Source organism: Leuciscus leuciscus, assembly GCF_965113295.1.
Source record: "Leuciscus leuciscus genome assembly, chromosome: 8".
Taxonomy (NCBI): Eukaryota; Metazoa; Chordata; class Actinopteri; order Cypriniformes; family Leuciscidae; genus Leuciscus; species Leuciscus leuciscus.
The window spans coordinates 17,942,115-18,230,472 of record NC_138732.1 but is presented as its reverse complement, the minus strand read 5'-3'; the positions used below and the strand labels follow the sequence as shown (position 1 = coordinate 18,230,472).

Below are 288,358 nucleotides of genomic sequence, written 5' to 3'. Positions count from 1 at the left end.
ATAGGAAGCCAATATGTTACATGAAAAATCTGGTGTGGTGATGTGGCCTGCTGAATGTGGAGAGCGATGGAGAGAGAAACCCGGCTCGGTGCTCATGGGACTTCCTTCCTCTTGGCCAATAATGAATAGAAGTGATACTAATGTTTGACTGAACATTGTTTAGTGTTTGAGAACAAAAATTATTTATCTAAGCTCAAGCTATTTTTGTTTAAGTGTTGGCAAGCACGTTAATTTGGGTCAGACTATGTATACTCTGCATGCACTTTTTATTAGCATAGCTGTTTGTTTGTAATTTGTCTCGAAAAAATGATGTCTGCATAAATGTGCGTCGGTCCCCATAGGCACGTGGAATAAACACTCAGTCGCTCATCGAAACACACAGTCAAATGAAAACAGCTTTAAATGACCTGTTTTTATTCAAGTCAAATATATTATTTAAAATGTCTGGATTGGATTACACCAATGAAAGTAATTTTTAAGAGTATAAATAGCGAACAACGGCATGCATACTCTTTTTAGCGCTCTGAGTTTGTCCTCTACGCTCTTGATGTAAATGAAAAGTCCCTCCGACTGTAAGAAAATTTTGAACGTCTCCTCCGAACCCGTGGAGCTTTGTCCTCATGGGAGAGAAGCATTAGCTAATGCGTTGCAAAGCCGTCCTATAGTGTTATCACTAATTGGATTGATGAATTGTTCATATAATGGCTCCCTGATGGGGAGACTGATATACAGCCTGTAAAGCAAGTCACTATTTATCCTGACAATGACTCCAATTAAACACGGACGACCTGCAACCTTAGGTGGATCATACAGAATAAAGATTATCCTCACCCACTCGCAGGGAATTGTACATCCTTCTGATTAATGTACAGCTTCAGTGTGATCGAAAGCACAGTGAATTATGGGATATACTTCTGCATTCGTTTAGTCTCTCTGTCCCTCCTTCAGCTGATTGAAGCCATATTTCTACCCGGTTGTTTAGATGTGATCCATGTGCTTTTTCTTTAAACTCCTCCATTTCTTAGCATAGATTTACTTTAAAACTATTTCAATCACGGAGTGATTTCAAACTCTCGGAGTGAATTATTTAACCAGCAATTATTGGCTAAGAATTAAAATAACATACATAAAAGACATGCTGCTGCAAGTATATATATATATATATATATATATATAAAAACAAAGCAGATCTTTACAGGTGGTGCTGGGGAGGAGGAGGGTTAAACAGAATATTTCATAATGGCGCAGCAGGGCGATCGCAATATATGGTTACATGGATTAGGAAGTACGTCTGGTTGGCTAATGCCACAGTGGACCAATCAGCGCTTGGTTAGGGTTTCATGACTGAACTATTTATTTAACTCTTAAACATGTATCCTGTTGTGCACGTTACATACTGTTTAGTGCTCTTGTAGGAGGCATGAGAAAGAATTTTTCATCCATTAGTGTTATCATTATCATAGCTGAGTCAGTTTGTAGTATGTGGGTCACGTGACTTGGTTCAAATTTTCTTATGCTCGTTTTGTCAGTTTGACAAAACATGTCCGCCCATGGTGATGTAGAAAGTAGGCATATATTTATCTTACTAAACAAAACTAAATGAAAATTAGACGTTTTCCACAAGTAACTGAAATAAGTTTGATAAGTTGAAGCACTAAAATGACTAGAAATAAAAGTAAAACTGAACAAATGAAAACTGAATTTAAAAATAAATAAACATTACAAAATAATTATAAAAAAAAGATCTAAAATTAAAATGAAACTCAAAATTTTAAATATTAATAAACTATAATTGTGTATCAAAATAACACTGAACTTATTGTAATTTTCAGACATATATGATAAATGATAAGTCAGCACAAAGCAGTACAGTATTTCAAACACCCTCTCTTTCTTTCTTTCTTTCTTTCTTTCTTTCTTTGTGCCAGGTTGACTGTAACACAAGAAAACAGTCTTATTTGTTCATATCGTTTGAATAAGACATGCTCTCCAGATGCTTTTCTTTTGGGATTGTTGCATGACATATGAAACCATGTCTTACCCTCCTTCTCTCTCTCTCTCTCTCTCTCTCTCTCTCTCCTCATGACTAGTGATCCCAGGGATGATTGTTCCTCCCATGTAGGGGCTCCTGGGCTGCTGAAGAGGCACATTTGATTTCAGCTCTCACCAGAGACTCTACGGTCTGAGCTGAAGGCAATTTCTGGTGGAGGAGACATGAAAACTGAACTTTTAAAACTCAGGCCTTTTGACAAAGGAATCTCATTTTATGGGAAGAAAGTGTTTGTTTGCTTTTGTTTTTAAGCTAATTTTTGGACTGCTCTACCGAAGGACTTTCCCCCCTGTGTTTTACCCATGCATAAAGGAGGGATGGATTTCTTTTTCATTTTATTCATATTCACTTTGATGAATTAAATGATCACATGCCTTTTTTACAGACTGTATCACACAAACATGACACTTAAGGAGCGGGTGAATCCGTAATGTTCCTGAGAACAGTGACTGGCAACGGCACAGATCTCTGTTAATACTGACCAGTTTTTATACAAACAGACACATTAGTGCAAAATCCAAATGAGAACATTTAGGCCAACTGCTTGAACACAGAAAAGAAGAGGGGAGGGGTTTTTTTGTCCCAGAGAGAAGCCAACAAATAGTTTGCCATAATCTTGTTTGTTTTCTTACTAAATGAAATAGTAGCGCCATACTCACTTCCCTGTCGTTATTTTTTGTGAAGAGTCATATGAAGCATCTGGGTACCAGCCGGTTTGGATGGCTATGATGTAGGAAAGTTATTTAAGAGTTATTAAATGCTGTCATGCTGTAATTTTTCAATGTCCAGATCCGTCCTCAAAGAGAAGAAAACGCAACCTAATTACCACAACAAATCAGTATTTATGTTCATACAAATATTTGCTGCTAAATAGAGCAGAGATATGCAGTAAACAGATGGACTGAAGGAAAACGCCCTCAGTTGCCATGCCATTTAATTAAAAAAAAAAAAGTTAAATTTTATGTGCTCAAAGAATGTGATGATTTTTTTTCTTTTCTTTTTGTTTTTGCTTTGTCTATGAAAAAATGAAACTGTGATTTATATAAATTTTACCGTGTTTGGTTTGCTGTGTTCACGAGTGAAGGATATAGGTTAAATGAAGTGTAAGAGGAATACTTTTTCAGAGCCGACTGTTAGAACAACCCTTTTTTTTTGTGTGTGTGTGTTTCTTTGGCTTGTTTTGGGGGACATGACTTGAATTAGCAAAGTATTTTCATGTTTAGACAGCACTGTATGAAGAATGCTTTCCAAATGTGTCAAACACCCAACATACAGCAGTTTGATTGGCTAACTTTGGTAGTCGTCTATTTTTGTACATATACTTTCTGTTGCCAAAGTCTTTGTTTTATTTGTATTTATCTCAGAATGGCTTAAGGCAGCTCATAATAACACTGATGATCGGTTCATTTCACAAGTTACACAAAATCTCTCAAACTTCAGCAAACACAAATCAAGGATTCTGGACAAAAAAGAGGGGAGTCTCTGTAAAATATCCATATAAATAATGTATGTATATCCAGATTTTGTATATTCTTTTCTCCCCAACGTTACTTTGATTGTGGAAGGTTTTTAGTGATTATTTGTCCATATGTTCGCTTTAAACACCGGCCTTGTGTTTATTGTCAATGTTTTTGTCTGCATTTAGGTCCATGTTTGTATCATGTCAAGCTTCCAATTTTTTAAGTTCCATTCATAAAAAAGCCATTGTCTATTTTTGTATAATTTGTAAGTTAAAAAGCAATTGTTTTCCTTTTGGAATTTTTTAATGTATGGCAAAAAAGTAGCATCTCACAGCATTTAGTTATGTAGATTTTGTTTTTTGTTTTTTTACAAATTATATATATATAAATATATAAATGATGAATATATAAATCTATATCTTTTTCTTTAAAGGCTTACAGAACCTGTACTATTGTAATAATATGCATGGGCTCTTCTCTGAGAGTGATGGTTTTATTTTGCGTGTCAAACCTTGGAGGACGTCTTTGATGAAGTTTTAATCTACGTTCTTTTTCGTCTTTTCTTTCGTCTTTTATTTATCTGATTATTTATGCCTGCTTATAAATCTGTCGATTCCATTTTCTCTCTCTCACGCTTATCAGTACCAGCAGTATAGATGCCTTAACAATGCAAACCCATAAGCGTACAATCACTTGTACAGACTTCACAACCACCATCACCAATAACAGTAGCCACAGAGTTCCTTAAGGGATTTCTTTCCGGGAAAAAAAAGCACAAATCGGTCTGTTTTACCTAAAGCGAGGAGGGTTAAATTAATTATTTGTCCTTTTTCTGTTGTTTGTTTATGAAGGGAAATGAAAGGGAACTTGAAGGAATATAAAGAGAGATTATATGATTCATATTTTATGTGTTGCTGGTGGGATGGGTTGCACTTTCTCATTAATTTAAAGCAAAAGTCTGCCTTTTTTTTTCACTCGTTTATGTCTGCTGCGTTCACGAGAGGGGTGGAAGCTCAAAGCCATATTCTACAGTGTGTCACCGTTGGCTCGGAGGGGACGTTCACTTTAGCTGGAGGTGCATGTGAACCTGCATGTTCTGGGTCGTGGTATGTTGTTCGTGCTACAGCACTCTGTTAAGGTACCGTTCACGTATTTCTCACCCTGAGCAAAGTGACTCGATATCAGACTCAGAGCACAACGCCTTGCCCCCAGAGCTGACGTGCTGCTGACTCCCAGTCTAACGCTGTGTCTAAATCTACTGTCAGCCGAATCGGCCCTCGATGATCGGTCTTCAGGGCTCTTTTATGAATGGTTTAAGTGCTGTCTCCTGTAATGTATGTCTGCACTCTGCCATCTAACCGAAAATGGCTTTTAATATGCTGATTTGGGGTTTGTGTGAGGACTTTTTATCAGAAATGACTGATGATTGAGCTTTCATGATGTTTTTCTTTCCATATGTGGCTGTTACACATTGGTTACTTTGTCAGCAGCTCCGTCACAATGATTAAGATGGACTTATTATAAAACGACAAGCATTTGTAGGACACAAGACTCGAACCAAAAAGATGGTCTCCATTTTTTCTGCCTCCTATTCTTTGTTTGTTTCTTTTTTTTTTTTTTTTTTTGACTGGATACACACTGAACCGTTCTGTTGATAGGCAAACTCAAGACAAAAACTACTGTATAGATTGTTATCATTTTTGATGAAAGCTGTAAAATAACTTTTCAAAGTTCACAATATTAAATTAAAGTTACTTCTTGTCTGTGATTTTTTTTGTCTTCCTTGAGCTTTTCTTCCAGAAGCAGGTGTTTTGGGGCTATGTTAGGATCATAGACGTAATAAACATAACCCAGCATGTTATTTTTGTGCCATCTTATTGCCAACAGATGTCTGATTGTTTGTTATCCCTGGGGAGCGATCTCTCATTGGGCCCAGCCCACTTTCCTTCTACCCCAACCCGCCAATTCCCCTTAAAGTAGCACATTTTAATTAGCCCCATTCATTAAATTATTATATACCTGAAAGCATAATGAATGTAGGAAAACATGTTAATGATGGGCTCCTCAACTTATTAATTGAACTGTGCGTTGCATTTAATTGACTCATCATTTGCATTTACAGTCATCAGCAAAAATTTATATCTCTTTTTTTTTTTTTTTTACTTTGCATATTTAATTTAAGATGCTCTTGATCTGATTAGCTTGTAAAAGTCACTGACAGGATTCTGCTGACCCGATTGCATGAGGGCAAACTCCACCTCAGCACAGGGCTTGAAAGAGAGCTTCACATGACCCTGAAACATTAGTGAAATGCAAGATTGAATCGTTAATATCATTAGCCATTAAATCAAAACACGGCCTGTTGTTTCAGTGGGAAGCGCTGGTGTTTTAAGGCCTGAATCGTTAGTTGTCTGTTTGCTAAAGTAAACAGAAGACCACAAATGAGCTAAAAGAGTATATTATAATTCTGTAGATTATAATTTATGATGCATCATAAAAATGTTTTGTCATGTAAAAATGTGATTTATGTGAGGGCATTTAAATGAACTGTTTTATTACTCAAAACTTTTATGTAATGTGAGTGAATAAACCTCAATATATTATGCAAAGAATCATTTTGAAATATGTTAGATCAAGTAGGAATAGCTCTTGAAGTAAAACTAAAAACTAGTTTTAACATGTTATTGAATATAGCCATGTTAATGTATTTGGTCTTGGTATAGGGGCCTCATTTATAAGATGTTGCATAGAAAGTGTCCTACATTTGATCTTACGATCATTTCTCAAATGTCCGTATGTGTGATTTAGACTAGAGAACCAGCGTACGCAAAAAAAACATGCATACGCGCCGTCTTCCAGAAGTGAAATTTATAAATCTCAAATGATCTTGAAATTGTGCGCTGCTGAATGGTTTGTCATTATGTCATTAACATATAACAACGTCCAAATCCTTTACTTGATAATGTTGAGCAGCAAGAATTGCTTAGATCTTCAAATACCTTCAGTACTCCAAAACGCTGCCACAAGTAAAAGTGCGTACGTCTGCTTAGACCCTGAAGTGGCGCTTTAAAGGGTTAGTTCACCCAAAAATGAAAATTATGTCATTAATGACTCACCCTCATGTCGTTCCAAGCCCGTAAGACCTCCGTTCATCGTCGGAACACAGTTTAAGATATTTTAGATTTAGTCTGAGAGCTTTCTGTCCCTCCATTGAAAATGTATGTACGGTATACTGTCCATGTCCAGAAAGGTAATAACGACATCATCAAAGTAGTCCATGTGACATCAGTGGGTTAGTTAGAAGTTTTTGAAGCATCGAAAATACTTTTTGTGCGCAAAAAAAACGACTTTATTCCACTATTCATTTCCTTCTCTCTGGGCCTCGAGTTAGTTCACGTAGTGTAACAGCGTAGTGCTTCTGGGTTGTACGTCACACGAATCACACACATGACCAGCGTCGGCCAATAGTGAGCTTACGTGTGACGTATAACACAGAAGCGCTACGCTGTTACACTACGTGAACTAACTCAAGGCCCAAAGCTCTCGGACTCAATCTAAAATATCTTAAACTGTGTTCCGAAGATGAACGGAGGTTTTACGTGCTTGGAATGAGTCATTAATGACATAATTTTCCTTTTTGGGTGAACTGACCCTTTAAGCACTTTTCCATGTCAAAGACCGTTTTTTATAAATATGAAGTTTGGCGTGGATTTTAGCGTACACACACTCTAAGATCAAATCTGTGCGTACGCACGTTTTATAAATAAGGCCTTAGATCTGCTACGCTGCTATTGCTGCTGCTAACAGATATACAGACACACTGTTGTGAGCATGTAAGACATGTTGCTGCATAAATAGACATACGTAAATTCCAAAGCAGATCTAGGCAGGTGGAGCTGGGGAAGGTGGAGGGTTTCAGAATAATTTTGATACCACATCGCAGGAATATCTTACAGCAAACAATTAACCAGACTGTTGTGACTAAATGTTGAGGAAGCAATCTCATTGGCTGCAGGAGTCCAATCAGCTTGTGACATGCTGTGATGCTGATTTATAATGATAAAAAGGCCTATGTGTATAAAAGTCTGATCTTTGAATTCATTGAATTGCCACCTGGTTCCTAATGTCTCAGTGTTTTAGAGTCGCTAATTATCAGTTTTATGTCAGTATTTTTATTCAGCCAGTTGCCATAAGATGGCAGAGCTTTGGATAGCCATTAGCTAATGGATTATTGAGAGACATGGCCACCCCCCTCGCCCAAAACCTTCAGTCCACACCCTGCAGTGAGGCACTTAGCAAACAAAGCCCTCTTTGAACATTAAACATCACAAGTGAAGGATTACTTATGTCCCCTTCTCGTTCTCTCTCTCTCTTTCTCTCTTACTGTGTCTTTTTCTCTCTTTCTGTCACTCCGCTCACTCTCTCTCCGTCACTGATCCCAGGGGAAGACTGTCTGGAAGCTAATGCACAGGAATGAGTGATAGATGACAATTTGAACAGAGGTGTGTGCGCATCTCTCTCCACTTGTCATTGTTGACATTCGCAGACAGAAACTCTATAGAGCAAATCAGCCTCTCCCAGTGTTAATGAGTGAGCTGATTATTTTTATATGGCACTTATAAAGCTGACACATCAGAGCATGAGTACTAAGCACCCAGAGGGAAATTTATATTTCTCAGTGGTTGCCCTTTCAGTTCGCAGTTTTGTGTCATTTAAGTAGCGCCTTGTTTCTCTTAAAATTCATTGGAAGAAATATAAATGGTCACAAATAAGAAAATTGTGGGTGTACAATAAGAGCAATAAAAACAATGTGGATACCAAAGATCAGATAATGTGGAGAGTTTAAATAATAATAAAAAAAGAATGATCCATCTATCTATCCATCAATCCATCCATATAATTTGTATATTAATACATAATACTATATAATATGAATATTATATAGTTTGTATATGAATACAAACTACTATATAGCACTAATATTATGTAAATCGTATATTAGTACATCATTCTATATAATATTAATATAATATAATTTGTATATGAATATATCATATTGTAAACATAGTTTATAAGCATTAGTGCATGTAATTATTAGTCATGCAGGGAATGTTCTTTCCTGCACAGATACCTGCTCAAAAACATTTCAGATTATACCTTAAGATAAAGACTAATACATGCAGGATCTACCTCAGCCCAAACCAAATAAATTAATTAATAAATAAAGCAGATCGTCTCCAGCTCTTCCCATGAGCAGGGATAGAGGGGGAGAGGAGAGCTGAAAGGCATCTTTGAGAGGGAAAACAGGGGTCCCACTGGGGAGTTTGGGGAGAACGGAGAAAAGGAGAAAACAAGGAAAGAGCAAGACAAAGACGGCGAACTGAAAAGAGGAAAAAAATTTGAATGAATAAAAAGCCACAAGAGACAAGGAGAGGACACAATACAGAGAGAAACGGAGAGCGAGCGAGTGAGAGGGTCCTCATAGTCCACAGAGAGATACCAGAGATCAGAGAGGGATGTTCGAACCGATGCGGGAAGGCGCCGAAAGAGAGAAGGAAATGCTGCCTGGTACCTGAGCGTGGGGGTACAGGTTGGGGGGTGGCCCTCCTGGGAGACGCAGGCCTGTCATCGCAACACAAAAACACTGCAGGCCGAGCCATGGGGATAGTGGGATGTGGGGAATAAAGGGCAGGAGGGGTTTGGGACTGTGTTTCAGCCCAGGGGCCTCTTCAGGCACAGAGACACTTCACACACAAGAGGGACACAATAATGCAGCCAATGCAAACTCAAATGTCCTTTACATGACTCCACTGTTGACTCATAAAGGACAATGTATTGTCAAAACATTTGGCTCCAAATGATGAGTGACAATTCCCTTTTGGAGGTAGAATTGAATTGGATGCATGGGAGTATCATGGCTGTAACATAAAGACAGCTTGAAATCATTGTTCACATGTTTTTCAATACAAAGTTTCAGTTTCAAGCATAGGCTACATTACAAAGTCAGTGTTTGTTGCATTTTATTAGCCTATATATTGTTATATGTTATTATATACCATTTTAATAATATGTGACTCTGGATCACAAAACCAGTCATAAGTCGCACGGGTATATTTGTGGCAATAGCCAACAATACATTGTATGGGTCAAAATTATCGATTTTTCTTTTATGCCAAAAATCATTAGGATATTAAGTAAAGATCATGATCCATGAAGATATTTTGTAAATGTCCTACCTTAAATATATCAAAAATGTATTTTTGTGAGTGGATGCAGCAAAATCGCCAACAGAAATGGACAACTTTTAAAGGCGATTTTCTCAATGTTTAGATTTTTTTGCACCCTCAGATTCCAGATTTTCAATAGTTCTATCTCGACCCAATATTGTCCTATCCTAACAAACCATAAATTAATGTAAAGCGGACCACACAACTGACCAAGACTCACTGGAAAAAACTTAGCTTACCTGTAGCAAAATTTTGGCAAAACGCAAAATACGTACCAATATGTATATCACTGCAGTTTCTAAGAGGCAGTAAAACCGCAAGCACTTTATCTTTTTTATACACAATTATGATTACTGGGGCAGATTATGGATTAATAAAGACTTGTTTTACACAAATGCGTTCACACAGAATGCAATTTTATTTTGCTGTTAAAAAACCTAGACGCAGGTCAGTGGAATAAAAAAAAAAAAGAGTAATTTTTTGAGATACATTTTTTAAACCTGAGCTTCTTTTAACTTGAGCGGCCGTGTCATTGCGTGGTTCGCTGAAATAGATGCCAGACAAAAACGCAAAAGTCAAACTTGTCTGTCTAGATCACATTGAAAAGCAACCCAGTAGAATAAAAAAACACGTTCTCTGAGAACGGCCCCTTAGACTTTTAAAAATGTGCTGCAAGAGCCTGCGTTCCTTGCCATCCCATTTCTAAACACAAAAATCTGAACTATGTTGCACTGTATGACACGACAACTAGTTGTTTATTGTCATTTTCATTTAAGGCTTTCTATGTTAAGTCCTAATATAACAATGACTAGTGAGTGAGAGGTTATAAAATGTGTTTTTCTCTAGGTTAATATTCTAAACAGTCATATTCATACTGGTGCGTGTTTGTCTATAATGGCCAATTCTGATATAGGCTTGATTTGCAAAAGCCTTTCAGATTTTTTTGCATTGTAGACAGTTCCCTCTAGACATGACAGGAGATTTACTGCTATTAACATGCTCTCGGATAAAGGGCAAAAGCATAAATCAGGATTTACTTCATATCCTGCACATCAGAGATCCATCTTCAGCAGTTTGAAGTCTGAGTCACATGCTCCACTGCATCACCTACGTATGCAGGACATGTAATCTGTGTAGTTTTATACATTTTAAGAAATAATTCACCCAAGAAGGAAAATTATGTCATCATGTACTCACCAACTCACCAACAAGAATGTACTGGTCGCGCATCTGCATATTATTGCAATAAATGCAGGCAGAAGCTTTCAAGCTCTTCTGAAGTCATATGACAGATTTGTTTGAGAAATTTACCGATTAACTTCCCCTAAACTTCTGCTCCTCCACTGCAACAAGATCATTGAGTAACCCAAGAGCTGGATCAGTCCAAATTGCAAAAGAATCTTGAAGGGGCCATTCACACAGAACGCTGCTTCTCCATTGTTTTCAATGCAAGCACACGCTAGACGTGTTTGATCATTGTGCTCACGTTGACGATCATCTACGGTCAACTATCATATATGATACTATACCATTCAAAACTTTAGATTCAGTAAGATTTTTAAATGTTTTTGAGTCTCTTATGCTCACCAACAGTTATTTTGTGAATTATCATTACAATTTTAAATAACTTTTTAACATTTTAATTTTAAAATATAATGTATTCCTGTGATGGCAAATCTAAATTTCCAGCATCATCACTCCAGTCTTCAGTGTTGATTCATTCTAATATGCTGATTTGCTGCCCAATAAACATTTATTTTCAAGGTTGAAGATAGTTGAGTTGCTTTTAATTTCTTTTTTTTTTTAAGAAATGAAAGATGTTAAATTAAAGAAGTTAAACCCAAATTTTGAACAGTAGTGTACGTCTTATGATCTTACGAAAGACTTACAAAAGTATATTGAAGCACCAAAATATTCAATGAGTATATAACCGACAAAGACTTGCAATCTGATTTGCTTATGTTCTGGTTCAGGCATTTAATGAGAGCTTTTCCAGTCTTTTACCTTTACTTTTCATATTCTTCAACATTTACTGATCTGGTACTGGCTAGTAAAGGGCAGTCTATGGCTATAGTGATTGCAACTCCACCGCTTTAATTTTACTCACAGTCTCTGTGTCATACAATGCAAAAGGTGTAATCCTAACTGCACAGAAATACAGTGGTGGCACTGTCCATTTAACACTGTGTTTTACCTAAGCTGCACTGTGGGGCTTTGATGTAAGTTTCACCTTAATCAGAACACCCACAGTAGGTGTTCCAGCGTGAACCCGAATGTGCTGTGGCCGGGGCTCGCGGTGGCGCTTGTTGTGTTTGATATTTATTCTAATTGCTTCGGGTAATTTGCTGTGAGTAGGACTAATGAGAGGGTCGGAGGGACCTAATGGATGACGGAGGCTGCATTTAGCCGTTTAGATATCACAGGTGGCACCACAGAGAATGAGGCAACGTGAACTCTGTTAGACAAACCTGCATATATTACCGTTCGTTTGATTGCTCTGGCTATTCTCACCTCCTGCTGCGGCTGCCAATTGGCTGTGATTCAGTAAATTGACTGCAGAGTGGCAGAGGAGTGAGATAGCTGAATTATGAATGTGGAGCCATTAGTACAGGTATCGGTGTGTTTAGCTGTTTATTCCATGACAGTAATTATTTATCACAATGTGTGGTTATGATTACAACATCATAAAGGAGATAAATGGACAGGGACACCACGATAAATCCACAAAGCTAATAGAGCATGTGCATTTACAGGAGTGCATTACGCATCGGGGATCTTTGGATTTTCTGATAACTGATCGATCTAAGTGACCTCTTATAACCTTCATCAACTAAACATATTCCATAACAGCTACATGTGATGACAGAACTCTTAAAGGGACAGTCCCCCCCCCCCCCCAAAAAAAGTCATAATTTTCTCTGACTTTCTTTCTTTTGCATACAAAAGCAGGTATTTTGAAGAATGTTTTTAACCATAAAATGAAAGTCAATGGGGTCCAAAAGATTGTTATAAAAGAAACCTCTTCAGGGTGATTCAAAACCCCACTGCGAAATGTTCCCGCTACTTTCCAAATAAGTAGACAAAATATTAATTTGACATATTTTATCCGGCCACACCGGATGCGGCGCTGTGCGATACGACATCATTTCTGACAGTAAACTGATGCCCCGTTATATTTCTGACTTACTCCAAGCACTCACTCAACTTCTGACACCCAGGACAAATGGATTTGCAACATTCGCTTTGTCACGTCCAGTCTAGACAACCTCCATACAAGAAAATATATGACTGAAGCGTATCTCGCCCTCAAATACACCAGTACAACGGTGGGTAATGAAGAGAGACCAGTGTGTTATGAACTGTTGTAATACTGTATTAATTATAATGCTTTAAATAAATCTTATAGGATTTTGCAAACAAAGTCACGTTTGAGAGCGTCTTTATGTGGGTGCATGGAGGTGAGGGGCTTCAAAATATTTTTCTCTTCAAAAGGGAACCACTGTATAAACCAATAAAACACAGAGACATACATAATGACTGAATTCTCATGAGAGAACTATCCTTTTAAACTTAGACAAAAATTGTTTACTTGTGCCCTGTCCTATCCTTATGCTTCCATGTGAGCGTCCCAATTGAGCACTATATTGGCAAAATAAATGATCACTGTCGTGTAGAGCACTGATTCTGTGTGACATTTGGACATGGACCAAATCAGCCCTTGATTTGTTCTTAATGGGGTCAGAATGGAAGTTTGTTCATTTGACAGGATTCTCCATTGACAGAGACACATTGATTGATGCTTTGTAGTGATTTCCCATGTTATGTATTCTTTTCTTTTAATTACGTTTCCCAAGCATCATTAAGTGCCATTATACTATAATGACAGAACTGCAGAGTCACAAGACAAGCTAATTGGTGATTAATGTTGTGTATCAGTGATGGAAGATTTGCAATTTAATGAAACAGTTCTGTATTTAAATGCTGAATTCGTACAAACGTAAATCTCAAGGACAGATATAGTGAATGTGATTCTGTCTTATCTATCTACGAACCATGACATCAAGACAAAACATGCCCCAGCTGTTCTTGTATCAATATACAAAACCTTGCAAAAGGAATTAGGTTTTCCTATGGTTTATTAAAGCGGGCCGGTTTTCGTTGTTTTATAAATACGGTGAGAGGAAAATAAATACGCGCGTTTGTTTTCTCTTCCTCGTTGCCCCTGTTTCTCTCTGTCTGTTTTTTTTTTTTGCATCTTTATACGGGCCTCATAGTTTACATGTCCGTCCATCCATCTCCGCTTCGTGTGTGTGTGTATGTGATTGTGAAATATCTATCTTTCCATCCACACATCCATCCTCGCCACCACCCCCGTGCTCCGTCTTGGCGTGTTCATACCCCGCTCCTGGCTCATCTCCTCTGGGCTGGAGGGCTTGTGAAAGCCTCCTGTTTACAGGCCCTGTTGCCCGCTAAAATCAGCTACAGATTCCCATTAATTTCTGCTTGTTGGTGTTGTACCCCAGCCAATGAAACAGTGTGTGACCACCGCACAGCCCTATCCACTTTGGAGCGGAGGCTGCCAAGGCGCCGTTTAACCCTGTGTGCTTGAGAGGGCAGGCACATATAACTCTTCCTAATGTATTGTCCCTCGTATGGGCTTCGACAGCCCCTTCTACTTGTGCGGCGCTATTCATTACCGCTAATTTGACGTGTTTACGGCCTGCCTTCCTTATATTAGATACTTAAAGGAATCGATTGGGCTTAAATCGAAACACCTACAGCCGCACAAACATGTCAATACGGAGATGAGTGCTTAATCTCAAGGACCAAGGAACTTATGTCCGGGGGGAGCAAACTCTGCAGATCTAATTTATGTACGTATCCCAATTACGATCAAGTGTGTGTTAGTGTGTTGAAGAAGCTCTTGCTCGTGTCCTCAGGGCATATACAGTTCTGTACTGTTTCGAGGTAATGCCTTCCAGTTTGTCCGCATGCACGGTGTGATATGGACCTTTTTGTGAATGAGTTCATCTGCGGGGAGGGAGATAGGATAATGGGGATTCTCCATGACTTTGCAGCTCTGGGAATCATTATATGAGGACATGAATTTGGCACTTCATAACCTCAGTAAACAGCGGGGTGCGACGTAGTCGCTGTGTGCTTGTTTATTTGTGTGTCCGTGTATATGTGCATAACGGAGAGGTGAAAATAATACAACTGTTATTATCACACACTAGAGCTATTATCTGTTAGGTCACTGACAGATTTTAAACACACATGCAGGTAACCCTGACACAAAGAAGGGCCTAAAATATAATGAAAAAGGTGGGAAAATATGATATCGAACACCCACGGCTATTATGGAGGCAATAGCGGTCTGTGTGTGGTGTAGTGTTGCCTCAAACTTGTCTAATGGCTTCCAGACCTGCAGGTCAACTGCGTGTTTCTCCATCATTCTGACGTCTTGGCTGTACTATTGGGCTCAATCTAATCATGGTGCCCAAATGCCCTGCGGGCTTTACAGTGTGCTGTTGATGCCCTTCACCTTTATTCTGAGTTCCAATGAGCGGGAAGCCAGGTTCGAGTCTCACAGGCACTATGCAGTACAGTTGTAAAACTACATACTCGTCGCCACGCTGCTGTTTGGCACTTTTTTTGTGGACCGTTCGTTTGCTTTTTTCGTCTTGGAGTGAATGGTGAGTGAAAGTGGTGCCAAAATGAGCCGATTTTACATGCTTTATGGATTTATTTTCATCAAAATGATGATAAACGTTAGATTCTTTCCACCGCCGATTCACAGCATGAGGAAACTGCTCAGAAAGGCAAACACTCTGAGCTGAGTTTTATAATGAACTCGAGGGCAGTAACTCTTCCACCTACCCCCACCCCCGAGGCCAAGCTTTCTGTAGCCCACTTCCATTCTGTGTTTTTCTTCTTCATTCTTTCTTTTTTGGCTGGGTGGGGGGCATCCAGAGGAAGCAAAAAAATGGAGAACGCAGCACATATTTCAGATTTATGAAGTTTGGACACTCCTCGCGTTCCAACATGAGAAAGAGAGAGAGAGAGAAATCCTCATCTGGAAATAATTAGAGTTTTTTTTTTTTTTTGTCGTCTTCTCAGTATTAACGCAACATGACAGCCTGTAAGCATTTTTGTGCCATATTTCAAAGTTATGGTTTATAAACATCTGGTGAAGCTCTCTCTTGCGCACTCTTGGGAAAAGGGGATCTTTTTTCCACATTGCGCTCTGTTTGTATTGGGCTCAGGAAGGTGAGAAAGTCCAGCGATGTAAGAGGCCGTTGTTCTGCGCTGGATAGAGAGATGGAGCAGGGGGCATTGGGTGGGAGGCAGGTAAGAAACACTCTGGCCTCTCTCAGACCTACAGCTTCCTCAAAGAGCCTGTAACAAGCTGCCACACGCACATTAACAGCCACGCTAAATGCCCCCAGTAGTCCTGAGCTTAGCCAGACCACTGTGTCGTATGAAGCAGTCATCTGTCATTCTGCCTCTCTATTTTTCCTCACTTTTTTCGGATTCATTAAAGATTGAAGATTAAAGAAAAATAGATTGCGTAACAGTTCACGCAAATGCATTGTTCTGCCAATGCAGATGAAATATCATACTAAAACTCTCTGATTGAGTTTCCTTCAGTAAAGAATTGATGAACAGTTATATTTACTGACTCAAAAGTGCAACCAGTGTATTCCTGAACAAATGTCTCTTATGAGCTGGTTCTTATGGTACATCAAAACACTAGTCCGTGTCCCGTACGAATAACTCTAACAAGTCAGTTTTATTTTTAGTGAATCAAAAATATAATGCATAGCCAGTGTGGTTCAATTCCAGAATGTATGACTCTAATGAGTTGGTTCTTTTTAATGAATCAAACACATATCATAATCAGAATCGAATTCCAATATTTATTCCTAAAATAACTAAAATAATCGTTAATGGAACTGTTACAGAACCAGAATCGTTAAACACGTTACGATTCTCTATTTCACACAACATTGGGTTCAGTTTCTCATGTATGTCATAGTACTCTGTGTATCATTTTCTTGCTTCTCACATAAAAATGCGACCCCTAGATTGACCGCTTCAGTTTCACATTTTCTTGTGCAATACGAAGGTTTGTGTTTCATATGCATGATTTTGCCAGATGCTCCGGTGGTCCTTGCCTGTGAAGTAGTACTCGGTCTATTTTTGAACCTCCATCTTGTAAAGTGCTCATGGGAATATTTTAAAAGTCATGCTTCTTGTAAAAAAAATACCCTATATGTATTTGACAATGCTCTCTTTCCTTTCACCAGCAACAAAGGATACATTGATTATCCCTCTCAAAGAAATTCTGTCCCGCCGCGGACCAGTGTCTGATGTGTTTTTCTTGGCTTGCTCAAGTTAAACTTTTGTCATTCACTCAGCATATTTGAACAAATTAGAAACATTAGAAACCCAAACCATAGTGATGTTTTGGCTTCGACATTTCAGTTCCACAATTACATTTTAAAACACAACCAAATTGTTTGACAGCAGAATTGAAAAACTTAAAACAACTATCTATATTTGAAACACATGCTTTTGGAATTGAAACTCACAGCACCATTAAGGTCATGTGAATGCTTGCTGCTTTGTCATATGACCGGTGTTAGACTTATGTATTTTCCCCTCATGTAATAAAGATAGCTGTTACAGTGCATACTAACGGAGGGGAATCCGGCTCCTATTTCTATGCACTTTTTCTGAACTAACTTAAATGTACTTCCTTTATGAAAGCTGCCTGGTATCACTGACTCACCCACTCGCAGACTCAACTCACAGTCTGATCACATAGAAATCGAGTGAAACAAAGCATTGCAGTCTCTATTGAGGAACAACATACTAACAGCAGTGAAGCGCAATGAGAACGCTCTTTGTCAGTGCTGTTTTCTCATCAGGAGTGACCTGTTTTTCCTGGCCCTTCTATGAAGTTTGTCTTGTATTTCAGCCAGATGGACAGAGTTGCCCATGGTCAGCGCACACACAATGGCCAATAGGATCAATTTCTCGTGTGCTGCATATTTAGCCTTTTGTCTATCGATAACTCTCTCCATACCTCTTTAAATCTAAAAACTCCATAAGTTAAACTTCCTTTTGATATGGATGTGGAAGTGTTTGTTTTTATTTTTTGTTCTTCCTCAGGATGCTTGTCCTGATGTTGATGTGCTCTGGAGACAGTCTTTGTTTTTGTTATAGACTGTTGAGAAATTGTATCTGAATGGGGTATTAAGATAACAGCAAATATATAAAACTTAGAGATGGACTTACAGTGAGTTGCCCCAGAAAGTATTTAGGACACTTAAGTCACCAGTGAAATGTTTGAATTTCATTGCAATAGATAATAACTTTTCCTTTCTTTTTTAAATGTCACATTTTAGAACCTATGAGTGTCAGATACCTTATATATTTTGAAAGCATACAAACTTCTAAATATTTATTTATTTATTTGAAAGTGTGCTATTTTTATTTGAAAATAAGTTGTATGGGTTTTCTATTTTGTTGTATATGTCTACTGCAATAACATATTTAGATACTTTTTGGGCCACTATACCTACCTTTTTGGAAAATGATAGTTTTCTGTTGCGAACAGTGATTTAAATGTGCACAATTTGATGTAGTGCTGCTGAGTGAGGTTCCTAGTGTGCTAGAAACTGCTTACAGACATCTCAGCCAAATCCCCTTCTAAAACACATCTCAGAACTATATTTGATATTTACTGATTTTTCCAACACTACATAAATCTGTGAGCTATAATTATGATAGTAACACGCTATATTAGTCTGTCACTCAGTATGTTCTCCATACGCCTCGCCCTCCTTTTCTATCTCTCTCTGTCTCTCTCTCTCTCTCTCTCTCTCTCTCTCTCTCTCTATCTCTCTCTCTCTCTCTCTCTCTCTCTCTCTCTCTCTCTCTCTCTCTCTCTCTCTCTCTCTCTCTCTCTCTCTCTCTCTCTCTCTCTCTCTACTGAATGCCAAACAAAAGTACCTTAATGTGCTGGGAGAGAGAGATTATAGCGTTTTTATTGAGAACATGTGGAAATAATTCTCTTGTAATCTCCTGTAATTGTAAGTCTGATATTAGGACGGGCTGGAGTTCATTTTCACTAACATCTCAACTGACTGAGTTATTATATCACATTTGTGGTCCAAGCAAATGATGTGGCCATTTGTATGAAAGGTCCATTAAAGTGTTTTGTAGGAACTGGCTAAGATGTTCATGTTGAACAAGTTAACATGTGTTGAAAAAAATATTGTCAATGTACTTTCAGTCAACTCGCTGTGCTATTTTTTCTCCCTCTCTTAGAGTGATAGAACCTTCTCTGAGCTCAAGGTTAAAGTGAAATGTCAACGAATCAGAGTTTGTAAAATAAGGACCTCTTGGCCAGGCAAGCCAGGTGACAGCTGCTCATAAACCTACAGGAATAGTTCACCTATGATTCAGTGAACTGGACTAAACAGTCATTAATTGACAACAACTCATTCACAAACAGGGCATTGCTAATTAACATGCAGAAGAAAGATTCTCAGTGGTAAACATATTTTTTTTAGGGAAAAAATATGAATCTAATGTTCATCTAACATGCACTGCTAAGATGACTTACTCTTGCTGATATTGCGTAATATTAATGGCGCATGAAAATTGCCCTTATTTTGCCTCTCCTTATCATGGTCAATTTGCAATTAATGCATTGGAACACTTTACTATGAGAATAATGTAGACAGATAATTACACAATATCTGCCCTTCATTACTCCACCTTAACCAGGACTTAATGAGAAATTCATTACCCATTTCCACATTTCCCTGCTGCCCATGTCTTCAAGGCATACACTCAGCATACATTATCTCTTCTTTTGCTATCAACAGCAAAATCCTCAACCTCTGTCTTTCCTCAGTAAAGATCAGAGGATTATTTGCCAGCATGAATACTAAACACAAGAACAGAGAGTTCAACTTTATCCAAAGCAAAGATATCACACAAATTCTGATGAGCTATCAAGGAATAATCTACCAATCCAGACTCTCAAGCTAAACTACTGCGTGCAGATCGGTTTTGTATTTGAAATCAGCATATTGTCATATTGATGAGAACGGACAATGAACAGAACAAAACACAGGGCTTAAATACCAGAGCAAATGAATTAATGAAACTGAAACACAGGAAACTGAACTAAAGCACATGTCAAACCCACCCAAAACATGGGGGGGGGGGGGGGCTTAGGAGGTGGGCGCAGGACTGGACCACTGAGCAACCATAGGAACCAGGGCACGGTGGAAGAATCCAGGGAGGAGACGGGCGGCCAAGGAAGCCAAGGAAGAGTCAACAGGAGGAGCCCGGGTGGAACCCCCAGCAGGAATCCCAGGATGTAAGCCCACGGAGGAGCCATGGTGGACTTGATAGGCAGAACCAGGGGGACGACCGACCGAGATGAAGCCCATGGTGTTGGAGACCCAGGCGGAGTCGAGGAGCCAAAGAGACTGGGCGACACAGAAGCTCCTGGAGACAGGAACAAGCGGCCGAGGCGAAGCCAAGATGCCGGAGGACTGAGGCGGAGCTGGTGTGCGCAAGGACTGAGGTAGAGCCAGAGGGAAGGTGGAGCCCGACAGAGCCAAAGAGGTGGAGGGACCAGTCACAGACGAAGGCCCGTAAGTCCACCGCAACGGCAGAATGACAGCTGACCAAGGCAGAGCCGGAGGGACGAGGAAGCCTGGTGGAGCTGTAGGAACGATGGTCCCAGGTGTGGGACTGTGGTTGTTTTTTTTTATCAAATAAATTCAGCATAGGTGAACATAAGAAACTTCTTTCAAAAACATTAAGAAATCTTACTGACCCCATATATCAAAACAGTTTAGACCTAGGATAATAGGGCCTATACAGTTGCAGGAAAAAGTATGCAAAGCTTTTATGGATATCTGCTGAAATTGGTCATAAAACTACATTTGAACTAAATCACAACAGTTGCCAAACAGTCTGCTTAAGATTAAGAACTGCTGATTTGCATAAAGCAAGAAAGAGTTACAGAAATATCTGAGTCTTTATGTCTATGGTAAGACAAACTATACATAAGTGGAGAAAGTTCAGCATTGTTGCTGCTCTCCATAGGAGTGGGCGTCCTGCAAAGTTGACTGATAGATCATAGTGCAGAATACGTATGATGTAAAGGATTTTATGTTTTTTATATTTCAAGTATTCTGTGGATAGATGAAACCAAAGGTTGTTTTATAAAAGAAAAAGGCTCAGCACACAAACATCTCATCATAACTATAAAGTACTACAGTAGATGGAGGGGCTATGATGGTTTGTGGCTGCTTGTTGCCTCAGGGCCTGGACAGCTTGCTATCATCGACAAAACAAGTTTATCAGGATATTTTGCAGGAAAATGTAAGGCCATCTGTCCACCAATTGACACTCAACAGAAGTTGGGTGATGCAACAAAGCACAGGAATAAACCAAGTTTTGTAAAAAGAAATGGTGCAGAAAACCCTCCTGAATGATGCGCAAGTCTGACCTGCAATTACAGGAAACGTTAGGTAAATGTTATTGTCGCCTAAAGAGCGCCAACCAGTTATTAGATCAAAGGGTTGACATAGTTTTTGCACTGTGAATCTTTACATGGTGTGTTCAATAAAGACATGAAAATGTCATTGTTTGCCATTTGTTTTAGCAGACTTTGATGAAGATTAAATCAAATTTGTGAACTAATTTTTCAGAATGGTTTTGTAAACAAACAATTGATTCAATGTAAAGATTGGACAAATTAATCTTTCATGAAATCAGACACTACTACTTTTCACTCGCAAATGTTTTCAGTGAATATCTTTGTATCTCTTCGATTTTTTTTAAAGCCTATTATACAGTGGCCGAGAGAACCGCTGCAACTGAAGAAAACACATGCAAATAGAAAAAAACACCAGTAAATTAAGGAAACATCTTCATCAGTTTGACAACACATGTGCTGCAATTGCTCACGACGCAAACACGCTGCACACAGTGCACAGACCACAATGGAAATGTTTCAAGGGGACCCCAAAAAGTGACGAATCTGGCTGGGACGTGCTTATTGTTCAATGTCTACTCATCAGTGGTGTTGACGATCACCTGATAGGTGAGTTTTTTGTTTACTTTAACATCCTGATCGTATGTGCGTTGTGAGTATCTGCAGCGTGTTTCTGAATTTGGTTGCGTTGTGAGCATATATATATGATATATATAATTTAACATATATCAACTCTCTTTGCCACCATATATTACACCGTATTTGCATTCCTTTTTATCCAATTTATATAGAAATGCAGGTAAATCTAAAGGTTCACACACTTTTTCCTGCAACTGTAGCAGGAAAACCAGCCAAACCAAGCGCAGTCAATCCTCAACCTTGGCCAAAACTTCTGCTCATTACAGTAAGACTCAAATGCAAACCACATGTTTCATATTTTTTCATTCAGTCTTCTCTTTATCAATTTTCATCTGACTGATTGGATCAAAAGCAAAGAAGAGTAAACCCCTGATCTTGGATTTTGAACCGTTAGCCTGTGAATGATAGGCCAAACACCTTCCTTAATTGCATTTTTTTTTTTTTCTTGTAGTGTCTCAATTTATTTCTGAAAATCCAAAGCACATACTCTGCTTTTTTATGATGGATGGTGCCGCAGAAGAGGTTCAGCTCCAGGAAGGCACGAGGTGCTGTGATTAACGATGCTGCATGGAGTCCCACCGGAGCCCAAGAGGATGATACAGTTGTGTGAAAACAGCTGCTTCTGTGAGGAGATAGAGGGCTCCAGGCAGGAGGCACAACCCTCCGACTCACACCACGGACCTGTCAAGATGGAAACACAAGCAACGAGGGGTGGGCTGCAGCGTTAGAGAATATGAGGAGGCTGAAGGTCACAGAGGAAGAAGAGGCACGATTTGATCCAATATTAAACTAAGGGCGATTACAGTGAGAGCATCAGAAGGATCTCAACACAAAAAGTTTATGCAACAAACTCAGTAATGACTCTTCAAAAGAGTGCACTGGCCAGATATAACTACTGTTTATACTTTATTGTCAAGGTGTTTTGTGCACCCCGTTATATTTTTCCGATTATATCCAATCATCCGTCACAGAGACAGGGCAGGTGTTATTTATGTCAGACCTGTATGTGCTGCAGAAGTGGGGTGACTTTGGCAAGAAAACTTTTCATAAGCTTCTTCATCTTGAAGGGTTAGTTCAGCCAAAAATTTAAATTCTGTCAGTAATTACTCACCCTTATGTTGTTCCAACCCCGTAAGGCTTTCGCTCATCTTCGGAACACAAATTAAGATATTTTTGATGAAATCTGAGAGCTGGCTCACTCCTTCATAGGCTGCTAGGTAATCGATATCTGCCATCCCAGAAAAGTTAGTAAAGACATTGTTAAAATAGTTAAATAGTTAAAAAAGCGACGAGAATACTTTTTGTGCGCAAAAAAACCAACTAGTGAAACTGAGTAAGTTCACGGAGTGTAACCTCAGCGCTTCTGGGTTGTACGTCAAAACGTAGGCTCACTATTGGCCGACGCTGGTCATGTGTTTGATGCTGGCCAATAGTGAGCCTACGTTCTGATGTACAACCCAGAAGCGCTGCGCTGTTACACTACGTAAACTCACATCAGAGGCCCACACAGAAGAAAATTAATAGTTGAATAAAGTCGTTATGTATTTATTTTTGCGCACAAAAAGTATTCTCGTTGCTTGATAAACTTAAGGTTTAGCCACTGTAGTCACTTGGACTATTTTAACGATGTCTTTACTAACTTTTCTGGGCTGACAGATGCAATTAAGCAGCTTATGAAGGAGTGAGCCAGCTCTCAGATTTCATCAAAAATATCTTAATTTGTGTTCTGAAGATGAATGAAAGTCTTACGGGTTGGAACAACATGAGGGTGAGTAAGTACTGACAAAATGTTCATTTTTGGGTGAACTAATGCTTTAAAGTTCAAATATACCTCTAATGGGCACTAAGAATTTATTAACCAAACTCATTCTGAATGACACCTTCTACATTAGCCAGATATACTACTAACACACTTAAGGCCCATTCACACTACGATAACTATAAAGATAACTATAACTATATTAGTACTATCCACACCAATGCACAATAATGCTCTGTTTATTACTGCTGCAATTATGTCATCTGCTGCTTTAAATACTCAAGCTCTTTAAAGCCAGGTAGATTCTGATTGGCTGTCAGTGTTTTTATTTTTCATCAGCTGGAGAAAAATCATTCTGAGAGTGATTCCAACAATATCGTTCCTCTGTGCCATTATCGTAATATTTTTGGTGTGGACTTTCCTATTCTCATAGAATTTGAATGATTATTAAAACATTACAGCTATAGTTCGTCCTTGGGTTGAACAGGCATTTACTCCATCTTGATGCCCTCATCCACAGCCAAAAAGATGTGTCAATGCATGATGCATTATCAAGGTTTGGCTCATTAGACACTATGATCTGTTACTACAGATTCCAGCAGTGAATATTTGATCAAAGTTAGCAGTCAATATTATTGCAGAACAGTCTTGGCCTTTAAAAAATTGAAGGTCACGTAAAAAAATTTTTTTTTCTTAAAATCTATCTTTCTCTCCAACTCTTTTGCTCAAACTCCTAATGAGAAATGTGTTGAAATGAATTTCTCATACTCATATTATTAAAATACTGTATATATAATTGTGCAGTTTCATTAGATTAGATTATACATACTCATTAAAGTCCTCTGTTAATGACTGTTTAATGTCTTGAATTGCATATCAGTAAATTCACTTCTGTTTATTCTTGTTCAACATCCTGTGAGGTGTGGCACATTCAATTCCCACTAAAGAATTGGCACTATTTCAGTTAATAAATTCTGTATTTTGCTCATCCCTCATAGACATGATCTCTTGATACCAAGCTGAGAAACTAGCAAATAATTGGAGCAAGAGGGAAAGGTGTAGTTTATTAAAGAAGGTGCTTCGGAATTGTGAGTCTTCCTGACGGAGCATGCTTAGAGACATGTAAATGAGAGGGTAATGGTTGTCAGGTCCTGACAGCTTTAAACAGCCTTTTAGTTCACTGCGCTTATCTGTCATAAAAAAACATTTGAAAAAAAACATTTAGAGAGCAGGCACAGACAGCTGAGAAAATACAGCACATCATTATCAGCAAATGGTGGGATTCTCTCTCTGCATTTGCAGGCTTGTCTGAGTCGGGCCACGCATCTGAGTCTCACCCCCGGCCGTGCAAACAGTGCTCTGGCTGTCAGGAGAACAAGACATGCACTGCCACGACCACGTTTCTTTATTGCCAATCACATACTCGCTACATCACCTCCACCCGGGGAGCATGTGTTAGACCAAGGTTGATTTGTACTTATGCAACACACAGTCATACAAATGCCTTATCAAGATGTGATGTTTGTCAGTGCTGTTTTATCTTCTCTTTTATGTGATTATGTTCATTCCTTTTTTGCTCTCTCACATCTGTTTCCCGTTTTCCTCCCTCTGTCTTGTAACTTTATTGGAAATGTGGCGTATGTGTGAGGAGGAGTGTTAAACTAAATGAAAAATGTAAAAAGACTATAATAGATGGATGGATGGATGGATGGATGGATGGATGGATGGATGGATGGATGGATGGATGGATGGATGGATGGATGGATGGATGGATGGATGGATGGATGGATGGATGGATGGATGGATGGATGGATGGATGGATGGATGGATGGATGGATGGATGGATGGATGGATGGATGGATGGATGGATAAAAAAAATGTATGTTTGTGGACAAAATTGTACACAGAATTTATTTTTAGAAATGGGGGGGCTATTCAGTTTAATATTCTAAAAATGCAAAACATTTTTCTTTTATGGGTATGATGTGAGGGTGAATCTATGGTATGCACTCGTTTAGATAAAAATACGTCGATTTTTATGCATACGTGTGTGTGAGTGTGTGTACATTAGATAAACCAATGTGTCCTAGTGATGCTCACAGACAAGGAATAAACAAGCAAGATGTGACATTTTCCCATTTCCTTTACTTTGTTGAACTATTACACACAGACCAGATACTAACTGACTAAAGTTCAAAATGAGTTTAATGTGTTTACAATTGTGCCCTAAGCATATTGTGATCAGTTCCATCTAATAGTCTGCATCACTCCAGTCCCACGGCCCGACGACTTCAATACCAGATGCACATAAAACTCCCACAGGTCCCTGAGGTCCAACTCTGTAAGATGCAGGTTGTTGTGCCCTCTAAGGTCACTGCAGTTAACCTCTGTTCAGTGTCTAGTCTGCAGAATCCAGCTGTCCTCATGGGAAAAACAGGAGAGGCAGGAGAGACAGAACTTGCTTGCGACACCTGTCCATAACTCCACTGGCACTGGCCGAATGCCCGGCCAATGAAAACACAGTGTGAACGTCCCACATAAATGAGAAGCGGGCTGATGTTATCGAATGGGAGTGAATGACATGGAGGCACCTGAATGAACTTTGTCAGGTCATTTAAACTGCTTTGTTTCCCAAAAAAGTCCCAATTTACAGCAATCGCGGCCATAGTAGCTGCAAATCAAACACGGGGAATGAGAGATTTGGAAACAAAGAGTTAGTGGAAACAAAGAAAGGGGGAGGGGCGAGAGAAAAACAGAGAAGGGGAGCAAAAGACAGATCTGACTTTAATGGAAGGAATTCAACTGGGGCATTTTCTCGCTTTGTATTCGTTTCAGTTCATCATACATCCACTTTGTTTTACAGAATACATCCAGTGTTTTAATGAAAGACATTGCGTCTAATTTTGTCCGTCTGTGTTTCATCTGCCTCTTCAGAATGCTGATTGCAGTTTGATGAATGTTTAAACTGTTTAAACCGTATTGAAGGGCCCCGGGTTAAGGGCTTTAGAATAATAGAAGCACTCTGGTGGGTTTTGCGAGGTCCTCCATTAAATAAACATCTGGCTCTTCCATTCAGCAGCATTATTCATGCCATAGGACGGAATTGAGATCTTCCTCTGCTCTCGTTCCGTTGCTGTTCTGCCACGGGCAGCTCACTGTATCACCGCACAATGAAGTCATGTATGTTTCTACCATTCAAACACAACGCAGCGTATGCCAGAGGCTCACTGCCACGGTAACAAGAGAAATAGGCATTACTCCAGATTGCGAAGGAACCATAAATTGGCTGCTTAAGAGCTTTGTTTTTACAGGAAGCTCTTGCCTGAGATGTTGTAAAATCCACTACTGGCCCTGTCAACACATTCTAGTGTAGGCCTCACCTTAACAATACATCACTGTATCGGCAATGTCAGGTAGAGTTACATAAATGCCCACATGACCCCGACTCTCTGCCAACAGAGACAAACATATATTGAGAGATTCATACCAGAAGCTTGGAATGTTATTCTCTTGCGATTTCGTCAAATGTGCATGCAAGTAGCAAACCAGAAGTAGATGAGGTAAACCAGGGTTGTGTGAAATTCGGAAGAATGAGTGTGATTTTGAATTGAATTGGGCACACCCCAGAGGGATGTGAATGACAGAAAGAGGAATTTTCTAACTTGCAATTAAATAAAAAAATCATGACAGGTAATTTAAAATTTAAATTTAAATTTGTATTTAAAAAAATTGTCAATGAATAAACTAAATAGAAATGGATATATAGGTGGCCGTTCAAACTATTCATCCATCCATCCATCCATCCAAGACTAAGTATATCTTGATAAACTTTGCTTTTCCAGTTATGATTTTTTTTGAATCTCTGTTTATTTTTATTTTACTTATTCAAAAGTGAATTGCAATTCTCATTGCTGCTACCTCAATTCAAATCATGTTCACCAGTCAACAAATGTTTCACATTTTAGTGTTGTGTGCCATTCAGAATTGAATTGAGAATGCCTTTTAAATTCATATTCAATCCTGTATGGAGCACAACTCTAAAACTAGCAACATTTGTTAATTGGTGAACTTGAATGAAGTTCTTGTTGTCATTTACAAGGAAATTCTTCATGGCCGTGAACCAAAATATGTTGGTTTAAAATAAAGTTTAAGTTCTCCAATAAACAAGTGTTCCATGTTTACCTTCTAGAATCATACCAGTAATAAGAACCTTATGATATTGGGTTTTTTTCCAGTGTCAAAGAGTAAACATTGGCACAAGAACGAAACAGAGAGAAAGAGACAAATCTGTTATTGCTATATAATGCTATATATGTTATTTAGTTGTTGTTGTTTTTAAAAATGTTGAAGTCACCGTAAAAAATTTACGCTTGCCAAGCAGCAATGGAAGGTAAAAAAAAAAAGAAAAGTAAAACAGGCTTCATTGAGTAAATAAAACATTGCATGATCTGAGTCAAATACGCTACAGTGATTGCCAATATTACTTGGAAATGGAAACTCATGATAATGGATTAAATCCAATCCCAGAGTGCCGTGTTCTGCATGCTTTTTCTCTTCCCACTTTTTTTTACCCTATAGTCATTGCAGTGGTTTAAGAGAGACAGCTGCTTTGAAACACGTCATGATGACATTGGCTGTCGGATATAAAGTATGGGGGCTTTTGGGTAATGTCTTTGTCATGATAGCTCAGTCACCACTTGCACATAGTTTGTCAGTGGCGCAGAGACACATGTGGCCTCACTACTCCAAACAAAGTTTTAAAAAGAGCGGTTCTTGATAGCTGGCTCACCGTGAGGGCACAAATGAAGGGGGAGCAAAGCTAAATCCTGCCCTGACTGACAGGCGAATAGCCAGCCTGTCAAACATGGCGAAACCCTGTACCAAGGGACATCTGCTGGCAGCATGAGAACACACAACTGTTGAGCAAATACGTCTCAATTAGCGTGATAGGGGTGTTAGGGCTGCCTGCATATACAGGGGTTGGACAATGAAACTGAAACACTGGCCAATAATGTTGGAAGTTTCATGCCATATCCACGTCCCGGTGGCCAATCTTCCCTGATTTTACATTCCATTAGAAAGAGTAGAGTGTGAAGGTTGAATTAACAGAGCAATAGCACAGCTGTACATAAAATATTGCAATTCACACAACATAATGGGAGACATATCCGTCTCGAGTTCGAAAGAGGACAAATTGTCGGTGCACATCTTGCTGTCTCATCTGTGACCAGGACAGCAATCTTTGTGGTGTATCGAGAGCCACGGTATCCAGGGTAATGTCAGCACACCACCACATAGGATGAACAACATCCAACAAGAGTAACTGTCGACACAAGAGGAAGCTGTCTGAAAGGGATATCTAACCCAGATTGTATCCCCAAAAAAAAAAAAACACAGCTGCCCAAATCACTGCAGAACTTAAAGGAGAACTCGGTAACTCTAGCGAACTCTTGTCACTTCTTCGCTGATTTTCCCTTTTGTTGTCGCATGTTTTCCCCACGAGCTCCCCCTACAGCTGTGGGGGGGCGTATATTTCACAACACAGTCGTAAAAAACTCACTTGCGGCGGCCTCCTCCCCCTCTCTACCGCTGCTCATGTGCGTTTGTTTTGATCGGAGCAAGCCAACTGTATCGTGTGGAGCTATGTCTACCGAGGTGGGTAATCTGGTAATACATCATACATGCGTGTGTGTTTATGTCGAATTGCTGTAAAGCAATTTGTGTTTCGCGCTCGTTCTCGTTCTAGTTCTCGCTTCTCACGAGACTTCCAATTTCTAACTTGCCGGGACGGTAGTGTTGCAAGTTGCAAGGTTGGTTTTCCGCCTGGGAACGCTGGGGGGAGCGGGGAAAGTCACCAATATCACCAGAACAGGTTGTTTAACCATCCAAATGATTTCTAGACAGTTTTATTAAGTTAAAAAAGTTACCAAGTTCTCCTTTAATGTGCACCTTGACTCGCCGGGAGCTCTACGGAGTCAGTCTTCATGATCAGGCTGCTATAGCCAAAGCTTTGGTCACTCGTGTCAATGGCAAAAGTTGATTTCAATGGTGCCAGCCGAGGAAATCTTGGACAATGTTAAAAGGAAGGAATTAAAATATAAACGATTCATTGTCCTCTCATGAGTCCACCTTCACTGTCTTTCCCACATCCGTGGGAGTTACGGTATGGAGAAGCCCCAAAGAAGCTTACCACCCCAACTGTTGCTACCCAGAGTGAAGGATCAGGGGTGGATCAGTGATGGTTTGGGCTGCAATATCATGGCATTCCCTAGGCCCACTACTTGTGCTAGATGGGCGCATCACTGCCAAGGAAAACCAAACCAATGTGGAGGACCATGTGCACCTAATGGTTCAAACATTGTACCCTGAAGGGGAAGATAATGCACCAGTGCACACAGCAAGACTGGTAACAGAGTGGTTTGATGAACATGCAAGTGAAGTTGAACATCTCCCATGCTGCACTGTCACCAGATCTGAATATTATTGTTTTATAAATTATTATAATATTTTTTAAAAAGTAATTAATTTGAATACAAATATGTACTGATTGTAAATATTTATTTAATGTGCATATAGATGCATCATAGCATTTTGCTTTACTATATAGACTTCAAAACCATTTAAATAAAATTTTTATAAAATTAAATGATTATTATATGATATAGTGATTATGTGTAATCATCACTATATATATAGTAGCCTATATACGTGATTATTAATAAATGTTAAATGTTAATTTTACTGTGAAACTTATTCTGACATGCATAGTCTCTTCAAAACCATTTTGATTCTTTAAACCACACAAAATGCTTATATGCATTGTTACCACACAAGTAAATGCAGGTGGGCTTCAGGGACAGACTTGTAAGGGCATATCAAATGAATTAGTAAGCATTAATACATTATGAGCGCTGTTCTGGCTCGCTACAGCATGTTGGGGCAGGGAGCTAATGGGCGTAAATGATTTCCATGTCTCACCAAGGGTACACAAGCACTCCTCCTTGTCAACTGGGAGCAATTTTGTAACCCATACTGTTGCAGAGCCGTAATGGGAGATGACTGGGTGAAACCTTGGGGTCCACATTAACCTTTAAAGTGTTGGCCCAAAAGTGTTGAGGAGAGGCCGTGCAGGACCAGAGTTAATGTACCAGCCCCTATGTCCTGGCCCGGGAGGGGTCTGCTGAAAGACTGTACACACCAGCTGCCCCCTGCTATTTTTGAAGGGGCATTTGTCCCATCCTTATCCATGTGTTGACTCAACTGAAAAACATCCATAACTGTGCTGAGTCCAGCCATTACCTGTGCTTATAGCACAGCACCTGAACCTGTTGACCTTGTTAGCCTTCACTCATATGAGAGAAATATTAGAGAGTTTTGCAGCTTTGTGTTCATTAGAGAAGGCCAACACCTGCTATAGTTCTAGTTTATATCTGTCATAAACTAAAATATATGCACATATGCTTGTGTTTTTAAAAAGACTATCTTCAAGATATGAATATAAAAGATAAGATCAACTATACTGTAACAAATTATTGTTGGTTTAACTTTTAAAACGTAACCTGGTTGCCTTAAAATTTTGAGTTCATTGAAATATATTTTTTTAGTTAATACAATGAAGGAGATAGGCTAATCAACAGATACTCAAAATGTTATGTAATCTGAACCATGCATGAATTATCTAAATTGGTTTGACAAAAGAAAAAAAAATTGTAACAAATCATGAAAATATATATATATTTGATGGTGTATGGGTTTTAAATTTGAATAGGCCTATAACACAATATTTTTATGTCCACTTGACATTATGTGGCATTAGGAGGTCATGTGAGGCTGAGAACAGATATTGTGGCATAATCTTGAAGAAAATTGTAACTGAACCTACAGACCTACAACGATACCGACAACAAACAAACAAACCAACCACAATTTGCACTACATGGAGCTCTGGTGGCGGGACACTTAAAATCTGTCAGCGTTCTGAAATGCCAGCGATTATGCCGTGGCATGATTGCGCCATTTTTCAACTAAAAAGGTCCAGTGCACGTAAATAAATAGCAGAACCCTGGCTGGAATTATAAAAATGTCACCACAAACCAACAAGTGCCGCTGATGCATATAAAGCCGTTTCGTTTCGAAAAGAATGGGGAGGAAAATGTGATACTTAAGAGTCATTAAAATTGTATGATGTTGTGCTGCACGCAAGTCAAATATGACTTCTCTGTTCGCTACAGAGGGAGAACATAAACAATGCCGACTGCCACACACGGTCCATAAATGTCTCCAGAATAATGTTTACATCTCGACTGATCTGTCATCTGCAGGAGCGCCTGCCCCATCATGCCCTCACCCAGACGTGCCATAGGCTAACTAAAGATGCTGACATGGGATTCTTTGTCTCTGCACCAAATAAAACATCAGGAGTAGATTTATTTCTCCATTTGAATAACAACATATTTTAGACCTATAATTCACATTATTGCGGTAACAAATAAATACTTTTCTCAGATGATACATACATGATCGTTTGTTTTGGTTTATTTCAGTTTGTTTGTTTGTAATAAGCTCTCAACTTCACTTAGTTTAGTGGAAAATAATGGAAATGCAATGCTAGGAATATTGTTTATTGCCAATACACTTATATATACACAATATTGTATTGGCTGTTTTGTGACAATAATATTAAACTCAAAAAAGTGCCTAATATATTTTGGATGTTGTGTAGGCTAAATGTAGACTATCAAAAAGCAACATGCTGCATTGCAAAGGCTGATCTACTCTTCTTAAAATCTGAATCTGAAATGAGAAAAGTAATCTGAAATGATTTTCATTGTGCAAAAGGCTATCACATTAAAAAAAGAAGAAAAAGAAGGTGTTTTTGTTTTGTTTGTTGTTTTAGTTTTTAGTTAGAGTTGATCTGAAACATCATTTTACACCATCGTTGGCAGAATATGTTGTAACGTGTTAGGACATTTATTGACATTGTTTCATTATATTATATGTTTGATTCTTTATATATTTATATTTGTTTATTTTGATTATTCATGTCATTGAGTAGCCTAGGCTATTAGCAATTAACATGCACAATTTTGTTGCAGTAGGCTGTCAAGTGTCCGATACACTCACAATTCACCTCAGCGTGTAGTAAAATCCATTGATGAACTACCACAATTGTATTCAAGCGCTCAATTTAAGAAACACAGTCTGATCAGACGATGACGTTTCCCAGTGGCTCTATGCTGCCCTCTTTTGGCTTGATGTGATCATGTCATCCAAGGGTCAAATAAAAATAAAAATATGGACAGTAAGCATTATTTATTTATTTATTATGAATTCAATTATTTTCAATTATTATTTATTAATTAATAAATAAATAAACAATGTTAACTTTTCAGACTTTTGGATGACATTATACATTTATTATAAATATTGTAAATAATTATTTATAAATAAATAAACAAATAAATAATGCTCTCTGCTCAACATTTATTTATTTATTTAAGAATAGTTTGTTTACTTTAAAATGTTTAATTTATATAGTAATATAATTTTTTTTTTTATATTATAATAGTACAATTTTATTAATTTTGTATTTTATATATAAGTTTATTTTATATAAATGTTACTATCTACTCACTTTTCAGCATTTTTTTTCTTTTTGTGTGACCCACATTTATTATAAATATTATAAGTAATTATTTATAATGAACAAATAAACAAACAAATAATGCTAACTGTTTAACATCTTCCAGAAACCCCTACAATTTATTTATTTATTTGTTTGTTTGTTTGTAAGTTAGTCAATTTGTTTGTTTTTGAGTGTGCATGTTCTAAGAATTAGTTCAGTTTTGTATAGGGGAAAAATAACATTTACATAAGACTATAGAAAAAAATACTTAGGTGTGATAACTATATAGTTCTTTGCATATTGTCCAGTTTTGGACATTTGAGTTTGTGTGGGCCTTTCAAATTCTTATATACATTACCCTCATTTATTTAAGCCATCTATACTTTGGTCTTTCTATAGTTGTGTTCCCTCTTCAATGGGGCTAATCTGTGCTGCTTTGTAAAACAGAGGGAATGTATTCCTTCTCGGGGGCTGGAGCCTGTCCCAGTCAACCTTCTTTGAGCGGTGACAACCACTGAGCCCTTTGCCACCAACTGCCACCGGGGACGACACTTGTTTAGAGGCCCCGAGTCCCGTTGAGGACATAAGGAGAAAACGAAAGAGAGAGTGTGTGCGTGGGGGTGTGTGCGTGTGTGTGTGTGTGTGTGTGTGAGAGAGAGAGAGAGAGAGGGAGAGAGTTGCTGATCCGATTTTGCACTTGTATACTTATCAGTGGCATTTAGGGGCCAGTTCCTCCTTGGTAATACAGATGGACAAAAACAGCATTAGCTGGGCTGCTGTTTGGGAGGAGTAGCAGAATAGCTAATCATGACCCGGCAGCCTCTCCCTGTGTGTTCTCCAAAGACTGGAACACAGAAGGAGTGTTCAGACGGCCCTCACAGGAACAATGGCGTTTGTCCTGCTAGCATATGGGTGCAGTGGGTAAATTATGTAAATAGATATGGAGCAGCTTGTGGGGCTGTATTCAACGTGCTTTCAGACATGCATGCATGGCAGGTCACCACCTCTTCCTCACGTTCTCAATCTCTCCATTAATGCCACAACAAAGGCTTGACACAATTAACAATGGATGTTGACTGATCTTTGATGTCCACATCAGTTATTTGAGTACATTAGATGTTTCAGAAAATCTTCAGAAGAATTTTGCTGGAAGAAATAGGAAACTTTGATGGTAGAAAAGTGTATTGAGTCAGTCAGCATGCAAGTATATTATAGCATACACTATCATTCCAAAGTTAGGGGTCAGTAATGTTTTTAAAATAAATATATTTTATGTGCACCAAGGCTGCATTTATTTGATCCAAAATACAGTAAAAACAGTAATATTGTGTCATTTATTCTTGTGATGGCAAAGCTGAATTTTCAGCATCAATACTCCAGTCTTCAGTATTACATGATCCTTCAGAAATCATTCTAATATGATGATTTGGTGCTCAAGAAACATTTCTTATTACTATCAATGTTGAAGTCAGATTTGCTGCTTAATATTTTTGTAGAAACAGTGATTTTTTTTCAAGATTCTTCGATGAATAGATAAATCTTCGATGAAAAAATAAATATTTTTTGTAACAATGTAAAAGTCGTTATTTTCACTTTAAACAATTTAATGTATGCTTGCTGAATATTAATTTCATTTTAAATGGTTATGTATATGTCAGTATGTGCAGTTTCCTCAGACACCTTTGTTTATTCCAACAATCCAAAATAAAAAAATAAAAAAAAATGCTTATGTATATAGTCTTTAGGGCTTCCTAAAACAATAAAAAGATAATCCAGCCCTATCATAAATATTCACGCTCAGTGGTCATTCAGGCGTAGACGTCTCTCAGAGGTCTTTTCAATTGCTAAGTGTTAAAAATCCCCAGAAGAAAGACGAATTGATTAAATTTCCCATGCTCACAACACGACTGGTTGTTGATGCGGAATGTGTTCACGTAATTGTTTGCCATGGTTTTTGTACTAATTACCCCTATGCCAAATAATCTCCCAAGATTACTGCAACCTATCACAAGCATCTTTCCAGTATGTGCAGAGTCATGGGACAGAGTTTTGTCATTTTCTGTTTTTTTTTTGTGACAATGATTAAATATGAGGTTAATTTCTTCTGCCCCTTACATTTCATTATGTCCCTATTAATTCACCTCTTCCTAATTGAAATCATATTTGTTTAATTCAGAGAGCAGATTGCTCTGATCATTGAAAACCAAATAGTCTGCAAAACTTTTGGTCTGAGGTTTTGTCTTTGTTGATAATTTAGGATTCTTCAAGTCCAATTGCCTTAGTTGTTTATGAAGAGTTCAGATGCAAAAGCCTCTAAGTGCCATCTGAAATATTCTTCTAGAATTATCATTTTAATGAAGCTCGTATATTTAAGTTCAGTAATTTCACTTAAATGACAATGAAAATGACCTATGAATGGTCATTTAAGTGAAATTACTGAATTTAAATATATAAGCTTGATAAAAATGATCATTCTAGAAGAAAATTTCAGATGGCACTTAAAGGCTTTTTGCATCTGAACTCTCCATATGTAAAATCAGCCTCATATAGGCCTGAAGAACACCATCATCAGTCACAGTCATGCATGCTTTCATCTGTTTCTTTATTAGTGTTTAAGGCTTTTTCTCCATCTTACTGATAGCAGAAAGAGTGGAGGTATAGAAGTAAACAAATAGACAAGTTGAAGACAATTAAAGTCATTCAGAGAGCAGAAAACCTAACAAACAAATCCATTCCCTTGTCTGTAATGAGAAGTGAATGGAAGCTAATTGTTTTCCACAGCTCAGAGACTGTAAAGTGAAGTCCGGAGTTATACGATAACATTCTGATGCTCTTATAATGATGCGTATTATAATAGATGTGATATGATCAAGCTGGGAGATGAGGAGAATGCTTGCATGGTTTGATAAAGAAAATATTGGAAAAAGTTTACCAGGAAAAAGTAATACACCACATATTCATATAAAGTCACCCTTTATGTGACCCTGGACCACAAAACCAGTCAATAGGGTCAATTTTTTGAAATTGAGATTTATACATCATCTGAAAGTTGAATAAATTGATGTATGGTTTGTTAGGATATGACAATATTTGGCCGAGATACAACTATTTTAAAATCTGGAATCTGAGGGTGCAAAAAAAAAGAAACATTGAGAAAATCTCCTTTAAAGTTGTCCATTTATGTTCGCGATTGTGCTGCATTCACTTACAAAAATAAATGTTTTATATATTTACGGTAGGAAATTTACAAAATATCTTCATGGAACATATATACTTAATATCCTAATGATTTTTGGCATAAAAGAAAAATCAATCATTTTGACCCATACAATGTATTGTTGGCTATTGCCACAAATATACCCGTGCTACTTGTGACTGGTTTTGTGATCCAGGGTCACATATGTTTAATTGAAAAATTTTCTTGTTTTATGCATAAATCTCACTTAATTAGATATGTGCTTTAAACAAGAAATATGCAACGGAGTAAGAAGACATTCTTTAAAAACATTTTTAGTGAAAAACAAAAACCTAAAGAAAATATACATAATTATTTCTGCAGTGTATAGGAAATACTATATTTCAAGACTCTCAAAAAATGTATTTTAAAAATGCATATTGCATTCTAAATTATGTTGGGGCCAGAAGTCAAGTGCGTAAACATGAATCAGCCAGCAAATGTGTGTCATTGTAAATGAGTGAAAATTTATTTGCAGACACAAAGGCCTGGACCTCTGCGTGTACCTTTACATACACCACAGGATCATGATATGTTGTCATGCGACATACAGTACATAATTACATAGCTTTTTACCTTCCACCTGGGACAGTTTACGTTTCTCCACTCTCCCCATCTGTGCTTGAGAGAGGCAGTACAGTGTGTTTAAAATGAGGGCGTTTAACATCGCTGTGCCCCTAGAGCCCTGCCTCTCCTCAGGTCTGACCTTGGCTTTGACTGCCAGACTGACTCACAGCTTCATTGTGACTACAGACAAACAATGAGTGCATAGAGACAATGCAGCTCTCCTGTCCCATGTGTGCCTCCACAAAGACTCCCCCTGTTTACCACCTCGCCAGTAGGCCCTTAATTCCTCTTTTGTTTGGAAAATGGGAAATGTGCAAGGATCTTCTTAACGAAAAGGCATAGGATGAATGCATTCATGGGATGGGGTCTCTTGTGGAATACAGGCGAGCTCTCTCTGTCTTTGGCCATGACACTTCTCTTTAATACACAAAAAGCAATTACAGCCCAGTTTCCCAAATGTCAGCCTTCTGTAAGCTGTCGTCCCAAAGGCAGGCTGAATGAGAGCTGTAACTTATTTCCCACATCTCCCCTGTATCTTTTCCTGCAAATCAGACGGGATGGGATTAACGGAATGACTGCCAAATGGGGCCTGTGAATTTAGGATTATGGTTTGTGGAGGACTAGTTGTTTGAAGACTTCAGTAGTCAAAACCACTCTGGATCGAGATTCTTCACACTTTCTTCTCTTATACAATGCATTTAAGTTATATCAATTATTATCTCTTGAAGAATTTGTACATGGATTTGTGGCGTTTTTGTGAGTGTGTGTGCATGTATGTATACAGCTGTCACTCCTCCATGCTACTCGGGTCTATTAAGAGGAGCAATTAAATAGAGAATATCTTTCTGTAAGCAGTTAATGAGGTTTGGTCCCTGGAGGAGGCGGCTGATTGGCTGAGACTGTGGACTGGGGGAAGTCAAGGGCACCGTACTAAGCAATGCATTGTGGGAGACTGTGACATTATGCACCAAGGAACCAGAGGACTTAAATAATATTAGTGCCTTGCCTTTTTTTCCCAGACACAGATTTTACATTAAAATGACAGAAGACTCTGGAAGGATGATCTTATACATCTAAGATTGAAATCAAAATTTCTACAGTTTTTGTGAGCTCATTACAATACATCTATCACTTTAGTACATGAAAAGAAGTTTCAGTGTCATAATGAATTGTTCTGCTGAATTCCTACGGCCTTATTTTACATTGATTCCAAATAGACTTAACCTTTAAGACATTCAAGTTTTATTGTAAATAAATGTAACACTACTTTCCATAAAATGTAACTTAGCAACACAATATTGTAATGCATTACTTTTAAAAGTAACTTTTCCCAACACTGACTGTATATGCCTTCAAACACATATGTATATATGTACATATACTATTTATTTGGGTTTAATTGGCTTTCAGTTATTCTCTGAAGGTTTAAATGATTAAGTTAATTAAAGTTAATTTGTGAATTTGGAAAAGGTTTACACCCCTGTCTAATGTCAAAATAAATAAGTCTATCTATAATTCTATTAACTTTATTCACTTACTTTTAATAGTTGTACCAAATAAAATCAACTTATTGATTTTCAATTCACAATACACATTGTTTCAAAGCAGAATTATAGAAAATAATGATGATTATAATATCTTGATGCTTTATTTGCATTTAGCACTACATTTTGCGATGATACAAGCAATCAAGCAAATGAGATATGCCATAAACTAAATAAACTATCTATCTGATCCTAACATCTTTCAGTTTAGAGCTGTTTTTATGTGGCAAGAACTGTGAATTATTTCTGCATCACATATTGAAACTGTTTATGTTTTAAGGTTAATTTATATTATTGCATTTCTGCAGTGTTTGTCTTTCCATTTTTTGGTTTTAGGTATTTGACCTTGCCTAGGCAGACTTTTGACCCCAGCATTTATTCTCTTTTGATGCCTCGGATGCTTGCAGTGTTTGGGGGTCCCTACCAATCTATATCTCCAAGTTCGAGTTTAATTGCCCCTGTAATTGCCCTGCACTCTGTTGGACCTGTAATAGTAGTAGATCTTGGATATTGGCAGGGGCTGCTCACTGTAGCATGGTTAAAACAACCTTAATGTCTCCTCGTTCTGGAACTGAGATGGTCTACTTACAATGGGAACAGTATTACATGTTTGAATGTAATCATTTGCTACTTTCCCATTCACCTTTTAGCACCTTCCACCATTCAACATTGTCATTTACAAAGAGTAAACGAGTATCCACATTACAGAACTACATTAAACTGAATTAATGTTTTTTGTTTTTTTTTTGTAATCACGGGCATAAATGGAACGATAGTTTGCCTCATTATCTCATTTTTCAAGCTTTGTAATTTTGGCCCGAGTTCAACAAATTAAATTTTTTACTTCTCATTCCCACTTCTTCCATGCACTCGGAATTCCCAAATCCCTTCCCTCTCTGATTACCATATCATCTTAGCCCTTTCTCACCCACCCACCCCCTCCCTCTCTTCCTCCCCTTCCTCTTCTCTGTCAGTAAAGCTGCCCCATTAGCCCCTTTGCAGGAGTGTTAAGAGTAATGGCCCTGCCAATGTGAGAGCCAACACAGGGGAAATAACGCTTCCCTCGCCTGGCCTGGAAATCTCAGAGCAGGGTAATGAATCCTTATGAGAGCAAGGCAGGGGTATATTGTTCCCTTATATGGGGGAGGGAGGTGGGCAAAGGCAAATTGAAGAAACTCACGAGCCACTGTTGTTTTTGCAGGTCATTAAGTCTGTGTTAATCATCTCGGAGCATTTTCATAAGTTTGCAGAGGGAAATGAAGACCAATGAAGGGATGTGCTGATAACGGGAGAAAAAAAAAAGTTGGAGAGGGATGGTCAAATTAAATGTGGCCTAAGCTAACTCTTTGAACCTTGAACTGATCAAGTCACCATTATTGAGGTGGTGCTAGACTGTGCATCCATCATGCAGTCTTGACTTCAAACTTGACATCAAATTTGCTTATTCGTGATGATGAAGGTGGAATGCTATTTCTCACACTGTTTCTGACACCTTTGCAAGTGCAATCCACTGCTAAAGTGTGGTCTTCTTAGAAAAATACATAGGACATGTGGATGTGTATATTATAGCAATTTTATCAGAAGCAGAGAGGTCAATGCAGAGAATTACTCCGAGTTCTGTTTTATATACTTATTAGCAGCTGCATTACAAATTGAAGGCCTAATTTACGGTGCCAACATTGAGGAAAGTGGATACGGTATTCAGAATTAACGAAGCCTTCCAACAACACTTTTTATATGCGAATTCATACTAAATAAACATAAACTATTCATGAATAAAGCCCCCCCATGTCCTTCGCACTCGCTTTTAAATATTTTCCGTGTAGAGAACATGTCTAATTGTAGCCTGGCACAGCGTCTCCAGTAAACCTAGCTCAGTGAACCCGTATTTCCTAACTGCAACTGACTATCTTTATTTCTTTGGCTCAATAAAACCCTGCCGTTTATGTGAAACCAACAAGATTCGAGTGACATCATTCACACTTTTCCCGTGTGTTTTTAACTCTGTACTCAATGTTTGCCACAAAGCATTGCACAAAATCTTTATAACATGATGGAGTTCTTATTTGTGGTACGTTTCCCTTTTGTTCTGCGATTCATTTGTTTAATGCTCAAGGATGATAGAGATCATGCATTCATTGTTGGATAGGTGTAATATCACCTTATGGACTAATTAACTAATGGTTGTGGGTGTAGATGAATCTCTCCCCATCCTCTCTGGAGCCTTGCCAACGGTACCTTTCCACAGCTGGGTCTTGTTTGCTTGCCTTATCTCAATTCCCCTTAGTTTTTCTACTATGAAATCTTTCCTTCTCCTCACGCCAACAATACCACAGTCTGTTGGGTTTTCTTTTTTTAGTGAATGGGGGTGTCTGGGGGTGTGAGAATGAAAGTGATTTCACATCCAAACCCCATACACCAGTTTTCTTAATAATAGTATTTTTTTAGGTTGTCTTTCTTCTCTGGGGTCTCTATAAACATGACATCTCCCATTTAACCCTTTCTTTACAGCTGAATAAACTTTTGGCATGCAAAGACGTATCGCTGAGCCCAACGTCCTTGAACATTTTACACCGCAATACTCCCCTATCTTACCTTTTTTTCCAGTTTATCACATTAACATGTAACGGCTCCAGATGTTGACTTCTCTTTTTTATTCAGCTTAAGTACTAATTGAATTTGCCCATAAAAGAGCAGATGCTTTCTGCTTCAGAACACAATGTGTCATGGGCACAAAAATGACAGGAACATGTTGGGAATTGGACTAAAGCACTGAGTGAATTTTAACTCTTTCTATGCCAGGACTTTGTATCATGCTGTAGGTGTAAGAGATAGGTGATTTACAATAATGAGTTTGTGTTTGTTTACTGTAATACTCAGGAGTGACACAAATAAATATGTTGATTACAATGATTAACACCCCTTAAAATACATGTTATGCAATAATATTGACATGCAGCATTGCAACGTTCTATCACTCCTGTTACAATTGTTAAACAAAATACTGTTAATAATCATGTTGCAGGCTCAAGAATCCAGTGAAAACTGCCTTTAGTAAAATAAAACCTTGGGACAATGATCACTAGTTAATTTCCCCAGTTTATGCTGTAGCGTTTCCCATGAAAATGTGGTCAGCACATCATTTCAGAGTGGGAGTGGGAAATCTAACATTTCTATTTATTTATTTTATTCACCACACATGTTTCCAATCTGCAGAAACTCAGCATAGTTGGGTTTTTCCCCTTTTACAATGCCATTACAAAACAATGTTCATTGTTTGTGGCATTTGCTCTAATTTTACAGCTCTTGCTCCATTTTGTACTCATTGCTTAGTCCTGCACTGGACTGACTATGGGATATGGGGACTCTTTTCATGCTGTTTTATTTAAGGATGTTATTGTTGGCCCTTGCACAGGCCACAGTCAGCCCCTGGGTCTTTTTCCCAAGCGATAGAACCACCCACACGTCATCCATCATCTGACCTCTCTCTGCATGACAGGTCACTTCTGCTTTTCCACCAGGATGCACTGTGTGTGCGTGTGTGTGTGTGTGTGTGTGTGTGTGTGTGTGTGTGTTGTGAGCCAGTTTTGGGACAGTAATTATAAGATGAAGTTGAGACAGAGCTCATAATGCAGATGATACTCTGTTAAGATGGTGTGGTTTATACAGTGCCGTAAAACCTCATCTACAGTTCAGTGTGTCTTGCCAAGCACATTGTGCTAATTATATGCTATTATCTATAATTACAAATAGGTAGGCTATTATTGCACCTATTCACCAACTATTATTGCACCACCAGAGTTCAGGGTGTTTATAATTATAACAACCTGAAACATACTGAATGAAATATGACTAAGGCTTTATGATGATAAGAAGGTAAAGAGAGGAAATTGTTTATGTGGTGTGACAGTGCCCCCTACTGGCAGTTTGGTTCACATCATGCCGTTGGTCTACTCTGGATAATGATAAGAAAATGCAATTTTCCTCCCATCATTTATTTTGGGCCAAAAATTGGACATTATTTCATCAGTAAAAACATTTCTTTTCAAATTTGAATGTTGATTTTTGGACATCAAATATCATAGTAGGCTACGCAAGGCAAAACATTCCATGGACCATTTTAGACTATGAGGCCTTTAAACACTTACAGCCAAAATATGTCCATTTCAGGTTTCACTTATTTCCACTGTTTCTGCTGTAATATTTATTTTAATTTCATTAATATCACTTTGCTTATATCTAGAGCCAAAATAGAATCAACAACCATAACATATTTACCCACTTGCAACATTTCTCAGTAGTATAGTTTATATTTTAATAATACTTTTACAGCTATTTTTAAAGGAGACATATTATGCTTTTTCAACTTAAGTTAGTGTGTAATGTTGCTGTTTGAGCATGAAAAAGATCTGCGATATTACAAAGCTCAAAGTCTACTCCAAAGGGAGATATTCTACTTAACAGAATCCACTTTTCAAGAACTACAACGAACGGCTCGTTTGGACTACAACACACTTTTTCCAGATCTTATGAAGTCACAATGTTCCTCATTTAAATAATCCCCGCCCACGGAATACACAAAAAAGATGGTGAGGCATGGCTGAGCTGCGCTAAAGAAGATGAGGAGTGTTGTCGCTGTTTTTTCCACACCGGAAAAAGTTTGTCCTAAGGCTAATGAACTTTGAAGATGAACAATGTATTTTTATTTTATTTTTTATTTTTTTGCATTTTTTAATTTTCACAATGAACAAAATAACAACTAAGGGTGCTACAAATACAGGTCTTCCATTTGTTTCATACATTTGAGTGAGTTACATAACAAGTCCATTTCCACCATCGTATTTTACATTTATGTGCTTCCAGTCTCAGGTCATGGGTCATTTTTTCCATTGCAAATATTTACTCCATGATATTCCTCCATTGGTCCAGACTCAAAGGTTCACTTTTCAACCAATTCCTCGTTATAACTTTCTTACTTTCACATTTTTTTTTCCATTTCTGTTACAATAGATTCCCAGTAGGGGCGAATTTTTATACATGACCAAAATACATGAGAATGATTGACATTGACATCCCCGCAAAGTCTCCAACACTGTTGTTGTTTTTTTAGCTGTTTACTTTTAATGAGGGGTGTAATAAAGTATCTCACCAAGTTCTTCCAGCCAAATTCTCTCCATGGTCTGGAGCTAGTAGAAGTTTGTTGTAAAAGACAGATCGAATGCCAATCATTCTCTGACAATTTAAGCTGCAGTTCTACTTCCCATTTCTGTTTTATGAGAGTCAAACCTGAACAATGTATTTTTAACACTGTTCCTGAACATTATAACCTCAACATTTGCCTGTGCGCTGCACAATTTACAGAGAACAGCAGACAGACAGAGTACAATGCAGGCTATACGCTCTTGTAAGTAGGCTATGTCTTATTATTTGTAGTTGTGTTTTCTATTAACAGTTCCAATTCTAAGCTTTATGTAGCTATGATTGCTATGATGTAAACGAAAGGCAAAGTTTTCCACCCCTTAGGAATATTATCTATGATTTTTGTGATTGATTACTGTTTGTATTACCATAGTTTTCCGACAAATATGATTAAGTGGTGGATAACATAAAAAAAAACACTCTGAAACGTCCTGTGAAATCCGTGCTTGCAAAGTCTGCGCATGACATCCGTTCAGCACAATCCTCTTGTTCGTTAACATTGTCAGGGTCTGAATCGAGCCCGAAATGCTTTGAAATTGACGCCATCCTTAATATTTACGTCTGAGTTGAGCTTGCGGTTATGGTGACATTTCCCTAAAGCGCTGCCAATCACAAAACACACTGGGCCACCAATCACATTACATTTCGTATTTCGTAAGGAGGGGCTTCATCGAAAACGAAGAGTTCAACCAGACTGAAGATAGAGAGGAGCTGTATAATAATGTAATGAACAAGTGTATGTGAAAAATAATGCGTTTTTTGAACAATCAAGCATGAAAACATATGTGACCCTGGATCACAAAACCAGTCACAAGTAGCACGAGTATATTTGTGGCAAAAGCCAACAATACATTGTATGGGTCAAAATTATCGATTTTTAATTTATGGCAAAAATCATTAGGATATTAAGTATATATGTTCCATGAAGATATTTTGTAAATTTCCTAGCATAAATATATAAAACATTTATTTTTGTGCGTGAATATTTTTTTGCAACCTAAGACTCCAGATTTTCAAATAGTTGTCTCTCGGCCAAATATTGTCCTATCCTAACAAACCATACATCAATGGAAAGCTTATTTATTCAGATGATGATGATCTTGTATAACATAAAAAAGTTGAAATTGCTTAACTTACTTTGATGAGTTAAAGCAACTTATTGACTAATTGATCATATATATATATATATATATATATATATATATATATATATATATATATATATATATATATATATATATACTGTCATGTTTAACAGATGTTTAATTCATATAAAAAATAAAAAAGAATTAAAACTAAGCTATTTGAAGCGCCTGATAGAACACTTTAAGGTTCTACAACCTTTTCTTTTAAGAGTGTTTTAATTAACATGAACTAACAATGAAAAATATCTTCTAAAGCATTTATTAATCTTAGTTAATGTTAATTTCAGCATTTACTAATACATTAGATTTATGAATAGTTGTATTTTCATTAACTAAGGTTAAAGTTAAAGATAAAAAACACTGTAACAAATGTATTGTTCATTGTTGTTAGTTAATGCATTAATATGGGACCTAATTGTAAAGTGTTACCACTGTCTAAGACGCATCTTAGTGTCCCAAGGAAAATGTTTTCTGAAGTATTCGGTTCTGAATGCATTTCCTTCATAGGCTCGATCTTTGAAATAAAGATAGTCAGACTGCCTGTGGTTTTCTTCATTGAACTTGCAGCAGTAATTGAAGCAGTTCCCATGGGTATAGTGCATTTGGGGACGTTAAGTGCTGTCTCTTGTCATGCTATGTTTTTGTAAAATAGGTTCTTTTTGTCAGTTTCCTGTAATGTTCTTCATTGTTTTTTTCTCATTTATTTATTTATTTCTTTAAAGTGTGCAAGAAGCCCCTAATGCTTGTTTTCCATGAGAGGCTCTCCTCTGTCCCAGGGGGCTGTCAGTTGTGGAAGGGCCTCCATTTTCACCCGTCACTAAGATGGCCCATCTACCAGAACACACAAAGTCTTGGCATCTCAGCTCCTGAGAAATGGACTACCTATTGGAGCTGACACCCAGAAACTTACTCCTTTCTACCATGTTAATGTCTCATACTTGACTGATGTGACTGATAAAACTTGGCAGTGCCATACAGTATACATTGAACTTGTCTAAATTTAATATAATTTCTATAGAGAACATATTTTCATACTTTCACTTGAATATTTTTCATTGAATGTTTTCATCTTGAATGTTTTTTTTTAATTATTATTATTATTTTGTATTATTATTTATACAATGTTTGAATGTTTTTTAAGTTTAGGTATATAAAGTCTTGGCTCCAAAAATATTTTCAGCATTTCAACAGTGTTCTTATTACCAATAGGGGAAACAAAGATACTGCTCATTGAGCAAACCTTATTTTGTGCTCAAATAGTGGAGTATGTTGTTAAAGCCTTTTATAGGCTTTTCAGAGTAATTTAAATGACACATAAAACAATACATAAATCAGCAAAAATGTTACAACAAACATTGTAATTTATATAAATGTATGACACTTTTCATGACATTGTGACAATGTGCCTCTTTTAATTTTACCTGTTTAAATTCACATTAAAATTGCAATTCTGCTTTGGTAGGCCAACTTCAATTCACATTTGAGAACTGAATCACAAGTAATTTCCCCAATTTAATTCTGAACTGAAAGGGGTATGGCTACCCCAAAATTCAGCCAAAAATGAAAATTCTGTGATCATTTACTCATGTTGTTCCAAACACAAAAGAATATATTTTGAAGATTGTCAGTAGGCTAACCAAACAGTTGATGGACCCCATTGACTTCCATATTATTTTCCCCCCCATACAATGGAAGTCATTGGGGGTCTATCAACTGTTTTTTAACCATGCATCTTCTTCAATATATATATTTTTTGTGTTCAGCAGATGAAAGAAATTCAAAGGTTTGGAACAGCTTTAGGGTGAGTAAAATTGACAGAATTTTCTGTGTTTTTTGGTTGAACTATTCCTTGAAGATGTTGGCTATGGTTTATTTATAATTTAAAACTTTATACTCATTCACTGACCTCTTCTGGAAGGTTGTGGTTTATGTGTCATATCCTCGTCAAGGATGTAGCGTTGTGCTGAAGCAGCTTACGAAATTTCCGTAGGTGACGGAGCATTTCCGTAGTAACCTGTCTGGCCTGCTCTCCTTCATCGCTGCCTGAAGCAGCGGAACTTTAGAGTTCATGCTTTGGCTGTCGTGACAGCTCGACTGGCGCGACCAGCGGATTTCAAGGGCTGGAACACATTTTTTCGCGACCGAAAGACACAACAACACAGCCAAGATGTTGAATATGTGGAAAGTGAGGGAGCTGGTTGATAAAGCGTGAGTATTGGGAATGTTTTCTTAAGTATTTTGGTGTCTTGTCTCATACCTGTTGAAAATGAGACACGTACGCACTCATTGACGTCACACACTCTCGAGACAGGAGCTAGCACAGTAGCTAACTACAGCTTTGTTGTCCCCTTAGAATAGTGTAACGTTAACGTTATATAGAACAGTAGTTTTCCAGTCGGTTACTATACTTTATCAGACGTTTTCACTTGTTCATCATGGCTTTGTTTTGTTTACAAGACAAACGATTCCCTCAAACTTCGTTTCTTTGAACTCAGTGGCTAATTTTATGACAGTTGCTAAACTTGTGTTGGCTGTCAAAACACGGTGCTTGTTTTTAATAGAGCTTTTCACACCAAACAAACGTATCGTCTGTTAACATTATGAATGAGAAAATTATTTAAAAATAAAGTAAGAGCACACGTTTTACTTGCATTGGAGTGACCATAACTTTCATATTTGACAGCTATTTTCAGGCATTGTTCAAGCTAATCAGTTAGCCTGATATGAAAAGCGAATAATTGGCCATATCTGTGTGGTGTCCTTTGCTGATAAATTGTCAAACTGTTTACACTTTCTGGTTGTAATCCTGTTAGAAAGACTGTAAGTATAAAGATGGATGCGTAGCTGCTATATTGGAGCCCATGAGTTTTATGGAAACTCCTGAAGTTAGACTGAAACTTGAAGTTAGACTGAAACTTGTATTTTAAAAAAGGACAGGAACTGGAATTTTTTTTTTTCAAGAAAAATTTCCAACAAAATAATTCACTGTTATGTTTCTGTTATAAAATGTAATGCGTTTATTATATATTTTACAGTTTGGTTGTCCCATGAAAATAACATTTAAAAGATAAACATTTACTTTGAGGATAGTGGCATTCTGCACTTTCAGTGGTTTAGTCCAGTACGACGTGCTGTCATGTTTGCTTTTACATAAAAATTTTAGGCTGATGCCACTTTTTATACTAAGTCACTACTTGACCTAAGTATTTGCTGGAACCCCCTTTCATGAAATGGAAGTTGCGATCGTTTTTTCTTCCCTATTGAGACGCATATCCAAGTGAATTAGCTTCTCGGACAAGAACAAATTTAGGGCAGAACTTGTTTTTGTCCATTTGGAATTGATTGGATGGTTGTGGTTTGTGAGTGACAGGTTGTCCCGCCCACACGCCAGTAAACGCATCATCAGAGAAGAGATGTCACTGCAAGAGGGAGGGGACATTATTTTGATTAAAAATGATGAGGGCACATTAATTAAAAATAAAATAATGATGTGCACAGTTAAATCATTTTTCATAGTACTCCAATATTCCATTTTCTAGAATTTTCAATTTTGATTTTTTTCCTCAGAAATTAGGCCCATTCACTATCTCAGAAACCATTTAAAGGTTAAACTCTGTTCTAGCTGTGCTTTCTGTCTTGCACACAGCCACAACTGCTGTCTTATGAATAGTTTATGAGGTTGATCAAAAGGCAAGTACAGCTATTCAAAATTATGTTTGTCTTGAGAAGTGCCACGGTCACAGACAAATCAAATCCCCTTCATAAAATGAACTGCAGGTCATAGTCACAGACTACACTTTGATTTTATTTTTCGTAGACTTGTGTGTCTTGAGTTGGGCTGTCTGTTTACTGCGATTGAAGAACCAAAATGGCTTTTGCAACTTTTATTCAACAGAAAATTGGTGAGAATGAGTTTAGCTACAAGAATGACATACAGTATGATGATCATTAAAGAGGTTATTGTGCAACTCTCAATCCGAGTTTTTTATTTTATTTTTATTATCCTTCTTTGACAGTACAGAAAAATGGTTACTGAAGGCTTTAATTCACAAATATGAGTTTGCATAAACGTTTGGGTGTTGCCTAACTGCCAACGTCCCTGATACTGTGTCATTTACACGTTCTTTTCAGCTTTGAAACTATGTGATAATATAATAAATCAGCTGATATTGTTGTAAGTTGAAGGGTGTGGCTACTTAATAGGGACTACAATTAATTATTGGAGAAGCAAAAGGCCTATGTCTTATATGCTGGATGACACTGAATATTAAGAAAGTATCAATAGCATCACTCATCATGACCTGCAAAATAGCACAAAAAAACAAACAAAAAAAAACATTGTCATTTCTTGTTTTTACAGAGCAACTTTGAAAACAATGTTGCAAGCTGTTGCCTCCAAAATCAGTCTGTCATCTCCAACAGTCTGACCTTTTTACAGTCGATTTGCCAAGTGTACCCATGGGTGGACTGATGAAGTGTGTGGAATTTAGCTTCATGCTGGTAAAGCAATGAACAGCTTGTTCCAAATGGTGTGAAAGTTCTGAGATGACACAGGAAGACTTCAGTGCTTTAGTATTTAGCATAGTGGATAGTATTTATCACTTACCACAGGGATCAAATAACTGTGGAAAGAATATCAGTAGTACCTGAAATAAAAATCAAAGCATTGTCCTCAAGCTGTGAAACCACCAGTTAATGCAGCTGACCGGTTTGGTGTGTTTTTGAAGAATTATGACACTCTTGTTTTCCCCAAATTTTTCTTGAGGAGTAAATGATTGCACCCTGCAAGCATAAGCAAACGGATGTCTTGACCTATTTTTTATCAACTCAAACTATGCCAAAGTTAATTACAGTATTTATCTGTTTTACTCTTTCTTTGATCATTTTTATTTTATCTTTGTCTAGGTGATTGTGTAATCTATCTGGTTAAACCTTGAATAAACAAGGAGAAAAGAATGTAGGGAGTTTTTATTTTATTTTTGCAGTTTACTCTTCCATTGAGCAAGACAATACCCAGGTATTTTTTTCAATAGGCTGTAAACTGAGACATTTTCTAGACGTGGTCTTTATTAAAACCACAAACAATCTAGGAGTAGGAAAGATTGAGGACCTCATATGGTGCTTTTTATTTGATCCACCCTCTATTCTCAGAGAGCCTGTCCTACACCCCTCCCATATACTGAGATCTCGTGTGTCTTGTATAACCACTCTTTACTCTGTTAATGTCCCTCTAGTACTAAACTGGTTTCACATAATAAGAGCTTTTGGTGCCCTGCTTTGCTGCTTACCGCCATCTGGTATTCGAATGAAGGTGTGGTCTGAGATTTGATTATTTGAATAACTGTCCTAACTGTTCTGTTCCTTTTTTAATAGGTAATGAAAAGTTTTCACTGGTACCAGTTATGCAACCATAGGGGATTTTTAAAATGGTTACTCACTCACTATATATATATATATATATATAGTTTGAATAGGATGTGTTTTTCTGTTTATTTATAATCACTGTTGATGTGTGTGCCCGCTCTTCCGGCAGAAGTGCCCATACAAGGAATGCCGCCCTTTATTACGTCATACAGGGCCATACTTGAAAAAAACTTTACGAAACCTATAAGTACCCTGAAGAAACTCGTTTTTTAAAAACTTTGGCCATGTTTAGCATGAGAATCCAACTATTTAACAGTGTAAATAAGTCAGAATGCATGAAATAGCATTAGACATCCCCTTTAATATCATTCCCATCTTGTTCAACTAAAGGGTTAAACTGATGTGAAACAGAATCAACTTTATGGATATCCATTTAAAGTAGCCTACCTATAACAAATATCACCTAATGCAGATGATTAATGAAGGCACCTGTGCAACAGTCTGCTCAGGCTCACAATTCAGTCAATTTTTACAACTGATTTATCAAAATGTTGTTTTTTATAAGCTTTCTGCCATTCAAGTAATATTACTAGTAATATTTAGTCTTTGCTGAAAGGTTCTGTCCCTCAGATTATCACACAATCACTCTGAATAAAGACTTTACTGAAAGGCTATTTTTGTTTTAATCTCTTTCTCACAGAACCAATGTTGTGATGAACTATACTGAAACTGAGTCTAAAGTTCGAGAAGCCACCAATGATGACCCATGGGGACCCTCTGGACAGTTAATGGGGGAGATTGCCAGGCAAGTGGGGCTTTTTGATGGTTTATTTGTGACTTCTCTGCATGCTTTCTGTGAACTTTATCTTGACTCTGAACCTGTCAGCAGTTACACATATTTACGATATGGAGAATGCTAAGCCAAGCTTTGCCTATCTTCGGTTTCAATTCAGGGCTACGTTCATGTACGAGCAGTTTCCTGAGGTAATGAATATGCTGTGGACTAGAATGCTGAAAGACAACAAGAAAAACTGGAGAAGAGTTTACAAGGTATGCTTTACTGATGACGATACAGGAGTTTTGTTTGGCTGTAATCGGTCCTGAACGTTACTGTCCTTTCTACCTCAGTCTTTACTGCTGCTGGCGTACCTGATTAGAAATGGATCTGAACGGGTGGTCACGAGTGCAAGAGAGCACCTGTATGACTTGCGTTCAATTGAAAGCTATCATTGTGTAGGTGAGTGAACTGCACAAAGGCAAGAGCTTATATAATTTTTCATCTTCCATGTACACTGTTTGTTTGATGTCTTAAAGATATTGCAAAGTGATGGATGAATGGGCTTTGTGTTTCAGATGAGAATGGCAAAGACCAGGGTATCAATGTGCGTCAGAAGGTAAAGGAGATGCTAGAGTTAGTCCAGGATGATGACAGATTGAGAGAGGAGAGGAAGAAAGCCAAGAAGAACAGGGACAAGTATATAGGCGTGTCCTCTGACAGTATGTCGGGTTTCAGATACTGTAAGTCCCCAACTTCCTTTTCTAGGTCTTATACATGCGCACACACACACTGTCCTCCCCATCATGTTTATAAAGGTATACAAGGTGTTTTATCCCACACAGCAAACACATTTATCATAAGTAATTTATCTAAAAGGGACTATCTGAAAACAAGGATGTCCCCTGTCTCCTCTCCACTGTAATTATCCCTGAAGGGTTTGCTTTGCCAGATGAGTGAACTGTACTGTAGCTTTATTTTGATACCTGGCATAGCTGCTTTTTCACATGACAGCATAAATTATAGTTTTGATGTCCTTGATTGGGAAGGGAAAAATGCAATGCATGATTTGTAATGGCTGTTTCAGATTTAATTTGGTATCTTGTTTTAGTTTGACAGTCGTTTTACCTTTTAAAGTTGAATGAAACTTGATATATATGTGATTATATATTATATATGTGAAATATGTGATTTTGAGATGGTGACTTGCAAATTTATCCAGTAATGTAACCACAGTACAGTCACAGAATATACCTAAGTTGAAGTTTTACAGCCTCATCTCTCTTCTCTTCACATTGATATCGAGTGTTTGTGTGTGAATCTTATACCGGGTCATATTTCACCCCACCCGCTGAAAATAACTAAATTATATAATATTTTGCATAACAACATTAAGCCTGCATTTTTGCATTATTTTCATGACAATTAAGTACCTCTTTATAAAAAGTACAATTAACAAAATATATATATATTAATTAAATTAAGTATTTATCATAACTTGGTAATATTTATTGTATTAACTTTAATTAATGCTTATTAATAAGAATCACCATTTAGAAACAATTTAATTACAAACAACCTCAAAAGAAAACATACTAGTAATTTGAATTGGGTCGGGAAAATGTGCTTAGTTGTCATAAAAATATATCAGCGAGTTTGGGTGAAATATGACCTAGACATAAGATTCACCCTTTTATTCCTTATTGTTATATATTCATTCTAAATGAAGCTTGACTTTATAATATGTGTATATAGCATAACACACTGCTATCCTGTTTATGCGTTCTGCAGCGGAGGACAGGTTTGATTTCAGAGAAACACGCTCGAAATGGGATGAAGACTGGGACAAAAGCAAGGGTGCTTTCCCTTTCAGTGAGAAACTGGGAGAGATCAGCGATAAGATTGGAAGCACCATTGATGACACAATCAACATGTTCCGCAAAAAAGACAGGGACGACTCGCCTGACAGATTCAGGTCAGGACCCCCAGGCCGTCTCACCTTCCCGTCTCAATCACTTGGAAACACCTTTTCTCTTTTTTTGAAACACAAATAGCATAAATGTTATAACTAATTAGATGAACAAATTGTTGACAGCTGTTTATAACATTTTTAACTGATTGTGTCATGGACTGATTGTGTTTTGTCTACTTGTTCTCAAAGAAAGAAAGCATTTTGTTAGTAATCTTACACAAGCGTATGCTTTATCTCCTCTGTATAGTGAGGGAGATGAGGACCGTCGGGGAACGCGAAACGGGCAGACGGGGAAATCCGAATTTAAAGATGAAGAGACGGTGACAACAAAAAGCGTCCAGATCGTCCAGGCCACGGAGACCACTGCCACTCGTAAGAGAGGTGTTCCATCCAAAACGATAGACCTGGGAGCAGCTGCGCGTTACACTGGCGATAAACCCTCCACCGACTCAAACACAAGCCAGGTAGAGAAACACTGCAACGAAACAATAGCTACTAGCACTAGTCTTTTTCCTGTATAATTAAACCTCTCTGGCACTTGGACTCGTCAAATATGCAACTTCAACAAGAGGTTTGTTAGTAAATAGCACAAAAATTAAATGTTAAACTTGTATTTAAAAAAAAAACTTAGACTCTACACTGACATCTTGTGGTAGATGTTAAGAGTGTTTTCAGTTTGTCCTCTCTTTGTTGCTGTAGACCACATCAGCAGTGAACCAGCCCAGTTCTGGTCTGGTGGACTTGTTCTCGGCAGATCCTGCACCTGCTCAACCAGCCTCCAAAGGTGACAGAATAACATCTTTGGGTTTTAGCATTTATTTGCTTTGTGGTTCAGCACTACCTCAACAATTGAACATGCAAGAACAATTCACTGTGGGATGCTTGGGAGGAGTAGTATTGAAGGGTTCATCCCTAATGGAAGTAGGGTTGCACCAACCAGTCGATTAGTTCTGCCTCAAGTCACTAAAGTAACAATAAATCCAAAGAGTGCTTTATGTTCACAAAACATGTTGTAAGCAGACCACACCAATGCTGCTGACAAATGAGATGGTCTGTGTTCAAGACAAACAATTTAAAACCTGAATGTATGCTCAATTATCGCCCTAAAAGACCTGACAGAGACTACAGGCAAGCAGGACATGACTGTTTTTGCAACAATAGCAAACAGCATGAATCTTGCACTATCCTACAACACATAATTGGACTTTTCATGAATAGAAGAATGCTCATACATATTATGATTCATTTGCATAAGGTAAACATTTCTGTCAAACTACTTTTCTGTATTAATATAATACTAATAATGAGTAGTCGTTAGGGATGTGTCGATGAGGATATTTTCCCACCGGTTAATCGACGTGTGACAATACTGGTAATACCGGTGTCACCAGCGTTTTTGTTAAAATCGCTAATTTAAAGGCAAACATAAAAAAAAAACGCATGTCCGCACTGGCAATCATAATGGTGCGGAGGGGCACTGTTTTGTTGTTGTGTTTTTCCATTAAGAATAATAGGCTAATGAACTAACCAATAAAGCAATCCGCCCTGAATTGGCACTAATTTGAAAACAAAACTAATATTCGAAGATCACTGGGTATTATTCGATTATTATTCGAAAACCGCACCCCTCCCCCACATGCACGCACACATGCATGTATAGGCTACTGTGAGACAATGTTTCTTCTTCTGTTGTCTGAGACTTGATTGACAGCTTTTAGATGCGTTATTGGCATCTCGCCACCCTCTGGTTACATGAATGTGTCACCACCGCATCAAAAAAAAAATCCCATGTTTTCGGTTCTAAGAAAATAATCGCACAACCTATTCGATATTCTATAATTAAATCAACTAATCGAATATTCGAAAATCGTGACTCATCCCTAGAATAGAACAAGCGTTTTTCCATAGGAATGAACTGTAAACGCTTTCCCTGTTCTGTTCGCTCTGCACACGTGCGGCCGTTCGCATTAGTTTCGTTTTAAAATTAGCGCCAATTCGGGGCGGATTGCTTGAATGGTTAGTTCATTAGCCTACTATTCTTAATGAAAAACACAACACCAAAACAGTGCAATGACAAATTCGCTAAAACAGGCGCTTTTACATTTCGCTTTGACACCAAATATTCTGCAGTCACCTTGTTAGTCAGCTCCTCACTCTCATGTGCTGCGATTCTCGTTCGGCTCACGATTTATTAAGCAGACACGTTCAGTTTAATAGTGTCTGTTCTCTAACTGAACTAAAGGATTTTATATAAAAAAATCGAATCGACGGTGGGGGTGGTGCCACGGTGGGCAAGTGATGTAGCCGGTGTTGCCTCTGTACACCGGTAACAGACTATCGTAGCAAGCCTAGTAGTCGTTCAAGCTGTAGTTGATGTTCATGAAGAATGGATGAGGAGATAAGTGAAAGTAGAAAGAAGCGTTATGCCATTAGTTTGGCAGCGTGGATGTATCCCGCTGAAAAGGAGGGGCGCACAGAGAAGTTTAGCATATGCACTCTCCTGCGCTCCTGCTGAAGCATATAGTCACTGTGGCCAGATGTCAAAGCGGTCCCTGGTGGGTGTGTAGTGCTGAGCAGATGTTTAGCTCTCATCCTAACTGTCCTGCTCCCTCCTCCACCATTCAAAGAGCTGCATCTTTCCTCTACATAACTCCAGCCACAGGCTGCTGGAATGTAACGTGAGTTACACACTCAGAGTGTGTATGTCCATTACAGACGCCAACAGATGTTTCTTATTTGTGTGTTCTCCATTTTTGTCTTTTTCTTTGGAGATTAGTGAGGAATTGGTGTTTTGCAAATCTAGAATGTCATAATTGAACCACTCTCTTTCATTCTAGGTGTAAACTCTGACCTGATTGGAGGTTTTGCTGATTTCTCTTCTTCTGCAGCTGCAGCCACTCTTCCATCATCAGCTGGTATGTTTATATAACCTCTTAACACACTATCAGGTCAAAAAATTCAACCTGAAACTCTTTCTTATTTTTACATCTTCTTACTACAACATACACTACTGTTCAAAAGTTTGGGTCAGTAAAACATTATTAGTTTTATTCAGCATGGCCTCATTAAATTTATAAAAAGTGACTGTAAAAACTTTTCAAAAGATTTCTATTTCAAATAAATGCTGTTCTTTTGAACTCTCTATTCATCAAAGAAATCTGACAAAATAAGTATTATGGTTTCCACCAAAATAATAAGCAGCACAACTGTTTTCAACTTTGATAATAATAAGAAATATTTTTTGACCAGCAAATCAGTTTATTTGAATCATTTCTGAAAGGTCATGTGACACTGAAGACTGGAGTAATGATGCTGAAAATGCAGCTTTGCATCACAGGAATATATTCAAATGAAACATTATTATTGTAATAATATTTCGCAAGTTTACTGTTTCACTGTATTTTTTATCAAATAAACGCAGCCTTGGTGAGCATGAGACTTTTTTTCTTTTCTTTGTTTTTTAAATGTAAAAAAAATCTCAACAACCCCAAACATTTGAATGGTATTTTAAAACTGACTAGTCATTGTGTTTCCTAAATGACAAGTCAGTTAATTGGTCTCAAGGAAACTGTATAATTAGGCAAGTTTTGGGTTCACATGACCCCAATCAAACATGTTTCTCAAGACAGAAACAGCTGGACATAGTGGAACTGAATGGAACTGAGCACTGAGGTCTTGTTTTAAAAGTTAGACTCTCTTAAACTTAAGATATTCCAACTTAAAAATATGCTATGTCCAAAGACATCCGGCTGAATGTGCATAGCTTTAACAGTAGAGCTTTGAAGGGGATGAATTTAAATGCATAACTACTCTGAGAAGGTTTTATTGTGCAAACTGTCTAACAGTCTAGCACAATATTTAAAGCACCCTTACTAATAATATCAGAACTAGTAACCAGAATATCTGGATACATTTAGTAGAACTTAGTTATTGATTAGTCGACCTTCATGACAGTAACCATAATGCTCTTTAAAAGATACGCCAACAGAAAAAAATAAATAAAAGTGTTTTTTGGGCAAAGTAAGTCTCTATATTTTTTTCTACTTAAACTCGCATGTTAAAATTAAAGCCTTAAGGGAGACAACTAGAAGGACACAAAGTGGTGATATGTGTGTGTGTTTTTTATATGATTATTTAAATATAGTTCTGGGAATATAACAGAAGGCTGTTTTTTTTTTTTTTTTTGCTGGACCAGAGTTTGCCATCCTCAGCTGCCTGTTTATGAAATACTCCAAGCAGAAAGCTCTTAAATAGTGAAAGGAGGAGGCAGCCATATGGTGGGCTGCTGTGCTAAAAGCTAATGAGTAAAGACACATTTCAGCTCTTGTTGGGTGTGACACATTACCCTCTGCATTTCTGGGACAGAGCTGAAGTGACTGAGAGTCTGAGATTCGTTTGATATTCATGCATCTTCAGTGCCCTGATCATTTCATTACTGGTTCTCTTACATTTCTGTATATTTTGTGTGCTCATTTGCATGCAAATCCTCTGTTTTATTTGCTTGATGATAAAGCCTGATGTGAAGCAATATTTTAGATTTTGTATGCACAAATATACCTTTTGATCAAAAAGCTTCAGAACTATTACAGCTTCCTCCTGTGATACTTGAGCTCTCTATAATATTTGTGCTCCTCTGCGCACCATTTCATCACAGACTTTTGTGTTTCCTCAGCCCCAGCGTCTGGTGGAAATGGAGACTTTGGGGATTGGAACGCTTTTCCTGCAGCCCAACCAGCCGTCCCGGCAGCCCAGCCTGTCAACTCTGTAGGAATAGACCTTTTCTCAGGTCTGCAGGTGGCCCCTGCTCCTGCTTCCGTAGCACCCTCATCTGACCTTTTTGACCTAATGGGCTCCTCCCAGACCACTAACTTCAGCACCTCCCAAAGCATGAACTTCTCCATGACCAGCTCTCAGACCATTGGCATGCCAACGTCCAAATCACAGGTGCCTGCTGGCTTTGAGATTTCCCTCAATGTATCTATCTATATAATATGAAGAAAGAGTACTTGATACATCACACAGTCATGATCTTTTAGTTCAGGACTCCATGAAATGCTTTAAAGAGCACAGTTTTCTTTCCCACTTTTCTGTTATTGAAGCTCCAGTTGAGCTTGTTAAAAAAAACTTTAATAGTAAGTAGCTTTTAGTTTACATCAATATATATATATATGTATATGTATCTCATTTTTTATTTTATATTTTTGTGGAAACCAAACCATGATACATTTTTTCGTGATACTTTTACTGTCACTTTTGATCAATTTAATGTGAAGATCAATTTAATCAATTTGATCAATTTAATGCGAAATTGTATATATATATATATAATATATAAATCGTTTCACATTCAATTGATCAAAAGTGACAGTAATAGTATGAAAAATTTATGAAAACCATGAAAAAATGTAAAATGGTTTGGTTTCCACAAAAATATTAAGCTGTTTTCAACATTGATAATTAAAAAACTTTTCTTGAGCAGCATATTAGAATGATTTCTGAAGGATCATGTGACACTGAAGACTGGAATAATGATGCTTAAAATCCAGCTTTGCCATCTCAGGAATAAATAACATTAAAAAATGTATTCAAATAGAAAACAGTTATTTTAAATTGTAATAATAAATTACAATTTTACTGTATTTGATCAAATAAATGCAGCCTGGGTGAGCAGAAGAGACCTCTTTCCAAAACCTTACAGACCCCAAACTTCTGAATGGTAGTTTACATTTTAAATGTGTATATTGACTGGAAGTTTATTTAGTCAAATTTTAGGAGTACAAAAATTGCCTCAGTGGTAATAGACTAATAAAACCCCACAAAAATAATACATATAAGCCATAAAACATTTGATTAGGCAGAGTCATTGTATACATAGTTTTAGCCTAACTTACAAATCTGTACCTATGCATTTTATTAGGTATCACACCCAATTTAATAGACTTTGGTGTATTGCCATCCCTCAACATTATGTTTACAGCACAAAGAATCAAGATGAAACCTAGTGATGTAGAGCCTGTATTGCACATAGATGTGGTTTTCATTCAGATCCCCCATCTGTGGAGTACTTAATGCAGCTCATCTAAGTGGAACTGCACACTAAACACTATTTACGCAAGAAAAGACAATTCTGGCCAAGGTTCAGAGCCAGCGGTTTAGAGAGCAGGCAACATGAAAGCGAAACGAGCGAGGGTTAACACGCAGCATCGGCACAATTTTCCACCCGCCCCCTCCTCATTACCCATCAACCCCGTTCCCTTGGGACGCCCATCACAGAGAATGGCAGAATGAGGAGGAACAAGTTTAAGTCAGAAAACCATTAAATTGAAACAAAAGCCTTGCACAAAGATAATATTTGCATGCTAAAAGCCTGACCTACTTTAAAAATGGCAAGTTTTGTTTGGCTAAAGAAAAAAGCATCCCCCCCCCCATCCCCCCATAATTAGAGGGACTTGAGATGCATTTTAACATGCTGAAATAATTTTAGGGGAAGACAATGCCTCTCAACCAGCATTTCTGTCTTGTATAGCTCAAGAGTCTTGATAACCCTGAAAGACCACAGTGCAATGTTCTGGAGTATTAATACTGCCTTTCATCTTCTCTGACTTATGTCGTTCTGCCATTGGCAAACATTCATGGCCATCGGAGAATTTTAATTACCATGCTTGAATTGCAGCAGAACAGTATCATCTCAACAAAATCAGAAGAAACATTGTTTTTGATCATATGGGTGCTGTCATAAATGGTTTGTCCTAAAACTGACTGACTTTTCTTTTGGTCTTTGCAGCCACTGCAGACTATGGGGGGCCCACTGATGCCCCAGCAACCGATGGCCCAGAAGCCCAATCCCAAAGTGTCTGTGCCTTCCACTTGGTCCAACTCTAATGTAGACATAAGCTTGGACTTCCTTGGCCCTGGCATGCAGCCACCCAAACCTTCTCAACCCACACTTAACATGATGCAGCATGGTAAGCATATATAGCTGGGCCAGTCCTGCTCCTGAAGGGCCACTGTCCAGCAGAGTTCAACTCCAACCCAAATTAAACAGACCTGACCCAGCTAATCATGGCATGATCTTATTAGGCATACTAGAAACTTCCAGGCAGGTTTTTTGATGCAAGTTGGAGCTAAACTCTGCAGGACAGTGGCCCTCCAGGACGGAGTTTGGACACCCATGATATAGACACTGATGTTGAGTTTAAATGACCTCAAAACAGTTATAAAAATTAGGAGTCTGTATGGAATGAGGAAAAGTTAAAGTGAGAAAGCTATGATATATAAAAACTAGAATGAGATGAAGAAAGCAATTTGCCATGTTTATTTTCTCATTCTCTTTGTTCTATTTTTCCTCTTTAGTTTTTAAAAGGTAAATAAAGCTTTATGCTATCAAAATTAAATTTAGGAAATTTGATCAGAATCAAGAACATTACTGTTACTTTGAAAACTTCTTACGGCATTTTCAATTAATATGTTCACATTTTTCCAAATAAGATAAAAAAAAAAAAAAATCATACATAGTAGCAATGACAGTAAATACATTTTATAATGTTACAAAAATTTTCTATTTTAAATAAATGCTGTTTTGTTTTACTTTGTATTCAAGAAAGAATCCTGACAAAAATCAGTTTCTACAAAAATATTAAGCAGTAATATTAAATTAATATTAAATAAAAATGATCTGTTTTTTGACATTGATAATAATAATATATGTTATTACTGTATTTTTTATCAAATAAATGCAACCTTTGTCAGCATAAGAGATTTCTTTCAAAAACATTTTTAAAAGTCTTACTGTTCCAAAACATTTGAACGGTAGTGTATTAAAAACACATAACACATTTAATCAGTTTGACATTTTATACACCAAAAACAATTGAGGACCTAAAATAAAAAGATTCTGATTATTTTTATGGATTGTCAACCCTTATTTTATTTTGTATTTTTCTGTATCCTGCAATAGGAGTTCCGACTCCTGTCAATATGATGACTCAGGGCTTTGCTGGAATGAACCTGGGCATGCAGGCTGCCACTACAATGGTCAGACCACCCACCAACATCATGATGGGAGGAATGAACATGGGCATGCAGCCTGGCATGACAGGTAATGCCATGTCCATGCCACCCATGGGAGGGATGCCAGTCAATCAGGGCATGATGGGAATGAATATGAACATGGGTATGTCTACAGCTGCCATGGGGATGCCAGGAAGCATGGGTACGGGAATGAACCCTGCCATGGGACAGCCTAAACAAGATGCCTTTGCAGATTTTGCCAACTTTGGGAAATGAATTGCAAAGTATTAAGTGAACAGTCTTTCAGGAGATGTGACCATGAAGAAGCTATGAAGAGCTAGAAGACAAAGACTACTTGAAAGATGTCAAATAAAGCCTCACAGGAAATGTTTGTTCAAATGATGCTGATGTTCAACTGGATGATTATATTATTTTCGATGTTCTTCTGATCAGCTGTACCAAGGAGCCCTGTTGAGGGTGGCTGGTTTGTTCTGAGAATCATTTCAGTCATTGCACACACACACACTCACGCACATCCCACGTTTCCATGGCGTCGGGATATCGCTTTAAGGAATGTGATGATAGTGAATGACTCTGATTGACCTTATCTTCTTATATAGCTTGTTAATTTAACCCAGGAAATATTTGGGTTTCTAATGCTGTAGAAAAATCCTAATAATCAATTCTGGCCTTTCCTCTACTCTGCCTTAAGATGATAACCTGTAAATATTTTTGCGCGCAGACAATAAGTTATTGAGTTCCATGATTAACGAATTATGACGGTGAGGATTTTTGTATGGAGTAAAGCTTGTGATCACTTTGCCATTTTGTATTTGATTTTAACCATTTTCTGAAGAGAAATGAAGTACTCTAACATCAAGATGATAGAATTACAACTCCAAATCAAAACCTTTGTGGCCTTAAATAGTAAATGTGTAATCTGATCTACTTTGCATCTTTATGAAAATGCAAAATCTGTCGTTAGAACACATGGTGCCTGTCAGCCTTACTAAAAAAAAAAATTCTTTAGACAATATGAAAAGTACAGTATTTATTAAAGGTACTGTTAAAGATGATACATATACAGTGGTGTACATATATGCACACACTTTTATTTTATTTTATGTTTTTGCATGGTTAACTTATAAGGAAGAGTTTGGGTAACTAAAGGATATATATCTGAACCTGATATGGGTTCGTATTTTTATGCAGGTCTGCTCATGCTGAGTGTAGGGTGAGGCTGTGTGTTCGTAAACCCTGGTAGCACTGAGTTGGATGCTGTATCCAGAGGACCATCACTGTATTGTCAATATCATCTGTTTCTGTCCTGTGTCTGCTGACGCTAACCGAGCCCCTCTCTTCCATTCTGAGGCGTTTTACAAGCAGAATGACCAAATTCTTCCTTTCTTGTTACTTTTGTCCCCCTGACGGGTTGGTTTAGTTTTTTGTAGTCAGGTCTGTTTGGTTGGGGAGTGTTACTGGAAACACTATATGTTTATGCAAATCTACAGCAAGCAACAAAAAACAAAATCTTTCTTCCACTGAGAATGTTTAATGTTTTCAATTTCATACAATGACTTGATTGTACTTATGATCTTTTATGAATGACAATAAAGAGTTGATTTCCATTTTCATTGTTTTGATGGTTTTTATCCCCTAATCAATCTCATGTCTTAAAAATAGTCTGTTTTTGGAGTCCTCCTAGGACCTGACTTCAAATGTTAACTTTGCATGCATTAATAGGATGAAAGCAGTACAGCCACATGTCCCATTTCCACTGGATAATTTTCCAGTGAACTTTTTAATTGCCATTAAATAAGTCACATTTAACTAATAAGGAACTTGATCTTAATGTAGGACAAGGAAACTGGCTACAGTTCCAATGTCTATGTATTTATTTTTAAATGCTCAGTGCAGAATAATTCTGTGTCCTACTGTTGTTTTCTGTATGTATTTCTGAGTCATATCTACTTTCCATCTGAAAACATGTTCCCCTAGCCAGTGCCAATGGTGATTTTATTAATATGCAAGAAAATTTTGGACTTTTCCGCATAAATATAGAGTGGTTAAAGATACTGAGATTTTCATGGCTTGATTAGTTGTATTAAGAAATATAGAACATTTACCCCTGGTTTCACAGACAGGGCTTAAGACTAGTCCTAGACTAAAATGTAAGTCTGAGCTGTTTCCACTGAAATAAACTTGCACTGACTGATCTTAAAAATATATCAGTGCCTTTTTAGTTTTAAGATGCACATCGGTAATGTTTTTTTCGAAGCATGTTTATAAAAATTACTTAAATGTCCTAATTGATCTATGGTCTAATCCTGGCTTAGTCTAAGCCCTGTCTGTGAAACCGGGCCCAAGTGTTATAAAGCATAACATGATATAAAACATTTTATATGTACATGTAACCAAGTAAAATCACAAGGAACTCTAAGATATGAAGTGAAGAGAAAGTGTTTTTATACTTTCATGATATGAGTAATGTAAGGCTAAAATATGCAGAAAGGGAAAAATAGCAAACATGTCAAGACAAAAAGCCTTGAGTGCCACATGCAATTTCCAACCTCAAAAAGCTCAATTAACCCATTTATACTATTTTATGAAATCCATGGAGAAATCCAACCACAATTTTTGACATTAAAAGAGATAAATGTCAAATAGAACAGTCTTTCAGTTTGACATTAAAATAAGAGTGTATTGACGGGCCTAGAGTTTTAGTGAGATTGATAAATTACTTTAATTTTAACCGAGCTGTGAAATGAATAGCAGTAATGATTTGTTAAATATATTTCCATTTCCCACTTGATAATTTATAAAAATGTGTAACAAAAATAAGACTAAATGTGCAACGTCAAAGCTTGCAACAAATCAGTGTCTTACTTCCCCCTAGTGGTCAATGAAAGCAAAAACAAATAGTGTGTTGAGTATGTGACATTAGCTCATAAACCAAACAAAATTAAAGTTTTTTACTCTACATTTTTAACATATTCTTTTCACCTGTTGATATACATATCAATATGATACACTCATATTAAGAAACATTTCATGGAGACTTCCAAAAAAAAAAAAAGTAGTAAACTAATATTTCATAAGGACAGTATTTAGTCCTGTTGTACGTTTACAAGAAGAATGTTTTCTCCTCGTATAAAAAGCTGATTGACATGACGCGTGTGCACTCTCCCATACTTCACTTTAGGCTTGCTTTCAGATTGTTGTGTCACTTTTGACGTACTCCTGTCTTTCTCAGAGAGTTCGGATCTTTCCTGGGTATGTTTGGGGTCGGTTCTCCTCCTGGTTTGGTCTCCGAGTTGAGAAGGGTCTGGCTTTAAGAGGTTATCTCCTCCTTTCCTCTCGACCGCACTGAGGGCCACAGTCTCTTGAACTTTCAGTTTTTCAAATAGCTGTAATAGAAAATGTTATTAGATTTATAAACAATATTGAAGAGTGTAAACATACAGTATAAACCACAGAACAAAAAAAAAAAGGTTTATTTTTCTATTACAACTTAAATCAAGATTTGACGTGGTTATTCGTAATTTCATGTGTATATTAAAACATTCAAATGAATTACCCTTGTGACAGTAAGTGCTTTCTCGTGATAAAGAGCTTGTCCCAAAAGGGGCTCCCTGTACGTTTCATCCACATCTACCATCGCCTGGCACCAGAGGATTACAAAAAAAATGGGATAAACATTTATTAGTAATGATGATAATAATAAGTAAAGGTGCTTTAATACTTACCAGGTTCCAGAACTTATCAAATGCCACCACAAAGCCAGAACACACTCCCCGGAGCCCTTTAAAGGTCCTGATGTGAACTTTGACTCTGATTTTCTCCTGGACGCACCTATTAAGCTCTCCTAATGGACTGCCTGTATGCACTGCAAAGATAGACACAACCTAGTGAGCTACCTACCCAGACAACACTAAGAAGAACTCACCTAGCACTTTTGGTTGTGAATTCACAGTTTAGTGTTTACTATTGTCTTCTAACATAGACAGTAAAGAGAGAAACGTACGTGGCATTCTGGTAAGCACATTTTTGGCCGCTTTTCGCTGTCGAGGCGGTCGCTTGACTCCGCTTCCCTCTCCCTCCTCCTCATCAACCGGGTTGTTCACCATGAGTCTCTTCAGCCTCTCTATCCTCTCTGGGTCTGCCTTACCTTTCTGTGCTTTTCGGAGTCTTTTCTCCACATTTTCGGGTTTCGCTCGGCCTCGACCACCTTTCATAAAGCTCTCATATTCTGCTATGTTGTTAAAGCACTTGATATTCGGGTAAGGCAATGGCACTTTAGGGGAATACAGAGCGAGTAATGGGTCAAACTTATCCGAACTGATATCCAACTTAGTTTCGACATCATCTTCGCCAGTCTCTAGCTTTTGGCCGGAGGTCTCGGTAGCGGTTTGATGTTCAGATGTTTGGGAAGGTAATGTACAGCGCTCACTTTCTGACTCTCTCTCACTCTCCTCCATTTTTGAATGAGCGGCAGACTGTGCAGAGAATCATGGGTAAGTTAACTTATCAGTGTGTGAAGCTACCGACGAAAACCATCCTTGACGGAAATGTTTCCTGTAATAGTAAATACTAGTATTAATAGTAATAGTCATAGTTATACTAATATATTAGTAAAATACGTTTACTGGTGAAAGGGTTAATAGTTAAAACTAAAAACATTAAATAATTTCGTTAATTAAAATAAAATAAACATTAAACTTAAATAATCTTGTTTTATTTAAGCTATAGTTGCCAAGGCAACATTTCTCATTTTTATTTAGTTTAACTGTACTAGACTAAAACGGAAATAAAAATGAATAAAAACTATAGATATAGATATAAAAATAATAATAAAATGACTAAAACACAACAACATTACTAAAACTTTAACTAAAATAAAAATAAAAACGGAAAATATAAAAATAAAAGCAAATTCAAAATATTGATAAAATCTATACTAGTAACTCAATGAAACAAAAATAAGACTGATTTGTGATATGCGATTTTTTTTCCTCCTATGGGTAATACAAATAAATAATAATAATAATAACATAATGTTAATTTAACTGCCTAGAAAATGTTTTCTTTTACATGTTTTTTTGTTTTGTTTGTTGCTGCAATCACAGAACAAACGCTGCTTCCTCTTTCGTCTTCCTCCTCGTCAGTAGGTGGCAGAGCACGCTTGTACATACATGCTGAACATACTACATGTAGAAGTGTGTGTTCGTCATGTATTGTCCTAAAGGAAAACACTCCCGTATCGCGTATACGTTTTAAAAATTCACACATTGGTCTTCACTTACAGAGAAACAATAAACCACTGGTTGTCCTCTTGGCTAGAAGATATTTTAAGGATATGTGTCACGCTTTCGATGTTATATTCGGTGCTCCGGAGAAGGTTTGCTGCACTAACCCATCATAGAAAGATGTTGTGTGAAGAATACACGAAGATTATGAATTAGTTTTATTCCTTAAGAATTGAAGTAACGTATATACATTTACTGGCATGGATTAGTGAACAACTGTTGATATCAAGAGAATGTCAGTGGATCAATAAAGCAAACATGATGGTGCGTCAAAGCAGCAGATGTTAAAGCGGACGTGGGGACTTTGTCATTACTCTGGACATTTCTGTAAGAAACATTTCATCTTAACTAGTTGATGCTAACATTATGAATTTAATCATATTATAATGAATATTTTAAGATATTTTTTCGATATATGCACTGCATAAACTGCTTATTAACAATACAATACATCTTCTGGAAAATAACATTAATGAATATTATTTTTACTAGGTTGTCAGTAGAAATGGAGTTCCCAGAACATGGTCAGCAGCTCTTGGCCAGCCTGCGCTCTCAGCGTCTGCAAGGTTTCCTATGTGACTGCACCGTGCAGGTCGGCCCGACTCGTTTCGGAGCCCACCGTGCCGTGTTGGCCTCTTTCTCCCCTTTCTTCCATATGTTTTACTCAGATCAGTCAATGGGAAATACCAGCACAGTCAACGGAGGGCCACACAGAGAGACAGTCACTATTAATGGAGATATCGTGACCCCTCAAGCCTTTGGACTCCTTCTTGATTTCATGTATGAAGGAGTACTGCAATTAGCAACCCACCCCCCTCCTGAGGACGTGCTCGCCGCAGCCAGCTTCTTACATATGAATGATGTGGTGCGAGTTTGTAAGAGAAGACTTCAGGGTCGAGGATTGGCTGAGGCGGATAGCACAAGAGTAGAAGTTGGAGCAAATGAGTCTGCTAAACCTGGAGGGCTTGACGGCTCGCCTAGAAAAGACGTACCTGGTGCAGAAACAGGAAGAGATGGAGGACTAGAACATTTTCATCAGTCGAGCCAACAAATGTCACTTTATATCAATACCAAGGCTGAAACACAAGCAGGGATGGCTAACCTCCTCACACACAGCGTGGAGAGGTCAGAGATGGCAGACACCACCCAACCGGGAATGGACTCGCTACCAGCTGTTAGTAATTCTTGTTCAGGACCATCCACATATCGTTCATCGCCTAGACCTGACAAAACAAGAATATCGGCACGGTCTGCTAGCCTTGAGTCTGCACTTTCAAGTCCGTGCAGTACAACAGAACTAATTCAGACAGAGACTCAACCTGTTGTAGCCACTGCCATGGCTCTGAGCAATGTGGACAACACCAGCGCTGCCCAAGAACATGAACCTAGCGTTTTCATGCCGACTCAAATACTAAAACCCCAAGTCCAGAATAAAAGTTCTGGGAATCCAGGGTCATCACAGCACATTCAGAGCCAAAACGAAAGGAGACATGAGAACACTTCGACCAATACAAGTAGAATGCAAAATAAGCGTAAACTTGCGCGAAACTTTAGGGGAGGAAGTCTTTCACAAACGTCAGGGGAGGAAAATGAAGAGAGCTTTGAAGTGAAAGTAGAGGCCATTGTGATTTCTGATGAAGAGTCTGATGACACAGAGGAGACGGTGGTCATGGATAATGGCCCGAGAATAAATGAAGATTTAGACGATGGGGACGATTATGACGACAGCAACCATGATGTCGAGGAGCTCACTGATACTCAATTTATAACAGCACACCCATTAACTCATCTTCCCCATCAAGAACCCCTTTCTTTCCCTCCTTCACCGCAAGGTCCAAATCCTTCTGCAGCCGAAATCGCTGGCTTGCCGTCATCCCTTTTTCCTGCCAATTCCCACCCGGAGCAACAGACCATGTACCTCGAGGATTTTCACGACTCCCTTGGGAGTTACATGGAGGATGTGCCTACTTGTAACACTTGTGGAAAGACCTTTTCCTGTGCTTACACCCTGAGGAGACATGCCATTGTGCACACCAGGGAACGACCGTATGAGTGCAGCTACTGTTACCGCAGTTACACACAGTCTGGAGACTTGTACAGGCACATCAGAAAGGCACATGATCATGACCTGCCAGTCAAACGCAGCAGAGTTGAGTCGGACCCTCCACCATCCCCGCCTCCTCCTCATCCTCATCCTCCTCCTCCCCAGACGTAGCCATTGATTGTGGTCCAATCTTCTTAACTGGTCATTTAGAAAATTACACAAAATCCTGGTGAAGGCTTTTTTAAATGTCACAAAAACGTCTATACATTTGTGGCTCATCCCTCAAAACAGTAAACGCTTTGGAAAGGAATCCAACTGACTGCTTTCATGCCACATACAAATAGAACCAATGTAACAAAAACAAGGTTTTTGTTGTTAATTCACTAGTTATACGTGTCCTTGATATTTGTATTGTTGCACAACCTGGTTTTAATCTTCATTCATTGTTTTTATAAAAAGAAAAGTAAATCGACTTGACCAAAATTGGTTCCAGCACACAGTCCTAGTATATTAAAACCTTTTAATAGTTAATTGCCATTCATGATGGTGTTTTGCATTTTAAAATGTTATGTTTTTTGTCTCTTACGGCGTACTGGTATATCAAGAAATAAGCATTCAAGTCCCCCTATTATGCTTTTCAAATATTACTTATTAATTCCAGTTTCACTTCGTTATATACCTACGTAACATTTTCAGCCTATGGTCTTCATTGGCTACCTGTGAACGACATCTACTTTGTCCTGCCCTCCAACACTGTAGTTGTAGCTGAGGCCTGGAAAAGTTTGGTTCATGTTGTCGACATATCGAGAAGACGCTGTTTTCAGCTCTGCAAATCCACTTTACATTCACTTCAAAAAGGATCAGGACTCACACTGGAACTGATACAGAAAAACCAATGCCATTGTTCATATCACTGTGTATCAAGCCCTGAGGAAGCCTCCAGAGCTGAAATTAGGATATGGCAATAGGCATTTCGTTTCTGATATGCACTGTAAGTGGTAGGCCAATCACAACAGACTGGGCCGTTTGGCCAATCAGAGCAGAGTAGGCTTGTGGAAAGGAGGGGTTTGAATGGTATCAAACCATTTTCAGACTCTTTGAGAAATGAGGTGATGTGCAACGCATATTATAAGAAAATTAAAGTGTTTTTTGACCTTGGATACATGTAAATCTATTGTAAGAGACCTCCAAAACAAATTAGGAACCTTTAAAATAGCATAATAGGGGCACTTTATGATCCATTAAAGCAGATAAATGACTATCTCACTACAAGGAAGAGTTTTTCTGTGTATGTGTTCTGTGCATTTTTGTTTGAGAGTGAAAGATGGTGAAACATTTCTTGCAGGTACTATAAATTAAAACCAGCTTTCAGTACTTTTGGGATCAGTCCATTTATTTGCTGTAAAGAAAATGTAGAGAACTACATTACCGTTCAAAAGTTCGGTGTCAGTAAAAAAAAAATATTTTAATTAAATTCTTTTAGTCGTGAAGGACACTTTAAATTGCTCAAAAGTGACAGTAAAGACATTTATAATGTAACAATTTTCAATAATTTCTATTTCAAATAAATTGTTTCCTTTTTAACTTTTTTTTTAACTCCTGAAACAATTTATGTTTTCTACAACAACATTACGCAGATAGTAATGTTTCTTAAGCACAAAATCAGCATATCAGAATGATTTCTAAAGGATCATGTGACTGAAGAAGACTGTAGAGTAAGGATGCTGAATATTCAGCTTTGCCAAAACAGGAATAAATTACATTTTAAAATAAAACAGTTCTTTTAAATTGTAATAATATTTCACAATGTTACTGTTTTTTTTCATGTATTTTTGATCACAAAAATAAAAAATAAATGCCTTGGTGAGCATGACACTTTCATCAGAAACGTAAAAAAAATCTTACCGACCCCGAAATTTAAAACGGTAAGGTATTTCAGATCAAAACATATCAGTTACTGATACATAATGGACAAATGTATGACGAAAGTAAAAGTTTGCACATGGTAAACAATAAAACAAAATTTTAATAGTCATATTACATTGTGACATTCATACTTCAATATCAGTTTGGTAAAACAGTGGTCAATACCTCAGCCCAGTGAGTTAGTTGTTCTGACTTCCAGCAAAAAAAATATTTTCCACATTTGTTTAACTGTAACAATGTACTTGAGAAGAAGCAGGTATCCAAAATAAAAACATTTCCATTATCATTCGTCTACTGGTCTGTGCATCTGCAGAAAGAAGTATTGATTTAGAAGTTAATATTTTAGAGATTTTAATTCAATTGAGAGAAAATGGTTTTTAGTCCATCGGATTCTAATTTTGTAAATAAGAGATTATCAAGAGTTACTGACCGCTTCTGCGAGCTGAGGCCATGCCATAGCCATCACAACTCCATCATCAGATGTGGGAGGTGTCTCCAAGTTCCAGTATGTGAAATTATGGAACACTGAAGAAACTTTAACTATTCTGTCCTAAAAGCAAATGCCAAAACAATTTCTGTTAATAATCTGTTATTTATTAGTTCATATTTGTGAATTCCAAAGAAAAGTGCAGGTCAGGTCACCTCTTGATCGGACGCAGGCTTTTGGACCTCTTTCAGCACTAGTCCTGTGTATCCTTGTGGACAATGCAATTCCTGACCCTTCAGCCCTCGACCTCTGAATGACACTGTTGTTTCTGCAAAACACAATGTCATTTTTATTGGGTGGAGAGCTTTAATGCGTTTCATTCTCGAGCCGTGCACTGGTATTTGACTAACCGTGTTTGCGTTCCTTCACAGTGGGATTAAAGAACTTGAAGACTTCAGCAGGTCCATCATGCTCTATTTCACAAGGTAACAGGTGGATCTCTGGTTTGTCAGCTTGCTTGAGGGAATCAAGCCGGATAGATGTAACGCAACTGTTCACTGACATCTAGTAAAAAAAAAAGTGTTAGGCACAGGTGACTAGGATTGAACTGTCTTATATAAGAGAGACCAGGGCATTGTAAATGGAAGGTTCAACTATGTTGTCAGGACAAGGGTATTTTCTTTCATTTTTGGGAGGCCAAGTTGTCAGACGCGTTTTAAATTTATATAATGTGTTATAAAAAAAAAATGTTGGCCATAAAAATGGTTTGTTATTGTTGTACGTTACCTAACATTTTACATTGGTACACCCGTTTCATTAACTGTTTTGTGTTTCATACTTTGCTGAAAAGCCTATTGAAAGCTGTTCAATGACAAGCCAGGTTCCATTATAACAATTTTCCGTTATACCTTTAACATTCCTATTTTTAGTTTTTTTTTTCTTTTTCTTTTTTTTTCTCGAAATGACAATACATCAAATGCCAGGGGAAGAAGGATTACCAATTAATTATGATTAATTTATACGGTTTTATTATTAAAAGTAGTTTATATCAATGTTGCCCGAACTGACCCTCTGTAAACCTAGGATGTGGTAAAACGGATATATAATTTCCTACATCTATAACTTCTGATTGCAGATATCTTACCGTGCTCGCTTCCCACAGTGTTTATAAAGTGTCACGTGGGAAAGATTCGTTTACTGTGATTGGACGGGCTGCATTTCTTCGTCACCAGACGGATGTTTTTCGCGCTAAAATCCAAAGTATTGTGCCATCTACCGTTTCGGTGGTGTAAAGTTAGTCGGATGATGACTTAAAAGACAGCATTATTTAATAACTTTTACAATTACAACGCATATAAAACAATCCGAGAGAAACAGATACACAACAAAACTTTTAATAACCTCTATTAAATCACATCATAATATGCACCATTTCCAAGCGCTCTAAGTTACAAGTGCAACACTCATAATGTTCCTACTAGGAACTCACAAGCGACTAGGAACGATATTTCTTTAAGGCGAATGTGTGTCCTTAGGTTAAAATACGGGTTTGATGAACCCTCATATGAGTTTGGTAGATAATTAATTAGATCATATATTTTGATCGTTTTTCTAACGCATCCTGTGGAAAATGTTTGTAATTCCGTGTTTAAAAGTGCCGCAACGTCATGCACAATTGTACAGGTAGGCTGCGAACAAATAGTTGCTCTCTGTGATATATTTTCCCCTTACGGAAATTTACCGTGGTTTTATTATAGTAAAAGTGTAGTAACCGCGTTTGTTTGGCGGATTAATTGCCATTTGTTTAACCACAGTTTTACTACAAATACCATGGTTATATTATGGTTAGTTTAGCAGTTATACGTTTCTGTGTCTATTTTTATATCTTGCTGGTGTAACAGTTATTAACATGCATTTTTCAGAAAATACCTACTGTCACAAGGTGTTCTGGACCGCATGTACTGTGCACAGAAACACTCAGATGGGACTGTAACCCTTCCAGTCGTAGCATCTGTTCTGGCACAGCTTGATCTGGTGGCACTAAAGGAACATATTGCACAGGACAGCTTTTGTGAAATTGTTGATATCCAGGTACATAAGCACTGACAGTTATTTAAGATATGTTTGCTCCCAAGTCACTGAACATGAACATCAGAACCTCAGTATACTGTATACCTGCTTTTAGGCTCCTCCATTATCAAAGAAGGAGAAAGTTAAATCTTTCCATAAGAGGCTTGCAGAGACTGCACAGTCCTTTCTGGTTTCTAAAGGGAAAACATGGAGTGAGGATCTGGAGAGAGACATTCCTAGCCGATGGCAATGCCACGGAGATCTTGTCCTGTTTAGTGAAGGCTGCTTCTCTAATGCAATATGGAAAGAAATTGGTGGGTGATAATGAAACTCAGACCCTCTGTAGGTCCAGTTTTTTAAATAAAATTATTAGATTGTATATCCTCTATTAACATTTAATTGATCCCAGAATAATATTTTATAGCAATGAATTAAAATGTCTGATTACATGCAAAATATTTCCAAATATGTTCTTACTTTTTATTTGTTTTAGGATCTGAATTCTGGACCGCTGTTGCCCTGGCGCTGGGAGTGAAACGTTTAGCACAAATTAAAAAAATTTCCCATGATGGTTACCGCACACCTATAGTGACAATGCTTTTAGGAGACAGCAGCTATGTGACACACATCGATAACCATATTAGGTAACCCATAAATTGCCACGTTATCTGAATAAATAAATGATTATTAAAATGAATTAATCCGTCTGAAATTTCAGGTACGAGTTTGATGTCACCAAGTGCATGTTCTCTTCTGGGAATATCACAGAGAAGCTCAGAATAGCCTCCTTTAACTGTATTGGAGAGACTGTGGTTGACTTGTATGCAGGTAAAAGCAATGGTGTGTTTACCATTTCAGAGTTGGAATGTTTTTTATCACCTGAGATGTATGACCGTATTTTACTCCATTGTCCAGGGATTGGCTACTTCACTCTTCCATATCTGGTACATGCTAAGGCTGCTCATGTGCATGCCTGTGAATGGAACCCAGATTCAGTGAAGGCTCTTCAAAGAAACCTACAGATCAATGGTGTGTCCGACCGCTGCACTATCCATCAAGGAGACAACAGGCAGGTGAGGATAACAGCTTGTACACTGAGATACAAAAGTGCTGATTGTCATTATCTTAATTTCACCTACTAATATTTTTTTTGTTGTTGTTGTGGAAGAGAATCAGTTGATTGGGCAATAGAAAGTATATATTTTTTTGTCTCATTATGTGATACCACAAATCTGGGCAGTTGAATAAATAAACATTTGCACATCCTTTTTAGCTTCCTTTAAGTGATCTCGCTGATCGAGTGAATTTGGGCCTCATACCAAGTTCAGAGGAGGGTTGGCCGGTGGCGTGTCGTCTGCTAAAGAGAGGCACTGGAGGAATACTGCATATTCACCACAATGTCACAACACCTTTGCACCATAAACCACCTGAACATACATCTGCTATAGATGTTGATAAAGACTCTTCCATCCAGAGAGATATGCAAGTATGGACTGCTTGGGCTTCAGACGCAGCCAGACGCATCTGTACACTCTTGTTAGACATCACTGGAAGTGAATGGAAGACAAATATCAAGCACATAGAGCATGTCAAAACATACGCACCACATATCAGTCATGTGGTTCTGGACTTAGAGTGTAAACCTCTCTGATAAACACATCCACTCAAGTATAAAGTTGAAAGACCCTCTTACTGTAATTAGCTCTAGTCAATTTAACCCTCTGATTGCTGATTTTTCACCATCTATTTTTTTGTGTGTTTAAAATGCAAAATGTTTTAAGTGTTTTGTAATAATTGTAATTAATAATAATAATATTAAAAAAAGAAAAAATGTTTTAAAATCTGGTCACAGAAATTCATAAAGAGCAACATCAATTATTATTTTACAAGAAACCTTCAATATTTATTTTATTTATATGGAATTTCCCCAATACTAATAAATAATTGTATAATATACACTATCATTCAAAGGTTTGGTGTTGGTAAGATTTAAAACAAATGTTAAAATAAAGTCTTTATGCTCACCAAGGCTTCACTGATTTGATCACACAGATTTTTTTTTCTACTTCATTTTGAAATAATAGTTATATATATATATATATATATATATATATATATATATATATATATATATATATATAATTTATATATATTTATTATTATTTTTTATTTTTTTTATTTTTTTTTAAATGTAATTTATTTGTGTGGTCCAAAGCTGCATTTTCAGCAGCCATTACTGCAGTGTACAGTGTCACTTGATCCTTTGGAAATCATTTCTTATTATCAATGTGGAAAACGGTTTTGCTGCTTGATTTTGTTCTGGAAACTGCAATTCTCTTACGGATTATTTGACGAATGTAAAGTTCAAAGGAAATAGTATTTTTATAACACAGAAATGTTTTGTAACATTATACAAGTCTTTACTGTCACAAATGTTTTGTAACATTATACAAGTCTTTACTGTCAAAAATGTCACTTTTGTTCAATTCAATGCATCCTCGCTGATTAAGTATCTTAAAAAATCGTACTGACCCCAAACTTTCGGATGGTAGTGTATGCTCTTTCTTTTCCTATCCCAAATCCCATTGAAATATAGGGTTATAATAATGTATGTAATACATTGTGATTGTGTGTGTGTGATAAATATGATTTTATTTGTCCTCAACGTGACTATAAAATGTTATTCACTTTTCCATTGGTTTTAGTGAGTGACAGAAAGTGAATGTGAAATGAGTGAATACACAGCAACACACTCCACATACACTGATTCATTGATATGCATACAATCATATTTATCAAATCAACCAGCAAGTACACACAGACATAGACACATACATAGATTCATCCACTGTGAGCAACAAAAAGACTCAAACAATATTTAATCCTATCATCTTACCCTTTTTTCATATTGCATTATCAAAATCTTCGGAACAAATTAACATAATGTATATTTATTTGTTTAAGCTCTATAAGTATGGTTAAATATGATGTATTTTATGTTGCTATAGTCCTGGTGTCCATTTTAATGGACATGAAAATAATAAAAAAAACAGCTGTGCATACTTTTTTGTTGGTTTTTAGGCACAATTTCTATATTGGAGAAGATTAAATATCAAGTGATTTATTTTTATTTTATTTATTTTTTGCTTAGTGGAATAAAAAATATGGTCTGAAGGGTTTTAAAATCTTAAAACGCTGAAGACCACTAACCTCGCTCACGAATGTGTGATTTTTGTCCATGGACTCCACGCTGACGTCTGCGCGCATCGTGGACGCGCACCTGTTGCCTGGTCTTCCAGTTTCTCTGACGCGCAGACAGAGCTGCAGTGCCTGAAAACTTTTGTTCCGGGACGCAACGTTTGTTTGGCAAAGCTGGAAGTCAGTGAGCTCGCACGGAGAAGGACACGAGAGAAAGAGTGTGGGGAAATCCTGCGCCATTGGTAAGTGAAAATAATTTGAAAACACGTTTTTGAAGATTTTGCTAGAGATGTTATAGATCTATTTAATATGCGACACACTGTATTACACTTTTTGTTTATATTCTACCTTAGAATTACACTTCCCTATAAGATACAACGAGAGTTTTTCAGTTGTTGATATTGTCACGAACGATGTTTATTTTATCCTTCCCCCCCTAAGATCTTAACGTGTGGTAACATTTGTATTTTATTTTCCTAATGTTAGGCTACTTGTTTGTTTTAACAAATTTGTTTAATATCGGACTCTTTTTACATGTAATGTTGGATTATTTAGTTAAGCGAATTTAATGGTCTTGTGTGTGGTCCATGTGTTAGAGCAGCACAGATCCTTCAGGGCTGCATTTCCCAAAAGCATTGGTTCTACTATCAACTTAACGTGGGTTCACGATGTTTTTGGGAAACGCAGCCCTGATCTTTATCAGTATAGCTGGAGGAAGTTGCCATTAGTGGTGCTCACTTTAATCCTTTCTATTTTCCGCAAACATTTAAAGAATGAGGAAAAAGTTTGCCACAGAGGGTCATTTGTTTTGGATACAGACCAACCCAGTTGTAATTGAAGGTTATTGAATATTTTTCTCACACTTTTTCCATCAGTTGAGCTCAAATGGCATTTACAAGGCTTTCGAGTAATAATCATCATAAGTGCCTCGTTTAAAAAAGGTTTATTAAAGCTCTCCACCCATGGTTGTGTGTCCTTAAAGGGTGGTAACTCTTGTGATAAGCTGCCTGCCTGTTGTTTTCCTCTTTTCCTGATGACATTCCAGTGCTTGGGCCCCTTTTCCCACACTCGGTTGGCCTTTAGCTATTTAATCTCAAACAACATAAAATTTATTGATTTGCTATCCATAATTTTACAGTGACAAATCAAAACAAGGTTCTCATGCTCTCTGGCCATGTCTTCCCACCAGAGAATTATTTCCATCCTTTCAGTAAGAACATGGTGAGAAGTACCTTTTTTTTTTTTTTTTGGAAAAATAAATACATTTGCTTGGCTTTAAAAAATGATTTATTAATGTTAATATGCTTATACTTGATTTATGTGGTAGATACAGGGATAGGAATATCTCTGCTTCCCTGTTGTGATATTGGCTCATTGGTAACCAACTAATTTGCATGTTGAGCTGCATGTCACAGTGTGTCCTTGTGCTTGTTTAATTACTCAGCTCCTGCAGAGAGGTGTTGAAGAGCCTCTGACACACTGACACTGACAGACACTGCGTGAAGGCACTGAGAAAGGTCACTCCCTTTTATTTGTCAGTTCTGCCCTGTGTCCAGGTCTCTTCCCTTTTTACAAACAGCAGGGCTTCCTTTATTTGTGTAATACTCTCATTATATATATTAGTCTCTTCTCTTCATCTCTGAAAAGCAAATGTCTTATTCTCGGTTGGGTGAGCTTCTATCTGTGTGCAACACTGGTATGTTCCTTAGTAAATTGTTGCAGGTGGTTCTACGAGTTTCTGTAATTTGCATTTGTGTTGACATAATATATTCTGTTGACTTAATGCATCCAAAGTCTTTTTTTTTACTATTCCTTAGAAGGTTGACTCTTGAGGATGGTGCAGAACATGGAGGTCAACGTGTCCTTCCTGACCGACTCGGAGCAAGAATTTATACTAGAGGTCCTTCGGCGGGATGAGGAGCTCAGGCGCTTGGAGGATCTGCGTGTGAAGTGAGTGTCACTGTTGTGTTCTTGAAATGCAGACTAAAATAAAACTATTTATTTAAAATAGACTGTAATCAGAGTTTTTTTTTTTTTTAAATAGCAATAAATCATTTTCAGGTCTTAAAATATCCCCTATTGACTGACTGACTATATTGCGTGTTTTCTTACAAATCTTTATTTTTAATTTTTTTTACCGTTCAAAAGTTTGTCAGTATGAATACTTTTATTCAGCAAGGACATTAAATTGATCAAAAGCTACAGTAAAGACTTATATTGTTACAACAGATATTTATATCTGAATTAAAGGTATAGCGGAGGATGTTTTACCTGGTGGTGGGTAACCTATACTATTGGTCCTCCTAATTGTCAATCATTCTGGTGAATCAATCAAACTTTTCAAAAAGTGGAGAGGGCGGGTCTTATCTAAAATTTGGAAAGATCCTCCGCTATACCTTTAATATAGCTTAATTTTTATGTTTATTTAATGTTTACTGCTAGAAAAACAAAATCACATACATCAGAAATTGTAGCCTATTTTGTATCCTATTCATGAAAAGGATGTTGGTCAGGCAAATAATTCTTAATTTGTGTACTCTTAGGAAGCTGAAATTCGAGTTGCTGGAAACCAGAAGAAAGGGTGCGAAGCGTGGCAGTGGGAAATACAGTGAACGCAGCTGTGGCCGCTGCCAAGAGCCCATGGGCCTTCTGACCAGCAACGGCAGCCAATGCAGAGTATGCAAACATCAGGTTTGCAGAAAATGCCAATCAGTTCGACCCAACGGATCTTGGGTGTGCACAGTGTGTGCCAAAGAGATGTGAGTGTGTACCCCATGCCTCCCTGCATCCTTCTCTTTGGCCTCAGTCCATTAAAAAAAACCTGTCATTAAGAGGCACATTAGACTGGAAAATGAGGCCCTTGCTTAATGGAAAAGGTTAATGTTCAACAGAAACTTAACTTCAGGGTTTTTTTTTTTTTCTCTCTCTCTCAGAGATCTGAAGATGAGCACCGGAGACTGGTTCTATGACGAGAGGGTTAACCGCTTCTCTGCAGCTCCTGGACACGACTTAGTCCGAGTTTCCCTCAGGAAGAGGCCTCTGAGTGAGTACAGGAAGCAGATGCCAGACATTCGGATAGAGCAATGTGAACATACTCTTTCTGTTTTTATAAAGGGTGGAAAGTAGATTTTCTTTGTCTGTGTTCATGAAGAGAAAAAGAGAGAGGAATAATGATCTGGTTTACTTTGGAGAATAATGGCTGGCAGTGTTTTGAGATTAATCATTATACACCTCTTACTTCCCCATTTTGAAATTTACATCTCCCTGTTTTAGCTAAAAAGAAAGAGACCGCTGGGGAAATGCTGTTAAACAGAGCTGACTTGAATTCCAGCCAAGCTGTACCTGTACCCAAACCAAGACTAAAGGACGTCGCGCTAGCAAATAAGAGGTGTGTCGTCATCAGCACTATTTATACAGTCTCATGTTTCTACTGATCAAACAGTGTAATGTTCTTCTTTTAAATATTTACAATTTCATAAAAATATTTACTATTTTCCAATTATTGTGATACCACTCTGGTCCATTAAAGGTCACACAGACTATTTCTGTGTTAATTATTCATCCTTATACAAGTACAAACCTGGATGCTGTTTCATGTTTTCATGTTTTATGGGGACTTTCTATAGATAATGATTTTTATATTGTACATTCTGTCCCCTTACTCTAACCTACTCCTAATCACAACCTTCACGGAAAACGTTCTGCATTTTTACATTTTCAAAAAACAAATGCATGTGATAATATAAATGTCCAACCTTTGATTTGTGAACTTATCAGTTAATATAGTCAAATGGACCACTTTTATGGTGCTTTTAGCGTCCTTTTTGAAACTTGACGGTAAGGAAGAATTTTTTTTTGTGTGTGTTCTACAGGAAAAATAAAAGCATATCAGTTTCTAATGGTGTTAGTATTGGTGTCAGTTTCTAATCTGAGTGTACTATTCCTCTAACCTTTTGATGCCAGTATCACAGTGGTTGAGGTGTTTGAATGTGATTTATTAGGATGCCAGCTCTGTCTAGCATCTGTGCTTGATCCTGTTTCTTTCTCTCAGCTCACCTCTTGAGGCTTATGATGAGGGACTTGATGTGCGAGAGCAACAACGTAGCGACACAGAATCAATAGAAAAAGCCAGTCTGGGCAGCAGTCGCACTGAGAATGAATCCTCCCACAGTACCCCCTCAATGCAGAGGTAAGATCTTAGCCAGAGGCACAGAGATCCATGACTTGTGATGTAGACAGTGTGATGCAAGCCTCTGATTTGCTTCTAGAAAAGAGGAACTGACAGCCAAGACTAGTCCCACAGGCTCTGCTGTGTCCATCCTGATGGCCCCCAGTAACAGTGAAAGCCCCTCTACCACTGAGACAGTAAGTGTTTATTCATACTTTACCCAGTTTAGCCATGTGTTTTTTCTCTCTCGAATTCTGCTTATGTGTCACCTATTCCCATGAATTTTCCACCATCGTCCCACCAAAATAAGGCCTCATTAATTCATCACATGAACTCCTGCTCTGACTCTTTGCGTGACGTGGATGGGCTTTTCAAGAAAAGTGTCAGAAGAGTGCACAAACTGTCAGGTAAGGTTATATTTTTATAAAAGTCTGGGGTCAGTTTAAAAAAAAATATTAGATTTGAATAAGAATTGAAAGTGACCGCAAAGACAGTTATAATGTTACAAAAGATTTCTATTTCAAATAAATGCTGTTGTTTTCAACTTACTTTCATCAAACCTGAAAAAATATACTGATGCTGAAAATTCTGCTTGGCCATCACAGGAATATATTACATTACGGTTATTTTAAATGATAATATTTCACAATATTATAGTTTTAGCTGTATTTGTGATTAAATAAACTCAGCCTTGGTGAGCATAAGAGACTTCTTTCAAAAACATTACAAAATCTTACTGACCCCAAACTTTTGAATGGTAGTATACATACATTTATTTTTTCACTCTGGCTTTTAAATGTGCAAACACTGTTTTCTCATAGATATTAAACCAGCCTCCACACTTGATTTACATAAAGATGAAACAGAAATCATCTCTGCGCCCTCTATGAGAGATAGAAGCAAGTCCGTTCCTGGCCTTAATGCTGTGAGTTAATTAAGAATAAAGTTCAAACAATTTAAAATGTTTGCACTGTATTCTTCACATGTGCAATCTAAAGTGACCTGATTGGCATGCATGAATTGTTTTATCAGGAGGAGGAGGAGGAGGAGGAGGAAGATATTGATAACTTGGTGAATATACACAGGCAGAAATTTGGTAAAAGCTTGGGAAGTCTGGGAGGCTCAAGGGTAATCTACCTTAATTTAAATATTATTTTAATTATGAATATTATTACATTTTAAAAGAAATTATTAATAATAATTAAAATAATAAACTTGCATTAATCAAGATAAAATGCAGTTTATTTATAGTTTAAATTTGTCTTATGTACAAACTAAATAAAATGAAATATTAGACACTTGAATGTGCTGGGCAGCTTTTTGTTTATTTCTTATTCCACAGAGCACTCTTGGCAGTATGATGAGTGTGTACAGTGAAGCAGGAGACTATGACCGTGTGGAAGTGAGTGGAGATATTGTCTTCTCTCTCAGCTACGATGAGTCCAGCCAGAGCCTGTCTATTGTGGTCCATGAATGTAAAGGGCTGGCTTATGCTGATGCAGCAAAAAAGAAGTGCAACCCGTAAGTGGGCCTCCACACAGCCTATGAAGTGATTTCTTAAGAGGGTCTCAGTTCTTTACTGCCTTCCAAGAATAATAATTTTCCACCCGTGAATCATTCCATTGGCTTTCCCCATTACAGAGGGAAAATTACTCAGTCTGCTAAACTCCCTGAATTGGTTGATTCCTTTCCACAGATACGTCAAGGCTTACCTCCTCCCAGACAAGAGCAAGAAGAAAACTTCCATCAAACATAACATCAACCCCAGTTTTAAGGAAACACTGAAGGTATTGTTTCAATTTCTGTCAGATAGTATTTTTTAAAAGGTATCATTTTAAATACACTGATTCCCTGCTAAACTAAACTAAACTAAACTCCCTAAAATAACAATTTGTCATGGCTTGGAACAAGAAATACTATCAGAAACTGATACCACTGAGTAACACTTATGTATATATGTAATGCTTTAATGGCAGGTAATTACAACACTGCACACTAACATCTAGTTTCGAATGGGCTTGATATTGACACAGAAGAACACAGAAGTACACTTATCAGGGAGTCACAGCGAGACAAATATTAGTTTTTATGCTTGCCTCATTTTAATCTAGAATAAACAACATGTGCAGTTCACACAAACAGATTAAACAAACTGGCTAAAGCTCCATCATGGCAACCTCCTACTTTTAAAAAACATTTCATCTTGACAAGCTGTCTTGTGCTCGTTTGTGTTAGTATTCCATCAGCCGCACCCAGCTGATGACACGCACACTACAACTCTCTGTTTGGCACTATGACCGCTTTGGCCGCAATGCCTTTCTGGGTGAGGTGGAGGTACCACTGGATAGCCATGACATTGACCCGGCAGTTGTAGAGTGTATGGCTCTTAGAGGAAAGGTAATACATTTTTATGGTTGTTTTGATGCCACAGAAATGTGTTTTGTTTCATATTTCCTTTATGTTTTTTTCCTGCGTGTCTTCATAGGCAGCTGCCCATTTAGCATCATCTCCATTCGATCAATACAAAGGAGAGCTGGTGATTTCACTTAAATATGTCACAGCAAATAAGACGCATACAGAGGACTCTAATGGAAAAGGTGAGGAAACACAGTTAACATGTCTATTAAAATCTTTAGCTAGTGTTACATAGTAAATCATGCCTCTTTTCTCCAATAAAGGGAAAAAGACCAAACCTGCAGATGGTGCTGAGCTGCATGTGTTGATCAAAGAGGCCAAACATCTGACAGCCATGAGAGCTGGAGGCACATGTGATTCCTTTGTGAAAGGGTTTGCAAACATCTGTTTCATTCCCTCTACCCAATTTAAAAGGACTTTTTTGATTTTTGTTTATTTTTGCCAATAATTCTGCCCTTCAGGTATCTGCTGCCATCAAAGAGCAAGTCTTCCTCAAAGAAGAAGACTCCAGTTGTGAAGAAGACAAAGAACCCAAATTACAACCACACATTTGTGTATAAAAATCTGAGTCTGGAGCAGCTGAAGGACATGTGTCTGGAGCTCACTGTCTGGGACAGAGAGACCCTGTCCAGCAACGACTTCCTGGGAGGAGTTCGCCTCAGCTTGGGAGCAGGTAGGAGAATCCGTTGCTTCATATTCCTTGAGTTGAAATCAATACAGAAGCCTTTAACGTTGATTAAATTATTGGATTCACCAACTGCAGACACCAAATTAAGAAGTGTCCCTGTTACACCATCCAGGTGTATATTGATAAAACTTGAGTTGATAATGTATACACTGCCATACAAAAGTCTGCCATAATAAGTTAATGTTTTTGATAGAAGGCTCTAATTTTCACTAAGGCTTCATTTATTTGATAAAAAATACAGTAAAAATGAACTCTTTTCTGTTTTAAATGTATTTTAAAATGCTATCTTTTTTCCTGTAATTGCAAAGCTGAATTTTCAGCATCATTACTCCAGTCATCAGTTTCACAATATCCTTCAGAAATCATTCTAATATGTTGATTTGGTGCTCAAGAAACTTTTCTTATTCCTATCAATGTTGAAAACGGTTATGCTGCTTAATATTTTTGTGGACACCATGATCATTTTTCTCAGGATTCTTTGATAAATAGAAAGTTCAAAAGAACAGCGTTTATTTAAAATAGAAATCTTTTGTAACATTATAAATTACAATTTGTAATTTATAATAAAAAATAATAAAAAATAAAATTGATCAATTGAATGCATCTTTGCTGAATACAAATATTCAAGTCATCTGAAACTGATGTTTGCACAGCGACTGTCAATGAAGGAAATGAAGAGTGGGTGGCAGACTCCACAGGGGAGGAGATCTTGCTGTGGAAAAAGATGATGCAGTACCCCGACTCTTGGGCAGAGGGCACTCTTCCATTGCGCTCATCCATGGGAAAAGCCAAGTAAGGATATTGTGCAATCCCCCCCAGGCCATGATCAGGACAGAGGTTTACACACATTCCACAACGCTTGTGTGTTTCTGTTACAGCTGTGCATCCCTGTAATATTTTAAAGACTTTTTTAGGTTAATGCATCTTTCATATTTTAAACATTCAAGGCAGTTCAAAAATAATGTGGAAATATGCAGTGTGTATATGTTAATTGTATTTATTTCCTATAAACATTGCAGCTGAATGGATATTTTCAAATACAACATCATTTGAATGCTGTTCTTAAAAATGAACCTTTGGACACAGTAAATGTTTTATTTGAGTAACACTTTGGTTTTAAATGTGCACTTGATGTATGGCCCAAAACGTTTCACATATTTTAACACAATGTATTTTAATGACATAATGCAGATTTACTCCGTGAGCACATTATTTTTAGGAGCTACATAGAAATACTTGCATTTTAATAAATATTAAATATTTTTAAGAATCCACATTGTGTGCTGTGCACTCGATTATAGATGGTTAAAATAATTTTTCCTCAGAATATGTGTTTCTTTTGCAACCCTGCCTGGCAGTTTTCCCACTTGCAGATTAAAACCTGTTCCATATTAAATCACATTTCCAGCTGTGATTCTCTATTAATAATGGCTACAATATGTGGTTTCAAATGACTATTTGTCTAGGAAACAGGCTCAGGGGGTGCATGCATCCTGATGACCAACCGCAATAAGGAAAACTCCCACCCATAACATCACCATGCCCCCCACGTAGATCTGGAGTTGATCAGATCGAGGTCAGTCACAGAAGTCCCTGTTCATCTCCAGTCTCTCTCGCTCCTCCTCAGTGAGGAGGTACTCCTCTACATACGAGTAGAGCTCATCAGAGGTGGTGGGGTTAACAAAGCGCTCCCGATCCACACCGTATTCATCCAACAACACCATGGTGAAATAGGCTGTCGAGATATGCAGTGCCTGTCTGTTACATACAAAAAACAAACATTTACCTCTTTTAGATTGAAAGAATACATTCATAGTACAGAGCATCAGCAAAATGATTTCCTTCAGTATAGAGTCACTGTTGATGCAAAACCTTGCGGAAGTGTCTTGTCCAAAACTGTTATGTGGCTTGTATAAAAATAAGACCAGGTCTTGAATAGAAATTAGACTGGCCATTATGTCTCTGCCGGAACATAAAGTCAGCATGAAATCCAGTTTGCACCCCATTTTATTTGAAAAAGGATATTCAGTGACAAAACAAGTAATGGCATCTTGATTGTATCAACTGGAAATTGACTGATAGTGTAAATTGCATTGCAATCATTTGCCAAAATGTAATTTGGTTGTACACAGGCCAGAGACGGGACTTGCTGAAGATGGACGCAAAGAGTACCAGGCACTGCAAGCTCACTGTTTGTGATGCTCGAAATATTGGAAGAAAAATATAAATACTAAATTTGGGGGTGGGGGTTTATATGAATGTATCTTCGGAAAAGTTGATGGCATTTTATTTCCCTCAATCTCCATATTATCCTATTAAACTAAGTAGTGTGTATAAGTGCAGCACTGCTTTGTGTACAGCGGTAACCAAGGAAACGCTATATAAGCGCCACCTACTGACAGAGATAATTTGCATTTTTATTCAGTCTGTCTGCTGTTCTTGTTTGGTGCCGGTGTTTTATGTAGCATAATCTCACAAACAACTGCTCATGTTACGTGTGTAGCCTCTTAGTTTAGATTGTGATTAAAATGCAGTGGTTGCCTCTAATTTCAAATGGCTACAGATATTTATTTATTTATTTTGTATAAAGTTAGTTTGGCCTGTAATAGAGTAAATAAATGTCAAATACATTTGCTTAAAAAAAATGAGGGAAAAAAATCGGCCATGAAAAATTATGATCGGTGCATTCCAAATTCCATGTTGACTTTTTTTAATATTGCAGTTGCAAATACAATAGTTAAATATAATGGTATTTAACATGTAAACACTGCTGTAGATAGTGAGTTACCTAAGACCCTCTATGACCTCAGGCTCTAGACGCTGTTGTTTGATGCGCCCCACTGCTCGAGGTGGAGTTCCTAACAGCTCAATCACGGTCACATGTCGCAGATCCAGACCACATCCAGCTTTCTGTCTCAGAACATTCCCACAATCATATAGTTGTACACTCTTCTTTCCTCTGATTGTTTGTTAGAGTGAAAGAAGTATCTATATTACCTGTAGCATAATGTTCTGAAGCCTGTAGTTCTGGTTAGCATTATCTGGAGTAGATACAACAAGAAGCTTTCTCTTTTCATAAAACTGGTCAAGCAGAGCTCCAGCAGACCTGACATCTGTTTTTATCGCCATTACTACAAGAAAAAGCAAACATTTCACATACTTGGAGAATATTTACTATTTAATATGTAATTTCAATCAAACATAATCTCATCTTTTTTTAATATAAATTATTTCTAAACTACCGTTCAAATGTTTGGGGTTGGTATATATATGTATATATATATGTGTGTGTGTGTGTGTGTGTGTGTGTGTGTGTGTGTGTGTGTGCGTGCGTGTATGTTCTATTTTACTATTTGAATTTATATATGCATTTCAATTAAAAACACACTTAAGCTAAACCACATACTCACATACACACTGAGCAGCCTCATCGGACCAGCTGCGGTTGAGCTGACAAACACGTGTCGCAAAACCTGTCCTTTCAAAGCCAGGATCACAATGGTATTCACATACAGCCCCATAATTATTGCCATCAGATGAGCATATCAGGTAGCCATGCATAGGTGGCTTTAGCTTTGGACACCTTCTCACTGAAGGAAAGAATATTTCACTTTAGGGAATTTACCACTATTTTAACTTTTTCTAGTCATATTTTAATAATACTGATTATAGTTAAATGGATGGTTCACCCAAAAATAAAAATTCGCTCATCATTTCTCATGATTTTTTCCTCTAGAACACAAAATTTAGAAAAATGTCTCAGTGCTTTTTGCCCATATAATGAAAGTCGGTGAGGTCCATTATTTTTGTTCCACAGAAGAAAAACAACAACATGAGGGTGATTAAATGATGACACAATTACATTTTTTAAGTGAATTGTCCCTTTAACACTGTGAAACAGAAGCAAATCAAAGTTCTATGCTGGCTTTACCTTCAACATTCACAGTAAACTTGCAAGTCGCTGTGTTGCGAGCCTGGTCGTAGGCTTTATATCGAATCACATGTATTCCTTCTGGAAAGTCGGACCCAGACTCCGGTCCATTTCGCAAGACCCTGATGAGGGATGACAAAAAGGTAATTTATAGGTAGCCTATTTAACATACAATAGAGGAAGTTGGATAGCTTTCATAAAATGTGATACACATACTGTAGTGTTCTGTCAGCTGTATCCTTAGCAACAGGACGCTCCCAGGAAACCACGACAGTTAGTTTTCCTGGTTCTGCTACCTTCACTCTGGACAAAGGACATTTCAGTTTGGGGGGGTCATGATCTGAAACAATGCAATTTTTATTAAATATTACAACGTCTTCTCTCTGATTTGGGAGAACTGGAGAAATTGGCCTACATAATGACATAATGGCATTTGGAAACTAAATACATTAGACTAGATTTCCAAATAGATGACTTTACTGTACCTGCACACGTCGGTTCTGTGCCGCTCCATTTCCCCTCTTCTTGGCACATACGGTAGCGATCTCCCTCAATTTGGTAGCCTTCATAGCAGGTATAGTCACACCTGGAGTCTACCACAAAACCACGGGTGCAACTGTACATACCGTGGTCAATCAGAGGCAGAACATGACAACGCACCTCTGAGAGATTCAGACATAATATAAACACACGGTGCAAGTAAGGACAGATTTTGTCAAGTACTCTGCAGCAGCTGCCTAATACATGTTTGTTTTTTCTTAATCAAAGGACTAGTTTCTGTGGTACAATTATTTTGACACCTTTTAAGTACTTACTTCGACAGACAGCGGTTCCAGACCAGCGGCGATTGGGCATGCACTGCACAGATGATCGCCCCAGCCGTTTATATCCTCGATCACAGGACAGCAGACAGCGAGTTCCAAGCGAGCTCTGGTAGCGCCCGCCACGAGGGGAAGAACAGGACACTTCCCCGTTGGATAGCTTAAGTGTATGGCACCACTGTGGATCTGATGGCAAAAAAAAAAAAAAAAAAAGTTTTAAAGTAACTGTAGCATTTCACTATTAGTCATATTGTTTGATTTATGAAAGTACTTACGTTTGTAGTCCAGCTGAGGGGTGTAGTAAGTCTCGTCCTCATGCACAACTTCATTGGTGTCATGGTAGGCAGATGCTGAGCCTGAGAGCAAACATAAAATAAAACCTGAAGTAAAACTAGATTTTGGGCTTCGATCTCTAAACATTTTCAAAAAGTCACCTTCCAAAAGATTGAGTCAAAATATTGGCCGGCACATCAGCTGCATCATCAGTATCCTGCAGTCCCAGCGCTACAGAAAAAGATCCCCGACCACCCCTGTTTTTGTTTCCATGCACCACATCCACAATCATCATTCTTTCCTCTCACACACTTTTTTTCCAGTTTCACATACATAAACCTTTAAAACTCTTTGGGGGAACTTTTTTTTTTTTTTTTTCTATAACTGTGAGCATTCCCTAAAAATAAGCTTATTACAAGAAAAAAATATACTGAGAAGCAACCAAAGTTCAATACTGTACAGTATGTATCAGCATCAACTGAAATCTAGGACAGAACTGTTTCAACCAATGCCAAAAACACGTTTGCCAAAAGTTGCTGCGCTCTGCGCACAGAAAACTGAAGATTCAGCCAATTCAGGGTTTCCAAGTCTATTTACTGGATTAGGATCTTTGAAAGTCATTTTATAAAGATTGTCTTACTGGGAGGAGTTATTATGACAAAAATATTTTGGAGGGTTTCAGTGTTATATTAGAACTTTAGTATTTACATGTATACTATTAAAGTATTTGTTAATGTTTCAAATTAGCTTTTGTTTTTATATTTTCAACTTTCATTTTAAATGTACTTTTAGTAATTTTGTTGTTTATCATTTTTATAAAAAATATCCCTGTTTACCTTTAATTTATTTTTTATTTTATTTTAAGTTTTTAATTTATTATTTTCTTTCAGCTATATTCCAAATACCAAATTTTTTGTAAACACTGAAGTGGCTGAGTATATATATATATATATATATATATATATATATATATATATATATATATATATATATATATATATATATATATTCATGGATTTCATCCGGTCCCTTTCCACAGGTGTATTAATCAAGCACAATGCAGTCTGCATTCATAATCTAGGTGCTTGATTTTATACACATGTGGAAAGGGACCTGATGAAACCCATGAATATATATAATTCTTACATTTTATTGATAAATTCAATTAATAAAACCAAATGGAATCAGTATAAAGAATATTCATCTTTCCCTGCAGAGGAAACACTTTTGTGTTTGTGTCAAGCTGGTTAGAAACAGAAGCAAAATACCACAGTATGTTTCTGTTTCTGTTTCTGTGAGTTTCTTTACATGTGTGCTTGAATTCATTTGTTTTGGTTTCTATTATCTATTACCAATCGTGTTTACACATTGAATGTAATCAAATTAGAATAATTCTTGCCCAAAAAGTTTTGGTGGTTCCCTAGCAGACAAGTGTTAATGTCGAGCACTGTATGGAAATATTTCCAAGAATGATTCTAATTTGATTACATTCAATGTGTAAACACGATTGGTAATACATAATGTATTGACGCTAACAAGTTTGCACCAGTTGAAGCTTGCGCAAGCTGTATCTGTATGAGACTATAGAGGAAAAACCAAAACAAATGAATGGAAGCACACATGCAAAGAAACTCACAGAAACAGAAACATACTGTGGTATTTTGCTTCTGCTACTAACCAGCTTTTGTGTTTCCTCTGCAGGGAAATATGGATATTCTTTATACTGATTTGGTTTTATTAATTGAATTTATCAATAAAATGTAAGAACTTGATATAAAAGGTGACAATTAATAAGGTTAGGGGAAAAAATCCCTTTATAAACGTAAAAAATGCCCTGTAAACCAATTTATGGGGGAAAATATCACAAATATACTGATTTAAGTAGGCTAAGTAAGAGCTGATAGAACACTGATAAGAATATTGCTTCAGAATAAAATTAAGTAACTTTTTTTATTCAGACAAGTAAATGACTGATGCAGGCTGAATGTCGAGCCCTACCATGTATGAAAAAGTTTTAGGCCTAACATTCCCACATATTTCCAGGTTATCCATGCCTGTGAGAACTCTGCAAGAAGGTAGTTATTACTTTTTAAGTGTAATATTCAATTATTGAGTTGGCCACCCTGTCTAGGGTGTTTCCCTGCCTTTGGCCCAAGACACGCCAGGAAAGACTACAGTGACCATATACCTAGGACAAGCAAATATAGAAAATGGATGGATAATTATTGAGTTATGGTATGTATTCTTGCAACCAATAAAAAGTACTCAATAAGTAGTTAAATGTACTCTCCCTGATCCCCAACAAATCACCGTTTTCTTCTTCGTGGCAAAAATTGAGACATGTCTGAGCAAAAGAAAAACTGAATCTAAGCCAATGATGTGTATGGAAAGAGGATAACAGTATGCAAAGTTGTTGCCAGGCCTAGAGGGATCTCATTTCAAATATCCATCCATCCAATTTCCAAACTGCTTGTCCTATGTTGCCGGGATGCTGGAGCTTATCCCAGAGTCTTGGGCCATAGAGAAAACACCCTGGAGTCCTGGACAGATGGCCAGACTTTAAATAAATTATGTTAAATATATAAATGTAGAATTCATACTCATGGAGACTGACTGCAGCTGTCTACAGTCTACAAAGTTGTATCATACCAAGACTGTGACTCAGCATTTGTCAATACCCAGTCTGCCTTACCAACACGGAAAACATTATGTAGTGGCCCTAAAAAAAAAACTAAAAAAAAACATTCCTAATTTGTGAGGAAAATGTTGTTCTCATTTTCACAAACTATTTGGAACTGTGCAGAAAGCCAAACCACTTTACTCACATTACCCACTTTTAATCACATAAAATAACATAAATATGCGAAATGACAATTTATGAGCATGCTAAGTTCACATGCACATGGCAAGACTTTAATTTATTTATGTTTTGGATTTTTTTTTGCCCCCACAGTGGGACAATCAACCCATAGGTGACATATAGTTAAAGTTCTTCCTTTAATAGGTCAAATTAGGGCCCTGTCACAGATGCTGAGCTAGCACTCAGTCATTTACTGGGTCACTGGGTTATAATTACAACTGCTTAGACAGTATGGACATCATACATCAAATAGTGAACATGTTAATCATATGTTTCTGACTACATTAAACGCTTAATGGATGAAACAAAGCATGTTTATGTCTATGTTTTGTTCAAACGGCTAATTTGACCAAGTACGTTACGTCAAAATTTCATTCACTCTGGAGTCTGAATCATTTATGATTCTGAATCATCCAAGAAATCTAGTGCGCAACTGAATGGCATTTGAGCTTTGATAATCAATGGCTAGTGGGAAAACGAGCACGGCTACAACACACAAATAACTTTTAAAAAGTTATTTAGTTTGACAGTTTAGCCTACACATACTATCCAATTAATTCGTTCCTAAAAACTAAAATAAAATCTCCATTTTTCAACAAAGACCTGATAGTCCGTAAAGTCAAATGTAAAGGTAAACAAAATCACAGCTGTTCTTCATTTGAACCCTATTGCTGCTTAACGAACGAAATACAGGTTGAGAAAGCACAATGTACAAAAATAACTCAGTCCAGTGAAGATTATTGTTTCGTATAGAAAGAGAAAATAAAGATCTCTCACCTTCAGTGATATCACCCAGAGTCTGATAAATTATGCACAATTCAACAAAAAGAGTAATCAATTTGATCATTGCATTGGATGTCAGATGGAAATATGAATATAAATGTTGAAAGTAGATCTTTACTTGAGAAAAATTCTGCTATTTCCAAAGCAATCGTTCGGATAACTAACTCTTGACAGAGTTTAGTCTCAAGCAGTGAATCCCACGCAGCCTTCCAGAGACTGGCGTATCATACACTACAGCTCAGCACAAATTTCTTCCACTAGTCGGACTTGAAACTCTTCTGTGTATTAAGCATTCGGACGGACGGTGGCGCTGCTGTTCAATGATCTTATTTCTTGAGGTTGGTATTACCAAAATATTACTTTAGGTCTGTGAATGTTTGCTAATTTCTTAATTGAAAAATGTGTTTTCCACGCTGTAATAGAGTGACAGAAAAATAAACAAACATACCTGCAGTGTTGGTAAGATAAAGTAATTCATTTAATGTATAGGGTAAAATATATCGTTTTTATTTAGAAAATAAATAAATAAAATGAGACCCTTGAACTGAGACAAAAAAAAGGCCCCCAGTGGCGTTTCATGGTGTTTTCATGATCTAATTTAATAATTCACGGAGTTATTATTTACTAATTTCATGAACTGGATATGCCTACATTTCAAACATCTCATAAGGCTATTCATGCTGTCTATTTGACAGTAATAAACTATTCACCCCTGAATTCAGTTCAGTAGAACACGAGTGGCGTCATTCCTGAATGAATCAGTGTTTTGAACGAATCGGTTGAATAAGTGAAACTACTTAGAAGTTATCAAATAATTTTTTTGTAGTATAAATAATGTGAATAATCAGTGAAAAGCGCAACCAGACATAGGCTAGTGTATTCCACTTGGATGTCTGCAGACCTTTTCACAGACTGCGATTCATGGCGCCATTTTAACGTCAGCATCCTAAATCCTGCAAAGTTTTTTTTTTTTTTTAATGTATAGGCTATATCTACATTTATAACACTAAACTTAGTATTATATTACCTTTGCATTAAATCACAAAAAGTTAGTCAGTTAACGCTGCTGTGAGGGTGTTTACAGCGGCTGTGGGAGTACGGTAGCCTACATTTTACATCTTTCTCTCTTCTTACTGCTGTTATATCTCTTTTTAAAAAATTTTTTTTACTCTTTTTGAAAGTTGTGAAAACACGCTTCTGGAGTTTTTCTTTTGCTATTTGAGAAATTGGGAACACAAAAAAAATATATTTAATGTAGTCTCTCATTGAACGCAAGAAGTTTAACTGGGGGAAAAAACCCAGAAGTGTGGAATTTTAAGTGTTACTCACTGCAGAGTTAAATGACTTTCAGCTCCTCTCTGGACGTCTAATGGGGTGGAAGGATAGAGTTGTGGATTTGGTCAGAGCTGTTCAATAAAATTTCAACTGCTCTGGGTTATCCCATTAGGCCCAAATTGAATTCGCTCCTCCTCGCTGGACGTCTAGCGAGGAGGAGCTAGACGTAAGCTCCACCCATTTGTTCTGTATCGGAAGGGGCGGAGTTACCTGGCTGACCAACACTTCTTGAATTAGCCTAGAGAAAATAACAAAATGTCGTTTCAGTACTTTCTTTCATCATCATTCGTTGTGTGTGTCTATTTGTAAAGGCTGATGTCATATTTCAAGTAGAAGTTTGGAATTGTTAAGTGTTCGATTTGTCACAATACACTTTGAATATTTGTATCACAATCACTAGACAGTTACGTAATTTCAGCTAAAATCACGCGCCACCTACTGGCACATATAAACTGTAGAAATCCCCACCACTAACGAAATAATTAGCTGAAATTTTATTTCTTAACAGAATATTTAGTCAACAACGTATTTTTATTTAATATGCAGATATTGTAGGCTACTGCTGCAAAACCCCTCTGCAGGCAACCAAAACATGACTTGAATTTATAGATTTGTTTCTCTTATTTACCGACCAAATTGAAGGTTGAGTCAGTTCATGTTTTTTTTGTTTGTTTTTTTTTGTTATCAAGAAATAACTATGTCACTGTCTCTTTAATAGACGAATTACTCCCGATCCGCCTCTCCATTTAAGGGCACATTTACTTTTCTCGGCCGAGAATATGTCTTCCTGGTTTCGTGAAACAGTGTTCTGCCTTCCCCTTTAAATTTATTTTGGACCAATGTAAAAGTTGTGGTCATGGGATTAAAATAACTAACACGATTTATTGAGGAAGATTCATTTAAGAGGGAATCCTTGTAATTCCGAAGCGTTTCAACGCGGCAGGTAAGCGAACTCTTCATGTTTAGTCCGCCCTCCTTTGCTTTTCTTAAGGAACTGGCAATGACAAGCCTCGAGTCTTGTTGTTTAAAACAGCTGTGTTGGAGCTCCATAAGCATAAGCATTATTCTACAGACCGACAAATCAGCGGTATATTAGGTATGTGGCATAATTTATCGATTCATTTTTTCAAGGCAACGGTGAATCTGAAATATCTATCATGCATAGATTCCAAGTTTGTCTCGTAAAACAATACGTTAAATGCGTGAGCATTGCAGACTGTATCAATATGACGCGCACATTACGCTATAATTACAGCTTCATACACATATTCAACACTTCGAGCAGATATTTTGATATCTTGTGATATTTCAGAGTGTGTGGGTTTACATGAGCTTTTGTGTGATGTGTCAAGGATATGGCAAAAACAATTTCACGGCATGTCTCCATCTTAGACCGCAGAACCATTTGGCTGTTTAATTTCGGTTATCTAGTAAATTACATGATTTAGTTATGTGTTGGGAATTTATGGCACGTTCCACGAATACGGTACACTTGGGAGTCCCTCGAATTTTTAAAAAACATTAGAAGCACAAATCCCAGTTGTTTATTTAGTTTTAAGACTTTAAGACATTTTATAGCCTATCAACATTTTATGGTGATTTTGGCCTGTTCCACTTTAGATGTCTTGACCTTCTGACTCAATTCTCACATTAACAATCTGAAACAGTCTAACAATTAATTAAATATTACAATGTCATAATTTCGACAGTCAATTTAATTTACATTCAATTAATTTTAGTAAAAACGTTCAACTTAAATTCTAAAATTGTTTTGATTAATTATAATTTTAATTTATGAACTTATCTAGTTGTGTCCCACATTTTGCGTTTAATTTTTCGTTCGATAAATAATAATAGTTATTTTCATTTTCAGAATTTGCACAGAAGTTGCAGTGCTAAATTTGTGAGAAATTTGTCATCATATCAGTATCCACAAACCAGTATTTGAATCCAAACTAGCTAGCCCCTTCTAAGCGACATCTTTATTGACATCTGAATTTGTAACCATGTTTCATAACTGCAAACACTATATGAAGTGAATGGAAAATACACAGCTCAAATAAAATTCCCTTGGGTTGATAATAAACACTTTTGAAGGTTAACAATCTCCTTTCTCTGACTTGAATAGTCTGCTTTATAGTAAAAAATGCATTGACCTTCAATATTTATCGGCTGATCTTTTGCATAATCCAACATTTTTCTCTGGGTAAAATAATTAAATACTTGCTAAAAAAAAATCACATCTGCACAAAAAAACTGTTGGGCTTGACAATAAGGACTGCCTGGTGAACAATGCTCGGGACAATCAATCAATCAAAACTTTATTGTTTTGAAGACTTCTCTTTCACTACTTCTAATTCACACAAAATGATATTAAAATGCCCATCTTGGCGGATATCCTTATTAACATAGTTCGTTGTGTCTTAAATTAATGTAAATAGTTGAGCGATAAAACGCATGTGTAACAGTATACTGAATCCGTGCAGCTCTTAAAGTGACTGCAGCCTAATATTCCAGTTGCACTGCTGTCTGTTTTAATGTTAATCAAACATCTTTGCTCTTGACTAAATTACTTTTGTAACTTTAATAAGGATTAATGTATATTTAATTAAAACAATGAAGAATATATTTTACATTTGCTTACTTTATTTCTGTACCTGAAAACTATTGTTAGACCTGCCTGAAAAACAGTTTATTTTATATGCTTCTTTGTTCTGTTGTATTTATTTATTTGTGTTGGCCTGTTGAATGTTAAATGGATCCAATCCATGTTCAATATAATTTTTTTTTATGATGCAGCAATAAACTAGTAGGCTATACCTTAATGCATGCATTTTTGAACTTTGCTAATTTAAAGCATGAGCAAAATAATAATCTTAATGACTCAAGTCAAGTAACCTTTATTTATATAGCCTAGCGCTTTATACAATACAGATTGTTTCAAAACAGCTTTACAGTGATAACAGAAAAATAATGCATTTCGGCTCTTGTTCAGCTGAAGTCAGTTCAGTGTTGATTCAGTTCCATTGTAAAGATCATGAATTATTAATTTAGTTAATTTCATCTATAAAGCAGTTCTGCAAAAAAAAAAAATGATGTCATCGTCTGGCTCAGTTCAGTTCTCATACAACAGCGTCAGTGCAGTCAGATCAATAATATTATTGAATATCAAGTGAATATAAAAGTTAAAATAAGAGAGCAAGTGACAAATATCGGTATCAGAATCAGCCAATAGTTGTTTATTAAAATCAGTATCGGCCCTACTTTATAGTAATTCAGTCTAGTTGCACTTTAAACAGTCTTGATTCAGTATCACATCTTTGCACTTGGTACCATGCATCATACATTGTGTCCTTTGGTTTTTTTTTTCTTTCTTTCTACTCAACCCAGTAAACGTTCATTCTGTTGAGCTGCTCTGACTCGTCTGCCGGTGTTAAAGGAGGATACCTGGCTGTGGAATGGCTTTGCTGACCTTGCACAGAACACCATCTATTTGCACGACACCGGTGAGTTTTATTGCGTCTAAAAACAGAATTTTTCAGTTGCAGTTCTCCACATGTTCTTTAACCGTACTCCCACTCCCTCCATGTGTGTCTAGTTACTCTACACCTTTTTCTGCACACAAATTTATGTATATTTAGGAGGAATGTCTTCTTGGTAGCATTCCAAACGCTTCCCAAACTTGCTGTGAATCTGAAAATCCATTTCACACTGTTCCAAAAAAAGCCCCAGAATTATGTGAGGATTCTGCTAAGAACCAAGTGCCTGATAACTTTTATTGCTGTCCATTAATCATTCTGTCTCTTTTGATTGTGTGTTAGGCGTTGTATTTATTATCTAACATAAGATTCCTTTTTCACCCATAACCCGTGCATACTATGTATCTTCTTCTATAACACCCTATGTTCAGACTATTTAGAGTAAAGTCTCACCGGATTTTTAATGTACAACCTCATTGCTCCTCCTTTCCACTCCCTCTCTTCTTTTTCTACTTGTCTCTGTCTGGACACGTCAGTCACATAACAGGTAATGTTACTGTCTCCTCTTTCATTCCATAGAAACACTGATAACAGCCTCTTTGGTGTCCTTCTCTCTGTCTTCTCACACTCTATCTGTTTCTCCCTTAATCATCTTTAGAATGAACTTCCTCAGTGTCTTATCATACTCTCACTGCATTACAATTTGACAATTTTTGTCAAAACGCCTTGTCATTGTGTTTTCCTTTTTTCTATTTTCCCCCAGTCGCTCATCTCAGAATGAGTTATGGGTGAGAAAAAAGTGGAAGTTTTTATTTAGCTATTTTGGCAAATCGCACTTACTGTGTCAGATGATCCAAAGGAGTCAAGCAGAATCTACCGGTCTCTGTTTGCAATTAAGTGCATTACATAATCAGTTCACCCACCACCCATTTTTAACATCACCGTTCTCTGGGTAAATCTTAGAGTTATGATGTTCCTTTACTTCTAGTTTAATCTATTGTAATCCACTTCATTTTATTTTCAAGGATGAGCCTATCCCAAGACAAGGAAGACTTCAGAAAAGGTGAAGGTTCCTGATACAGCTTTAATCATTGATGTGTATTTTAGTGTATATAGTGTTTCCTCTAGAAATGCGTGCTGATTAATTTTTCATTTCCGCACACCAGAGAAAGTTTCGCCCTGGTCAAGGGGGCAGTGCTCCTGGTGGAAGAGGGGGAGAGGGAGGGATTACATGAAGAAACCGTACCCCCTCTACTTGGTCCTAGGCAAGGAGGCCGAGCCTCTGACACTCAGCGCAGACATTTGCATGCAATGATTTCGTTACTACGACCAGAGGACACAGTCAAACTGGTTAGGATCCCCCAAACCACACTTGTTTTACTACACTGCCTTTCTATGCTTAGGGTCTCTATGGTCATGGAAAAGTTTTCAAAATGGTCATTTTGAGGCCTATAAAAGTGATTGGAATTAATAGAAAAATTATACTTTTTTTTTTACTATATTACTATATAGAATATGAATGTCTTTATATCCTCAACTAGAAATTGCTCTTTGTAAGCTCAACCTATAAAATGATTTTTTATAATCACAAATGACTGGAAAATAATTGAAATTTGTTGATCAAAGCATGTATATATATTGCTACCTTATGCATTTGCTTTATTTATTGTCTGTTTCAGACTAATTTATAGAAGTGCTTGTTCTTACTTTCCGTGTCTATTAGACACTATGTTTAGCAAAAGTAACGTCACATGTTCTGCAATGTGGTTTCTGGAGACACTTCTGTTTGTTACATCTTCTGTTAAGGAGAAATGACAATAAACCGCTTTGCTTTGACTTTGTTTTTGAACACGGTTACACAATACAATTTACTGAGTAAATCTGTTTATTAAAAAACAGCATGTCTTATATAGCCATGCCATGAGTGCTGTGCTTGAATTGTAATTTGAATTGTCAAATTTTAATTGCTGTGTAATTTAAAATGTTTCTAATGAATCCAGCTCAGACTTTTGTGTCTCATTTAAATACATTAACCCTGAAGTTCTCTTTTTCCCTGCCTCAGGCTGTGCGTTTGGAGTCGTCGAGCCCAGTCAGATTGAGATATTTGCTTATAGTAGGCACCCTTGACAAAAAACAGGAGAGCCTACTACTTGGCATGGACTTTCCAGGATCAAACAGGTAGGTTTATAAACCATATTATCAAGTCATCATCAGAAGCTTTTATTTCATTAGAGATACATCCATAAATATTCAATTGTATGTGTGACGTGTTAAATATTTGTATTTCTCAGATTTACAGCCTCAATATTATTGCATTTTTGATAACCTCAGTTCACAAACACAAATGATTCAAGTGGGCTGTTTTTTTTATTTATTTTTTTATGGGAATGTGCAGATTTTTTACCAATGTTTAGTTGTCGTTTTAATGGGATAGTTCACCCCAAAAATTTAAATTCTGTCATCATTTACTCACCCTCATGACATTCCAAACCTGTATGGTCAAAAACAGTAGGACATTTCTTTTGTGTCTCACAAAAGAAAGTAAAATTGTTTTGCATCAACATCAGGACGCGTAAATAATGAGTTTTCATTTTAGCTGAACTATCCCGTTAAATATAAACTGTTTTACATTTATAAACTAATTATATTTCAGCAAGGCTGTTAAGATATGTCTCTCACTCATTGTTTTTTTTCCTTTTTGTTCTCTTCCTTAGTGATGAGTGCACTATTGGTCTTGTCTTGCCAATATGGAGTGACACACAGGTTTACCTAGATGGAGATGGGTAAGACCATAAAACTGAATCATTCTGACCAGACAGAAACCATAAGTGCAAACATATGATAATAAAGGCATGACATGACATTTACTGTATGGGATTTTAAAAGTTTAATTATAGTACTATGAAAGAGTAATCTTGAAATCATAATCTTATCATCAATCTCAAGTTTCACGTTTCATGCAGTTGGTTTGTAAGGTGAAATGAGCTCAAGGACAAAGGTTTTGTTTCTTTCGAAAATGAGGAAACAGTCAACATTTCAGACATTGAAGCATGGCTGTTATTAGCAATGTAAATAGATATAAAATCATAAAATGTAAACAACATTTTCAATCAAAAGTTCAGTTTGACTGAAAAAAAAATTAACTTTATGTTTTATCTGCACAGTTCAGCAGAACTGTATACACAGTTAAAGCCTGAGCCTCAGGGTTCTGCTTTTCTGACAGTTTGCTTCACTCGTTCTGTTACAGAGGTTTCAGTGTGACGTCTGCAGAAGTGACACGAATCTTTAAGCCTGTGTCCATTCAGACGATGTGGTAAGTTTTAAAGCAGGAAGTGCTGAGGAAACTACCAATTTCCTCAACTAACAACAATATGCAATGCAACTTTTGGTCTTGCAGCCTACACACACTTAATTCTTTGTTTTCAATTATAATGCTATTTTATATTCAATTGCTTTAACTGTCTCTCTTCTGGCTATTAGTCAGTCACATGCACCCTGCTAGACATCTGTATAAAGTCTCCCAATTTGCTCTGTGAACGTTAAAAATGTGTTTGTGGTTTGTCGATTGCTTGTTCACAACTCTCTGTCCTGTGATACTCTCTCTTCGCACAAGGTCAGTGTTGCAGGCGCTGCATGGCTGCTGTGAACGGGCCGTGCGTGGAGCTGTCATACCTGGCTGCGGGCTGGAGTGGGCACAACATTACAGAGAACATGTGGAATCTGACCAGCACTGCCTTAATGAATGGGGGGCTATGACTGGCCTGGAGTCAGTCAGGAAGTACACCGTAAGAAATTCAGCGACCAATCGGGAGTCAGTGGAGAGGGAGATCAAAGCCCAGCTACGAGATATCATGAGAACTGAGGACTTGGAAAACATTACCTCAAAGCAGGTAACGTTAAAATGAAAGAGAGCGTCTTTTCTCTGCCTTTGAAACATCATCCCATGATGATCTCCCTCCAATCACCTATAGACCAATTTTTATGGTCCAATCAATTCCACCCTATATTTCGATTGTATTATGTCATATAACTAGTGCTGTCAACGTTAACGCATGCGATTAAATCTTTGTCCAGTTTAACACGTTAAAATATTTAACGCAGCATCCTTATTTTCTACCATCCTTTGGCTAGCGTTACATGATAACGCTCTTATTCATGCAGATGCTTTTAAACCATTCAAGCGATAAGACAAAAGAGAATGCGCTGCTTGTAAATGTCCTGACACAGACAGCGCACGCCAGAATCAAGTTCTCTTTCGCTCTTGAACGAACAATAACACACACATTTATGTCAAAATGTCCGCTTTGTCGAGTATCCTCAAAAGAGCAGTCTTAAATGGGTTAAATAAAGTCTTAAATCAACGTAAAGAGTTGTGAGGGAATGAGACGCGTGTGAGATCCTCGTCATGTGCAGCAGCGGCAGGGATAGTTCACTTTGAAATTAAATTTTGGTATGTTTTAGCTTACCTCAAGGGCATCCAAGATGTAGGTGTCTTTTTTTCCGCAGTAGTTTCAATTTTTATATTTTTAGGTCAAACCGTTCTTGTCTGTCAGTCATATAATGCTGGTCTGTGGTCACCACCTCAAAGAGCATGCACATAGTCCAAATTAAAACAATTCCTCGTCGTCCAAATTAAACAATTCCCCATCGTAAGTACACATTGATGGCCTAAGACACGAAACGAGCGGTTTGTGTGAGAAAACGAACAGTATTTATATCGTTTTTACCTCTTGTACACAACCACGTCCAAGTGATCTGAGAGCGCGGGCGGGTATAGATACAGTAGAAGTCGCCTTGGCGACTGCAGTTCATTGGAACGAAACCGTAGCCAAGGCGACATCTAGTGTATATATCTATACCCGCCCGCGCTCTCAGATCACTTGGACGTGGCTGTGTTCAAGAGGTAAAAACGATATAAATACTGTTCGTTTTCTCACACAAACCGCTCGTTTCGTGTCTTAGGCCATCAATGTGTACTTACGATGGGGAATTGTTTAATTTGGACGTTGGGGAATTGTTTTAATTTGGACTCTGTGCATGCTCTTTGAGGTGGTGACCATCGACCTGCATTATATGACTGACAGACAAGAACGGTTTGACCTAAAAATATCAAAATTGAAACTACTGCAGAAAAAAAGACACCTACATCTTGGATGCCCTTGAGGTAAGCTAAAACATACCAAAATTTAATTTCAAAGTGAACTATCCCTTTAAAGTGACAGCAGCCACTAATGCTGTCTGTCAGTAAAGTTAATCAAAGAACAAAGTGAACAGAAAAAATTACTCCCTGCTCTCGACTAAAGAACTTTTGTAGCTTTAATAAGGATTTAATTTATAATTTATGCAGCGCAGACTGTTTGATAACTTCACAGGTAAATATGACATTTATTATTGGTTTATGTGAGGATTGTTTTAAGTTAATTGAAATTAAAAGTTGATATATTTTTGAAGCTTAAAGGAACCGTATGTAAGAAATGTATTTCAATTAATCATAAAATGGCCCTGATATGTCACTAGACATTAAGAAATCATGTTCATTTCAAATACTTATATCACTGACAACAGTAGTCCGGCCAGGATATTGTCATTTAAAAAGTGAAGTTGCAGCCCTCAACTGATGTTGATGTTGTCATCTTGTGTTTTGGCCTGAAGCTCCACCCTCCACCTATCTACCAATCACGAAGTCCGTAGTGTTTCGGCATCCGGGTTGCCAGCTCTGCTTTAGTTACCACAGCTGCAGCTACAAACGTGTCGGATAAAAAATGTCTAACGTTACGAAACCTAAAAGACCTCGTTATGAATCCGAAATACGTCGTGACAAAGTCTGAAAAAAAAAACTTACTGTGTAGGACTCGTCACTTGTCATTGGAAGCTCCTTGTAGCAGCCTACGTTCCTGCTGGATCCTGCAGCCTAACTGGCAACCTGGAGTCAGGGTGGAGGGGATACACCGCTCTACAGTAATTTGAAAGTGATTGCAGTACCAGTTTTGGCCACAATCTTACATACGGTTCCTTTAATAAATGTAAAAAAAAAATTATTTTCATGGAGACATCAGTAGCTGTATAGTGTAGTAGCAGTATCAGTGATAATGGCCTTCTTTCATAAAAAGATGCCGGTAAACAATTATTTAAAATATACTGTCTTTGTTGTTTCCACATTAATTTGGCGATTAACTGTGAAATTATTACATTATATTATATTAAAAACGTGTGATTTAATGTATTTTTTTTTTATTTTATCGATTGACAGCACTACATATAATACAAGTCAAATGGGTTGTAAACGCAATTTCATGTTTACTTTAAGATCTTATGTATGAAAATGACATCTGTTATGATTGGTTAACCTATTGCTTAAAGGGATAGTTCACTTTGAAATTCATTTTTGGTATGTTTTAGCTTACCTCAAGGGCATCCAAGATGTAGGTGTCTTTTTTTCCGCAGTAGTTTCAATTTTGATATTTTTAGGTCAAACCGTTCTTGTCTGTCAGTCATATAATGCAGGTCGATGGTCACGGTCTCAAAACACAAGCACAGAGTCCAAATTAAAACAATTCCCCGTCGACCAAATTAAACAATTCCCCATCGTAAGTACACATTGATGGCCTAAGACACGAAACGAGCGGTTTGTGTGAGAAAACGAACAGTATTTATATCGTTTTTACCACTTATACGCAGCCATGTCGAAGTGCTCTGATCTGACGTGTGCGCAGACTGGTGCATAGATATATACACACTAGATGTCGCCTTGTCTACGGCAGTTCATTGGAACGAATGTCTTTAAGGCGACATCTAGTGTATATATCTATGCACCAGTCTGCGTACACGTCAGATCAGATCACTCGGACTGCGTATAAGAGGTAAAAACGATATAAATACTGTTCGTTTTCTCACACAAACCGCTCGTTTCGTGTCTTAGGCCATCAATGTGTACTTACGATGGGGAATTGTTTAATTTGGACGACGGGGAATTGTTTTAATTTGGACTCTGTGCTTGTGTTTTGAGACCGTGACCATCGACCTGCATTATATGACTGACAGACAAGAACGGTTTGACCTAAAAATATCAAAATTGAAACTACTGCGGAAAAAAAGACACCTACATCTTGGATGCCCTTGAGGTAAGCTAAAACATACCAAAAATTAATTTCAAAGTGAACTATCCCTTTAACCTCTTTGCATATGTATGCAACAATGTTTACTTTACGGAGTTGTGGGTTTGCTGTCCATCCTTCAACAACAGCCGCTTTGCAAAGGCAGGATTTCATTGTGACATTGTAAGCCATATTACATTGAAATGTGCCACACATACTGTAAGCGCTGTACTGAAATGACCAGAGACCTTGGTAAAATAGTGACGTCACAAACATGACGATTTCTGAACGACACTTTTGTTTTTGTCTGCTTGGACTTTGTTTAATATGGCCTCTTTAAGGTTATTCAAAGTACACTACTGTTCAAAACTCGTTAAGATTTTATGCTCTTATGCTCACCAAGGCTGCATTTATTTGACCATAAGTGCAGTCTAAAAACAGTAATATTGTGAAATATTAAAAAAAAAATGTTTTTCATATATAATAAAATTGTGTGTGTGTGTGTGTGTGTGAGAGAGAGATATTCTTGTGATGCCAAAAGCTGGATTAAAAAAAAAAAATTTAAGCAGCCATTACTCCAGTCTTCAGTGTCATGATTCTTCAGAAATCATCATCCTCTTTTTTTTGCTAAAGGAACGTTTCTTATTATCAATGCTAGAAACAGTTATGCTTCTCAATTTTTGTACATTTCTTATTTTCAGGATTCTTTGAATAAATAGAAAGTTTAAGTAAATTGAATGTGTCAATGCTGAATAAAACTATTAATTTCTTTCAAAGAAGCAAAAAGAATCTCACCGACCACAAACATTTGAACGGTAGTGTAAGCCTGAAGACACACCTTTTAAAGACTCTCTTATTCTAGAACTTACTCAAGGTTAATGTGTCTGGGCTTGCTGTCTTATCCAGAGAATCTTCGTGGTATGAACATATAACATTCAGGCATCTTTTAGTGAGCAGCTTGATTTGATGTTTGTAAGCATTGTACAGTATGTCATGTGACTTGCCTTTTAATATAATGTATAACACAAACCCATGACTTTAGGGTTGCTTGCGCCCAACAATAGCCGGTGAGCTACAGACACTGTTTCTGTGTGTTTGTAGGTGCGAACAGCCCTGGAGTCCAGAATAGGCATAGACATGAAGTACTACAAGGAGTATATTGACAACGAGATGATGGTCACGATGGCACAGATGGACAAACCTTCCAGAATATTGGACTACCTTTACTTGGTGAGTGATGACATTTGTCTTCTGTCTAATCACTATACTGTTGTTTCAAACATACACTGTCATTTATTTTTTTGTTTTTCCCCCCCCAAAAGGGTTCAGAATGGAATGCTGCCAACTCTGAAGAACTACAGAAGAACAAGTATACAGATTAAATTTAAATATGATTAAAATACTTTAGTAATTTAAATTGATATTTAAATTAAATTATTATATTTGTACTAATTTAAAATAATTTAGTTATTCTTATTAAATTAAGATTTTCTGCAGCAGATGAATAAAAATACCTTTTTTCTTTTTGGTAGTGTGGGCTACATCCTGAATGTTACCATGGAGATTGACAACTTTTTCCCAGAATGCTTCACCTATATGAATATTAGAGTTTACGATGTGGAGGCGACTGACCTACTCTCACACTGGAATAACACATACACGTTCATCAATGAAGCAAGGTGCTCAACACACACACTTCCTTATTTTGGTTTATGGTTGGCTTGCATTTAGTTTTTTTCTGTGTGCAGACCTCCTACACTGATACTTCTCTTAAAATGCATTAGTTTATATTTAGACACATGTGCAGTATGCTATACTTAACCCCCTATGAAAATTATTAGAGTGTGTCTTTGTGCGCTTTCTCTCTCACACTAACGTTTTATGTCATTGTTTCGTACTGATGATGATACAGGAAGAGTGGACAGGCCGTACTGGTGCATTGTAAGATGGGCGTCTCTCGCTCTGCCTCCACAGTAATTGCTTTCCTGATGAAGCAGCAGGGCTGGACTTTAGACCAAGCCCTCATCCACGTGAGAGAAAGACGGCCTATAGTGCAGCCCAACGAAGGTTTCCTCAAACAGCTGCATACGTATAGTGGCATCCTCAATGCCAGGTGACTTACAATTTCATTATGGTGCTGTACTGAGATTGGTCATGCAAACAAGCATTCACACAGAAATACAGACACTTTCCCACTTGTGTAGTTTCTCAAAGGATGTTCAGGTACAGACAAGTCAAGTCAAGTCTGGTTTATTGTTGTTCAACCATGTGTGTAAATAAGGGAACTGAATAGTGCAGATACACACTCCTCTCAAAAAGTAAGTTTGAGGTCTTGAAAGAAGTCTCTCACTCACCAAGGTTGCATTTATTTGATCAAAAATACAGTATATATTATTACAATTTAAAATAACGGTTTTCTATTTAAATATATTTTAAAATGTAATTTATGCCGGTGACTACTAAGCTGAATTTTCAGCAGCTAATACTTCACTCCTCAGTGTGTCATATGACCCTTCAGAAATCTTATTATTATCATTGTTGAAAACAGTTATGATGCTTAATAATTTTGTGGAACCAGTAATGGATAAATAGAAAGTTCAAAATAACAGCTTTTTATTTGAAATAGGAATCTTTTGTAACATGTCTTTACTGTCACTTTTTATTTATTCAATTTAATGCGTTCCTGCTTAATTACTTCTTAAAAAAAATAAAAATAACTCTTACTGACCCAAATTTTTTGAATGGTAGTGCATATATTGCATGACTCTCTGGATACTGGATCCTGAAACATACTGAAGCATAATCAGATGACTAATTATTTTTAGGCTTTTTTGCAGCATATTATGAGACAATTTTGTGCATTTAATATGACCTTCAATTTCCAATGTGTAGAATGAAATGGCAGTAATGTCAAGTGTAGTTTTTTAATTTTTAATTTTTTTAATTTTTTTAAATAGTTAGCAGTACTATATTTAATTCCAAACACTGCAATGTGCCTTACAGTAAACAGCGCCACAGTGCCCTCTGGAGGAGGAAGTCCAAGTCAGATGTCCGTCAGCCGTCTGTCCACAACGAAACAGCCACAGGGAGTGAACATGAACAGAAAGAGGAAGAATCAGACAGCCCAGAAGAAGAGCAAAGCAGTGAAGAGGAGACGGATGTAAGGGGATGTGTTTTATAACAGTGACTTTTGATGCTTTTCAGTATCTCTTTAGTTTTCAAATCGGTTTAATCAGGGGAATGTTTATTTCTATGGCTGTGCCATTCTCAGGTCTTTGAGCAGTTTGACGAGAGTGTTCCTGATACACATGGGGCAGAGACAGCCATATCCAACCCACTTATTACCATTCAAGAAAGTGATAAGGTTAGACCAGACAGAGGCAGACCAGTTAAATTGATTACACTTGACCATTTTAAATGGTTTTAAATGCCTATGTGGATTTATTTACTATTATAAATAATGTTTTTTTTTTTTAAATGTCTGCAAAACTTAATTTCCTAGGTGTCATCCAGCCCCAGCAGAAGTGGCAGGATGGATTTGTTTTCTCTTATGCAGTCTATTCAGCTTGACGATGAAGACAGAGACAGGATCGAAAAAGAGGTGAGAGGAAAAAGTCTGGAATGCAACATTTATTGATATCGATATGTGAAAAAAATCAGGTCAAATCTCATGCAAGCAATCATTAACTAAAGAATTCCTCTTTGTCAGAGATATTCTCCTGCGCAACGAAGGCGGAGTCACGCAAGGAGGGGCTTGACTCATCAGAAAACACATGTTGATGTTTCCCCTGGACCAAGCTGCAGACAGTCACAGAACACAAACCAGGATGAAGCCGGTCTCTGAAGCGCTTAAAAAGGGGGCCGTGTTAAGAAATATGGAGAGGCAGGAATAAAAAAGTGATAAGGTGAGGAAAAGGATCACAAATAGTGATGCTAATATAAAGGACACTCTTGCACACAAGTCTTAGCCTTCTGATTGTATCATTCCAAGTTCTTTGAAGACTCAGAGGAAATCTGTTCATATAGTTGCTGTATTTTTAAATAACTTCGCTTGGAGGCAACACATACAAAAGCACATGGTTACATATCAATAGATATCTTACCAATTTTCCCATACCTGCCCATCTAGCCCAAAACTCTTAATCTGTGGTCAGTTTCAGTTGGATTGTTAAATATCTACAACAGCTGGTTTCTGTCAGCCACCCATTGTCAAGTGAGTATTGATAAAGGAACCGTTTTCCTCAGAACATTATCATTCTAATTGTCACGTTGTGCCTTTTGATATTTCTGTATCCTTTGCACCTTCATACTGAGCCATAAAATTCAGTTTACTTCACAGATTTTAATATGGAATTATAGATTGAGTGGACTTTTCTTTTTTTTTTCTTTTTTTTCATTATACAGAAACACGAACAATCCTCTCTTATATCGTTTCATGTTGTTCTTAATAAGAGTGTGATCTCACTCATTTTAGGAGTCCTATGCAATAATCCACTTTATAGCTGTTTCCTCTCAATGAATGTGAAGCTTTATATTGCCTCTGTGGAGATCAGTAGTTCAAAAAGTGTTGAGAAGGCAATCAAGGATTAAACGTTTTAGTATTCCATGTAAACTACCGTTCAAAAGTTTTGGGTCAGTAAGATTTTTTTTCATTTTTTTAAAAAGAAATGAGTACTTTTTAGCTTTTTATTAAATAATTTGAAAGTGACACTAAATACACTTGTTTTAAACATTGATAATAAAAATAAATGTTTATTGAGCAGCAAATCAGCATATTAGAATGATTTCTGAAGGATCATGTGACACTTAAGAGTTGAGTAATGACTTTTTGACAACTTTGTCATCACCGGAATACATTACATTTTAAAACGTATATAAAAATATTATTTTAAACATTACTTTAGATCATAATAATATTGCTCAATATTACTGTTTTTATTGTATTTTGGATCAAATAATTGCAGGCTTGGTGAGAGACTTCATTCAGAAAAGAAAAGAAAAATCTTACTGACCCCGAGCTTTTGAGTTACTAGACAGATGTTGTTATCATTAAGGTGTCCGGCATATTTTTAAATTTTGGAGCTATTTTTCACGTCTTTTTCAATTAAACGGATGTTGTCTAATATTTGTTTTTTAACCTGTATAGTATGCAGGAAACAAAACCTGAGAAGAGACCTGAGTATTTTCCTCAATGTTAATGTGCCACACTTATTTGATCTGTTTAATTCATTCTGCATGATGGTTCAGTGCCTTTAGTTTATAGAGGTGGACCAAAATAACTACTTTTGTTGGTTTTAATATTCATGCAGTTAAAACTAACACAACTAACTCCTACATAATACATGTGTCTTTAGCTATAGGGGTGGTTGATTTGTGTCTTTGCATGATGTCTCATGACTGTATGCATGCTGTTTGTTCTGTATGTAATTACGCCTGTCTTTGTGAAGCACGAGTCCTGTATGTATAAAGTATATATACAATCTGCTGTAAAACATTTGTTGAAATGTGTATAGTCATTGCACAAAGTGCCAATGTTGTGAAACCAAAGTTATGTTGTGGAATGTTCTTAGTATTGAGACACCACTGGTTTTGCAGTTATTTTCCACAAGAATGTCTTAAAATGTGTGTTCGTGATCGATGATAACCCACAGCCTTCAAAGTGCTGATTTTCCTCACCTAATGTATAATGTGCCATGCCTTATAAACATCAAAAACAGTGATCATTTTATTCTAATGCAACTCAGTTCCATTGTTGGTATCAGATGGCGTTAAATATCAAGTCAAAGTTGCTGTTGCTTTTTTTTCTATTTATGACCTTAACATGTATCTTTTTGATTTGATATACAAGGTTGTCTGTGCTTTAAAAATTAAATTGAATTTATAATGGGAGCTTGAGACATATCTAATTGGCAATGTCATTGTTTTTGCATCAATTTGTGTTTCAGGTTTTAAGATATTTCTGTTCTTCATAATGCTACTGTAAAAGTATATATAAACTAGTGTTTTACAGATATTACTGGAAATATCTTTATGATTCAAACAATAGAACATAATTATATGTGAATTTGCCAGTTCAAGCGCAAGACATGAAAGAGAACTCAATTTAATAGGCTAGTTGCGCACTGTCTGGGAGGTATAGCTTTCTGGGTGTGCACTTCAGATATTTGCGCACAGAAAACCACTCGTTATACATAAATCAAGTAATAGTCAATGTTTTTAGTTTTAATCCAAATGACACGTGCACTGAGTGAAAGATCAGCAATCAAGAGAATGTGACAGAAACAATAGAACAAATATGATGGAAACAATAGAACTAAGCTGTAAACTGTGCAAATAACTTTTTTGGTTTTGTTATTTGGACACATATTGCATCCAGGCAAAAATCTGAGGTGGTGGATTGATTACAATCTAGCAAGTACATCTGCACATCCATCTTCAAATATAACTAATAATGAACTGTTTGTGTTGGTCAAATGGAGTGCAGATTTATAGTACCACACATTATTTTAAATTATGTAATTTAATGTTTTTTGCTCATTAAGGCTGCATTTATTTGAGCAAAAATACAGTAAAAGCAGCAATGTTGTGGAAATATTTTTACAATTTAACTGTTTTCTATTTTTATGAAAATAATTTATTTCTGTGATGGAAAAGTTGAGTTTTCAGCATCATTACTCCCTTCAATCTTCAGTGTCACATGATCCTTCAGAAATCATTCTAATATGCTGATTTGATGCTCAAGAAACATTTTCTAATTGGCAGTTGAAAACTGTGTTTTTGTGGAAATCGTGCTACGTTTTCCCCAGTATTTTATGATGAATAGAAAGTGTAAATAACTTTTTTTTTTTTTAATACATTTTTGTCCCATTATAAATGGCTTTCCTATCATTTTAGATCAGTTCTTGACATTCTTGTCAAATAAAATAATGATTTATTTTTATATATATATATATATATATATAAAGAAAATGTTACTGACCCCAAATTTTTCATGGTAGTGTACAAATGACACTACTAAACAATATGCCATTCTTTTCCTTGCCTAAAATACATTTGGACAATTAAAATGCAACTGAATCATTTTTCACGATTTCAGATTTGAATCAAACTAAAAATCAATTACTCGACTATCCAAATAGTCTAATTGCTGCATGGAACTGTAATTGACTCAATGAACACACAGTTTGAAAGATGAGAATATTTATATTTACAGACGAAGCCACTATTCAGGATAGTAATAATAATAAAAAAAAATTAAATGAATTTTCGCCTTGGTTCACCAAGCGCGACACCACCCTCTTTCATGGCCGTCCAGAACGTCTGATTCTGAAGTGGGAGAAAAGGCATACATCAGTCTATGCACTTACATCAATAACTGGCCATTAATGTATAATATTTGAAGACTCAAAGCAGAAATGCATTCAATGACTCACCGCCTCCGAGCGAAACTTCCACGGTATCTCACGATAAACAATACGTGTGATGCCTGCTTCGCGACACCGCTGAGCAAGCACATCACCTACAGCACGGCAAGCCGCTACAGACCGTGTGGAACCCAGCTCGCGCTTCAATGCCCACTCCTTCGTGGAGCAAGACAGCACAGGAACTATTGAGTCACTTGAGAACACCTCAGCTGTGATGTGATGCTGCGTGCGCCTGAACACCAACCTGAGGAAGGTAAGGCATTCGTTTAATATACATGTACAGCACAGTGTACAACTATGTTTGTATCTGGAAGACACTATTACGATGCTGTTAGTATGGATGTGCTCAGCATGTTTTACTAATTACATCTAGGCATATCCCTTTAAACCATTTCGAATAATTGGGATGCTTACAAACCTGTGATAATACTCTCTAGAGGGCCACACTGTAGCCCAGCCTCGATCCTTTACTGCAAGGGCCATCTGTTCCAGGTTTCTTGGGTTTCGGTTAACAAATGTTTTATTGATGGCTTCATTATCACTAACCACTGGTTCTGGATCAGGTGCCGCCTGACTGTATTTCCGAGCTGCTGGAAAGAGACACATGAGCATCATTTTTTAAATAAAATCTTCAAATCCCTTGAGAGGTTCCAGCCATTCTTCTAATTCTAAGTCAATCAATGTGATACAGAAGGTCACATTTCCGTCTGTATCACACATATCGAATATCCAGCTGTTTCATTTAGTTGTTATTTTATTTGCTTCTGATCCCAAACACAAACGACACTCCTTTTTAGAAAGCAGATTGCGTATTTCCACATCTACTGCCATTTTGTCGCCAGTATAGTTTAACACACACATCCAGCAGAGAGTAAATAATGAATTATTTGAAGGGTCAAGTTATTTACAGTTAGTTACTTACACAACTGACAACGAATCCACGCCGCTGCAGCCGCAGATCTCTGACATTGACCTAACAGCGTGCGAACACTACGACAGACATCAGTGAACAAAGCCATTTGACAACTGCAAAAAAGTAATAATAAAAAAAATACCTTCAATTCTGGTGACAAATTATAGTTGCTTCTATACAAACGGAGATACCATGACCCTTAGTTTTTTATTAATATAATTTAACCACTCTCTAGCGCGCAGCCATTTTGATGTCACACGAAAAATGTTCCGTGTTTCCGGAAAAAAAACAAAAACTTTGGGCTTCACATGGGTTCCGCTTAGAAACCCTTAAATGAAAGAAAATAATAATGAAACCATTTTTTATTTAAATTTTTTACATAAGAAGGAAAGTTAATGTATTACAATGAAACGTTCTTTCATGTCCTAAACCACAATTTATTAAAAATGGTAGGGTATTCAGATATTATCATACTGTCCACAAGATGGCACTAGTACACTTTATCCTGGAAAATAAGCCTTCATCCGACGTCTACCGTGCCATCATGTTTTTTTGGCCATGTATTATGGTAATATCATGGTATTCCTGTCTTGGGGTACAGCCAGGTAGGCTACTAATGCGTATATTAAATATAGGCTACATGTTAAACATGTAAATAATGTATTTGACATAGAAAATTAAGTTGAAATCAAGGTTAAGTAGGCCTACATTCACACGTCTCATTTAATAAATGATAAATAAAATATTCATTCTTTAATTTTGATTAATAATAATTTGTGATGAACCGTGTGAATCAACATACTCTTACACCTGTTGGTGAAGATTATTTAAAGAATATAGGTCAAATTCAACTATTTTTCGCCTCCGATCTCCACAGCTTCTTGTAGCCCCCTCCTACATTTTCAGGCATTGGTGGGAATGGACACTCCCGGACATTAAGGGATTTTCTGCATGGCTTGCCATTTTAATTTGGCCAATTTGTTTGTGCTGCACTTTTAGCATGCTGTAAAGAGACTGTGCCCCAATATAAAATAAATGGTTCTCTAGCTAATTGAACAAGAATGTTCCTGTAACCCAAATTCTTGCTCTCAGCAATGAGCACTTCTTTGCCCATATTCTCCTTCAGGCCATTAGAATCCTTTTTGGGGAGGGGTATGTGCAGGTGTGCAAATCACGACTTTACACTCCTCTAAATTGTTTTCCCCCCTCCTTTAATTTTTTTTTTTTTAAATTAAAATGCATCCCCTTTTCATACACCAATAGAGATTGTTAATGAAAGAATATTCCTCTGTCCCATATTAATTAAACCTACGTGAATATCCAACCCAAAGGACCAAACACAAACACTTTACTACTGCACATTCAAAGCAAAATAAAATATAACTCACTATTGTAATAATGTTGAGAGCCTAAAGTGGAAATAAATGAATAGAATGAAATATTCCTGCATTCCAGGGCTGGGTTTCCCAAAAGCATTGTGAGCTAAGTCGATCGTAAAGAGCTTGGGTGGCAATGACCTCACAATCCACTTGGGCTCACAATGCTTTTGGGAAACACAGCCCAAGTCAGTAACCTGGATGTGATGTGTGTATCCATATCCAGAAGGCTATTATTCACACAAGCACAAACCTTGTCTGCTACCTGCTCCACTGCTTCATATTGACAGAACTAAAACTGAAAATCAATGGACTCATTAGATACAAAAATGTCAAGGTTGGTGCAGAACTAATGAAAGATTGTTGAATACAAACTTTCTTTCAAGTGCTTTTGAGCAAAATTGAAAGCAAAGTGACACAACACATTTTATTATAGGATTTAAAATATTTATATTTTTTTACCAAAAAATGTTTTAGAACATACCTTAGAATTAAAGTTGCCACATCATGAGAAATCACATTTTCTTTAAGATAAAAGTACTTGATGTACCGGTACACTACCATTCAAAAGCTTGGGGTTGGTAAGATTTTTTAATGTTTGGTTTCTTTAAAGTCTCTTCTGCTCAACAAGGCTGCATTTATTTAATCAAAATACGATATAATATTGTGAACTATTATTACAATTTAAAACTCTTTTCTATTTCAATATATATATATATATATATATATATATATATATATATATATATATATATTAACTTTATTCCTGTAATGGCAAAGCTGAATTTTCAGCAGCCATTCTTCAGTGTCACATGATCCTTCATACATCACTCTAATATGCTTATAAGAAAGTATTTATTTGAACTATATGTTTTGTAATAATGGAAAAGTCTTTACTGTCATATTTTATCAATTTAATGCATCCTTGCTGAATAAAAGTATCAATTTCTATAGTGTACTTTAAAAACATAACTTTAAAAACTCACTCACATCCCCATTCCTGTACAAAAAGCAAAAAAGCTTTTAAAAACATCTGGTCTTCCACATTTTTTTTATGTTAGATGAATGCATCAACATGACCATCCAAGTCAATGATGATGATCAGAAAACTGGTTTGCTCAGGTACTGTGACTTACAAAAACAAGCGACATAAAAGAGAGACACCTGTCTCACCTGATCATTCTAAGGTACCTGATCATTCCAGTTTGATCCCTATAGTTTGCGTGGCACATTTCAGCTTGGATTGTTTTGATTGTGTCACAGTGTAATGCACGCTTTGCTAAGAGGCTGTTATTTAAGGATGGGGGATTTAATATTGAATCTGACAGCAAACCCACAGACAGTTTGCGAGAAGAGCTGGAGAAAGCACTTCCATTTCAAATAAAATAAAAAAAGATAAAAACTATATATATATATATATATATATATATATATATATATATATATATAAAGATATATAATATATGTGACCCTGGACCACAAAACCAGTCTTATGGGTAATTTTTTTTAAATTGAGATTTCTACATCATCTGAAGGCTGAATACATAATCTTTCCATTGATGTTTGGTTTGTTAAGATAGGACAATATTTGGCCAAGATACAACTATTTGAAAATCTGGAATCTGAGGGCGCAGAAAAATCTAAATATTAAAAAAATCGCCTTTAAAGTTGTCCATTTCTATTGGCGATTGTGCTGCATCCACTGACAAAAATAATTTTTTAATATATTTAAGGTGGGAAATTTACAAAATATCTTCATGGAACATTACTTTACTTAAGTAACATCTTTACTTAAGATCCTAATGATTTTTGGCATAAAAGAAAAATGGATAATTTTGACCCATACAATGTTTAGTTGGTTATTGCCACAAATATACCCGTGCGACTTAAGACTGGTTTTGTGATCCAGGGTCACATATGTACCAAAGTGTCTAAGAAAAACCAATGACAAATAACACACATCAAAATTATAATGCTTTACAGTAAAATGAAAAAGAATTCAAAATTTTTATAAAAACAAATACTGTCGCAATGATACAAAAATAACACTGACACCACTGTGGGGGACAAAATAATAATACAATTATGATAAAACCACTTTCAGATCACCCACAGTAAGAAATTAAAAACATGCTAAATAGACAGATAGGCAGACAGACAGATAGATAGATAGATAGATAGATAGATAGATAGATAGATAGATAGATAGATAGATAGATAGATAGATAGATAGATAGATAGATAGATAGATAGATAGATAGATAGATAGATAGATAGATAGATAGATAGATAGATAGATAGATAGATAGATAGATAGATAGATAGATAGATAGATAGATAGATAGTGACTGCTGTCACACACTCAAATGAATGCACAGGCAAATGTTTATGTAAACCCCAGAGGTCATTAGTGACAACTACACATCTGATTATTTTAAACATTTCACCACTCATCTTCATCACCTGTCTTCTTCACCATGATGATATCTGATGAGCACTCTCTGGCTCTCTCAAACTGATTGACAGTCTCCCTATGAGAACACATGCCTATCTTGATATAAATCAACTTCAGTCAGTACTAGGAAGAATGAGATAAATAGCACAGTTATTCACAACAAGGTCACTTACCACACTTGCAAGTGCAATCAATGTGCCTTAAATGCCATTCATTTGATTGACATAATGAAATTTGTGGTGAACCAAGGTCTTAATGTTTTCTTGTTAAAGTGCTCAGCATTTCATCATGCCTACAGTGAAAGAAGGAGCGATACCGAGGAGAGACTTGAATATGGCAGCTGCAAAACAGAAGTAACACTTGTCTGGAATGTGTTGGAGATGTGTTGCTATGCAACAGGGATTCCACAATGGTTACCCAGACATGGTTCGACTGTGTAGATGATGGTGTGGGTGAAGAAAAAAAAAGAAGTGACACAGCCTCCCACATCACCACACATCCTCAGCTCTGTTTGAAATGTCAGAGCGCACACCTACACACACAAAACACAGTGTCACTTCAGGAAAAATGTGATTCATATTCTGCTTACAAGAGAAAACATGAAGATTTAAAAAATGGAGGTTAACTTCTGCATATTCACCCATCAGCATGCACACACAAATAAACGCCGCAACCTGTCAAACAATGTAAACTTATGTCCTATCGTATAATGTGGATAATAAATCTAGTGGTGTTCAACGATCAATAACAACCTTTAAAAGACAACATTGAACTGACTCCTGTGAACATTCTAGCAACGCCCCTGCGATCAATAGATGAACAAAGCCCAGTTTTGCCCATGTCCTCTGAGTGGCAGCATGTCTCACTGAGTGCCTTCAAGTTAGACCACCTGTTTGAGGATTTCTTTCTCTTTCTCTTTGAACAAAGCAGTGATGTTTTCCTCACACTTTTTAAGTTTAGAAACTTAAATATAGCAATCTGCTACGAATAAGATTTAGGGTGAAAAGAGGGAGTTTTAAATAGATTTCCTCTTCTAGAATTTAAATGTAGGCTAATCTCTTGAGGGTGAACTAATATATATTTCACCCTTCACATATTTCAATATGAACAATATATATAAATATATATAATATATATATATATATATATATATATATATTATATTTAATTTCTATGAAATTATTCTAAAAGTTTAAACAACAAAATTTGACACTGTTCACTTTGCAGATACTAAAGTCAGAAACTGAAAAGTAGACTTTGTTGATAAGTAAAGTAAAGTAGATACTAACCTGAGTGATTCAAGCACTTTCCAGCTCTTTCCAATTATCTCCTCTCCAATTAGTAGAATTATAACACAATGGATAGGAATGATAATGTGTTTGTAAGTGAATTATATTGTGACTACTATGTTTGTGAGAATGGAATTGAAGAGTAGGCCTAAACAAGATGGATGAAGTTTGCTACTCATGTCTCATGTGCTTTATTGCTGCTTACTAGCTTCTGACAGATACCACAGATAATATTTGTTTTCTTATTATTACAGTGTTGTTTCCAATTACTTTTGGATGTTCTTTAAAAAGACAGAAGTTGATCATTTGTTACCTACAAATAGTGTTGATAAAGATTGCTTTTGCAGTACATGGAATGGCCACAAGGGTCAAGAAAAAAATCTGGACTGGCTTTACACTAAGCATGGAGTTCAGAAGCCACTGAAAGAAAGGTTTTTCATTGCATCCAAAGATAATGGAACTGTCTGTTGAAGAATAAGATTGACGTATAGCTAATCACATTTCACAATCCCAGTCGATTAATTAATCTATAGGCTAATCAACAATATAGTCAAAACATTCACAGGTTGATTGTAATAATAGCATGTGAAAAAGACGCATGCACACACTGATGCACACAGTCATTAATGTTGGTGTGTTTTCCACATTTTAATCTTTTGAACTGGGAATCTTGATTTCACAGATGCTGTGTTCTGTGTAGCCCTAGGCTACATATGACTTCCATTATTTATCATCCTCAAAAGCCCCTGAGAGAAGGAGAGGCAGAGAGAGAGAGGACAAAGAAAAGCTCCACATCGCTCCTCATCTCTGCGAGCCTTTGATCAACCTCTAGAACTCAAGTTTTAAAAGAAGGAAGGGATTCTGATTGCTTATACGGGGCTGTTGAATGCTTGATTCTTATTGGTTGACGAATGTTCTAAGGTGCAATTATTTTTTAGGGGAAAGTAGTTCCAGGCAGGTCTTTACCGCATTACAGTTCCATATCACTTCACCAAATGATTTTCTTCACCAAAAGAACCAAAACCCACTGACCAAGCAAATAAATATAGAAAACAATAAAAACGACAAATTATTTCCAAGTTTTTTGTATGTATTATGCATTTATTAGTTATTATGGATAATTGCAAATCTTTTTCTCTCCCTCCCACTCAAACGCACACACATACAGTACAGACACAAACTCGCGTGTTGTCAGTGCTGCTCTGACAGTTCTATCAGAAAAATAGTTTAGAAACTTAAAAGCTACATGGCGTTTCTCACTATATGCAGATAAACGTAGTTTCGCTATTAGTAGACGCTGGTGCTGAACACTGTTGAGAGACGCACAGATTGAGGTAATTCACACACGCTTAATCTCTCAATCTCTCTCTCTCTCTCTCTCGTAATTGCATTAGACTGTTACCAGTGGCTCAAGTCTCTGTTACTAGCTCTAAAATGACGTTTTGGAATTAGCAACGGAGGCTTGGGATGAGATGTGTAAGAAATTAGTCCCACACACAAGAGCGTTTTAAGGACAAAAACCTGACAAACGTTTTGAAATACAACATCTGAACAATGTTTTGAGGTGTGGTAATTGAATAAGTGGTATAATTGACTCCGGTCCAATGAATTATTAGAAAAATAATGCACACCCGAGGTGTAATGTCCAATAATTCAATGTTCCATACTAACAATAGGGGCTTTCGCACCGGATAGTTCTAGGAACTTAGTTCTACGAACTAACTCGAGAACTAATGGTTCCCCTAGGAACGTTTTCTGGTTGCATTCGCACCACCAGTAAGAACTCTGAAGTGACGTAAGCCGCGCTTGTTGTTGTGACTTTTATTTTGACGGCGCCCAGAGCCTGAGCAAACAAACAGTGCACGCATTCTCCTTGTTCAGTAGTTTACGATCTGTCTAACAGTCCTGTCTAATATGTTATTCGATAGAACTATTATACATAGAAAGTAGACAGTAATGAAAAGTTAGTAGTGTATGCCGTGTGGTTGATATCAAGTGTTGCTGAGCAGAAATAATCATGTTTGGCTTGGTCCCCTCAAAGTTGCGTTGGATTTTCTCCTCAGCATAAAGGTTAAGAGGCCCATCTATCACTATTTTCCATGTTCGAAAAGGTTCCTCTGGTGCGAAAGCCCCTAATGGTTTGAGGTACAGTAGGTCTTCTATTATTCTTCTTAAAATGGCCAATAGTATATGAAGATTAGTATGAAGATTTCATATTTTTCGCTACCACAGTTTGCATAAAACACAATATACAGACAGTCACACCAGGGGTGCTTTTCAATATCCCTCCTCGTCTCCTCTCTCCTCCGTCCTCCATCCTATGACCCTGAAACCGATCGAGCTCAGCCATCTTGAAGGACATCTCAATTCTCTAATTGCACCGCGAGGAGTTGAGGATCGAGGAGTTAGGAGGCTTCCTGAGGAGTCATGAGCGAGGATACACAGGTGTATCCTATGCGGAAGAGTTTTATCGACTTAAACGTGACGCACGTCTAAATTCTCCTCCCCCTTCACATCGGTCACAATCATTTTAATTTATACTTTACCTTTGCAGTTTATATAAACCACACATCTCACATATTTCAACAGGGTATCTTGCTTTATTATTATTTATTATGAATTTCTTAAATAACCAAATTTCAACAACATAAGGGCAGATCCTTTGAGCGCTGCTGATGACGCGATGAAGTGACGCTTGAGTGATCAAGTATTCCAATGTTTAAAAAAAAGTTACATTCGATTCCTCCGTCCTCGCGTCTTTTCCTTGCAGCCTTCCCTCGCATCCTACAGGGGGCGGAGCTGAGACGCGAGGAAAGGAAGCGAGGAAAGGAAACGAGGATGCACAAATAAGAAATGAGAAGCACCCCTCGACTAACTTCACATTTAGGTGGGTATTGGAGTTGAATTCACACACACACACACACACACACACACACACACACACACACACACACACACACACACACACACACACACACACACACACACACACACACACACACACACACACACACACACACACACACACACACACACACACACACTAATAATTAGTAGCAATTTTATAGGTACACTATGTAACTTTTTTGTTCAAAATTTAAATAATGAGTCAATACATCATCAATCCTTCTTTCCAAATGTGATTCGCTATTGTAAGCCTACTATACAGTAAATGTTTATATTTGAGACCTTTCGGGATGGCTTTCTGTGGAAAATGCATATATACGCCACTCACTCATGCATGTCTCGATGAGAAAAATAACGATAATTAGAGCATGTCGTAAATAGAGAAATGTTGCTGAATAATTTGAACCCCCACATTCATTCTCTGTTCAGTCACGTTCCCATTAGGTGTGTTTCTCTGCCCTTATTGGATTATCTTGCCTGTATGGATTTATTAAACTTTGTGTTGGAAAGATATTCATCTTCTGAGTCTTCGTCTGTTTGTCTGCCTGCTACTCACACCCTGTTCTGCAACAGTATTAGGCTGATTTCAGAATCCTTACAACTTATTTCCCCTTTTCGCCTTTATTTTACAACTTGCTTTTGACTGTCAATACAGTGTTGTGGAAGGTGAAAAGAGAGATAAACATGAAGGCTCAAAAATGAGAGGGAGCTCTAATGAGGTAAGTGGCCACTTGTGCTGTTCCCCGTGGAGATGACCCAGTTAAGAGTTTGATCATCCAGGTGTTAGCAATGCTGCCAAGCCAGCTGGGAGGAAAGGAATACTTCATCACTGTCATACCTCTGCACAGAGAATACATTTACCCCCCAAAAACCACTATTACCAACAGTCACTGTTAAATGTTGCACATTCAGGGTTTGTACATTCATGAAAAACCTGGAAAAGTCATAGAATTTTAAAATAGCAATTTCCAGACCTGGAAAAGTTTTGGAAGAATAAATAAACTAAGTTTTGCAAAAGTCATGAAAATTTGTTTCAAATTGTTATATAATTGAACCTACGCTTAAGTGATATTATTATACTTTATACAATACTTATCGTTCATTCGATTTATCCGACTGCGGCATTCCATCAGATTTATTTTTGGAGTGTTAAGCATTATAATCAATTACAAACGTTTCTGTTGAGCTTATGAATGTGATTTCCAATCAGATGCATTCAGATTAGTCATTGTTGAAACGAAGAGTTTTGTAACAACTTTATTATTACACTGTTACACTGTAACAACTGTATAATTACACTTAATTAAACTGAAACATGTTTAATTACACAGTAACAAACATAATTATACTTAAACTTCAACAAATGTATAATTACACTAAACATGTATAATTACACTGCAACAAACGCATAGTTACACTTAATACACTGTAATAAAAGTTATAATTACACTGTAACAAATGTATAATTACACTGTGATAACGTATAGTTACACTTAATAGACTGTACAAATATATAATTACACTAACAAAAGTTATAATTACACTTTAACAAATTTATTTTTACACTTTAACAAACATATAATTACACTGTAAAAAAATATTTTTACACTTTTACAAACGTATAATTACACTGTAAAAAATGTATTATTACACTAACAAATGTATTACACTGTAACAAATCTATTATTATGCTGTAACAAATATATTATTAAGCTGTAACAAATGTCTTATTACACTTAATTAAACTGTAACAAACATATAATTAGGGGAGAGTGGGGCACAACCTAACGCTTTTTGACTTAGTCAGTTTGTGTAAATCTACTTATGGTTCAGAGTTTTTTTTTTTTTTTTTACATACATTTTCCACATGTCTAGTACAATTATGTGGTTTTGTTTTATTAATACAGTGTATACTTTTTTCTTGACATACCCAGAAAGAATAGAAGTGAAATGTGACAACATGCCCCATGGGTGGGGTACATTGTAACATGTGAGGGGCACATTGTAACATGACCCTATGACAGCTTAAAATGCTATCTGATCCAATAAAAATAAATAAAAAATAAGACAAACTAAAATATATTCTCAATAAAATACAATTATTAACTTTTTCATATAAAATAATGGTGTTTTTAATAATTAAAAATGAAATATTTTTTGAGTTTGACAACAAACACACTGGAAAACACAGCTATACAACATGGTTCAAAACACAATAATAATTGATCATTTCTGAACACTGACTCTCAGTCTTTATTCCCCTTTTTCTCATGTTTTCTCAATAGAATTGATAAAAGTATAGAATAAAATGGCATAGTTCTAATAGGGGCACATTGTAATGTAGTGTTACAACATGCCCCACCTGCAAAAGTGGGATTTAAACCCTGCTAGTGTCTTCTGCTAGTTAGCGAAGCATTTAAGAACCATATAAACTGTTAAATAACATATTGGAGATTAAAATAATATCAGATTTGTCTAATTTAAAATAAACACCAAAAATAGAGATGAAAAATTAAGATAAGAAATTTACTTTTGCTATGGTTAAATAAATGTGCATTTATTTCTCTTCATAGTGTTGATATGCCAACTAGTAAATACACTAAGTTTCGTCATGCTAGCATCTGTGGAAGTAATACAAGGGTGTTAGAGCTGCGTTAGGTTGTGCCCCGCTCTCCCCTACACTAAAAATGTTTAATTACACTGTAACAAACGTATAATTGCACTTAATTAAACTGTAACAAATGTATAATTACATAAAAAATCTATCATACTTACAAACGTATAATTACACTGATAACAAACTTATAATTACACTGAATTATACTGTGACAACAAATGTATAATTACACTTAATGCACTAAATGTATAATTACACTGTAACAAATGTCTTATTACACTTAATTAAACTGTAGTAAATATATAATTACACCAAAATGTATAACACTGTAACAAATGTATAATTTCGCAGTAAAAATGTAAAATTACACTTAATACACTGTTACAAATGTATATTTATACCAAAAATGTGTATTAACACTGTAACAAATGTATAATTACACTGTAATACAAGTTATAATTACACTGAATCAAACAGATATTTTCACTGTAACAAACGTATATTTACACTTAATTAAAGTGTAACAAATGTAGAATTACACAAACATTTTATATTAACAAATGTACTGTTACAAATGTATAATTACACTTAATTAAACTAACAAATGTATAATTACACTAAAAATATGTAATTAACAAATGTATAATTACACTGTAACAAATGTATAATTTCACTTAATTAAACTGTAACAAATGTATAATTAAAGTTGATTAAACTGTAACAAATGTACAGTTACACTGTAAAAAAGTTATGATTAAACTGCAACAAACATATTTTTACACTGTAACAAACATATAAAGAAACAAATACATAATTACACTGAAAATGCAATGTTTCATGGAATGTTAGGTCATAATATTTGCCTCAAAAGTCATGGAAAAGTCATGGAAATGTATTGGTAGAAATGTGTATGATCCCTGCAAAGTGATTTCTGTATACATGCACTAGAAAAATGACCTCACAATGCATTGGGGTGTAGATAAGATGACTGCATAACTTTACTCAAAAAGCTGTACCATTACTTAAATGTGAATCTACTGAAGTTAAAAAGTATGGAAATACTTTTCTACTTTCCAGGAATGTATGTTGTCACATATTTCACCACTTACTTACAGACAAAGAATGTAAAATGTTCAGGATACAAAACATATTTGTTGATATGTAGTTGATTCTTTTAACAGAGTTAGAATCTAGAAAACAAAAAATATTTATAAAAGAAAAAGAATTATAAGGTAGAATGCCACAAACTTTCAATGATATTGGAAACTAGACATTCTTAATATTTCTGACTGTTCTTTAGAATGCAAGATATCAGTATAACCTACAATAGTGTTGGTGAAGTTTTTTTATTCATTGCTTCCTGTTGTTTCTGAATGTAAAAGACCATTTTAAGTCAGAAGAGACATTTCAAACTCATCAAAAGTTATGCTTGCCAGGAGTACATTGATCCTAGCAGAGTTAATGTAAGACCTGACAATGTGCCGAGCAACCTATAACTGTCCTTAACTGTCCTTTACTGAGGTCCAGCCAAAAGCAAACCATCTGAATCAATTACCAAAAATAATAAATGCCTGTGATATTAAAACTTTTGGAGCTCAATGTTCCCTAAAACAAAGAATCTAAATATAGAACAGATACTCTTTAGATGTTGCTGGATCAAAATGTTCATAAAGATTTGCAGAAGGATACTGCAGATATGAGTGACAAAGTCTACAATTATGATAAAAGTGTAGCTTCTAGCAATGGTACTGTGGCTGGTGTCTTACTTGAGCTCCATATCCCCTGAAGTAAAGAGGGCAGGCATATCTCTGGATAAGGTTGTGTAACAATACTGGCACTGAAATAGCCAGCGGCTGTAAAGCACAGCTGATGCCCTGCCAGACTCAGAAATGCCTTTGGCAGGAAGAGTGAAATAAAGCCTTTCATTTTAGAACTCTATTATCCAGACTGCCCGATCAATCTCTCCTGGGCAGGGCAATATAGACAGAAGTGTCAATCCATTCAGAAGTGGCATAGGCAAACAAAAGAAATATTCAATCCATTTTGAAATCCCTTTTCCAGTTACTAAACACGGATTGATTAATGAGGGAAGCACTTGCATTTAAATAGGATTTCAGAGAAGAAAGGATCACAGCTAACATTGCCATAAAATTGTGCTTCTATAAAGTCACTCTCTTCCTAATCTGACCATTTTATGTTGTTTATTCATTTTTTATATCTCATTGGACTTAACATTTTCAACACTGTAGAACTCTGAATTCTACTCTAAAACCGACTGATACTTCCTATCCTATAATACTTTTAAGTACCTCCTTATAAATTACATTTAAATGCTTTTGCATTCACTTGCGAATGGTTTGCATTCCCAGAGAAACTTTATGTTTGCTTAGCCGAGTTTCCACTGCCAGGCCAAAAGTGGGCACGCTAGTGTGTGCCAGGGCCAGTCACGTTTCCACTGTCACTTCCGGGGCTTGATCGGGACTTGTCGGGGCTTCCTCTGGGCCAACAGCCAGAGTTTTTTGGCCCGCCGAAAACCTTGGTCCAAAGCGGGCCAGCTTTGGGCTTGAGGAGTGGTTATGAACAATGGCGGAGTTTACCTGAGTCTCCAGATGGTAGCGACGCAGATGATTTTATATACCAGCTAAAATCAGCATTAAAGACTTTTAAAATCATTTTAGCTCAAAACTCACTTTCATACCACAGCGAGTGTTTGAAATAACTTCTGTTTGTGATCCGATGTGGATTCTGATCACCGTACAAGGCAGAAATATTTATATGAGACTATGTGTGCTAACCATTACCATAGTAAATATTAGCCTGGGTTGCTCGCAGCGCGATTTTATTCACGCTGCTAGGCAGCCTGGACACCATGGACCAGATTTTCCCCTGAAAAAGGGAACCAATCACAGAACGGGGAGGGAGCAGCAAGACGATGACGACACCGAAGCAGTTTGTTTATATCTATGGATCCAACATGGCATCAGACTCGACGTTACCTTCTACCCTCATGTTTATCTTGCACAAACGGTAATATTCGCTAAACGCCATCGTGTACAAATAAATCTTTGACCCATCGCCTTTTTCCTCGTCGAATTTCTGTCACTCTACATACGTCATCTGGTATAATTGAAACGATTGGCTATGAGCTACGTACAGGCGCATTTGATAGACATTCATAGCGCCCAATAAACGGCTCTGGGCATTCGTAAACCACGCCTCAAATACGAGAAAATGAACATGTGGTTCCCAGACCAAGTCTCAAATGAGACTTGGTCTGACGTTAGCCAGGCTAAGTAAACATAGTAAATACGACCGCTTGAAGAAATCAGACAAATCTATCACAATAGTGTATTTATTTTATCTGTCAGTACGTCTCGTCTCTTTATACCGGGTTGTCTGATATCCATATTTAGCTCTGCATACAGTGGGTACGGAAAGTATTCAGACCCCCTTACATTTTTCACTCTTTGTTATATTGCAGCCATTTGCTAAAATCATTTAAGTTCATTTTTTTCCTCATTATTGTACACACAGCACCCCATATTGACAGAAAAACACAGAATTGTTGACATTTTTGCACATTTATTAAAAAAGAAAAACTGAAATATCACATGGTCCTAAGTATTCAGACCATTTGCTCAGTATTTAGTAGAAGCACCCTTTTGATCTAATACAGCCATGAGTCTTTTTGGGAAAGATGCAACAAGTTTTTCACACCTGGATTTGGGTATCCTCTGCCATTCCTCCTTGCAGATCCTCTCCAGTTCTGTCAGGTTGGATGGTAAACGTTGGTGGACAGCCATTTTCAGGTCTCTCCAGAGATGCTCAATTGGGTTTAAGTCAGGGCTCTGGCTGGGCCATTCAAGAACAGTCACGGAGTTGTTGTGAAGCCACTCCTTCGTTATTTTAGCTGTGTGCTTAGGGTCATTGTCTTGTTGGAAGGTGAACCTTCGGCCCAGTCTGAGGTCCAGAGCACTCTGGAGAAGGTTTTCGTCCAGGATATCCCTGTACTTGGCCGCATTCATCTTTCCCTCGATTGCAACCAGTCGTCCTGTCCCTGCAGCTGAAAAACACCCCCACAGCATGATGCTGCCACCACCATGCTTCACTGTTGAGACTGTATTGAACAGGTGATGAGCAGTGCCTGGTTTTCTCCACACATACCGCTTAGAATTAAGGCCAAAAAGTTCTATCTTGGTCTCATCAGACCAGAGAATCTTATTTATCACCATCTTGGAGTCCTTCAGGTGTGCTTTCATGTGTCTTGCACTGAGGAGAGGCTTCCGTTGGGCCACTCTGCCATAAAGCCCCGACTGGTGGATGGCTGCAGTGATGGTTGACTTACTACAACTTTCTCCCATCTCCCGACTGCATCTCTGGAGCTCAACCACAGTGATCTTTGGGTTCTTCTTTACCTCTCTCACCATGGCTCCTCTCCCCGATAGCTCAGTTTGGCCGGACGGCCAGCTCTGGGAAGGGTTCTGGTCGTCCTAAACGTCTTCCATTTAAGGATTATGGAGGCCACTGTGGACAGCACCTGAGTTAAATATATGAGTGTCACAGCAAAGGGTCTGAATACTTAGGACCATGTGATATTTCAGTTTTTCTTTATTAATAAATGTGCAAAAATGTCAACAATTCTGTGTTTTTCTGTCAATATGGGGTGATGTGTGTACAATAATGAGGAAAAAAAAAAGAACTTAAATGATTTTAGCAAATGGCTGCAATATAACAAAGAGTGAAAAATTTAAGGGGGTCTGAATACTTTCCATATGTCATAAAATAAAACAACTCCGGTTTTTCGGGAGCTTCCTATATTTCTCTGACTGAAAATATAACTGTATTGGGACTGTCACTGGAAAGAATGCTAAAGCTCTTCAGGTCGTATTTTTGGTGAAAAAATTTGTAGAAATGATCATCGTCCTGTGACTACAAATAAAAAGAGGAGACAGATGTGTCCTCTTTCTTTTGTGAAATAATGGTAAATACCACTTCATGTCTGTGCGACTAATGTGCAGATTGGACACAAATGAATTCATAATGATCAATGTATCACTTATTATTGTAAAACTGTTGTAAAACATTGATGCTTGCATTTTAAATATTTAAGTAAACAACAAAAATGCCAACAAACGGCCGCTTTTATCATGTTTGTTTTTCGATGTCGCAAGAGTCCAGTGATTTCTTTATGATTCGTTTTCTGATAAATCTTCCATTTGTTGGTGAAATGAAGGGTTTAGTGACGTTGTTCCAGAGAGGCGTGTTACGGGCGGGTTTTAGTGAAGCGATGCGGAGCTTCTGGCCCAACGGTGGAAACGCAGCGTGGTTTTGGGCTCAGTGCTACAGGTCCAAGGCTATTAGCCCAGCAAGGCCTGTGGAAAGCCCTGGATCACACCGACCCAACAGTGGTAAAGCGGCTAATGTGGCCCATCAACTGCTTAGTTACCACCATTATGAAATATGTTATTTTGTGTTAAACAAAAGAAAAGGGTTTAATTTTGGAGTGAACTATCCCTTTAAAAGGTTCTATACTCACTATACTAACCATAATAACATGGTCAAAAGACAAAAATAATGGGAGAGCTGCTTTCATTATTGACCTTGGACTGAGACAGAAGACTTTATCTGACTTATTCTGTGTCTGCCATTCTAGGCTTCAATTATGTACACCATAATTGCCAACTTAAAGATGTGCAGCATCTATCTGTCCATCTGCCCCTTGATCAACTTACATATCACATCACAAAACATCTTCTACCTGATCTTCAGGATGATTTTGCAGTGTGTGATAATACTGTGTGATAGTATATTTGCAAGTAATGCCTAATGATTTTTAGGGCACTGATACTGATACCAACAACCGATACCACGCAGCGCGTATGTACAGTGCTTGTAACAAAGAAACACAGACAACAGAGCAAACAGAGAGCAGAATGGATATATCAGAGAAGGATGTCTATGAATTAATAGAATGATAAACAATTGAAATATTTAATACAGCTGCTGTGCGCGAGCTGATAAACTAAATGCAGAGTGGATTGAACGCGCAGCGGCACAGACGCACTAGCTTGTTGAGCCATATCCCTTTTTCACAGACATCGCTGGAAAGTTTGTAGTTTGGTCGGATATGTCAATAGCTAAGAAGGTAAAACGAGGGACATATTACTAACGTTAACGTTAACGGTATAGACACGCACATCTGTTGCATGCTCTTGATTGCTGATTGCACACATGCATGCCTCGTTTGGATTAAAACTAAATTGTTTATGTAAGTAAAAAGTTGAACTGTTATGTGATTTATGTATAACGAGTGATTCCCTACATTATTACAGGACGTTTAAAGGGCAAGAAGTTTACTGTGCTCAAACATTCGAAGCACGTGCCCAGAAAGCCAGACAGCGCTTGAATATGCATTGAATTTTTTCTTACACGTTGTCACGATCCTTGTATCAGGGTTCCTTGTTGGGGACTCTTATTTTGAAATGTATTTTCTGTTCTCCGTATATCATTACTTCCCCGTTCCTGTTTAGTTCCTGTTTGCCTTTTGTCTTGTTTATTACCATAGAGATTAATCAGTTTCAGGTGTGCCTTGTTTACCTCTTGTTATGTGTATATATTCCCATGTGTTTCAGTCTTGGTTTGTCGGTTGTTGTCTTTGCATGTTGTGCGAAGCTGTTGTGTTAATGGTCTTTTACTATGTTTTATGTTCCTGATCCTGGTTTTGACCCTATATTCGGATTATCTTTGTTTTTGTTTTCAATAAATACTGCTGCAAGTGCATTCTCACCTCTCTTCATCCCTGCCTAAACGTAACACACGTCTTCTTGCGCTTGAACACCCGTCTTTACGAGTGTCCTAGTAAACATAGGCCTGGTTTCACAGACAGGGCTTAGATTAAGCCACAGAATGTTCCCCTAACGTTAGTTTTTGGTTCCCTTTTGTTTTTATGAGAAGCACATAATGTTTTAGGATTTTTTTTTTTTTTTAGGTTTCATTTTTTGCAACCATAACATTGGTTTTGTTGCAGGAACGTTATAGGGAGGTTTTTTTTTAATGGCATATCAGTATATTACAGTTAATAGGCCTGTTGTTGTGCTGATTGGCCGATTGTTTTGTTCATTGTAACTGTCTATTTTTCTCTTAGCAAAAACTTTAACATGCAGTTGTAGGTAATTTAATTATGCAGTTAATTTCACACAAGTATGTGCTACTGCATTTATCCAAAGTTGTTTCATCAGCAACTAGTGGTTGTATCTGTGACCAAAGACGCACACAAATTGACCAGCACTTTATAAAAATGACAGATTATTCTCTCACAGAGATTAATTTGGCTGTGCATTCTTGACAAACTGCCCAGACTAGATTAAGCTGTGACAGATGAGGTTAATAATGTTGATCCAATGAGGGGTCATGAAGACTAGAGATTTATAAAGCTGACAAATTAAGAATAAAGCTTCCATCATCAAGTCTCATTAAATGCTAATTGTAAACTAATTGTATTTGTAAAGTTAATGTACTCATAGTGAGTCAGTTTATGGAAAATGATATATTTACCACAAACCACAAACAAAATACATTAGAAATAGGCATATCCATAATATAGTGAAACAGATGGCAACATTAAGTCCCATAAATCCATAAAAACAACTGTGAAAAGATAGTATTCCAAAATGAAAAATCTATTCTTCTGATATCTAATATTCAATTAAATTCATATTAATAGATGCATTGACTGTGAGCCTTTAGTTTTGAGCTACTGCATATGCATAAAAGGACAGGAATGCCAATCTAAATGAGTTTACCACTAAAGATCATACTGTAGGTTTGGCATTATGAGGGTCGTGCTGAAAAGAAATCATCTCCTTACTTAAAGTAGGTTCGCAGCTGCCTTTGAAGCAGAATCATTCATCTCATACTGAAGAAAGGGAAAGGAGCCAAGAGCCACAGGCGGCTAACTCCCTTCTCAAATCTCTAATCATACCTTGGACGTTCCCTTTAAAAGAAAATAAATAATTAGGAGGATTTAATGATACAAGGCTGGTAATTATGTGTAATCAAGATTTAATAGCCAAGGTATTTTTTCATTATCATTTTCAGGATATCATTCAATCAACATAATCCATATACTGCATTGGCCTGATACAATAGAACTACTGAATAATTTAGTGAGATTACAGAATCAGAAACACAAATATTAGCTGCATCTTATGTTACAATGAGTGTCTCATGTTATTGCATGTCTAGAATGGTGAGTTTTGCGTAATAAATTCTTTCATAGCATGCCCTTGGCTCTATGTTGCAAGGGATGCCTCATTTCCATAGCAACACTATCTTGGAGCAGACGTATGTGGAAGGTTGGCATGAAAGAAAAAATGGTGGGTGGGTGTGCCTTTCTAGCAGCGGTGTGCAGTGGGGTTCTGAAATGAGGAGGCAAAGTCTATATATATATATTATATAAAATATTTATAAAATGTAAATTCATTTCCCAGTTACACTACATTTTTTTTTTTTTACATAAACAATGTTAATAATATTCTGTTTATTAAAACCAAGTATAAATCTCATCAAGTTGGTGTTCACATTTATTCCAAAATAATAACTAAAGGCAGTAATAATTTAACTCTTAAACGCATACCTCGGGTCTTTAGTGACCCGGGATGTCATTCACAACCCTCCTCCTCATTCATTTTTTAAAGTTAGACATCAACCTTCTTAGTATTCCTCATTCAATTCTTTATAAACAATATAACAAGGCTGTTTTCCCATTCCTTTTTTGTAAAAATATAATAGGGTCGCCAACGACCTGAGTTTTGTAACAGTGTAAGTATATTTTTCCTGCACAATAATAATTGAATCTTTGATGACTGAATAAGTGTAGTTCACCTTTATTCCACAAGGCAGCAATGTCTGATACACAATGATGAAGTGACCTTTTACTCATAGTTACCGCAGGCAGAAAACAAACAATTAGGAAGTGGATCCAATAAGTGGATTATCAGCAAAACTTGAAATGGCTCAGCGATTTACTGCAGAGCAAGTACTGAACACAATAAAACATTAGTGTCTCTGTCTCTTGATGATGGATCTGGTGAAGAAGCTGTGAGCGATCAAAATATTGATTTTGAAGATGTTGAAAATGATATTTGTGGGAATATGTTTGAGATCGTGAATATGTGCCAGATGCTGAATGTACTAAGAAATGAGCTCTGACGAGGACAATGATAAAACATTATCACATACAACAGTATAAAACATCTGCTCAAACTGAACCCTTCCAAGCTCCAAAAGGTACCGAAATATGTTTTATTTTATTCTTCTGTAATTGTTACTGTTATATCAGGAGAGTTTTATATTATTGTGAGAGGTAGAGATCCATCCGTATTAGATATAGGTTCGGGTTGCTAAATACCCTAAAATGTATTAATGATTGGCAAAACTTTCATGCATTTAAGGGTTAAACAATATGTTTTGTTTGTGAACGGATGTTTAGCTATTTCTTTTTAATAGTCAACTTACTGTCGGACACTGGTCACAGACACAAAGATGTAGACCTACCTTAAATTTCACAAAGCTGATTGTGACCCCACACAGTCATCATGTTTTCAGGCCATTTCAAGTTTGATTTTTACAAGATATAAAGATATGAAATCTTAGGGTATGTTTACACAACAATGATATGCTTAAAACTGAGAAGTTTTTCCTTTGAGTTGTCCACGTTTGTCAAACAATCCCAATTCACACGGATCCGCAAAAAACGACTAAAAATGCTGTGTTATGCTGCCGGGCCAGTAGATGGCAATGCAACACTATAGACTGAACACGTAATAGGCATGTGCATGATGTCCTCGTTTTCACAGATTTGCGTATTAGTTTTTTAAATGGAGACAGTTTTCCAAAACTTGCACTTTGAAACCCGTTTTCAAAAGTTTGCGTTTTCAGGCACCCAAAACGCCGTAGACGTGTAAATTAACGGCCAAAATGCATCAAAAGTTTTAAGTTTTTAGTTGAAAATGGTGTTCAATTTTGTTCATTCAGACTGTTTCGCAAACGCGGAAGATGTGTGAAATCAAGAGGTGGGATTATCGCACAAATCAATCATATCCAATCATAACCTTGCCTTTGGAGGAAATGCCCCTGCTTTCTAGGCTACTCTGAGAAAACAGCATTGTTAGATAAACAGAACAGACAGCATTTTAATATAACACAGAGTTAATGATTTAACATTTAAAAGAGCACTGAAATAAAACCTGACTCTCTACATAAGCATTTGTAACCACAGCTCATTATACTTAATGCCTAACATACGGGACTGTAACAATATCGCCATTTCCTAGCATTCTGTCATGCTTGGTCGCTTCTTTTTGTTCTCTCCTCCTCTTTGTCTTTCCTTTTTATATCCCATAGTTTAATTTCTGTCTGTTCTATGTTATGGCAGCCACACCCTCATAGCTCAAGTGTTATGACAGCTTTGATCAAATCTTGGGTCTAGACAATGTGATGAGTGGGTGGCCAGATTTTCCTGCTGTTATACACAGCATGCAACTCAGCTGTCTTACTTTATAAAGTGTAAATGGTTTATTAATCATATCATAAGGGTTCTAACCTGAGGGCAGTCCTGTAACTTTCTTGGTAAAGCAAGGTGAGGTTGTGGGTTTGATTTCCAGGGAATGCATGAACATTAAGGCCCATTAAGGGACTGGAACGTAACATAAAAATATACAGGAAAGCTATAGACCTTATGCGCCAGAGAAACAAGCGTGCAGCCATCTTTAGAATATTGTCTTTGAACTTCCGTTTTTGTGGTTGCTCTGTATATCTCTGTGGCATCGCTGTCGAGGAGTAATTAGCTGGTGAAGTGGATTTACTTATAAAGTACTTGGTAAAGTTAACAAAAGTTATCATGAGAAAATACAGACCGGAGGACAAAAGACAATGAGTGCAGCGCTGAAAAAGGGCGGGGCTACATAAAGTCTATAGAAAATGGCTTTGGATCTTGTTTGTGAAAAGAAATACACTGTGGAAAAATAATAAACAAAATGTCTTCAGGGGTGAGGAAAAGGGCCAAAGAACAAACCAAGACCATTACTGTGTAAGAAAATCTATTAAAACGGGCTAGTCACATAGATGTGTTTTTGCTTGTAAAAATGATGCAAGATACAGCGGAAAATAATGGGAAACTATGCAATGCCTCGAGACAAGTTTTTAAATGTTGAACAACACTTAACTTGACGCTGCAACTTAAAAGCGTGCCGCTCATGCACAAGATACTGAAAGAGCAGCAAGATGCGGTGCAACAGTCAAAGACCAGTGTTGCCCATGGTGTTGCCAGTTTAGGTTTTTTATTTATTTACAAATTTAGTGTGTTTCTCATTATTGCTGCAACTATTATTAATGATTTGTGAATTAATTTGGCTATATCTAAATATATGTGGTAATTTTAGCAAACAAACCACAATTTATTTTAGTCACTGTTCCATAATCGTTCTGTTGTCTGACAACAGAACCAGAAAAATAATATATGCAAGCGTGTAACACCTCAGCCCATGACCAGATCATCCCTCCACCAGAGGGAGCCATCACCTGAGATTTAGTGGCACTTCCTGTTTGTATTCTCATTTCCTGTTTGTAGCTTTATAAGCCATGTGTGTCACAGTGTCTGTTGTGTTCCACTGGGTGTCACTAGAGGTCCCTTCCTTCCAGTCTCCATTCTTCCTGGAACCACATTTCCCATGATTCCTTGTTTGTTCCCATCACTTGTGATTACACCCAGCTGTTTCCATTTATGTTGTTAGTGTCTGTGCATAAATACCCTGTTGTGTTAGTTCATGTCATGGAGTCATTATTGTATGTCATTTGTCTACACTAAGGTCTGTTTCTAGTCTGTTCTCGTTTTTGTTCTTGCTTGTTTTGTTTTATTGTTATTCTGACGGATTAAATGGTTTTCGACACTGGCATGGACGACTACGATTCTGATTATTATAACTTAGACGCTTGCATGGATGACGATGATTTGGACTGCCCTGAGTACTGTGTTGCTGCATTTGGATCCACCCATTTCTCCACTAGCAATCATGACAGAATGACTCCGTCGTCAAGTGGATCCAGCAGCATGAACCTTCTACAGGCTTTTGCGTTTGTGGCCCGTCAAAGGGAGGAGGCCATGACGCTCAGGTTTCCTAAGGACTTTTCGTCCAACGACGGAGAGTCGTTTAGAGGAGAGCGTCTGGCCCGGTTTTCGGGGACCCGTGGAGCTCGCAGAGGAGGAAGTAGTAGAGGTGAGTCCCAGACTCAGTCTCTACTTTGGTCTTCCTTCGACCATGGGTCAGTGATACACAGACCAGAACACCCTTCGCCGCGGGTCCTGTCCCGTCCTGAACCTGCACCTCGCCAGGAGGGACGACGGAGGAGGAGGAAGACTTCCTCCGTGTCTGTTCCGGTGGTCCCAGTTCCGGTGGTCCCGAGTCCGGTGGTCCCAGTTCCGGTGGTCCAGAGTCCGGTGGTCCTAGTTCCAGTGATCCCGAGTCCGGTGGTCCCAGTTCCGGTGGTCTCGAGTCCAGTGGTCCGGAGGCGGAGGAGGAGGAAGACTTCCTTCCTCCCCAACGTCCCGGAGGCCGTCCCCTCCGAGCAGCCCGCTGTCGTCCCGGAGGCCGTCCCCTCCGAGCAGCCCGCTGTCGTCCCGGAGGCTGTCCCCTCCGAGCAGCCCGCTGTCGTCCCTGAGATCGTCTCGGAGCCGCCCACCATCAGTCCTGCCACGGCCAAGAGAGTGGTCTTCCTTTTTTATGCAGTGGTGGTACTGCAGGCGTGGAGGAAGCACAGGACGTCTGCCGATCCAGAGACTGTTCTTGAGCCTGTGTCTTCGGACAAGATGGCCGCCACCGAGCCTGGGTCTTCGGACAAGATGGCCGCCGCCGAGAATGTTCACGTCACGTCTGCCGAGCCTGTGTCTTCCGACAAGATGGTCGCCGCCGAGCCTGTTCACGTCACGCCTGCCGAGCCTGTGTCTTCGGACAAGATGGCCGCTGCCGAGCCTGGGTCTTCGGACAAGATGGCTGCCGCCGAGAGTGTTCACGTCACGTCTGCCGAGCCGGTGGTGTCTGTTCCTGAGCCTGAGCCGGTGGTGTCTGTTCCTGAGCCTGAGCCGGTGGTGTCTGTGCCTGAGCCTGAGCCTGAGCCGGTGGTGTCTGTTCCTGAGCCTGAGCCGGTGGTGTCTGTTCCTGTGGTGTCTCCGCCATGGCCGCCCGACGGGTCGTCTCCGCCATGGCCGCTTGCACGATCTTCTCCGCCCTGGCCGCCCGAGGGAGAGTCTCCGCCCTGGCCGCCCGAGGGAAAGTCTCCGCCCTGGCCGCCCGAGGGAAAGTCTCCGCCCTGGCCGCCCGAGGGAAAGTCTCCGCCCTGGCCGCCCGAGGGAAAGTCTCCGCCCTGGCCGCCCGAGGGAAAGTCTCCGCCCTGGCCGCCCGAGGGAAAGTCTCCGCCCTGGCCGCCCGAGGGAAAGTCTCCGCCCTGGCCGCCAGATGGACTGACATTTCCGCCCTGGCCTCCCGATGAACTGTCATCCCCTATGTCTATTCCCTCCCATGGTCCTGACCCTCCGTCCCTCCCCCTGATCCCCCACAGTTCCACCTCCCTCCTGGACTTTTGTCGAGTTTTGTTTGCTGTCGTGGAGCGTCTGGTAGCCACTCCGTAGTGGGGGGGTTATGTCACAGTGTCTGTTGTGTTCCACTGGGTGTCACTAGAGGTCCTTTCCTTCCAGTCTCCATTCTTCCTGGAACCACATTTCCCATGATTCCTTGTTTGTTCCCATCACTTGTGATTACACCCAGCTGTTTCCATTTATGTTGTTAGTGTCTGTGCATAAATACCCTGTTGTGTTAGTTCATGTCACGGAGTCATTATTGTATGTCATTCGTCTACACTAAGGTCTGTTTCTAGTCTGTTCTCGTTTTTGTTCTTGCTTGTTTTGTTTTATTGTTATTCTGACGGATTAAATGGTTTTCGACACTGGCATGGACGACTACGATTCTGTTTATTATAACTTAGACGCTTGCATGGATGACGATGATTTGGACTGCCCTGAGTACTTTGTTGCTGCATTTGGATCCACCCATTTCTCCACTAGCAATCATGACAATTTGCTTCACTGTAGTGATGGGAAGTTCGGATCATTTTACTGACTCTCTTGTTCATCAAAATGAACGAATCTTTTTTCAAGTCATTTCGTTCATTTAAGGGGCTTTAAATGTTATACTTTTAACAGGCAAATTCCCCGAACACATCCACGTACGCAATCTTGATCATATTCTGAATTAAGAAATCATTATAATGCAGTCAAAAATAATTTACAGGGAACATAAATAATGACTTTACTTTCCGAGTCTTTCGTTCATTTGTCACGTGACAAACGCAATGAACGGATCATTCATGAACGATCCATCACTACTTCACTGAGCACATTGCAAAAAATGCCAGTTGATCTGTCTTACCAAGTGTTTTCTCTTGCCATTGTCTGTTGTTACCCTATTTGTCTATTGATTGGATTTTGTTTGCTGTCTGCCTGCCTTTCTGTGTTTTGAACCTAGCCTGGACTTTGATTACATCTATTGCCTGTCATCTTGGATTGTTTGGCTTTGATTGTCCTTGACAATAAAGAACCTCTGCAACATGCATTCTAATTTGCCTCTATATGGGTTCATTACAAAGTGAGAACAGTTTTATTGGGAATGAGGCTGTATTAAAAGAGTATGTGAGCACAGAGAGTCGAAGATAAGCAAACAAACATGAAGGGCTGACACTAAGCAGAATGCAAATCTGACATGGATATCAAGGATAGGCTATGCTAGCATCTAGCTACTTTCCAATTGAAGTATTTGGTAACACTGGCAAAGATACAGAAAACTGCAAAAACCCATTCTTTGTAAACTGCATTTAAGTTAGCTTTGATAAAAGCATCTGACTGATTTGTTTTGCTGCATGGACAACAGTACATACAATGTAATGTAAAAATAGTACGAATAGTATGCTATTGCATGGGCAACGCTCTGGCTAATGGTGCTACAGAGGTTCGGGCGACTCAGGTTTGAGGCTAGGTTGGTGGTCCTTTCCCAACTCCATTTCCCTCTCCAATTGCTTCCTGTTTCTCTTTGAGAATCTGTAAAAAGGCCAAAATAATAATAATAATAGTAAGTTATTGAAACATATACAAATAGTGCAGCTGTGACTAGCTGGGTGTGTGGATCTGCTAGGATGTCCAGCTTGAGAGGAGGGGAATGGAAATTGTTTTGGTATTTTGTAGCAGATGCTTTGTTTGGGCTAGACTCTTTTGATCTAAATGAAAATCACCAGGGAACAGTGTTAATCGGTTGTATCAAAATCAAAGAGAATGAACACACACACACACACGAACACGCACACACACGAACACGCACACACACACACACGCACACGCACACGCACACAGGTGTATTCCCACACATCTCATTGTAAGTGTGAGCAGTCTGTTCCTGGTGACCCGTGCCCTAGGAGTGCCATCACTTTGATCTTCCTCAGCCCTGGTATTGTTCATAACTTGTTGGCACGGCACCTCTAATGGAAATAGGCAATCCAGCTGTGGGCGTCTTAGAGCTCTGTTAGAGGAGAGAGGAAAAGAATGAGAATCAAAAACTAGTCTCATGTGCTGCACATTTGAGAAGAGAAAAGACCGTAAAGACCATTTAAATAGCTGGTTAGCCATAAGTTAAGTTCAGCAACAAATTGGTTGGGCAACAAATGAAGGATGGTGAAAGTGAAACAACCCATCTGAGACAATTGCATGCTGGGAAGACGCTGGCTAGGCTGGAGATGCAGATGTTCTTATAGCCCATTCATTGCATGCTCTTTCACAATATCTTCTAATTTATACTTGCCTTTCACTTCACTCCTCTCCTGAGGTTTGGCCTTCACTTGCACGCTTCTCTGGCAATTTCATTTTACAGTCAGAAAAGAACAGTATTAGCATGGCTGTGCAATTAGTACAATTTCTTTTCTCTAATACAGATCAATCACACACACACAAAAGTGTTATATTGAACCACAGTGTTTTTCCTTGGGGTAATGCCACCAGAATCATTTTTATGAAACATTAACATATTTCATCAAGAGGTGATAATGAGTATGATTATTCTTTAATTGCTGCAAGTAAAGGGCACAGTCATGCTGTGTTATGATAACTCCCAATACTGTTTTGTTAATGTAAACATGTTTTATGTTCACCCTGTAGCTAACATTTTGTAAACTGCAGCAGTTTTAAGACTGCTAAATGGTTTAAATAAATAAAGTTCTCATATATATATATATATATATATATATATATATATATATATATATATATATATATATATATATATATATATATATATATATATATATATATATTTATTTATATATATTAAATCAGTATGCATCAGTATGCAGGGTGCATTAAACTGATCAAAACTCAGTTAAAAATTTTTACATTGTTACAAAAAACTGCTATTTCTTATAAATGCTGTTCTTTTGAATTTTCTATTCATTAAAGAATCCTGAAAAAAAAAAAGTTTGTCATGGCTTACTCAAAAATATTAAGCAGCACAACTGTTTTCAACACTGATAATAATAAATAAAAAAGTGTTTCTTGAGCACCAGATCAGCATATTAGAAACGATTTCTGAAGGACTAAAAGAAGTAATGGCTTTCATCCCAGGAATAAATTACATTTTAAAATACATTAAAATAGAAAACAGCCTTGTTGAGCATAAGAGAAATTGTACGACCCCAAACAAGATGTTTCAAAAAGTGGGCCTATTTCTTTATTTCAAAACCAGAATATCCATTTTATTTTAATTCAGTGGCAATAAACAACCCCATGACATTTCCTGAGCAGTGCTTTACCTTCAGCTAAATCTCAGAACCAACCGTCTCCAGGCTGACCTGTACATGATATAATATTTTGATTGTCATGAGAACTGAATCAAAGTGACATGCATGGATCTGATCTGGGTTTCAGCTTGTATTTTAAGTAGAAACCAGGGTCTTCCTCTGAGAGTTCCTCCATCAGCTGTATCATCAAACCTCCACTTCACATCAACATGAATAAGATTTGGAATGACTCATTTGTCTCACACTGACAGCCTGAAACAGTCTGATCTCACACAATCCCTGACACATCCTGCTTTTCCATCTTCTCCTTAGGGGGAATTGTCTTAGGTTGGGTGGTGGGGAAGGGGGGAGTCAAAGAACAATTAGGGTGCCTGATTATTCTAGGATAAAAAGAAATCATCCATTTTGTGCCATTTGCTTGGCAGGGGAAATTTGACGTCTTTGCGACCTGTTCATTTCAAAAACTTGTTTTGAAAGGAGGAAATGTTTTGTTTCCCTCATGGTCCCCAAATGTAAAATTATAAAAGGAAAACACAATCCTCAATGTCATCTTTCTGATGCTGCTTGTGTTGCACCACTTCTACAGCCATATTTTTCACTTGCATTATGACTCTGTCATATGAAATGGTGTAATTTGGAGCATAATGACCACCAATTGTGTACTATGCACCCAAGTCCATTTGTCTTATTTGTTCTCGATGCAATATGACTCTGCATTAAAACAGCACAGTTTGACTTGCTCCCAGCAGTCAACATAAATCCAGCAGAAATGAGACTATTTTCCCACCCAGAATAAATGTCTGCCATTAGGCTGTCTGACTGGCTACAGCTGACATGAGATATTACCTTTTTCTCATGACTTGGGGGACATTGTTAACTTCCTCATAACTCTCTGTGTCTTAAGGCCAGTTTGGAGAGTCGACCTACTTTGGAGAACAATTTGCAATCTTTTTTTCTAAAAGTCCTTTATCAGATCTCCAGATACTGCTGGACAAAGAGTTTCAAAGCCAACAAAGGGACAATTTATACCTGACTGTTATGGGCTTTCTTGCTGTATAGTTATGAGCTGTGTCACACTGGCGACATGAGACTTCTTATAAAAATAAGTGAAAGAATTTAGGAAAGAGAAGCTCCAGACGGGCAAAAGAGACTATAGTATAGCATTGATTACAAACTCACTGCTGAACCGACAGCTTTAATGTGTGCCAGAAATGCTGAACATTGACCAAACCTACAGCAAAAAACATGTTTGAAAGTCTGTGACCATCGTACCAAACCCCAGAGTATGTTGCTGGAAGTTAGGTAACACACATAGATAACTTTTTTTATCATGACTTCATGGTAATTCTTTTATATTGAGCTGTTTGATCTTACAAATGGAATACAGACTTCAAAGGCCTGTTGGGAGTAGACTAAGAAGTTTGATTTGCAATAAAAGACCATGGAATCAAGTGTGCTAAGAGGTATTATGTGAGACAGCACAGAGAAAAGAGGCATCTGATTTTACAAAGAACTTATAAAAAATATTCCAAATATCCAATCTGTAGAAACCATCAAAGTTTTCACTACAAAGCCTTGCAATTTATCTTCAAAGAGCTCAGAAATACTCTTAACAGATGCTTTGAAATTCTGAGACTGTGTTTATATGATACTTTTTGTTCTTGGTGAAATTGGACACAACCCCGATATACAGTGTAAGAAGGCGAGGCTGTCAAATGCTTGGAGGTATACATCAGCTAAAGACTCCGCTAGTGTTCAAACTAATTCAAAGAGGCATTGTGAGGCTTTGTAACCTCTTACCATGGAGCGGACCAGTGATTTAGGTCAATGGCATCCCAGAGCAGCACCCTGCCTTGGAGAATCTGGACCGTTTGCCTTGGACAGAGGCCATCTGAGTGAAGTCAAGCAAGTTCCACCCTGTTCAGACTCCCACAGAGAAAGAGGGAGAGCAAGAGATGGGTGTACATTGACCTAAACCATGACTGAGATCAAAAAAAAAAAGAAAAAAAAAAAGAAAAAAAGAAAGGATAATGCTGCCATTTTGGTTAGGAATAAGCTGGTAAAACAAAGATTCAATAAGTAAGGGATAATTTATAAAACCACTCAGTACTCAGTTTCATTCACAATATTGATAGGCTTACTGTATTATGCCGTTTATTACATGTCTACTCAATAATTAGAGAAATTCTTTTATAATATTTCCTCTTTATATTTTAAAGCTTCTGCTAAGACAAAATAATTCATTACAACGTACAAAATAATCAATGAACACTGTAACAATATTACAGTAATATTACCATTGAAGTTGATGCACGGTGTTATACAAGACATAAAAGTCGATCCGGTTTCATTTGCGAGACCACCGAATATAACGATTGACCAATTAGAATGAAGTACAGCATCTGTAATAGAATTAAGTTTAAATAAATAGAACAGTAAGTACACAAACGTGTTTCAAAAGTTATGTGTTATATAAAGAGGAGAGGGCATTTTACTTTTATGTTACTTTTGACTTGATTATTCCTAATAAACACACTTGGATTCATAATTTAAATAAGTGTTTATACATTTGCAAAGTTTGTATTTGAATTTACATAATTAAGATTCAATTTTCAAAAGAGTTTTTTTTTTTTTTTTTGAAAACATCACAGTATTTATCATTCAATCAGAAAATAAACAAACATGGGCAAAAAAGTTCTCCACATCCACCTCCCTCATGTATTTGCTTAATTTTTTTTTTTACTATCATACTATCATCATACTACTGAATGATGCTTTTAATTATTAAAGAGTGCAGTAGCTACCCTCAGCTATATATAACAAATATTCAGAAAATGTGAAAAAGGTCAGCAGATTCTGTCACAGCCTGACCATGCCTGACCTGAGCGTTCTTTATTACACACATTATTGATCCTGCTATAATACATTCCTTGTTCCCCAAACTAATTCCAATAGTTTGGCTGTCATATTCACCTAATACTTTTTTTTAAATGAAAGGAGGAAATATTATGGATTATCTAACACCGGGGGATTGAAAGGATTTACTAAGAGCCTTCCTTCCGTTTCGGCAGTTTACAAAGAGCAACGGGAGCTGTAAAAGCAGACTAACACCCTATGTATGCCATGCGCTGCGTCGTCCCCATGCCAAGACAAACAGACATTTTCCTCACATTAGACTCTAGCTGGGGCAATGGGTGCTGAATGCACATGGTGTATTCACAGGGAAGTCTCCTAATGAAGAGGGACGTCTAGTTAAAACTTTCCAGGAGCTGGCTTGGAAAAGGGCGGAAACTTCTCCTTTTCAAAATGAGATCCTTCCACTGTGTTAGGCATCAGTGGTTTCCTAAATTTGTAAACCTTCAACCATTAAAGAGTAAACTGACCCCAGCTGTTGTTTTTTCTTCTCCTCTCTTCCCCCTTTTTCTCGCTTCTCTGAACAACCACATCACTGATGTGGATTAGAGAGCCTGGAAATTGGTGTTTAGATGTGAATGGCACATTTTGTGGACTGCTGACTTGTAATATGGAAGTCTTTACATGTGGTTTGTGACCCTATTTTCAGTAAGGTCAAAGAGGAATGAGGGGAAAATGGAGGAGGCCTGCACCATTCTCCAGCGCCATTAGGTCTGTATGACTAACAAAGAGATGGTCTGTTTGTAATGCCGGGTACCTTGCAGGCTAAAACATGAATTCAAGACGGCTAGGGTCAAACTACACAATGTTAAGACACAGGGTCACTTGCTTTCTAGCATTCTGTCTCTCAGGTGTTCTCTGGGTAGTTTCCCCCTCACAATTCAGGAGGAGGAGAACTGAAGGGTTGAGACTATGTTCTCATCATTTGGGCTGCTTCTAGAATGACCTCCATGGATTTGGGTGGTCTGATGAAAACATTGTTCTTATACAAGCATGAGTAATTGCAAAGCTGACTCATTTGACAGCGATGTCCAAAAGTCGAACGCAATAATGAAGGTTTTTTTCCCTTGAAAAAGTGAACATTTTCCAGGCACATGCCCCTTCAGCTCCACCTTCTCATGATTTCTTTAGCTACACTGTGCTGTATGTTTTTCTCCGTTGTTACAAAGACCTGATTCAAGGCACAGTCCAAGGTCAATAAAAGCTCTCAATAAAATGTCTTGTGTAGGGTTCTTTGCATCCAGCTGGAATAGCTCAAAATAACTATTATCATCATAATGCATGTCAACAATAAAGAAAACAAGTAAGCAAACATACTATACTACATATACTATAGCCTACTGTATATATATAAATATAAATTATTAATGATGATATTAACAATAATTATATACTAGTGCTGTCAAATCGATTAATCGTGATTAATCGCATCTAACATAAGTTTTTGTTTATATAATGTGTATACAGCTAGGGTCAAACTACACAATGTTAAGACACAGGGTCACTTGCTTTCTAGCATTCTGTCTCTCAGGTGTTCATTATATATTGTGCTGTATATAATGTATATAATGCACATATATTGTGCTGTATATAATTGTGCTGTATATTGTATTTGTATATATGTGTGTGTATGTATGTATCTATATATGTAAATAAATCGATTTTATAAGATTAATCGATTTGACAGAACTATTATATATATATATATATATGATAATAATAAATTAATTATCATTAATATACAGTATTTGTTGACATAGAAAGACATGAATAACTCATTTTTGTATTTGTCTTTTATATGTACCCAACTTAATATAAATGCGTTGAAATAAGTGCCAAGCAGTTGAGATTGCTCCGTGTGTGCACTGTAAGTATGCTAATAAAGTTGTATATATATATATGAAGAGTTCAGATGCAAAAGCCTCTAAATGCCATCTGAAATTTTCTTGTAGAATGATCATTTTTATCAAGCTTGTATATTTAAATTCAATAATTTCACTTAAATGGCAATGAAGATTACCTATTAATTGTCATTTAAGTGAAATTACTGAACTTAAATACACAAGCTTGATAAAAATGATCATTCTATAAGAAAATTTCAGATGGCATTTAGAGGCTTTTGCATCTGAACTCTTCATATATTTATATATATATACAGTTTTTTATGATGATAGTTTACATTTTGTGATGATAAAAACAACCACAAAATGTGGTTGCAAATCTAAAAAAGCAGAGATTTGCTATAATAGTCAAGTCACCTTTATTTATATAGCGCTTTATACAATACAGATTGTTTCAAATCAGCTTTATAGTAATAAACAGGAAAATGATGCACACATAATTCCATTATGCTGTATTATATACAGTATATATTGCTTATAATGATGGGCAATAATATAGTGTTTATAGTGAATGTTTATATAATTTGTTAGGGAGACAGATTTGACCTACTGTCCCTTTCCCATTAAAAGCCATTTTGCCTATCTTTTGTTTTTTACATGCAGTTAGAACCACATGTAAATATAAATTCCTTACCAGTCATGTCAGTGGAATAGGCAAAGGAGATAAATGATGGCCTGGACTGAAAATACCATCAAGGAAGTTGTGGTTGAGTGGAGGTTCCTATTTGGAAAGAATAATAAATATGATTAGATCTCATTCATCTCAGTCTAATACGTTCACATAGGGTCTCTTTTTCCTTATGTGTGTGTTTTTGTGATATTATTTTTCATGATCTAAAGTGTAGTGAATACATTTTGAGGAGTTTGTGTCCTCACTATGCAATATTCTAAGTCATTCGCTTTAGTTTTGAAAGTTACTTTTATTAAAATTTATAGCAGCGGGGTAAGCAGAGTACATACTCTCTGGTCAGCACTATGCATATTGTGTGAAAGGGTGAAACAGCATCTGTCAGTGTCAGATGGTTGTAAGCGTCCAGTAGGCTCAGCTCAACAGGGACTTCCTCTAGACTGATCACCCATGAATCTTTTGGAGGGAGTGAGGCTAACCTCTCTGAGCCTCAGGGTCATATGGGAAAGATAATGTGTGAATGTGAGATCAGGCACCAGGCACCTTATTCACACCCGCTTTTTCCATGCATTACCTTGCCAGACATAAGGACAAGTGAAGCGTTATGGTATTATTCAAGATCAAAAAGAATTTTTGGTGAAAATATTTTTGCAAATTGTGAATAATTTGTCCCTGAAAAATTCAGGGTCATTACATTTGAAAAATGACTTTTGACTTTGAATTCATAAATTCCAGCACAATCACTTAGTTTAGGTATGCCTCATAAATAAAACACATTTTATTAAAAAATAAATAAATAATAATAACTTGAAATGTTTCTCTTTCAATACATGTTTTTGCCAACTCTGGAACCTTCAGAATTTTTCGGGTTTGAATGTTACAGGCACATCACATCACATTATTCCCATTCATTTTTTTTGAATGCTAACCAAAAACTACACAAAACTGTAACAAAAATATATCTGAAATCTTGGGTTTGACAGGCCAATATAAGTGTAAACAATAAAGAAACATTGAAATAGGCTTTAAGAGAAACTTGCTTCTGTTTTTGAACGATGTGATTAAAAAAACCTAATTAAAATTTCCTGATAATTTACTCACCCCCACATCATCCAATGTGTCTGTCTTTCTTCAGTCGGAAAGAAATTAAGTTTTTTGAGGAAAACATTCCAGACTTCAACGATGACCAACGGGCTGAAGGTCCAAATTGCAGTTTGAACGCAGCTTCAAAGGGCTCTACACGATCCCAGCCGAGGAGTAAGGGTCTTATAACGAAACGATTGGTCGTTTTCTCTCCCTCTCTCACTCAAAATAGAAGATTTTGTGTGAATTCAATTATTATTATTATTATTTTAATTAAGCAGTATTAAGCTTGGGGGTATAAATATAGGGCACAAGTCAGCATTTCTTGATAATGATCCCTTTAAGTGAAGGACATTGTTGTAGCCTTGGCTCATTCCCAGCGGGTCCAGCTCAGCCCTCTATAGACTACACAGGTCAGTGTTTATTATGAGAATGTGCGCATGAGAACATGCATCAGCACATTGCAAAACAAGGCTGTAGCTCTATGGAGAAGCTGCTCTGTCACATATGAAGAAAGTATAACTATCAGCCATGCAATAATGTTCCTTTAACGCTTTTGACATTAAGATGCCTTTCACCTGCAAGTGTTTTTTGTTGTTGTTTTTTGTTTTTTTTTGTTTTTGCAAAATAGCCAAAAAAATTTGCAATTTTTTTGGAAATAGCCACCAAGATGCTCACAGTTCCATAGTGAGTGTTTCACTGTATATATATAATATATATATGTTAGGTACGGAAAGTATTCAGACCCCCTTACATTTTTCACTCTTTGTTATATTGCAGCCATTTGCTCAAATACATTTTTTTCTCATTATTGTACACACAGCACCCCATATTGACAGAAAAACACAGAATTGTTGAAATTTTTGCACATTTATTAAAAAATAAAAAATAAAATATCACATGGTCCTAAGTATTCAGACCCTTTGTTCAGTATTTAGTAGAAGCACCCTTTTGATCTAATACAGCCATGAGTCTTTTTGGGAAAGATGCAACAAGTTTTCACACCTGGATTTGGGTATCCTCTGCCATTCCTCCTTGCAGATCCTCTCCAGTTCTGTCAGGTTGGATGGTAAACGTTGGTGGACAGCCATTTTCAGGTCTCTCCAAAGATGCTCAATTGGGTTTAAGTCAGGGCTCTGGCTGGGCTATTCAAGAACAGTCACGGAGTTGTTGTGAAGCCACTCCTTCGTTATTTTAGCTGTGTGCTTAGGGTCATTGTCTTGTTGGAAGTTGAACCTTCGGCCCAGTCTGAGGTCCAGAGCACTCTGGAGAAGGTTTTCGTCCTATCCCTGTACTTGGCCGCATTAATCTTTCCCTCGATTGCAACCAGTCGTCCTGTCCCTGCAGCTGAAAAACACCCCCACAGCATGATGCTGCCACCACCATGCTTCACTGTTGAGACTGTATTGGACAGGTGATGAGCAGTGCCTGGTTTTCTCCACACATACCGCTTAGAATTAAGGCCAAAAAGTTCAATCTTGGTCTCATCAGACCAGAGAATCTTATTTATCACCATCTTGGAGTCCTTCAGGTGTGCTTTCATGTGTCTTGCACTGAGGAGAGGCTTCCGTCGGGCCACTCTGCCATAAAGCCCCGACTGGTGGATGGCTGCAGTGATGGTTGACTTACTACAACTTTCTCCCATCTCCCGACTGCATCTCTGGAGCTCAGCCACAGTGATCTTTGGGTTCTTCTTTACCTCTCTCACCAAGGCTCTTCTCCCCGATAGCCCAGATTGGCCGGACGGCCAGCTCTAGGAAGGGTTCTGGTCGTCCCAAACGTCTTCCATTTAAGGATTATGGAGGCCACTGTGCTCTTAGGAACCTAAAGTGAATTTTTTTTGTAACCTTGGCCAGATCTGTGCCTTGCCACAATTCTGTCTCTGAGCTCTTCAGGCAGTTCCTTTGACCTCATGATTCTCATTTGCTCTGACATGCACTGTGAGCTGTAAGGTCTTACATAGACAGGTGTGTGGCTTTCCTAATCAAGTCCAATCAGTATAATCAAACACAGCTGGACTCAAATGAAGGTGTAGAACCATCTCAAGGATGATCAGAAGAAATGGACAGCACCTGAGTTAAATATATGAGTGTCACAGCAAAGGGTCTGAATACTTAGGACCATGTGATATTTCAGTTTTTCTTTTTTAATAAATGTGCAAAAATTCTGTGTTTTTCTGTCAATATGGGGTGTTGTGTGTACAATAATGAGGAAAAAAAAAGAACTTAAATGATTTTAGCAAATGGCTGCAATATAACAAAGAGTGAAAAATTTAAGGGGGTCTGAATACTTTCCGTACCCACTGTGTATGTGTATGTGTATGTGTATGTGTATGTGTATGTGTCTATGTATGTGTGTATATATACACACACACACACACACACACTGAATACAATACTGAACAGATCTAGATACACAAGCAATTATAAACTATGGCTTCTCCTGTTTTTAGTTTAACATTATTTGCATTTGCCTTGTTTCAGAAGCAAACCTCTTTTTTTTTTTTTACTTCTTTTTCATCAGACTTAAGACCTTCTCATTAACAGAGATCCTTAAACCCCAGGCTATAATCATCCCAAGCTCACTTTATTGATCTACAACTGTTAACACAAAGCAATTACTATGTATGTGGGATCTTTATTGCAGAGCTTAAAGGCAACGCTGCATTGATATTCCTCAAACATTCTGATTAAGAGATTTTCAAAACCCTTAAGATTTAAACATTGAGCTTCCACAATTTATCCAGCCCAAATAGTTGTAAAACATGAAAAAAAAAAAAATATATGTTTTAGTTTCCATGTATATTTTCAGCCTTTGGTGTCCAATCAGTTTTTCTGATCACACTTTAATAATAATAATAATAATTCATTACATTTATATAGCGCTTTTCTGGGTACTCAAAGCGCTTTACATGGAAGGGGGAATCTCCTCAACCACCACCAATGTGCAGCATCCACCTGGATGATGCGACGGCAGCCATATTGCGCCAGACCGCCCACCACACACCAGCTTACTGGTGGAGAGGAGACAGTGATGAAGCCAATCAGTATATGGGGATGATTAGGAGGCTATGGACAGAGGCCAAGGGGCAAATTTGGCCAGGATGTCGGGGTTACACCCCTACTCTTTTTCGAAGGACATCCTAAGATTTTTAATGACCACAGAGAGTCAGGACCTCGGTTTTTAATGTCTCATCTGAAGGACGAAGGACTTTAGTTTGGAGAACACATATTCTCTTTTAATATGACTTAATAAACTCCTAATTTACTGCTTATTAATAGTAAGGTAGTTGTTGTAGTGTTGGTTTAGGTTTAGGTATTGGGTAGGATTAAGGGATGTAGAATATGGTCCTGCAGAATAAGGCATTAATACAGTATATTACATTATTGCCAATATGCTAGTAATATGCAAGCTAATAAGAAACTATTAAAAGGGTTAGTTCACTCAAAAATTATTTCATTAATTATTCACCCTCATGCCGTTCCAAACCTGTAAGAATTTTCTTTTACCTTTGGAAAACAAATATCTTTTTAATGAAATCCGAGAGCTTTCTGGACTCTCCATAGTCAGTTATGCAACTACCAGGCTTTATATGATGAACAGATAAAATTTAGGCTTTTATTCACATAAAACAACGCTGCATCAATTCAACATTGATCAGCAAACACAAACAGAAGCTCAATCGAACCTGATTGACGCATGAGAACAAACCTCATTGGTTCTTCCGGGAGCTCAAACGTGCTGCTTAACACATGAGAAAGAACCTCATTGGTTCTCGCGCATCAAGCAAACATGCCTGAGCTTCCATTTACCATAACTGATGTGAGAGTTAATGAAGCAGTCGTGTCTCTTCAGAAAATTAACTGTTTGGACTTGGACTCAATTCACATGGATTCATTTTACTATCTCTTTATGAACTTTTTTAGCGTCAAAGTGGTAGTTGCGTAGCTATCAATGGAGAGACAGAAATAGCTCAGATTTCATTAAAAATATCTTCATTTGAGTTCCAAAGATGAACAAAAGTCTTACAGATTTGGAATGACATGAGTACAAAACAAAAAAAAACAAAAAAATATTTACATTTGTTTTTATCTTTAACATTTTAAAATGCAACTTATTCCTGTGATAAGCTGAATTTTCAACATCATTATTCAAGTCTTCAGTGTCACATGATCCTTCAGAAATCACTCTAATATTATGATATGGTGCTCAAGAAGCATTTCTTCTTCTTAATTAGGATAACCAATGTTTAAAACAGTTGTGCTGCTTAAAGAAGGTATTATCGCAACTTCTGTTTTATGCCAACTTTAAACACTAAGGTATAGGCTACATCTAAAAACTGGTTTATTCATTTAATCTTTAGCTGTTTCCATTATGGCATTTCAGGAAATGCAAATCTAGTTAACTGATAATGTAGCAGGACTGGAACCACACTTTCAAGTTTTAAATTGTCAGCTCCTTGAGATTGAACCAAACTGTAACCCACCACCTGAGGAAAATGTGATTTTCACTCACATGTGCGACACACGGTGGAGTGTGGCCTTGACCGCTCTGCCATCTTGTCTACATTTACACTTCAGAAAGTCAAAGCTCACTTATATTAACTTAGTTTGGATTATAAAAACAGCATTAGATGTATTAACCTTCCAGGACCCTGAATACGTATACGGGCCTAAAGTACATGCATTATTCAAAGACTAGAGGCAAATGCAGTAGTCTACACTTTGCCCTCTATCTGTTCTAATCGGACATGACAGATTAAGGTTTTCCAAGACAAATGGCCTTTTCCCTGCCCCTTCGGAATAAGCTTGTTAACGCACGCACGCACACACACACACACACACACACGATGCGTGAGACAATGTGACTGTAATGTTTTGTGCGGTAAAAGCACTGAATGTTCTAGAAAGAGATTACAGACCCTGCTTATGAGTTATGCATATTCAGTGCTAAAGGGAATCAAACCACATCTGACTGTTACTTTTAGTGCAGTTACAGCTTGGACTTGTGCTTTTGGAATAAATGTTTTTCAGTGGGCATGCTGTTACTTGTGTATTTTTATAAATCTAAAACTGAGTGCACAAAGTTTCCCACGTGTATAAAACAGGCAAGATCAGGCATAATAGTAGAATTGTGCAATTTTAAAAGTAATATATAGATTGTATTAGTCAGGATGTAAAAAATAATAATTTGTGTATACACTACAATTCAAAAGTTTAGGATCAGTAAGATTTTTGTTTAAGTTTAAAAATAAATATACTTTTATACGAATTTTACGAGGTGGCCAATTTGTACGATTTTTGCTAAATCGTACATATTTTACGAGTTGCCCAATTCATATGAATTCGAACGAATGAACTAACCCTGATCCCGCCCCAAAACCTACCCATCACGTGGGTTTAGACAAATCGTACGAATGTGTGTATACACTTCCATTCAAAAGTTTAGGATCAGTAATATTTTTGTACGAATTTTATTAGGTGGCTAATTTGTAAGATTTTTGCTAAATCGTACATATTTTACAAGTTGGCCAATTCATATGAGTTTGTACTAATGAGGTTGTACGAATTAGCCACCTTTTAATCACTGGTCGTGAGATAGCGTTGAATCAGCATATTAGAATAACTTCTGAAGGACCTAGTGACACTGAAGTAATGATGCTGAAAGTTCAGCTTAATCATGAATAAATTACATTTAAAATATACATTTTATTTAAATTGTAAAAATAGTTCACTATTATATATATCAATTAAATGCAGCATTCGTGAACTTCTTTAAAAAGCAAACCCAAACATTTTGAACAGTAGTGTAAGATTTTTGTTTATCTAAAACGTGACTGCTTCACAACGACACAAGCAGTGGAAAGGCAAACTGTCATCATCACTGATTAATGTCACTCCGATGTCAGGTCATTACATTACCCAGAAACCACAGCCAGTTCCTGGAGAACCACAGAACACCTACCCTGTAATTATCTAAATAAGACCAAGCCCACAGTGCAACGCTCCTATACGCACATCTGGTTAAATACATTAATGCTTTGTTCCCAGACAATCTCATAAATTTGCAGCAATCATTTTTTACAATTAACTGTGACCGTGAATTTCCCTCTGTAGAAAATGCAGACCTGTGCTAATTCATATTAAGAGTCTTCCCGGTTTCACAGACAAGGCTTAAACCTAGTCCCAGACTAAAATGCATGTTTGAGCTGTTTTAACTGAAAGCTACTGATTTGTCTCAACAGTAATGTTTTTTTCTAAGGTACATTTATAAAAGTTACTTAAATGTCCTAATTGAACGAAGGCCTAATCCTAGCTTAATCTAAGCCCTGTCTGTGAAACCAGGCCTGCATGTTATTATTCTCATGAAATAATAACAATCTCTATTTAGTAATGACCTCTAGCAAAGTATTCAAGTATTAACTAGCGTGACCAAACTATATAGCAAAAATATGATTTTTAACAAAGCAAGAGTTTTGATAACATAACAGAACCACTGTGTTTACATTTTCCAGGGAAATCAACCCATGAATGGGTAGGTCTCTCCAATTTAAGATGGGTTAGAAGAAAGTATTTTAACAGAAAAATAAATAAAAATACACTTCACATCACTTTAAGACTCCTATGTACAGGAGATCTGAAGATGATCTGAACTGACACACACATTTCAAGATGTAAACCATCAAGAGATGATGAGGAACACCCTTTACAATCATTCTTTAACATCTCTCAGAGCCGTAAATGAGTCCCATGAAGAGAAACCTCATGATTTACATTTCTGTGTGCTGTTTAACAACATCAAGGGACTTCTCTCACTTTCACATGACACATCAACAAAATGCAGATTCTCATCCCCTCTGTCAGAATGCACAAAAAACGAGCCTTTCTTCTTTTAAAGATGATCTCAAAGCCTGCTTACAGTGGGTGGCTTGTTAAATTGGTTTGCCAAGTGTGAGGAATCTGTGATCAAAGTATGAAAACAAGCCACAAAAAATATTACATCAAAGAATAATAGTCTGACAAAATGACAGCCGAAAAGGTCATCTAAGGCGGATTAAAAATATGTGAATAATGCTGCATGTCTTGTTTACTCAGCTCCTTTTTCCAGTAAATCAAAACTGAATTTATGATGATTTGTGAATAAATCACATTGTCTTCATTTTACACCAGTGTCATGGTTTGTTATATTGTTTCAGCATTCACATAATCTCCATGCAGTTGTGATCATTCATTCCCCTCCCAACAAAACAAGGAAATTAAATGTGTCATGTCACAGAGATCACTGTCTTAATGCAGAGACACGTCTTTTACATCTAATTACGCCCTCAATCGACGAAGACAGATTTCAGTTAATAGTTCACAGTTATAGGTTGCCTGGCAGTGCTTTGCAATTTTGTGACAACTGCAGATTACTTGAACAAACCAATGCTTTAAGTGCCATTTGGAAAAACCACAACAATTTAGTTAACCGTTTAATGGTAGTGGAATATGTTACTGGCAGTTCTATGTCCCTTTAACTTCTAAAAAGTGTATTTACATGAACATCTAATAGTTTTCTGAATATTTTGTCTCCAGTCAAAATAACGATCTTATCTCTTTTCAGTTATCTCTATTAAAACAACAACAATAACAACAACAACAACACAAATGAATGTCTCTACAAAAGGGTGACTAATACTGAAAATACTACAGCGATTATGAAAGGGAAAAAAATATTCTTACATGCCAAAATTTTTGTACCAAAAACAATAATGACATAGAAAAAGTTGACAAATCACAATTTGAAATGTATTTACACAAGATTCACTTTTGTATTTTAGCGTTCTCTCTTGAATGGAGTCATTCTCATAAGAGTCTATAGTTCATAGTAAATGAGCAGAAAATGCAGACATGACCGCTCAGATCTGGTTTAAAAAAAGATGGACATCCTTATCTTTCCTGGAATATTCTTTAAGTTTCTTAATTTCTTAATGAAAATGTCTAATTTCATTTCACAGATGAGTAGGCGACGAAATACTGGCTTATGACACAGTTTAGTCAATTTCTTTGGGATGCTATTGAGGAGAATGTTCATGCCACCTCAAAAAATGTCCTTGGATCGCTGAAAGTGGATGCATACTGTAGTCAAGGTCCTTTGAGATTTAAGTTGTAAAAAAATAAGTAAAGAAAAAAATTATGTAAAAGAACATGCCAAATCCACTTGTTCCCCCAAGTAATAGCAACCTCACTTCAGGCTCTAGTTATCCTGGAATACCTCATTTTCTGAACCTGCAACAAATCACAATTTACCTCTCACAAATGTACATAAGCACATTGTTCAAAAACCTCCACATACACAGACAAGCAAGACCGTGTCCAATTTTCCTCCAAATACTCCATGCTCTCTTCTTCTTCATGGGTCAATTCTTTATGGTTTGCGAGCCCAAAACCAGTGGAACCGCAGGCTTAGATAAGTCAAGATAAAAAGATATCCAGCGCTGGGTTTCATTAGTTTGCAACGTCAGGGTAAAAACTCGCGCTCATTTATGCACAAAGCAAGACATATTTTCCTGGGTGAGTCTGTGGGGGGCCAGTGTAGCTCTCTCTCGGTGGGACCGCTTTAGTCTGAGTCATTTTTACACACACAGCTACACTCCTCATGGTGCTCCAGGGGGACATCCGTTAGAGTCTTTTGCAGTCCCCGACTCCCTGCCCTGTGTTTCAGCATCAGAACCTGCACAAAAACAGACAAATATAGACACAAACAAAAAATTATTCAAGCACTAAAACATATAATAACTTTACCATTTACACCCAATGGGTCTCATTCACTAACCATGTCCAAATCATGATTTACACTGACATTTTCTCTAAAGTCAGAATCAATTTTAGAACCAACTCAAAATAAATGTGCCACAAGCATTTATATTCATATACTATGCATTTAAATATAAATAAAATATAAACATAATAAACATGAACACATGAATAATAGATACATCTAAATAGATACAAATACATTTATATAAAAAAATTATTTATTTATATTTATATATAAATACATTTGAATATCATTTATATATCGTCATAATATCTTAATAGATATATCTTAATAAATCGATTTACATTCTATTTCCATCTAAATAGATACAAATACATTTATATAAATTCTATTTGGATACACATATACATATATACACACACATATATATATATATATATATATATATATATATGCCAGCGAGATATATATATAAATAAAATAACCATGCAAATGTTTTTGTCTGCTTTACAGGACCATACAAATTGTTGTATCTTGTAATATATAATATATATTTTTTATAAATATATATTCATATGCTCCAGCATCCCAATGACCCTTCATAGGACACGCAGTTTGGAGAACAGATAGATTATATTATTATTAATGGTTAGAAATAATAAATTAAGTAAGTGGCCCTATAGACAATATGTTCATTAATTATAGTATTATACCTCATTTGGGTTGGAGTTGCAGATCACATGTTGCCAAGACCCATATAAAGCCTACAAAAAACCTTTGATTTGGTATGTATAATGCTAATGTTTAATTGTTAGACATGCACTCATCATAATCGGAAAACATCAACATCACAATGACATTAAGATATAAATAGCAGAAATGTTGCGGGAGATGCATCGTTTTTACTCATATAAGAAGTTATAAGTAAAATAAATCCTAAATGTGAAATGTAGAGTAATGGAAGGTCTTTTGTTCTTTGCTATACCTCATGATATTTTTTGACCACTTTGGTAGGTGAGCACTGGCAATCATAGCAGTTGTGAGAGCAGCATGCGCAGTTCCCTCCACAGCGCTTCACCAGCAGGCAGCTGGGCCAGAAGATGGCGTCCGTCCTTTTCAGCTCCTCACGCAATGAGACAGAAAAGTTCCGTGGAGTGCAACTGTAAAGCCGAACCTCCTCACGAAGCAGGTTCAGGTCCACCATTCCTACGCAAACAAAAATAGACAGCAGGTTTAAAAAAAAAAAAAAAAAAAAAAAATAGTATGTTCCAATGTTTCAATTGACTTTAAAGTACTTCCAAATTCAGGATATTTACCCCTGGATTTCTTTTGATGGAAGAACGATTTGCCCACCACCTGCCAGTTAGGCTTGTAGAGGTCCTCCATGTCCACCTGCCAGTGATCTGGCTCCAGGTATTTCATCACCTCCTCCATTGTGCTGAAGCCAGCTACAGCTTCCCTCAGAACATCCACATTCTGCATCCATGCAGGCATCACTGCAGGGGCCTCGGGCTCCGACTGCCTCTGAACACACAATCAAACAAGAAATCAGTGGTACGGCAGCCACTCCATAGGGGACTTTTCATTTTTAACAGGTGATTTTAAAAGTGTTCTGCAGAGGCCTGGTTTATTTTTAGAATTGTTTAATGCTTTAATTTCACATGCTTAGCTGTGATGTGAGAGGAAACAAAGCAAAACCAAGGAAAATATCACTTAAGAGCAGATTGATTTAGCAAAAATCTCCAATTAAGGAGTAACAAATAACATATTATTGTATTGTGTATTTAGAATGCAGAAAATGCTAGCTGTGAAAATGGCCTTTGTAAGATAAGGGAATAAAGTTTCACTGTGGGTGTGAGGCAGTCTGTTAACATCTCTCCTGTTCTCTGTTTTACATAGGTTCTTCAAATTTGGACTCATCTGTCCACAGAACTTTCTTCCAGTCATTCACTGACAAATTCTTGTGTGTTTTCGCCCACTTTAATCACTTTGCTTTATTTGTAGCCTTCAGGAGTTTCTTGCAGGAAATTCTGCTAATCTGCCCTGCATCTCTGAGCCTTCTAGCGACAGTGGATGTTGACACTGGTGCATTACGCGTGTCATTCAGCTGTGCTGTAAGCTGAAGACTAGTTAAGTATCTGTTGCGAAGGCTAGACACTTCTTGAAGAGTGGTACATTTTGGCCTTCCACTACTTTTTCGGTCCTTATTGGACCCAGTTTTTTTCTCTACAGACAATAGTAAACTTCTTTTAGTGAAATCTTCAGTTTCTTTGCTATAGCTTAAAGGTGCTGTAAGCGATGCCACACGTTTTTTAGGCCAAAACATTTTTTGTCACATACAGCAAACATCTCCTCACTATCCGCTAGCTGCCTGTCCCCTGAACACACTGTAAAAAAACGCGGTCTCTGTAGACACCACAGGCTCCACAAACGGCAACAAAAACAAACTGGGCTCACCCGCACCATGAAACACAACAAACAGTGCTCCAGCCAATCACCGACAAGAAGTATTTGAGGGTGGGGTTTGGGGGGTTAGTGTGCGTGCACATGAAGTGGGTGTGGAGGAGAGAGAAGCATGAAGAGGGAAGTTTGAATTATGGCCGAAACACGACCAAAGAGGTGTCCGATGAACAAATTGCAAAGAAGAGTGACAAGGATAAGGGACGAGGATAAGGAACGCGCGAAATACCGAATTTACATCGGAAAAACCTTTTAAAGGTGGCGAGAACTCCGCCGGCAGAAGGGCTTCCAATCCACATTCAGTTGCTCTGTTTTTGCAGAACAGGTAAATCCATATTTCTTTCTAAATTAACGTTCATGTTCGCCAAACCAACACAAGGATGTAATTAGCTAGAACTATGCAGTCAGCGTTAACTTTGGTGAATACAACATATAACGTTATGTTTCTAGCAGCTAGCGATCAATCTCTATTGTAAATGATCAAGCAAATTCACAGTAGGGCAACAATTTGTGTGAATGATTGTTTTCATCAACTGTTTGTTATGAATTTGAATGTTCATTTATAGGCTGTTGACAACTTTGACAAAATTTGTTTACGACGCCGCCGTTGTTTATTCTCACTGGGAAACGCGAAGCTACGTTATCTTGCTATTATTGCGTCCTTGTATGGGAGCTATAGTTATAGCTTCAGGTGGCGAAACGATTTTAAAATAATGTTTCTCTTTTTCTGCATTCTGTTCTGCATTATATAAAACCCTTTATCTAACTTAACGACATTACACATTGAATGAAGTATCAGTAAAACTTAACTTTGTTTGTAGTGACTACTACGGATAATATTGGAAGGGAAGGGAGGAGGGAGGAGACGGGATGAGGAGGAGGGAGGGTCTAGCTAGCCTCCGTTTTGTTTGACAACAATTCGAATGTCAACAAGAAGTTACGACTCCCGGCATCGCTTACAGCACCTTTAAATAGCAAGAATATTTTAATTAAGATATGAAAATAAATGTATGACCAAATTATCAGTTAATAAGAGAATGCATGGTTTTGCTAGATGAGTTAATGATTGACACTGGCTTATCTGCAGGATCAATTAACCTGTCCACCCTGTTTGAACTCGAACACACAATTAAAGATGTGTGCCAGGGCAGCAACACTGATACCGATGGTGTTAGGCAACCTGCAGGAAGCCACATTTCTGCACTCAGTTCAACTCTGCTCCACTGCTTCGGGTGCCGTGGCATCTGTCAGCATGTCCTTTTCCCAGAAGCTTAATTCAGGCATACTAACATAATCCCCCTGTGAATGACACGTCCAATGCCGCACTCTAAAACCAGGTAACAAGTGAGGAGTGAGTTGGCATGGTTACCATTGTGTAAAGGACAAGGTGTCAATGGAAGGCCTGAGATTTTTACAATGATAAAAATTGCATTGATGCCACGAACAGTGTAAATAAGGTCATCAAGACAGACTGATTGAGAGCATCTGGGTCAAGCATTGGAAAAATGTCTGTCAGTACAAGAATACTGTATGTGGGCATTAAGGCAATGAATTAAAAACATTTAGTACATCTTAGTTTGACGTCACTTATATATTTACTATATATTTTTTTTATGTATTAAGAAACACAAAAAATACTTATAAACCCACATGAATGTGAAGAGTAAAAGAATAGGATTCTTCAAAATAAAAAACACAACACGTTGTTTCATTGCCTTGTCCACATGCAAAAACAAACAGTTTAGTCAGATTCACAAATGTATGACTCTAATGAGCCAATTATTTTATTGTCCTTTGAATTGTTCAAAAGGACTCAAGAACTCCCAAGTGACCTGTTTGTACCATTATAATGAATAGTGAATTAACATCTGACTTACTGAACCGCAAGTCACCATTACTTTCACTCGCGTCTGACGTGAACTAAAATTATTGTGTTGTGTACTTTAATATATCTTTAGTCATAATTCACCAAAAATGTAAATCAAGTGCACAATTTTTTTTACATTTTTTTTTGTTGTAATTTTTTTGTTGCTCAAGAGCAGTTACAATGACCTGTACATTCAGCTGTCCTTCAATGCTGAAAATTGGCTTCCAGTTTTGGCGCTGGTCAGCGGTGGGGAATGGAAACCATTAACAGCTTGTGAATGTGAGGCACTCTTTCAATCTGTCAATTAAAGATCCTCTGAGCCCTGGTCTTTAAAGCCACAGCCAAACGTCCCTTCTGAGGTGGATAAAATGCTTGTGCAACTTTGCTAACAAGATAAGACATTTAGGAGACTTTCAGACATAAAACATGGGATCATATATTGAAATTTAACATATTAATAGAAAAAAAGACAATACCTTCCCCATAATTTAGAATTCTATTATGCAGGTATAATCTGAATTTAAAAATGATTTAAGGGTGCCCTTAGTAACTGATGCCATTGTAGAAATGCACTATCCACACTCAGACATTAATTTATTTTGGTTAAACTTTTAAAGTGCCATTTAAAACTAAGAACTTAAATATCCAGGAACTTAAAAAAAAAAAAAAAAAAAATCAGTCACCTTTTGCGCATGCGTCGCGTCTGAACACGTTGTTTTCGGAGCTCTATCGATTTGATTTATAGTTCTTGATTTTTCTCTTTAAACTCATTTACAACGAACATTTTCTACTTTTCCTCACTGAGAAGCACTACTGCTCAAACCTTATAGTTACAACTAGACTGTTGAGCAGACGCGTCTCAAGCCTTTAGTGATCCAACTCCGGATACTCTTATAGGTTACTCCAGTGGATCACGGCTAAACGCGTCTTCTCCACACTCACTTACAAACAAACAATTTTTTTTCGCCTATCGTGCGTCTACTCTACACCCTTACCACTAAAAAGACGGATTATATCCAAGACTTCAGTCATAAATTAGTATTAATATTGATAGCATCACTGGTAGCTTCGTTGCTAACTCACTGTCCATCTGTTAAAATGGCGAATATATCAGATGAAAGTAGTCTACCGCTTGGTGCAGGTGAGGACACATTTGAGCTGCACGCACTGCAGTCTGAGCTGGAAGCTGTTGAGAAATAGATCCACGACCTTTTATTGAGACAGGCCGAGCTGAGAGGCCGGTGTTTAGCTCTTGAAACATCACGCGCCGATGCACACAAATCAGTGTTTAACGTTACTAACCCGCTGACTCCGACCGCGTCTACTCCTGGCGTTCCTCATTATCGGTCGCGATCAGCCATGGTCTCGTTCACTCCGGCTCCAACACGCCACCACGAAGCCTGGGTGGTTCCGCAGCGGAAGACGCGAGTCAGGTTTAGACCAAGACTCTCTTGGACCCTCCCGGTTTTCGAGTTATCCACACAAAACCGCTTCTCCCCTCTTCGCAAAACAGAACGCGATGCTGTGATCATCTGCGATTCCATCGTTCGGCACGTACACGCTACGTTAGGTAAAAGTAAGGTGCAGTCACTGCTTTCCTGGTGCTCGTGTTTCTGAAATCGCTGCTTGCGTTCCCGAGATCCTGAACGGTGACGAGCGCGTCGGAACTGTGGTCCTGCACGCGGGAGTGAACGACATCAGGCTGCGCCAGACGGAGGTTCTGAAGAAAGACTTCAGGAATCTGATCGATACGGTACGCAGCACATCGCCTGAAACAACGATCATTGTGTCAGGACCGCTTCCCACGTACCAACTAGGGCATGAAAAGTTCAGCAGATTATTTGCGCTAAATGAATGGTTAATGTCATGGTGCAATGAGCAGAAACTGATGGCTTACACCCAAGCAGATTCGGAGCAGATCTTCTGTCGGATAACATCTCCAAAATGTTAAATACCCTTTGACTAGTAACCAAAAGTCCAAATCATAGTCTCTGCTGCACCAATTTAACTGATATAAATACTAGTGTAGAACATTGCATAGAAACCTTGTCTATTCCTCGTTTAGTGAGATCAAATAATAAATCTACTGCAGGATCTAGGAAAAATCTAATTGTTATTAAAACAGAAAATGTTGCTATTAGTAAACAAAAACAATTTCTAAAGCTAGGTCTTCTAAACATTAGATCACTCACACCTAAGGCAGTTATTGTAAATGGAATAGTCACAGATAATAGCTTCGATGTACTTTGCCTTACTGAAACCTGGCTTAAACCAAATGATTATTTCGGTCTAAATGAGTCTACTCCATCTGAATACTGTTATAAGCATGAGCCCCGTCTGATTGGTCGTGGTGGCGGTGTTGCAACAATCTATAGAGATATTCTCAATGTTACTCAGAAAACGGGTTATAAGTTTATTTCGTTTGAAGTACTTGTACTAAATGTTACGCTCTTAGATGTTAGAAAAACATCCCTATTTTCTCTAGCCTTGGCTACCGTATATAGACCGCCAGGGCCTTACGCTGATTTCCTAAAAGAGTTTGCAGACTTTCTCTCAGACCTATTAGTCAATGTCGATAAAGCATTAATTGTTGGAGATTTTAACATACACGTAGATAATCCAAATGATGCGTTAGGGGCTGCGTTTACAGATTTATACAATTAATTTGGGGTCAAGCAAAACGTCACCGGACCAACTCATCGTCTTAATCATACACTCGATTTAATTATATCACATGGAACCGATCCAACCGATATAGATATCATTCCACAAAGTGATGATGTCACTGATCATTACATGGTAACTTGCATATTACGTACTGCTGTAATATGTCATGCGGCGCCGCGTTATCAACCAGGCAGAACAATCCTTCCATCCACCATAGATAATTTCTCAAATTGCTTATCTAATCTGTCTCAGCTGCTGCCTGAACCCAAACAAACAGATGAACTAGAAGAACTAACTAGCACTATGAGCACCATTCTCTCTAGAACATTGGATGTGGTTGCACCTATTAAATTAAAAAAGGTCAGAGAGAAAATTAAAGCACCATGGTACAACAATACTACGCATGTTTTAAAGAGAGAAAAATGCGTAAATGGAAACAAACTAATTTAGAGGTCTTTAGAATCGCGTGGAAAGACAGTATGTCACGTTATAAAAAGGCCCTAAAAGCGGCCAGGGCTGAGCACCTCCGCAAACTAATAGAAAACAACCAAAATAATCCAAGGTTTTTATTTAACACCGTGGCTAGACTAACAAATAAACAGACATCACCCGAACAAAATATCCCGTTACAGTTCAGTAGTAATGATTTCATGAACTTCTTCACTGAGAAAATAGAAAGCATCAGAACCACAATTGTAAACGTTCAATCTTCAATTGCGCCTTATAATTCATCTTCAATTATCACCCCGCAAGAACAATTACAGTGCTTTACAACTATAGAACAAAGAGAGTTAAATAAACGTATCACTTCATCTAAAACAACAACATGTTTATTAGATCCTATACCAACTAAACTACTGAAAGAAGTGTTACCTGTAGTGGAAGAGCCTCTCCTCAATATTATTACCTAGTCTTTATCTTTAGGTCATGTTCCAAGAACATTTAAACTGGCAGTTATAAAACCTCTCATTAAGAAACCACAATTAGATCATAATAACCTAGCAAATTATAGACCCATTTCAAATCTTCCATTTATGTCTAAAATATTAGAAAAAGTGGTGTCCGCTCAACTGGGCTCTTTCTTGAAACAAAATGATATCTATGAAAAGTTTCAGTCTGGATTCAGACCGCACCATAGCACTGAAACTGCGCTCGTTAAAATCACAAATGATTTACTTTTAGCTTCTGACCAAGGCTGTATCTCAATACTAGTTTTACTTGATCTTAGTGCTGCGTTCGATACTATAGATCACACAATACTCTTAGATCGACTACAAAATTATACTGGTGTTCAAGGACAAGCATTAAGCTGGTTCAAATCATACCTATCTGACCGCTACCATTTTGTCTATTTAAATGGAGAAAAATCTATCATAACTCCAGTAAACTATGGAGTGCCGCAGGGATCTGTGTTGGGCCCTCTGTTATTCTCAATATATATGATGCCACTTGGAAATATTATAAGGAAACATGGAATTAGTTTCCATTGTTATGCTGATGACACTCAAATATATATTTCATCACGGCCGGATGAAAACTCTAAATTTTCCAAATTGACAGAGTGTGTTAAAGATATAAAAGATTGGATGACGCGTAATTTTCTTTTATTAAATCCAGACAAGACAGAGGTAATACTTATCGGTTCAAAAAACCGCCCACAAAACCTTGCACAATACAACTTTAACATCATAGGATGTCCTGTTACTTTATCCTCTACAGTAAAAGACCTGGGTGTTATACTCGATTGCAACCTGTCTTTTGAAAATCATATTTCATCATATGTTACAAAAACAGCCTTTTTCCACCTTAGAAACATTGCTAAGCTACGCAATATGCTATCAGTTTCTGATGCAGAAAAGTTAGTTCATGCATTTATGACCTCGAGACTAGATTACTGTAATGCTTTATTAGCTGGTTGTCCTGCATCCTCAATAAACAAGCTACAGTTAGTCCAAAATGTCGCCGCTAGAGTTCTTACTAGATCAAGAAAATATGATCATATAACACCGATTTTATCATCACTGCATTGGTTACCTATAAAGTTCCGTATTAATTACAAGGTATTGCTACTGACTTATAAAGCCCTAAACGGCTTAGCTCCAGTCTATTTAACGGATCTTCTATCGCCCTATAATCCATCGCGCTCTTTAAGATCACTAAATTCAAGGCTTTTGGTCATACCTAGGATATCCAGAACCACCAAACGAGGGAGAGCATTTTCACATTTGGCTCCAAAACTCTGGAATAGTCTTCCTGATACTGTTCGTTGCTCAGACTCGCTCTCCCAGTTTAAAACTAGATTAAAGTTGCATCTCTTCAGCCAAGCATTCATATAATATTTTTAATCTTACAGTTCAAACTACAATCCGGCCTCTAGCTCATAAATGCCAGAGGAGAACTGGCCCCCGACTGAGCCTGGGTTCTCCCAAGGTTTTTTTTTTCTCCATTAGGTCACCTGATGGAGTTTTAGGACACCATTAGGTCACTTGATGGAGTTTTTCGGTTCCTTGCCACTGTTGCCTTTGGCTTGCTCAGTTGGGGATATTTTGGGGATATTTAATTTAATTTTATCAATCAATAAATTCTACTTGAAACAAACCTTGTTGTATTATTTTAATTTAATACTGTGAAGCTGCTTTGATACAATCTGTATTGTGAAAAGCGCTATACAAATATACTTGACTTGACAGTCACATTTAAGGCACCTTTCTTCTTTTATGTCATCAAATTTTAGAAGAGATGCATTGATTTTAAGGTAAAATATTATCTGAAAAAATAATGGCCTCATTTATGCTCTGCAGCTTGACAACAAGATGTTTCAAATTGCTTGCAGGTTGTAGGTTTCTGTTAGACTACAAGGAAAATGTCTTAACAGATGGACCTGAGCGCACAGACTTAGATGTCTGCCAGTAGCCCGTCAGAACACACATGAGAGCAGTCGGTTCTGTAGAAAACCAAATAACAGTGCAGAGGTCTCTAAAAAATGTGGGTGATACACTGTGGACATATTTTGGTGAAGGCCATGCTTGGTGGCATGCCAATCATACACAGCGGTTGCAAGAAGAGAAGAGAAATTTCCACATATCTAACTCAAAATTTTGAATAGGTATTGTATTTGAAATGATATGCTTTATTCAATAATACGTGTGGTTGTCCTGAACAAATGCTGCTGAGAGGAAAGGTCTGGCCAACAAAACCACCATCTACAATTACTTTTAAAACAAGTGGCAAATACAAAGGTTCTTATATACAGTCCAAGTGCATACGGTGTTCACACTGCATGTCAACCTCTCTCTTTTGAAGAGAAGCTGTTGCCAATTTAAAATGGTTTATAAAATACAGTCTGTCCTGAACTTAGTTTTTTTACCATATGTTACTCAAACCTGTTACTCTGCTTGGCAAGTGATGCTGCATTGTATAAACAATATATAATCGGCTGCCTTGTATCAGCTTCTTGTACGTCTTATAGCCAGAACACGGCAGGGGAGTGGAGAGTGCACAATAACAGCTTGTGATGCCATCCGCTGAGGAAAGGCTTTTCTATGGTGAGGAACTTTTATGTCAGACTTGTTCAGGCGTTGCAAAGTTAATGGTCCGAAGAAGAAAGATTCTGAGGAATTGGTGTTCAGTGTGGCTTTATAAAGGCAGAGAGCCAACCGTCATTCATGGCAATGCCACGGCCCTTTTTTTTTTTCTTCTTTTCCTTTTCTGCGTATCTCCTTCACCCTCTGCAGTACCTGCATACCCCCCTTGGCAGACACCCTGAGAACCACTGCTGTAGCAGATCTAGGCAGGTGGAAAGTTTCAGAGGAACTTGATTTAAATTAATTTATTTTATAATGTTTCCTGACGTGCACTTATAATGTTAGTATGATTTTTACATACAAATTTTCATAATTTAGAAATAAAAGGCCATTTTCTACCTGGATTTCACCCCTCTGATTTGAACACCCTGTTGAAATGGGTGTGTCTGCTGTGAGACTTCACTGTAAAAGCCCACTGCTGATTGGCTAGCATCTTGCATATGAAATAGTTACACGTGGAACTCTCGAAAACTGTCGAGATTAACTAATCGTGAAAAGTGTTGATTATAGCATTATATTTAGATCTAAAAGGTTGCAGCGATGAGCATTGCCAATGACAAACTGTCAGACTGTCTGTTGAGTGCATGATATCTGCACTTTCACGAATGCTTTCATCATAACTACCAGTTCAAACATGATGTAAACAGCATGTGTAGACAGCGTCATTGATTATAACAGTAACAATTAACATGGTTACTTGCATGTTGTGCCATTGCTGTCGGGTCCATTACTGTTTGCAAAGCCTGCGCCAAAATGGGACTGATTTATCAAAGAATCCACAGTGAAATGTCCCAAACAAACTAATACTGCTCTTCTGAGACATTCACATAGTTGAAAATAAATAAGCACTTTCCTAGCATTAGGAACCTTTAGATGGTAATGTTATTTTAGTAGAGTGATCCTGCATTTCTTTTATCTTCTCATCTCACTAACGCACCAGTGAAGGGATGATGTAGAAGTAGGTGTTTATCTTCTGCAGAGGCATTCTTTCAAATATCTATGACGCCATAAATCGGCACATTCCAAAACGAGTCATTTGCAGACCTTGGTTTCAATAGAAGCTGTTTTTGGACTAACAAGGAGCTCTGAACAAGCTTTTTAGCTCTGAAAATTACAGGATATTCTTATAGTATGATGAACTTATGTCAAAAGCTCAAGAAAATGTGATTTCTCATTTCATGACTCCTTTAAAGATTGAGGAAGCAATATTATTGGCTGCAGGATCAGCAGAGGCCAGTCAGTTTGTGCAATGTGATGATGTTATTGCTTGTAGATTGCATGAATTGGACCTCAGCCTGCGCCCTCTAGAGTTTCATGACTGACCTAGATATTTAAGATGGTACAAAGCCAGTAGAAATCAGTAAGCACATGCAAAAGGCATCTTTCAGGTTGATTCAAGGAGGAAAACATCTATGAAATCTAGCTGGGAGCTAAAAGCAGCAGTCCAGTTCCTGACTCTCGTGAGAATCACAAAACTTTTCTTATTTCCAGAGCTAGGTGCTGTTATAAAGACCTCTTACCTCAAACCCTTACCAGTTCCCAAAATCTCTTCCTGAGAATCGCTGCTGGGGCTTATTTCCCCCCTTCTCTCGGTGGAAGTGGTGAAGGGGAGTGATTGCTTGTTTAAACAAAAAGTGCAGAGCTGCCCCCGAGATCCCGGGTTTCCAGTAGCTGAGGTTGACCACAGAGAAACAGAATTCGGCTGTTCCAACATGGCAGCCCGTTGCCACGGTGTACAAAGCCAAAAGCCAGCCAGGCCAGGCCACTCATTTCCCTAAATTGTGTCATAAAGGGACTAAATGCAGAACCTTGAACCAGAAGATCTGAAGCACACATTATTTAGCTTAGCATCAATGGACAGCAAAAAAAAACAAAAAACTGAGCTATAAACACAGGTGTGGTAAACACTATAACAACACCATTGTTTTATGAGAAGTGCACTGGATTTGTGAAGTGAGGCAAATTAACCCTTCCACAATGCATGGTGTTGCTCAACAGACAATAACTGTATGCCACATAAACTGGGAATGCTGATCTCTGCAATTGTCTGACCTTATCCCCTTTATCGGTTTGTGCAGTTGGGTTTTATTGATAGATAGTTTTACTGATAGATTTTATTGACGTTTATATATATATATAGAGGTTTTCAAACTGCGGGCTGGAAAAGGGTGCTAGGATGTCCGTGAAATAAGTAAATAAACTATTTATTTATATATTTAAATATTTCTTAATTTATATATATAGAGATTTTTTTTTTAAATTTAGCTCCTTTACTAAACACCATTATTACATAACTGAAGACTTTACACTGTTGGATGTATCAAATTAAAATAGCATGCTTTTTAATGGGTCTGACGGAGTGAATAAATGTACATAAAAAAAATAAAAAAAAATCCGAAAAACCCTTTATCTTACATGGTTCATTAGCTGAGTAATAACAAATATATACATTTATAAGAATGTATTATGAAATAATGCAAACTAAACACACACACACAACACACACACACACACACACACACACACACAAAACAAAGACTTTAATCAGCCTTTTGTGTAAGGGAATCCAAGGAAGATTCCTACTAAATTTAAGTGTCATTAACACCACTGCTGTCTTTTTACAATTTAGTCGACAGCAGGTGGTGCATGATGTGCAAATTAAACTAGGTTTTAAGGCATGCTACCAGAGAGAAGCTGACTTTAACAGCACTGAAGATAAATCACTAAAGGCTCTTGTAAGCATTCAAGAGCTAGAAAAGGAGTTTCGTGAAATTGTATTTACCTGGCATTTAACAATGCATCACAAGACACGCGCTCACATAATTGTCATGTCGAAATGGCAATATTTATAGAACTGCCAAACAGTTTAATTAAAGTGCAAATTACTTATTTTTGGTTTGTCGAAGATCTTCTGCCACACACTTTCAGACATTTTATAACACAACATTTCGAACACTTTGATTGCACACAGACAGACAATGCTCAAAATGCAACTCCAGTCCACAAGGCTCCTAAATACAAATGTTTGGTGAGCAAGAAAACAAAAACTGTGCACACTGTGAGTCAGGGCTGAAGGAGTCAGTGTTGGAATTGTAGGTTCTAGCTTGACATCCTCCTCCACAAACACTATAAATAGAGCTCGATTCAGCCACACCTTCTCTGATGCGAGCTCTGTGTCCAGAAACCAGCCATAACACACCACCTCCTCTGCAATAATAGAGCATTGCTCAAAGAAAAACACACCACCTAGTATAAAGAGAGAATGTACTCATTTACACAACATTTTACATACAAACATACCTAATTGTATATCTAAAAGCCAACATTAAAATGTAATGTAGGGGGAAAACCCCCTAAAAATAGCTAAACTAAATGTACCATTTCCATGCAATGATTTGTGCCATTTTTCAGAAGATCTCCTTAAAGTCACACCATTACACATCCACTATTGTTAGGACATCGGTACTGAAGCCAGAAATGAACTAAATTGCATTTATACCACAGAGAAGGCCGGAAAACGGGCTCTTCACTGGCCACTTCACTCAGTCATGCAAAAAGGAAACAAAAAAATGTATCACTCAAAACTTAATTCTACATCAATCTGGTGATGACGCATTAAGTTACATTGGCATGATACATCTTGTTCCTTCATGTCACATTGCAAATACTAAAATTAGTTATTAATAATGTGTGATATGAATTACATTTACACTTCCATTCAAACATTTAGCGTAAGGAAGATTTTTAATATCTTATGCTCACCAAGGGCGCATTTATTTGATTAGGAAACACAGTAAAACAGTACTATTGTGAAATATTAATACAATAAAATAATAGTTATTTTTAAAAATATATTTTCAGTTACTCCAGGCTGATTTACTGGTCAAGAAACATTTCTTATTATGCTTCTTATTCAGTTCAATCATCATTCAGCTCTCAAAACAGCAGAAAAGCAGGTCAGTTCTGAAAAAGACTTGCAGATCCGCATCAGCACTTTCAATGAAAAAGCACTTTGAGTTCAGAAGGAAATGGCATATGGAAGTGCCATATGCATTATTCTTTACCTTTTAATCATCCACAGCCGCATTTGTCCTGTCTAATTTTGGTGCCCTATCTTACCACCATCAACACTACAATAATTACATTTCAGCAGAATAGATGCAGTCATTATCTACCAAAATGAGATAAAGAACACCTTTGTTCACTGGAATACAATGAGAGCAAATTTCGCGCAACGTAGCAAAGCGTTCAGACATGCTCTGAAGGCTCAGTAAACAAATGCAAGGGAAAGTGGAGTCATAAAACTTTGACAGGCATCACACATCAAAGCCAAGCATGTCTATTAAATCATTTCAGGGGAATAATCCTTTTCAAATGTGCCGTGTGACGCCTGTCAGGGTGTAAATTAAAGGGAGGAAACTGAACCATGGCCAAGGTGGAAAACACCGTAGCACGCCCCGCTGTGGTTTTCACCACCACATAAAGTGAAACATTGAGGAGAAGGTCTCTGAGGTAGGAATACGATTAGAACTTGAAATTTCCAACTTAGTAAGTGCCATTTACGGTTGCCAGGTCATTTCAGAGGAAGGGGATGGTGATTACAGCAACAGATGCATTGTAATAAAATATGTTTTTATTTATTTTACTTTTTTGGCCCCAGTTTTTTTCCAAGTACATCTCTCTTCAATTATTTTATTTCTATTCAACAAAGCTCACTGTATTTCTCATAAACACCTAATTATCATTTGCAAACTGTGTATTTAAAGTTAATCAGGAGCAGAGATAATTAGCACAGGGCCATTAGGGATTAACAAGGTTTTCAGCTAAAACGTAGCCGGCCCTCTCAATAAATGTTGCATAAGCATTACACAAAGAAGAACGAGGTGAGCGAGTAATTTCTTACCTGTTGAAGCAAAGTGTAACGGATGCAGAATCCCGGGTCTGAGGGAAAGTATTCATCAGAGACAAAGCGGATCAGGAACTGGTTCCCCTTGGATATCTGGGGGCCTGGAACCATCTGTGAGCCACACCAACGACCCAACACTATCCCTCCAACAGGCTCCTCCACCTCCACATAATCATACCTACAACAGCAAACACAATGATTTACTACAGAGATTAATGAATCACTAGCATTCAGGTCCTGTTTACACCTGGTATTAACATCCATCTGGATCAGTGTTATTTTAGTATAATTGAGACAATGATACTTTTTGAGAGTTATATTTTTTATTATTTTAAACTAGTTTTTATTTTATTTTACACATTTTAATTGTAGTTCAAGTTTTTGTAGTTTTGTGGCGTGTTGTCTTTTCATTTTTTTTTATTTATTTCTGTGTAGTAATGAATTTGTATTTCAGTTTTAAATTTAGTACATCATGTAAGTACATCAAGTTTTTCACATCAAGTTTTTCACATCAAGTTTTCCACAGTCTCCACAAAGATATTAAGCAGCACAACCATTTTCAACATTGATAATAATATTAATAATTAATGTTTTTTGAGCACCAAATCAGCATATTAGAATGATTTCTGAAGGATCATGTGATACTGAAGGCTGGAGTAATGACCGGAATCATCATAGGAACATTTTTAAATATTTCAGTTATTTTACAATATTACCGTTTTTACTGTATTTCTGATCAAATAAATGCAGCCTTGGTGAGCATAAGAGACAAAACAAAAAAATTATTACTGACACCAAATTCTTTGAACAGTAATGTATATGAAAACAAGGTAGAATTATTCTGAATATGTCCATCAAATCAGCACAAGGAGGTGTGGAAGAAATTTTCTCTTTAAGATGTATTTGCCACAACAGAGATTAAATGATAAAGGCCATTTGTGTGTCTGATGGTGTTATGACTTTTTGTTTTGTTTTACTTCCTATCAGAAGTACAGGCTCATGACAGGATCTGGGTTGCATCTGAAAACTTAAAAGTGCTGCTTTCGGAGGATGCATTCAATGGTTGGAAGGCATCATGGCACGTCCAAATCCAATGTTAGCTTCACTTCCTGTCTCCTGAGATACCTTCATTGGATCGATTTTTTAAAGCAGCATCCTTCGCTGCCTTTGATATCCCACAATCCTCTGCTTTCCATTCTGAGACAGTTGAGCTAAAAAATAAAGATGGTGTCTGAAATTTGCAGTTGGTGGTCAGTTTGTGCGTAAATGTCTGTTTTTGACCAATGTTTTCCACTTCTGATGTCATTTCTAGAGAGAAATTACTATTGTATTAATTAAATATTCACTTGGTTATCACCAAAGCTAAAGGTACCTTTGTGCGCAAACGCTGCCTACAAAGTCATTGCCTGATAAGGCAGTGAGGCAGCAAGTCAGCAGCCGAAGTTTTTGGACACAGCCCTGGTGTGACGTCAGTCCTGCTAACAGCATGTGATGATGCACACCTGAAGCTAACTGTGCCTCATTGCCACTGCAATAAATCCAGCACCATGTCAATCCTGTTGGCCACCAGGCAGCTTCTGTAACGTGCCTGAACGCGGGGAAACGGCTAGCAAGAGATGATTTGAGGGGAGGTTGACACTGCTCTGTCACAGCTATATAGTTAATTCATCATTGTCCATTATCATCGAGTGTGAGGGAAGGCTAACGGCTATGAGGCATCTAAATGTAGGTCTAATGCTTTGAAGGCCTACACAGGGAACTATGCCAACTAAGCTATTTACAGACACACTATTACACAGGCATTTAAACAAAGGTAACGAGGAAAGATGGGAAAAGTAGAGGGGAAAAACAGGGAAAGGATTACTGAGAGAAAAATTGTGCTAAAAAGCTTGGGAGAAAGTGAAGAGTGAATAAGATTAAATGAGGACTACAGACATGTAAGCTCATAAATTATATTTATCTGTATTTGATCTCAAGCTAATATGCTAACGGATTAGGCTTTTCATAAGCCACAATAGCTGTGACCTAGAAATCCATTCTCACAAGCATTCAATGAACTGAATAAGCTATAAACCGAAGCATGGCTAAATGTATTATCTCAATCACCCTGATGGCACTGCAGTCCACAGAGAACATGAGAGATAAATCTATCTGTCATTATGACGTCTAAAAACATATTGGATTCTGGGATTACTCAGCTATCCAAAAATCACAACTGAAGGATTGTTCTGCATCTACTTGAGGAAATCACACCTAATCATGATTAAAAATAAATAAAATAAAATAATAATAATAATAATAATATATATTTTTTAAAACACTCCTAAACTGGTACAGATTTGACTGGTTATACAGTAACTTTTCATTACAAGCATATACTGTACCTCTATACAAAAGTACCCATACAGCAAATTCACATTGGTACACAGGGGGAAACTGTCTAAGAATGAAGGGCACCAGCTGAAATAATAGCATCATTAATTTAAACTGTCTATTAAAGGGATAGTTCAGTTTGAAATTAAATTTTGGTATGTTTTAGCTTACCTCAAGGGCATCCAAGATGTAGGTGTCTTTGTTTCCGCAGTAGTTTCAATTTTGATATTTTTAGGTCAAACCGTTCTTGTCTGTCAGTCATGTAATGCAGGTCTATGGTCACCACCTCAAAGAGCGTGCACAGAGAAGTCCAAATTAAACAATCCCCCATCGTAAGTACACATTGATGGCCTAAGACATGAAACGAGTGGTTTGTGTGAGAAAACGAACAGTATTTATATCGTAAATAGATTTTAAAAAAAGATCTCTCTTTCCGGCGTTTGCCAGAACGCGTGCACACGTCACGCACCAGGAAGCGCGCGCGCGCGCCCTCAGATCACTTGGACGTGGTTGTGTACAAGAGGTAAAAACAATATAAATACTGTTCGTTTTCTCACACAAACCCCTCGTTTCGTGTCTTAGGCCATCAATGTGTACTTACGATGGGGGATTGTTTAATTTGGACTTCTCTGTGCACGCTCTTTGAGGTGGTGACCATAGACCTGCATTATATGACTGACAGACAAGAACGGTTTGACCTAAAAATATAAAAATTGAAACTACTGCGGAAACAAAGACACCTACATCTTGGATGCCCTTGAGGGAAGCTAAAACATACCAACATTTTATTTCAAAGTGAACTATCCCTTTAACTGTTTTAGCACTTCGTTCACTAACGGAATTATGTTAATAATGCAAAGATGTTCACAAAATCATTGTTTTCTCAATTTTCAGAAGGCAAACTTACAAATTGGACAAGGCTACATATTTACAGACAGGCTCATGCAAGTGTGTGTATAGTGATAAAAAAACAAAAACAAATTTGCATTTGGTACAATATACCTCTCTCTATAACTTGTAGTCACACACCTGGTTGAACTAGATTGTGCAAGTACCACATGCTAAAGTAGTGTAACTTAAGTGAATTCACCCCTAATGTCTCTCATGGCCCTCTTTTGGGCTCTAAATTACAGTCTTTTGATGCAACTTGGCCTGAACACAGTGGCCTGAGCATTTTCTTTTTAATAAAGGAAAGAAAAAACAGCAGCGTTGAGGTTGTGTTATCCCTGCCTGCATGGCCTCAATGCTCCTGCAGTGTTCAATAAAGGCTGGTTTCAGTCGCTGCAGCCAAAGCCTGGTAGTAATAATTTGATTGGACAGAAATACTTTCCCTTTTCTCCATGTACTAGCTCAACCGTTTGGCTTTCTGGAGTCATCGTTTGCCCTCTCCCCAGCCTGACAGACACTAATGCTTCAAACCACATTCAATAAAAACAACAAGTCATCGCGCATTGCAAAAAAAAAAAAAAAAAACACTTGCTGGTTAAACGGACGTTGGACACCTGAATTTCTGACAAAATCGTATACTTATATAAATATATAATACAATAAATCCAATGAACAGGTGTCCATATATCAAGCATTAGCTACTGAAATTAACATACTATCAACGTTTTTCTCTGCCCATGATTCTTTTCTACCTCAGAAGATCATAAAGCAGAGGGGTTTGTCTCGTTCCCAGTGACAATTTAGGCAGATGGCTCATCAATAATGTAATGTGATTTCACTATTACCAGGTTTACATGCATACATTCACTCCACAGAAGCTCAAGTAGGACAGAAGCATGAAAGAACAGCAGATATCTTTTAGAAAATATGGCACAACATCAGAAAACAAGCACTGGGTGTTTTGAGTCATTTTTAATACTGGAATGTTGAAACTGAATGCTTAAACTAGGAACAATGAGATTTCAGCTAATAGCTCGTCACAAAGCAACACAGCACTTTGTGCTTAACATCTTTTACCTTCATTTATTAACCGAGAGGATGAGTAAGTAATCACATTAAGGAAGTTATGTTATATATTATTGTGAAAGATATGAATAAAGATACACTATGTTCAAAAGTTTGGGGTCTGTAAGACTGTTTTTGAAAGTAGTCTCTAATGCTCTTGAGCTGCATTTATTTGATCAAATATACAGTACAAACAATAATACTGCTAAATATTACAACAATACCTTTCTACTTTTATACATTTTCTATTTTATTGAATATTAAAATTAATTTGATCCTGTGATGGCAAAGCTGAATTTTCAGCATCATTACTCCAGTCTTCAGTGTCACATGATCCTCCAGAAATCATTCTAATATGCTGATTTGATGCTCAAGAAACATTTCTGAGGTTGAACATTTGTGGAAACAGTTTTTTTCCAGGTTTCTTACAGGAATCGTTCAACATAAACCTGAATGACAAATATTCCTGTACATTAAAAAGGGTACTGTTGATCACAATTCAAAATTCCTAATCGTTGCGTTGACAAACTTATTTCTTATGTGTCCTTTCAACACTCTTCAGCTTTTCATCAAAAGACAGAACCAACATTGTAAAATTTCCTAAGTAGTACAGAAAATCTGGCCCGGTTTTCTTATCAGTCTGAACAAACACACAGGATGATGAGAGCTGTCTGTAGTGGCCTGTCGGCTCTGGGCTGGGCTTTGCTGGAGGCAGCGTGATATGATTCAGCATGCAGCTTTATTACAGTTTATTCCAGCCCAGTTGCTTTGATTCGATCCAAACAGAAGGGATCTTTTTTCTTCATTAACTGGCATTAGATCATCATACCAATGTGTATTAATGCCTTTAAAATATTTATAGCAACCATATATTGAAAAGCAGTAAAGGAGGACAGCAATGACATTGCATGGTGAATGTGGTTGTGTGGTTGTGTGTTTTGGGGGGCGGGGAGTGCCTTTGGTGACTATGTATGTGAAAGTTGTGAACGAGTGCATGTGCCATCACTTGTTCAATAATGACTTTAATAATTTATTGCTGGTGCAATCATACAGACCAAGTCACTGCATGCATGGTAGATAGGTATATATTGTAAAACATATACATGAACACAGATGAAAAACACACACACAAACTCTTTCCAGGTCAAATATATTCCGACTCACGGCAAAAATCCAACTCCAACCCTACACGTTCCTCAAGGCCACAGCTACTGATTTAAACAAAGTGGACAAGCAGGCACAAATTCATAACATCAATGTGGGCAACTAAAAAAGGGTTCTGTTATGTTCGCCTATCGGTACGATATGTCTATGAGCAGGGAATAAAGCATATTTATAATTTAAAGTCAATATGAAAAGAAATACAAAAATCTATGGATACCATTTACTTCATACACATTCCTGGTATTATTGAGAATACTTAATCCTTGTAAAATAACTTTGCTTTCCTGCTGACATCTCATACATGCTGGTGGACAATTTTAACCGATAGGCAAAACGCTATAGGGATAGAGGAGTAGCATTCGATCTTACACCATTCTTCTATGTTACACCCATGTTTTACCATCCAACCAATTCCTGGTGGATAAAATACATTCCTTCACATTGAATATAAAAAAAAAATGTGTCACATTAGGAAAGTAAAATGGGTTGCGTTGGGCAGTTTGTTGAATTTATATAAGATATAAGACTAAGATCTTATAAGATCAATAAGACTTTTAAAAGAAGACTAAGGGGTCCATTAACCGAAACAGTGTTAACGTGCTGTTAACATGAAGACACTAGGATATACACACAGCTGGCAAGACTCCAGATTTCCCTTTTGAATGGGAACTCGAACTGTGTCTTAGGACGCTAATGGGGAATGTCCCCAAGAGCTGTTTGTTTGTGACGTGTCGAAGGCAGTAATGGCAGCTAAAGCTTTAAGGGAGTGCGTACATTGTCAGCCCTATCTGATACCTGTTGATACACACAATCTGTGCTTGATATGATCGGGCAAGGAGCATCGCTCATTCACTCTCATTTGTCCCTTTTTTCAAGGGAATTGGAATAATCATCTGGATTAGCAAATAAGACAAGTAGGAGACTGAGATCATGGGGCTCTCAGATGGAGCTTGCTGAGGAATTTGAGAAAGGTATGGCTATTTCTCATTCTTTAGTGCCCAAGCGTCCTAGTACCAAGGTTGCATTCGTAACCCGAGACAGTTTGCTGATAAGCGTGTATGAAAACACATCTAATTTATTATAATTTTTTTTTTTTTTTTTGATTCTTTACTGATTTACTTGTTTAAGTACAAGAGCACAGTCACAAATCACTTCACATGAGGCTTGCAGACAATGAGGAACCTTTCACAGGTTGTGTCCACAAGTCAAGAGGATATTAAGACAGAATATGCTTAGAAAAAACACATTGTTTTTTTATCAATAACTGGCAGAGGCCTACAAGCATTTTTTCCACATGAAACCACCAGCTATGGGAAGGTCATCATCATGATTCTGGGAAGTAAAAATGCACAGATGTGCACGTCTACAATCGATTGCACCATAAAGCAAAACAGAGGCATGGACAGAGGCCTGGAAGGAAGGAAGGAAAGCTAGCCTATAATTGAAAGGGTCTTTAATGTGGATTGGCTGGCTGAGCTGTGTGTGAGTGTCTGGTTTACTATGCGCCTCCAGAATCTCAAACAGATGCTATGGAGTTACATAGGAGACTTGGAACTAAATATGCACAAAGCAGAAAGGGCTGTTCTTTATGTCACTGTATCAGTCATGGAGAAAATAAATATATAACAGAACATAATCACTTTAGGGGTGGGCTATTCATTATTCATCAACCTTCTTGCAGCACAGCCAATCTCCCAAATGGCTTCCTTTCGACTCTAAATCTTAACAAATGGACGTGGTCACAACAAGCACATACATCTCCACTGTAACCCCCCCTCCCACCCGACATACACTTATACTGCTTCATTGTATATGGGTGCTTTATCTTACATCTGACCCTGTCAAGAGAGTGCAATGGATGCCTGATGCTGCTTGTTTAGTAGTGCTGATTTGTCGCATGAAAGGAAACACTTGGGAATTTTTCAAGCTCTCAAATCTTCTAAATCACCTCCTCTCTACAGTTTCGGTCTAGCCTTGATGCTATATTGAAACCCGCCTGTTTAAATCAACTGCCAGCTTTGGCTTGTCCTAGATTGTCACAGCCCTGAAGAACCATTTAAAAAAATTCATTTGTCAGGTACCACAGAAAATATTTTGAAATGTAAAATTAAATTTAAGTGCTGAGTTCATAAGAGTCATAATGATTACCAAAACAGTCTTATGAATTCAGTAAAAAACAATTCACAAATTAAAATAGAATGCATAAATATTTAATAAATTTAATTTTTTCCAATTGAACCACCACCTTCATTAATAATTAATACACAATATTGCTCTGGACTATAGGTCATTATGTTCAAAGATATGGAAATGAATAACAACAAATTATTGTTTTTATAATGTCTACTCAATGATTTACTCATTTTCAACAATAAAGTCTATAGTTCTTTTTATTTACTTTTTTATTCTCTTTCTCCTATGCTTTCTCCATGTTAAGATATTGTCTTTCTCTAATTGTGCATGTGAGGTCTAGCAAGTGACCAAAGGGTCAGAGTCTCTTACTTGCAAATACCGTCCTCTGCGTCCTCCAGGCCAAAGCGCGGATCAAAGGTCAGCTGGATCCTGGAACTTTCTGTGACTGCCACCAGCCGCCACACTATAACTGTATTCCGGGGATATGTGTTGGGGAATTCAGGACTTTGAATAATTCCATCCCCAGTAACACTGAGGACCTTCTCGTTTTGAGACTCATGCACTCCTTCAGAAGAGAAAAGAAAGGTTTATTAGTACATTTTTGAACCTGCATAACTCACCAGAGCAGAGAAAGAACATGTCATACAGTCATTTGTGATTAGTCCTTTTCTTTTTTCTTAATGCAAATTAACATCAAACTGGATTTAGCTTCTAATGCAGTACAAATAATATGGATTATGTGGTGCACTGTGTGAATACTAAATAATTGATCACACAAAGCAAGGATGAACCAAACTCTTCTGTTTTTTATTGAGCATTGATTGACTGCAAACCTGATAATCACATTAAGGGAGTGATAAAAGAGAACTTATGGAAATGATTATGCAGTATCAACACCATAAAACCAGTAGAATGATGTTCTACTATTTGCCAACACAGTATACGCTTAATGGACATCTGTGCATCCAAGCAATATTGTGCTTTGATGTCGCTTCACCATAATAGTTTTCAATTATAGATCCAGATAAGAAAGATGAATCAGTAGCTATAAAGTGTTATTTATAGTGACATGACAGCTGAAATGGCATTGCTAGTTGTAACAGTAAGATAATAATTAAAGCTGGGTTGAAAAACATTGTTTGGGTGGTGGAAACTTGAAGGCTACCAAGTTGTTCTGCTACAATCAATTGTAGTTCTTAGAGCTCTGATGGTTTAACAGTTAAGAGAAATGCAAGGTGAAGGAGAAAAGATTGAAGTACTTTTGAGCTCAGTGATTCTGATTTTGCAGGGCAACAGAGGTATGCCAAAAGTTTAGTGGTGTTTAAAGCTCAGAAATGATTACACACCGATTCACTTGCTACTGTTATGACAAGATTTACAGAGTTGTTCCTCCCTAGAGGAAAAAAACTATAATGGCTTCCTTTATACAGCACAATAAATAAATAAATAAATGATTTTTTACCTCTACCTTTGCCAGGGAATGAAAATGAGCTTGTAGAACACAATGCTGACTTCCAACATGCTTTTCACTTGAAACAGAGTCTTTCTTAACTCTTTATCAACATTTCACACTGTTATTCTGGGTTCGTAATTAATCCTATAGTCAGGATTCTATGTCACACTCTGCATTTGTAAACGCTTATTTACATATTTATGAGGTTAAACACATTGATTGGACAAGTACAACATGCAACAAGCACACAAGCGGTTCTAAAAACCACTTGCCCATCAGTGCAAATGGCGCCATGCATATCTGCACTTGTTAAGTCTGGTCGTTTGCTATAATTGTTCAACAATAACGATTTCCTTCAGACACAAAAACTATGAGTTGTGTGAATGTACAAAACTGAATGAATAAGATAACCACTGAGGTGTTTATGATTGGTTGCCCATTAAATACAACATCAACATGTTTCACAGTGTATAATCTTAACATTCAGATTTCACATTCCAGGGTCAAAAGAAGTGTGAATTACTGGCAAAGCTAGAGTAAAAAACAGTCTGTAACAGAGTTTTAAAAGGACGTTAAAGCCAGTGTTAAGTGGGGTAAGAAAAGCCTACAAGTATTTCTACATGTGCTGATGCACTTTTGCCAACATTTCATAACAGTTACATCACAGCAAAAAGAACTAATAAAGAACAAGCCTGAAAATATGTGTTTCAAACTAGGTAGAAATTATTCTTAGAAAGGGATGCTTGCTTCCCGTCCAATAAAATGTTATTGAATTCTGAAAGTGGATTGAAATCTATCTTATCCTGTTGTTGAACTAGGTTAAGAAAAGATGTTTGATGCAAACAGACAGCTGTTGAAATGCAAAACCAGTGCTGGTTTTACAGGCCTGTCACATTCAGAGCCCACCCAGGGGAAATGCACACAGATTTTCTTTCACACTCCAATCCTCGAACACACACACGGCTCCATCAAGTTGTGTGGAAAAGCCAGTGTCAATAGGTATTCTGGTCTGTTACGGTGATGATACAAGATCTGTAATGCTCTTCCCTGTCTATCTGAATTAAGCAGCAACACCAGAACTATTAATCTTCAAAAGAAAGACAAAAAACACCAGCATTTTTCTATGCTGTATTTCCAGGTATCAATACATAACGAATGAGAAACTATCATTGCTTCCTTTCAAGCAATGGATAATTATCTTGTTAGCTCACTTGAGTTCAAAACATGTTGACTTTCACTGTATGAACAAAAATTTATCAAAATATCTTTTGTATTTTAACAGAAGAAATAAAGTTATACAGGTTTGGAAATGAGAGTAAATTGCAATTTGAGGTGGTAGCTTTGGTAAATGTCCACCATGAATGTGATCTTTTCCTATCTTCTGTTTGTATGCATGCATGTATGTATGTATGTATGTATGTATGTATGTATGTATGCATGTATGTATGTATGCATGTATGTATGTATGTATGTATGCATGTATGTATGTATGTATATGTAAGGATTGGCAAATGACTTATTTATCCTTCCACAGTCTGGATGACAGGTCCCATCACAAGCAGCAGTTAATGCTGAATGATGTTTCAGGAGTCACTGGAAGAGTAATGACTGAACCAATGGGGTTTTGGAAAGTTCTGGGGAACAGCTTTAACCCCTGAGGTGTGTCAGCAACCACAAGAGATAGTAATCCGATCACTCTGACATCCATAACTGAAGGAAGGAGCAGAACAGAGAGAGAGAGAGAGAGAGAGAGAGAGAGAGAGAGAGAGAGAGAGAGAGAGAGAGAGAGAGAGAGAGAGAGAGAGAGAGAGAGAGAGAGAGAGAGAGAGAGAGAGAGAGAGAGAGAGAGAGAGAGAGAGAGAGAGAGAGAGAGAGAGAGAGAGAGAGAGAGAGAGAGAGAGAGAAAAAAGAATCTGTTTAGATCATCAAAATTCAATATGTTTGACTAAGACTCTGTGTGACTTGTTTATAATAGGCAGGAGGAAAAATTTAGAGTGGAAAAAAGAAAAGACAACTGATATAATTTCTCTCTGTAAACATGACAGGGGCTGCTTTGATGTCTCTTTCTCATGTTGTGATTAAATGCACTCAGGGGAGGAGATGTGAAAGACAATACACAAGTCACTTTTTAAACAGACAAACTTGTGCACATCCCAAAAAAAAAAAAAAAAAAAAATGGAATGCCCCGCAAACTATTGCCCGCTTTAAGAATAGACACCTTTGTCAATGTTAGGGAGGCAAAGCAAGATCGCTCATGCTCTCCGGAGTTGAGGAGCATTTTGTATGAAAGATATCCAAACAAAAGAGCCTGAGGCCTGTGGAACAGTGTTGAACACCTCAGATCTGTTTGCAGCACAAGCCTAAACCCTTTATGGATTCAGTTATATAAACAGATCAGGGTTGGCTACAGCTGCCAAGGTCTTTGAAGTCCCTTGAAACGAGAAAGAAAGGGCCTTTCCTCAGCATGTTGCAGCATTTGCCCAGCTGACTGACAGCTTCTTGTCAAGCTCTGTATTAATGTTTATAATTCTCTTAGGTTTCTGGTGTTAAGGCAGGCCCTCTATTGTTGAGGCCTATGATTGTAAACTGTTAGAAGTTATTTGAAGGAGGGAAAAGGTGCATTCCTGTTCTCAAAACGCTAATGTAACAGGAGCAGAAGTAGCTGGTCTCTTACTGGAAAAGACATGGATCATCAGCCTCATGGGCTTCAGTCAGCTCTGCATCATTCACATTCTGAATTGGATTGATATTCTTAATTTAACTAACACTTTAATTCCAAATTAATTTCAATTTCAAGGTGGCAAACAGGATGCAACATTTATTAAATTTACATTAACATTTAACTTACCAAGTTATCAGCAAACAACTTTGTGGAGAATATGAGTGACAAATTCACATACAGTATATGATCTGATATACATGATCTAATTGTTTTGTTGAAAAATTGGAAAACCCTCCATTGTGTGACTGCACTTAAATTCAATTCATAAAAACTCTTTCTGTCAATCCTATTCAAATTAAATTTCCCGAGGTGCATGGTCAATTCAAAGCATATTCCCTCATTATTAAAAAAGAACCAATGAATTTTGCACAACCCTGCTTTTTGTAATATCAATTTGACTGAATTCTGCACCTCAAAACTCCAACAAACCACTTTACATTGTGTTGTTTCAGTGAATCACAATAAGACTACTGACCAAAGAATCATAAAAGCCTGTTCTTCATTAAGATTTTCCATTAAAAAAAGGTAAGAAGACCGCATTGCTTGCAGCATAAATTATGACTGATACTTAAACAAGGAACAGTGCGTTTTACAATCAGTTTAACGAATGAGCTCTTAAAACAGAACAGGGTGATTATAAACCGCAGCATGCCTCTGAGAAACAATCCGGACATAATTTCTTGGGGGAAAAAAAAAGTTAAACAATACGTGAGGAATTTCTGTAGGTAAACAGCTTAATACAAAATATAAGGAACAGGAAAACTAAAGTTTTGTAATGCTTGTTCAATCGTTACTGTATTTGTGCACTTCGTGTAGGGTGTTTGATGTCATTAGATACTGAACCTCAGCCTTATCACTAAAACTTGCCTTGTTTGATTTTTGAAATTTAGGCTTAGTAGGGATTGAGAGAGGTTCTGTGTCTGTGCTTTGAGATTACCTCATCTCTGGGTTAAATAATGTCATATAATGATCAGAGGCTGGCCCCTTGGGTGCATTACCTCAAACATGACTTTTCCTTGACCCACTTCTCTTTTTTCCCCTCTTCCCTCTCTCCTGAGGAGAACGCTACACTGATTAAGGTAGGAAGCTGAGCATGAATAAATAAGGGCTCACAGTGCTACCATTGTGCCTTGTTCACATGTTAGACCTCTGACTGAGCCTGGAGTTTAAATATTAACCTGGCAGCGGTAGAAACAAAGACGGCACAGACATTCAAGAGTGCATGCGTCAGCATGTGGGCAAGTGCATAAATAAAAACAAAAACAGAGAAACATATTCCCTCAAACGCTGTATGATGCATTATTTGCATCATACGTAACAATTAATTATGCTAAAATTGACCACAAAGGAGACTCAAAAGGAATGAAAGGTATTTTGAAGGACAATGAGGTCCAGTGCACTGGACCCCATGCACTGACTTTTATTATATAGACACTGAGACATTCTTCAGAATATATGTTCCTCAGAAGTCATAGGTTTGGAGCAACATGGATAGATTACCCATAAATGTAATTTACCTATGTTTAATTTGACAATGCACATTTAGAAAAGCACACTAAACATTTAGTCTTCAATCAAAGAGACATGCAGTGAGGAAAAAGTTTCTTTTGAATAGTCTGTTGCAGTAAGCCCACTTAAATCAAAGCTCCAGCCTACTGCTTTTTGCGGTCCACTCCGATCAGGTTGTAATATGTTTGGGGTTCAGAAACTGCATACAAGAACGAGCATTACAATCAATCGAGCACATAAAAACTCTTTCAAACCTCCTGTTGGAAATTTGGCATAATAGCACTACATTTCACTCAATTCATATCTCCCAGTTGTCTGGCAGAAGGCCTTGATGTTCGTATTCATTTCACTCTAGAAAGTTCATGCTAGACATCTACGCTAGTGCCCGTAACAGCATTTAACAACATAAAGTGCTAATGTTTCTGATTCCAAGGGACTTGTTCAGGCGCTGTCTGTGTTTTAATCCCCCATATGTCGGGAGCTGACTGCAGCCGGCCGGTGAAACTGTACCCCACGCTTACCATTCTCCCCCCTTTGAATGCTGATTTTACCCCCCTGCTTTTAAGTTGCTCTTACATCTGCTCATGATTAAGGGTTTTTGCGGCAGTAACTACAGGTGCTGTAAATTCCAGTTCTGGCCTTTTCATATTTATTGCTTTAAGGTTTACAGTTGGGAAGCACAGAAAAGGATAGAAAAGGAGAGTGAGGGGGGAGAGAAAAGTGAGGGGAACGCAGCATGGGAATTTATCATACCATTAAAAAATAATTTGGCTTCAAAAGCGTCGACTTATTTGGAATGTTTCAATCTGCAGTGCAGATGCTCCGTATGGAGACTCACCACAGGAGTTTGATGCTTTGACTCAATGAATTGTTTGGTTCCTGTCGACCATTTAGCATAATTTAAGTGGCAAACCTTTTTCCCCTAATATATTGAATTCTTTTTACAATACATATTGAGTGTTTATGTTCACAATCTTACACCGATTAGGCCTATGCTTGCCAAACAGACATGGTATAAACTCATGTAAAAGCATCAGACCTTTTTAATTTGTATTTTGGTAATCCATTCACTTATTACAGCATCTCATGCAATCTGCAGAAAAACATCAAGGTTTCAGTCAAGGTCAAAATCAATAGGCAAGTGATTGGCATCACGACTGAACCCCATGACATTGACCATCACACACATTAAGTCCTTTTCAACACAGGTCACAAAACACACTCCAACCTCCTTGACACTCACAAGTACCTCCCCCAATAATGATCTTTCACTAAATACAACAAAGACGTTGCATGTCATTTCATAGTGCTATTGAACTCTAAAAGAGACAGTTCAGTCCACCCTCCTTTTGTGTTCCACAGGAGAAAATTGCTTACACAGGTTTTGTAACATGTAAATGTTCCCTTTTAAAGCTACACTGTGTGATTTTTTTTGTTGATTCTTAGCAAAAAACACTTAGTTCTTTCAAAAATATATGTGCTCATTAAAGTATATTTACTTCTTTCAAGTAATAAAGTATTCTCGTAAGTTTATAATCTACCATTGAAAGTACATACGGGTGAGGGGTTCGAATGCCGGTTGCCATGTTGCCCCTCCATCTTGAAACTACATTAGCCAAAGAGGGACATACCTGTAAATTCAAGCTTCGCCTTTCGCGCTTTACACTCAGTGACACAGAGACGAATGCGAGGGGGAGATTCCTCGCGACTGCCGGCAGATTTGAAAGATTGCTGATGGAGGATCACGCCTATTTTCGAGGACATGTAGCAGAGTCGCCAAGGAAGCGAAAGAGAGAATTAAAACGTCAACGCGACAGGCAAATCAGCAAGACCAAAGTCAATACTCGAGTAACTTTTCCTAGATGGAAAGAGCTCATGAGGAGCAAAGATTTTAAAACGGACGCCGAAGTTGCCTGCTTTCTTCTCGACAGGTAATTCAACCTATTTGTGTAAATTCGAAGTTTTATAGTTGCTTGTCTAACCATAGCATGGTTGTGCATAACGCCAGAACGACCTCTAGTATAACTTGCGTTACTTTTCCTCACGTCAATGGTGAAAAAGTATTGTTTACCTTTGTAACATAAATCTGTGCTGCGACGGATCACAGGTGATAGTTTTAATGGCGCAATTGGACGAAGTCGAACTGGAAGCCATGCTAATCTTGAAATAATACGGCCACCGTAGGAGTTAAAACGCCATCGAAATTGAAAGGAAAAGAAACTAATATTCACTGGGTAGTCATATACAATTTCACCGCTAGATGGGGGAAAATATCACACAGTGTAGCTTTAAAAGTACATTTTAGTGGTTACCCCTTTAATATGACTAATACTGTACATTTGTCTCAAGTCTCTTTACAAATAAATTGTGGTAAAGAGCAAGTTCAAGTGAAGCTTGGATAAACTAAATTATTTTAAATGCTGTGAGCATAAGGTTGCTGTTGTGTCATCACATGCGGAGTAACAGAATCCCACAAGGCACTTCACCAAGGCCTGATTAAGATCCTAACAGGCCACCAAAACCTTCCCTCTCCACAGCTCACAGAATGAGGCTCATCTATTAACACGTCCTCTCTGAGAGCTCCGTAACATCCGCACATGCTATCGTATGGCCAAACATCGACACTGAACTAACCCACTTGGTGGGTGGGTGAATGTGAGTGTGTACGAATGTGTTTAGGAAGCACTTGCCCAACAGGAAATTTGATTCTGAAGTTAGCATGACTGTTCCCTCTGTCTCTCTTCGTAAGCTTTCTCTAATGTCTCACTTCATGTGGTTTATACTTCTGAACGTCTTGACTGTGAGCTTGAGCTCATCACTGTTAAAATGATTATAAGATCAGGTATCATCATGGTGCGACTATTTTTCTTCAAGTCCACTTTACTCACGCTTTATGCCAGTTCTAAAATTAACAGTAACAACTGGGAAAATAAAAGCATGTGGAGCTGAGACATCATGCTGATTCCCACAGCCATTATGGTGATCTACAGTTCACCTCTGTTCTTTGAAGACTTGTTTTTGTAGCCAAAGTAAAAAGCAATTATGTCTGGTGGGTAAAATTAAATCAGAAAGTTGATAAGAGTATAGTAAGGGGCACTTTTATTATTATTTTGTCCAGAATAAAAATCACTGTAATTAGTTAGAGAAACTCACAATTCTGTCATCATTTACTCACCATCATGTCATCCCTTCCTGTATGACTTTCTGCTGTGGAACACAAAATATATTCTGAAAAACATTGGGGACCAAACCACATTGGATCCCATTAACTTTTGTAAGGACTAAAAAAATAAAATAAAAAAATAAAAAAAAAACACAAGAAAATCAGTCATACAGGTTTGAAATGACATGAGGGTAAGTAGATGATTTTAATTTTTGGATGAACCATCCCTTTAAACGTGTGCAATTTTGGTGTCACTAGAGGCAACAAAAGGAATTTGTAAAACTATTTCTTCCAAACAGGTTTCCCAAACACTTCTTCCACTTTTTTTTGGGCCTAACTCTCCATTTCAGACAAAGTTTGAATAGTTTAAACTTATTACAAGTAGCAGTTGTCTCTGCTTATTAACGTAAAATGGGAGACATTTTAACATTACACATGTCAAGGGAAAGTGAGGGAGACCTCGATGCTATTTTACATACCATGCGAGTCCAAAAAAAAAAAAAAAGTATCTGAGTTGAATTACTTTGGATGAGGGGAAGATACAATAATGTCCCTGTTAAATCTAGCCAACAATAGTAGGACCAAACATGGCTAAAAAAAATCTGTGGCTTTTCTCAAATAAAGTGTTTCCATTTGTGTTTGTGAAATGAACTCAAATTAAACTTCCGACACGTCAGCTGCTTGCATACTTGTGTTTGCGGTTCTGGCCACACACACACACTTGCTCATATTGCATGTAGACCACATCCTTTAAGAATTTGGTGAGGTCTTCAATTAAGCAAAACACGTGTGCGTATTATTCTCTAATGGATGTCTGGAGTACTGCCTGCCTCATGCTTACTTTCACCACAGAGCTCTGTTTACATAGTTAGGCACGGCTTTGGTTCTCTGTAACTTCGCTTTAACCAGAAGGGCCTTGAATTAGACATGACATCATCTGTGAAATAGCAGAAGACAGTCAGCAATCAGAATAATAGTGTATCTATGACAGGTAGATATTGGGTTTTCTCATAAAATGTAGGGTCAGTTTAACCACATCCTTCCTTATAAAGGGAAGTGTTCTTGTTATTGGTGCTTTTAAACATTTTTGCTTTACTGCCTAATAACATTTTTGATCAATTCAACTTTATAAACTGGCGGTGGACATTTTAATAGCATATCAAGGTCTGTTACACCAAACACTTTGTGAACAGATACTTGCAAAACAGTGCTAAGGAAAATTTGTGCTTTTTTTCAGTCACTAATTCAAAATCTTAAATATAAATGCACTGATATGGAATATTTTGACATACATATGTATATTTTGAAGTCAATAACTAATATGCATTTACCAGAATTATATATCAGTCTACATTTTGTGATACTGCATAAATAAATAAAAATAAAAAAATGTAAACAGTACTTAATTTAAGAAAAAAGTAACTTTCATATTCTACAATCCTTCAACAAATGTAGGCCCTAATTGGGATTTAAAAAAATTGGAATAAAGAAATTACACAATTTATATTATGTATTATTAATTAAAATAATATTAACAAAAGATAATTTCTCATCTCAAATATATCAGCTAGGGCTCCACAATTAATTATGAAATCGCAAAGGCTGCGATTGTTTATGCACAGCTTGTCAGGCTCTGTGATCCACAGTTAATGCTGCTTCATCTGAAAGCACTGCAAGTTTGAGTCGCTTATAACGTGCATTTGAAAAAGCAACATGCATCAAACATCTTTCCAAACATAAGCATTTATGAACCTCTTGTCCAACAAGACAACGAGTCCAACAAGAGAAATCAAAGCATTTCAATCTTCTGTTTATTCAGCTACAGTGATTTCCTGGAATGACATGTGTTGTCGTCTACTTCTGCAACGGGTCATTTGAGTTTCTGCGCGAGAGCGCCCTCTGGGTTTCAGATGGAGCAGCATTTACTACCTATCAGCCGTGCTGTACTGACAAGCTGCGCATAAAATAATCGTAGCCTTTGCCAAATCGAGTGCGGTTTAATTTCGATTAATTGTGCAGCCCTAATGTCAGCCTATTTTATTGTTTGATTGATTTTAAAATGTACATTGCTTTGTGCAACATTAGCCACTTTTCCATTGCCGGGCCAGTGCGAGCCAGGGCTAGCAATGTGCCAGGAGGGACCAATAGCCTTGGACCTCAAGTTGACGACCACAGCGGCCAATATCAAGCTGCATTTCCACTGTCGGGCCAGTAGCCCCACAGTACTACCCTAAAACTCGCCCTTAACACACCTCCATAGAACGTCGTCGCACAACCCCATATCATCAGCATGGGGAAAGCCTGGCTAGAATTTGGTATTTACTTAAATGATTGACACTATAAATTGTTTTACAGTGACAGTTATTTATTAATTTGTGTCAGGACTGCACATCAACATGCTGAATCAAACCGTATTTATCATAATTTCACAATGAGAGAACACACATACTTGTACCTGCTTCTACCTGCTTCCATTTACTTGTGACCACAGAAATGCACAAACCAACTCCATTAAGGGTTTTAAGTCTGAAGGCTTATACATTTAGAAACATTATCATACATGTCTCACATTTCTTTAGAAAGAATGAGCATTTCTATTCATTTTCCACAAAATTATGCGATCTGAGGACGTTTGAGAGATATCTTCCCTCTCTATACTGTTATCCTTTTAGCCAGAGCAACAGAGGGAGCTCACGGACAGAAAACAGGAGTAATGAGTTATACAAGTTTACAGAAGTATGTATAATTTATGACATGCGGATGCACTGCAGAAGTCAGGTATCAACAAAGGCGCGGGAAAGAGATGGATGAAACATGAAACCAAATAAATACACATATAATCATATGATTTGTTTAAGTTCTTTAAGCAGTATCTGGTATTTTCCATAACCATGTGCATTTATTATGGCAATGGTAAGCATAAGTAGCCTTTAGCATCGCGTACATTTCTGCCTCATACAGTGATCAGATTCCTCATATGACCGCAATCAGAAGTTATTTTAGACACTCGCTGGTCTTTGAAAGTGAATTCAACTGAAATTGTATTAAATTTGTTAAATGCTTATGTTAGCAGGTATGAAGCATGAGAATTGAGCAGTGGTGTTGACCCTCTCCTGACTCAGATCAACTTTGTTCATGACCAGTCCTCAAGCCCCAGTTGGCCCACTTTGGACAAAGGTATTCGGTGCGCTATAAAACCCCTGCCCGCCGGACCAGAGTGGCATTTTTCCCCAGTTCTAAACCAAAAAAAAAAAAAAGTACATGCCTGGAAATGCCTTATACCCAGAAGTAGTACTAGTCCATAAACAACTGAGCTAATTAAGGGCCATGTGTCAGCCGAGTTCTCACCACACAAACCAGCTCATGCTTAGCCGGGAATCCATTCTCATCAGGGTGGGTGGCCACATTTATGTCTCGAAACCCCTCTAATCTCATATTGACCTGCCAGAGTGAAAATCTTCTGAGGATAAACTTTCATATAATAGCAGAAATCGCTGGCTAGAGACGACACCAGCTGCCACAATAGATGAATTCCATGTCTGCTGGTACTAAGAGCAAATGCTTACCTTTCCACTAAATCTTTATTGCACCCTCTCTAAACACACGAACAACCAGACACGTGTATCTGGCCAAACACCAAAATTAGACACAAGACATCTTCTTTTAAAGGTTTTTTAAAAAAAAATGTTTCACCACAGCTGTGCTGGTTCTCTTGTGGAATGGCTGTGGGGCTTTTTGTAATCCCATCTGTGATTTTGGGAGCTGAATGTGTGTCTGTGCGTGTGTGTGAGAGACTGAGCTCTCATAAGCTTTACTGCAGTAATGCAACTCTCCCCAGTAACACTACTCATCTCAAAACACATTTTAAACTCACATATGAGTCTTCATAAAGGACAAACACTGCTGTATAAGACCCTACAGTCTGTTCCACGTTTTACTCCATTTCTAGCTGTCTTTGAAACCAAGAACATTCCGTGCAAACAGCCCCGAAAGAAATTGATGTCTGATGGGCCATAATTATTCAGGATTATAGGATAGTTCACAAAAAGTTATTTACTCACTCTCATCTCATTCTAAACCTGTTTACATTTTTCTTCTGTGAAACAAGATATTTTGAGAAGTGTCTGGGTTTTTTTCTGTCTATACAATGGAAGTCAATGTTAACCAAACATTTTTGGTTAAAAATATCTTCTTTTGTGTTCCTCAGAAGAGAGTCATATGGGTTTGTGACCATTCAACATGAGGGTGAATGACAGTAAATTACAATGTTCATTTTTTGGTGAACTATCCCTTATATTTTGCAAATCCCAATTCTAAAGAGACACAAATGACAGTTCATTTATTTATTTATTTTTGTTATGGTCAGATTACTGAAGCATCCCGCTTATAGGGAGTCAATTTGAATAGAAAGAACATAGATTATGGCTAGGAAATTCCGATAAAACCGAACAAAGCTGTAGTTTTGTAACAAATTGAAATTATTTTCAGCTCTTGCATTTATTCTGTAATCTATAGAGCCCCTAAAGGGACAAGGGGTGATGGGAAAAATGATGGGGAAAAATATATTTCAATGCTTTTACGTTATCATGCAAATGGTTTGTAGTCCCAGAGAAACTTTTAGAGAATGCAAAAATCTCATATTTTTTTCCATCACCATTCCCTAGTATAAATCTTTTCAACCACACTAAATGTTTGACAAGATTTGGATAAGAAAGATGGTATAATGACTGGCGTCTTTTAAAGTGTCTTTAATTTTTTTATTAGAGGACATGAGCAGAACAACAGTACTATAGCAGGACTCAGGAGTTTGAGTATTTATAAGGTAAGCAGCCAAGATACAGATCAGGGCTTTAAATACCGTATTTACTGTTCATTACCATCACACGTTGAGACATGCAATGCCCAGCTGTTTGCTACTTGTTTAACATATCAGATGCAAAGCCAAAGAAAATATATGCATTTCTAGGCGGATAAATAAATAAACCATTAAATCCCTAGTGATGCAAATACGTAATAGCTGTTAAAGACTGAAAACTAAATACAGCCACCAAAATAAGCATCCCGATTCATGAGTGAGGATCAGTCACTCTGCTAAAAGCATTTAACAATCCGACCCAGCTAATGGCTAAACATACACGAAAACACACGTGTTCACATTCACTGACTCCTGCTTGCTCAAGCATGCATGCATACCACTGGAAGATGGTTTCAGACATTTACAATGAACCAAATGAACTTGTCTTGATGGATGTAGGCTATAAAGTACATTTGAGGGGTGATTTCCTAGTTCCATGAACCTGAAGTTGATTTTTTTTTCTTCTCCACACAGATCCAATCTGCAACATTACATTTGAAATACATTTGGACTGCAGCTATACAGCAAATGTATGTAAATCACACAATGCAAAGCACATTAATGGTTCCCTAATGTGCACAGCGGACCAATAGAAAATGATTTAAGACCAATTAAAAACCTATGGACAGAATAATAAAAGCTTGGATTACTTTTATTGTAATGTTTTCCCGAATCTGCTACTTCAGAATAACAGATAAAAGCGTTTAAATAACTTAAACACTTTGTGTCTCATTGCATTTTAACAGCCTCCACACACCATTAAGCATCAGAGTGCCTTGATCTGTCAGAAGCTTGCTGTAAGTGTTAGCGGATAACAACAAATTCTCAATCATGTGTGACTGATAGATTCCCAAAACACCCAATTAAACTGTAAAAACAACAGGATAACAGGAAACAGGACATAGGAAAAATGCTAATTCATCAATTTGGTTTCCAACTCTTTATTGAAAAAACATTTACACATTGTGGAAACACAAATGTTTGAATTCCCACTTCTGTGTATTAAGATAAATGATTTATAATTACAGCAGAACAGATGTATGAACCAGTGACGTTATTTATAAAATCCGCTTAGAATTAAGTACATTTTTGTCGTGTAAAAGTACCCTTAGACTCTGCCAAAGTTACTTTTAGCTTCTTTATTTAAAACTTTAAGACTTTGATAAGAAATTGGCTCTTAGTCAATATTTTTATACAAGCACAGATTTGTTTAAATTGTTTGCATTACTAAGAAGCATTCCAGACCATCCAAGAATTGCTTTAAATCTCCTAATCTCTTTAATCTGGTCTTGATTGTGTTCATCTATTTTAAATCAAGTGAAAGGGGCCATGAAGAGTTGAAAGCAGATGATGTTCACTTTCTGATTAATTGTGCAAAAAAATAAAAGAAAATCTCCAAAATACCCTTATTTCTCAAAAGCATCCTGCATGTCATGATTGAAATATGCAAAACAACACACTAAACCATCCATGATGAAATAAAATAAATACCTTAAAGAACATTTCAGCATGAAACTGCACCTGGTTTCTGCAAGTATGGGCATATAAACCAGGTGTTTAGTTATGAGGTGAGCACAGGTGCATTGCAGGAGAACGGAATCGCAACATTGCCAAATTATCTGAAAGAAGTCACTTTAACAATCAAATTCCATCATTACAGCCACAGGTGTGGGGACAGAGACCATCTCTTGAATTGGTGAGTGATGCAATGTGAAACATGCACACACACACTCAGCAGTGGCACAGAGATGAATGAGAGCTGTGTCTGGCATCTCATTAGCCGCTGGGGTTTCCGGCCTGAATTAGTGCTGTCATTCCGAGGAGCTAATAGGCTTTTGAACAGATGTCCGATGCAAGGGGGGTGAGACAATTTCACTTTTGGTGCTATAAGCCTGATTTATCCCAACCTTTTCTCACCTTAGTTGTTCTGATGCACTTTTCTGATTACCCGCCCACCAGCCAAATATATACTACAGCAAGACACAGAGATAGAGGGGAAGAAAGAAAAAGCATAGTTCATTATAAATACACCCAGACTAAACCTCAGGGTTTGATTCAGTGGATAAGCTCATGGAAGCTGCCTTTTTGTCAGTACCAGCATGCATTTCACTTATCAATGCCATGGTCCTACTATGTCACAAGCCAACGAGAATTTAACAGCCCATTAGGGATTGGACATTAAATTAATGGGGCTGTAAATGCATATTCAGCATCCTTCATCTGCTGGGACTGATTATGTAGCACTATCAGATGAGAAAAGACAGCGAGAGTCATTCAAAACCACTAAAAAGTCAGCTTATAGGCCCCAGCATTGCCTGAAGGAATTAGACTTACGGCACTACAAAGTCAATACGTTAAAAGATTCAGTGGCAGTCCAAGCGAATTTTCCTGAATCTGGCCTTGCATTCCTATAGCTATAAATCACAACTGGAGTCCATCTTAGCTGACAGCCAGCCTGCTGCTGTTCCTCCATCTGTAGGGTGGGAAATAGATCTCCAGTCTCCAGGGAGAACCGAAGTGCCACGCCTGACACCAGCATCTGTGTAAGTGTGTGCGGAGAACCTATTTGTGCTCCGGCAAAAAGCCAGACATTCTCCGAATACTATGTGTGATTGAGTTACACACACTAGGGTGTGCGACTGGCACACTGTCGTATATCAAATCGCAGCATGTGCAAGGAAACATAATGCAATCTATTCGGCGTGGGGGCACTGGTGCTCAGCCAGCGAGTATCGCGACAGGTGTGCTGCCATTTTTTTCCCCTGATTTCAAATAACACAACGTCCATATTTCACCAGCGAGCAGCGTACCGCTGACAGAATAACGATGAAGCTGTTGGATGCCACATTCCAACACATCTGATTACAGTTTCAGAGAAATCAGAAGTTCTGCATGAGCAATTACTAATCAAACACTGTATTTATCATAAATGACATTTCTAAAAATAGACAATGTTATAGGGATAGCTGAACAAAAATTAAAAAAGGTTTTATCTTTACTCACGCTCATTTCATATTCTTTTCCCACGAAACACAACATGGTTATTTAGCTGAATGTGCAAAGCACTCTTTTCGGTACATATAGCAGGTGAAAAGCAACTGGGGTGGTCTTGGCTGCTTTGGGCCTTCTCATCCCCTTCCTGTAGCTTAGTGGTTCTCAACCAAGGGGACAGGGCCAACTAGGGGGCCTCAAGATGGCCACAAAATGACTTAACATGATTCAAAACAAGCATTAAAATAAGCCAAAACAACAACAAAAATACTTTATTTTCTTTTGAAGAAACAGGGTTCATGTGGCCTTGAAAGCCCTGAAAATGTAGCCTAATTTTAAAAGTGTGAATTATAGATGTCATGACATTAATGTCATTTATATTCAAATCTCCACAGGCATTTTTATAATAAATATAAATTTTTTATATAGCTATGTCATGATCTAAAACATCTTACAGGGTAGAAATTGTGAGTAAAAATATCCTTATACTTAATAGTTATTCACTAAATCATGAATAAATAGAAAAGTCATGGGGCTTTTGAATAATGTTGTGAAAAAAAGGGGGCCTTAATAATACTAATAATAAAAAAATTAAAAAGGCTAAGAACCACTGCTATAGCTAGAAATGCCAAAGTTAGTTTGATTCCCAGAGAATGCACTGATAAAATGGTGATTTAAAAAAAAAAATTATTACAATTATGTTTAAGGTGGGGCTTTATAAAGGTGACATCATGAAAATCAGACTTTTTCCATGTTTAAGTGCTAGAATTGGGTCCCCGGTGCATCTACCAACCCAGAAAATGTGAAGTGACAACCCATTAACTTTTCTCTGCAGGCATGTCAAAAAATAAGCCGATCAGATTTCGCTCCCTTTCTGACGTAGGAAGGGCATCTTATTATAATATTACCACGCCTTAATCTGCACGTTTCCACCCACCGCACAACATTTGGTTTTCACAAGCGACAACAGTAACCAGTTCTAGCGCAATTGCAAACGTTTGAGCAAAGCATGCAAACTGTTCTATCGTTGGCTGCACAGACGAGCATAGAACACTATTTAGAGTCCCAGCCACAGATAAGACAAGAGAGCAGTGGATTAATGTTATTTTCAATGGAAATTCCCCAGAAACTGATGAATCAATGTAACTCCACAACAACTACATAAATGTATCCACTAACCATTCAGAAACGTCCAGGTGCAGTCTAAAAGTTGCAACCTCTTCCTGAGTCTATCGTAAGGCTGCACTCCGCTACTGGTTATTCCTGAGATTTTTCGCATGTTTTTTTATTATATCCGAAACTCGTTTAAAGGATCGGCCATCTTCTGAACCGGGGCGGGGAGCAGCAGCTCATTTGCATTTAAAGGGACACGCACAAAAACAGAGCGTTTTTGCTCACACCCAAAAAGGGTGACAAGCAAATTTGACAAGCTATAATAAATTATCTGGGGGGTATTTTGAGCTGAAATTACACATCAATTTATGGTGTCCCCAGAATGTGTCTATCACATCTTGTGAAAAGGGGCATAATATATGTCACCTTTAAGTTTATGTTTAAGAATTCTTTTCAAAAACTATAAAAGAGGAGACAGGACATGATTGGAAGAAGAGCGGTGGGGTGGGTGGTATTCAAAAACTAGACTTAAACTTTGGTTTCCTGCATATAAGCTCCATCGTGCAACACATTGGACCTCGTGCACTACCCTCCAGGTCACATCTCCGATAGTACAGCATAATCCGAATGTTTCACAGTTATGAAATTTCTCTAAAACAGGTAATATGCTAAGATACAAATGCACATTTATAGTCTGGCTTCAGTGAATCCTCAGTGGCCACTGGACATTTTTCACACCATTCAGGAGGACTGAGGATTCTCAATCTGTCGAGCAAAACAGCAGCCCGGGGTCAGCAGAGACCTTCTGAGAAAGGCTGATGGAGGTCATGTCACCACAGTGATGTGGTGTTGACAGCAAAATATTTCCTCATTTCAAAGCCACAGCACAAACACACCAGTCATAATGGCATATCATTTGGCTAATAGAGTGTGTCTGAGTGAGTGGGCTGGAGATCATCCAGTGATTCCCTACTCCAGTCATAAACATGCCGAGGAGCCATGCTGTAATGAGTGAATTTCAGACTCAAGTCTCAAATAGGAGGGGTTAGCCAAGGTAACAAGACAGGATATTGGTAAAATTTTACAAAAGACTATGAACTTGTCACTTCAGTAATTATTACAGCCAGGATAATTATTCTTCCAGATGCAAGCTACTGTATGTCGTATAAAACAATGCCTGGATATTAATGCAATCTAGAGCCTGATGTGAGTTTTTTCCTATTAATAATGTCCAAAACAGACTCACTCCGTGAATTAGTCATTTCATTTAACATGTTTCCGAGAAAGGTATTTTGGAACAGATTTTGTATGATTTCTGACTACACCCAAAAAAAAAAGGAAAATTAGTGAGCTAGTCCATATTGTGCACACTCACAAAGTATATTTCCAGATGTCAAGCAAATTAGTCAATCTAACAAAAAGACAAATGAGGTTAGAAAACTGAAAGCATGGATACTTAATAATATGGCCCAATAGATTCTCATGGTATACTCTACCTCTAAAGGACAATGCACAGTGTCTGAGAGAGAATGTAGTAGTAGTAGTAGACAAGAAAAAAAAAAAAGATAAATTTATATAAATATATACATGTACATATATTTTGTCACACAGATAGTAGAGACAAAGCAAGATAAGTTAAGACTAAAAAAGGAGAGGGCACTTCCAAAATACCTCTCTGACAGCAAGTGCTGACATCTGCCAAGGTATGTAGACATGCCTTGAAGAGATAGGAACCAAGGTCAAGTCATCACATTTACCTGCTGCCAAAAGTCTAAGGCCTTTGGAATTCGGTTAGCTCTGAAAACAGCCAATATCCACAGACAGTTAACGCCTAAGAGCGTAGAATTATCTGTTCCGGCAGAGCACTAGCCCTCAGAAACAGTTACAGGTTATCTGCTTGTTTTGGCACACAATTAAACTCTGGGGAGCACATTTTTGGAGGGGGTGACTAAACCCAGTCTAACTTAACAATAATTCCACACAAATCCCTTAACTTTCACTATACTGTACAATATTAGAAGGTATTTGTTATACTATAATCTCTGCATTAAGTCACAAGCAGCTGATAAGTGTTGTCTGAGTGCATGACTCTTTATTAAAAAGTGCTGATACGTTCATCCTCAAACTGTCTGGGGGTGACAGGTAGGATAAATAAAAAAGGGAGCAAAGAGTCAAAGTGAGGGATGAGTAAAAGCTTGAGGAAGTGTTGTTGTCAGGGAGTGATTGACAGGCATTCATGGCACAGGTTAAGCTGGACCTGAGGCTGCAGTGTTTAGCTCCTCCAGTCTAGACAAGTGCAGATAGTCCAAGTCATGGTCAGTGCTGGAACTTGGCTCGTTAAAGCATTGTTTTCATACATATAAACTAGTGTTTAAAAGCTTGGGGTTGGTAAGATTTTTTTTTTTTTTTTTTTGAAAGAAGCTTTATTATGCTCACCAAAGCTGCATTTATTTGATCAAAACAGTAAAATCATAGTATTGTGAAATCTCACAATATAACTGTTATATACAATTATTCCTCTGAGATGGCAAAAGCTAAAGTTTCAGCAGCCATTACTCCAGTCTTTTTTGTGCAAACCTTGATACATTTTTAGTATTCTTTGATGAATAGAAAGTACAAAAGAAATAGAATATTATCTGAAACAGAATATTATATCAATGTAAAAGTATTTACGGTTTGATTCATTCAAATTTGTTATACATATAAAAATAAAATAAAAATCTTACTGACCCCAAACTTTTTCTGGGGAAGAAACAAACCTCTTTGTGGTTATGCACATTTGACCGTAGTCAAAACTCTAGGTATCATATTTGTTGTCAATGCAATTTGAGATTTACTGCTTTTGAAAGTCAAAATCAGCATCTGGGCTCTGGGCTCAGCATTACAACTAGACTTGCCTGGGGACAAGAAAGCATTAAGAACTCCTAGACATTATTTCTCATCACTGCATAAATCATCAAAAATGAGAGGTAAGCAGACAGGAGGAAGCAGCTTTGTAGCACAATTACAGTCTTTTAAATCTGATTCCTATTTTTTTTTTTTTTTTGCTTTACAGTAGAAGCAGTGGACTAAATGTCTTCTTCTGTTTCTGTGAATAGATAAACAAAACATTTAACAACATAACATTTTCCTTGATCTTTTGACATGCAAGAGGTCATTGTACAATAGAAATATCCTGTAAGTTTCAGAACCCAAAACTTCCTTGTTATTCCAAAATCAGATTTTTTTTAAACTAAGCTCAGAAAATGACTAGTTTTGGATTGTCACAGTACATTAGTGCGACAAAAGACTTCCGCCTCTGCAGAAAAAAAACAAAAACAAAAACAATGCCTTCTAAATCATTGCCTCTTTAGCCCACCCAGGCGCCAACCGATTCACGCATGTCATGTAGTAGTAAATACGAAAGAGATGCAAAGACAGGATTACTGAGTAACAAAACCATGAAGATGCCTCTGAGGATTACAATACATTTTTAAGTGCCAAGTTGTGGAAAAAAACAAGATGCGTCCCAATTCGTGTACTTATGCACTATTCTATGACTTTTTTTGTTGTTGGTACAAATAGTGCGAGCAGCGTGTTCACACTGAAAAATGTCAATAGAAAAAGTGTGGAATGTTGGACACTTCATGCACTCAACTGTCGCAGCTTTAATTACGTTGTGGAGTGGCTATCAAATTCCAACGGTGAATGACAAAATAACCCTAATATATAGTGCATAAGTACATAGTGTGTAGTGCATCATTTGGGATGCAGCTACAGTCGTTGCCTTGCCATCCTTCAGAGCCTATAACATTAAGAAAGCATGGATGGAATTTATTTTAACGAGGCTCAAGTCAATCACGTCAGGCTTTTAAATTCGACACAGGCTTTTTAGAGAGACTGAAAATAAAAGATGTAGTGCCAACTACATTGGATCCGACAGTAATTTCGCAACACAGGTGTGAGTAACAGTGTTTTTTATCATTTGTCACTATTGCTTTGTCTGATACAGATTGTTTGATATGCACAGTTTTTATACTGTAGTGCCTCAGTCAAAATGTGACTAGTTTTTGATAGTAATTTGTTGTTCTTTTCTTTGCTTTGGCATTAATGGGGTCAACATGGATTTTTCGGATATGGAAGGACGTGGAGAAGGCTGCTTTGGTTATCGTTTTGATCTAAGCCATTCGCAGTAACGTTTATACATTTTTCAATTTATCAAAAAGAATGAACTTAGAATAGCCTATAAGAATGACAGTGTGAAAAACAATGGTAAATTAATTCATAACGAGATATTTTTCAACAACGGAATTTTTCAAAACAATTCCACACGTGTAAAACGGGGGAGGTTGGAAGTAAGTTTAATATGCAAAACTGTTACCCAATCATAGCAGTGGGTGTTTACTTCCAAGTCTTGAATGATGAATGATGCCCATCCAAATGGAGTGTTCGAAAGAAAGGGTAAAAAAAAAAAAAAAAGGACAGAAAACAGCTTGTTACTTCTAAATTTGGATGTTTTTTTATGTAAAAATATTGATAACTTTAAGTGGACCTCTGAGAATATTATTAAACATAAAATAACCCTTTAAACATAAAATAATTCCACTATCTGCTCTAATCCCACTATCAATACTAGCCACACAGAGGTCATAGGTTCATTTCTCAGAGAAGACAAAAACTTAATCAAAGCACTGTAAACTGTTTTAAATTCATTTTATCTAAAATTCAAATTTAAATCATCTGCTACATTAGACCGAATTCTAAGGGCAAAGCAGGGCTAGCAGAGCCATTTCTCCTTGGGGTAGATGGACACCACTACTGAGGTCTTGCAATGACCATTTCAGCACACAAACCATGGATTTATTAACCTCATATTTAACAAACAAGATGACAGATCATTCACAGGAGTATGGGTATTAGGTTGATGATTGCACAGGTGCCAGCACAGGGGACGGGGGGGGGGGGATCCAAGGCTATAACCCAGTTCCACAGAGGAACTCCATTGCCCTGCTGCTGATCCCTCTAAATTGGAGCTCTGTTTGGGTTAGGAATGTACACTCACTGTCCATCATGACAAACAGCAGACAGGCATTGACTTGCTTACTTACCAAATCTGTCGCATTGCCTTTAAAGTGTGCTGAAAGCAAAAACACGGACAGCACAACCAAGCAATCTTCTATTTTAGATGGGTTACATTAGATACTTACCTTTAAACAAACTGCACAGTATGGCATAAATAATGTCTTCAGCTTCCCAGTGCTTTTTTTCTCCTTAAGTCTGAAAGGTTTCAATGAAAAAGCACGGTCCCCAATGAGCTTTTGAAACTCTGGCATTGGCAGGGTACAGCGTGTCGATTGACAGCAAACTTCAATACCGTATTACAGCCAGAAGGGCTTGGTGAAAAAGGACTGGAGTAAACCTTTACTTTAACAGGGAGTCATTTGTCTCAGGTGTGTTTTTGTGTGTTTGTGCTCGCGTGTGTGTGTGTTTAAGTTACCAGAAAGCTAGTCCTCTTTTTCATTGGACTACTGGGTATTGAAAATCCTTTTTGTTAAAGTTTGCCAGTCGCTACCCACAGCACAATTCACAATCGCACTATAAACTTGAAATGCCATGGAAACTACTTAACACAACAAGCTAGTAATGTAGAGGTTTGCCAAGCAAGAACACTGCCAGCTGCCACACAGTTTCTGAGTTCTGGGTACCACTTCCTTCTGAAGCCTTTATAACAAAGGGAATACCAACAATATATTACTCCTTTGAGGAATGGATTAAGTATGTAGCTTTAAATTTCTCCACAAGTCCAACAGAATAAATTTAGTTCAAATCAATGGGGCTCAAAACAACATTTATAGTAGGGGTGTAACAGTACACAGATGTCACAGTTCGGTACGTACATGGTTCAATTTGAGTTCGGTACAATAGGAAACATGGTCACACTTTAGTTTAGGGTCCAATTCTCACCGTTGGCTAACTATTAACTATGACTTTTGCCTCAATAAACTCCTAATTACTGCTTATTAATAGTTAGGATTAAGGGATGTAGAATAAGGTCATACAGAATAAATAACATGTGCATTAACATGTGCTTTATAAGGACTAATAAACAGCCAATATCCTAGTAATATGCATGTTAATAAGCAACTACTGTAGATAATGAGAATTGGACCCTAAACTAAAGTGTTACCAGAAAAAGCAACAAATCTACAAAAAGCAAAGAAATCTAGGATTCTTATTTATTTTGAACAGACAGTAGTGCACATTGCAGTTTGTTCCACCTAGCGGCATTTAGTCCCCCCTGAGATAATTGGTTCAGTACAGCCTCTTTTAGTGCATTAAGAACTTAGTAGTAAACAGAATGCACTCTTAGGTCATTTTTTTGCAGGGCTTATAAAGAACAAAACTGAAAAGCATCTCATGTTATAAAAGTAAAAAATAAATAGAATAAATAAAAATAAAAATTGTGAATCAGGAAGTCTTACAATTTGCACTTAAACTATATTCAAAATATGTCTTTTGGTTTGGAATGACATGAGGGCAGGGTTATTATAATTACTTATTCAATAAAAAAATATTAAAAATTTAACATTTTATTTCAGCCATATTTCTCTTTTTCAGTTTACTTTTATGCAAAAAAAATGTGTGATATATATATATATATATATATATATATATACACACTGTATATATGTATTAAACTATATGGACATTAAAATAATAATAATGACAAAAACAAAGAGCAATATTACTGAAATTTACGCAAATGTAAATATTAATAAAAGGTAATAGTATCTCAATACTAAAATAACTAAAACAACACTGTATGAGGGTGTGAATAACGACATTCAAATTTGGGTGAACTAAACCCTCAAGCTGCATGTATAAAGCACCATAATGAACTTAATATTTTTCTTCCTGTCAGCTATGCTAAGCACTAGATTTAGACTCTTAACTGCACAGTGAAGTGTTTCTTGTGATAATTCAAGCTATTTTGCTTTAATCATTACACACCCACCACTTAACTGTCAGATACGTGAGGCAGGCTGCATTTCGCAGTTAGCTGGTGGATCACATTAACCCCATTCCTAACTAAGTAATCCAGTAATGCAGCGCCTTGAGAGGCATTCCGTTGTTACTGAGGCTGACTCTCACACGTCTCTGCCTGGGACGTCACAGGGGTTACAGCAGATTAATGGTGGATAATCTGGGACCATTAGAAAACTGCAGCTGCTTTCTGAACCCACACCACTGATATAGATCTGACTTATGGACACAACTAAATATGTGAACTGCTAACGGACAATGGTGCAAGTATTTGTAGTTCTGTCATTAGTAGGGTAGGACTCTGTTGCAACAAGGGTTAATAAGCAACTACTCACCATTTCAGGATTCGTTCTAATTCTTTGCTTGAATGTCATCTAAATGTCTTCTGATAACACTAACATAATAAAATTAGATATCAATAACATGTAAGATCACTGTTATACATGAATAATTTCACACTAAAGTCTAAAATAAATTTAGATGGCAGAAATCTTGCTCATTCAGATGTTGGAATATGAAAATAAATGGGGATTTTAAGCAAAATAAACAGCCATTAATGTTCTGTTCTCAGATTCAAAGCGCTATAGTCCTTGTATGAGTCAGTTTAACATGTTAAATTAGTGCAGCTAATCATTAAAATGTACATATTTATCATGTCTTCTGACTTAACAAACCACATTTACTGAGAGTAGGCAGCATAGAATGAGTAATGAGCCGTTCATATTGAAAGAGCCAATAAAACTTTAAGAACTTAAATTAAATAATGGGGCAAATAAATGCAATGCAAATAAAATAAAATAAAATTTAACACCGTCAAAAAAGCATCGAGATAAAAAATTTAAAAAATCAAATAAAAAAAGTGCAGAAAATGAAAGAACGCACCGTGAAAAACCCTTAAAGTTATAATGAAATAAAAATGTTACCCTATATTTTGTTAGCGCACATTACTAGTCTTGTGGTGAACAATTAAACTAAAAACTAATTGATAATAAATATGCAGGAAAAAAAAAAACGTGTTGGTCGTTGGGATTGAACAGACTGCCATGACGCTGTAAGCTTGACATCGACTAGTCGCTGATCATTCATGGCCTAAAGAGGGTGCTCAGCGAGAGCAACAATTTGACATCAGACGCAGAATGCACTGCGCACCTAAAATAATGGCGCCCCCCATTGTCCAAAATATGTATAAAACGATGTGGATTTTTTTATATTTCTACATATTTCATTAGGTAACAATTTACATTATTAAGCCATACAAGTCTTAATACCCAGGGTTCACTTTAACCACGCCCCTCCAATCGTCAGTCTGCTATGATTAAGGGATGGAGAGAAGGTGCAGTAAAATAAAACCCTGCCCTCTACTCAATACTCCATTTCATTTGGAATTTGGAAATACGTCACAACACTGAAGTCGGTTGCAACTTCTGGTTCACGGGGACTTTAAGTCCTTACCAAATTTGATAATAAAATGGATTCTTGTGGATTATTTCCACCTAACTATACTGATTTCTAAAGCCATTTTTTTTCCATTTAATTTACTCATTTACCACAATAATGAGTTCGAATATGGCTCATGGAAAACATCGATATAAAAGATTAACTTGCATTTTGATTAATCAATTGACAGCCCTCGTTGCAACACCATGGACATGCCTCTACCGTAAAAGGACTAACCTTCAGCAACGGTCAGTTATAATGTCATGAATCAGCTTTTGAAGGTCAGGTCAATGCAGGTATTGCCATTTGAGTCATTGGTGTGGACGGAGTACAGCAAATGTCCTCCTTCCTCAACTACTGTACATCCTCCTACTCGCATCAATTTGTAAGAAAACCATTGAACCAAAATAACTTAAAAGTGTTCAGAAAAGCCTTTGAGACGGGTGAACAGCTCAGTGAACTGTGGGCTGGTAAATTCTCTATTGAGGTTAACCTGAAAAAGTTGGTCAAGTAGCTTTTTAACCTGACCTTAACCTCACACTGCAGCTGCAAAATAAAACCAGCCTCAGATCAGTGGTGAAGAACTGCCTCAATCAACACCAACCAGAGATGGCTGCCACAGAGCATCTACTGTTTTGACAATTAAAGAGAGCCAGAGAACAAGACTCCCCGTTCAGAAACCCTTGGCAGAGCACACTACCAATTCACCTCCATTCTTAAGTCACTGGGGAATAAAGGTGGCGTTACAGCCAAAGACCCCTATCAAATGGCAATCACAAAGGTCTTCCCTGGCACACAACTCTGACCTGAAGGGACTAGATACGTACTGCATCAGAGGTTCCAATTCAATTAAGCCTTCCTTTTTAATAGACAAAGATGTTAAGATTTTAGTCTTCTGAGAAGGTTTTCGTACTTTCATAACTTCCAAAAAAACAAAGTATATTTTCCATATAAACATGGCTTCCCATTAGACATGTTCTGCATGTTCCACAGTTTAGAGAAAGAATGATAACACAATGAAAGCTCTGATACTGGGCCCAGAGAAGCTGTTTGAATGCAAGATGTTTCCACTCTGCTTCACCCCTAACACAGTAAGGGGCCCTCCCTCGCCTAAGTCAACACAAGTAGTAGTTTACATTTTGTTAATGGTGCGCAATGAGCGACAGTTTGCCTGTCCCCACCAACGCCTGCCTTACAACACTGAGCTTATAGTTTCAGAGCAAAGTTAAATGGAAACTTTTGCTTTATTTTATTTTTTATCATTTCTGATTTTCTTTAGTTCACCTGTGAGTTTTGGTGGGATTAAGAGGAAAGCAAATTGCATGGCCCCGGGGCACCCCACGCTTCATGAATGGAGTCTTTCTGCGATCAGAGAGAAAACCCTTCCCTGGGGACTCAGTTACCCAGAGATTTTTTTTCCTCTTAAACACACATACAGATGTGCGTTTCATGCACATGAAAGCCAAAGGTAACTTCAACTTCCTACTAAGCATAATGCTGTGTGAACCCCATAAATTGTGGACATCCCATGGCAAGCATGTAGTAAATTAACATGTAATCAATTTAACTAACTTTAATTCATTTTTGCTACTATTCTGTTACATAGGTAATCCAATAGTGACTTGTATATTTTTTAATTGGTAGTAATTATTCATCAGATATCAGCATTTGTTAATTTGCTAATAGTCTCTATGTAACATATACATTTTCTCTGTGGGTTAGATATAAATTATCACTAGTATGTATTCATATTGTCACTGGATTAGTTTTACTAGTACTACCCCAATAATTATGTATTCCAGCTTTACTACTACATAAATATTATGCACTGGTGTAATAAATATAAGAGATTAATATGAATAACATTTATCTTACTAACTGTATTTTTTCAGTAAAATGAAAAAGATTAATTAGTTTTAAGGATTTTTTTTTTTTTTTTTACGGCTTGCCATGGCCATTCATTGAAAAGGTAAACTCAATGCGTTTATTTGTAAAGAATTATCAGAAGTCTCACACACCCCAACAAGAGAAAAAGATGACTCTCTGAACTTACCATTTTGCTCTTTAGTGCTGGCGTGGTGAATCTTACTGATGTGACTCGATTCCGCCACCGACTCATGCTGATGAAGAGACGATATAAGAATCAAGAGAAGCATTGGAATCATTTGGATTAATGGTGGCTGTCGGTGCTTATAGGCACTTAGTATGTGTTGTTTCAATCACCATGCAGAAATATTGTTCGTGAGACGCGTATCCAACTTTGGACACATCTGTAAGAGGCACGCGTAAAGTAAAGTCCACATAATCCTGATCGGGCAGAGTTTCTACAGCGAAAACTTCTTTGTGGAAAGTTTCCCGAGAGGCATCTGAGCAAAGAGCATTAATTGCTGTTAACTTAGTGAGCGCACACCTGTTCGCCTAAACACGAGTGTTCAAGAGGACAGCTGGAAACGTGCACGGCTGTAATTTAAGATCTGCTTAGACGCGAAACATACTTTTGCCTGTTTGCAAAGTGTTCGACTTTCCCTTGCAAACACTATAGTCCATTCGAGTAACGCGAGCGACTCTGGGTAAAACGCCACTTGTAGCGTTGCGCGTCCGACTTTCTGAAGGAAATGAATGTCTTGAGGTGGCTCCGAGTGCTTGGCGAGCGCAGACGGCCGACTGGCGACACAACAGGTGCTGCACATAAAGTAAAAGTTCCCCGTGGAGGAAACTCCCCGGAGAGGCGGGGACCATTCACAAGCTGCTGCTGGTGCTGCCGCTGCAGTCGCTTTAGAGTGAAAGACTATATTTCTCACATATCCACCGCCACACAAGTATATATGTATGTGTGTGTGTATGTGTGCGAGAGAGAGAGAGAGAGAGCGAGAGCGAGAGAGTTGGGTTTATGAAGTTTATGGGTCGATGATGTCTGTGATCGATGAACTGTTCAAAAATACATTATATACATTTAAAAACACTTCGGTCTTAATTTAAATTATTTTGTATACATTTTGTGGAGCTTAGTCAAAATTATTTATGTGGTGTAACTGTCCAGAAGATAAATAAATAATTAAATAAATAAAAGGAAGGCTTGACGAAGTATTGGTATGATTATACTGCAAAAAGTTAGTATATGGTCAATAAGTTATGACAACATGTGTTTTTATATTGCTTTAACTCATCAAAATAAGTGATTTTCAACTTTTTAAAGTTATACAATTCATTTTAATGTAATTTAAGTTGAAATGACTTAAACTTCCAAGTTGATTGTACTTAAAAATTTAAAGCACCAACTTTTTCCCCCCAGCTTTTATATATATATATATATATATATATATATATATTAAATAGTAGACACGCAAACACAATGTTGCAAACACAATGGCACCAGAGGAAGTGAATCTGTTATCTATAAGACTGTAAATAAACATAAGAAAAGATCAAATTTGCATAGATTACCGATTTACAAATAAAGCGATCAGAGCCTAATTAAACATAGGTTACAGAATACAGTGTTAAATACATAAGTTACAGTGTTCACAGCTGAGTTGGCATTATTGAATAACAGATATTGTGGAAAACATAACCCCACGTACGAATATGTGTATGTTCTGAAAATACCTGAGACGGCTGGAGCTGTCAGATTTAACAAATAAATAAATAATAAAAGTTGATGCTGAACTGGGGAGATATGTGAAAGATCTGTAAAGATCACAAAAAAAGTTGTTCTTAATGTAAATTATACTTGTTTAAAAACACTTGAGTAAATTATTTTCACAGTTGCTGTAGTACATCATAGGTCAAATATCCTAGGGGTCAAAGGACAATGACAACATGGGTGTATTCATACTACACACCTGCATTGCCAACACATACTCCATCAATGGGATGGGAAGTAAGTTTGTCATCACATTCAGTACATACTCTGGAAGTACAGGAATTTGGATGCAGATACTAAAACATGAAAAAACGTTTTTGTTTTTTTTAAATTGACCTGTAATCTTTCCTCATTTGTACTGTTGGTTGGCCGATTTAAGGTTGCCCTGCAAATGGTCTTAAAGGTGCATTAATCATTAGTTCATGACTGCTTCACATGTTTATGGAAAGGCTTCCTGAACGGATGTGACCATTTGGAACAAGGCCTAACACTATTATTATCACAAGTTGTGGCCTGTGTCGGTCCTCATGTCTAAATCTTTTCATCATTTTGTTTGGCATTTCATCATTGTGAAGTCAGAACAATGCCTAAAGCATCTTAAGGGAAACGCTAAACATCTCTTAATTTGTCAAATCAAAGCTGCAGACAGTGCACTTACTCCCCTTGTGTAAGTTATTTCCTTCTCCCTACTAAAAGCATCAACTCATGAAGGTCTTTTCATGTGGTTAATCTCATCTCCCTGTTGTCAATGTGTCCCTTACATGCCTGTTAGGTGTAGATTTCTATAGCAGACTAAACAATTGAAAGGGCACACATTGAAATGATTATCCCAGACAAATGATGCAATGGCAAAGCAATTCACTTTCAGTAGATGTGGGGAAAATCTGAGACCAGGAGCATGTGGAAGCTGAAGATTTCAATATAGCTGACATGATCAGATTTCTAAGTTTGTTATTTTATTGTTGCAAATTATTGTATTGTGTGACATATCTATAGTGGTGATATAGATGGTATATATTAGTTCTGTCAAATCGATTAATAATGATTAATCGCATCTACTTAAAAGTTTGTGTTTATATAAAATATGTGTGTGTATATATTATTATTATATTTATATATATATATTATATATACAGTATATATGTCTTTGGTTGTGTGTTTGTGTATATATCCACATTTATGTGGAGATATATATATATATATATATATATATATATATACACATAAATATAATAATATATATATACACACACATATTTGATATTGTGTTTAAATAAAATGTGTGTGTGTGTGTGTGTGTGTGTGTGTGTGTGTGTGTGTGTGTGTGTGTGTGTGTGTGTGTGTGTGTGTGTGTGTGTGTGTGTGTGTGTGTGTGTGTGTGTGTGTGTGTGTGTGTGTGTGTGTGTGTACATTAAAATGGTACAGTATATAATGCTTTATTTTTTTTTAGAAGTATTCACCTCTAGGCATGCAGGAAATATTGCTTATGGATCCCTCAGCAACAGAAAATGGAAAGGTGCAGTATGTGGTGCTGCCAGACTGGAGGTCATGTGCAGACTATGGGAGAGTATCATATTCCATCCCAAACCCTACAGCAGATGTCAGCACCTCTGCCTGAAAGAATCTCTCCCTCTGTCTGTATATGGGGGAGGGGTTTCAGTAGATTGCTATTTTGCCTTGTTCGAGACACTACAGTGTTTTATGCTTCCATGGTGGTCCTGTGAGTCACTTTGATATTGATAGATAAACAGTGAAATTATAAACAAGGCTGATATTTGTGGATTGGATGAAGAGGTCACTGTGGTCAAAGCCTGTCTGGCCAGCAAACACAGAGTTAGCATCCAGCAGTAGCATTAGCAAAAATATAATCTTTGTTTGTTTGCAATGAGGTCATAGAGGAAACTAAACTAAACAAATGTTGTGTCACCTTCAGTCCAGTGCAGTATCCATTATTCAGGATGTGACACGTCAGATTGGCAAGAACAGGATATGCATCACCAGTAAGGGACATGACAATAACATTGTGATGATTTTCTGTCAAATTTAGTGTTATTTTAGTATTATTTATTTAACACATTATAGTATTTTTTATGATTTTAAATGATCTTTTTTAATTTTGGTTTTAATTTTAGTTGTCATATTCATTATAAAACTATTTATATTTAGCTGTAATTTATTTTTATTTAATAGTTTTTGTAATTTTAGCACTTCAGCTTTAATTATTTCAGTTATTTGCTAAGGCAACATTTAAAAATTTTCGTTTAAGATTCTCATTTAATATTGATATTTTATTTCAATTAAAGATTTCAAATCAGGCTATTTGTCACGTTTAAGGTATTGTAACATTGTAAAACCATAAAGACTTTTTTTAAAATCCTGTTGTATTTAACACCTGATCTCTATTTGCACTGCACTGAACATTTGTAGCTGTTAAAGTTCCATGTAATTTGTCAGGTGAGTAAATTCTCTCCTTGTAAATTGCTTCTAGTCTGTGATTTGGTTCCGTTCCAATGTGAGAAAAAGGGTAATGACCTGCTCCCTTTGATTCATTTGGGTCTGTTCCAAGAGACATAAAAAGAGAAAGTAATAGTTAAAACAATCTCTTGTTAAGCTGCAATTATGACCTAAGGAATTATCACACTCCATACTTCACTAGACAGATAAACTTGATAGATTTTATCAGATAAAAATGTTGTAAAGTGAACAAGTGAGATGAGAGTCTATAGGATGAGTCATGTTGCTAGCACAGCTTTTTTGGCAAGAGAAACAGTGTAAATCCTTGAAATAGACATTGTCAGGGGAAAGTGAGACATATATCTGTGATTAACAGATTTATTAATAAACTTCCTGTCATTTCTGTCAATTCTTTGTCAACACTAACTTCTTTAAAGTCACAATTCACTGTAGGAAGACCGTTTTACCTCTCTATGCAACTTCCTGTCTGCCTGGAAACATGACAATCCCTTTTTTAGATGTCATTTCTCACTCTTTCTAGTGGCTATATGTGATGACTAATGCCGAGTCCCAGTTATTCTCCATCCGGGTCTTCCTGATATTCCCTCAGACCCCTGGAAGGCTTGTCAATCCCCTCTTGAGAGCTACACAACATTGTACAACAAAAAGAAGTCTTTGAGAAAGCCAAGTGGTACCTTCACCTTATGACTGCTTTTATTTTCATTTTAAACATGGAATGTGTCGACTGTGTGGAGACTGATAGCGAAGTGGAGTCTGCATGCCAGATATAATACCACATTCGATTTGCTAGAATGTACTGACATATTTTTGGACCGGTGCAGCACTGTCCGTCAGCTAGGTGGCTCTTGGCCAAACATTGAACGTTTTCTGAAATCAAGCCTCCCTTTGTTCTTGGTCATTTATTATTAGGGTTTTAATTCAACCGCGGTATTAATCAGTAATTTAGTTTATGTACACGCATATGTTCTACTCCACTACAATAAAAAACAGAGATTAAGAAGTCCATTGTCCTGACAAAGCTGATGAAGGAGGTATCGTATTGCGTGTAATTCACATGAACAATGCCTGAGGTCTTTGGACCTCTGCTAAACGCCAGAGTGCCCTGTGGAAATTTGTGAATGTCTATGTTTTCATTCTCACTTAATCCAAACACCATTCACCCAAGACCCTTGGAGAGTATCTGCATGGGAGAGAAATGTGTCTGAGCTTTGCTTTTGGTTCACATCTTAATGTTTGAGTTGTCTTTTGAGGAAGTAATAGTGTTTTACCTCGCTCAGAGAGAATGATAGTGTATTTGGCCTCAGTTTGGGACTGTACCTGACGGCTACATTCCACCCAGGGCAACCTCAACGTATGTCTTGATAAGCTTAAAAATACAGACATCCCTTGTGTCTGTTGGCTGGCACACTTGTGTTTTACTTTGCTTGTTACTTTAGTACTCTGGTTTAAGCCTAAAAAGGCACCATTCATTCATCTAGGAACATGTATAGCATACAGTATTAAGCTTTCAATTATTTACACATACACAAAAAATACACAAAAGTTCTTATTTAGTTTTTTTCTTTAATTGTTGCATTATTTTTTTTTTTGCATGCATTTATTCTTTATTGCATTTGGCCCTGCATTCATCTTTGCATTTTTCTTTCTCGCATTCATTCTTTTACATTACATTTATTCCTTTTTACAAACATCCTTGTGTTCAATTAATTTTTGCATGCATTCCTTCTGTTATTTTTTTTTTTTTTTTTTATTACAGAGGCACAATTTCAAGCACTCTACAGACCCAGTAAAGAATACTGCATGTGATAATCATTTTCAGGGTTATATAGGCTACTTGTGCTGAAATGGCAGAGCAAGTGTGATGGCCTTGCACTCCAGTGATACTGTGGAAGCTGTGTGATTAATTCTGTCCTCGTACAGCGTGCTACTGCGCATGTTGCATGACATGTGCACACACAAGTCTCCATCTTGGCAACCCTTTACCAATGCAATAGGAGAACGGGAATATATTCTGCTCAGGTTATTAAACTTGAAAAAGAAAAGAAAAAACTGACGTGAAACGCCGTCGTAATGAACGAAGATTCGCGCTGATTGAGGGAACGACTATCAGAATGCGATTTAGACGGCGACTTGTTTTGAAGGCTCTTTGATAGATTGCACTGTCAGCTCTACCGAATCGAATCTGTGGAACAACAACCGTTACTATTTTGAAATGGTGAGTGAAACCACTCATAATATTTTAAAGAAAGCGCGATCGGGCGTTTTAAATGTGTATTATGAATGGGAAGATGCGACGCGCGTATTTGCTGTCATTCTGTGTTGTACTTTTCCCCCCATCATCATCATCATCATCATCATCCCAACCCCCTCGTCGTCATGGAGGATGCTGTTGCTATGTTGTCCCTCTTCCCCATATGCTGCCGTAACCTGTTTTATTTTCTATCACGCTTGAATGCAACTTCTTCAACTGCTCAAAGCATCCACAGGTCGTTACCTATACGCATTTGCATGAACATAAAATATAAGCACAATGTGAGAATGTGGTGAGATTTCCAATATAGGTATCCTCTGTCAGGCTAAAATTATGTAATATGGGCCTAATTCTAATTTTATTGTAGCCTACTACTGAAAAATGATAACTGTAACGTATAATGAATGTGTGTGTTTTTTTAAGTGGACAATTTTCTATATCTATATATTTTTTGTAATATATATTTAATTGTGCATATAATTTATTATTATTTTTTTTTTTTTACTTATATATTCAATTGGTATTTAGTATTATATTATAAATATTGTTATAAAATACATTTATATTTATATTTTATCCGGTTTCATTCATAAATTGACCGTGCCACAAACACATTTGTGTTTTTATAAATATTTATCTTTGCACGACTATATTGAACCTTCATAAATATGATTAGCAGTTGGTTTATACTTATACTTATTCTGATTTTATGTTGTAGCATATTGTGTGAAGTACAGCAGGCCTAAATTAATATTCTGGACATAATTGAATGCATTTTCCACCTGTAACAGTGGCTGTTTCAGAGGAACGAGAGAGGGATCCAGATGCAGCAGACATTTATTCAAACAAACATAATAAAAGTAAACCCAGGCAAAACTAATAAATGCAGACACAGTCAAGGAAAGGGTTTTTTAAAGGGGTCCTGTTATACTTTTGTAACTTTAGTTAGTGTGTAATGTTGCTGTTTGAACATATTGAGCATTTGAGCAAAAAGAGGTTACAAAGTTATAAAGCTCAAAGTCCACTCCAAAGGGAGATATTTCATTTAACAGAATCCACTCTTCAAGAACTGCAACGAACGGCTCATTTGGACAACACACTTTCCGAATCTTATGAAGTCATAATGTTCCTCATTTAAATAATCAGAATACACAAAAAAGTTGGCAAGGCCTGGTTGAGCTGCGCTAAAGAAGATGAGGAGAGTTGTCGCTGTTTTTTCCACCCCGGAAAAAGTTTGTCCTAAGGCTGACGATTATTTAAGGGTGACTATTTTTAACACTGTTCCTAAAAATTATAACCTCATCGTTTGATTGTGCGCTGCACATTTTACGGAGAACAGCTTCCAGAGTGTACAATGCAGGCTATATGCATAAAAGTCTCTCCTGAAAGACGTAGCTGTTCCCATTTTGTCAAGTGTTTTCCCGACAGTTCCTTTCCGACAGTGTTTTCTATTAACAGTTCTAATTATAAGTTCTATGTAGTTGCTAAGCTATGATGTAAACGAAGGGCAAAGCTTTGCCTCCACTCGCCTACTAACTAACTAACATTAAGGTTTTGATGTAGTGTTTACTGTAGCTTTTGTAAGCTCTTGCTTTTGTAAGACTGTTCACCGCCCCTTAGGAAAATTATTTTGTGATCAATTACTGTTTGTATTACCATAGTTTTCCGACAAATATGATTAAATGGTGGATAACATCATATCTATAAGAAAAATACCCAAAAACATACCACTCTGAAATGTCCTGTGAAATCCGTGCTTGCAAATTCTGGCTTGAAATTTCCCGATCACGCGCTAAACGTTGCCAATCACAACACACTGGGCCAGCTAACCAATCACGGCACATTTCATATTTTAGAAGGAGGGGCTTCATCGAAAGCAATGCGTTCAACCAGACTAGAGATAGAGAGGAGCTGTAATAATGCAAAATATTTGAAAAATAATGTTTTCTTGAACAATCAAGCATGAAGACATATTTGAGTACACCCCAAAAACAAAATCAAGACTTCGTAAAAGGGCATAATAGTGAGTGAGCTGTGAATGAAGCAGTCAGATTACTAAGCGCACACAGCCAAAAAGGAGGGGTGTTTCAAATGAAGGGTCAAGTTTACTTAGATTTAGTCTATTGTGGAAATAAAGCAGAACCATGTCTCTCCTTCCCTTAAATTGTCTTCTATAGTTAAACATTATAATCCACTACTTGAATTTCTATTCTTCAAATGTAGACCTACAGTGTTTGTGTGTGTCTTTCCAAGGAGGAACATTAAACTCAAATTGCCATGACCGCTGAATCAGTGAAAAGTAAGGGAATGAGAGCGAGAAAGAGATTGAGAGATCTGGAGAGATGTGAAAGAGAAACAAGCATCTGGTGATAATAATAGTGATGGAATGAGTGAGAGATTGGAGGAGTGTGCATGAACACTGGCCTGTTTCATTTAAGATGATGATCAATGCACTGGCGTAGAATCAGGCATCCAGAGGTGGAGGGTGGAAGAGTCTAGACAGGGGAGTTTTCTGGCAGTGTTCCTCAGAGGGGAATTCCTCATGGTGATTTTTCCAGTTGCTTCCTCTCCTCTACATTTTGGACACTCATCGATGGCTGTGTTTTACAGGAAGACTGTACATGTGTACATTGTCAAATATAGATCAGTGTTTGGCATATTTCGAACTACTAGGCATGCATGTGTCTTCGCATCTTAAATTCAGTTATTTTAAATACATCTTAAATTCGTTTTATTTTCATGTACATGAAATGATACCAAGTATGGTTATGTATCTGTAAAGCACTGTTTACATGGGGCAAAATTATTAGTTTTGATAATAAATTCATTAATTTTCCTATATAATTTGTGGAAACAATGTGCTTTACTGTAGAAACGCATTGTCAGACCACCCACTGTGACAGACACCCATAACCATTTTTAAAGCGGTCACGGATACAACAGAACCACATTTCCTGAGCCAACAGGCCATCAGTCTCTAAGACAGCCAGTGTGTCCTCTGAGAGAGGACATTGTTATCCATTGATAGCCTGGGAATATTGGTACTCTGCTTATAAAATGTCTTTGAACAAAGACAATAATATCAGAATATTTTTTCTAACTGTAAAATAGTGACATAATATGCAATGTGTTGTTCTTGACAATGCCTACTGACAATGATATGCATTAAAAAAAAAATATCAGTATAATGTATGTAATACCCTATGTACTTGTGATTCAGTTACTGCATTATTTGCTCTTGATGTACGTGTTGTTTGTCTTCCAGGCTAAGTTGAGTTGTTGTAACATGAAGGCTCTAAAGGTGATTTTCTTGTTGCTTATCATCTGTGTCTGGATGGAAGGAGGATTCACCAAAGAAAAATCTGCTAAGAAAGGAAAGAAGAAAGGAAAACAGGTTTACTGTCCTTCGTAAGTGTATTTGCATTCAACATTTTGTGGCAACATGATGCAATACATTATGTTGACTTTCAGACTATTCAACAGGGAACTATAGAAACAGCTAATTTGCTCTGATGTTGTGTGTGTACTTCACACTGTGGCAAATGAAGTAATTCACTACTCACAAGCCCTCAGAGTCACAATGGTTTTATGTAACTATGCATGATGACATTTATTATGCCGTCCTTCACAAAAATGAAACAACTTTTTAATAAACAGATGACTGCATTTTTAAACATGAGCACGACTTGATGTAGTTTTGTTGTTGTTAAAGACTGCACCCTAACACTCCTTGTTTCTGGTCCCTTCAGGCAGCTGTCATCAGAGGATCTGGCACGGGTTCCAGCGAATTCCACCAGCAACATCCTTAATAGACTTCTGGTCACCTATGACCCAAGAATACGACCCAACTTCAAAGGTCAGTAGACTACCCTTGCAGTGCCATCATTTATATTTATTACACGGCTCTGTGGAATCCTTGATTCTGATTGATTAATCGCGTCATCCAGCGGTATGTTATTCCTCGATAACAACCGGGTAAAAACTGATACCACAGGCTCATTCGAGCAACTGAGGTCAGTGCTATAAGCTTGCTAGGAACGTTTTTTGATCCCCCTGTCTGGGTTTATTCTGCAATAACAACCGGCTGGATGTATTATCCCTTACATATACACTCACCTGCCACTTTAGGTACACCTGTTCAACTGCTTGTTAACGCAAATATCTAATCAGCCAATTACATGGCAGCAACTCAATGCATTTTGGCATGTAGACATGGTCAAGACGATCTGCTGAAGTTCAAATTGAGGCATCAGAATGGGGAAGAAAGGTGATTTAAGTGGCTTTGAATGTGGCATGGCTGTTAGTGCCAGACAGGCTGGTCTCCTTTGATTTTCATGTGCAAACATCTCTAGGGTTTACAGAGAATGGGCAGAAAAAGAGAAAATATCCAGTGAGCGGCAGTTCTGTGGGCGAAAATGCCTTGCTGATGCCAGAAGAATGGCCAGACTGGTTCGATCTGATAGAAAGGCAACAGTAACTAAAATAGCCACTCGTTACAACCAAGGTTTGCAGAAGAGCATCTCTGAACACACAACATCTTGAACTTGAAGCAGCAGAAAACACACCGGTGCCACTCCTGTCAGCTAAGAACAGGAAGCTTAGAATACAATTCACACAATAGAACCCTGCAGGCTCACCAATATTGCACAATAGAAGATTGGAACAATGTTGCCTGGTCTGATGAGTCTCGATTTCTGCTGCGACATTCAGATAGTAGGGTCAGAATTTGGCGTAAACAACATGAAAGCATGGATCCATCCTGCCTTGCATCAACGGTTCAGGCTGCTGCTGGTGGTGTAATGGTGTGTGCAATATTTTCCTGGCACACTTTGGGCCCCTTAGTACCAATTGAGCATTGTTAAAACACCACAGCTGATTATTGCTGTTGACCATGTCCATCCCTTTATGACCACCGGGTATCCGTCATCTGATGGCTACTTCCAACAGGACAACATACCATGTCACAAAGCTCAAATAATTTCAAAATGGTTTCATGACAATGAGTTCACTATACTCAAATGGCCACCACAGTCACCATGTCTCAATCCAATAGAGTACCCTTGGGATGCAATGCGATCTCATGCGTAATACAGCGCAGTGATTGGATTAAATGAATCTATTCTCCTGAATAGTACAGAGAAACTGATGACGTAAAAGCGTACTCTCTGGCCATGGTAGCTAATCACCATTTCGAATGAATGCAAATACCTCACTTTTTGTGGCCGGAAGAATGAAATAGCTAAAAAAAAAACAACAACAAAAAAACCCACCAACAACAACAACACCTTTTCCTTAATAATAAACATAATGAGTGCTATTGTTGTTTTCATTTATGTGCAACCTGTACATCTAAAAAAAAATGTGTTTTAGGGTTTCATGACCCTTTAACAAGATACTGTCTCATCTATAAGGCTTTGTCAAGACAACTTTAAAAGTTTTTTTCTTTGCTAGTGTAAATGTAATTCTTCTGTTGGTACTGTTTACTGATATTTGTCCTTTTCTTGTTCACTTGTTCGTTTTGCACTTTTTGCATGCCCTTCTATAAATAAATAGCCTACATTTATGTACAATTATTAAATAACAAATCATGTTTTATTGTTGTATATACATTGTGGCAGATACTTAATTCTAGGTTATGCTACTGTTGGCAGCCATTCCAGATATAATGAAGCAAGTTTTTAAAGAGTGAGTTTTAAAGAGGCTCTGTAGCCTCCTGCTCTGGCATTCAGTGTAAACGTGGTCCTTGATGTGGTCTGAGTGTTAAGAGCTCACTGTATGATTCAGTGTTATTAGTCTCTATGGCCAGCCAGCTGCTCTTCATATCTGAGCAAGATGAAAGCTCCTGGCAGTCATTAAAGTCAACATAATCATCTTGGGAATAGGAATAGAAGTGGAGTAGTTGGAGGATTTTCCTATAATGCCATGCTTTCCATTTAGTGTATACATATAAAGTGCAAACATATGTTTCATGGTATAAACCAAATAGTTAATGTTACCCATAATAGTCCGTGAGAAAGTGCACTGCTAAAAATGTTAGAATGACTTTTGGTGCGTCTTGTTTGATAGATGTGTTTGATGTGCTGAGATGCCCACTTTGTTTTTTTTTTGTTTTTTTTTTAGGCATTCCTGTTGAGGATCGTGTGAACATTTTCATCAACAGCTTTGGGTCCATCCAAGAGACCACTATGGTATCACTTTCATACAGATCCACACGTCCAATACTCAATATAGTATCACATGATCCTTCAGAAATCAGTCTAATATGCTGCTTTGCTGCTCAAGAAACATTTATTATTATTATTATCAATGTTGAAAACAGTTATGTTGCTTAATATGTTGCTTCATATTTTTGTTAACTGACACATTTAACAATTTAGCAGGATTCTTTGATAACATTTAAGGATTTCTAAAATAGAAATGATAGTCTATACTATCACTTTTGATCAATTTAAATTATCCGTGCAAAATAAAGATATGTCTTTCTTTCTTTTTTAAATCTTGAATAGTGTATATGAAGAGTTCAGATGCAAAAGCCTCTAAGTGCCATCTGAAATTTTCTTTTAGAATGATCATTTTTATCAAGCTCGTATATTTAAGTTCAGTAATTTCACTTACATGGCAATGAAAATGACCTATTAATTGTCATTTAAGTGAAATAACTTAAATATACAAGCTTTATAAAAATGATAAGAACATTTTAGATGGCACTTAGAGGCTTTTGCATCTGAACTCTTCATATATTTATTTACATAATATTTTCCTCAACATTTGCCGTTTTAAAACAGAAATATTTGCACTGTAATGTAATGACAAAATCACGGTCAGGGCAAGTTCTTTCCTATCAGTCAATTTCTTTGTAAAGTTACTTTACAACAGAAATGTGCCTGGAATATTGATATGTTCACCAAAAGAAGTTAAAAAGTGATATTTGTCATATAACTTATTCATAATTTTTGATTAGAAAATGGATGTGTCCGAAATCACATTCCCTCTTGAATACGTACTTATCTTGAAAAAGAAATTCACGACTGCTAAAAAAATATGTTCTATAATGTAATCTGGACATACTACATTCGCCATGTTGCCCTTATCACATGATCTACCATCGTCAGAAGCGTTGTGTCCTTGAAATGGACCTTGGTCGCTTCACTGCCATTCATAAATGCTCTCCTGTGGCCTCATGGCATAGTAAAGTGTCCATCGGATGCACACTTCAGAATCTCGCCGGAAATAGTAGGTCATACGGTTACTTTATACCTATACTCTTTTATGAGTACTGTAAATTTAGACATACTTTTGTCACGATACTGTTTTTTTCGCCTACTATATAGTATGCGATTTCGGATGCAGACAACCTTTTGAAGTGTTCTAAACAAAACTTTTGACTTCAACCTCAGTTTTATTCTGCTGTTTTCGTTTTTTTAAATGACATTTTTTAAATGTCATTGATGTTGAAATCAATAATTTAGAACAAAAGAACAGATAAGTGTCAAACATTTTGTACAACAACAACAAAAAAATATATATAAAAAAAAGTGTAGTTTCCAAAATGTCAGATTGTCAGGGGAAACTCCTACAAGACAGATTATTGGATTCATGACTGTGTGCTTTATTTTGGGCCCACCGTGTTTACTTAACACTCCACCAGGGGAAAGAAATCAGCTCCAGACCCCACAATCTTACGCCTGGCTCCTTATGAGCAGTGACACCCATAAACAACCCATCATGCCTGAGTGTCTCAGATCACCTCTACTGAAAATATTTCCCCTGGAAAGACATCAGAGGACTGTGTTTTCTGCCCAGCACTGCATGGTGTCATAGGTTGAATATAATTTGCAGTCAGTTCTACAGGAGCGCTGCGTGACAGCAGGCATTGAAAATGAAGTCCCACTTTGTTGTTGCATCATTCTGCTGTGGTTAACCTTAATATGCACAGGTGGCATAAGACAGAAATACAAAAAGGCTATTCATAACCTCTCCAGAGACCCAACTAGTAAGAAGCAGGCCACTTTGCCTACCACAGCTTATGTAGCACTTTATTAACATTTGGACAAGTCCAACAAAACAACACTTGTTAATATGACACAATGCCATCCATGGTGTGTGTAATATATCCTGAACGAAAAACAGGACATACCAAGATGTGAATCATACACGCAAAAACACTTAGGGGCTAAATTCACTTGACTCAGTAGTGCAGCTGGAGTGTGGCCATTTTATTTGGCATGTCATCTGTCTTCACAGTATCAGCGCTAGCAAAACAAGCTCCACTAAGAAAAAATGCCACTTCAAAGCCTTTTTGCTCACGCAAGCCGGCAGGGGATCTGGGGCCAATCTGACTTAACGAACCCTGTGTTTTCCCCAGTGTAGGTGCTCACATACAGCGTGAGCCCTCATTGCAGCACCCGTTGCATGCCTCTGATGTTTGCGATAGTTGGAAATGTAAATAGGAGCAGCTCTGAGCGCCGCAGCTGCGCGACTTCAATACCAGCCATTATTGGAGCCTAGATACTTCAGAGACAGGCGTTTTTTAAAACATCACTCAGAGGTCGTGAGAAATGCTGGTTGCCATGGCGTTTCCTAAGACACCTGGGCTTCTCTGTCTCTCTAAGAACTAATGTGCTGTTTTTGTGTCCAAGTCAAGGCTTCTCACAGTTCCTGTCACGTAACACAAAGACAGGCGTCAGCCCTCCTAACTAGCACCCACCCACCCAGAATCAAGTTTTCGGTGTCACACAATAGTTGATTTTTCAGGTTTAATGCAGTTCAACAGATTTATGAAATCTGTCGGCCTGTATTTTATAGGACTATCGTGTCAACATCTTCTTGAGACAGCGCTGGAATGACCCGAGACTCCGGCTTCCTCAGGACTACAAGTCGGACTCGCTCACCGTTGACCCGACGATGTTCAAATGCCTTTGGAAACCCGATCTTTTCTTTGCCAACGAAAAGAGTGCTAACTTTCACGACGTCACTCAGGAGAACATCCTGCTCTTTATCTTCAGAAACGGAGACGTACTCATCAGCATGAGGTGAAGTTTAATGCTCTCTTCCTGTTAAGCACCCAACCTCTGTCTTTGTGGATGGTGACAAATGAGGTCTAAATGCCGGTAACACCTACTCACATTATTTACCACCGCAATCTAAACAAAGCAAACACAAGAGTTTATCAGATGTCAAGGCCTTTTAAAGTGGAACAAATTACCATGCAGTTTAATCGGAAGGTGTTAAATTGAATGCGTCAGCCAGGTTCATAACTTAAAGGGATAGTTCACTTTGAAATAAAATTTTGGTATGTTTTAGCTTACCTCAAGGGCATCCAAGATGTAGGTGTCTTTTTTTTCCGCAGTAGTTTAAATTTTGATATTTTTAGGTCAAACCGTTCTTGTCTGTCAGTCATATAATGCAGGTCGATGGTCACTGTCTCAAAGAGCATGCACAGAGTCCAAATTAAAACAATTCCCCGTCGTCCAAATTAAACAATTCCCCATCGTAAGTACACATTGATGGCCCAAGACACGAAACGAGCGGTTTGTGTGAGAAAACGAACAGTATTTATATCGTTTTTACCTCTTGAACACAGCTGCGAGCCTGCGTCCAAATGATCTGAGAGCGCGGGCGGGTATAGATATATACACTAGATGTCGCATTGGCTACTGCGAAACCGTAGCCAATGCGACATCTAGTGTATACATCTATACCCGCCCGCGCTCTCAGATCATTTGGACGCAGCTGTGTTCAAGAGGTAAAAACGATATAAATACTGTTCGTTTTCTCACACAAACCGCTCGTTTCGTGTCTTGGGCCATCAATGTGTACTTACGATGGGGAATTGTTTTAATTTGGACTCTGTGCATGCTCTTTGAGACAGTGACCATCGACCTGCATTATATGACTGACAGACAAGAACGGTTTGACCTAAAAATATCAAAATTTAAACTACTGCGGAAAAAAAGACACCTACATCTTGGATGCCCTTGAGGTAAGCTAAAACATACCAAAATTTTATTTCAAAGTGAACTATCCCTTTAATGGAAGCTTTTTTTCAGAGAAATAATATACATGTATACAATAATGAGATAAAGTTTAAAATAATGATGTCGCAAAAGTTTGAGGTTGCTAAGATTTTGTAATGTTTTTGAAAGAAGTCTTTTATGCTCATCAAGACTTTATTTGATTAAAACATTCAGTAAAAATAGAAATATTCGTGAAATATTTTTACACTTTCTATTTGAATATATTTTAATACATTTTGTAATTTATTCCACATGATCCTTCAGAAATCAGTCTAATATGCTGATTTGGTGCTCAATAATTAAAAAAAAAAAAATTTATTATCACAGTTGAAAACAGTTATGTTGCTTGATATTTATGTGTAAACCGCAATACCTTTTCTTCTATGATTCTTCGATTAATATAAAGTTTAAAAGAAAAACATTTATTGGAAATTGTATGTAACAATATGGAAGTCTTTACTATCACTTTTGATTAATTGAATGCATTCTGGCTGATTCAAAATATTTCAAAAAACGTACTGACCCCAAACTTTCGAATGGTAGTGTAAAGTCACAGTGTGGGATAAACATGGTAATAAATTAATTAACAGTTATGAGAAATCAAGTTAAAGAACTTTTTAATATGCCTTTTAAAAGCCTTCCAAAATGTATTTAAAATACATTTATTCCCTACTACAAATCCATTTACTGACATATTGCTTGAGACTAACTTGAATAAATATTATGATCAGACTTTATTTGGAGTACTTCTGTATTGCACAATGCACTTTTTTCTTAATGTCTAAAATGTGTTTTAATATCACTATTAGTGAGGATAGTATGATCACTATATAATATCAGTCTTTAAATGCAAGATATTTAAAGTGTACATAAAATATGCTTACAGTAGTTTCACTTTAGCACAATCAAATATACTTAAATATATCTGTAGTCGGACCTCAACACTACTTCCAGATAACTAAAGTACATTAAGTACAAAATTAGTTGTTCTTATTTAGCAGACTTTTACATGTAAATGTATTTGTAGTATACTTAGCATAACATAAATGTATTTCAAATGCATTTTGGTATATTTATTTTTCACTAGGGCATGTTTGAATGACAGGTAACATAGTGACCGAACCCTCCTCTGAGCTCTTCTTAATGCGTTTAATAAACCTCAGGGGACTTAAAGTGATCTGAGAATTGGAGATTCGATACATCTGTTGACCCTAGAGTTTCATCTCACCACTGACACCTAAATTACAGCTCCTGCTATTTGATCCCATGTGAAAGTTCAGTCCTTTAGTAGTGGTGGACACCTCTTGTCATTATCTTTCCATGGCTTTATCTACAGGTCCTGCTGAGTGAATGAAGCTCTCAGTGTCTTCTAGCAGTCAGTGACTACACCTGCTATAGATCTGTCAAAAGAGTGCTGTGTTTTAAAACCCTGTGCTGTGGAAATATGATTTTTTAAACGTAAGGTTTATCAGCACGGATTGAAACATACAGTTATTTATAAAGGTAATCAATTCCACAGACTGTAATGCTTCAAACAAATGTGAGTTGTTTCTGTGGTCACCTTGCCAGCCGTGCACTGGACATGGTCCAGTTTAGGGTAAAGATAAAATCTAAACACTGGCACGGAGCCATTTCAGTCTGGATGGGAAGTTTTTATAAGAGCATCACGTTTTGTTCTGTTATGTCTGAGGCAAATGTATTTCCATAGTGTTTTTCCATGCCACCCGTATCACATGAGCTGGGTGGTCTTCCGTGAGCCCTTTCTCACTTTTGGCATTGGCCCAGTATGCCTTGCTCTTTCTCTGGGTATGTGTGTGGCAAGGGATTACTGTCTTAATGAGAGTCTTTCAAAAAGAAACAAAAGTGTTTATTTCATATTATACCTCCCTGAAACAAATTCTGCCTTTACTCGCCCATCGACCTTCCACTTCTTCCCTACATATACATTACTTTTTTTCTCAATGAAACTGACACACCTTATAGCCCTTCTTATCACTTTCCCCCCATAACATCTCCATTCCGAACATCCAGTAAACTGGAGAAACATTATTTGATATTTTGGAAAATTCTGACTGGTCATTTGTGCAAATATTTATTTATGTATTTATTTTTAGGTCATCTTGAAAATAATTTCCGAAATGTCAATGTCAGAATGACACTATAACACTATACATATGAAAAGGAAACATGTAACACCAATTAAACTCTATATATATAACTGCTATATATATATATATATATATATATATATATATATATATATATATATATATATATATATATATATATATAAACACCAAATTGTATGAAACAAGTACATATAAAATAATGATCAAACATATGCCATTTCATATACTGTACTATATATATATTTCTTTATGTTAGAATAATGTCCTATTTTATATGCTTTAGTCAAACTGTTCAGTTTTGGACATTGGATACAGTATATGTCCCCTTCCCTGAAACTGCTTTTTGCTACTTAATACATAGACATTTCATTTTTTCTAAACTATATATTGTTTGGAGCAGGATAATATAATGGATGCAGTGTTTATTTTCAAGGGGAATCTTTATTTTGTATCTTTGTTTGTCCCCCTGTGTTTTCCCGTCTGACCCCATCTTACATCTTAACCCTTGTCTCTCTCTATCGCTCTTCCTCTCAGATAATTTGTATAACACACCGTAAAGATACATCTTAAAGAAAAACAGATCTTACAGGGAAGCAATGATTCTCTCTAACCTCTCCCAGGCCTTTACAAAAATAACTTGGCACAGTGCTTCAGTTGCTTGCTGTGCACTTATTTGTTGTGTGGCCTTGCTGGTGTAAAAAGTAGCTCTTTGCTGCATCTGAGACTGTGCTTGTCGGATTATGAGAGAAAACCAAAAAGCTTTCATGTGTTAATGGTGTTTTAAATAAACATGCCTTGGTGTGCATGCTGTGCACAAAAAGGGAACTGCATGAAGAATTTATTCTACTGTTGGGAAAGACATTTTATGTCTGTGGCATCTATCAAATCGGTTAAATTTTGATTGACTTTCAAATAATGCAATCTGGTGATAGTCTAAAATAGCCTTTGCAAGGTTGCTGAATATATTCATATAAGTGAACGTTTCAGCATGAAACTTTAAATGCAGTTAGTGGAATCTGTTATTTTTCTATTTCACTCATTATTTTATATGACTTCTTATTATGGTTTTGAAATTAGACGTTTAACAAGCTCAAATGTGTATGATGTTTAGGTGTCCATATACAGTTGAGCAAAAAAGAAAATGCCTCATTCCAAATTACTACCCTGATTCAAACTGACCAAGCTGCTGCATGATTCATTGTCTCAAACTTATTTTCTCTCTCTTTTTAGGTTGTCTGTTACCCTCTCTTGTCCACTGGACTTGACTCTCTTCCCCATGGACACCCAGCGATGCAAAATGCAGCTTGAGAGCTGTATGTGAATATGAATAACATAATTTAGTAGTATTTAGAAGAAAATAATACTGTAAAATATATACATATACATATATATATATATATATATATATCCGAGTTCCCACAGTCATGACACAAACTTGGAAATATGAAGCAATATACGTTTTTAGTAGACCTAAAAAGGTCAAGAAAATTTGTAATATCTTAAGAAAACATGGAAATGTAAAGTATCCAAAGTGTATATTGGATTTAATTTCGTAAAAAAAATAACTAAAAAAACATTAACATAATTTACTTAGGTGTTGTTAAACAGTACAAGGAACAACTGTCTAGCTTATATATCATTACAAATTTATTACATATTTTTAAAGTGTGAAAGTGTGTTTAAATATTGTAAAAAAAAATCCTTATCTAGTAATCTCATGGACTCAAAAGTCCTAGAACATACATTTAAATCTCTGACGTATGAAGCTTGCATAACAGGTATTATTGTTATTTGTAGTGTTATTTTTCATTTTAATGTGTGTGTGTGTGTGTGTGTGTGTGTGTGTGTGTGTGTGTGTGTGTGTGTGTGTGTGTGTGTGTGTGTGTGTGTGTGTGTGTGTGTGTGTGTGCAGTCGGCTACACCACAGATGACCTGCAGTTCATGTGGCAGTCTGGTGACCCTGTACAGATGGAAGAGATTGCTCTGCCTCAGTTCGATATTAAACAAGAAGACATTGAATATGGCAATTGCACCAAGTTCTACGCAGGGACAGGTAAAAGTGTTCACTTTTTATGAATGGCACTAAATGTGTGCATAAGTTCTCTCACTGGTCTAGTTGAAGAGGTAGCCATTAGATGTGATTCCACGATAAATGTACCCTATTGTCCATTTAAAGCAACCTTTTGAACCGTTGAATGATAGGCTACTACACGTGTGTGGAGGTGATTTTTACTCTGAGGAGGCAGGTGGGCTTCTACATGATGGGTGTGTACGCTCCCACCCTGCTCATCGTCGTCCTCTCTTGGCTCTCCTTTTGGATCAACCCTGACGCCAGCGCTGCCCGTGTGCCTCTGGGTACTTTTTCCAATCATCAGTCCTGCCACAAGCATCAGCACCTCATCTCATGTCTCTGTGGAGTCCTGTTCCCCCATAAACAACCCCATCCTTTACATTTTTCATTCCACGGTTTCCCCAATATAACATCCACCAATGAATCTTTTCAATGCTGCTGATTTCACATCAGTACAGGAGGTTTAGGGTGATAGTTTTTTATCCCTTACAGCACTATAGCTTCTTTTCATCAATTGCTTACCTAAAGGCATCTCCAAGGAAATGTAATGCATGTCCAGGATATTTCCATCCGCCTCAGCTGCAGCCCACAGGCGTTATTTCGCTATTAGAACCGCAGAGTTCAGTGAGAGAAGATTATCCAAGATACGATGAAGATTACGCGAGATGCCGTGAAATGTGACAATTACAGCCTGATATTGCTGATAAATGCATGTACTGTTTTCATGGAACACGCTTATTCCTTGTGCTAGTTCTGTTTCATGGGTGGACATTACAAAATGTCTGCAAATCCTCTGCCATGATTTGGTTACAATTGGATTTTTCTGCGATTCCATTGGGGATGCCAGTAACACCACCATTCTGTCCACATTGTTGTCCTTGTCACAGTATAACGTGATTACATCAAGTGTGTCATCTCAAAAAACCACTGTCCATGGTCTCAAACCCATACTATTTCAGGTCAGTCATTTAATGCAGTTTGTGAATGTTTGGTTTGTATGTGTGTGTCATTTTGATTATACACAGGCCTAGATGGAATCTACAGATATTTCTTTGCAGATATTGTGGGGAAACCTGCAGAATGAACTTAAATATTTAACTCTTTCCCCGCCACTGACAGAGTTTTCCGGCAATCTATGTTTTCACTGTTATACGTTAGAGGGCGCTATCATGTATCTTCTAAAAGAGTACATAATCTCCAGATCCACAAACAAGCGAAGAAGAAGCAGAACGAGCGATAGAAGAAAATATCAAACATTCAATAGCATTTAAATCAAAACTGCTTAACGAAGAGGTAATGACTGTGAAGCTTTGGGGGTGTTGATCGACTCGATCTGATCCGTCTGTTTTGATCATCGTTCTGAATCCGATCTGGACAAAGTCTTTATAAATTTTTTTTTTTTTTAATTGTTTAAAATGTTGCGCTTTTTTATGAAACTTATCAACATTCAAGTGTTGATTATAAAAGAATGCATGAATCTAGAATATCTGTTTTGTTTTGTTTAAAAGCCAAAGGCTCTGTTATTTCTTTTGATAATTTTCTAACAACAAAATATTCTGGGGGCCACATTTTTGTGAAAATGCTGGCAACTTAAAAAAAAAAACTGCCGGGGAAAGAGTTAATAATATTTAAATTTGAATAAAATATGAGAATAATCTGTAAGATTGAACTATTTATAAATCATTATTAAATAAAATTCAAATGTGTAGTAAACAAACACATAAGGGACAGGGATGTGCTTCTGTGTGATTCCATGTGAGCCTGCTCATAAAATAAAATATTTTGAAATATTTTGAAGTAAATATATGCATCTTTAATAAAATAGATGAATTCTCTAAGCAGCATTGTATTGGTATAGGTATACCATTTGCAATTTTGGGCTCAGTAATATTTTCTATTTTCGGCAAAGATGCATTAAGTTGATCAAAAGGGATAATAAAGACGTTTAGGCCCGGTTTCACAGACAGGGCTTAGACTAAGCCAGGATTAGACCATAGATCAATTAGGACATTTAAGTAATTTTTATAAACATGCTTAGAAAAAAACATTACCGATGTGCATCTTAAAACTAAAAAGGCACTGATATATTTTTAAGATCAGTCAGTGCAAGTTTATTTCAGTGGAAACAGCTCAGACTTACATTTTAGTCTAGGACTAGTCTTAAGCCCTGTCTGTGAAACCAGGGGTTAATGTTTCAAATAAAAGCTGAACTTTTGACATTTCTATTCATTAAAGAATATGCACCATGGTTTCCAAAATGCATCATGGTTTCCACAAAAAATATTAAGCAACTCAGCTGTTTTCACAACATAACTGTTTTTACTGTATTTTTGATCAAATAATGCAGCCTTGGTGAGCTTAAGAGACTTCTTTCAAAAACATCAAAACATTCGACACCAGATTGTATAAACAGAGAAGGAGATGAACATCAGTTGCAAATTTCAAACATTTTCAAACCAATGCTGTCACAGATGCATTCATATTATGTTGTACACCTTGCTCTAGTGTGAACAACTTCAGATTAATGTGTAAGCTCTTCTCTCCTCAGCTCATGTGATCTAATGACCCCTCTCTTTGTCTGCAGGGATACTATCAGTGCTCTCACTCTCTTCTGAGTGCACGTCTCTGGCCTCTGAACTGCCCAAAGTCTCCTATGTAAAAGCGATTGACATCTGGCTGATTGCCTGCCTGCTCTTTGGCTTTGCCTCTCTGGTCGAATATGCTGTGGTTCAGGTGATGCTTAACAGCCCTAAACGGCTGGAGGCGGAGAGAGCAAAGATTGCCAGCAAAGAGAAAGCAGAGGGAAAGACCCCTGCCAAGAACACTATCAACGGCATGGGAAGCACCCCTATACATGTCAGTACGCTACAGGTCAGAAACAACCAGCTGACTCTATTTAAACAAAATGATTATACCGTATGCTGACACAATTCATAAAACTAATAAAAAGCACCACTGGTAGTGATAATACTATGATAACACTATAGTTTTTGGACACGGCAATATCACTTCTTTGAACATCGACCATAATCTTAAAGTACCATTGTTTTACCATCTAATACCATAATTGTATCCTGGTGATGTCGCAGTATTTCATTTGAATTATTGATTTCATATAGAATTTTATAGAATTTTTATACATTTAAAAATACTTAACAAAGCATAATTATAATTATGTATGTAATTATATGAAGAGTTCAGATGCAAAAGCCTCTAAGTGCCATCTGAAATTTTCTTCTAGAATGATCATTTTTATAAAGCTTGTATATTTAAGTTAAGTGATTTCACTTAAATGACAATTAATAGGTCATTTGCATTGCCATTTAAGTGAAATGATTGAACTTAAATATACGAGCTTGATAAAAATGATCATTCAAGAAGAAAATTTCAGATGGCACTTAGAGGCTTTTGCATCTGAACTCTTCATATATTTTATATAATATACTACTGTTCAAAAGTTTAAATGAGTTAATACTTATTCAGCACTTCTATGTGACAAAAGTCACAGTATAATGTGACTATTTCAAATAAATGCTGTTCTTTTGAACTTTCTGTTCATCAAATAATCCAGCATTAGAGTTTCCACAAAAAAAATATTAGGCAGCACAACCGTTTTCAACTTTGATAATATTAGGACATAATTATTGAACACCAAATCAGCATTTTTGAATGATTTCTGAAGGATCATGTGACACTGAAGACTAAAGGAGTAATGATGCTGAAAATTCTGTTTTGCCATGTCAGAAATAAAATACACTTAAACAAATATTCAAATTACACAATTATAATAACACTTATTTGAAATTGTAATAATTTTACTTTTTTTTTTTTTATCAAATAAATGCAGTCTTGGTGAACATAAGGTAGGCCTACTTAAAAAAACAATAAATAAAAAAACATTAAAACATCTTACTGACCCAGAACTTTTGAACAGTAGTTTAAATATTTTAACATTAATATACAATTAAATATATTAATTATAATAATTCATTGTAAATATAATATTCTGTTAATTAATTATTATTTATTTTGTTTACTATATTTTCGACTCTGAAATACAGATGTGACACATCTGTATTCATTCTAAGTATGTTTTATTCCATGACAGCATACAATAGAGACACACGTTAAGCAGCACATGGGGACACACATTATATTTAAAAGAGTCATTTTGCCTGTACAAAGAGATCATTGTTTAAATTCTGTTTTTTTTGTGTTCAGTTGCATTGCTGTCCCTGTAGTTATATAATCTAAAATCATGCACTGCTAATGTCAGGTCTGCATGCAAAAGTGTAGGTGGTATAATCACAGTACTTCATGTTCTTCAGAAAACAGACAGCTTTATAGCAACAATTGGAAGAGGAGCTTGAAGGCAAGGGTTGCCTGACAGACAGGAGAAATAGGCTGAATAATGTGGTCTGCTGAAGTCTATTATAAGCTTTAAATTGGCCCCAGAGGGAGGCTTAAGGATGCAGTGTGTTTGCAACCACTGTCACACATTTACTCCCAGACTGGAACTTGACAGCAGAAGAACATCTGACCCGATATTAACCCACATGATCTTTGCACAACCCCTGAAAATTACTGACCTCCAAGAAAACCTCATTCATTGCTCTGAATTAGAGCTATTTGGAATTGTCCCAAGGCTTGTTTTCTGCCACTGATTCTCCAGCCATGTAATTGCTGTTCAGACATGCTGAAAGCTTTTGAGCAGACAATATTTATTAGAAGGATATGAAAGCTCCAATATTGTATTTGACAGACAGTTTCCTAAATCTATGCACTAGAAAATATATCAAGCTGTTTGAGGATTTAAGTGTTGTGTGCCCAGTGGGAAGTAGTACGGTCCAGCACTGCATGGCTTCTGCCCCTTTCCACACATTCAGAACTAATACAACAGACAAGTTGGCATTAGACCATCAGACATCACTCCAGACATCCCTCTGCTCTGTTAGTCAGAGAGAGAGAGAGAGAGAGAGAGAGAGAGAGAGAGAATCAGACAGTGCAATGTCACATCAGTTCTTAATGCTTGTCTTGTCCTGTTCTATTTTGATGCAAGGTAGGTGTTTCTACTCACCACTTCTTTTCTTCTCCTGTTGTTCCTGCGTGGGAGGGCCATGCTACACTGCCTCTGCCCTGTTAGGGCTTTAGGAAGAGCCCAAAATAATTGCCTGTCCTCAAACTCTCCCTCTCCCAGCACCTCAGAGTGTCAAGAGAAAGGAAAATGCTACAAGAAAGAGATGGATAGTGTATGTGCCTCTACATGAGGGACACAATTCTGTGGGAAACGTTTAATCAGATTTGGTTTGAGTTGTCCATGTCTGATGCCTGAATGAGTATCATGATGCATAAATGATCCGCCTGCCAGCTATCGTTTGTTCATTTCCTAATTATATAAATGAAAATACCTACGTGTGAAATTAAAGGGATAGTTCAGTCTAAAATGTCCTGTTATCAATAACACTCATGTCGTTCCGAACCAGTATGACTTTCTTTCTTTCTTTCTTTCTTTCTTTCTTTCTTTCTTTCTTTCTTTCTTTCTTTCTTTCTTTCTTTCTTTCTTATATATAACCCTAATTCACACTTTGGAAAACACTAATGTAAATCAGTTACTCTTTCAATGTTTAAAGTGCCTCTATCATGCAGTGTAAAATATAACTGTTTGCGAATGTAAAAGGTCTGCAAAGTTTTGGAGATCTAAGTGCATGACAAATAAAGTTATTGCCTGCTTAAAGAAAGAATCGATTCTGAACTGTTGAAACGAGTCGTTTCAGTTCACGATTCAATTCCTGTTACATACCTATGTAACAATGTAACAAATTTGCCAGCCTGTGGTTTTCATTGGCTGCACGTGAACAATGACTACTTTGACCCACCCTCAAACACTGTAGTTGTAGCCTGGAAGAGTTTGGTTTGTGTTGTCGTCATGTCAAGAAGACTTTCACGGATCAAGAAATCCACTTTACATGCACTTAAAAAGGATCAGGACTAACGCTAGAATTGATATGGAAAAACCGATGCCATCATTACTGTCCGTATCACTCTGTGTATACAAGTACTGAGGAAGCCTCCAGAGCTGAAATTCAGTTATGATTATGGCCGTTTCATTTCCGACACGCGCTGTAAGTGGTAGACCAATCACAACAGACTGGGCCGTCTGACCAACCAGAGCAGAGTATGCTTGTGGAAAGGAGGGGTTTAGAGAGACTGTATCTTCGAACAAACTGTGTGGGTGGGAAGTCGTGTTGATGACCAACAGCCTTGTTGGTTACCATCTGCTTTCATTGTATAGAAGAGAGCAGCTTGGACATTCGTCTAGATAACTCCTTTTGTTTTTCATTGACGAAAGTAAGTCATACAGGTTTGGAACAACATGAGGGTGAGGAAATGAATGGAAATGGGGACAGAATTTCATTTTAGGGTGAACTATCCTTATACTGTTTCAGGAAAAATCATACCAGATGTTGCTGGGATCTGACATGTCTCTTTAATCATCTTTTTCTCCCTCTCTCCCTCTTTATCTCTCTCAGGTGACAGAGACAAGGTGCAAAAAGGTATGCACCTCCAAGTCAGATTTGCGCTCCAATGACTTCAGCATCGTAGGCTCACTGCCACGGGACTTTGAACTCTCAAACTTTGACTGCTACGGCAAACCCATCGAAGTCGCCGCTGCTTTGGGTAAATCGCAAGCCAAAAACAACAAGAAGCCGCCACCTCCTAAACCTGTCATCCCCTCGGCAGCTAAGCGTGTAGATCTATATGCCCGTGCGATCTTCCCTTTCACCTTCCTATTCTTTAATGTTATTTACTGGTCTGTGTATTTGTGATTGTGTAAAGTTCAACCTGCTTTTGTTCAGCTAACCTTTTTTCTCTCCTTCGTAACGTCTCGGTCCATATCATTTTGTACCCCAGATATCAAACGGAGCCGTTATGCCAATGGTGTGCAGAGCGAAACTATGGGAAGAAACAGTATTGCTAAACAAAAGCAACATTTTCTTATAAAAAAGAGCAAAGGCATTGCTTGAAACATGTTTGATTTTCAGACTATATTTATGCACAAAAAAGAGAGAAATTATTATCTTGCATGTGAAAATGGAATATATGGATATTAATATATTATATTTAAAACATTTAATATTATTTTTAACCTACAGATCATCAGCTGTTAAGATGATGCTGAGACATTTGTACTGAAAAACACTGCCATAAGAACTGTCTTTTGATGATGTTTCTATTACAAGCATTCCAGAAATTACAAGCAAATGTATATATATATATATAAAAAAAAACATCTCCTGTGCTTGTGAATCATCCATCAATAAATGGCCCAATGGCTCAGCTGACCTCCTGACCTATGACCTCCTGACTCTCTTTCCTGCTAAATCCTCTCTCAAGCTCATCATATCTTGAAATGGCAACTTATAGAATAAAAACATATGTTATATGTATATATATATAACAAAACACACACACACACACACACATATTTATATACAGTATATATATATATATATATATATATATATATAATGATTTTCAAGAATGTACCTAAATGAAACCCTCAAAAAATCCCTCAATTTCCCTAAGTGCTTTTATTAGATAATGTTTGTAAATGCTTAACAGACACTGTCCTCTGCAAGTACATTAACTATTGTTTAAAGTTAAGGGACTGAAAAAGCTACTGTGCTAACTTTAGGAAACGTTTTCAAAACGGGTGGTTCTGAAGTCCACTTAACCAAAAACTTCTTAGCAGTTTGAACATGTTCAATTGCAAACCCTGATAATGCTAATTGTGTCTCAAAAAAACAAACAAAAAATAATTATCATTTAAACCTAACGGATATCAATATAGTTCAAAAAACATTAGTGTCTGATAAATATCATAGTTAATTTAGCTGAAAACTCAGTATTTTTCTATAATGGCTGTTTGGAAGTTCCTGTTGATCTCTTTTAATATGTTATACTGACCTAGCATGTAGCCTACTTGAGACCGAAGACACACAATAGGCTACACATCTTTCTGGATGTCATGGTTTGGCCTGTTCCTGCACCCAACCCAAGAACCAGTATTCATTATGCTGTGAAATATGCTGGCAGATTGACCCACGGGTGTCTTTGCACTAGTTGGAATATGAAATCTGTCTGGAATGTAATGAAGCGTGGTAAATGGAGAATGCCCCACCCCTCCCTGCCACATCCACACAACAAATAGGCCATGCCAATAAATCTAAGAGAAACCTGGAGTTGTTTATATAAAAAGGGAAGGGCAATTGAAAGGAAACTTGTCTTAAACCTGACCACATATCCCCCCCCCCCCCCCATATTATCTTTGTGGTGGTATACACAGAGTTGCAGAGCGAATGGTTAGTTAGTTGCTATGGCAACAGACACAGAGACAGCAACTGCGTGATTTCGCTGATATATTTGACTGTGTCTGGAGCCAGGTTTGCTTTTGAAACCTTTAAAGCAGTCACATTAGATGCTGGAGGACGTCATCTCAGCCAGTTCTTTCCTTATAAAGACCATCATCTGAACATATTTTTGATTAGCCATTGTGTATTTTAAGTAGCCTACTTTAGTTTAACTTAGGGTTTATCAAAAGCCTCAGACTTCCAAATGTTAAGATGCACTATAGAGCCCCCTAGGGGTACAACTTATGAACTAACTCACAAAAGAGACAATCGTGAAGTAAAGCTCAGTAAACCTATATGCAAAATCATGCCAACACTCTCAGAAAAAAGGGTACAAAAGCTGTCACTGTGGCGGTACCTTTTCAAAAGGTACACTTTTGTACCTAAAGAGTACATATTAGTCCCTCAAAGTCCCTACCTTTGAGGGACTAATATGTACTCTTTAGGGACAAAAGTGTACCTTTTGAAAAGGTACCGCCACAGTGACAGCTTTTGTACCTTTTTTTCTGAGAGTGAATGTGTGTTTGAGAGTGGTGAAAAAACGATTCGCAGACTTATGAAGTTCTCAGTTATCTGGCAAATTACTTGATATGTGGCCTGTTTCTTCCCTCTGCATCCTCCTCCACAGTCATTTGACTAATTACTGTGGTAGCGCCGCTCTTTGTGCAACTAGACAGACTAACATGGAGGTGGAAGCCTTTGAATAGGCTACAGTATATGGATATCAGTTTCATAAAGCAGCCCTCGTGAAATGGTTCACTCTGTGTCCAAGTGCATTATTTCCTTTTAAAATAATTTGATAAATTCATGACATAGGCTATATCACTTTATTATATAAAACCTATTTAGTTCGAATTAATTTTGAGTACATTTAAATTTACATAATATTTGTAATATTTGTTTTATCTTAAACCCCCAAAATGTCAGGTGGTGCAACTGTCCGAACAAATGAACAGACTAAAGAAAACTATTTAAAATGGCGTCTTAATATTAAAAAATTAAAAACGAAATACTATGGCATCATTGTAGGGTTTAAACCTTTCATATAAACACATTTTATTGCTAAATATCAATAATAATAACAAATCCCAAACTCAAGCACAAAAAAATATGATTGTGCACACAAATCAACACGTTGCAAGGAGAAATAACAAAACTGCGAGTCCTGACAGGTCTCACACGTGCAGATCTGAACACATGCCACTTTATGCACAGTAGTCAGTTTTGACAGGGGGCGGGGTCCAAACAGTTCACAAATGCTATTGGTTTCTGGCCTTCTCTGAAACTCTTATTTTGATGGGCTTATTTTAAATATTCTTATTTTGTTTAATTTCGTTAAAGATATACATTTTCTTTGTCTTAATAGCTGTAAGATTCTTTCTGCATTGGAGCAGAAGGTTTCCATTAAGGCAAACATGCACAGTTTCATAAATCAGGATATTTTATTATATTATATTATGTTTTTCCTATCAGTTTCCACCCCTTTGAATGGAAATGCATTGATCTAGTTCATTTGTATACTATGGTTCACTGACAGTAGTTGTATATAATTGGTGTAGAAATTTGTGAAAGGCTTATAGATCATTAAATGATCTTTTTTTTTTCAGACATGATTAAAATATATTGCTGTCCATTAAAAATGAAGATACAATTTAATTTGTCTTTTGAAGAAAATACATATTTTAAGATTTCTATAAAGACTTCGAAACATAAAAAGACAGCACATTCTCATATAACCTGACACCAGCTTAGAAGCACCTGCATCACAAGAACTTTTCCATTTAGGTATTTTTATACAGGCTATTGACAGTCGAAGATTGAAGGTTGGGGCCAGATTTAAAAGGTAAAATCTTTTCAGAAATGTGTCTCAAAGGTTTCAAAGTTATTTTCAGCAGCTTCAGCTTGCAGTTGTGTGCTTGAGCATGACACTACTCAGCATGTGTTTCCAAGCCCACCCACACGCGTTCGCCTCTGCGTTTTCTCCGTGATTGCTGTCTCACACATTTGTTTCAAGCAGCTTGTCTTGATTCCTGCTGGTTATCTGTCCTCCCACCCCACAGGTCAGTTCACTCTTTAACCTATATCACATATACTACTGCCTAATACAACCTGAACACACACTGGGTGGGGTGGGGGTGGGGGTGGGGGTGGAATGACGGCCTCTTCTTCCTTGCAGTTTCCACACCCAACACCCTTCATTATAATGAAACTTATAGGGACTTATCTTGGTAATCAGAATTAACACAGTATTGTTAAAATGGTCTGGAAATGTTCAAAAATTACTAATACACAGTGCTGCTAATTTTATTTGTTGTTAATTTGTTTTCTATGTTATTTTTGTTTGCCTAAATATTAAAATAATAACATTAACAATGACAGTCGGGTCTTAAAGGCAGGGTAGGTAGGATTTTTTTAAAAAACAACAAAAAAACATTCCAAATATGTTTAAACTGTCTTCATATACCAATACATAATTAAAATGTAAGTACTCTGAAAAAGAGAGTATAAAAATCGAGTGTCTGTAGACCTCTCACGACTGTTGTAAACACAGCTAATTATTTCCATTCACTCCCACCCCCTCCCTTCTGGGCTCCTTCCAAAGCCACGCCCCCAAAACACATGAACGCGCGACGCCAAACGCTCAGGCTCAGCTGGAAGACGCATTTATTTACTTACTTATTTATTTACCTGAGACGAGTGGAGAGGAAGGAGCATGCAGTGACATCATGTCAGAATCACATGTAATAAAATACCTAACTTTATCACTATAAATATAAACAAATAAGATGGCTTTTAGTACTCACTATCAAGCTAGCATATCGATACTGGTAAAGTTTAAAATATATTTTGTTTGATTCGGTAACAAGCTATATTTATAAGGCAAAGCTTAAAAACAGGTTGCATTGAGACACGTTTTTCCATTACCATCAGTTAAACTGTGATGAAGGTGAATTTTGTGTAAGATTCATAACATATACGGTGTTTTGCATGTAAGAGTTTCCATGATGAAAACATTGTTGACTCTGATGAAGACTAACATTACACTCCGGTGACAAGTACCGCATCGTCAGTTCGAGGACAGGTCCGGGGTCGAGGGCGAAGCAGACGAGGTCGTTCAAGAGTGCGGGCAACCAGGGTCCGAGGAAGTAGTTTTTGCCTTGTTTGCCTTCGCTGACTGCATATGCAGGTGCTTTGAATTTTGAATGCTCTTTCTCTGCCATAATTTTACTCTTTGTAGGTTCCGCGCCTCTCTTGCACTCCTCAAATCAAACGGGTGCGCGCGCGCATATGGGCAGATCTTGTAGCAACAGTGGTGGTAGCCATGGTTGCGAGAGTGAGTGACAGTCGCCCAAACCAATCAATTGTTTCGTCCCGAATGGAAATAATGAGCTGTGTTTATTGCAGATTAAAAGGTCTACAGTCACTCGATTTTTATACTCTCTTTTTCAGAGCACTTACATTTTAATTATGTATTGGTATATAAAGACAGTTTAAACAAATTTGAAAAAAAGTTTTTTATAAAAAACCTACCTACCCTACCTTTAAATGAACAAAAATTGTTGGTTGGGTGATTAACACACTTAATGTTCAAAAAAAATTCCTTTTATAAAATGATAAACCTCGCATTTCAGCATTTAAAGCATTTAAAGCATTTTTAAGACAAGGAATGAATCTAAATGATAAGTGATTATCCATGAATAATTCTATAGATAACCGGGATCTTTTCATTCGATAAAAAAGGTTCTGTAGCTATAAGGAGATGCATAATACTTTCATGTTTAATGGATTATTTAATTTTTTGTTTTCTTGTGATAAAGGATTTTCGAGATGTTTGATACATGAACTAATTAAAAATAAAATTTATTAAAACTAGAAAAATTTAAACTAAATGCATAAAATTATCCATAATAGGAACCCCTAATGCCTGTGTCACAAACACAGGAGGAAACAGACAGGTTTAGGTGCACACAGTGTTTATTAAAAGCAGAGTGGTGGTGGAACAACGGGAACCAAATGATAGTGAGACGATGGTGACTCAGCTTGCGATGACTGAAATTAATTCTCTGTGCAGGTGACGAGTGAACACGAAGACAGGCGATCTCGATCAGGATGATGGACGGAAGACGGACAGGAGACTGGATAAAGGACGAGACGATCTCTGGTGAGTAGATTGGTAAGGAGTCTGACATAAAGCAGTGTATACTGCAATGAGACCAGACAAGGAGTGAAAGGTGAACGGGGCATATAAAGGGTGTGTAGATGCGGTGTGGCTGACTCTGTGACAGTACCCCCTCCTCCATGGCCGGCTCCTGACGGCGGACGGACTCTGTGACGGGGTCGGCCACGACCTCGGGGGGCTGGATGGTCAGGGGGATCTTCATGGAACTGGGTGAGTAGCAAAGGGTCCAGGATGTCATCACGAGACACCCATGAGCGTTCTTCTGGACCATATCTCTCCCAGTCAATCAGGTACTCAAGGCGGCCGCCCCGTACATCCGCCTTGCAATTCTTGGTACCGGGTTGGTAGGTCACAGTGAAATCGAACCGTGTGAAAAATAGCGCCCAACGGGCTAGTCGTGGGTTGAGCCATCAGGCCTCTCGAGATACTCTAGGTTCCGGTGATCGATCATGACCTCAAAGTGGTGATGAGCTCCCTCCAGCCAGTTTCTCCATTCCTCCAAGGCAAGCTTGATGGCGAGCAGCTCACAATTTCCGATGTCGTAGTTCTGCTCCACCAGGGACAGCTTCTTGGAATAGAAGGCACATGGATGGAGTCGAGGAGGCTCACCCTGCTGCTGGGATAGCACCGCTCCAACCCCGGTGGTAGACGCATCGACTTCGACCACGAATGGGAGTTCTGGATTAGGGTGCAGCAGGATTGGGGCGGTCGTGAAGGCATTCTTCAGGTGTTGGAAGGCTTCGGTGGTCAAGGGGTTCCAGGACAGAGACTTGGGCCGGTTCCTGAGGAGTGAGGTGAGAGGTGAGCTGAGGAGACTGTAATTCTGGATGAATCTTCGATAGAAGGAAGTGTTGAAGTTCCTTGACGGTGACAGTTTGGGGCCAGTTGTGGATGGTGTCCACCTTCCTCTAGTCCATCGGGATACCTTGTTGGTCGATGTATCCGAGGAACTGGAAAGATGGCGTGTGGAACTCGCACTTCTCCAACTTGAGATAGAGGTGGTGTTTTCTCAGCTTCTTGAGGACCTGCGTCACGTGGTGGCGATGTTCGGCCAGGTTCCGGGAGTAGATCAGAATATTGTCAATGTAGACGATGACGAATCGTTGGAGGTACTCCCGGAACACTTCATTCATGTAGCCTTGGAATACGGGGGGTGAGTTGGACAGGCCATACGGCATTACCTGGTACTCATAGTGGCCTGCCGGAGTGATGAACGCCGTCTTCCATTCGTCACCCTCGTGTATCCGAATGAGGTTATAGGTGCTCCGCAGGTCCAGCTTGGAGATGATGCGAGCCCCACGGAGCTGTTCCAACGTGGCAGGGACCAGAGGAAGAGGATAACTGTATTTAACAGTCTGTGCGTTAAGGGCCCGGTAATCGCTAGACGGCCACAAGCCTCCGTCCTTTTTTACCACGAAGAAACTGGATGCGGCAGGGGATGTTGATGGGTGGATGAAACGTTGTTTGAGAGCCTCCTGAATGTACTCCTCCATGGCCTTCTGTTCCGGGATGGACAGTGGGTAGACTTTACCCTTAGGTGGCGTCGCCCCAGGCAGCAGGTCGATGGCGCAGTCCCATGGCCGATGAGGTGGTAGACGGGTCGCCAACCGTTTGCTGAATACATCCTGGAATGCCCGGTACTCTGGAGGGATTTCAGTTTTACTCTCAGTCTCTAGGCTTTCGACGGAGGTGGAGTTCAACTGGAGACTGGATGAAGATTTAGAGAGATATCGACAGGTTTGACGTGTAGACGGTTTGATCACAGATGACAGACAGTTCTGGAAGCAGGAATCACTCCATTGTAGAATCTCTCCAGAGTTCCAATTGATGGTGGGTTCATGCTGGGTCATCCAGGGCGGCCCAGGATGATGTCAGCGGTGGATCTTTCCAGCACTAAGAACGAGATCTTCTCCTCATGCAGGCAGCCGACACGTAGTGTGACTGTGGGCTCTCTGGCAGACATGACCACGACCCAGCGGCTTGCCGAGGATGGTGTAAATGGCTAATTCTTGTGAGCAGCGTTTCCTCTGGAGGTTGAGTCTTTGGAGAAGTTGATGAGAGATGAAGTTCCCTGTAGACCCGGCGTCGATGAGCGCTTGCACTGAAACGAGAAGTTTTGGGGTTAGAATTTGGACAGGTGTGCAAGTGAGAGGTGCAACTTTGGGCAGAAAATGGATGGTACTCACCGCTGGGCGTGGTGGTCGTATCGGGCAGTTGGTGATGACATGACCTTCTTCCCCACAATACAGACACAAGTGCTATGTTAGTCTTCTTTGATGCTCTGCGTTGGACAGATGGTAAGTGTTTACCTGCATGGATTCTAGTGCTGGAAGGGCGACAGATGGAGAGATGGGCGGAGGATGTGAAGCGGGTTAATCCAATGAGTGGGCTGAAAGACGTTGAGAGATATGCACAGCTTTCTGAATGAAACTCTCCAAACTGACGGTGTCATCATAAATGATGGTGGCGCACTTCCGTGTTCAGACTCTGGCGATAGGCTGTCAACAGGGCCATCTCATTCCAGCAGCTACATGCCACCAACGTGCGGAACTGCAGAGCATAAGCATTTATAGAAGTATAACCTTGGCGGAGGTTGAACAGCGATCATGGACGGATAATTCTGATGCGGTTTGACCGAAGACTTCCTGGAAGTGACTGATGAAGGATGCCATCATGCCAATGAAGTCGTGACATGGCCGTTGGCGTGCCAGATGGATTGGGCCCAATGGAGTGCGCATCCAGATAGCAGGGAAATCATGATCCAAAATCGATACGCGCCCGTTCGGTGGAGAAAAGCTGTGGTTGCATTTTAAAATATAGTGAACATTGTAGAAGGAACCCGCTGCAATCCTCCACCTCACCGTTGTATGTCGCTGGTCGGGCCATGGGACTGGCAGAGGCAGGTGGCGAAGGAATGGGTGGTGCAGAGGAGAGAGTATGCTGAACCGCCTGCACAGGTTCGGCAAACTGATCCGGTGGATGCTCCCTGCTGGTTCTAACAGGACTCTGCAGGATGTTCTGGTCTTCTGTCACAAACACAGGACGAGACAGACAGGTTTAGGTGCACACAGTGTTTATTAAAAGCAGAGTGGTGGTGGAACAACAGGAACCAGATGATGGTTAGAGAATGGTGACTTGTAGAATGATGCTTTTTTTTATATATATATGCTTGCAGAGAAAGGCTTACCAAAACAAAGTTACTGGGTTGTCACTTGTCACTTTTTCTGGGTTGGTAGATGCACCGGGGACCTGATTATAGCATTTAAACATGGGAAAAGTCCGATTTTCATGATATGTACCCTTTAAGTTTTAGCGTGATGTCACGTTGATCAATACGCCATTTCATGTTGCATTTTTATTGGCTAGTTAGTAGATGTAGGTCCTAGCAGCAAACACACTGGCTGCATCAGAAATCGCATACTTTCCTACTGTGTAGTATATCCGAATTCACAGTACTCATAAAAGAGTAGGCAAATAGTACCCAGATGACCCACTTCGTCCGTCGAGATTCTGAAGTGTGCATACGATGGACACTTTACTATCCCATGAGGCCCCAGGAGAAGATTTATGAATGGCAATAAAGCCATGCGCCGATGCTGGTAGGTCACATGATAATGACAGAATAGTAGTATGTCTGGATTTCATTCATACTACACCCATTCATACTACAACATACTTCTTTTTAGCAGCCGTGAAGTAATTACTTATTCAAAATAAGTACTTATTCAAGAGAGTATATGATTTTGGACGCAGCACTTTGAGATGATAATGCTAAATTTCTGACACTGTCAGAAGATTATTGCAGACTGTCTTTGGCCTCAAGACCATGACAACGGCCGTCTTTGAACCTCTCTCACTGTACGATGTAGGACCATGCACAGTTTAGGAGCCACGACCACAGAAATCGCCATGATTGGTCATCTTAATTTCGTCTGGGACAGCCAAAAATCGTACAATGTGCAACAGGCATAGGTTCTATATGAAGTGCCTGACAGGACCCATTAAGGTTCTATATAGAACTATTTCCTCTAAGAGTGTATAGTTACATATCTTTAGTTGATGTTAATATGGCTGATGTCATTAGGTATTTATGATAAACTGGCAATATTTAATTCAAAGGTGTTTCTGTAAATCAGAACGGGTGGCACTGGAAAAAATGTATTGGAAGCAATGTTCCCAATGCAGAATTTTACAGTGTCATTGTTTCTTATCCACGCATGAGTGAATTCAGAGTGGTCAAATTTTATCATGAGCTGAGACTGATGATAAGGTTTGATATGGAGTTTGTGCGCACAATATATAGTGTGTGCATAAATGTGGTCTTGGTGTTTGAAACGGCTGCCATCTTTCAAATGGAGGCATGACAGAACTGGATAGGGCAGGAATAAGACGGAATAATGTGTGGAGGAAATGGATGATGAGAGCTCATTTTTTCTCCCTCTTTTTGTCTTTTTCATTCTCCAGCTCTTCCTCTAAACCCCAATTCACTGTAGCTCTCTTTCTGACCAGTATGGCTGCATGTTGCATGGGTGACACTGCTGATTATGGCCTCAATGTCATGTCACCATGGATTAGAGCAGCTGCAGTCTACAGCACACATATATGGGGGAGGTTCATATGCTTAAATATTACCATGCTGAATTATCAAAGATTTGGAAACATTACTATTTTTAATGTTTTTGGAAGAAGTCTCTTATGCTTAACTTCTTATACAGAAAAACACTGTAATATTGTGAAATAAAAAAATAAAATTATATGTATAATATATATTATATTACTCCAGTCTTCACAAATCATTCTAATATTCAGATTTATTATCTTTTTTTTTCTTTTTTCTTTTTTTTATTGAGCATATATATATTATACAATTTCAATCAACAATATAAAAGAGGCTCAAATATTTTTGTATAAGTGTACATACAAAAAAAAAAAAAAAAAAAAAAAAAAAAGACAAACAGCGCCAAAGTAGAATACAATTTTGTAGCAAGAAGTACAATAATAGTTTATATAAATAAAATGAAGGAAAATAAGTGTTTATACAGATACTGATTGTAAGAACTCTATGAAGGGTTGCCAAATATTATAAAAACCTGAGAGATTGTCCTTCAACAGATATCTAATTCTTTCTAAATGTAAAGTATTGGACAAATCTCGAAGCCACATTTTGTCAGTAGGTATCGCTGGTCCTTTCCATGACATCAGAAGTAACTTTTTTTGCAGTAATAAGAGAGTAGGAAATGAACCGCTGCTGGGCTGAAGTCAATTTTCTAAATAACTCTGATGTGCCAAGAATAATCAACAATGGTTCAGGTGACAATGTAGTCTTAAAAATTCTTGACAGTACATTAAATACATCAGACCAATAACTGGCGACCTTCGGGCAAGAAAAAAAAAAGCATGAGAAAGTGTTGCATTGAGGGACTGACATTTATCACAATTCGATGAAGCGTTCGGAAAAATGTTGTGGATCTTTACTTTTGAAAAGTGAAGCCTATGTACAATTTTGAACTGTATAAGACGATGTCTCGTCTTATTGGAGCAGGAGTGTATGTATTCCAGAGATTCTTCCCAGATGTCATCAGGAATATGGATACCCATGTCCTTCTCCCAACTATCTTTATATTTATTGGACGAGGGGGAAGACATTGTTTGTAATTTGTTATATATATTAGAGATAAATTGATCTTTATATGGGGGTATAGTGAAACATTCATCTAGCATAGATTGTGGTTGTGTCTCGAAACCTGGCATGAATTTTCGGATGTAATCTCTAACCTGCAGGTATCTAAAGAAATTATTGTTATGTAGTTTGAACTTTGTTTGTAGTTGTGTAAAGGACGCAAATTTACCCTCAGTATACAGGTCACGGATACAACATAATCCTAATTTCCTCCAATTAGAAAACCTGATTTATTATCAATGTTGGAAACAGTTGTGCTGCTTAATATTTTTTTATAACCTGTGATACTTTTTTTCAGGATTCTTTGATGAATAAAAAGTTTAAAATGAAAAGCATTTATTTAAAAAAAGAAATATTGTGTAACAATATACACTATAAAGCTCAAACGTCTTTTTCTTTCTTTTTTTGAAAGAAATTAATACTTTTTTTCAGTTTAAATTGATAAAAAGTGATAGTAAAGATTTATATTGTTTGAAAATATTTCTATTTTGAATAAATGCTCTTCTTTTTATTCATCAATGAATCCAAAAAAAAAGTATCACAGCCATGTTCCATAAAAAAAAGCAGCACAACTGTTTCCAACATTTTGTCATGAAGTCCACTGAAGGCAAGTTTGAAGAACACAAGTGCAGCATTTATTTCCATAACAAAATGGAAATAAAATAATTTATTTTTAAAATAATAACCATTGGAGTTTGATAAGATTTCAGCAAACTGTACAATATCATGTTCAGTGTATGCCTTGTGTAAAATGTTCTAAAGCGAAGCCAGAAAGACAAACACACTAGCCTGTGATATAGCTATAGGCTAAATCATGCTATATCATGTTAAATTCTGTCAGTGTGTCACACTTAGGTCCATGCCATGCAAAATGGCCATTAGTCCTGTTGCCCACTGCATGACCTTTCTACTCATATATGGGTAGATTCACGGTGGCTTATCCAAGAGGAGAAGAGAGGATAGAGCAGTAATGTGTTAATGTGAGGACGACCCACTTGATAAACAGCCACGAGCATGAAAAAGGACATTGAAGAGTGCTAGAAGACACAGAGAGAGAAAGCGAGAGCATGAATGTGTCATGCACAACAACATTTACTAAAGCTTAAATGGATCAAATTTTAGTTTAGACTAAGTTTTTGCTTGTCATTCATCTACATGGCTTTCTCCTTTTCTTAATTCTACAAAGACATATATTGGGCAAACATGGTATAGTTTGTGTGGCTTGATGACTAAACAGCATTGTTTACAGAGATTCAGCATGTTATATTAAACTGTCGTTCAGTCCAGACATAAGATCTTCCAGGGAATTTTAGCCATACTGATTGAAGTTAAAATATGCTTGTGGTTAGAAGTTACTGTACCTGAGCCTGGATGATTAAATGTGGTTAAAAGCCCCCTCTTGGGTTATGGTTATCCTCACCTTTCTTTAGATAAACACATTGTCATTTTTTCATCATGAAATATTTAATTTTCCATTTATCACTTGAGTGAGCTCCGTTTTTATATTTGCAATTTAACTCTGGAAGACCTTGCAGCCTGGGATCTTGTTTTAGCAACTCATGCAGTATGGAGCTTGGGCCGAGGGGAATGAAACTGGGACATGGAAGTTGGGGAGCTGTAAGAGATGATGATTAAGGTGTTGCTTGTGGTCTGTGCTAAAAGGAGGTGGAGGCAAACAGAACAGTTTCCAAAATCCAATCAGATATCTGTGAGCAGTATTAGTAGATTCATTGCCATTATATATTCAGCAATGAAAGCAGTCAGGGGTTTAGCGTGCTGTGATGTACACTGCAAAACTATGGCATAAAGAGTTGTAGTACAGAGGTACAAACTATACCTAGGGTTATTGGTTGGGACAGGTGTAATAAACATCATGCAAACCGATGATCCACACACATATATATACACATATAAGTTCACAAATAGTGTGAAAAAAATGACTGGTCTCACAGGAGGTTCAAAGCTGTGCAATGCAAAATATTCATGAAATTTTAATGACTTTGTTTCATCACAGACATGGACATCCAGAGAAATAATGCAGTGTGGCTATATGTTCGGCTCATCAAATCAGGTCACTTTTCATGTCATTTGTTTTGTGGAGGTGGGGGGGACCTGTCCATGGTCCTGAATGCAATGCAACTTCTATACATCAGAGACTTGGCCAAAATCTAGGAAGTCCAGTATTCTAGAACAGGATATATAGCGAGTGGGGTGAATGGTGGGAATGACTCAAGGGCGCACAGATCCAATTTCTAATTTTATGGGGCTCACAATAAATTCTAATTTTATTTTGAAAAAGTAAGAGGCCCAGAATGCCTAGATACAGCCCTCTTTACATACACTGCAGTTCTTCCATGGAGATATTCTCTATATTTAGCCTATATGGATGGTAAAATAAAATCTGTCTCATTTAGCACTTTTTGTATGACTATAAAATATTCATTCATTTATGATCGCCTGTTCTCATTGAGTGAGTCATCACATTTTAAAAGGGGAAATGGACCAGAATATCTATTAGCCAAGTCCATTTTCAACTGGATAAATTAAAATGACTAACCTCCTTCTTTCTTTCTTTCTTTCTTTTATATATTTGTTGGGCTTAAAATAAAATAAAAGTTAGTTTATATGCCCAAAGTTCGTAAAAAAAATTTTGGAAATAAAATGCTGAAATTATTGACAATAAAAATGTATGGGGTATGTAGCTTGGAATGCTCTTATTATTATTTCTTTGAAGCAATTTTGTTTAAAAATCGTATTAATATTTGAAAAACCTTTGTCAGCCAAATCAAAGTCAGTGGTTGCTTCCGAAATTGCATAATGTTCCTACTAAATAGTAGGCGAAAAACAGTATGTGACAAAAGAAGTATGTCTGAATTCACAGTAGGCCTACTCATAAAAGTGTAGGCAAATAGTACCCGGATGAACTACTTCTTCCGGTGAGATTCTGAAGTGTGCATCCGATGGACACTTAACTATCCCATGAGGCCACGGGAGAGGATTTGTGAATGGCAGTGAAGCGACGCAACGGACGCTGATAGGTCACATGATAATGACAACATGGCGCATGTAGTATGTCTGGATTACATTCATAACGTACTTTGTTAGCGGTCATTAAGTAATTACTTAGCCTATTCAAAGTAAGTAAGCTACCTACTCAAGAGAGTATGCAATTCTGGATGCAGCCAGTTTGGTGTAACCAACATGGTGGAATCCACTGTACTGTCATGTGACCACATAAGACAAAACAGAAAAGACCCATTTAGACCCTGCTGTTTGTGTGTCAAGATCACATTTTACCTTCTTTTGAAAAAACACAAACTTTATGACTCAGTGATTACTTAAAAATATGTTTGAAAACTTTAGTTGAGAGATGTGAAAAAAAAGATGTGTTCAAGTAGGCCTATTCAAAACTGTATTCAAGGTGCAAGGACAGTATTTTAGTATTTTTACATGATTACACCACCACCTTGTATAGCACTCGATATTTTTAGAGTCGGTAATTCAAATAGTGTTTATAAAATGGTTTAAAGGTTTTTCAAAAATGTATGAAAGCAAAATGAAAAAAAAAAAAAAAAGAACTTGTCACGTGTGTTTTAAACTAGTTTATATATAGCTAAAGTATGCTGTTTCGTTATCATTCGTCACCAGTTACCGTGAATCCAGCGTTCTGTATGTTTGTGAAGGTAATATCAACTCATAGGAAGGCGCGCGAATAGGAGCAGGAGCGAGAGAGTGGGGTGAGAGAGAGAGAGAGAGAGAGGGAGAGAGAGAGTGAGAGATAAATCTGCATTATTCTTCCAGAAGCGGGACTGAGGCAGGAGTCCGCGATAGAGGAACCACCTGCAGGCAGCAGCCGCTCTCATTCTCCAGCAACGCCTCAATATGTTACGGATTTGATTGAACACTGTGTAAACGACAAATACTTCCTTCATACAGTGGGTGAACACACACTGGCGTGGAGATGCAACAGTTAAAGAATTTATCGATTTGTCTCATTTCCCTTTTATGTGGGTTGTCAACTGGAGGCTCTCCAAGTGTTCAAATTGGTACGTTTAATATGGGCGTCATTTGTGTTAAATCAGCGTTTTTAATTTCGTGTGAACGGTATGATTATTTGCAGCATATTTTGGTGTGTGTCGTGCAGGGGGCTTGTTTCCGAGGGGAGCTGATCAGGAATACAGCGCGTTTCGGATCGGAATGGTTCAGTTCGGAACGGCTGAATTTAGACTGACGCCTCACATCGACAATCTGGAAGTAGCTAACAGTTTCGCTGTAACTAACTGCTGTAAGTTATGTCTTCTTCTTTACATGTGATTGCATAGTTTTTACAGTTGTTCGTTTTTCTACATTTCGTCAGTGTTAATGGATAGTTTGTTTGCATGCTGAAGTTTCAGTGCGGCTATTGGTAGGAATTTGTGTATAGCAGGATGTGAAGTTGGTTTCCACAGTAACGGAGATGAGCACGAGCTCACATCATCAGAAGCAGCTTAACCATTCTATTGTCTTCGGTAAAGAAAACGCTATACGTAAATAGCCTACTATATTTTTTGTTACTAGAACCAAGCTTTTTTGACGTTATCACGAATATCTTTTTACATGCATATTGATAAAAATTACATAAAAAAAAATAGGCTATAGGATATTATATATTTATGTTGTCGCATTTGACCCGGATTTGAACAATTTCACAATTTTGAACCGGATTACGACTTTTCACCTTTGGCCTTTTTTTTTATTTTTTATTTTTTTATTTTTAGATTGAACCACTCACACACTTTTCTCTTTAAGTTTGGGTCCCAGTAGCATTTTTCTAAACATCTGTAATGGTTGTTTTGCATAAGCAGGGAGGAATGGATTTGTTAAGACAGATGTTCAAATTTGGCCCATATTGACTGCTCACATATTTTTAAAAAATTGCATGAGTTATTATGAAATGCAAAAGTGATTATTTGATTCATTACATTTATGTTATGTTAAGTTATGTTCCAATGATCTTTAACAATTATTGTAATATTAGATTGAGTTATTCAATGAACATTCAATTTATATATATATAGTGTCTTAGGATAATATAAAGAATAATGTCGCAGAAAGCATAGGCTACAAGAGTGTCCATTTATCTGAATAAATTACCCGCTTAACTCAGGAGGTTTATAATGCAGACGAAATGTATAAATATCCAGACATTTGAAACTATGCCACAATATTTTTTTGTAGGAATTTTTGTGGTCTATCAGTATCACAAGGCTAGAAAATGTCATACGGCTGATTTGCATTCACATATTTGCTGTTTTAACCTGGGCAGCCTGTTGAGCTACAAATGGTCAAAAGAGTAGAAAGAAGACATTTTCAATGTTTGAGAAACCTCTCTTACATTTACTGACCATCACTGCATTAGATTTAATCAGTAAAGAACTTTATGAGATGATCATGAATAAATGAATCCTTTATTAAGTGGATCACTTATATTCAAGGATTTCATTAAGTATTCAGTGGGCTGTTGCTAAGCAATATTTCGAAAATGATTCTTGTTGAAGTCTCTTCATGAGGTTCAGTTAAATTTTTTTCAATTATTTTTCTCAAAAAGACTACATATCTAAATCATATGCAGAACTTTCTCATAACAACCTTATGAGAACATTCTATTTGATGTTTTAGTTTCCTATTCAATACAGATGCATTTTTAGAATTAGTATTCTTTGATATTGTTAATAATGATATAGTGTAGCACTTCATTTGTTGTGCTTATTCTTGAAAAACGTACTTTAGCACTGAATTTCTTCCCCAAGTGTGTGTGTTATGTATTAACATTTGGTCTGTCAGGTGTCGTTCATTTTATTTCTCAAACATAAAAACCCCTAGATGGCACTATGCATTTACAGGCACTGCTTTATCGTTTTCAATCTTTCCCATACAGTTTAGTGTGTCTTTTTAAAAGCAGCTGGGGAGAATGTGTCCATCAGTCATATTTAATCTGGACATTTACGCTTGCTTTACTTAAAATGAATAATTTGAAGAACACAACCGATGATATGATTCATAATGCAACACTGCTTTTTGGTCTCTGGTATATGGAAGACTTCATGGGTCTTGTTGGTTTGAAAAACATTTACTCTCTAAACCTGACATTTGCTCTGTGTTGTTGGTTAGGCATGAGTCAGTTACAGTCATTCTTGTTACTGAAGTATGACAACTCGAGAACAAATACTGTGAATGGCCCTGTGTTAAATGGCTGTTCTAATGTGAAAAACTACAAGATATGCCACCTTGGTATGAAATGCAGCTAATGAGACTCTTCTCCTTTGAAGCTATATAGCTTTTGGCAAGATGCTGTGTATTATTATATTAACACTTATCCTCAGATGTGAATCAACCCACATACTATATCACCCGAAAGGCATTGATGGCACTCATACTATCATGTAAATATGGTTGTTTGCCACATCCCAACTTCAAATTGATTCAAATTGACCACTCATAAATATGTTTTCAGTATGTGTTAGAGTAACATATTTTCTATTGCTTTTCAAGAAAAGGTGTCACAGTTAATGGTAGGTTAAGAGTTAGCTGCAACGATCATGTTATGTTCTGATTTGACCATGATTGCTTGCTCACTTCACTGAACAAACTAAAAAAATCTAAATAGGAATGGACTAGACTGAATGATAAAACACCCCAGCTTTAAACATAAAAGCTTTATGTTTGCGCAGGGCCTCCCAATCTAATTTAGTGGATTTATGATTCATATTTAAATGCATATATTTGAGTCAAGTAAGCAGATGTGCTGGTCAGCTTTCCTTAGCCCTTCCATCTATCTGGAAGATATATCTGGAGCACGTTTGCTGACATCGCACAAAATACAACACAGATTAGTTGTAGATAAATACATTTAAAGAGTCTGCTGCTCCTTGACATTTCTTGAAGATTAATTGTCAAATTAATTGGATGGAAACCATCAGCATCTCACTATATTGTACACAGTGCTGGGTAGTAATTTATTACATGTAATCTAGATTACATAATCAGATTACATGTAGAAAAATTAAGTAGGCCTACTTGTAATTTGATTATATTTTGTTTTAAAATACTCGTAATCAGATTACAGTTACTTTTTATGGATCACATGTTATTCTCACAATGGCAGTAAATTATTTATAATACATTGATTCTACTTTGGAACTACTTTTTTTTAATCGTATATAAGCCTACTGCTATATGTTCAGAATATCTTCTGGGTTTGTTGAATTAAACACACAGACCAGCAACGAGCCATGTGCCTATCACTGAAAACTGAGACCCACACAGCATTTGATCACTGGATTTACAGAAATCATTTCACTTTTAAGAAGTGTTTACTCAGCATTGCATTTGCAACACTGCATATCTAATCAACTCCTGACAAACACAATAAGTATTATTTAAATTATGCTTCAGTGAGTCATTTAACTACAGTATGTATTACTGTCTTTGGGAGGCTTTTGTCTTTCAAACACATTAAAATGTACAAATTCACGTCATTTTATATTTAAATGCAACATAAGGATTCCCAACTTTTTTTTATCAGCTGAAACTCCTTTGACCTAATATATTTACTCCCTAAAATTTTTTGTTTATAAGTTAGGTCAATAATAAAATTATGACAGTAAGTAAAATAATAAATAATACAATTACTTTCACGGTTCTCTGATGTCGGTTAATGGTCACATTACATGCAGGTAAACTAAATATATATTGCTTTTTTAGTAAATGTTTTATTTTGATTGTTTTCATTTTTTAATTATTTATTTTAATTTAACATTTAGCTTTACAATAAACTCACGAACCCCTTGCAGTTCCATCATGAACCCCATCATATTTAATGCACTTCATGTTGTTGATAACAAAGAATGGGACATATTTTCTTTCTCTTTGTATCAGTATGATACTTATCCTATTCAAATCAATGTGATAATCGAGTTAGGTCAAGAGTATTCTAAAAGTAATCAAAAAGTTGTCAATTATATTACCTTAAATCAAGCGTAGCGTTAGTTCTGGCAGGTCACGTTAGTCAAGCTCGCATCAGCTGACCCTCAGCTGATCCACATCTACCTATAGTAATACGACACCTATCACCATATACATATATAAGCTCCTCCAGTGTTATCAGCTGCTATCGCGTTTCTCAGGAGCTAATTACCCTCCTCCATCCCCAGCTCCTCCTCTCGCCCAGTCAGGATTTGGCATTCTGATTCCCCTTGAATCAGAATAAATTCTCTAATTATGTTGTACTTTAAAATCTTGAATTAAATATATTTGCAAACTTTCATGTTGGTTCTGTTCTGTTTACCCCAAGGGGGGTTATTGCTGCTCTCCCTGCTCTTATCCATGCTAGGCTGCATGGATGCGCAGGGACTTCTCGCCCAGAACGGAACCATACCGCCAATCCAAACTGTATGATAATTGTCAATCGTATTTGACGGTAGTGGTCCTGACAGAAATGTGTAATATAATGGATTATGTTACTAATACAGTTTTTGTCATGTAATTTGGAATCAGTAACGGACTACAATTTTTAAATAATCTAGCCAGATTGTACAAATTGGTAAATTTATCCTAATAAAAATATATAGTATTCTGAGCTTGGATATCAAAATATTTACTCAGACTAATCTATGTGAAATCAATTTTGTACGTGCCATGACTCCTGTTTTCAGAGTACTTTCACAGGACATTCATTTGCATGTAAGCGGACAAAATTCCACTTGGGAGCACTGATTGATATCCAGTGTGGTTTTGTCCCTGGTTTTGGAAGCACTTCCAGTGCTGGATCTTGTTCAGTGCATTTGTGCTTCACAAAATGTTGTAACCATGAAACCCCCAGATACTAAATCAGTAGTCTTAAATAGTGAGGACCCTATTCCCTTCCACATCATTCAGTCTGGTTTGGGATTGTGAAGTCTATTAACCGTGGGAAATAAATTACGTGATCATGATCAATAGCTGCGTGTGTTTCAATCCTTGTCTCATGTCAGTACATACATAAGTCGTTCGACTATCCTCTGCTAACTGGGTGATTCGATCCCTTTTCAATTAAAAAGACCTGCTGTTTTTTCTTACCTGACACAGCAGGGTTCTCAGGACTGCTCGCTCTGATCCGGCTGTCACACAGCAGCCTGGGAAAGGCTTTAGTGCTGCACTGCTGAGAGAAAAAGAAGCACGGAACAGAAAAAAGCATTAGAATCTGTGAATGATTTGAAGTCAGGGTCCAAAATAACTTTATGCCACATCTGCCGATGCCGAACGAATTGAGGACGTTTACTAGTCATAAATATTTCTTATTGCCCATGAAACTATATTTTGCATATTTCGTCTTACTAAAATACATACTTTAGTCCTTGTGACAGACTCTGTCTCTTGGTAAAACTGCACTTGACACATTATGACTCATCGTGAGTTTTTCATGTTTTTCTCAGGTTTTCTCATGTTTCCATTTTGGTGGCTTAATGCATGAAATAAAAAAAGAGTAAAGGCGACAGATTTTTTTTTTTCATTAGTAGATGGTTTGACTTGAATTGCTATGATAATTTACATCAACAAGGGTCCAATGATCATTATTATAGGCCTACTTCATTTAAAACCCGGAAATCCAAAAAAGAAAGATGAAAATTCCTTATGGCAATTATGTTGGAAAGGTGTTTTGTCTTCAGTGAAGAGCAGTTCTTTCATCCCCCACCCCGCACAGGGATGACCCCCGTCTATTAAAAGCCCTTTTTTCCCCTGGCTGCAGCCACATAACAGAAATGGGCTGCATAAATTATCTGGCAGTTCGATTTCCACTTTTTCCGGCCTTCTCATACAGAGGGAAACAGTAATTGTGTGGCATTCAATAAGAGCTTTTAAGACTGAGCCATGTGAGACAGCGTAGCTTTGTCATATTTCTGCGTAAGTCCAGTACATCATCTCATCATGACAAATGAGTGAGAGTCAGAACTGGTCAACATCTCAATTTGGACTATTTTAGTAGACTATTCCATTCAGCTATGGCCAGAGGTTGTTCACACCTGCGATCCATGTTTAAAAATGGATAAAATGGTTTATAGCTTTGAACTAGAGCTGCACTATTCTGAATAAATTGAGAATCACTATTTCTTTCTTCCATTAGAAACTGTGATTCTCATGATTCTGGATTAATTTTTTTTTTTTTTCAGTGATTTATAAAACCTGAAAATTAGGCTTATAAAGAAAAACCTTGCAATATCCAGAGGCTTCTGAGGTTCTGAATAAAATGTTTCGATCTATTTTTAAAAATGTATTGAATGATCCAATGACTCACTAGGCAATCATTTGTTTGTTCCTGAATGAATCAGTGTTTTTGAACGACTTGATTTAATGAATGATTCAATAGGCTTTATGCCTATTGGTGGCTACAGAGAAATCTCTAACGTTAATTTTTGGTCATGACTTGTCTTGAAAAACTAATTCAATTCGACAGCTGTCGTAATAGAAGTCACACTACAGGACTGTGAGTCAAATCTTCTGACTCTGCCAGAATTTCATCTGAGGTAAAATTTGATCGCAGCGGTCATTAATCGGCTGTCGGTGAACATGTCAAACTAATGAGCAAAGACCTCAGATTTTAGCCTAGGATCAGAGAAATCTTTTAGGATTTGCTAAATTGGTCTCAGACAGGCAAATCGTGGCCAAAATGTACAGTGTGCAACTGGCTTAAATAATTGTCATTTGAGGCTGTGTGGGTGTTTGAATCAAGATCACAGTCTTTTTAACGATTAATTGTGCAGTTCTACTTTGACCTGAGATGTATGTGCAATGCCATAAAAAAACATGGAAAAACAATGGCACAATTTGGGATTGTTACAGGTAAAAGAAAAAATGCATTAAAGGCACCTGAGCTTAGGTTTCATAAGGCACATTCAATAACCTAATAAACAAACAAAGAAAAACAACTATAATAGAAATCAAATGAATAAATAAAACATACTTTCCAGACAAAAGCTAATTTCTGAGATAATCCTAAAACTTGAAATGTGCATATTTTATGGACATTCTTGGGTACTTTTCACAGGAAACGAAGGGACTTCCAACTAGTATCCCTCACAGCCTGTGCTCCAGACTGTGCCATTGTTTCCATAGTGATGAGCTTCCCCGTTAGAGGAAGACTTTTCTAACACCCTGTGGTTTATCTATCTGTTCCTAAGCTTGTACACTTGCCACTGAGAACTCCCTCAATGAGTGTGTGTGTGTGTTTGTATGTGTGGGTGGAATATGATTTGTCCTGCCAGAGTGTGAAATCAACTTCAACACACACACACAAACACACACACACACAAACACACACACACACAGGAAAGATAAACGCTCTATTCGACGGTCACCATGGAGATGCTGGGTTCCTTTTAAAGGGTTGCATTTACATAATGGAAATTGCATCTATCGCTGTCGCCCTGCTGTAATCCATATAAAGTGTTCATGACTGAAATTAAGCATGACTAATCATGGTTTTTCTCAGTTAGTCGTTACAGTGTGCATGTTTGATCAGGAATTCTCAGAAGTGAATTCAGAACAGTGTCTGAAAGTCTGCAAGCTGTGCCGGTATTCACGCAGACTGCATTAAAATAAATTCCGCCAAAGTGCTCTCGCTTTTCCAATATACACAGACAATTACACTGTTTATAAAAGCTCAAGGAATAATTGATGGCAATATGACATAATTAATACAACTATTATAAAATTCTGAGATCGGATCTGTTAAATAGTTTATTCCACTAATTATTATTATTAATAAATTGAACTGCTTATTGAGCATGAGGGTCTTTTGTGCACAGCTCATTTACTGTATATTAGTACTTGAGTCCTTGTGTCAAAATGATTTTCCCACTGCTAGGTGTGTTCTAAAACAAAATGATAATCTTACTCGATTTATGTTTTATCTGTCTATTCCCTTAATCATTCTTCAAGTTTATTTCACAGCCTTTGAAACATTCAGCTTTCCCTCTCACACCATTGAATGTCTGGCGGTTGCTGTTTCTATGGCAACGGCACGTCAATAATGAGCAAACATCAAGTCTCATGTGTTTATTTCACTGGACTCCGACTCGGAGCGACTTACAGAAGCTTATTAGATGCTGTGACACACCAATGCACTGCACTCTCTTCATCCAGCCATTTGCAGAATTTCCACATACGCACCTGCTCTGCATTCAGGCTTATTTGTTTGTGCCTGAATTCACTGATCGTGCCCTTAAAATCAGCTAAAAACCTAAAGCTCTTCAAAATTGTTTTTGTTTGTTGAAATAAAGCTGAAATAAAATACAAATTTTAAATGTAAAAAACTTAAGCGGAAATGAGAAATGTTGCCTCAACGACTAACTGAAATAAAATATGTTTAAGTTAAAGTACTAAAATGATAAAACTAAAGTAAAAATAAATTAAAGCTACAGTAAATAAAAGCTAATAAAAAGTATTATTAAATACTGTATATAAATAATACTAAAATAATGCTGGTTTACAAATGTTTTCTAAATAATTGAATACAAATTGAACCATTATCAAGCAGTATAACATTTCAATTTACTTTTTGCTGTTATATTACTGGATAATTTATCCAAAAGAGTTATTTTTTTCATAAAGAAGAGAATATAATTTAAGAATATAGAACATTGTCTTTCCGGCCATGTTAAATGGGGTACCACATTAATATTTTATTTTAATAAAAAAATTAATATTTTTAATAAAAGTACTACTTTTAAAGTTTAATAAAAACAAAATGATTTCCACCAAAAAAGTAAAAAAAAATTGAAATGGTCCCAAGAAGTCTATTAAAGGTGATGTGTGTAATTTTTTTAACCACTTGTTTCACCAAATGGAAGTGGGGAAAAATGGAGAGAGAAGACTTTTTAATGAGGTTTTATGAAAACTCCCCCCGTCTGCCATTGGCTGAATACAGAGATAGCCCCGCCCCAAACTCACACCATTGGTTAAGCTCGTGTTGCTGTGTCAGACTGGTATAATCTTTTTCCCAAAAAATTTTATTGCGATAGTTGAAAATAATTTAGCATCAAAACAATCACATGCATTACTGAAGCATAATTTGTTCATTTCATAGTGAGCATTATATTTTGAACCAGGAAGTCACTCCATTTCCAGATGCCTTGATTATGTGTTGAAATCTGCTTTATTTGAACTTTTGCCCTATGTGTTTAAAATCAGATCATTTAGGTCAGGTCTCAAAGGTTAGGTTTTTGTCTGGTTTACATCCCCCTGTCTTTTTAGCATGCTTCTATCCGGTCTCTGTAAACAAGAGGGTTGCTGGGGACTGAGGCTCTCTGTGTTTCCATGGAGCAGCTGCAGGAAGAGACTGTGAGAACCACATCCATCCCACAATGCTCCTCTTAAACCAATGGCAGGAATGTGTCCGCTCAGACATGTCTGCTCAGATAAACTTGCTTTTATACACAGAGACACATACGGACTTAAACACACACAGGACCAGACCGTTACAGTCAGAGCCTATTAAACCTGACCAAAACCAGCCATTTCAGCATTCACATCCTTAGCACATCATATATGAAAAGTGACAGAGTAATGTACTGTCAACCGTAAAAAGAGAACAGCAATTCTGTTTGCTAACAGCACAAACCCTATGAAACGCTTTGGCAAGCAGCGATAAGGTGCCATATGCAATATATTGCAATGTCAAACACATAAGAGGAGGAGGAACACTAGAAATTATCATGTTAACAAATCAATGTTTAATTAGACTTACTGTGCACGCTCTCAGTCAATATAAACAAACAAATAAGAAAATGAGTAAACAACAAATTAGAAATGATAATGAGGACTTAAGGGGAAGTTGATTGCTCTTGTGTGGCACCTATGCAATTTATGTGTAAATAAGTTATTAGGGCATATGAGTGTAATATATTGCACAGTATTGTGCTTTTCGCTCCAGTTAATATAGTTATTTCATCATAGGTGACTGACACATAACATGAAGGCTGGAAAATGATGTGCCGTGGACTCAATACGTGAACTAGAAATGTGCTTAGTTAGCTTACAAGTCCATCAAGCAACACGTTTTGCAGGGAACTTGATCGCAGGTCCCGGAAATGGAAGCCCTATAGAACAGAATGTGTCAGACACAAGAAAATAAGGCCAACTAATGAGGACAGCTAAATATACCACTTCAGGCATTCTGCTCTCTCTCTCTCTCTCTCTCTCTCTCTCTCTCCTCTCTCTCTCTCTCTCTCTCTCTCTCTCTCTCTCTCTCTCTCGCTCTCTTTCTCTCTCTCTCTCTCTCTCTCTCTCTCTGAAGGTTACCTTGCTTTCATTACATGAGGACACATTTAATATCAGTTTTATGGTCATGCCCAGTGAGCCCATATAGAGCTTTATCTGGGGTTTGGACCATCATAATTTTCAAAGAAGACATACTAATTTTTGTGCCCAAGGATAGAGAACAAAAATGTGAAAATTCTGTCATTGTTTGCTGACCGTCATGTTGTTCTGACCGCATTTGCTGTTGTTATTTTTTATGTGGAAAATGAAAGTCGATTTTTTTTCTCCTTTTTTAATAATCATTACGCAACTTGTCATACAGCATAGTGACCAGGGCTGCCATGCTCCAAAAATAAATAATTAAATAAAAAAAACGGCAGTAGTAGCTTTTATGGTGCTATTTTAGCAGTGATGTTTATCCTTTTTGTACAAATACTGATAAATCATTTATAATAAATACTACAATATTCCATAAAAAAATAATTGTCAATTTTGATTTCATGGTGACTTTAAGAGAAGATAGGGTAACACTTTAGTTTAGGGTCAAATTCTAACTATTAACTAGTTACCTATTAGCATGCATATTACTAGGATATTGGCTGTTTATGAGTCATTATAAAGCACATAATGCCTTATTCTGCATGACCATATTCCCTTAATCCTACTTCAACTATCTTACTAACTGTTAATAAGCAGTAATTAGGAGTTTATTGAGGCAAAAAGTCGTAGTTAATAGTGAGAATTGGACCCTAATCTAAAGTGTGATAGAAATTTGCTGTGAGCAAAGTTTAAAGACAGAACGCATACAGATTATACATAAAGTACATCCTTTAAGACAGACCAGTCTTTATTGTGTTTCTTCGATTAAATGTAAAAATAATGATGACGAGAAATGAAATAAATAAGCAGAGCTTTGAAGCATTAGCTATTAACAGCATGAAGTAATTTATCCACACACTTCACTCATTGGGGTTGTTTCTGTATGCTAATGACTCTGTGCTATTGAAAAGCAGTCATTTGTGACAGTGTCATTAATGACTTCTTGGGTCTCTTATTCGCTCTCTGTATATGGTGGCGGTCTTGGTATTGATTAAAAGACTTTAATAAGACGACATATATCTACTGTTCTTCCACACTTGACTGACTGGGCCATACAACATTTAAATGAACTCAAGTCTCAAATTTCGGTTCATTACATAGCACATTATCGGTTAAAATTTAAATCCTAATAATAATACTGTAAAAAAAAAGTTGACTTAACTTGAAAAAAATAAGGCAACCTATCACATTCAACTTGTTAAGTTTACTAAACTAATTTGCTCCAATTAAAGTCAACCTTTGTTCCATCTAATGAGTAACTAGTAGTCTTCTGAACTAAAATTCTTGTCAAGGTAACTAAAGATTGTTAAGCATTTAGTGATGGAGGGGCTACAATCCTTGTTCTTTCCTCTTCTTTCATTCTGTTTGATTTTCAAAGCTAACTACATTATATGAACTTTATTTACCTCTTAAAACAAGAGATAAACATTTTACACTGTTAGGCAAATAAACTGCATACAAACGTTGCAGTAAGATACACATGCCTCAACACAACACAAATCTCAGACATGGTGATGATCATCAACAAATGCATATTCAGTAATGAACTCTGAACCGACAGCTAAATAACTGTAGAAACAACAGCTGCATTATACATTTCTAGCCAGTAAATGCAAAGCAGTGATCATTTTTAATAATACGTATTACCACATATTATTTTCAAGCTGCGATGCATGCTGGGAACTGGCACAACATTGTTCAACATAAAATAGTTTGTTCAGATAACTCAATTTGGAAAGTTGGGACAACATTTAGACAAATACTTGAGAATCTAAATAAGGTCAACTAAACAACTTTAGTATTCTTGTTTAGTTCACTCAAGATAATAAAACTGACTCATCCTACTAAATAATCTTTGTAAACATACTGTAAATAGCAAAAGTTATTAGGACAAAGCACAAGGTAGGACATCACTGATTTTAATGCTGTTTTATACATTTATTATAAAGGGGACGCTTTAGTAGAGGACCGATATCGAGAAATTCTGGCAAATGTAACATTTCTAATCTCTAATTAGGAAAGAGTAATTACAGAGACATAATAAAGAAGTTTAAGGCTATTACAATCTGTCCTTTACAACTAGAATAATTTCATGTTCCCCTTTAAATTCATACTAGAGACCAAAACAGTTCCCCTAAAGGAAGAATCACCCAACATGTATTGAGGTTGACTGCAAGCAATAATTGGCAGAATTGTAAAAATAAAAAATAGTCCTTTTATTTTTATTCAGTAATAGCCTGAGGAAAGGCAATTCAAAAGTGTATCTTTATCTGCACTTGACATCCTTTTTTACCTATTTTGTTATAATATGGCTGGTATTTTGATAAAATGCATTCATGGGGTTGATTCATGCTGATTCAACAACCAACCATATACCAGATGACCTGACCTGACCCATCTGATAACCCGACCTCTTCTTGACCCTTTGATCGCTATAGATTGATGAAAATGTTGAAACTGGTTATTGATAAGAAAGTTTTAATGTTCATAAATGGTTTCACTAATAGTGTAGAGCAACATACTCCTTAAGGACAGGTCTAAGAGCAGCATGATCTGTCACATGCCATGCAGCTTTCATTGTATAAAATGTATACATGGAGGTGACAGGCAGAAAGGTGTCTTGGGAAATAGCGACAGTCCGAGTTGGGGATGGTAGTGAAAAGTGGAGTGGGGGAAGGGACCAAGTAGGGGAAAAATTCAGAGGCTCAGAGCCAGATGGTCATTGATATACAGAGGTGGCCCAGTTACAGTATGTTGTACCATCTCATGAACATGAGGACACACTGTACTTTAGTTGTACAATTTTTTAATCTTGGTGTATTATATGAGGTGAATTATACTCATGCACGGCATCAGTGACAGCAGGACTCTTTGTGCCAGCAACCATTCTTTATGACTGATATCATTGCTCTTGCTCATATACTCCTGAAGCTGACCAGACAGTAAGACCAAGAAAACATTTTTAGTACTACTGTCTCTATTTTTCATGGCTTTTTTAATATACTAATTTAACTATATGATCAATCATAAAGTCATAATTTGTTCAGCAATTAGACTTAATTACAAGAGTAATTAGAGTTAATTACACTGATTGCAATGCATATTTCATCAATGAATTTGATTATGCCATCCCCCAGTAATAATATTCACCTTTTGCTTCTCACATCATATTGGAACAATGAAGTTTACAGTGCTCAGATTCTCAAATTCATTTCATCAGCCCATTAGACAACTTTAAAAATGAGTGGCTCCGAATGAGAATTTTTTATCTGTGCTGGGGGCTCTTTCAGGTTTTGTTTGCAATAAAGTTGTAGATCAGGGGCTTTCATCTTTTTTAGGCCATTCGCCTCTTTGGTGAGAGAAAAAGAAAAGATGTAATCAAAATAATTTAGTAACATATTTAATATATATATATATATATATTATATTATATTATATTGATGTATAGAGTCATATACCTGAAGATTACATTGCAATGTTTATTTTATTTTACCACGTAATATATATAGCCTATTTTTTTCTTTTTGTTCTAAAAGATTAATACAAACTCTTCTCCTATATATATATTTTTTTTTTCAAATCATATTTTACATAATTCTTAAAAACACTTAATTTAATACTTGAGGAACATTTTTACAGATGAGATTTTAGAGTTTGTCTGTCAGATTCTAATTGATTCTCTTTATTTCCAGTCTGTTCTCAGTTCTCAAGAGGAGTTTATGCTATTTTTGGATTTTATGACAAGAAGTCAGTGAACACAATAACGTCGTTCTGCGGGACACTTCACGTCTCCTTCATCACACCAAGCTTTCCCCTGGATGGAAATCAGCAGTTTATCATTCAGATGCGACCAGACATCAAAGGTCCTCTCTTGAGTCTCATTGAGTACTACAAATGGGACAAGTTTGCCTACCTGTACGACAGTGACCGAGGTAAAGCACTGCACTGCATTATTCAATACCATATGAACATGAGATGTGTGGGTTGAAGATAAATAGTGATTTTAAAAATAGATATCAGTAAGTGTCTTGTTGCGTATGTGTTTTTAGGGATGTCATTATGGATTATGGCTGTTGTTTTCTGAATAGTCACACATATTTTAAGTATATTAAGGGAGCATAGCCTGTCAAAAGGCATATCTACAATAAAACACAGGCTTGTTTTGCACCTTGAGCAAGAGTGGCAGGATCCTGTGGGCTACAGAATTATTAAAGGTTCATTTTGTGTTTGTTGGACCCACTGGCCTTTGTTTCTCAGCTTTTTATTTGCCTCAAGCATATCTGTCTCTCTCACTCTCCATTTTTTTCAGTCTCCCTCTCTGTCTCCCTCATTTTCCTCCCACCCTCCCATTTCTTTGATGGTTGCGGAGGTTGAGAGCTTTGTGGCACAAATGAGAATGGTTGATTTGTCTCTCTGGGACCGTGATGTCATACATATCTGTAATGGGGACGTTTTATTAACTGTGAGGTTGCTACTTTCAACTTCCCAGTGATGAAGATCAGTATGTACACAATGTGCCATTTATAATTTATTAATATGAATTATGTATGCATAACACAATGCCCACCCCGCAAAAAATCACCTTTGTGTGTGTTTTTGCATGCGTGCATTTGCGACTGTTTGCTTTTGTTGCGGGCTGAATCTGGCTGCATTATTTATTTCAGACCTGTGTGGTTGTGTGTGTGGTAGTAAACGTGTGTCAAGGTGCATATTTCATCACCTGCCATACTAATTAGGTCAATCGACGCTGCATTCCCATGGCAACCATTGTGGTGTGTGTGTTATTAATGTGTCAACGTTACAGTGTGAGAGCAGCAGCACTGCGCCTGTGGTCATGATGCATTCCACTGGTGAGATTGTTCTGACATAAATGCAAACTTAACGCCACAACCAGTATTTCACTCCTCCATTTGTGAAAATAATACTGAAGATTGAGGGTACATAATATATATTTTCAAATGATTTACATGCTTTGGTATGTGAAACACAAGAACAAAGAAAATAATTTTCCGAGTTTTTTAGTTTAAATCAGTACGACATAACACACTTACTCAGACATCACTTTCGGTGGCGTGTAAATGTACTGAATGATGATTTGTGAGTGAGCCGGTTTATGGTACATCTGTGTGTCTGCGACCTTCATTACACTTGTGTTGTTCATAGAGGATTTGTTGACTGATAGTTTGAAAGGTGGCTATGAAAAATAAAGGCTACGAAAGGGCAATAATAACAAATAAAAGCTATATGAAATATGTGTTTCTGTATTATTGTAGTTATTTGTATTTTTAAAGGAAAAGGTTTAAAATACAAAAACTTGAATTTGGTTTCAAATAATAATCTGTTAATATTAACTTTTTTAGAAGTCTCTTCTGCTCACCAAGGCTGCATTTACCTGATCAAAAATATAGTAAAACATGTAATGTTGTGAAGTATTATTAGAATTTATAAGAACTATTTTCTATTTTAATATATTGTAAAATTTAATTTATTCCTGTGACGGCAAGGCTGAATTTTCAGAATCATTACTCCAGTCTTCAGTGTCACATGATCCTTCAGAAATCATTCTAATATGCTGATTTGATGTTCAATAAACATTAATTTAGTATCAGTTGTGCTGCTTGATATTTTTTTCAGATTCTTTGATGAATAGAAAGTTCAAAAGAACAACAATTTTTTTAAATTGAAATATTTTGTAACATTATTAATACCTTTACTGTCACTTGTAATCACTTTTGTCCTTGCTGAATAAAAGTAATAAAAGTATTTTATTCTTTAAAAAAAAAAAACATACTGACCTCAAACTTTTGAACAGTAGTATTTTTTATAATATTAAAAAAAAAATATGGGGGAAAATGTGTAACTATCAAACCGAACTGGAATATGAATTTATATTGGACAAAAAAAGTGACTTTGCCTTCTCCGCCACACACAACTGCATTTTACATTGGCCCGGATAACCTTCAAAGATAGAGGCATACACACTTGTTGTTGCATTAAATACATTGTGAATGTTTTAGTGAAGAAATGGCTGATGGGTTAATAAAGAGTTTATTCAAGCCCGATATTGAGCACTTTAGCAGGAAACAAATTCATAATTTATAACCCCGGAAAGCCTTTTATTTTTAAGCCTTAAAGTAACTGGTGGCCGGAATGGTAGTTGCTGTGCTTATATAAATTGTGTAAAGATTCCAGCTAAGTGTTTCGTTCATTGGCGTGCATGTGAAGGCATGGTGGATTCTTACAGCATGCTGGTTGCTTTCTGCAGGACAATTGATCTCTTTAGATACGTTTTCATCACCCACCTGACAGAGATGCCAGCATCTCTTTTGTGCTCAGTGTTGTGAGCACAGAAGTGAGTGAGTGACTGCAGCTGAGGGTCATTTCGTCACCCTGCCTGCTGCCTATGTGGATCTGGCGTGGTGCTGTCCGCGGTCCTGGAGTGCATGAGACAAGGGACCCAGAGCGACACTGACACACACACACACACACACTCTAGTGCTTGTTAGGTGGTGTGTTGTCTTAAGGGACAGGTGCATGACAAACAACAACAACAGCGAAATGTGCTTACGACTGGAAACATACTAGAGCACCAGAATCCCTGTCTCAGCAGGTCAATAAAGTCAACTAAAGTTTGGATTGTGCTTTTCTTTTTTGTTTGAGCTTGAAGGATTTTAAAGACAGTCACTGATCCTTGTCTTATTGGACTTTATGTTCTTTTAGTGGTTTGCTTTATGTTAAAGTGTCTTATATAATCAATAAATGATTGGCTGTGCACAAAGACTAATTCTCCCTCACTCTAAGACTCATCCATAACCTCTGCATAATTGGGATGGCTAATTAAATCAGCCAAGCACCTCTCACAATCTACAAAGATCCAGCTGTGTAGTGCTTATAAAGAGACAATGAGATTATGTAATGCAGTTGACAGCACAGTTCAATGAGGGAGACCCCATACCGGGAAACAAATAGACAGATATTGGACTATTATTCACTAAGGTTTCACTCATGTTTATGTAACAAGAAAAAAATAAAAAAATAAATAAAAATACACTACTGTTTAAAAGTTTGGGGTCAATAAGTTTTTTATTTTTTATTAATACTTTTAATCAGCAAGTAAGCCTATGCATTAAACTGATGAAAGGTGACAGTAAAGACATTTATACTGTTACAAAATATTTATATTTCAAATAAATGCTTTGCTTTTGAACTTTATATTCATCAAAGAGTCCTGATTTTTTTTAAGCACGGCTTACACAAAAAATATTGAGCAGCACAACGGTTTCCAACATTGATAATAATAGTAAATGTTTCTTGAGCACAAAAATCAGCATGGCTTCTGAAGGATCGTGTGACAGTGAAGACTGGAGTAATGATGCTGAAAATTCCCCCATCAGGCATTCCTAGATTCAGAAGTGATTTTGGAGTGTGCTGGAACAATAATGAACAGAAGTGCTATCATCTCATTTGCTCCTTAGTCTTTTAGTGACCCACATCAGGATTTCCTAGATTCAGAAGTGATTTTGGAGTGTGCCGGAGTAACAATGCATTTCAATGCTATCATCTCATTTGTTAGCGCTAATGGCCCTTACTAACGAGTTTTTAATCACTTATCTCCAAGAATAGCTGTAAGCTTTGATCCTCATGTCCCCAAGACACACATTTTACAAAGGTTAAACATTGGAGCCCACTGTGCCTTGCACTCCCTGAGATTTTACCCTTGGTCAAACTACTTCACATACATGGTATTTAAAAATAAATAAAAAATACACATATCTAGCATGCAAACACTCCTCTTACATTGACTTGTACTTGTTTATAAACAAGTGCTGTAGCTATTATGCACGCTTAATTGATTGTTTTAGTTGTTTACCTCCCCTGTGACTGACAGAAATCAAAATGCCAATTTTAGAGTCGTATTATCTGTATCAAATCCTCCATGGAGTATTTTTAATAATGCAACTGGCAACTCTGTTAAGCATGGAAAGAAATGGAAAAAAAGTGACTGAATAAAAACAAAGACAATTATTATTATATTGCTGCTTGCCATGAATATTGCAAAAACAGTCCTGACCTGATCACATTGTGGTTTCTGTCAGCCCTCGGGCGATACAACCCAAACAGTCTAAACGGTGTAGCAAATGCATTGCATAGTTCTTAACCGCTTATTGTTAAGTCACTTATAAAGCAGTTTATAAGGGGTCTAATCAACATTTGGAGGTCTTTGTTTTCCTAATTTGTTCCTCTTCCTCATAATCAGGACTTACCACACTCCAAGTTGTGCTGGACACAGCAGCTGAGAAGAAATGGCAGGTGACCGCCATCAACGTAGGCAACATGAAGGACGAGAAAAAGGATGAAGCATATCGCTCACTCTTTCAGGACCTAGAAAACAAGAAGGAGCGGAGGGTCATCCTTGACTGTGAGCAGGACAAAGTTAAAGACATCATGGAGCAGGTATAGACATCAACACATGTACAAAAACTAAATAGTCTTTATTTAATATACATTTGGAAAATTTCAGCTGAAAAACCTGCATCATATTCACTAACAGCAACCAACCTGGCCAGGCATAATTAGCAGCAATGCAATAATTCATCAAAAGTGAAAGCAAAGACAATTACAATGCTACAAAATATTTTTATTTAAAAACAAATGCTGTTATTTTGAACATTTTTATCAAAGAATCCTGAAAAAAAGTATCATGGTTTCAACAAAAATATTTAGCAGCACAACATTGATTATAATAAGAAATGTTTCTTGGGCATCAAATCGGCATATTAGAATGATTTCTGAAGGATCATGTGACACTGAAGACTGGAGTAATGATGCCGAATATTCAGCTTTGCCATCACAGGAATAAAACACATTTTAAAATATATTAAAATAGAAAACAGTTTTGTAATAATATTTCACATATTACTGTTTTTACTGTATGATAAAATAAATGCAGCCTTGGTGAGCAGAAGAAAACAAAAACATAAAAAAAATCTTACCAACCTCAAACTTTTAAATGGTAGAACATTTAAAGAAAAAGAAAGTGACAATCCAAAAGAAATGTTTGTGTTTATATAAATCACAAGTCTACATAAAAACTATAAAAAATATATATAATTAAAGCAACTAAAGACTAAGAGCACTATAACTATGAATCATTAATTAGGCTGCACAAACAAACGTTGTTAGCGGGCAGAAAAGTCCTCATGAGATGGGTTTTTCATTCAGACTCGCTGCACCCTCAGGGAAGAGCTATTGATTTGTATTTAAGGCCTGCAGAAGTGTGTTTAACCAACCGCCAGAATCAATGCAACTGATCTTGGCTCTATAATATAGCTTCATCTACACACACACTCACACACATGCATCACAAGTGCCTTGCCCTTATCACACACAAACTGCTGAAGCTGCTTTTATTTCAGTCCGTCTGTTTGACGGCAGTGTGGAGCAGTTCGCATTTTCTTGTCATGTCTTAAATATATTATAATGGCTTAGATGTTAAGTGCAGTTTTATTTTGTTTATTTTTATCTCATTAATTTGATGAGTTTCATTATTCTCTTTGCAGGTGATAACTATTGGCAGGCATGTGAAGGGATATCACTACATCATAGCAAATCTGGTAAATTATCTGAAATGGAACACTACCGAAGAAAAACATATGACATTGAGAAAAAAAAAAAAATCTAACAAAAATGCTGAGAAAAACCATGTCATGTTTTCAGGGTTTTGTGGATGGAGATCTTTCAAAAATCCAGTATGGTGGATCCAATGTATCAGGCTTTCAGATTGTGGATTTCGATGACCCCTTGGTGTCCAAATTTGACCAGCGCTGGGAAGCTCTGGAGGAAAAAGAATATCCTGGAGCAGACAGCAAAATACGGGTGAGCTCCCGGTTTGTGTCCGTCCATTAATTATTTTATTTCAGACAGCTTTACTGAATTTGATTAAAAAAGGTGTTCAGGTAATTGCTACATGAACATAAAATGTCTTCATTTAAATGCCTGGTATAGTTCAGGCCATTTACAGGACAAGCTTGTTAGTTAATTTGTACTCCAGATAAAATGTGGTCTCATCTGTCTTCTCACCAAGACAAAGTAGGTGTTTAATTTCCTGGGACTGAAATCAAGTGTGTCATTCTTACATTACTAACGAATCCTGAATATGAATTGAACCTACATTAATGTAACAAACAGAATACAGAATTTGAATGTATGCGAGTAGAATTCAGATGTAATGAAATTCAAATATACCTGCTGTTATTCTTTCAGAGATGGCTTCACCAAATAAATGTTAAAATAAAAGCATAGTCATTTTAACATTTGTGTTAGTCATTTCAAATATAATTCTGGACCACAAATTACATTTTGAATTGCTATACCACCTTCAGATTTTTTTCCTGATAACTAACTCATTGTTATCTCTCTCTCTGTATCCAGTATACTTCAGCACTGACGTATGACGCAGTTCAGGTGATGACCGAGGCCTTCCGCTATCTGCACAAACAGAGAATTGACATCTCCCGTAGAGCTAACAACGGAGACTGCCTGGCTAATCCAGCTGTACCATGGGCACAGGGGGTTGAGATAGAGCGTGCCCTAAAACAGGTGACAAGTCACCGTGCCACCCTGCCATACGATGAGCACACAGACATTTATAGAATTATTTTAATTACAATTTAATATTTGTTAAACATATCTCATCTATGAGTTATATATATATCATAAATATGTTATTAATAATTCTAATTGATTAATTGTTCTGAACACTATATAAAATGAATATTTGATAAAAAAAATGTTGAACAGAAAAATTATTATGAATTTCAGAGCTTCTTAATATTGGGTCTTTAATGTTTGGGTTTGTAAAATAAACTTTATTATTTTTAATTTTTTTAATTTCCAGGATTAAATACTATTTTGAAGCCCACTTTAGATATTTCATCTTTCTAAGAAAAAAAAGAAAGGAAACAATTCCTCACTGTCATATCTTTTTCATGCAGGTGAGAGTTGATGGTCTCACTGGTAACATTCAGTTTGACCAGTATGGAAAGAGGGTGAATTATACCGTCAATGTCATGGAACTGAAAAGCAATGGGCCAGTTAAGGTAAGACTCTGTTCTAAGAAAAATATATGGACAGAAAAGCATGCTTTATCATTTCAAATCATAAGTTACAACATAAGTCATAAGATACTCACAAATGCCTCTCTTTTTCAGATTGGCTATTGGAATGAAGTTGACAAAATGGTCGTGACAAAGTCTGAACTCTTCCCAAATGATACAATGGGGCTGGAAAACAAGACTGTGATTGTCACCACCATTCTAGTAGGTTTCACTTGTGGTTTTCCATCCTATTATGCTGTTCAGTTGAAATATGTGCACTGTAGTAAAAATGTGCACAGCTCTGACAAGGTGTTCCTTGCTGTCGCTCTCAGGAAGCGCCGTATGTAATGCTAAAGAAGAATGCTGACCTTTTTATGGACAATGAAAGATATGAGGGGTACTGTGTGGACTTGGCAGCTGAAATAGCAAAGCACTGTGGATTTAAATATCAGCTGAAAATAGTGGAAGATGGCAAATATGGAGCTAGAGATGCTGAGACGAAGATCTGGAATGGAATGGTTGGAGAATTGGTTTATGGGGTAAGAACGGTTTATTTATTAAACTTTCAGAGTTGGGCATAATTGACAAGTAACTGCTGCTGGTCTGAAAAGTAGTCTTAACCATGATGAGCATAAATATTTTTCTTTGATCAAACATTTTTCAGTTCAATCAATATCATTAAATATATTGAATTAAATGAAATCTCTTTCATTTTAGAAAGCGGACATAGCAGTGGCTCCACTGACTATCACTTTAGTCAGAGAAGAAGTCATCGACTTCTCCAAGCCATTCATGAGTTTGGGCATCTCCATCATGATCAAGAAGCCTCAGAAGTCCAAGCCTGGAGTGTTCTCATTCCTGGACCCTCTGGCCTATGAGATCTGGATGTGTATCGTGTTTGCCTACATCGGCGTGAGCGTGGTGCTTTTCCTGGTCAGTCGTTTCAGTCCATATGAGTGGCACACAGAGGAATATGAGGACGGCCAGATCCAGACCAACGAGTCAACCAATGAGTTTGGGATTTTCAACAGCCTTTGGTTCTCTCTTGGAGCTTTTATGAGACAAGGCTGTGATATTTCACCAAGGTTTGTTTTTGACTTACAAGTTCTTTATATTTCTACATGCCATTTTTTCAAGAAATGCTGCTTTTATAGAGGCAAATGCATTTTTGTATGAAAAGCAAGTTATGGTATGGTCGAAAGATATTATTTAAGATAAATTATTAGTTACATCTATATGCTGAAATTCATAAATATACTACACTTTTAAATTAAGATAAAACATTATTGAGATGTTCATTATTCATTATGCATGACGCAGACTCATCTAAGCAGGCGAAGCAAATTCTGCCTAGCAGCTATTTTCACAAATACCTTAAAATCATTAGTGAAGCTTCTGTTCAGACTTCACGTTGCCTTCAGAAACCTTAGTCTAACTCTTTTACATACTGTAAATATATTTTCAGAGATAACACAAAGATGTCACAGTTTCAACAATACAATGAGTTGCATGTGATGGAAAATATGTAAAATTTGCTAAATTTTGTTAAAACATTTATATGGTTGAGTTTTACATCAATCGCAGTTTGCTTTCAATGTAGCCTGTTAGCTGAGAATAACATTTTTGAACTGTGAACTGTGTCTTTTTTTTATCAGGTCTCTTTCTGGCCGCATTGTTGGAGGTGTCTGGTGGTTTTTCACCCTGATCATAATTTCATCCTATACGGCTAATTTGGCTGCCTTCCTAACCGTGGAAAGGATGGTTTCTCCAATTGAGAGTGCAGAGGACTTAGCAAAGCAAACAGAGATTGCTTATGGAACTTTAGATTCTGGTTCAACAAAAGAGTTTTTCAGGGTAAGACACCCATTTTCTTAATTCCATTGTAATCCAGATGCCTACTCTTTCTTTACTTTTTCATTTGCCATTTTAATTTTTTAATTTTTTTACTGTATATATAATGTCTGACTGTTTTAAATATGACTGATGAAATAGCACAAACTTTTAAGTTTGAGTTTAAGAGGCTAAGATAAAATGCAAAGCTAAATAATAAATTGCTTTAGTTACAGTAATTTGAAAAAAATAGTTTGGCATGGCCATTTTAGTAACAAAGTTTGTTAACATTATTTAACTATATCGTTTATTCTTAAAAAAAATTAAGAATAACTCTAAAGCATGTATCAATGAACATTTCCTAATAAATGAGCAATATCAAAAGTTGTTTCTGGTAATATTTTTTAATGCACCTAAGCTGACATGAACAGCTGTATTAACAAACTAACATGAACACAAATGAATGAATACTGTAGCAAATTATTTGTTTGTTAGTTAATTTTTGTTAACCAGTGGGACCTTATTGTAAAGTGTAACTAAGATTTAACAGAGTTTACATAATCATTGCATCTTTTTTTTTCTCCAGCGTTCCAAAATCGCTCTTTTCGACAAAATGTGGACATACATGAAAAGTGCAGAGCCCTCAGTATTTGTTAAGACGACAGCAGAAGGTGTTATGCGGGTGAGGAAGTCCAAGGGGAAGTATGCCTATCTGCTGGAGTCTACCATGAACGAGTACATCGAGCAGCGCAAACCCTGTGACACTATGAAGGTCGGAGGGAACCTGGACTCCAAAGGCTACGGCATCGCCACCCCCAAAGGATCCTCATTAAGGTGGGTGGAATAGTATAACAATGTGTCCAATGTTGTTATAGTATCCCACCTACCCTGATGTAGCTGTGCTCATGTGTCCTGGTTTGTATAAAAGAGATAGAAGTAGTAGCTGGATACATTAGAGCCAAATTAGTTAAAGATTAATCATCTTTTTTCTTTTTTTTAAGAAAGAAATTTTTTATCTTATCAGATTTTTTGTACAAATTTAAAAAAAATATATGAATACTTCATTATTTATATCTTACATATATGAATACCTCCTTATTTAATAAATATATATAATATATTTGAATACATCCAATTTTTATATCTTAAAGATATACATTATATTAGTGCATTTTTTCATGCTTTGAATTCAAGTTTAACCGAATGCTAATCTATAGAGATCTATCTTTGAGATTTTGTATTTTAAGTGTTGTGTCTCAGTTTTGTCTTTTGAATGTTTTAAGGTATTGCCTAATATCCTCTCCTATCATGTCTCTCATCTTTCTATATTCATTAATTATTGCTGTCTTTGCCTATTTCTAATAATGTAATGATTGCTGAAATGTTTTTACCAAACCCTTGCAGTACACATTTTTCGTTAAGAACATTAACAAAGATGTGCTTTGAACCTCCAAATTGGCAATCAAACTAAATTTAGCCATATTCAAGGAACAGGTGGCACTGCTTGGGTTTACCTATGTAAATGTATTTGAAGATATGCTGATATTTGAAATGTATTTCATAATGCCATCTCTCAGCCTTATTAGAGACAGTCTTCTTTTAGTGGGATTCAATTTCTCCTCCTCCTGTGAACAGCAACCAATCTGGACAGATTTAAGAATTGGGTGGGCGGGCCTTAGGAGAAGATTGAATTATATATGATGAAGATATAACCAGCTTTTATTGCTGTTCTGCTGTCCTTCTTCAAGTAATGTTACTTGCAGGCCACTGCTATTAGTTATGGATGTGAGTACTGCGTTAAACGTCTCTATTCACGGCACTCTGAGCCACCTTTATCAGTTAAACTCACCTAAAGTACATTTAACTGATGATATTAGTTGATTTGACTTATGTTTGCTAACAGCTTCATATTTTGAAAGGGAGGAGATATGATTTCTTCTTACTTGTTAAAATGCTGAAAACAGAGAAAAGCAATCAGCAGGTTTGAAAGAGGACCATTGACAATTGCTAAGTTGGCTCACCCTGTCTTACAAGTTATGTTTTATCGTTTCAAGAAATGCGGTTAACCTCGCAGTACTAAAACTGAATGAACAAGGCCTGTTGGACAAATTGAAAAACAAATGGTGGTACGACAAGGGAGAGTGCGGCAGCGGGGGAGGTGATTCCAAGGTCAGCCCCAGAGAGCAAAGTGATGGGTAACTCAATGCAACACTCAAGTAAGCAGCAAAACCACACAGGAACCACAAGTCCAAAGGCGGACATTTTCTTCAACACTGACAGGTTAAGCATTGCTAACCATTGCCAGAGGACACACACATAAACATAATAGCCACTGGTATTCTGATTGGTTATTGTGTGCAGTACACATCGCTGTTGTCCTTGCTGCTTACTTCAGGCGATACGTTAATGCACATCTGGCTCTGCAAAACTTGCATTTGCTTAGGCCAAATGGCGCATCAACGTCATAATCGCTATGGCAATAAAGAAAAGAGGAGAGAAAAGGTGAAATCTAAGAGAAAGTTGAATGTAATAATAACATAAAATAACATTGATAATGTTATTTATGTTATTTCCCACGTGAAGAACGCCAGTAAACCTTGCAGTATTGAAACTCAGTGAGCAAGGCACCTTAGACAAGCTGAAAAACAAATGGTGGTACGATAAAGGTGAATGTGGAGCCAAGGACTCTGGAAGTAAGGTTAGTCGCTGCAGGTTCTATGTGATCAAGCACATTTTTGATTAGTGGGAATTACCCATATTTTAAATAATAATGACTAAAAAAAAAAAAGATTTTAGACAGACAATGCACAGACAAGCATGAGATGCCTTGGTGAGATTCTTTGACTAATGCCTGCAGAGCTACTAATATCTGGTACCATCCACTGAGAATTAAAAAGTAATGCATGCCACTTATGCCATATGCACCTTTTGTAATATCTGTACCATAATCAGTGGTCTCCTTCCAGCTTCTAATTCTGAGAATCACAGATCCTGCTATTACTTGCAGGCCTGAGCTGTGCCAAGTTTAGAATTGCAGTTCTCAGACATTCATATCCAGCACATACAACGAAAGACTTCAAATTGTTCCAGTACAAACATGATTTCTCTCAGGTCATTTGTAGGACCATCTACAAGGGTGTCCAAGATTCTTAAATGTCTTTCATAGTGTGTTAAGCTGTTTGGTTGTGTTTTGTCGATTGTTGTATTGTCTTAGTGTGCTTTATTTCGATGCTTATTGAAATATTTATATGTACGTTGTTTGAAAACTGCTTTGCCATGTTTGCACTTTTATAATACAACAAAAATGGGAATATAAAACAGTACACTCTCTGCAACAAGGCATAGGTTGTTTTCATAGCCATATAGTCAAAGTATATCTCCGCTTCAGGGTTGTAACCACCATAGGCAATATTCAGGTTAGTGGTTGATAAATTTTGGTATGTCTAGTTCTTAAAATTTCACCTTTGGAACCCCAATTTATTGCTTTTATTGGACAGATTGTTAAAAAAAAGTGCTTCGTGTGGTAACATCTAAATTAACAGGTAAAGTCAAATCCATCTGCATATGGTTACACAAACAAACTTAACAAAATAATTTTTTTACGATTTTATTATTATTATTTAAAAAGGTTAAATTGTTAAATACATATAATTAAATTATTTTAATTATTTTATTACATTTTAAAATTCAAGGTTAAAAAAAAAGGAAGATATATCCTTAAAGGTAACAATTGCCACATTACCACCTTTTACAGTGCAAACAAGAAATGAATTTTCACAAAAGTAAGCTCTATATCTGTCTATGTGTTGTGTTTTATGCGTGGTCATTCTGTGCACAGTACAGTACACTAATATTTGAAAAGAATATCTAACTGAAAGCCCCTAAATACCTTTTTGGTAGGTGTGTATATGTGTGTCGATCTCCTGTCTTTTACCCACAATGCCTGTCATCTGCTTCCCTGTGTCTAATGCTATGCCTTCCATTCAGATGCCTCTCTTGAGCATCCCTTTAAATGGTCCTGTAGGCTTTCTTACACAAGCATAATTCATATCACAGCTAAGCATAGCACATTAACCCCTGCTATAACTGTGAATTCAGCAAAGAAATAATATTTACTACAGCCATTAGCATGTGGGAAATGTAAGGACTGTGATTTAAAACCACATTGCTGGTTTTGTATGTAACTTTCAAGCCAATGTTAAAGGCTTTAGTAAATCCATCCCATTTGAGCAGAATTGTTGAATGCCCCCATTTGCATCGCTTCAAGGGCACATTAACCAATAGCGCATTCTACTTAGCACAGTTATTGTTTTAACATTACTGTCCTGAGCTGTGCATTTGTATCCACATAGACGTAAAACTGCCACTTTAAATATTCTCTTGTTTATGCATATAAATGCTTATTACAGATATGTTGTACTTTCCCTGACCACTGACCCGTGTCTCATGTGCATTTACAGGAGAAGACCAGCGCTCTCAGCCTGAGCAATGTGGCTGGGGTCTTCTACATCCTAGTGGGCGGCCTGGGCTTGGCCATGCTGGTGGCCTTGGTCGAGTTCTGTTACAAGTCCCGAGCCGAGGCCAAGCGCATGAAGGTGGCAAAGAATGCACAGAATATTAATCCCACTTCCTCGCAGAATTCACAGAATTTTGCCACTTATAAGGAAGGGTACAACGTATATGGGATCGAAAGTGTAAAAATTTAAGGGGGTAGGATACGCGGCCGTCATTCCAATCTATCCCCGTGCACGCTTCTTTTGGCTTCCATCTGTTCCATTCCCTGAATGTTCTATTGAATGAGGAGGTTTGGACCGTAAAGCTGGATCGTATGTACTGGTGTTCCTAGTGAAAAAATAAATTTAAAAAACTTGACTTCTCCCCATCCACTGCACATATATTGGAGAGAAAAGTTTTTTGTACATCCCATGTGATTTTGGTCCGTCAACCCCATTGTCATGTATGAATGTTTTTGTTGTTGTATCGCCCGTCTCCCTCATTCCCTGCTTGCGATATGATTTTCTGAATGGTGTTTGCTCGTAACTTTGCTCCTCATTTTCAATGTTTTTTACACCACATCAAATTCACATCTGCATTTTCAACTAAACATTTTAAAAATAAGACTGAAGCCCTTTTGTAGGATACGCTCTAACTTTCTGCCATCTCTCTGTTTGGTGTGCGTGCGTGGATGTTTGTTTCTCCGTTTGCGTCTGTGCTTGTGTTCCAGGTGACCTTTTCGGACGCTATGAGGAGCAAAGCGAGGCTGTCTATAACTGGAAGTACTGGCGAGAATGGACGTGTGATGAGTCCTGAGTTTCCCAAAGCAGTACATGCGGTGCCCTTTGTTAGACCTGGTGTGGGAATGAACGACAGTCTGACTGATCTCTCCTGATGGATAAGAACCTGTCGAGTGCCTTACACAATGGTTTTCAATAGAGCGCGTTCTATTCTCTTTCCTGTCGCTTTCTCCCCTCTCTCGTCTGAATGGAAGACGGAGGCCTCATTTGATGTCATAAGAGACAGAATCCTTTCTTGGCCCTTTATAACAAAAAATGCACTCTCCTATTGGAAATACACCGACTGAGATAAAGATGCTCGATAAGCGAGCTGATGACATCTACCCCCTGTAACGGATATTTTTGACGACAAACTTGAAACTCACAGAAGCTCTGAGCGGGAAAGAAAGAAGTCAATAAAGTCTGTCTGTTTTCGTAGCTGACGCCATCCGATGTCCATTTCGGCTCAAGCACACTTTACCATTGTCTGCTTCAGGATGTGAAACGTCTTTTTATTAATAAAACAAACAAACAAACAAAAAACTCTATGAAAAAGTATTTTTATGTATTTTCACAGAAATGGCTTTTAAATAAACCTGCTTACATACCAGTTAATTAAAGCTGTAAATCATAATCTCGACATACTTTTAAGAGCTTAGCTACTAGTTTCACATTTTAATGCCAAATATGTTGCTTATCTTGTAATTTATTAGTCCTTTTCTGATATATTCATTAACATTTTGGTGTTAATATGAAATATCTAGCAATGCTTGACATTTGAAATTTGTTTGAAAAGTGGGTGCCGCAGTTATGTTCTCTTACTTTCATCAACTTGTTTGGTTTCAAGAATCTGTTTGTATTTTCTTGTTCATCAAGAAAATCAGGGTAGCGGATAAAATATTAAAAAAAGAAAAAAAGTGTCTACAATATGAACATAACAAAAAAGGAAAATGTTTAAAAAAGTACCTATTGTATTGTTGCATATGTTTTGCTGTGAAATGAATAGAAGCATACACGTCAACAAAATGCTCTGTTAAAAATGCCAAATAATTAAATGTGCCAAAATTATTGATAAATATAGCCTAGTCATATATTAATCTGTCATCAATGTGAATGTAGTCAATACATTCTGTAAGTTTTGTTACTAAATGTACAGTTGGATGGTATACACAGTGATTTATAAAGGTTTTTTTTTTCTTTTCTTTTTTCTTTCTTCACTTTATAGCCATGTTAGGATTCACACAATATGGCTTTTTAAAATGTTCACTCTGCATCTTGAATTTGTTTTCCAAGCATCTAGTTTAAATATATTCTTTCATAAAATATGAGAAATTCCATATTACAGGCAAAAACATCTGTGCTTATTCTTCAGTATTTAAGATACCTATCACAAGAACATTTTGTTTGATAATGATAACGATTCACAGTTTACTATCTTACAGTTAAATGACTATTTCCTATAAAAGCAATGGCAACCGTAACAGTTAACACTTGATATTGCAATAAGCCAAGATTAAAAAAACAAGAGATGTCACCAAAAGTGAGAGAACATTTGTAAACTTAGATAATTGTCACAATTATGTACAGTTTTGAATGATTTTTATTAGTCCTTTTTTTCTCTCACTTCTTCAGCCTTTTTCTCCTCAGTCTTTCGCACTAGACTGGGAGACAGATACTGGATCGATTGGTTTTGTCATGATATACTTAATATTAGTTGAACAAGTCCATGTAATTTTAAGGACCGCTCTCTCTACCATTTTGTAAATGAATGTGTGCCAACTTGTTTATTTTTGGGATTCTTTCTAAATAAAAGCTGACTAATATTCTTATGTTTTGATTGCAGTTTTTCAATGACCAAATTGATTATGGCATCATTTTACTTATACCACAGTTTCACAGACTTCTGCTCAGTCTTAAAGTCTTCCTGTAAACACAAACCATGTGCAAATTCAAAAGTCAACACCATTGCTGAGTATTTTCTCCTTAAAACTGCAGTGAATCAAAGACAGTCTCAAAAACGCGGTTTGAAATTGTTGGAGTTTCTGATGTCACAAACTACCTTGTAAACAATCACGTCAACGTGTGATCGTCAATCAGTGGATCTCTGAGTTGGTGCGAGTGAGTGGAGGCGGGGCTAATTTGCATATTCATAGAACCATGTACTAAATGAGGCAAGGGTGTAGAGTTACATTCAAGCTATTTTAAGGCATGAATACTTTTTATTCTAAATATGTCATTTTGATGATCAAAGATGTGTTTTAAGGGATAAAATTACAGGAGGACTTAAGTTCTGTCTATATGTAGTGCAAGTGTTTGAGGTAACAGAGCTTCATAGATCTAATTTTACAGAACATTTCGAGTCATCTGAGAAATATGTACTAATCATTTTGAATAAAGAGTAATTTTAGCATGATTCTTTTTAAAGTGTTTCCAGTAATCACTGTCAAAATGATTCAATCAAACACAAAGACACAATCAAGGATTTCATTCTTTCCAATAGATAATTCATGAAGTGATTTCCACTCATTCCTTGTTGCGTTGGCAGTGATTTGAATGTGTCTGCTTGCTGATAGGAAATGAGAGGAACGGAGAGGTGTTTTTGATCATAAATAATCATGCTGTGACGCATTGGTGTTAATGAATGTCACACATTCCGAGATGACAGATACCCTCCCCCTGCTCTTCATACATAATCCCCCTTCCATCTTTGCAGCCCATATGGTGCCTAGCACTTCTGGAGACATCCATTTAATATTTCATCTAACATTTAGTCTCAAATAATTAAAGGCTCTTTGGGCTTTTAAACAGGGGCATGTATTGAATTGGAGGGCAGTTTAGAAATGAAGTGTCTAATTTCTATCTAATTTCTAATCTAATAGAAAATCTAATTTCACATCATCATCTGAACTTTATGTTCCCTGTATTTCTGAAGATTCTTGATGGAAAACAAAATAGCTTGGGACTTTCTGTTAAAAGACCGCCTGTCCTGTTTCCGTTCCTTTATACTGGGTTTCCAAACAATGCTCCCTGCTAATTTTTTTTATTAGACCAAATTGCATTTATTTTGACATCTAGCAGCATGGATGCAATAGTGTCTGAAAACTAGAACAGTTTTCAGTTTTATTAGTAAGTGTTTGGTCATGTGATCTCAACATGGTGGCCCCATCAGTGTTAATCTTTTCGCCGAAAGCAGTGTTAATTAACAAAAGGAATCATTTACGGTTAATTTTGAAAAAGACAAGTAAACTGCTTCATTTAGTACATAAAATATGAATATGGGTCAGGGATACACATCACACCAACTTATCAAGGCGGAAGTCACTGCAGAATGAGACTAAAATGAATGCTGCTAAAAACACACAAAACACGGTGGGAAAAATAGGAAAGAGAAATATAATCAGCAAGAAATCTGAGCTATCTTTTTACAGACTTCCGAAAGCTACAGAAAAGAGAAGGTAATGGATCGCTGCAATTCACAGAAACAACTAGCAGCGAAACGCACAAAATGTAGTTGCCATTTTGTGTCAGATGTTGAATAGGGTAAAATGTAAAAAGTTAGTTTTATAGTAAAACATTTTTTTGAGAATTGGACCCAAATCTAAAGTGTGACCAAAATGTTATACTCTTTATATAAAAACAGTATAATTGGTAAGACTTACAACGTGTCCTCAAAAGACCTTCAAAGATGCATTACAAAGAATAAGGCAGTCATCTGATACAGAGACAAAAGGAGGGATAGCCGTGGTTATATCTACATCAGTCAGAAAATACTGACCTTTAGGTTATCTCCAGCATTTAGGAGTCATTAGGTCAATGATAAGACAGGGGGTTAGGGGCTAAATTCAAAAACCCATTGCCATGTCTAATATGACTATCTGTGCTTCAGCTTCCCCTTTTTGCAACTTAATCAAAGCCTTCATTGATAAAGTCAAGCACAGCACAGCTAGATGACAGCAGGAGGAACAACAGGACTGCCCTGAATATGCCAGTGCAGTGGAGACATCAATACCTCATACAGTCTCACCTTTCATCTCGCTACTCTCATAATGAAGCCCCAGAGCCATTTCCTGGGGTCTGCAGAGGAACCAGAGAGTGGGCTGCAAGAACACGATTACAATTTTATGAAAACACATGCATTATAAGTGGAATTATGTGGGACATAATTGGGGCAAGAAAATTTACAGCAGTAATCCTAATAATCCCAAATTCAAAAATGTGATTGTGCTTTAAATAATACAGCAATTCACTGCATAATTTATATTACAAGCTTTGGAAAAATACATGTAAATATTTCTGTACGTACGTACATATTCATAAGGATGAACTTATGTTCCTTTCCAAAATACAAAAGGTTGAAGAAATTATTCCCTACATCAGTTAACCAGCAGTATGATGTAACATGACCTTAATATCTCTCCATCTAGAACGGTAAAAGAGAATTTTGATTGACGGCCCATTGGATTAATTTGAATTCACAATTTTGCCCTAGAAATGAATTTTGCATATGTCACCCAGACGAGGAAAACTACTTTGATATTAGGGTCAGTGGCCAAAGTCTCATTACAAAATCATTTGTATTCATCCACTAAAATATTTCCATATCTCCAGTCCAGAGATGTGATTCATCGGGACAAACTCTGTTCTAGTTTTACGGTACTATTCAGATCAAATTATTCAACAACAACAACAACAAAAAAAAAACCTTCAGGGATAATAGTTGAATTTTATGTTTTATAATCACTTATTACACAGCATTCTGGAATACTTAATCAATCGCAGCATTCAGTGGTCAGATGCTTTCCAGGCCCTTCCACAAATCAACAAACAAAGTTAGTGAAGGTCACTTCCAGGAAGTCATTTAATCGTTTATGGTCATGAGACCCACCCAAGTTCTCACGATTCATTTTAAATCTAGAGTTGGAATTTACATATAAACAGAATAATTCAAGTTGTTTTGTTTTGTTGTGATATATTACAATTACATTTCCGCTAAGCATTTCATATTATAAAAAAATAAAAAAATAAAAATCATGGGTAAGATATGTGTTTAAAGCTTTTTGTGTTTAATGCTTAAGTTAAGAGCAGATTGGGAACACACACTGTGTTTTCATGTTTTATGGAGACTTTTCATAGACATAATTATTTGTAGTATTGTTGAACTGTATATGCTATTAACCCTACCCCTAAACTTATCCATCACAGAAAACTTTCTGCATTTTTACATTTTCAAAAAAACATCTTTTAGTATGGTTTATAAACCAATAAATGTCCCCACAAGGACAAAGATTTCGGATATTGCCATCTTTGTGGGGACATTACCGGTAATGTGCTCTGTGTGAACGCGGAATGAAGATTACCGGTATGATCACGTACGAGGTCAGAAGTCTGCTTTGAGCCGATCATAAAGTTCTTATGGAGATGACGTGATTACTCATCACTGTTTACAGTAAGCTTTTTAATAATTTTTTTATAAAAATATGCTCAAGATGTGCTCGAGACTCAGCCATTTTTTTCAGTCAACAGCGTTTGCGGCACGGCACATTGTAAAAAATTATCGTGATTTTAACGGTCAAAGACTGTAAAAATGCTACAGTGAAAAACTGTTAATTGGTTAAGACAAAGTTTCCTTACTATATACGGTAAACAACTGTGATAGATCTAACGGTGCTGTAATTTTTATGTAAAATACCGTTAAATTTACAGTTTTTGGAAGTGAAACAGAACAAGGCATTGTATAATTTACAGTGAAAAAACGTAAATTGACATTCCCACAATTCCCTGCGTGACACTTCACATTTGATGTATTTTTGTTGAAATAACTGTTTCTTCATAGTTTTCTTAGTTTTTTCTAATCAGTTATGAAATTAGGGTTTTATGTTACATTTAATGTTTTTTTGTTTTTTTTCACGTGTGTTACCATGATGGTGTTTAGTGTTTGTATCAGGGGGCCAATGTTTCAGAAAACACTGAAGCTTCCCCGGGCGCCGCCATTGATTAGCAGACCATCACCTGCTGTTAGCATTCCATTGACTCCCATTCAGTTTGGCGTCACTTTGACAGTGAATAACTTTACATGTGAGGCGTTTAAAGACTCTATTTGTCCATTATTTATTTCTAAAGAAACACGAAAATTTATAAAAGGCTCCATTACCTTGTATCTTACGTTATGGCCCCGTAGAAGCAGTTTTTGTAAAAATAGGCTAATGATTGCGTCATAACCACGTGACTCTCTGTCGCACAGTAGAGAAATTACCGTATGGACAGCGCTTTTCACAATACATATTATTTCAAAGCAGCTTTACAGAAAGTGCATTTCAGAAATGTACATAGAAAAATACAGTTAGTTAATCATGTATTAATTTAGGGCATAACATATCGCCAGCGTTGAGTTGTCTCTTCAGAGGCGCCGAGTCGTCTCTTCACATATATTAGTATTAACTTTCTTGTGAAAGAGCTGCTTGTGATGACCTTTAATTATTCTTTAATGTGATTTTCATCTCCACTGTGATTGGTGGTTGTCAGTGTATTACTATGGTACAAAACAGATATAAATACTTCAATAGGTCAGTAAATTAACATTATATCAGATAATTGAATACGGTTTATTATTGTAAATTTAAGTAAAGTTTGTCAAATCTAAAATGTTGCTACCGTATTTTTTACGGTAAATTTCTGGCAACCACAGCTGCCGGTATTTTACCGTAAATTTAACAGATTTTTTTTACAGTGGTCTTTTTAAGAGCAAAAACACGCTGTTTGATTATACCCTTATGCCTTTCACTCAGACGTCAAAAAAAATTGTCAAATTGAACAGACAGTGAAACTAAAGCGCTTCTCCTCATGCGGGCGGCTGAAGACAATGGCGCGGCGTTAAAAGATCCCTTCCGATGACTGACATCACAGAATTTACCGGCATTTTGCTGCTGATGTGTGAATGGTCTCTTACCGGTAAAAAGCCAGAACGCCATTGCATGTGTGAACAGCATATTTGTGTATTTACCGGTAAAGTCATTCTGGCAATTTTACGGTAATTTACCGGGATTGCTGTGTGAAAGGGGCTATTGTCTGTTTAACTTTTGTAAGGAGCACCCATTACGCTTCTTCTGACGAGAGATACTGGATCAACGCAAACAGGTACTGGAAAACATACAGTCAAATCCGAGAGGTTCTGGCAGGTTCCGGCACAAATTAAGCATAAAACTATAGACCTCTATTTGGCCTGGTTGATATGAAGTGTCAATATTCAAGATATGGAAGATGGATATCTTACCAGATTCCCCTTCAAAAAACTTGATAAGTTGATGCGATATGTGTATCCCTGACCCATAATTCAGTTGGGAGATGGTCTCACAGTAGCCTACACTAGCAGCCCTGTCTGAAAGTTGCAGATGGCATCTGCTTTTGACATGTGACATGAAGTCTTTTCTCTGTAGAGCTGACGTAGGACACACTGCTGAAAGCTCATCTTCATTTCGTTTTTCTCAAGGCTATCTTCAAACAACAAAAGAAAAATTCTGAATTTTTTTTTTTTCTCTTGCGGTAATGGGTTGGGATTCTGCACAGAAGGGAAAAAATAGAACCTGTTATCCCCTGGCTGTGTTGTCATGGAAACAGCATTGGCTGTGCTCTTTCCTGTGTGAAGAACAGGATGCCGTTTAGCATGTGGGATCTGAAGATGTTGTTGTAATTGATTCATGTCTTTGTCACCTTTACAAATCACAAACACATGTCTACAACAACTGATTGGTGTGATCTTTGTACCTCAAAACCACAGAGGCACTAGCTGAGGTAGTCATGCAACATACTAATTTGTGTCGAAGTTCAACTAGTGTTTGCCGCCTTACACTGCATGAGTTTCTATGGCAACCACTTACATGCAGTGATTATTCAGCTCATCCAGAGATTCTCTACTGTGCAAGGGTATTAATGTGCTTTATGTAACTGAGTATGTTGTGATAGAAACCACAAATATACCTTTGAGTAGCACAGACAGAGAATTAAAACACACTAATGCAGTACTCTCAAAATGTACAAAAAAAGGCACTTTAATCTTTTGATTGAATTGATTTCAGATGAAATGGAGTTAGAAATTGAGTATGGATATAGCTCTGTAAAAAATCTATATCTAACAGATTGTATAAATGTGATTGAGCTACTTATATTAAGTCAAATGTGGTACAGTGGACAAAATGGTCAGACAGACAGACAGTCTCTTTTGAATAGTCAGCAGAAGGGAGTGGGTGATCTCCAGTGCTTTAATGTCCCACATTATTCATGCTCACTTACACCCCCTCACAGACAGGGCAGTAAAGTTAAATGGTGTGTCTCTCTGAGAGGGGAGATATGCGTCTCTTCTATGACTGAAGAAATGGCTGAGAGTAGGCTATGAGTCACTGCTCCTTAGCATTACATAAATAAATAAATATGTAAATGAAAGCATTAGTGTGATTCAATAATTTTCCTCATGGGTCTTTTCGAGTGTTTATCTAGAGTGGTATTACAGGCAACAGGAAGAACATAAAAACAAGCATGTGCGAGCAATTAGTTTTTGCTTGTGTAATCTCATGTTTGTCGTAATCAACTCACTAATCCGGTTTAATTCTGATCCTGAGAATACTTGAAGCCAAGGGCAAAGTGAGGTGTGAGGTTGATATATGAGACGTGGCAGGACCTCAGGCCTCTGTTCCATACATCTGTTCATTCTCCATTTCCGCATCTGGTGTCTCTCTCCCTCTGTCCATCTGTGCAAAAAACCCATAAAATTGCCTTTAGTCAGAATTCATAGATATGACTTTCAAAGCCTCATTAACCGAAGAATACATAGAATCAATTAAAATCACGTTTTCCAGAGAACTGTATAATAAAGAAAATTAAATAATTGATTACAATTGGTAAGATTTTTTCTTATTTGAAAGAAGCCTCTTATGCCCACCAAGGCTATTTATTTGATAAAAACAGTAATATTGAGAAATATGAATACAATTAATACAAGTTTTCAATTTTCATACATTTTAAAATGTAATTTATCCTGTGATGGCAAAGTTGAATTGTCAGCATCATTACTTCAATCTTCAGTGTCACAAGATCCTTCAGAAATCAGTCTAATATGCTGATTTGGTGCGAAAGCATTTCTTAATAGTAATACTATAAATGTCGAAAAAAGTTGTGCTGATTAATAGTTTTGTGGAAACTGTGATACATTTATTTCAGGATTTTTCAGAAAGTTCAAAAGACATTTTAAGTAAGGGATAATCCACGGCTAGCTGTGCAGCAAACAATTTTAATGCACGACGTGGAGGCAACGCACCACTCGACGCAAAGCGGACCATGCTTATACCATGGTAATTTGCCAGCATTGACAACTTAAAGGGTTAGTTCAACCAAAAATGAAAATTGAGATTTACTCACCCTCAAGTCATCCAAGGTGTATATGACATTCTTCTTTCAGACGAATACAATCGGAGTTATATTAAAAAATGTCCTGGCTCTTCCAAGCGTTATAATGGCAGATTATGTTTTTTATCAAATTAAGTAATTTTTTTTGATGAACTATCCCTTTAATTCAGTATATCTGTAGGCTGTAAGCAAATCAGCTGAAATTGCTTACATCACCTTTAAACTAAGGATTACCTTTTAGATAAAGTAGCTTAACTACACTGAAGCTACTTAAGGTTTGTAGTAGGCATTATGTTTACTATTTTATTCTTCATAAGAAACGGCATGCTGACAGAACACAGGAAAAATTGATCTGGTACAAACACAACCGATATCAAAATTGACAAATGTCACATGATACACTAAATACAACCAATAAAGGGATAACATATAACAAAACTTTTAACCAGGAAAATGATATGTCCCACAGGGACGTCATGCTTAGTGAGACACTGATGTATAGAATACCTTTATCATTGCATGTTTCCTTACCAATTCCAAGTGAGATTAAACTGAATTGGTTTTCAACTGAATGGAAATGAGCTTGGCAAACCAACCAGAGCATCATGTCTGCAGGTGGGAATCCTCTTTCAATTTCTGCTTATAACTCTTCCATGATCCTTATCCCTCTGGGTTTCCCCACCATATGCAGGGGGAGACCATGGATGCGTTCTGTGAAGATGGGTTTTACATGTCCACTGAGGCACATCCAGATTAACGCTCCACTCTCTAATGGAAACATTTGATTTGTGCCTCTGTGTCCCGGTTATTCAAATGTTCACAGACTATCTGCATTTGGCTGCATACAATGCCACCTAATCCTATAGGTTTTCTGCTATGCTCATAGTGTTTTTTTCAATGCTTTTGACTATGCTTTCCAACTGTGCCCCAGCTTAAATCATTATGATATATATGTATGTGTATATATATATATATATATATATATATATATATATATATATATATATATATAATTTTTTTTTTGAAGCATCAAGGACAAAATCAAAAGAAAGTAAAGAGGTCATAATCGCTAGTCTATCTCAG

The 288,358-nt window shown here is 37.2% G+C and overlaps 14 protein-coding genes and 1 long non-coding RNA gene across 31 annotated transcripts in view; 9 read left to right on the top strand and 6 right to left on the bottom strand.

Annotated features, from left to right (window-relative positions):
* Positions 1–5,278, top strand: part of ebf1a (EBF transcription factor 1a) — a 132,033-nt gene extending 126,755 nt beyond the window's left edge. For all 3 annotated transcript variants that reach the window (XM_082178554.1, XM_082178553.1, XM_082178552.1), the window contains one exon: positions 2,091–5,278. In XM_082178554.1, coding sequence (XP_082034680.1) covers positions 2,091–2,122 — 32 coding nt within the window. In that variant the 3' untranslated portion in view covers positions 2,123–5,278. The remainder of the gene's footprint in view (positions 1–2,090) is intronic.
* Positions 5,279–47,002: 41,724 nt separating this feature from the next.
* clint1a (clathrin interactor 1a) lies at positions 47,003–62,732 on the top strand. Its single transcript, XM_082178551.1, has 12 exons — positions 47,003–47,191; positions 51,048–51,152; positions 51,301–51,397; positions 51,476–51,584; positions 51,701–51,865; positions 52,914–53,097; positions 53,342–53,558; positions 53,794–53,878; positions 55,932–56,009; positions 57,767–58,038; positions 59,879–60,059; positions 61,052–62,732. The coding sequence occupies exons 1-12, from the start codon at positions 47,151–47,153 to the stop codon at positions 61,378–61,380; spliced, it is 1,863 nt and encodes a 620-aa protein (XP_082034677.1). The 5' UTR covers positions 47,003–47,150; the 3' UTR covers positions 61,381–62,732.
* On the bottom strand, positions 62,637–65,600 carry lsm11 (LSM11, U7 small nuclear RNA associated). Its single transcript, XM_082178590.1, has 4 exons — positions 65,129–65,600; positions 64,851–64,990; positions 64,682–64,765; positions 62,637–64,511 (listed from the first exon to the last, which is right to left on the bottom strand). The coding sequence occupies exons 1-4, from the start codon at positions 65,580–65,582 to the stop codon at positions 64,212–64,214; spliced, it is 978 nt and encodes a 325-aa protein (XP_082034716.1). The 5' UTR covers positions 65,583–65,600; the 3' UTR covers positions 62,637–64,211.
* Positions 65,601–66,297: 697 nt separating this feature from the next.
* zbtb3 (zinc finger and BTB domain containing 3) lies at positions 66,298–69,827 on the top strand. Of its 2 annotated transcripts, XM_082177901.1 has the most exons (3): positions 66,298–66,737; positions 66,903–68,655; positions 68,690–69,827. In XM_082177901.1, exon 2 carries the CDS (start codon positions 66,916–66,918, stop codon positions 68,623–68,625), a length of 1,710 nt encoding a protein of 569 aa, XP_082034027.1. In that variant the 5' UTR covers positions 66,298–66,737; positions 66,903–66,915; the 3' UTR covers positions 68,626–68,655; positions 68,690–69,827. The 2 variants fall into 2 exon arrangements, with proteins under 2 accessions (XP_082034027.1, XP_082034026.1); XM_082177900.1 differs by having other exon boundaries at positions 66,903–69,827.
* A 633-nt stretch (positions 69,828–70,460) lies between these two features.
* Positions 70,461–72,077, bottom strand: rnaseh2c (ribonuclease H2, subunit C). Its single transcript, XM_082177907.1, has 5 exons — positions 71,952–72,077; positions 71,218–71,371; positions 71,023–71,135; positions 70,811–70,930; positions 70,461–70,687 (listed from the first exon to the last, which is right to left on the bottom strand). The coding sequence occupies exons 2-5, from the start codon at positions 71,369–71,371 to the stop codon at positions 70,664–70,666; spliced, it is 411 nt and encodes a 136-aa protein (XP_082034033.1). The 5' UTR covers positions 71,952–72,077; the 3' UTR covers positions 70,461–70,663.
* A 142-nt stretch (positions 72,078–72,219) lies between these two features.
* trmt12 (tRNA methyltransferase 12 homolog) lies at positions 72,220–74,690 on the top strand. The gene is made up of 7 exons (XM_082177906.1): positions 72,220–72,490; positions 72,730–72,898; positions 72,993–73,191; positions 73,371–73,521; positions 73,596–73,705; positions 73,793–73,950; positions 74,151–74,690. Exons 1-7 carry the CDS (start codon positions 72,438–72,440, stop codon positions 74,526–74,528), a joined length of 1,218 nt encoding a protein of 405 aa, XP_082034032.1. The 5' UTR covers positions 72,220–72,437; the 3' UTR covers positions 74,529–74,690.
* A 1,478-nt stretch (positions 74,691–76,168) lies between these two features.
* On the top strand, positions 76,169–84,620 carry sytl4 (synaptotagmin-like 4). Of its 7 annotated transcripts, none has more exons than XM_082178549.1 (19): positions 76,169–76,317; positions 77,214–77,296; positions 77,520–77,592; positions 77,893–78,025; positions 78,619–78,834; positions 79,009–79,118; positions 79,349–79,463; positions 80,127–80,264; positions 80,344–80,440; positions 80,554–80,650; positions 81,065–81,168; positions 81,279–81,371; positions 81,586–81,764; positions 81,940–82,030; positions 82,479–82,640; positions 82,729–82,840; positions 82,922–83,030; positions 83,120–83,331; positions 84,000–84,620. In XM_082178549.1, the coding sequence occupies exons 4-19, from the start codon at positions 77,910–77,912 to the stop codon at positions 84,140–84,142; spliced, it is 2,094 nt and encodes a 697-aa protein (XP_082034675.1). In that variant the 5' UTR covers positions 76,169–76,317; positions 77,214–77,296; positions 77,520–77,592; positions 77,893–77,909; the 3' UTR covers positions 84,143–84,620. The 7 variants fall into 7 exon arrangements, with proteins under 7 accessions (XP_082034675.1, XP_082034669.1, XP_082034670.1 ...); XM_082178543.1 differs by having other exon boundaries at positions 81,276–81,371; XM_082178544.1 differs by having other exon boundaries at positions 77,520–77,613; positions 77,909–78,025; positions 81,276–81,371.
* Positions 84,428–92,247, bottom strand: srpx2 (sushi-repeat containing protein X-linked 2). Its single transcript, XM_082178561.1, has 10 exons — positions 92,009–92,247; positions 88,374–88,454; positions 88,093–88,284; positions 87,763–87,939; positions 87,494–87,617; positions 87,278–87,399; positions 86,757–86,936; positions 86,344–86,477; positions 86,135–86,256; positions 84,428–85,104 (listed from the first exon to the last, which is right to left on the bottom strand). The coding sequence occupies exons 1-10, from the start codon at positions 92,076–92,078 to the stop codon at positions 84,924–84,926; spliced, it is 1,383 nt and encodes a 460-aa protein (XP_082034687.1). The 5' UTR covers positions 92,079–92,247; the 3' UTR covers positions 84,428–84,923.
* Positions 92,248–94,113: 1,866 nt separating this feature from the next.
* On the top strand, positions 94,114–109,823 carry LOC309504493 (protein phosphatase Slingshot homolog 3). Of its 2 annotated transcripts, none has more exons than XM_082177634.1 (16): positions 94,114–94,292; positions 96,740–96,855; positions 97,854–97,891; positions 97,995–98,178; positions 98,891–99,006; positions 99,543–99,611; positions 100,076–100,141; positions 100,442–100,718; positions 105,024–105,152; positions 105,245–105,291; positions 105,455–105,601; positions 105,835–106,035; positions 106,926–107,082; positions 107,194–107,286; positions 107,425–107,523; positions 107,632–109,823. In XM_082177634.1, exons 2-16 carry the CDS (start codon positions 96,808–96,810, stop codon positions 107,764–107,766), a joined length of 1,806 nt encoding a protein of 601 aa, XP_082033760.1. In that variant the 5' UTR covers positions 94,114–94,292; positions 96,740–96,807; the 3' UTR covers positions 107,767–109,823. The 2 variants fall into 2 exon arrangements, with proteins under 2 accessions (XP_082033760.1, XP_082033761.1); XM_082177635.1 differs by lacking the exon at positions 94,114–94,292 and adding an exon at positions 94,301–94,445.
* Positions 101,650–105,017, bottom strand: LOC309504495. Its single transcript, XR_014208092.1, has 2 exons — positions 103,989–105,017; positions 101,650–103,175 (listed from the first exon to the last, which is right to left on the bottom strand). It is a non-coding gene; the product is annotated as an uncharacterized lncRNA (long non-coding RNA).
* Positions 109,824–111,105: 1,282 nt separating the features above from the next.
* mrpl18 (mitochondrial ribosomal protein L18) lies at positions 111,106–112,532 on the bottom strand. The gene is made up of 4 exons (XM_082177636.1): positions 112,269–112,532; positions 111,765–111,933; positions 111,356–111,590; positions 111,106–111,248 (listed from the first exon to the last, which is right to left on the bottom strand). Exons 1-4 carry the CDS (start codon positions 112,363–112,365, stop codon positions 111,177–111,179), a joined length of 573 nt encoding a protein of 190 aa, XP_082033762.1. The 5' UTR covers positions 112,366–112,532; the 3' UTR covers positions 111,106–111,176.
* Positions 112,533–134,554: 22,022 nt separating this feature from the next.
* Positions 134,555–136,983, top strand: LOC309504947 (uncharacterized protein). Its single transcript, XM_082178251.1, has 2 exons — positions 134,555–135,900; positions 136,336–136,983. Exons 1-2 carry the CDS (start codon positions 134,839–134,841, stop codon positions 136,585–136,587), a joined length of 1,314 nt encoding a protein of 437 aa, XP_082034377.1. The 5' UTR covers positions 134,555–134,838; the 3' UTR covers positions 136,588–136,983.
* Positions 136,984–152,757: 15,774 nt separating this feature from the next.
* pdgfc (platelet derived growth factor c) lies at positions 152,758–207,236 on the bottom strand. The gene is made up of 6 exons (XM_082178584.1): positions 206,505–207,236; positions 178,555–178,750; positions 170,560–170,740; positions 156,395–156,602; positions 156,064–156,284; positions 152,758–155,030 (listed from the first exon to the last, which is right to left on the bottom strand). Exons 1-6 carry the CDS (start codon positions 206,614–206,616, stop codon positions 154,917–154,919), a joined length of 1,032 nt encoding a protein of 343 aa, XP_082034710.1. The 5' UTR covers positions 206,617–207,236; the 3' UTR covers positions 152,758–154,916.
* A 5,247-nt stretch (positions 207,237–212,483) lies between these two features.
* Positions 212,484–234,307, top strand: glrbb (glycine receptor, beta b). Of its 2 annotated transcripts, none has more exons than XM_082178559.1 (10): positions 212,484–212,784; positions 216,086–216,228; positions 216,570–216,676; positions 218,941–219,008; positions 221,626–221,852; positions 226,196–226,278; positions 226,878–227,018; positions 227,168–227,320; positions 229,621–229,892; positions 233,567–234,307. In XM_082178559.1, exons 1-10 carry the CDS (start codon positions 212,782–212,784, stop codon positions 233,861–233,863), a joined length of 1,494 nt encoding a protein of 497 aa, XP_082034685.1. In that variant the 5' UTR covers positions 212,484–212,781; the 3' UTR covers positions 233,864–234,307. The 2 variants fall into 2 exon arrangements, with proteins under 2 accessions (XP_082034685.1, XP_082034684.1); XM_082178558.1 differs by having other exon boundaries at positions 212,485–212,784; positions 229,621–229,907.
* A 14,727-nt stretch (positions 234,308–249,034) lies between these two features.
* On the top strand, positions 249,035–279,708 carry gria2b (glutamate receptor, ionotropic, AMPA 2b). 6 transcript variants are annotated; one of them, XR_014208363.1, is made up of 16 exons: positions 249,035–249,353; positions 249,452–249,592; positions 263,373–263,612; positions 267,938–268,134; positions 269,241–269,294; positions 269,398–269,556; positions 270,112–270,279; positions 270,675–270,779; positions 270,891–270,998; positions 271,109–271,315; positions 271,494–271,861; positions 272,432–272,630; positions 273,193–273,440; positions 274,661–274,775; positions 275,190–275,304; positions 277,067–277,201. XR_014208363.1 is itself a non-coding variant. In XM_082178538.1 (16 exons), the coding sequence occupies exons 1-16, from the start codon at positions 249,269–249,271 to the stop codon at positions 277,993–277,995; spliced, it is 2,694 nt and encodes an 897-aa protein (XP_082034664.1). In that variant the 5' UTR covers positions 249,035–249,268; the 3' UTR covers positions 277,996–279,708. The 6 variants fall into 6 exon arrangements, 5 of the variants coding, with proteins under 5 accessions (XP_082034664.1, XP_082034663.1, XP_082034666.1 ...); XM_082178538.1 differs by lacking the exon at positions 274,661–274,775 and adding an exon at positions 277,831–279,708; XM_082178537.1 differs by lacking the exon at positions 275,190–275,304 and adding an exon at positions 277,831–279,708.
* Positions 279,709–288,358: the final 8,650 nt, after the last annotated feature.

Bases quoted from the DNA above. Each gene is read 5' to 3' on its own strand.
- clint1a (XM_082178551.1), top strand. From the start codon at position 47,151: ATGTTGAATATGTGGAAAGTGAGGGAGCTGGTTGATAAAGC. The intron at 58,039-59,878 runs GTGCCTGCTGGC...TGGTCTTTGCAG, and splicing joins TGCCAACGTCCAAATCACAG to CCACTGCAGACTATGGGGGG. The intron at 60,060-61,051 runs GTAAGCATATAT...ATCCTGCAATAG, and splicing joins ACTTAACATGATGCAGCATG to GAGTTCCGACTCCTGTCAAT.
- lsm11 (XM_082178590.1), bottom strand. From the start codon at position 65,582: ATGGAGGAGAGTGAGAGAGAGTCAGAAAGTGAGCGCTGTACATTACCT. The intron at 64,766-64,850 runs GTAAGTATTAAA...CTCTGGTGCCAG, and splicing joins TTGATAAGTTCTGGAACCTG to GCGATGGTAGATGTGGATGA. The intron at 64,512-64,681 runs GTAATTCATTTG...TTTCTATTACAG, and splicing joins AAGCACTTACTGTCACAAGG to CTATTTGAAAAACTGAAAGT.
- zbtb3 (XM_082177901.1), top strand. From the start codon at position 66,916: ATGGAGTTCCCAGAACATGGTCAGCAGCTCTTGGCCAGCCTGCGCTCT.
- rnaseh2c (XM_082177907.1), bottom strand. From the start codon at position 71,371: ATGTCAGTGAACAGTTGCGTTACATCTATCCGGCTTGATTCCCTCAAG. The intron at 71,136-71,217 runs GTTAGTCAAATA...TGTGTTTTGCAG, and splicing joins TGTGAAGGAACGCAAACACG to AAACAACAGTGTCATTCAGA. The intron at 70,931-71,022 runs GTGACCTGACCT...ATTTGCTTTTAG, and splicing joins AGCCTGCGTCCGATCAAGAG to GACAGAATAGTTAAAGTTTC.
- trmt12 (XM_082177906.1), top strand. From the start codon at position 72,438: ATGTTTGTAATTCCGTGTTTAAAAGTGCCGCAACGTCATGCACAATTG. The intron at 72,491-72,729 runs GTAGGCTGCGAA...TGCATTTTTCAG, and splicing joins CGTCATGCACAATTGTACAG to AAAATACCTACTGTCACAAG. The intron at 73,522-73,595 runs GTAACCCATAAA...CTGAAATTTCAG, and splicing joins CACATCGATAACCATATTAG to GTACGAGTTTGATGTCACCA.
- sytl4 (XM_082178543.1), top strand. From the start codon at position 77,910: ATGGTGCAGAACATGGAGGTCAACGTGTCCTTCCTGACCGACTCGGAG. The intron at 79,464-80,126 runs GTGTGTCGTCAT...TCTTTCTCTCAG, and splicing joins GTCGCGCTAGCAAATAAGAG to CTCACCTCTTGAGGCTTATG. The intron at 82,641-82,728 runs GTAATACATTTT...GTGTCTTCATAG, and splicing joins GTATGGCTCTTAGAGGAAAG to GCAGCTGCCCATTTAGCATC.
- srpx2 (XM_082178561.1), bottom strand. From the start codon at position 92,078: ATGATCAAATTGATTACTCTTTTTGTTGAATTGTGCATAATTTATCAG. The intron at 87,618-87,762 runs GTACAGTAAAGT...GCATTGTTTCAG, and splicing joins CACAGAACCGACGTGTGCAG to ATCATGACCCCCCCAAACTG. The intron at 86,257-86,343 runs GTAATATAGATA...GTTCTGAGACAG, and splicing joins TTCAGAACATTATGCTACAG to AAAGCTGGATGTGGTCTGGA.
- LOC309504493 (XM_082177634.1), top strand. From the start codon at position 96,808: ATGGCTTTGCTGACCTTGCACAGAACACCATCTATTTGCACGACACCG. The intron at 105,602-105,834 runs GTGCTCAACACA...ATGATGATACAG, and splicing joins ACGTTCATCAATGAAGCAAG to GAAGAGTGGACAGGCCGTAC. The intron at 107,524-107,631 runs GTGAGAGGAAAA...CCTCTTTGTCAG, and splicing joins GAGACAGGATCGAAAAAGAG to AGATATTCTCCTGCGCAACG.
- mrpl18 (XM_082177636.1), bottom strand. From the start codon at position 112,365: ATGGCTTTGTTCACTGATGTCTGTCGTAGTGTTCGCACGCTGTTAGGT. The intron at 111,934-112,268 runs GTAAGTAACTAA...TCTTTCCAGCAG, and splicing joins GTGGATTCGTTGTCAGTTGT to CTCGGAAATACAGTCAGGCG. The intron at 111,591-111,764 runs GTTTGTAAGCAT...TACCTTCCTCAG, and splicing joins TCTAGAGAGTATTATCACAG to GTTGGTGTTCAGGCGCACGC.
- LOC309504947 (XM_082178251.1), top strand. From the start codon at position 134,839: ATGGTTTTCGACACTGGCATGGACGACTACGATTCTGATTATTATAAC. The intron at 135,901-136,335 runs GTGTCTTCGGAC...TGGCCGCCCGAG, and splicing joins ACGTCACGCCTGCCGAGCCT to GGAAAGTCTCCGCCCTGGCC.
- pdgfc (XM_082178584.1), bottom strand. From the start codon at position 206,616: ATGATTCCAATGCTTCTCTTGATTCTTATATCGTCTCTTCATCAGCAT. The intron at 178,751-206,504 runs GTAAGTTCAGAG...TCTCTTCTGAAG, and splicing joins CAGCACTAAAGAGCAAAATG to GAGTGCATGAGTCTCAAAAC. The intron at 155,031-156,063 runs GTATAGCAAAGA...GTTTTTGTGCAG, and splicing joins TGGTCAAAAAATATCATGAG to GTTCTGATGCTGAAACACAG.
- glrbb (XM_082178558.1), top strand. The intron at 216,229-216,569 runs GTAAGTGTATTT...TGGTCCCTTCAG, and splicing joins AAACAGGTTTACTGTCCTTC to GCAGCTGTCATCAGAGGATC. The intron at 227,321-229,620 runs GTACTTTTTCCA...CTTTGTCTGCAG, and splicing joins CGCTGCCCGTGTGCCTCTGG to GGATACTATCAGTGCTCTCA.
- gria2b (XM_082178538.1), top strand. From the start codon at position 249,269: ATGCAACAGTTAAAGAATTTATCGATTTGTCTCATTTCCCTTTTATGT. The intron at 268,135-269,240 runs GTATAGACATCA...TTCTCTTTGCAG, and splicing joins TTAAAGACATCATGGAGCAG to GTGATAACTATTGGCAGGCA. The intron at 269,295-269,397 runs GTAAATTATCTG...TCATGTTTTCAG, and splicing joins ACTACATCATAGCAAATCTG to GGTTTTGTGGATGGAGATCT.